At 31.3% G+C, this 227,548-nt stretch overlaps 2 protein-coding genes and 5 long non-coding RNA genes across 8 annotated transcripts; 4 read left to right on the forward strand and 3 right to left on the reverse strand.

The window, feature by feature from the left end:
* The first annotated feature begins 17,001 nt into the window (after nt 1-17,001).
* On the forward strand, nt 17,002-19,380 carry LOC127706131 (uncharacterized). Its single transcript, XR_007984243.1, has 4 exons — nt 17,002-17,168; nt 17,646-17,728; nt 18,362-18,508; nt 19,289-19,380. It is a non-coding gene; the product is annotated as an uncharacterized LOC127706131 (long non-coding RNA).
* Nucleotides 19,381-19,899: 519 nt separating this feature from the next.
* On the forward strand, nt 19,900-28,169 carry LOC127706662 (uncharacterized). Its single transcript, XM_052211318.1, has 9 exons — nt 19,900-20,012; nt 20,556-20,663; nt 21,026-21,092; nt 22,546-22,652; nt 23,040-23,198; nt 24,250-24,372; nt 25,557-25,655; nt 26,928-26,985; nt 27,949-28,169. Exons 1-9 carry the CDS (start codon nt 19,923-19,925, stop codon nt 28,167-28,169), a joined length of 1,032 nt encoding a protein of 343 aa, XP_052067278.1. The 5' UTR covers nt 19,900-19,922.
* Nucleotides 28,170-29,347: 1,178 nt separating this feature from the next.
* On the forward strand, nt 29,348-166,354 carry LOC127706126 (uncharacterized). 2 transcript variants are annotated; one of them, XM_052210577.1, is made up of 15 exons: nt 29,348-29,453; nt 30,700-30,804; nt 31,699-31,777; nt 32,051-32,165; nt 33,863-33,943; nt 35,230-35,339; nt 35,819-35,932; nt 36,279-36,440; nt 36,929-37,057; nt 37,294-37,424; nt 160,364-160,501; nt 162,031-162,154; nt 163,048-163,144; nt 164,243-164,350; nt 165,581-166,354. In XM_052210577.1, exons 1-15 carry the CDS (start codon nt 29,374-29,376, stop codon nt 165,646-165,648), a joined length of 1,641 nt encoding a protein of 546 aa, XP_052066537.1. In that variant the 5' UTR covers nt 29,348-29,373; the 3' UTR covers nt 165,649-166,354. The 2 variants fall into 2 exon arrangements, with proteins under 2 accessions (XP_052066537.1, XP_052066538.1); XM_052210578.1 differs by lacking the exons at nt 29,348-29,453; nt 160,364-160,501; nt 162,031-162,154; ... (1 more) ...; nt 164,243-164,350; nt 165,581-166,354 and adding exons at nt 38,821-38,958; nt 41,668-41,791; nt 42,696-42,792; nt 43,939-44,046; nt 45,319-45,939 and having other exon boundaries at nt 30,281-30,804.
* Nucleotides 52,151-57,123, forward strand: LOC127706128 (uncharacterized). The gene is made up of 2 exons (XR_007984240.1): nt 52,151-52,199; nt 56,530-57,123. It is a non-coding gene; the product is annotated as an uncharacterized LOC127706128 (long non-coding RNA).
* LOC127706127 (uncharacterized) lies at nt 107,978-109,630 on the reverse strand. Its single transcript, XR_007984239.1, has 2 exons — nt 109,571-109,630; nt 107,978-108,661 (listed from the first exon to the last, which is right to left on the reverse strand). It is a non-coding gene; the product is annotated as an uncharacterized LOC127706127 (long non-coding RNA).
* A 6-nt stretch (nt 166,355-166,360) lies between the features above and the next one.
* On the reverse strand, nt 166,361-169,243 carry LOC127706130 (uncharacterized). Its single transcript, XR_007984242.1, has 2 exons — nt 169,091-169,243; nt 166,361-166,656 (listed from the first exon to the last, which is right to left on the reverse strand). It is a non-coding gene; the product is annotated as an uncharacterized LOC127706130 (long non-coding RNA).
* Nucleotides 169,244-170,768: 1,525 nt separating this feature from the next.
* On the reverse strand, nt 170,769-198,936 carry LOC127705424 (uncharacterized). Its single transcript, XR_007983873.1, has 3 exons — nt 198,557-198,936; nt 173,601-173,774; nt 170,769-171,530 (listed from the first exon to the last, which is right to left on the reverse strand). It is a non-coding gene; the product is annotated as an uncharacterized LOC127705424 (long non-coding RNA).
* Between the last annotated feature and the right edge of the window lie 28,612 nt (nt 198,937-227,548).

Here is a 227,548-nt window from a genome sequence, read left to right on the forward strand (position 1 = left end):
TATTGACAATAGAAACATATATGCTATGAAAAATTCAGAAATTACTATTTCAATTTGTTTCGTATTCGATTCATTGTGCAGAATACAAACTATTATTTATAGTTATTTAATACTGACAATTTAACAGCCAGAGACAATATGATACGTGGAGGACGTAGGAATTTACTATTTTGAAAACTGATCGTGCTTTTTGTAAATGAAAATAGCACTTAACAAATTTCGTACCCGTTCTGAATAGTTTTTCTGGCACGCTTGTCAGGAACTCTCACACCCATAAAAAAAGGGATATTCGAATATCTAGAAGCGTTAGTAGCTGTATCTAAAAAGGGGTCTTAAACGAAGAGGCAAATTCATCAAAAGTCAACTTTGCAGAAAGAAGTTGAAGCGTAATTGTGTTAATTGCTAAAGTAAATAACTTGTATAGTGATGTATATTTTACTGTCATTTCGTATCCATTCATATTTTGTCTGTATTCAACTTACTCGAATAATATTTAATGTTTGTCTGTCCAGATATATTCAAAATAGAATAACATAATGCATGTTTTAACCTTAATGTTCACCTATTACCATGATTACTAGTGATATGAAGTTTACATTGTTTTATAAATATATATGATAATGATGGTAATGTAAAGTGTATTTTACAATGTCCGATATTTTAAACCTTAACAGTTGTGTAACTATCAGAGACTTCTACAGTATATAGATTTCAAAGAAAAACACCATTTTAAGTTATTCATGACTGAAATTAAATAATTATTGTGTGTTATTTCTAATAAAGAATGAAGAAAATAAAGCATTTGAAAATTCACAAATTTACGTTGATTTGTATTTTGATCGTTTTTCGGTTTGTTGTTTACTTTTATACAATATCAAGACCGACAGTTATTTTTTTCAAATTCAGCAACGGGACTATATATAAGAGCAATACAACTTTGAGTAAAGAAAGAATGATAATAACAAATGATAAAAAAAAAAAACACACAAAAAGGACATAAAAAGATGAAAGAGTCCTCAAAATATAACACGCAAATGAAACAACAAATAAATAAAGCAAATGGAGAAAGAGATTTTGCACTTCCTACACAAAGTTGTGTTGCTGATGGCAAGTGCATTCAGTTATTCGATATCAGGGAAATACGCATAGGACAAACAAGCTTTGGAACACTATATCAACTGGTATATATAAATACCACAGTTACTTGCACTGCTGACATGTTCCTGTATAAAAGTTGAAAAGCTCACCGTGAAGTTATTGGGGTTTTATCTTTTGTCGTAAAGCTTAATTTTCAACCTAAATTTTCTATTCATAAATTTTGCATTGAACTAATTTTCAAACTTCCTGAAATCTATTGGTAGTAGTTTGGTTGGTCTTTCCTATTTTTGAACAATTGTAGAGGATCAAGATTTTTTTCTCTCAGAAACACGAGTTGCCCACAACGAACTATGTACCAAACCCCCTAAAGATGGGAGTACTAATTAGAGCCAATAACATAGTATGATGTGCAGTGTAACGAACGAAATGAACACGATGACAACATTTTTAAAGATAACATTTTTGTTTCAAATTTATATAGTTAACTATTATAAAAGGGAATACAAACTAATTTTCACCAAATTCCTTGTCCGCATTATACCAATCTGAATACAATTTTTTTTTTTACATCTAAGATGGGGTCATATTTGGCGGTTTGGCAAATCAAATACGAAGTTGAAAAACATTAAAATGAACATATCAACACTATTTTATGTCAACACACTCGTGCTGACTACTGGGCTGATCATACCCTCGGAGACGAAAAGTCAACCATTAGAGGCATCGACTCAGTGGTTGTAAAGCTCATTAAAAATACCATGCTGATAATTTGGTAAACATGATAATCATTGTCGAGTAAAAAAAAAACTCTTTCAAAAATTTCATATACCCAAAACAGATATAAGGAAATCAAATATTAGAGATTAAAATCGTCTGCACAAGCAAACAACTTATGAAACTGGCGTTTGTGTAACAAAAAATTTGTTCCGGCGTGACATTTGTTCCGCCGGAACAAATTTCATAGGAAATATGTTCCACCGGACTTTATATCACAGAAAATAATTTCCAGCACTGTAAAATTTGTTCCGGAACTAATTTTATGACCAAATGTGAAATAAGTTCCGGAACAAAAATCAAAGCTCCATGAATTGTGTTCCAATTAATATTAAGAGTTTTAAAAAGTTAAATAAGTTCCTGTGATATTTGTTTTAAACGAACGTGTACATATTTCATAGAAATCAGTGAATAAGTTCCGCTCAAACATATTTTCACAGAAAATAAGTACCTTTGCAACAAATTGCAAGCGAAACATTTTCTTGTTACATTTAAATTATAATGCAAGCTGAGTGCTGTACTGAGTGTGCTTGCATAGAATACATTTGCAATTGAAGGCATGACTGTAACTAAAGGATGAAGATAAGAAATAAAAGCGATGGTAATGTTTCATAATTTGTATTTATGTTTAATGTGGTATTCCTCCTTGGTTTTTGTTAACTGTCATGGCCCCGTGTTCTAGTCATACATGTACTTAGGTCATAGCACAGTTTCAAAAGAGTGTGTCTTTTGTTTCTACATGTCTTTTGATATAACTGATCAGTCACTTTGTCCTTTTCAAATAAGTACATATATTCATCTTTAACTATACTTTTTTTCTGAATGATTGATTTTTCTTATTCTACTCTTTTCTGGCTGAAAAGTGTCATTTGAATATTTTTTACGGAGTATATAATTAAACATTTGCTATACTCCACAGGATCCGAATTGGATGATTTACACTTTTTACTTTTTTTTATTATTGATATAATACTTATTTTTATAATGCACTTGAATGATAACTTTAAACTCACTGATGACAAATGCTCAGTATATAAGATAACTTGTATAACCAGTGGAACATATTTCACAAACAAGGAACTTATTTCACCAGGTGAGGAACAAATCTCACAATCCCAGAACTTATTTCACCAGATAAGGAACAAATCTCATAAACCCGGAACTTATTTCACCAGGTAAGGAACAAATTTCACCAACCCGGTACTTATTTCACCAGGTAAAGTGTGGAACTTATTTTATAGAGATGGAACAAATTATATAGAAATCATCTGTGAAAAAAGTTCTCCCAGAACATATTTCCTGTGATATTTGTTCCACTGGAATTTTTTTCAGAGGAACAAATTTTGGCTCACATTTGATCATAATAATGCATGGAAACACATCATAACAATTTCCAGACAACCGAAAGTTCGTAATCATAGTGAGGACTTTAATCTGATATGAAAAGTCCTTATATAGTCAGAGAAAAAACCTAAAGAGACATTATAATATCAAGAAACCTTACATCTTAGGTGACACATATAGAGCAGGATCTACTTACCCTTCCGGATCACTTGAGATCACCCCCGGTTATTGGTGGATTCCGTTTTCTCAGTTTTTAGATTTGTATGTTGTGTTTTGTAAACTGTTTGTGTTTTGATCGTTTCTCATTTTTTGTCAGGGCATTGTCAGATTGTTTTCGATTGTGAATTTGAATATCCCTTTGGTATCTTTCGCCTTTTTTCTTTACATAGCTCATGCTTACATACTTTTTTTGTTATATTAAAATACTGTCATTTCTTGTAACAGTTACTGCAGTTTTTTCTATAAATTGATTGATTGTTGGTTGCTTTACGTCAACTGGCAAATACTTCATGCATGTTCTGGACAAGAACAAATTAACAATAAATACAATAGGTAGGTCCTGTAATAGAGGTTAGCAGCATCCAAAGTATACTTTGCAGAGTGTTTACATAAAACAAGATCTGATGGTACGGCGAAATTTATCTTACATTCTTCTGGCTTTATAGATTGTTCACTGTTGAGTCCTTGGCCCTTTAGCCGCGGGCAAAATTGATACCTTCTCCTTTAAATAATTTCCGAATTGTTAGCCAAAAAAGTATGGTCTCCACTATACCTAGTGTTATGAGAAAAAAAAATGCCAACATCTTAGAGTAAATGGAAGGCTATATCGTTGAACAGGTGTCCGTTTATAACAGCAATTAAAGTAGATTTAAAATCTTCTAAACGTTTCATTGACCTCAGGGATTCAATAACACTTGGTATCAAAGCGTAAATATCTTCTTCAGGGGTCTGGACATCTCCGTCTATGTATTTCCGCTCAGGATTGACATCTGAACTTGTTCTCTTAAAGGTGATGTTCGTATGTTCACTTTTAATGTATGGTTTAAAGCCTTGAGTAATTTGATCTGAAACTTGTGATATCTGCAGTGGGAAGTGGTGAGATTTATAAGCTGCATGTCCTGATTTTTCGTCCAAAACTTGTTATTTATGCTAAATTTTGAAGTTCCATTGTGTTGGCTGATCGAGTGATAAACATAGTATGTTTAGTATGGCGTTCATTATCACTGAACTAGTATATATATTTGTTTAGGGGCCAGCTGAAGGACGCCTCCGGTGCGGGAATTTCTCGCTGCATTGAAGACCTGTTGGTGACCTTCTGCTGTTGTCTGTTCTATGTCGGGTTGTTGTCTCTTTGACACATTCCCCATTTCCATTCTCAATTTTATCTCTGTCACTAGATAAACTAACACATGTAATTTAAAAAAAAAATCGAGTTTATTAGATGGGTACAATACCAGAAATCATGGTATTCACAAAATAATTATATCATACTAGAAATCTACTTTATTTCTGATTATATATTCGATGCAATTTCTACAATATGTTTAATTATTAAATCCAAGAATATCGACTCTTTGAAAGTTACAGCTGGGACTATTATACTATAATATATGATGTCCCAGGTTCCGGACATCATGTTAAAGTTACGGACATCCCGTTAAAGTTACGGACATCCCTTTTGGTATAATGAAAAAAGTTACGGACAAGTTGTTTTCAAGTTACGGACATCCTAAGTGTTTTCGAAAATCGCAATGTGATCGTTTTTTTGCAGTATTTAATCACCTTTTATGTTTAGGTGTTTCCCTAAAAGATTGATACAACTTTTTAATTACTGAACATTTGTGTTGTTTTCATTGTATTGTTATCATATAGGAGAGAAGTTTCTTACAGATGCCAGGCGGCTCCATCCAACTAAAGTTACCCACAGCCGTTTAAGTTGAGTGAGAGTTGGTGCAAGGGTTCTTAACGTGCAAAGAGCGTGGCATTTTCTGTACACAAGGCATCGGATTTAACGTCCCCATTCTGACCGGACGTGGCTGCAAACTTGTACATCCCGCACAGCTAACCGGACGCCCAACTTTGGCGAGGGTTTCACTGCCGGTCGGAGGAAGACCATGGTGACAATATTTCTATTCCCCAGTCACCCTTGGGGGCTATTTCTATATAAAAAAAAATAGAAGTAGTATGATTGCAAATGAGACAACAATGCATCATTCTCTATGACATTCTCTTCTAAAAGAAACTAATTTTGAAACATAAAAAGCAACCTATGGAAAATGCATTGCAAATAATTATGCTCTTGCAACCTTAAAAGTGAATAAGAAAACAAGGTATACGTAAGGAAATGGGTGTTGTCTTTCTTCGTACAGAAAGTCGAGTAATAGAGCCTTGAATCACAATTCTAATGAATAAATAATGTACGTCAGATATGAAGAATTCTCTAATAGGACATGTCAAAAATAAATTTGTTTATTGCTAATAATAATACTGATGGAGTATATTTATTTTGAGGGAAAATGATATGAAAATAATAAATCTGCCAAGATGAGAAGCTCTTTTTTTCTTTATTTTGCCATGGCGTTTTCAAATTCTGTTCGACTAATTAATTTTGAATGTCATCACTTGGTATCTGCCGCCTCTTCTTTGACATGACATAATATAAAGTTTTAGGCAATCCGTAGTAGTGAGACAATGCATTGGTGACATCATGTGCCTCTGGAAGGAAAGTACGCAGCGCATATCATCCTCGAACCAAACTTTTCTTTAAACGGTTTGGCTCTTCTGCAAAGGTCTTGCAAGCGCCTAACCGTTAGACATACATGTATTTTTCACGTCTCGTTCGCTTTGAAATACAACTGGGCTACAACTCACAACTATTTTGATTTTCTCAAACGTAATGCATTACAAATCGTTGGATCTCGCGGATAATTAGTTAAGAATATTCCACAATAGACTATTTTCATATTACCGACTTTTGACTCCGGATTATATAATTTGTCGACTGGTTACCTTGGACATCATGGACCAAGTCAGGTAAGAGCAAGCTAAAGAAGTAAAACCAAGATTTCAATCGGTACAATTTTTGGGGAAAATTATCTGGTTAATATTTTTTTTCACTACAAAATCATCGGAAAACAGTAAACTTTCCCCTCAAATTACACCGATTATATGTTTGATTTTACTTATTTTGGTTCCTCTTACTTGACCGAGTACCATGATGTCCAAGGTAACCAGTCGACAAATTATATAATCCGGTGTCAAAAGTCGGTAATATGAAGATAGTCTATTGTAGAGCGCTCCGAAATTGATATTACTTTTAATATTAATCAGTCCTATTGTGTTACTTTATTTAAAATTCTTGAATATAAATTATAATTCACAAACAAGTATACACACTGAATAATCATAATCTTTAAATAATAACAAACACAATCATCATCACTTACTTTTCCTTCAAACTATAACAAAACTTCAATTACATGAAATTCTGAAATTCATAGCATTTCCGCAATATGAATTTCATGCGGACAAGGATGCTTTATTTGAAAATCAGACGAAGTTAACGTTTATTTCCTCATTTCTGTTGACAGTGTCATTGGATTTATGTTCTGTGTCAAATGACCACCCTCAATATGTCGCTTACTATCATGTAGGTTATCATTTACTAGATATCAGCTGTGGAAAGGGTATACATGTACATTACATGTGAATTTGTTTATTTGAAGAACTTTTGATCTACAGTATGGACTCAAAATCTTCCTCTGAGCTGGATAGTTTCATTGTCTGCCCTGTTTGTAAATCAAGGTATTTACTATTTAAACAAAAAAGTACATAAAAAGTAATTTAACCTTATACTTACTACTTCGAACCTTCATGGAAGACATGTAGATAACTTTTGTGTTTGGTTGTGTAGTTTGGTAGGTGTCTAACTGTGGTATACACATATCTCCTTTTATTTTATTTTTTTATTGTAATGCGTAATAGTGGAAACATAAATCAGATTTAAAGGAAAACACAAGACATGGTCGAAAACATGCACATCCTAAGCATATCCTACTTTATCATGCAGTTTTTAACAGATGCTTTTTCATCATTTGCGCGTGTATGGAGTAAAAGGAACCAAATGTGTATGCTAGTTATTTTGTTAGGATAATTATAGAAAGTTGGTTCATTAGAAATTAACTGTATGCTCATAATAATCATAATCAGATTATCAATTTACATTCATTCTTCAAAATTCTTAAAACAGTATAATCTTGGACAGTGACCAATATCACTCAGATTAACTTTCATTTGTTATGTTTATTCTTGTCAATTTAATTTTGTATAAATACTTGTTTATAACTTTGATGAATCAAGTAGGACTTTGGACTTTACACTGAATTATTGAATTATTCATCGCGTGTTCCAGTCTCGCGTTTGTTTGTACCAGAGTTTCAGACCCTGAGTTCCAAGCACCCAAATCAGTCAGTCAGCCTGTCATTGTCATTCAGAGTATTTGTCTATTGTGTGGTCAGGTGCATTACACAATTTCAGTATCAAGAGGCCACTCATTCAGGCTGCTCTTGTTACACAATCCTACAAGTCACTATTTTCCCCGGTGAAGGATATATAAATAAATCATCTAAGGTTTAAACCTATTTCAACATTACATTTTTTGTTGTTTCCTGAAGAAGTTTATTTATAATTTACCCTGTTATTGTCAATTTGTTTCAAGTTGAGTTATGATTATAAAATCCTTTTTGATTTAAGAGTGTATTGACGTATTTACAGGTGAAGGGTAAAGCATTGTTTCTTTTTTGTTTGTTTGTTGAAACTGAACAAATACTCCTGACCTTTGAGAAAATTCATGATTTTTCTGTTGTGCAATATCTGCATGCAGCACAGCGGTCGATATTAGAGTGTAAGAAGACATGTGACTTCTATTTCAACAAATGATGTACATGTTCTTTGACATATCTTGCACAAATGTGATCTTTTTTATACCGCTGAGATGAAAAATGTGAGAGTATAGTTATCTAAAACTAGTTTTACTCTGCAATTTGTTTTGTTTGTGTCCGTTCGAAGAAAATGTCTGTCTGTGTTTATTTCTTAATTTTCACAAGTTTTATATAGTACATTGATTTATTACTGGTAGCAACATAAAACAAATCATATTTTGAAATGCTTTAGGAAATTTCTACCTATAACTTTTAGAGCAGTTATCATATGTTATCATATTTTATCATGTATGAAATAAAAGGTAGATCGTTCTACTTAAATGTTGAATTGAAGTATTGTATTACTTCCCCTCTGCTATCGTATTACTTCCCCTGTGTTATCATATCTTGCACAAGTACTAACATTTTTACAGTGGGTATTTCTTTTCTTAATAGTCGATCTCACAACCAAGAGATAAAATGTTCAAATTGTATATAATATACAAATAATGATATACGGTATGATTGCCAATGAGATAATTTATCCACCAAAGACCAAATGACGTAGATGTAAGCAGCTTATTGGTTCACCGTATGGTCTTCAACAATGAGCAAACCCCATACTGTTGAAGGCTGTAAGGCTTTACGGTGACCTCTAATTGCTCAGATCTTTGGTCTTTCTAGATAAGTTGTCATTTTCATTGTCAATCATTCTACATCTCCTTATTCATTGATTAATTAGTAATTATCAGAGCAAATGTATCTTATAACTTTAAATCTAAAAAAACCAAATTGGTATTAACATAAAAATGACATTTTTAGATACGTTATAAGAAAGTTCTACCTATAATTTTTTGCCGCATTTATCATACGGTATCATATGTTATCACGTAGGAAATTGAAGGTAGATCGTTCTACCTAAAGGTTGAATTGTAGTATTGTATTATTTACATGTGTTATCACATCTTGTATGTTAGTGCTCACATTTAATGTATTCAAAGGAAACATTATTATAATGATAGTTTTGCCTCTTTCTTCTAGCATATCAACAGATTATTTATACTATTTTTATCATGTGAGTTTTCAGATCCAATTTTGTTTATAAATAATTAATGCTCATCCGACCTTTATCTAACAACAATCACTATACAAATATATGCCTAGTACGATATTATTTTTAAACATTATCTAATTATTCCAAATATTAATGACGTTTATTTCCCTATATGAAAGAACTACCCGGGCGTTTATTTTGTTGTTGAAATTGCTTTGAATCGTTTTATTTCCTGTGCTTTCCCAATCTTCTATTTGCGTTCATTGGTTTTCTCGACTAATTCATGTGAACTATAATTATGCAAGCTATCTACATTATAAAAGTAACAAAAAAATGTATTGTATTCAATTATTTATCGTGCCTTGAATGATGCTCTGCTTGTGAACAAAATATCCTCGCTATCTCACTTGCGTCTTCCTTGCAAGATATGTATTTTGATAACATCTACTACATTATACATAAATAAATGAGATAGTGATGAAGGTCAATGAAACAGTTCAACCAAATAAAGATAATTTTACGGTATTTAACATTGAAAAGGCCATTATCTACAATTTAGAATTTAATAACATTATAGCGGAATATAGCTGTCACTTTGGTTCAAATTTGTCAAAATAAGATAAAAAAAAATCGCAAATGTATTATTGGCTTGCATGTCAATGATTCATTTCATTTGAATCCGTTTTCTTGCAACCATTGACACCGGGTCACGAATGTGTTACTTGTAACCGTGTTGAGCTATTAAAAACGAAAAAAATAATGTCAACATTAAAAAGTGTAATAAGGGAGCCACCATGAAAACCATTTCGTTGACTGATTCGTCCCACAAAAATTTATTCGTATACAGGTAAAACGATCATTTACAGTTTTTAAATCTATAACATGAAATCAACAGATCTAGAAAGATTGTCATTATGCAATTGCACATTCTTGTCTGTTCATTTATATTGATATTTATGTTTATAACAAGTCGTATGACCGTCAATAGTCTTCGGATGTCATCACGATGGTTATTCAGATGACGTTTAATCGAAAATACGTCCAAAATGCTGATGCATTATAACAACTTCATGCATTGTAAACTGTTTCTTTTTGGACTTTTTTTAATTTGGATATATACGTTTTAGTATATAACAAATCAAATATGCGTATTTAAGTCCAATCGGTGATCATAAATTTGACAACTAATGCCTCTTTAAGCAACAGTTTATAATATATGTGAAGCTATCATTCAACTAAGTCAACAGAAGTTGAACAGAATTCATATGGTTTTGCCATAATAAACCCTTAATATGCACGGGATATATATTTGCCACTGTTTATAAAACAAACAACAGCAAATCAACCAATTACGTATATTACGGCATTCTCATTGAAATGAATAGGAGTAAAAAGAGTATTATGAGAACAATATTTTTTTTAACTTCTTTGTAAATCTAATTAATGCAATCAAAAACCTTAACATAATTGTAGATATTGTCCATTTATTTATGTGAAACATGGTTATCTAAATTCAGGATGCTTCTCATTATGTTCACGATTTATTTCATTGAATTTTCGCCCTTGCCGACAATCAATGCACCACGAGGACGCAAAGATATAAATGAAACATGCCCTAGCCGTATATTTGCAGAGTGTAAAAACTTCAAAAATGTTTCTAGGGTCTTCTATTTTGATTTTAAACTATTATTCTGTTTTTGTACAGTTTCTGTAGATTATATCAATAAAAACATAAATTGAAATAACATCAATATTTTTCATGTTACAGACATTTGTTTAGAAACAATGCAATAGAAAATGGAGTATTTGCTGCCAATTGTGAATGTTGTGGACATTTCATAAAATTCCGTGTGAAAACTGAGATCAACTCACAAATCACAGTTACTATCAATGGACAGAAATATTCAGGTATTTTTAACAGTTCTTTTAATTCACTTTCAGATTTATTGGGGATGTCCTGTTACTCAATTACAATGAATGCTAATATCTCATATAACTGTTACTCAATTTTAATGAATGCTAATATCTCATACAACCCGTTAACTTGATATTAACTTGAATTTATGACAAACGTGATAATTTCAATTTTCTAATTGTGAATTTTCTATTTCTCAGCAGTAACATACAATCCGCCCGTCGTATGACGTTCACATATCTCAATTCGTTAACATAGTTGTGTTCCGTGCAGAAAAAACTGTTCCAACAAGGTTATAGGGAACACCAATTGAAACTGACACACAGTGTTATCATCGTAATGATGTGGTGGTGTCTAAACTGACGTATTCGCGGTTTTAGATATTTAGATAACAGTATAGTTGTTTGATCTGTAATTTTACTGGTTGTGTTCTACATTTTGACTGAATGTGGATTCGCATGGCAAGTGATGCATGCATAGCAATAAACACCTACCATGTCTAAGCACCCGGACTCACTTGTTTTGGAATCATGTGATTCCCTTAGTTTTTGTTTGTTACCTTACATTGCATAATCGATACACGAGAATTGAACATCGGCAGACTAACGTCGCCTTAATTATTATTCGATGATTAATTTTGCCGAGGACACTGCATTCGAATACACTGGGTTCCGACTTGGGAAAGGGGTTGTGAACCTGTGGTTAAACTTTTATTTTAGATACTTACCCCCACACTTTTAAGTTCGATCATTGGACTGACAATATGTTTGCAAAGGAACATATAATAAACCTGTGCAAGAAAAGCACCTATTTATGTGTTAACAGATTTTAGTTTTGTTTCTAGCATATATTGAACCTATTTTTGTTGAGCAGTTGATAACTTAAAGAACAGGGATAATTGGTTTTTTTTTTCGGAATAATTTTTCGAAGTTCGTACACACAAACAAATTAAAAGGGTATTCTACTGGTATGTACAACATTTTCAATGTTCCGTTCATTTCTAAAAAAAAAAAAGAAAACATCTGTTTTGCATAGTATCTATTTTAGAAATTTAGTTGCGGGCTCTGCCTTTGGGGTCGTAAAGACTCATCTAGTTTGAATAAAAAGATCGCCAATGACCAATCAATTTAACAGTTTGGGTATAGTTAAACATTTACACATTCGGAAAGTCAAACAGATGTCCATTAGAAAGAACAACCACCAGGTAGCTTGGTAAAATCTCACATATATTTTTAACTTGCACCTTTATTTATAGTTGGTAATGAATATCCTCCATGGACCTCACTAAATACTTATCTAAGAAAAGAGCGGATTTCTGTTGGTACCAAAGTGATGTGTCATGAAGGAGGATGCGGTATTTGTGTTGTTGAAGCCAAATTATATGAACCTATGTCTGACACGAGAAAAAGTTATCCTATCAATTCAGTAAGTATAGGCAACGCATGCTCAATACCAAATGTCTCAAATGTTAATATTTGAAACGATTTTAACGGATCTGATTTTGAGTGAATTAATACCCTTTTTCATGCGGTACTGACTAAAAAAGATAAGGAAATAGGCCCAAACAACTGCCAGTCAACTTCAAATGTATTTAACTTCAAAATAGTGTCCATATTTTAAAATGCTTATAGAGATATATTTAAGATTTGATAAACTTATTGAATTTTTAATCAGCCTGACAGCAAACAATACAAAGAACGTTTAAGGTTTCAAAATGGTCATTGGGTGCATCGAGTTACAGATTCTATCTTGTAGTTTTGTGTTACAATGAACGTATCAACTTTTTTTTTAAATTATAGTGCCTTTGTCCATTATTTATGTGTGATGGCTGGGAAATAACAACCATAGAAGGTATAAGTGACGTTATCCCTAAACGTTTGGCAAAATACAACGGTTCTCAGTGTGGATTTTGTAGTCCTGGTCAGGTTATGAATATGCATGCGTAAGTTTTTATATAAAACATCACAGATTCAAAACCATGTTTAACGCTATCAGAACTGTTTAAGTAGCAACATGATAACGCGTTTTTCCTACCGATTGCAATAGGGACACTTTTAGAAGTACACATTTTTTTGCATTTCTATACTTCCATGATGATCTATAATTATATATACAACAATAAAAGTTGGACAGACCGATCTATGTAACATGTGTGATGGTTGTTATTTAAATGATGAAGTATGTATGAAAATTGTAATGTAAAAATAAGAAAATGTGGTACGATTTCCAATGCGAAATCTCTCCATCAGTGCCTATCCAAGTTCAGGAACCTCATGGATTGATGCCACGGCCTAAATTTCATATCTAAACTGCGTTGTTTTGTTACTAGTATTTGGAGAATTGTTGTTGATGGCAGATCTTTGATAGGTTCTGTCAAATTTATTCAGAACTTCTTTCGACTCTGGACGATTTAGAGATTGACATATCGTAAAGGCACTTATTTATTGTTGAACACTGAATAATGAACAATGTATGTCTTTTGATTGTTTGTGTAATCGGGTTGCCATCTCAGTGACGTCCAACCCACATCTCATTTTATTTGAGTTAACTGAAATAACTGAAATATTTTACTAACAATATCAATCTTTCAGATTACTGGATTTGAACCAAGGGCAAGTAACCATGAAACAAGTAGAAGATGCATATGACAATGTAATCTGCAGATGTACAGGTATATATTAAATTCTGCTCTCCAATGGGTATTGTTTTTATGATTGCGGCATTTCACAGCGTAAATTACAAGAATTATTGTAAATTATCTTTTGTCATCGTCAACAATATCAACACGATGGCAAAGGTTATCGTATGCAAGTAAATATTAACAGAGGTTTTTGTTTTCATATTAACAGACTGAGGTTGTTATTATACATGTAAATAACTACAGAGGCACAATGGAAGTACAATGTAGTTATTTCCATTCCTTGTTTTACCAAAGTTTGATATTTTTGAATATCAACATTGTAATGCATAAAGGAATGGGACCACAAAGATTTCATTATATCACAAATAAAAACCAAATTTAACGATCAAATATATAATTATTTAAATAAACCTGGCGTTTTTTTCTGTCTATTAACTGTTTTCTACAAGTTTGACAACTTCTAAGGTACGATATTTTTCAATACTTAGCCATTTATCCAATTTAACTGCAATTATTAGGTCTATTTCCTTCTGAAAAAACCTTGGTCACGCCCTTCAACTAAATAATCTTTGTTATAAAAAGATGTATATGGGTAAAATTCACATCCTGTCAAGAATTTATGGTAGTCCGTGTAATTCTAAATAATGTCATTATGATAAGATACTTGACAAAGTCGAAATCTTTTTTTCAGGATATAGACCAATTCTGGATGCGATGAAATCATTTGCACAAGACTCGCCAACAATGAAGAAAGCTTCACCTATTGATATTGAGGTGAAATTAACATCATACATACTAATTAAAATAATCTTTCAAGTTACGACAGTATAGTTCTATTCAACACGTAGCAACCTTTGCCAGTACTAATACAATACTAAAATGAACAAATCACAATTTTCTTTTAATTTCGTCATTAAAGTTTAATCTTTCAACTCTGGTACTAATTGATATAAAATATTCATTTGATGTATTAAGAAAATGAGACATATTTCAAGAAATTGAACTTGCACCTTTTCTCTGAATTTTTAGTACCGAAAATATTTATTTGAATTGAAGTCTGTGCTTCTTGCAGTTATAATTTGTTCTAGTTTTATTTCTCGAAGATCGAAATCATTATTTCTCCCATCATTTTTGGAAGCAAAGCGATATTAAATTTTGAAATTTATAACCAGCTTCTGGTTTGATACCAGAAAGCGTTTTGATTACCTACAGCTCAACAATAATATCAACATCAATTTAATTGACATTCACAACTAAAATTGATGTCTGTCATAAAAATGAGCATCATTTAAAATGAAAGTAAGGTAGCACAATACAAGATTGTTTTACCCCAAATCAGATAACCTTAAGGTAGCACAATACAAATATTTTTTCGCCCCTAATCACACAACTTTAATATGATGAAATTCATTTCATCCAGCTTTAAAATTTATAAAATGAGGAACCAAAAAAAATAAGAAAGATAAATCTTTCAAATGGTGATAATTTCATTATTACATAATTGATTATTATGTAAGTAGTTGCTAGATTTTGATACCCACACTTGCATGAAATTAGCTTCTTTGTTATTCATAGCATCCCAAAATATTTGATAGATTCTTGTGCAACACAATTTGACAACCAAAACCATGCCTCAGATGTTTCCTGTTGTATTTCATTGTCTCATTAACCTTCGATTATGTTTGCAACCTTAATTTATAAAAAAATCAGTAAATTTAATTGGGTATAAAATTTGTTCGATTGATATTATTGGAAATCTAAGACACTATACGTGAAGATAACAGCTCAAAAAGCAACATGTGTTAAAATCAGACATATCGAGGCGTCTATCTAGGAGTTAATTTCATTTAAAACTACATTTTCATGACAAAAATGTATGTGTCACAATTGAATAAGTAAGAATTTTCCTACTTGAATCTTATTAACTAGAATATAATTCATATATGTATCATATGAATACTTTATGATCAGCATTTAGATAATTTTGACCAGTAAGAAAGCATTTCATATCAACAATTTTATATATGTACATGTGCATCAACAATCAAATCTGGTGGGAGAAGTTATATCACAATTGACCTTGCTCTAAGTCAGTTTCTACTGATATGGTCAAAACTCTGTCCATCTAGATAAACATTAACTATTAATGATATCAGAAGTTAATTACATACTGCATCTGCTTTTTCCTAATTTGGATTTTATTTATTCAGTACGTAAAACTATGTATTTTGTTTTTAAAATTTTCACAAAAAAGTAAGTTATACATGTGTACATAAAATGATCAGTTGGTCAGTCTTGACGATTCATATGGATATGGATTCTAGAATAATAATTGTATACAATGCAAATATAGTGTTTCAAGCAAACTTGAATTTTCTTATCATTTTAGTAAAAAAAAAGGACGGCAGTTTGTGTTTTGTGTTAAAAAGAATTCATATTTTAACACTTTTCTCCCTCTAAAGCTCAAAATAGCTTCTTATTTTTTCTCCATACAGCTCTAATGTATGACTGTATTTTAATTTGGAATTCATTATCTTCCTATTTCTTTAAACCCCTAATCCACCTCTTTGTCCAATATTGTAATTTAAACAGTGGTCAGTGGTCATACAGGTATCAAATGATTCTTTTGATTTACCACATAGCACTGCCCACATGCTGTCATTTTATACCAGTCAGACACTTGCATTTGTTTACAAATATAATTGTCATCAGAATTGATTAACAGTGCAAGATATGGATACAGATTTTTCATCTGTGGTTTTGGAATATATTAAAATAACAAAAACAGCAGAAAAATGATATTTTGAAAAAAATGTGTTGGTTTGTATTGTTCTACCTTCATTAATGAAAAAAGAGAGAATCAGTCTCAGAATGCGCTATGAAGACTACTTTTAAATTGGTTTCAATTATATTGTATTTCCATTGTGAAAACCTTTTCACATTAGGTAATAATATTCAAACTATTGAACACGACTTTAATTTTCAGCGACTCTGTTTATGTTTTTAAGGTCTAGCAGCATAAGTATATTATATTGATGCATAAAATAGGGGTTTTAAAATGATGTAATCATTTGATGAACGCTTTCAGATTAGTTATTCTCCTGAATTCAGGATTTTTGTTCTACAGAGGTGTTATATACAAAGATAACCAATTAGATTTGATAAGAATTGCGTCCTGATGTTATTTTGATAAAAGATGCATTTTCGAGAAATAGTATTGTTTGCAGGAACTAGGAATGGCCTTTTGTTCTAAAACTGGAGAACGTTGCCAGGGAAAATGCCACCCACGAACAGGTCAACAGCTTCAGGTTGTAGGCAGTGATGCGGTATGGTATAGACCTGACACGTTTGATCAACTATTCAAAATATTAGCAGACAACTCTGGGAAGAAAACCAGGATGGTGTTTGGTAACACCGGACAAGGTGCATATTTTGTTCAACTTGTTTCAAAATACTACATACATTAAAAGACTGCAACAATTAACCATCCAAGTGAATTAATAAACTATCAGTAATGTTTTGTCCCAAATTTTAAAGTCAATGACTGTAAACAAGGTCCAGTAATGTCATTTTGAAGATCATTCGAAAGTTCTGTAGAAATTTTACAAAATAAAATGCTTTGTATCAACTGCCACAAGTCTTAAATTAAAGGATTTGATTGAATAAGTTATCATTGTTTTGTGACATAAATACAGCTGTAGCTTACGGCATGCTTGAATTAAAAAGATAAAAAGATACATCGTCATGGTTTTTTCTTCATTGATTTTAGTAATATCAACCCATCGTTAAATCAATTGGTTTTTATACCTTATTATATTATAATAGATCGTGGTACCTTTTGCCAGGAAAAATATAAAATTACATATTTTAAGTAAGCATACCTTAAATATATGTTTTAAGGTGTCTACTACAAAGACTTGAACCTTGCCAGTTTTGATGTACTTATCGATATAAGAGGAATACAGGGTCTGTATAGTGTTAATGTAAGCTTTTTATGGTACTTTTGTATACTATACATAAATACATAAATATTCAGCTTACATTATTGTATGTTACGCTGCATAACATGTATGTGAAACTGCGATATGTTTATTGTATGTTACGCTGCATACATGTATTTGAAACTGCGATATGTTTATTATTATTATTATTGATGATGATGATGATGATGATGATGATGATGATGATGATGATGATGATGATGATGATGATGATGTTTACATAAGTATGACATTGACAGTTTTATTTTTTTTAAGGAAACCTGAACTTAATTATTTGTGGTAAACGGTTTTCTTGTTCTATGTAGAACCTTTTAATTTCGTATGCTCTGAATCAATTTTTATATATTTGGTTTTAAACCTGTGGTCACGAGCGATCTTAAAACATTTTTTTTTTTCAGAAAAGGAATTGTTCGTATGATTATCATACAATTTTTAAAAACTATTATTAAACTCTATTCTCACTGTATAAAATTCAAAGATGTGAATTTTGATTTTAACACAAGAACATTTAATTTGATTGACATTGTTTTTCAAGACCAGATTAAGACCATTCAATCACTCCAAAGCACTGTAAAATAAATGGTTTATCATTGATGACAACGTTTATGATTGTAGTTTGATCCAACAATTGTACTTGGTGCTGGTTTATCCATTAACCAATTGATTGATGTACTTACAAGATCCCAACAAGAGCCATCACTTGGTTACCTTGTACACATACGAGACATGCTAAAAAGAGTTGCTGGAACATCTGTCCGAAGTGTGAGAATTTGTATTTTTAATCTTTTTTACTGCACAAGTAATGAATTTGTTCAAGCAGGTTAATGTAAATAAATTGTAGTTTAAATAGTTTAAAACAGATGATCATTATCATCATTATAATATAGATTTTTTTTATTCAAATTTGTAACCACTATCAATTTTCTCTTTTAACACGAGTTAAAGAAAATGTGGGGTTTCCATCAATATGCTAGTAACTAATTAACATATTTATCTCCCAAAACACACCATACTCTACTAACGAGTACATTCAGTCAAATAAATGAGATAATGATTTATACTTTGTAAAATATATAGATATAAGAAAATGTAGTATGAGTGCCAATGAGACAACTCTCCATTCAAGTCACAATTTGTAAACCATTATAGGTCAAAGTACGGCCTTCAACACGGAGCCTTTGCTCACACTGAACAGCAAGCTATAAAGGGCCCCCAAAATGACTAGTGTAAAACCATTCAAACAGGAAAACCAACGGTCTAATCTATATAAAAAACGAGAAACACTTATGAACCATATCAACAAATGACAACCACTGAACAACAGGGTTCTGACGTAGGACAGGTGCAGTTTGATTTTAACGAAACCAGTTTAATTTTAACGAAAGCTTCTATGACAGACGCAATTTTTAAAAATATTGTGTTAATGTATTTTATTGATAATTGAAAATAAAAATACTCACATGAATGGATAAAAAATATAAGATTAACACTTATGAATCATTTTTGATACGTACATATAACTATTCGAATTTAACATAACAGATGGCGTCCTGGGCAGGAAACTTAATGATGAAACACCTCCATCCTGAATTTCAGTCAGATGTCTACGTTTCTTTGGAATCAGCAAACGTTAAGCTTATCATAGGTACAGTAACAAAATTGTTAAAGAGATCCATTGCTCATAGTGGCAAAATGTCATAGTTTTAACTACAAATATACATAGATGCTTTTTTTCTTTCACCTTTTAAATAAATCATCCCTCACTACATAATTTTAAAACAAAAAATCAGATTAGTCACAAGAATACCATTCAGTCATCACTTCTACATAAAGTTTTAACCTCTACCAAGCATTGGATTTTAGTTCCCAAAATGAAATAGAATTTTGTATACCTAATGTAGTAAACAAAAAAGTAAAATTTCCAATCTGTTATTGTTTTAAAATTTGTTTCAAATTATTTTCTTTGATTTTATGTAGACTAATTTAAGGTCAACATCATGATATTATCAGCCTCGTCTGATACATTTGGATATATTTGTATGTATCATTACCATTCTATTATACTTGTACCCCTTTATACATTTTGAAATTACGATTCAAATATCACTTCACACCTATTTTAGCGGATAGTAACGGATCTAATACGATACCAATCAGCCAGTTCCTTAAAACAGACATGACAAACAAAGTAATAGTTGCCATGGAGGTACCAGCTATGACCGATGATTACATGGTCAGATTGTATAAAGTCGCACAAAGAGTAGAGGTTAATAATTAATAAATATCTTTAAGTAGTATACACAAAGATGTTTGAAATGGTAAAAACGCTACAAAAATGTTCTATGATTTGTTTGGGTCAAATCGTCGAGATAACTTAAAAAAAGTAAAGCAACAGTTGTTTTCCGTTGATCAAATCTCATTAATCGATTAAGAAGATACAAATCAAGGTAATGCACAAAACCTACGGAAATCGCACGAACTCCCAAAGGAATGAGTCCGATATTGTGAACAGGGCAAGGGTCTCCTGCTATACAATCGCTTTATTGCTTTTATGTAAAAGTGGTATTGTACATTGTGTTTTTGTTGAGTTTAATATAATAAATGAACTATCTTTTGGTTGTTTCTTTAGATAAACCTTTTTCGGAAATGCCAATTAAAGACATATTTTATTGAAAGGTAGAACAACGCATCCATGTTATGTTTACAAATACATATATCAATGTGTTGTTACTTACTTAAATTGATCTGTAGGAGTACTTTATAATTTATTTCTGAAATTATAATCAATAGCATTTATCTTATATTCCAGAACTCGCACTCTTACATTAATGCTGGTATAAGGATGAAGATTGCAAACCCAAAAGTTATGGTGACAGAAAAGCCATGTATGGTTTTCTCTGGAGTATCGAAAGACTTTGTATGTTTCAATTAGTATCCTTGTGTAAGATAAGAAACAAGCCATTTTTTAAACTTTTTTTTACTTTGCTTGATCTAATTAAACAGGAATTCATGTTATTTATGTTTCATTTACTGTAAAACATATCTTTTCCTTGAAATGTATTTCTAATTTCTAATTGCGTCTTTTTACCCACTGTTTTTTTTTTGTGGGAATACAAATACCATACATACATAAATAAATTCTACCTCCATAGATAGTGAAGTTAACATTTAACTAGAACAAATTGGCTTCTATATATTTCATAACAAGTGACGAGTTTCAAAAATTCTTTTCTTATAAGAGGTCCTAAATATCACCATTATTATTGTTTTTATGTAAAGGTCCATGCTGTACAGACAGAAACCTATCTACAAGGAAAATCGTTGGAAGATATCAATGTTATACAAGGTATCATCATTATTGAACAATAGATATTTATTACAAATTAAAACTTTAAGGGACATATTTTGGCATTGGAAATATGAATGGCTTAACTGTTTCGTAAAACATTCAAAAACTAATAATAAGAAACTTGGAACACATATATAAAGGATTGCCGTTTTTGTTATCGTTAGAACAAATACAAATGTATTCACAATAATACCGAACTCCAAGGTTAATCCATAAAATCTTCAAAATCAAATGTTAGAATATACCAACCAACGGAACGAATAGAAAACAAATATCTCCTTACTTGGTACAGGCATTGATGTGTTGTCAAACAATTTGTTTTATCCTGCAATCTGCCAAACCATTGTTCAAATAACAGATACACAAATAATGCTTTGCTGTATTGTGCTCTAATAAATAAAGTCTCCTTTAAATCCGCTCCAATGTTGAGCAAACGGTAATGTTGATATTTCTTTTTGCGCAAAAGTTAGTTTTGGGGTTCTCTTCGTTGTCCGCGTTTAAACAATGTCGTTTCTTTGACAAATTAAAGACAGCTATTTGGGTTTATACAACTGAACCTAAAAGTGCTTAGTGTAAATTACAGGATAAAACAATATATGCACATTGTCGGAAATATAAAATTCATTTGTACTTGCTACGAAACAGGAGAAAAGCTCGGGGAGCCTCCCTTTTCGTCCTTTTTTTAAAGTTCGGGAAAAAATGGACATGACATGCTTATATTGTTTAGAAAATTGACGTTGTTTTACTCACCATGTTTGTATGTAAGTCAAATATATAGTTATAGATATAGTTGACGATATTTATTTCAATAAAAGAAGATAATTAACATACTAGGTATTTGTTCTTTGATGCATGCATTTTTTTATAAGTTGTTATTGGCTTTGAACTAGCTGTCAGTAACTGCTAGTACTCTCAGATTTGTATTTAGTGATTGTTGTTTTGTTATTGGGATGTACAAGTACTGTGTTTTTGTTAGATATATTTCTATTAGTATCCATCTGATGAGTTAAGCTATTTTCAACTGATTTGTATAGTTTGTTCTTATGTTGTACTGTTACTACACTATTACATTTGTCATTTCCGGGGCCTTTTATAGCTGTCTATGCGGTATGGGCTTTGCTCATTGTTGAATGCCGTACGGTGACCTATAGTTGTCAATTTCTGTGTCATTTGATCTCTTGTGAAGAGTTTTCTCATTGGCTATCGTACCACTTCTTCTTGTTTAAAAAGTTAAGCAACAGGAAACATACCAACTTACTTGACAGCATATTTTTCTTCTTTCTTTTAATTTGAGAAATTAATTTTCATCACTATTAATTTTATTGCTTATGCTTTGATGATTTTGTTTATATTTGTATTCAATACGTTAGTATCTAATCAGTATTTACAAGGATTTTAACAATCAAATACTACTATAAAAAGTACTCGTATTCAATTATTATCTCTACAGGAGCTATAGTCACACTTGCGTCAGAACTAAATCCTGATCCTAATATAGATGCCGTAGAACCTAGTGTGAGATACAGAAAGAATGTAGCAATCGGATACCTCTACAGCGTATGCATAATTAATTTTGAAATAATGATGAGTTTGTTTACAATTAATTGACTTTAGACCTTTCAAGAAGCTGTAATTTATAGTGTTCATTTCATAAACAGATATATGGGAAAATAGTGGATATGTCGCTTTGACATCAAAGGCATATTTTCTGGTCGTTGTTACACTAGCAGTCTAATTAAGTACTGGAAATAAATAATAATAGTATATATTTTGAATTTGTTTCCTTTTTCGCGTTATTTCTGTGTTTTATTTAAACTACATTTTTACGGTTATTATTCAAAATATCTTAACTTTTTTAAATTAAATCATTCAGTTAAAATGAAAATAAGATTACAATAAATAAATAAATAATGATACAAATAAAAAAATAAATATTGTGTTTAGTTTATTCTAGAAGCTGTTGGTGATACAGCAGGGGCTATTTATAAAAGTGGTGCAATACCATTGTTAAGACCACTTTCATCAGGACAACAATCATATGACACAAAACCAATGGAATGGCCACTTACGGAACCATTGATCAAATTAGAGGCTCTCGACCAGGTAATATTTCATTGATTATCTATATAATATGCAAATCTTACAATTTGTTTTTTTAATGAAGAGACGACTAGATCAGCTGTATTATCTCATTTTCTTTTTTGTTTTTGCAATAGTGCAATATTATGCAATCCTATTAATTTTGGATCTGGCTCTTCAGATTCAATGTTATACTCGTAAGCTTTTAAAAATTTCAAATGATGTTTGCTGCTCTTATTTTTTTTATTTTGTGCTAGATATTTGGAATCCTCTGCTTTTATCCACGTAGTGCTTCTACAAATTGTCCGGCTCAATTCTACTTTTTTTCATAATTTAAATGCATATAGTTTTAAAAACTGTTTTTCCCGAGAAAAAAAATCTTATAAAAAAAACCTTTGTTATTCTTAATAGGTTTTGAAAGAAAAAAGGTACCAATGTAAAATATATGGATAATCTAGAGAGATTCATTTCTCGCCAAATTTTCGATGGCTTTTTTTCTCAAAAACAAGAAAACAGGCCTATATGTTTTTTTTCTGCTTTTTTAGTTCTATCATTTATAGACTATGAATTTATAACAGTCCTAAAAAAGCTTGTAATCTTTAATCAGAGGTGCGAACATCCTTAAATATATTTTGTAAGAATTATTATATCATACAATGATCCAAACGAGTTATTTACAGTTTTTTTTTTAACAGATGAAATACATCTGGAAAATATTTAAGTACGATGACTTGAAACGAAACAAACTACAAATATGTAATAATCTTTCGTTTTAGATCCGAGTATATTTAGGTAGACTAAGTGACAAAAACATCGAATAGGCAAACCTCAGATTGTATTGTCCATAAAACGTACTCGCATTCACATTGAAGATAAGAAATGAAAGCATGCTGTTTAGTAGGACAGCTAAGACCACTGAGAAAAATAAAAAAAAACATTTGATTGGCAGCATCCACAACATTCGTAAGGTGGGTCAGTTATGTAAAATCAACACTGTTTAAAAGCTTTAATCATAAATTGTAGTAATTAATATCCTGGATTTTACCATTCACTGTAAAATGATTTTTTAAAACAGTGCACTGGAAAAGCAGAATATATCAACGATATTCCTGAATATAAAGATACTTTGTATGCTGCTTTTGTCACTAGCACGGTTGGAAATGCAAAACTTCAGAGCATGGATCCTACGAAAGCATTGGTAATTTATAAGTTCAGAAATTTAAAATGCATAAAAATGAAAATAACCCTTAAAAATTTGGTACGTCAGCAAAATGATGTCTTGACACGCATATAGGCGGATATATGAATTGCACTTCAGTTATCATATATGAGACATAGAATAGCTCCTTTGTCGTTTTTGGATTTATGGTTTTGGTTGACACCATTTGTATCTCTTTACCCTTTTTCATTGAAAATGGAAAGTTGCAATTCAAATAGAGGCAATAGTAGTTTATTGATGTTCAAAACTTATTAAGACTAATCAAGGAAACAAACAAAAAACTGATTAAGGTAATTAGGGTGTCTTCCTCCATCTTGGATTTTGAAATACCAGAAAACAATCGGTCTTGATCTTTAATAAAATGTGCAAATTTTGAGAGTAGTCGGTAATTCATGTGTAAGAATTTTCATTTCTATATAGAAAATGACATGTTTTATCATATTTATGGTTGTATTTTACAAAAAACAGAATACTTTTGTTTGATTTAATTTTTTCCAACTTTGTCACATAAGGGGAGGCAACTCAAATGTAAGGGCAGATAATTCAGATAAAGTTACTTTTACAATAGAATGGGTTAGGAATTTACCTATTTTATTATGTAGCAAGAAAACGGGTCCCGTGACCCCATTTTTTCTTTTTCTTATCTGAAAGCATAATGTTAGAGCTATCTTCTCATATTTTATCTCAAAATTCTATGGTGTAGTTTTTATTTTATGGCAGAAAATTGGGTTTTTCATGCATAATCTATACAAAAATCTGTCAATTTTGCACAACCTGTAGCTTGAAAATAAGCCCAGTGATCCATTCTTTTTATTATTTTTTTTAAAAAAGCATGAAATAAACTACATTTTGGCAAATTATTAAAAAATTCTATGGATTATAATTTAGACACCCCATCTACCTTAAATTGCATGAACTTCAAAAGCGAGATTTGGTGCGTTGACTGGCTAAATTCTCCTGCTTTAAATGCATCACCTGACATTCGAATCGACATTGTGTATTAATGTAACAATTGGGAACACAACACATTCGAAAACATATCGCTAGTGAGTTGAAAAGCAAACATATCGTACAGGTCAACCATTTCGTCATTGTGACCATTAAATGTATATTGATTTAATTTGATAAATGATTAAATTTTAGCTGTATTAATAACATTTTAGAGTACTCCAGGAGTATTGAAATTCATAACAGCCAAGGACATACCCGGGAAAAATGATTGTGTTGCATTAGTTCCAGGCATTCCTACTTCTCCTGAAGAAGTAAGTCAATGGTTTATATAATTCTACTCTTTAAACCACATTCTGTTACACTGCAAATACTCTTGATTGATTTCTTGATTTCTTGATTCACATAAAAGAAAAGCCATCCGAAAGTGTAAATATGTGGACGCAAATCAATTCAAGGAACTGCATCGAGAGAATAACCCAAGATAAGAGTACAGTTTATATCTTTATGGTGAATACATGTACATATTATGTTTCTGGTGAATACATTTTATATCTTATAGTTAATGCATGCATGGTATATCTGTGATGTGAATTGTGATGAATACATTTCATATCTTTTTGGTGAACATATTTTATATCTTTTTGGTGAATGCATTATATAAAGTTTTATTGAAAATTTTTTATATCTTTGTAGTAAAGACATTCGTTATCTTTGTGGTGATTACATGATTTATATTTGTGGTGATTACATTTTTTATTTTTTGGGGGAAAGATTTCATATCTTTGTGGTGAATACATTTCATATCTTTCTGTAATATAACTGAACATTTTCTAGTTATCGATATCGAATGAATATTATGAAAGCAAGTTTTCCACTACAGAGTCAATGATACATTTAAAGAACAAAACCACCATGTTATATTCATATTACGATATTTGAAGAGCCTTTTCACACAAAGGGGACAAAGCTAGGACCATATGCACATTATTTTTGTCAATTTTGTGATCATCGAAAGCATATTGTAGAAAGCTAAGTATTATCAGAGAATCGAAATCTTTTTAATGTTTTTAATCTCTAAAAGTCGACTTATGTTGTCCTCAAAAGGAATTCAAAGGTATGGGGACTGGTTGACGTTACTCTTGCTACAAGGTACGTCCCTTGTTGCGCGAAAAAAATGAAAATAACACTAAAAACGCTGAAAACCAAATAGTTGATAATCAATGATGTATATAGAAACATGTAAAGCTATATGACCAAAGGCACCTAAATTAATAGAAGAACGTTAATGATTATCCAAACATTTTTGAGAGCCCCAGATCCCAGTATGAATAAGGCCCAATAGAAGAGGGTTACACCTGTGCTACATATTGTATCGGCATTTAATAAGAATTTCATAAGAAACTGGTGCAACAATTCATTTTGCCAAAAAAAATGGTATGCTTCTGTTAAGATTTAAATGTTCAATTGCTAATGAAAGATAGTTGAAACATAACACTGTTTCTTTGCTTTGGATTTTTTTGAATTAGTTCATCATATTCCTTGTATGCCCCTAGATAATTTTTTTATACGTTTTATTTATATAGGTTCTATGTGGCGGTGATGTGATGTACGCTGGTCAAGCGTTAGCCATTATTGTGGCAGGTATGTCCTCCGGATCCATTACACGAATGTTATATATGGAAAATTGTGTATTGTTTAATATTCTTTTTATTTTCTTATACCAAAATAAATTTTCCATATGAAAATGAAAACAGATAAATCCTTTTTCTAAACACTAAGCAAAGAGATAATAAATCTGTCATAAGTAATCTTCATATAAAATAGACATTAACTGTCGAAATTTGCATCTGGTGTAGTAAAATTGGTATCGTTTATGTTATGCTAACAAATTGGTCGATACCGCTGCTGGTCGACCAGTTAGCTAATACTGCGGTACTGGCATGGACATATGGACATTGTTTTATTGAAATTTCCTGCTATAAATGCGAAATGATCTTAAATAAATGAAGTATCTACCTCATCCCAATTCTTGTCTAGGTTTAGCTTTCTTTATTATTGTCCTTTTTTGGTTTCGTTTGCATTCCAGCTTTTCATAGCATGTTTTTGACTTTCAGTTTCTTTTTACTTCGAGCAACATTGAAGAGACATTAATTGTCAAAATGTGCATCTGGTGCAGTAAAATTGGAACCGTTGATGTTATTATAACACTTTTTACTTTTTTAACACATGTCTTCGGTATCAACAACTGATCTAAAAAAATGTATTAGAATACATGCTTAATATCCTATAGATTGAAAAAAAAATCATATTAATTGAATATGAATCTGAATAAACAAACATTTTGTATTAGGTTCAATTTTCATTTTTTTAACTTAACTCCAATTGTGTCCAATAAACATCATATATTTGAATGTAAAAACAAATTTTAAGTTAAGAAATGAGTATTTACAATCAAAATTTAACGACATTTTGTTAACATGTTAGAATTAATAGATTAATTTATAACAGATTTTAATCACTAATAATGAAGAGTTGTTGCGTTTCATTTGCCAAGAATTTGCTGCTGATGATTTCTTGATATTGAATTAAACATCTGAATTCCAGTGGACGAAGAAACAGCAAACAGAGCTGCTGCACAAGTACAAGTGACGTATTCAGATCAGAAGACACCAATTCTTTCTATAGAGGATGGCATAAAGCAGGGCTCGTTCATCCCAAGCGTCATAACAAAACCGTTGATAAAAGGAGATGCTCAAAGTAAGATACAGGTTTATGGAGGAGAATATGCATGCATGATTAACGAAAATTTAATGATTCCATTTTAAACATTAATAAACCATTACCGGAATATTTTTTTATCAGTTTAATATGTTTACCTATTATGATATAATAATTATTTAAGTTTCAAATTTCATGCAGTCATTTGGTATACCTGATTTTGCACTGTACAAGTAAAAATGTCAACTTCAGTGTTTGCTATCAGGATATTAATATTTTTTATCTTATCCCTATTATCTTATACGTTATAAAACAGTTAAAGTTTTGGTCTATATGATAATGAGATAGCAGACAAAATATTAAAAAAAAATGCCGGTGGTCAGCACAACAGCTTTGCATAGTATATTCGTAATCGGTATTAATACCAATTGATTGAATGAAATATTGTAAAGGTAAATTGTTTATCTTATATCATTACTTGTTTCATTTCATTATGTTTATACGGAAGTATTGTGTTATGAAATTCGGAAACGCAGGTTTGTTTAAATGTTTGTTACGACTCCAAAGCATATAGTTTTTTTCAAATTATATAAAGATATAACATTACAGTGATAAACGTCAATATCTTCACAATAGATTTTTTTTCAGATCGTAGTATATGACAGTATCAAACATTGGAAAAGTGGTATTTTCCTATTCATTACAAACCTTTCCTACCGGCTCGGATATCTTAACATACCGTTTTGTTCGGATGCATTTTAATGTCAATATCATTTTTTTTTATGGAACTTGTATTATGACGAAAAGGATTGTTTCAATATTATTCATATCAAAACTCCATACAAGAAAGAGAATTTTTTTGTTCGATATTATAGGTCAAACTTATCAAACTCTATCAGCAGCAATGATAAAAGGCCTAGTAATTAAAATCCCGGAACACATACCAACAATATATTTTCAATTAATCTAGAAAAGCACTATAAGCACTCCAATGTTACTGTCATGTTTTCCTTTAGTAAGGTGTTTGAATTGTTCGAAGCATGTTTCCTTTAGTAAGGTATCTGAACTGTGCGAAATTTCAAATTTTGATTAAAGATGATTTTGATTGGTGTGACTAATCGAGCATATTGATCTCATCAATAGCTGAGTCTGTTGATAAATCGTATCAAAACAGCTATATACTTGGTATTTGAATTTGTTCATCAATTTTGATAACACTAAGCAAAATATCTGTGTTTGAAGTTCATTAATAAGCAGAGCTAATTCTATTATTTTCCATAGATCAGTTACTGCAGACCAACAGCTGAAGGGATGGATGTAGAAGCCGCTACGCAATGGTTAGACGCTACACAAAAAGTTGTTTCGAACGTTTTAGGTGTACCTATAAGCAGGTATATAAACCAAAATTTTAAAAAATGCAATTGAATATTTTATATTTTTCTACATTGTACATTACGGGTGCCACAATTAGAACAGGAGCTGCTTATCTTTCGGAGTATCTGATATCCCATTGGTTTTCATTTGGATTCGTGTTGATTTGTCATTTGTTTACTAACTCATGTTTTGTAGGCTGTTGTTTGTGAGTTCGAAATTTAAAAATAAAAAACGGCGAAAAGACAAATTACACATTTCAAAAAACTGCATTTATAAACCAAAGGCTGAGTAAAAAGAATGCATGAATGAACTTTGTTCTTTTAAAACTGCATGTCTCATGGTGTTTCAAAGAAGATGCACCCCTTCATATATTGCATACTGAGGTTATTTTAAAACTTAAAGCAAATTATAAAACTAGGTAGGTGGTTCACTCCATCTATTAAAATTAATTAGAATAAAGTGAGCTTTGAAAAAAGACATTTGTCTTTTAGGTACCAGTCTTGTATTACAACTCCAGTTTCCGGTACATGTCAAAAGATGGAGGGATATAAAATTATTCATTTTTTTCTGGACTCAATTTTGTCTGTTTGATTAAAAGTTTATAAAATTATAAGCCTGGTACCTTGGAAAGCAATTATACTGAATTGAAACATATATATAGATTTAAAAAAAAAACTTGCATCTTTTTGGGGATATCAATCCAGGAAAGTGGAAGGATATTATGTTTACTGGAAGTGGTGCGGCCTAGTAAAAACAGCAAACAGAAAGTAGAAAAAAAATAGTTTTGACTTCAGGGATACATAAATTTTTTTTCTTCGTGCCATGACCCACTTTTTTTTCTCGATTTAATCACAATTCCACATTAGAACATACATGATATGAACATGAAATTTTTTTTCTATGTAGCATTTTTTATTTTTTTTTATTTTCAAAGATCAGCTGTTTAGCACGTAAGCCTATGAAGCAGTCAATTACAAGACTGCAACCTTTATTGTATTCAAGTTTTTCATTTTTATGACAATTTTTTGATTTTCAAATATATTGGCCTCAAGTTTCTGATTTCCAAATATATTGTCCTCGAACATCTCTGAAGAGACAATTATTGTCGAAATGCGTATCTGGTGTAGAAAATTTGGTAACGTTAATGGTTTTGCTTCATATATGTGGAATAACAAATCGATATTTGAATGCAGTAGGTAAAAAACATTTTTAATTGTTCAAAATATCTAAGCTTTCCCTGTAAAGATCATGAAAGTTTTTCAGGGTAAATGTGACGGTTAAAAGACTGGGTGGAGCATATGGTTCAAAATTAACAAGGAGTGGTATAGTAGCTGCAGGCTGTGCATTAACAGCTCATATCATGAATAGGTAAAATATTTATTGGTCATTTTCATTTGTATATATAAAAATGACAAAAACAAAACCTACGAAAAAACTGAAATTCATCGCTTAAAAATAACACTCTGTCTGAAATCTGTATAGTATGAACATTTAAATGTACAAAAATTGCTTTAGCTTTTTTTCTTTATTCGTCTATAAAAGTCTCATACGATGCGCCCGAATCAAAACAGCCTAAATTAAGAATTGCAGGAGCATTGCAAACAAGCATTTATAAAAGAAAAGTGTGCATAATCTGACAAAGGCCATCTATTCCCGGGTTAAATATGTTGATATTTTTAATTATTTTACACCATCCGAATTAATACTATTTGAAATTTTTTGGTGCTTTAGAAAATCAACAAAGAAACTAGGCTGATTTTTTAGTACCCCAGACGCATCTTAATCTCTTTAATACTCTAGCTGTGAGGCTCGAATCGAAACAGCTGGAAAATCAAATCAACTAAGAACTTGGCGTAACGTATTAACCGATATACGTAAACGCCATACGACGGAGCCGATGTTCTTACGATGCTTATGTATCCAATTAAGACATGACCATGGCAAACAGAACCTGTATTTGTGTATGAAGACGATTCACATTCGCGTGGTTGTTATTGAACCTCCGCGAGTAAAGGTCTCCAATATCTACTCTACTTAAAACAAAACCAAATGTGTATAAGAAGTCATTATCTGTATGTGAATTACCATACATGAGATTGTCAAGACATAGTTTATGATTGTCAGTTGGATAATATTATACATTTAAAAATTGATGTGGTCACAAAAATTTCAATAATTTCGGTATTTTAAATAGATATGTATATTAAATTTGAATTGTATAAGATAATAGCTTTCCCAGGACACATTTTTGACTATATTTAGGCCAGTCAAACTAAATTTGGAGTTTCATACAAACATGAGAATGGTTGGGAGAAGATTTGCCTACAGAGCGGACTATACGGTACGTGTCATTCAAGTTTATTATCTTTTTGGTCTTACTTTTTCAAGCACATTAACTCTTTCATTGCATCCGATTATATTCACTTTTTAAAGACGTAAAAGATTAAGCATTTTTCTTTCTGTTTCTTTGTTATTGTGTACATGTGCTATGAACTAACTACATAACACAGTATGGACTTGAACATTTTGTTTCCTACTGACATGCGCAAGAATGTTGATCTCTGTGCAATGCCTATGTTTTTTTTCGATTGATATGTTTACATTATACATACAGGTTGGGTGTACCGATCAGGGAAAATTAAACGGTATCAAAATGACAGTTTATAGCGACTCTGGTTACCTTGGAAATGAAGATCCGCTAAATGGTGTATTTGGACATATTGATAACGGTAAAACAATTATATGAAAAATGAAAAAGTTAACAATTAACGGCTTTGATAGTTGTATAAGCATTTTATCCTTTCTGATAATATTAAAAATTTAAACATTTACTAAACACCGATTCGAAACTACATATCGAGACACATGTTTACAAATCATTTTAGAAGAATTACCAAAGAACTATAATACACGTCATGTCAAAGTCAATGTTCGGAAGTCCAGGGACAATAGGAGTAAACAAACAGTCAAACAACCAGTATTTGTTAAAAGTTATTCAATGTAAAATGATAAAAAATGATTTTCCTTGGAAGGCATATATTCAAATTATTGATAATCTCCGTTGATGTGTTCATCCAAAGGGGTTTATAAGACTGTTTATTGACTCCACTAAAAATTACAATATATAATAGGAGATTCAATGGACCTAGCACTTTGTATATAATACTAAATAGGTCGATCTGTCGTTCAAACTACCGATAGTCTTCATAGAAAAAATAGTAATACATCTACATTCGCTTAGTGACAAAGTGTAATTGTTATATTTACACAGAGGTGGTGCATGCCCAAAACAGTCTGAATGATCAGTATCATGCTGTTCCAGCTTACAAAAGTGACAAGATAGTGTTTAATTAGCAAACATCGCCATTTTAATGCCTAGTTTAAATGTTTTAATATACATGAATTTTGTAGTGCAACGTTCCCACCGTCATTCCGTCACAGTAAAGATATAAAATAATGTAAATCACATGTAGGCAAATATCAAAGTGAAGTATGGAAATCTGACTTTCAAATATTGAATACGTAAATGTCACTTTATAAAGAACGCAACATAGCAGGATTGTCTAAATGTTCAAATCTTTTCCGAGATGCTTACACATATTTACCCTCCGATAAAGCAATGCTTTCAAAGAACAACAATTGGTGTCAATCTGAAATGGATTCTCAAAATTCCAAAAAGTTGAAACACTGTACTTTAAATGAATAACTTGAATGATAAATTTCAGTTTTTCCTAATGCCACCCTCCCATTTTGGAATAGTATCTTCCAGCTTATTTCGTTTCAAATCACAGAGAATGCTATTTTTCTGGTATTGGATATTTCCCTGACAGAATTCAATTCTTAACTTTTGGTCTATAGTTTATGAAGGTAAACAACCCTCTTCCCATGCTCATATCGTATGTTTTATGGGGTTTTGAACGTAGGAAAATAAGTTTTGACGCCAATTTTACGCCCAAACTACACATCTGAGGTATTTTGGAACAACGACTAAAACTATCATTTAACAATGTTTTTGGTCTTCATGAATAATTTTTATTATAGTATCTTATTTTCTTATCTCGCAAAGGAGATGTGGAATAATTGCCAATGAAACAACTAAACATCAAACTAACCGTAATGGATCAAACGATGTATGCTTATCCACTTCGCCATTAACTTGAGAATGTGACTTTTGATAATTGATTTTCTACCAACACTACCAATGATTATAGTTGGGAACATATATACAAAAATATAGTTTCACTGATTTGTAGAAGTACAACCTATCTTAACCAGCATTCATACTTCTTAAAAAACTCTTTTGTTTTATCTTTTATAAGATTGTTGTAAGGCGAACACTCGAAAGCCTCGAATATTAATGTACATGTGTGTGTACCTAATTAATTTAAACACAAATATAAATCAACACTGTTTTACACACACACAGGATACTTCTGTGACAATTGGAATGTAACACCAAAGACCGTCAGGACGAACAAACCTGTTAATACATTTTGTAGAGCACCAGGTAAGGATTATATTAATCAGAGTATATGTTTCTGAAGCGTAAATTTCGTCTTGTGAAAACATTGTACTTCATTTTGTTTTGGCATAAGAAACATTTTGTCTCGAGCGTTCCTCTTGTTCTTTTCACGGATGCAAACCATGAAGTGAAGGACGAACACGCTGCGTATAAGGTAAAATCACAAAAATACTGAACTCCGAGGAAATTTCAAAACGGAAAGTCCCTAATCAAATGGCAAAATCAAAAACTCAAACACATCGAACGAATGGATAACAACTGTCATATTCCTAACTTGGTACAGACTTTTGTCGGAGAAAAATGGTGGATTAAACCTAGTTTTATAGCTAGCTAAATCTCTCACTTGTATGACAGTCGCATAAAATTCCATTATATTGACAACGATGTGTGAACAAAACAAACAGGCATAATAGGTAAAAATGTCAAAAATCGAGGTACAGCAGTCAACAATGTGTTATAATCTGTGTAGCATGTTTTACCTTTTTGTTCACTATTAACAAAATATGCCGTATGGTATCCCAAATTAATAAACTTATAGCGTATGCTACCATTTTATGTTGAACAGCATTGTGGATTATTTCTTTTAGACGACTTTTCAATTTCATATGGGGAATGGTGGTATACAGGGTTGAAAAAATCAAAAGTTTGTTAGAACTCATTTCAGAAAAAGATCGAGATTTAAAATTATCCAGAAGGTCTTTAGAGTTTTTTTAAAATCCACGTATGGTTAATACCACAACGCGACTAAACAGTTTCACAGTATTTCTGAAGACCCTCTTTCACTGCGGACAGACATTTTGTCAATCTAATGGACATTTCTTTAGTCGAACATGCAGATGAGCCGGCAATGTACCGTTGTTTGTACGGAATTTTGTGAAGCGTATATGAGTGTTTCACAGGAAGACCAGACTTTACCGTTTTACAGTACTAATTTTGAAAAATCAAATGAACATTTCACTAGAAAATGTCTCCTAAGTGAATCCTTGGGTCAATTTAAAATCATTAAAGTACTGTGTACTTCGTTGTACTGATATATTAGAAAATCAAAAATAAAAGATTAAAGCAATAAAGGAACTGTAATAACAAGGGCAATCATGTTTCGTTTTTCGGTCCGTAACAAAGCAAGCAAAACTTAAATGCAACACGTATTTTGCGATTTAAGCTTAAGGGCATTCCCCTTTTATCTCCACACGAGCTTGTTCGTCAATGTCATATTCATCTGCCGTTAAAGGCACGTTGTAATGTTGTAATGACTACATTTTGTATCTTAGATTCGGCACCAGGAATTTTTATCATAGAATCAGTTATGGAACATATTTCCAAGGAATTAAATCTGGACCCAACAAGTGTTAGGGTACTAAATCTTTACAACAAAGGACAGGTAATAAAATTATGGATACAAAATTTTTTAACGCGTATATATCCTATTTCTGGTAGGATATATATCAACAACATTAAGAAAATACTTGTACAACTTTGAAACGAGATTTTCGTATAAAACGTTTAAATGCAGAATATCAAACGTAAATATCTGAACCAGATTTAGAATGTTTGTGAATTAATTCTAAATTAATTTGATACAAAGCAGGTCATACACATGAGAAACAAAACTAGTTTACCGATGTTCAAATCTCACTAATCCATTTAAGATACAAATTAAGTTAAAACAAACCATGAGTACAATGCAATAACTCAAAAGAGGCGAAACTGTGTGTGTCGCATTGGTAAACGTCTCTTGCTTTGCATGCATCATGTACCCTCAGTTAGAAATTATAATAAATAAAATAAACATTCAATTGCCAATAATCATGTATGAGGCTATTTTACTTGTTGAGTGATGTTATGCTGTTTTACTTGAAGACCACACCATCAAATAGACCATTGCCATACTGTAATATCAGACAACTTACAACAGACCTAATGACATCCGCTGGAATAACACAGAGACAGGACTCTATCAAAGCTTTCAACCAGGTGATATATTTAGGAAAATCCATCATAGGCCTTCAATTCTTTTTTTATAATCTTTTACTGGTTAATGCTAGTTTGTTTTCTCGAACAGAACCGTTCATTTATAATATGATGTTCATTTTAAGGTACATGAACATGATATTGATTTGAAATGAAAAAAATGTGTCTTTTTGTATTTATTGTTTGATTGGCGTTTAACGCCTCTTTCAACACTATTGTGCTATTTCGTGGTGGTCAGTTTTTATTGTTGGTCTTTTTGTAAGCTTTTTAACAAAAAATAATAATAAAATAAACGTTTTTCTTGACACATTAGAACTTTGCCTATTTTCCCATCAATATTACAATATAGGTTAATAGATGGAAGAAAAAGGGTTTGTCTGTAGTACCAGCCAAGTTTGGAATCGCATATGCATACATCCATTACAATGCAATCGTCAATATATATGCCTGGGATGGAAGTATATCTATCGCCCATGGTGGAGTTGAAATGGGACAAGGAATCAATACAAAGGTATAAAAATATTGAGTTAGAAATCTTCAAAACAATGTAACACTAGAAAGTAAACGAGAACGATCAGAGAAAACATCAAGACAGCTAACAGTACGCTAATGTTTTGAATTGTATAGATACTTTGAATTTTGGAATAGTTATACTTTCAGCATTCGTAATTTTTAGGCACTACATTGGTTTTGAAATACAGAAATAGCGTAGCAGTATTAGTTCCAAGCTTATGTGTCTTCTTATCTGAACAATAGAAAAATTCACATGACGGTACCCTATATATATTCATTTACTTTTACTTCACATTCATGAAAAAAGCAAATTAGATTTATATGCGCTCTTTATTTATTGTGTATATGGCATTTAAAAAGAATGAAAACGTTTATTTACAAAACAAAATGACAATAGTATTTCAAATCCTGTACTCATTTTAAGATAAATTTGATACGTGTAGCTTATAAATTACAAAAAACAATGAACATATATCTGTATTGAAGGTAGCACAGGTGTGTGCATTTGAGCTTGGAGTGCCTCTGGATATAATAACAGTAAAATCAGTTACGACAACATCAAATGCCAATGATTTTGCCAGCGGTGGCAGTACAACTAGTGAATTATGCTGTTTGGTAGGTGTAAAATGCATAAGATATTTTACAATTATTTTTCCTATTTGAAAGCATCGTACATGTATCTTTGGTGAGGTTTTTCTCACAGACAAACATTATAACTTCTTTACGAGTACATTAAAAATAAAAGCTTTTCTATTATACTTCAGGCAATTTCAAAATTATATTTGGTTTGCCTTTTGTATTTGATAACAAAGACGGCTATGTAAATCATTTATGTAGTTGATATTTTGTAGGCTGTTTTGAACTGTTGTCAGGCTTTAAAAGAAAGAATGGCTCCAGTAAAAGCTAAGATGAAAAATCCAACATGGACACAGTTGGCACAGATGTGTCAACATGCAAAAGTTGACTTGTCGGAAAGATATTGGTAAAATTGGTTATACTTGTTCACAAGATATTCGTTAAACTACTATAACTTTTTAAAATGTATTGCCAAAGTTATATCTACTTGTCTGTAAATATTTGAAAAGAAAGAAACTCACTTCTCTAAAAACCTTTGCTTTTACATTTTTGAAAATTATTGATGAAATTTATTTTATTGTTGGCAGGGTGAGTTACTCTTACGTATTTGGCATTTAGATATATGGAAAGATAATGTCATCTGAATGTCATCTGATGTTCTTGGTTGTACTTTCCAGTATTTTTGGTAATTGCTGTTTTCCTTTTTATGTAATACTATAAAATTAAATTGTATGGACGCACTGAGTTCTTTGGTGATACAATATGTCGAAGATGTAATTGATCATACAACGACAAAACACCATATCTATTCTTAAAGAATAAGGACTGCATGTATTAAACAATTAATTACGTACATGTAAACAGATGCAGAGTGTAAACTACAGAGTACATTGAAAACCAAATTAAAGGGTTTACGAACACCCTTAAAATTCAAAAATTAATCATAATTATCAAGAGTATTAAAACATATATAAGTATATATATATATATCGGGTTTATATGATCCGTTCATCCTATTTTGACTCCTCAAAATTTAAGAGTCTATCCTAAATTGAGGTAAAGTGTATGGCTCGGGTTTATATGATCCGTTCATCCTATTTTGACTTTTCAAAATTTAAGAGTCTATCCTAAATTGAGGTAAATTGTATGGCTTTTCAAATACCGTTTCGATTCCTAACATCACTGAATTAATTGTCGAAAACCGGATATGGTGTACAAAAACCTTTGCACCTTTTGTTTGCGGTATATCATCTTTTCCGTAAGTTTATTGTTTTCTGTTTAGTATTAAATTTATAATTAGGATCCATTTATTACATCGATGATCCGTTTATTTGGCAATCGCTAATGACAGTCAGCAGGGTTTAAGAACATTTGTGGTTCGACCTGTTAGTCAAATGCGTTTTGTTAAAATATACTTTTTCACCTTTTTGGTCTTTTGGAAAATGTTGTTTGTGCTGTATTTAGACCCCTCTAACAAGAATTTTTTTTTGCATGCACACGTATAAAAATTGCGGTTTTTATGCAACGCAATCATAGGTGTGAACGTTGTTTTCAATTTAGACTTGTTTGTAAGTATACATATATATATATATATATATGTATTATTTCTTTTACCAAAAAAAAAAGAGTGTAATTGCAATCTTTAAGTATAAATTTTGCTACTAAAAACGCCATATTAAAAACTATGCCAAATGCGATATTGATGATTTGAATGAAATTTGTACGGAACTTTAAAATAATTTCTTGAACTTGCCTTAAGTAATTTTTTACACATTTAAATGATTTTCTGTTATATTACATAGTGTTTATGAGCCTGGTAAGGCTGCGGATGAACCACAGTACAATAGCTATGGTGTCACATGTACAGAAGTAGAATTTGACGTACTTACTGGTCAATACCTCATCAATAGAGTAGATCTACTATATGACTGTGGGGAGAGGTAAGACAAAAGGAATCATATAACACCTAATTCAAAACGTTCAGTTTTCGCCGTTTGATGTGCGTTTCTGAATTACATAGACAATAAACAACTGTTATACAAGTTGGGGTTTATACTAGCTATAAAACCAGGTTAAACCCACCATTTTCTTCAGACAATACCTGTACCAAGTAAGGAATATGACAGTTGTATTTCACTCTGTCAGTTGGTTGATTACTTTTGATTTTGTCAGATTTTATAGACTTCCCCTTTTAGAATTTACCTTGGAATTCGGTGTTTTTGTTATACTTTTAACTGTTTTAAAAAAGCTCAGATCCATAAATTATGGTGTTCGAAGAATAATAATTAAATGAGTAATAGAAATATCCGCCCCTGAATGCAGTTAATATAACATCAACAAAGAAAAAAAAATGAAAATAGAAGGGATTTTTTTATAAAATTGAGAATGGAAATGGGGAGTATGTCAAAGAGAGAACAACCCGACCAAAGAGCAGACAACAGCCGAAGGCCACCAATGGGTCTTCAACGCAGCGAGAAAATCCCGCAGCCGGAGGTGGTCCTCAGCTGGCCCCTAAATAAAATTGTGTACTAGTTCAGTGAAAATGGACGTCACACTCAACTCCAAAACATATAAATGAACTAAAATTAAAAAACATATAAGACTAACAAAGGCCAGAGGCTCCTGACATGGGACAGGCGCAAAAATGCGGCGGGGTTAAACATGTTTTGTGAGATCTCAACCCTCCCCCTATACCTCTAGCCAATGTAGAATAAAGAAACACATAGCAATACGCACAGTAAAACTCAGTTTTAAAGAAGTCCGAGTCCGATGTCAGAATAGGTAACAAAAGACACTAAGCAAAATGACAATGATACATAAATTAACAAAGGACTACTAGCAGTTACTGACATGCCAGCTCCAGACCTCAATTAAACTGATTGAAAGATTATGTCATCATCATATGAAAATCAGGTACAATCTCTCCCGTTAGGGGTTTAGAATCATACCATCATAAAATATATGAGAAGAACATAACCCGTATCATGCCAACAACTGGTTTTAGAATAATTGTGTTTATTTCCGATGTAAAGACCCTATGAGTGAATCAATATTAAAACCAAAATATGCAATCCTTAATGATCTGACAACAGTATAGTAACTATATCCCTTCCGAATAAGTCTGTTTAAAGGTTTGGTTAGCTTTTCAGGTGAATGCCGACATTTTTGTGCTTTGTACAGAATATTACCATAAAATATTGGATGTGAAATACCTGAACGTACAAGATGTCTGCATGTTGATTTATATTTACGAATGATGTCCTTGTACCGATGATAAAATTTAGTAAATGTTTTGACTAGTTTGTGATATCGAAAACCCTGGTGTAATAATTTTTCAGTAATACAGAGATTTCTTTCGTTGAAATCAAATACGTTGTTACATACACGAGCAAATCGAACAAGTTGAGATATATAAACACCATAAGATGGTGACAAGGGAACGTCACCATCTAAAAATGGATAATTAACAATAGGAAATGAAAAATCATCTCTTTTATCAAAAATTTTGGTATTAAGCTTCCCGTTAAAGAAATAGATATCAAGATCCAGGAAAGGACAGTGTTCATTGTTAGTATTAGCTTATGCATGCGTATTTAATAGAAGCTTTCTGAGTCTATTTTTATTGATATTTTCCCCAAATAATATATAATGATATATTGATTACTCCTCTTGGTGACATTCATGATTGATTTAGGCCTTTGAGTATTTATTGTACTTATTAATAAAAGATTGTTCAGATCTTCACCAGTCGTTATGACAAAGTTACGTTTGTATTTAGCAAATGAATAACAATTGTTTCAGTAAAAATGTCTCAATAGCTTGAAGTCCAATAGAAAGAGCAATATTTAGAGGCTAATGACAATAGAGGGCAGAGATTTTTGTGCAAATTACTGTTCTGGTCTTATCTTTAAAGTCAATTAAACTTCAAAAATACAAACTGGTAAATATAGCTATATGTTTCCATCGCTTTAAGAAGAATCGATTCGTGATTGGTCATAGTTGTATCGAATTTCAACAAAATTTATTTACATTCAATTGGTCATCAACATAGTGATTTTTTTGTTAGTTTCATCAAGAAAAGAATATAGACGAACAAGAGATCTAAAGGAAACAATAAAATTGTTAACGTTTTGCAATCCCATGGAGCGTTATTATATCCTTGACGGAATCGTAATTCATTTAGAATGATTGAAAGGAGAAATCTATAATTGTTTAATTACGAGTCGAACTTGTCCAAACATCTCCTCGTTAAATACATTTCTATTGTTGAGGTTCATTGAGTTGGGCCTCTTTCATCAGACTTTTGGATTTGTCTGGTACATCCATACTGTACAAAACTTTGTTTTGACAGCAACCGTAGATATCTTTATATTCACTGAGATTTTACCGAAGGAATGTGCATCATTATTCTCATTTTATATCTACAAAAAGTCCTTAGAAATTCGAGAAATATTTTTAAACTCTATAATTTATTTTAAAGGTAAATGCGCAATCAGTAACGCAGTGCATATAATTACTATAAATTATGAATTATAATAGGTTCTAGGCATTCAAATGTGATTTCAATGACAATGTATAACAAGTATAAATGTAAACAACATGGAATTAGTCAATTAGAATTATAAAATATCTATTTTTATCATTTTTAGTATGAACCCAATGATAGACGTAGGGCAAGTAGAGGGTGCCTTTGTAATGGGACTTGGATACTGGCTGACAGAACAGGTTAAGTTTGATCCTCAGTCTGGAAGACTGTTGACTGATAGTACATGGGTAAGTTAATAATACAGCAACATATCTGTAATTGAATTTTGGTTTCTTTTTTATGAATGAAATGCGTCGACTCTTACTGTGACGTAATATCAGAACATTGATATATCGGAAATGTTCGGAAAACAGTGCATGAATTTGAAAGTCTTCAATTGTTAATGCCATAAAAACATATCCAGTTTACCGTTTCGTACTTAATATATGCTAAAAACTATTACTTAACTAGAACAGTTTATTCTAATGGTACGTATATGACGACAATGTTACCAGTTCATGTCTGGATACTGTTTTTCTTACCGTTAAGCAGGCATCAATCAATCAATAAAAAATCAGAAAAAGGGCATTTAAAATCCTTATACTGTTTCTCTTAACGTTAAGCAGGCATCAATCAATCAATAAAAAATCAGAAAAAGGCATTTTCAATCCTTTTACTGTTTTTTTCATAACGTTAAGCAAGCATCAATCAATCTATCAATCAATCATTCAATTCAAATAACGTCAGCGGTAATTTCTATCTTTAAAGTTACACTTGATCACTTCTGAAAATTTAGGGATTTGTTTTGATTAACGAGGAATGAAAATCATTCAACGACAAACCAGTGAAGGTAAAATAGTTGAATACATCAGCAGATCACAGTCTTTTACAATAAACAAAGACCAATATTGTCAAATTTCCGTATGATATGACATTAACCAGGTATTTCAGTTCTAACAGTTTTGAAACAAGGATTAAGATACACGCTAATCCTGCAAGGCAAGCATAGAATAAGTCGTTGTAGCCAATTATCTAATTAATACCGTACTTTTTCTCAATCTATGCAAGTTATGTTGTCAAGTATATTTAAGATCTATAATTTGACTGACATTTGAATGTGATGTACAACAATTATTTATCAAATCCTATTAGGAATACAAGCCACCAATGGCCAAAGATATTCCAATTGACTTTAGAATACAGTTGTTAAAGAATGCACCCAACCCTAAAGGCGTTCTACGATCAAAAGGTAATCGTATTGCATTACACATGTGTAAATAGTCATGATATGATATACTTTTACATATTTAAAGTTATCAAATTGATGTTCCCGGATTATATTCGACAATAAAGTCTCATAGAATGATTCTACATAACAACGTGCAAAACCTAAACTTCTACGACAAATACAAGGCACTGTTTTATGGGTTACGTATTTAGGATATGAAAGTCCGTTGAGATGAATACTGATTTAATCTTATCTTCATTCGTTCATGGGCATATACATTTAGATTCCACCAAAAATATCGCATCAAGTTTGAGGTGTTTAATATATCAAATTGATACTGTGCTGATATACATTTTCTAAATATAGTTTAATTTTGCATCGGCCTTTAGAAAGGCATAATAATTTAAAGAAACACTATAAAGGCTATACAATAATTAAAAAGTAAATAAATGGAAAACAGCATTCTAAGCTTACGGTCATTGTATAAGTCAGATCCTATTATGCATCCGAACGAGAGAAAAAACAGAGAAAACAGCAAATTAATATAAACGGTACCAGTTTTTACGGCATCAGATGCGCATTTCGATAATTATTTTGGCTATTATCTTGGGTTCCTTTTGTTCATATAGCTCTTCACGTGTTTCGTTACTTATATATATCCCTGGCTTTTCAATGTTTGTGCTTTGGACGTTCGTGGTGAAGTTAAATCCAGAAAATCGCTTCGGACGCATACAGTGTTATTTTCATTTAATGTCTTTTCACTGATGCTCGAGGCCAAAATATGTGAAAATCAAAATCTAGTAATACAAATGTAATGTCTTTTCACTAATGCTCGAGGCCAAAATATGTGAAAATAAAAAACCTAGTAATACAAATGTTGCAGAGCTTATCTAACTAAAAATGTACCGAAATCAAACCAGGAAAAAGAATCAGTATTGTAGAGGACACTTTCATGCAGTCATTATTTAGAACCAATCTTACCAGATGCAAACGGTATGAAGGTTTCTAGCATACCTTGAATACATTCATGATTATGGTTTTGGAAGAGTGGGAGAAATGGGGTGTGCTAAACAGTTATTGAACTTTTTTTAAATTTGAATTACGTACATAATTTAATATCACGACGTTAATACAAGTATTGAAACCACTCACGTTTTATTGCATTAGCTGTAGGAGAACCACCATTATGCATGAGTTCGTCAGCATTGTTTGCTCTGAAACGTTGTGTTGAAGCTGCAAGGAAGGATATACAGAAAGATGCATTTTTCCCGCTAGGTATTTTAAAAGTTTAAGTTTATGTGTAATTAAGCTCAAAATATTCTGTTTTTTAAAAATAGAATACATACAAGTTATGTTTTTTTTCTTCTTTGTTTTGAGCAAACTTTCTACTTGTTCTAACAATTGTCCAGAAAAATGTGTTCTAGGTCTTATCTTATTTTGCATATATGCACAAGGTCAGAAATGAAAGAGGGTACATTAGCGAATTCATAACACGTTGGTTATATTTGTAATTGACAATCAGAAGTAAAGGATTAGGAGGAGGAGGAGGGGATGATGATGATGATGAGCAGGAGGAGGAGGATGGCGATGATGGTGATGTTGATGATGATGATGATGATGATGATGATGAGGAGGAGGAGGAGGAGGAGGAGGAGGAGGATTGTCAATGAGACAAAAATCCACCAGAACCAATATGACGTGGATGCGAGCTACCTTTCAACAATGGGCAAACCCCATACCGTATAGTAATCTAAAAAGCCTAAAAAATGAACAAAAATGTCAAATAAGTAAAACTAAAAAAAAATAAACAACGGCCTGGTCTATGAACAAGACAATAAACGAGAACAAATAAAATAACAAGAATTTATTTTGTACAAGACAGACACGTAAAGAGGATTTTTAAAATACCATTATGGAAGCATCAAAAAAGACATTTGAGAATCGTTAACCCTGAAAATAATGTATTGTAAGGAGATGCGAAGAAAAGGAATAAATAGCACAGTGAGAGAGTTTGATATCAGATTGAAGTAAATGTTCCGTCTTGAAGATGTAAAAGTTAACTTTGATCGTTAATTTTTTTTCTGCAGTGTCTCTGTCACTGTAACTTTAATGGGCTACATTTAATTGTTAATGTCATTCGCATCAAAAGTTGAATAGTAAATAAACTCGTTTGAATAGTAAGATATTTCTCACTATCGAACAATTAGGATCTATGAAGTTGCTAGTTCAATTATTACCTTATCTTAGTTTCTTTGCTTTTTTTCTAAATTGTTTTTATATTGTTCATGTATTGCAATAATAATCAAAACATCAGATGTAATTGTACCTGCATGCAATACATTATTTTCAGGGTTAACGGTTCTCAAATATCCTTTTTAATACTTCCATAATGGTATTTTTGTATGTCAGTGTATATAGAACACTGGCAACTATCAATTGACGTATATGTGTGGGCTTTTTCTCTTGTTAATGTGGGTTTTTCTTGTTACTATATTGTATACATTTATTTCCTTTTACCTATAAATGAGATATGTTTATTTATTTCAGATGGGCCGGCCTCGGTGGATAAACTGTGCGATATTTGTCTTACAGATCCATCACAGTTTGTGATATAATATTACGTTAAAATTAGAAGATTCGCTATACCTGAATGCAATTCGTTATACTTGAATGTAAATGTAATTCGTTGATAATGTCAGATGATTTATATGATGAAACAATGTTGTTGATAACTACCCTCAAAATATATGTCATAAAAATGTACATAAAAAATTAAGATTGAATGGAATTTTATACATTGAATATTTTAAAATAGTAAAACGGAATTATTCAATATTGATTAATTGTGTTTTTTTCAATTTTGATCTGAATTCATTTGTTTAGTTTGTGAATCGCTATTGTTTATGGAACTGAAGCTTATTTTATATTTTAACTAAAAGTATGATGGTAACCCTATATCAAATACTTAAAGCTATATTATGCTGATTAAATATTTTATGATTTAAGAAAAAAAATAGAATTCTGTTTTTTAGCATTTGAATGCAGTTGTCACAATGATCATTCATGGCTTAAAATGTCAATTGTATTTGCTCGTCAATCGAAGTTTAACTGTTATTCAATACCCTTACTTATAACTGTAATAACATTTACTTGGTATACAAAGGTAATTACGAAGATATTTATAATTCCTTTAGAAAACTAAAATAAGTACTAGAAATAAAAACAAGTGATTATTATATGCTTTATTTACATTATAGATGTCGGCTTCTCGTAGTAAATAAACTTTTTCCTAATCATCAGCCAAAAGCAACAAAATGTCTTCCCATCCTGACAGGTCAACACAAGAGTTGAGACAAATAAGTGCAGATTTATAACATGCTTTCTGACAATAGCACCTCTCTTTTGATGTCAACTGACCACATTCTTCGATACATGAGGCGATGTCCAGTCTGCAACTGTCACAGGTGAAGGCATATAATGTCCCAACTGTGCACAAGACGAGAATACACATGATAAGATAATTCTACAAAAAATCATGAAATTATTCATATATATAACAGTATTAAACATTTGTAACACCTGTAATCAAATTGCAAATTATGAAAGACTATCAAAAGTTTTACAAGGAAGTCGCTAAGGTATTAACAATTAGTTTGCCTGGATTCTGTCTGTTCAGTGTAAGCTACAATTTGGAGAAAAAATATGGAATCTGCAGAATACATGTATGTGTGTGTTATCTTGAGTTTCTTGGGTTAACATGTTATGAATAAAAATCGATGCGGGGTATTTTTCCAATGAGAAAGAAATTCAACAACATTAATAATCACAAACATCAACAGGTCAACATACGTTGTCTGTACAATATGTACCGATTATCAGATTTTCTGTATATTGATATTGTAAAATATCAGCTGCGAGTCACAATATGAAGCTTTTTGTCTAGTGAGCGCAGCAAACGAATTCAAAGAGGCTTCATATTGTGTCGAGCAGCTGACATTTTACAATATAAATATGATGAAAATCTGATAATCGGTACATATTGTACATTTATTGGAATGTGTTTTTGCATTTTGCATGGTAGAAACAAGTGTTTTTCTTTGTTTAACCAGCACACCGGATGATGACTTGATAAGTTCGGGACAAACTCATCAACGTCGTTTCATTCATTATGACGTCGGTGATATATCCGGGCCAAATTTAATAAGACCGGGTAACGTGTTTGACGTCATAAAACCGTGATAAGCCATTTTATGAAGAGCTGATCACTCTAAATGTCCATTCAGAAAAGTTGAGAATACATTTAACAGAGACTATCATAGATCTTTCCTCAAAACCAAATGCCTCAAAAGAATAAAAGCAACCGCTGATAATTTCCTGTTAACAAAAAGCATATCAAAATATGGATGTTCATTTTATCTTAATCAGTGGAATAAAAAAGAGTTCATACAAGAATGCAATAACGATATTCATATTATCCTGCAATCATCCAGCTATTTTTTCAAAAACAGGTAAAGTGTTTTTGGTTTATTTCACTTGTGAAAAGAAAGTCTCCGGCCTGTTATCATGCTTCTATGTTGAGGGAGCGGTAGTTTTAAAATTACTGTTTACGTCACAACTCGTTTTGGTGTCCTCTTTGCGGTCTGCGTTTAAGCCAATGTCGATTTCTTCAAAAATCAAGACGGAAGAGAATAAAAATTATAGATACATTGTCGGAATATATAAAATGTTACGTATTGTACCCACTAAGAAACAGGAGAAAAACTCGGCGAGCCTACCCTTTCTCCCTGTTTCTAAAGCTCGTTAAAATAAGTTATATTTTTCCGACAATGTACATATATTGTATGTTCACTCCGGTATAATAAGTCATCAATTTTACGGATACAACAATGATGAAAATAAAACCAAATTGAAGACGGCTTGCAGTTACTAAAAGCAAGCTCTAAGTACGTAAGCTGCTGATATCCTGCCGTTCTAAACTGTACGAGAAGAAATTTAAGATATTTTTCAATGCTCAAAATTTTGCCCAGAATTTTTATGTTGAAATAAAAAAAAAAGCATTGTTGTCTAGCTTCAAACTATTCATGAAGGAAATTATTTCAGTTTACACGAATATCATTATATTTTTTTTACAATGACTGTATAAATAACTATAACCACCATCAATTATTTTATTAATTAAGCCACAAAGAAAGAATACATGGACAACTCTTGAATTTGTTTGCAGGTGTGAAATGGCCCATTCTGCAGGTGGATAATAATCCCAAAATAATTCCGTAGTACATAATAGAAAGACAAAGGATATGGGGTATCCATCCATGACACAAAATGTATATTTTTAATGCAATTAAGTAAATGGTTTGACCAATCTATGAAGGATGATTTTGTAGAAATTAATCTTGCAGTGTTATTCGGAGACAATACGAAGAAGTTTTTTTCATATTAAATATAATTCAATAAAACACCGCATCTATTTTTTTTTATCAAAGAAAAGATAATCAAAAGCACACTTGGTTGCTTATTGTAAACATTGATTTCGAATTATATTCTAACCGTAAAAAAATAAATAGTTATTTAAAAAAATAAAGAAGTTTTATATTTCGTGTCGTTGCCCATCTGTTTCTAATAGAATGATCACATATGATTTCATTTCATAGTCAAATAGTTTGATTATTGAAATTATCTCTTTATAAGAAAAAAAAATCAGTATTATAATTCTATATTCATTTACAGATTAACCAAGCTGTTAAAATTGTTTTCTGATGGTTTACAATGCATGACTGAGGACAATAACTGAGAAATGACCTTTACATTTTTTCACGACCTCTTGTTCTATAAAGCAGGTTATGAAATCTGTGATTGCATATAAAAAGGAGAAAACACAATTACAAGCATGTGTTTTGCATTGTTTAAACTGTGAAATTGTTAACTTACCTTCATCTTCAAAAGATTGAATATAGTATTTTAGAGCAAAAAACACGTGTTTATTAGATAAAATTTTGTAAAACTTTCAGAAACCACATTTAGTGAAGCAAATACGATCTATAACATTGCTTTCGGGAATAAAGCTGTTGCCTGAAATATACGATCAAACATGCCAAAGTTTATGAATGATAGAATGTGTTTGTAACTACAAAACAGGCGGATGATCATCTACAAATTAACTTGATGATGCGATACTGGAATTTCTGAAAACACAGAATAAAAAAAATTAAATTAAAAATATGAAATATAATATTTTCGCCACTATTTATAGAATTGTCTTCTGATAGGTACGACGAAATGGTCTTGTAGTGTAATCAAATAGTCTACTGGTATGTAGATGACACCTCGTGGTATAAGAATTTTGTAGCTTGATATTAAAATATATAGATATAAGAAGATGTGGTATGAGTGCCAATGAGACAACTCTCCCTCCAAGTCACAATTTGTAAAAGTAAACCATTATAGATCAAAGTACGGTCTTCAACACGGGGCCTTGGCTCACACCGAACAACCCTCTTCATAAAATAGTAATATCACAAAATAGTATGAAAAAGTTGCTCTATGTTATATCGAGATGATTGTTCTTGTTGTGTGATCAAATAGCCTAGACTACTGGTATATAAATGACACCTCGTGGTATAAGAAATTGGTAGCTTGATATTGAAATATGTCTTCATACGGTAGTAATATGACAGAATAGTATGAAAAGTTGCTCCATGTTATATCGCGATGATTAAATAGTATACAAATTTATCGTTATAAGATAGTTACATGACAAAATAGTATAGTGAGGTGACAAAATAGTATGAAAAAGTTGCTCAATATTATATAAAGATGTCTTTATGGTATAAAATGTATCTTTATGATATATCATTGGCATAATAATAGTACTAGTATAGTAAAATGACAGAATAGTATGAAAAGGTAGCTCCATAATATATTAAGATGTCTTCATAGTGTAAAAGAATGTCTTCATAACAAAGTAAAATGACAGAATAGTATGAAAAGGTAGCTCAATGTTATATCAAAACGTCTTTATAGAATATGAATTTATCTTAGTGATATAGCAAATTGACAGAGTAGTATAGTCAAATGTCGTTATAGTATAGAAAATTTGCTTCATGTTATATCACAACCCGTAATAATATGATTATCGTCATCATAAGGCAGCTGTAGCGTTCCATACACCAACATTTTCTAATAAAACAGGAAATTCTCGCCTAAATTTCGTATTCCAATAGAAAACATATTAATCATTAAGTAATGATCTACATGAAAGAACTATAAGACAACACGTTATAAAATAAATAAATACACGAATAAAACATCCACTAATCATATTCAAAAATGATTAAATCTATATCGTTAAAACCTAAACTACAGCTTTTCTAAAATAATCATTGCAAAAATTGCAAGTAGCTGTCAGAAAATGTTTTGAAGATCTGCGAACTCACGTTGGATTGTTGACCAATTAATCAATTTAGTATTCTTTATTTAGACAATATTAAAAACAGCTGTATAGTAATTGTTTTAATTAGTTCTAAATCAAAACCCATCTATAAATTTGTAAAAATGTTCACCTTATTGTTTTAGAATTTTAGAAATACCATCACACACAAAAAACTGAAAAATGTTAGTTATGTTTAATGGTCATTTTTTATACGTTCGTATAAATATTAACATTTTAAATCCTTTAATTTAATTTTTCCAGACCAAAATTTTTATATTGTGCAACTTTAAATTTTGATTATGCCGCTTAGTACTTATCAACATTTAAATGTGTTTTTTACATTGCTAGCTGTAGAAATAAATACATGTACGTCTGATGATTTATGAAAATCTACATTTTTTTGTACACTATATTCAAACATGGTTTGAGCTTTGTACGGAGTTTCTTCCCTTATCTTGTGCAACAAGTGCTATACAAGAAGAGCGTCAATGCTGTAATTTGTCCTTACAGTAATTTGATTTTACATTCCATCTTATTGTCTCTTTAACGTTTGTGGTATTTGAAGATGAATAGTATATACGTCTATATATCTGCTCGAAACAAAAACAAGCGAAATATGAGGAATGGTCAATCAACGGAAGAAAACTGATGAAAAAATCGTCCTCAGTGTGATAAGTTTACTTCTTTTATCGTCATGGTTGTGATCGTATATCTACATAATATTTATAATAAAATAGAATTGAATATGGTGTATTTATTAATTACACAAAATTTAAACACTTCATAAAACACACAGCAATGAAACACTGTTTTTTTTACTGTTCGTTATCTCATTTCGAACCATACAGATACAAAATTCACTCTTTACTGCAAGTTTAGTCAATGCATAAAATTGATTTAAGCAAATTTTTTCTATGCTATTTGCTGATAACGCGACATACATAAATTAACAAAATCGGTCAATTTCAACCAACTGCAGAGTGGAAAAAAGTAACTAAATGTTGCCTAATAATATCACTATAAATTTTTAAAAAACAATATAGACATTTACCCCTTCATGGTGCACATACAGATTTTTGTTGAACTGGGCAAGACATAAATTTAATGTTTTAATTGGGCAATAATATTGACTAACCAATTCATGTTGCTCAGTCTGTAGTTTTTAATTTAGCGTTTTGTATAGTGTTGTCTTTGGTCTTTTTCATTCTTAGTCACGGCGTTGATAGTTTTTTTTTCGACTTATGGGTTTGAATGTCCCTTTGGTATCTTTCGCCACTCTTCGGTATACAAACAGACCAAACAGGAAAAGTGGAGATGTATACTTCAATTAATAAACGACAAAACTGTAAAACAGGAAGCGAATAAACCTCAGGCATTGGGAAATGAAATTTGGCCACCAAACAGCAGAAGAATTCTCTTTCATTTTTTGTTTAGAGGAGATATGTGATTAATTGATATCAATTTTTTCAATATTAATGAGTTCCAAGGGTATATACTAAGTTTTATTTATTACTTAAAGGGGACTAGCCATTATATTTGGTTTTACGTTTCGTTGTATCTCATCTTATTCTGCGATGATTTGTTTCTGGTCTTTATAATTATTTGTTGTTTTTAGCAGTATAAGTAAATGAGCTCTGGTCTTCCTACAAACTATTTTATTCGATTCATGACACATACACACGACTTTTTAATGGTCTTCCTATAAACTATTTTATTAAATTCATGAAACATTTTTGTTAACGACGTCTACATTTATGTTTAAAAACCATCATAGACCGATGAAGTAAACATTGGCATAGTAAATTCCATCTTGTATATTACTACAAAGATGGTTTTAAGTTTAAAGGGATCGAAATTGAATTTAAATGAGCCAAGAAAGTGGAAAATGTCGGTTTAAAAATAGTTTTCCTAAAAATAGTAATATTGAATATTTTATAATAGATTAAATTACCTATGTTTTTACCGAAAGGATATAACTACTTTTAACGACAAGATAGTAAGATAAATACTTTTAAACTCATTTGCTTCTTCGATAATTGAATTAGAATAAGGTAGAATATAAATTGCTCATTAAATAGATCGGTTAATTTAGTTTTAACTACCAAAACAGATGTAAATAAAAATTAAGTAAGAATATAGATTATTTGAGTTTTAGTAAAAAATCAGGTGTAATTGTTTCTTCAGTTCTTGCCGAATGGAAAAAAAATTTTGCCGAATAATTTCAATTATGACTTATTAGCATATGCAACGTACAAAAATATGTCATTCAATCTTACATGTCATACGAAACATTATCAACTTTGAAAACTGAAGTTTTTCGTTCGTTCTAAAAATATTAATGTAAAATGTTATCTAATTGCTTGAATAAGTATTTTAATTTGATTTTTTTCCCACAAAAGGATTGTAAATACCAGCCAAATGATTTTTTCAAAGACAGTCACGATAACATTAGAACCCTGACGCAAAACGACTTAATTATCGATAAACTTGATAAACATTTATAACTTTCAACCTATAACCAAGGGAGGTTATTGAATTAAAAGGGCAAGTCACACACCAAATCAATCCTACCAACACTAAGAAAAACGGTAGACGAAAATGTTACGTTACACACACGAAAAAACCGCCACAAACGACACTCAGGATGTGTTTTCGTATCCACCTTTAGGTAACCTATGTGTTCAAAAAGTTTCAATAAAGGACTGCCACTGAAAAAAGAGGGTTCGTTCGAAACCATAAGTTACCTTAGTAGATATAATAAAATGTGGTATGAGTGCTAATGAGTCAACTCTCCATCCAAGTCACAATTTATAAAAGTAAACCATTATAGGTCAAAGTACGGCCTTCAACACGGAGCCTTGGCTCACACCGCACAGGAAGCTATAAAGGGCCCCAAAAATTACTAATGTAAAACCATTCAAACGGGAAAACCAACGGTCTAATCTATAAATAAAAAACGAGAAACGAGAAACACTTATGAACCACATCAACAAACGGCAACTACTGAACCTCAAATTCCTGACTCAGGCCAGGTGCAAACAATTGCAGCGGGTTTAAACGTTTAAATGGTACCAAACCTTCACCCTTGTCTGAAACAATAGTGTAACATCACAACATAGAAAGACACACTATAAAATATCAATTGAAATGGCTTAACTCAATCAAAAGACATACTAACACAAGTGAACATACACTGAACGAATAAATTTGATCTATTTAGGTATATATCCAAAATGACCATAAGTTTGCAAAATAGATATGTGAAATTGTAAATTTTCATTTTGTATTTTTTTAATTTTTTTAATCTCAGTGTGTAACTTCTATTTCTCACTGCGTATTTGTAATTCTCAGTGTGTAACTTTTTAATCTAGGTGTGCATTTTCAATTTTCAGTGTTTAATTCTACGTAGTATACATTTATCCTCTTTTTAAATATTTGTTTATTGTTTAGCTCACTAGGCCCTGTGAACCTAGTTATCTATTGCCATAAGTTTGTGTCCGTCGTCGTCGTCTTCTGTCGTCGTTATAAACTTTTTTTGAAATCTTTCACCCGTCAATGAATGAATGAATGAAGATTCAGTGTATTATCATAAAACATATAATAGACAGACAGAAACTATAAACAGCAAAAACGATTGACAATGCAATACAACCATCAGTTGATTTCCATATTATAATTATTGCCCGTAAATGAATTTTTATGAACCTTGGATGTGTTGGGGTATTGTCTCGAAAGTGTAATGGGAAAGAGATCAATTAAAACAGCAATTTCAGATCTACAAATCAATTTATTGGTTTGATGTTTTAATGACTACTCAGTGGAGAGCCATTTCAATCAATGATATATGGTATACCCCTTGATTGAACTTAAATGCTCTCGGAAACCTGTATGTTTGAACAGAAGTAATTTGTTTTTAAGACACTGTTTGATTTAAAAAAAAAAAAGTAAAAACTCAGAATTCTGTATTTTCCAAACATACATTCGCGTATCTGTAGCTGTCAGTTAGTATTGTTGCTTACGTTTACATAAAAATTGACCCAATGACATATCTTATGTCGTGCCGAAAGCTGTAGATAAGATGTAATACCAACTACAATTTCCTTTTTTTTGCTTTGTAAATCAAGCATTTTCAAAAAATAAACAACCAAGTTTAGATTTATTTTTAATAAAGTCACATCGTTTTCATTATCAGGAAGAAAATAATTTGCCATTACTTGAAAATAAAAATGCATGATAAGTTTTAATATACCAGGCTTATAATTTGGTATGCCAAACGCCTTTTCATGCACATAAGGCTCATCAGTGGCGCTCGAATCAAAACAGTTGCAAAAACAAATCACATATTTCGAAATTGAAGTCCGAAAATACCGAAAAGTTGTCCAAAATACGGCTACGGCAATATTACCTGAGGATAGAGAAACATAAGCGTTAGGAAGGAATATGTAAGTAATATACAGTAAAAATATGATTTTCGAAGTCAAACTTATTAATCATGTCGAGTCAAGATGACATGTTGAAATGTTAACAAGACTTTGCTCCTAAATTGGTGGCAAAACTGAAATCTTTTATTTGCGTTAGGAAAAACTTTGTTATCCTTAGGTTCGTATTGATTAGTCTTAAGTTTTCTATGTAGTGTTTTGTGAATTTGTTTGTTTTTTTGTTGTTGTCTTTCGTGCTTTGCCATGGCGATGTTATGTGTTTTTAATTTCTCCTTGGTGTCTTCCGCATCGTTTTAGCACGATTTCAACAAACCAAAAATGTTTAATTTCGTTAAAATTAAAGGAAAAAAGTTTGCATCATGCGTTTTTAAATATCGTAGACTGTTTTTTTAATGATTCTTATTTTAGCACATAATTACGCAGTCGTTCTACAAAATATGACTTGAAATTGATATTGTGAATAATTGAATACCCTACCTAACATCCCAACTCCTTTGTTCTAACAGGGGTGACCTGAGTCGGATCACACCTACCAGATCACCCTTCCTTGAGTTTCTTTGTTCTGCATGCTTTCTTTTGTTCTGTAACATTTCGGCGGGAATGTTGTACACACAATAAAACTTAGAAATAGTTATTCGGAATAAAGACTAACTTTTAAAAATTTCATGTAGAAAAAATCCACTAAATTTCCATGAGTGAATCAATATTAATACCAAAATATGCCATCTTCAATGACCTGACAACAGTATCGTAACTATATCCTTTCTGAATAAGTCTGTTTAAAGGTTTGGTTAACTTTTGAGGAGAATGGCGACATTTTTGTGCTTTGTAAAGAATATTACCATAAAAGATTGGATGTGAAATACCTGAACGTATAAGATGTCTACATGTTGATTTATATTTACGAATAATGTCCTTGTACCGATGATAAAATTGAGTAAATGTTTTGACTAGTTTGTGATATCGAAAACCCTGGTGTAATTATTTTTCAGTAATACAGAGATTTCTTTCGTTAAAATCAAATACGTTGTTACATACACGAGCGAATCGAACACGTTGAGATATATAAACACCATAAGATGGTGACAAGGGAACGTCACCATCTAAAAAGGGATAATTAACAATGGGAAATGAAAATTCATCTCTTTTATCATAAATTTTGGTATTAAGCTTCCCGTTAAAGATATAGATATCAAGATCCAGAAAAGGGCAGTGTTCATTGTTAGTGTTAGCATTATTTAAAGTCAGTTCAGCAGGATAAATCTCTCTAGTGTACATACTGAAGTTGTCATTATTGAGAGCCAATATATCATCCAAATATCTAAAAGTGTTATTAAATTTTTGAATCAGATGTTGTTTCGATGGGTCTTTGCTGATTTTAGTCATAAATTGTAACTCATAACAATACAGAAAAATTTGCACCTACTGGTATTGATACCAACACCATTAGTGTCCTGAATCTAGTCAGTACAAAAAAATGTGGTCGATTTTTTAAAGTCATGGAAGTTTTGAATATTGTATAAGAATTTGTTAAATGTTGATATGTATATGTCTTATTTTGTGTGTTTGATTTTTTCGTCTGTTTTAGGGTTAATTGTATGTCGTTTTTTTGCTTGTTCATTGTCTTTAATTCGACATGTCATGTCTTTCATTTGCAAAGTCATGACATTTTTAACATTCGAGATACACTTCTTGTTGACAGAGAATATCATTTGATAAATTTAAAACAAATTGAAATTGTAAACAAAGTTTTCAAACTTTAAATGTACAACCAAAAACATAGATTGAAATATGTTTTTGCGTGTTACGGGATCTGGTTCTGTATGCTGAGTGAAGCAAATAATGATTTTTGACAATTTTCTAAAAGAAATGTTTATGCTTTTGTAGGCATACTCTTATCGAGAACGCATAGACCATTTAACTATAAATGAGATGATCAGAAATCACAGACATAGCTTGGATGAAAATCTAAGAAGTCGACTCAGAAGTGTCCGACTGCATATTTCGGATTACTTAGATGGAGAATCAAATGTTGAAGTTTTGATAAATATTCCAGATGCTTTGTACGAACCAATAAAATATCGGTCTGGCAATGGCGAAAATCAACTTACAATTGACATTGACCATTATGGAGTAAATTACTCATGGACACGACGCACCTTTACAAAAAGAGCAAAAGAATTTTTTGGTGGTGTTGTGAAGAAAGTAACAGGGTTTTTTGGTTCAATTTGGCGTGGAATAAAATCTATCGGTGGATCAGTTACGAAAGCCATAGGATGGCATTGAGCTACATGAAATGTTTTGTTATTGTGAAACGATCATTTCAAGCAAAGTTAACTTTTTCTTTTTTAACTTTATTTTAGGAACTGAAGAGTATTCATGTACAAATGTATTATTCTTGTGTTAATTGATAACAAAAATATGGTATGTTTAAAAAATCGAAAACTTCAGAATTCTAAATAAAACGGTATTTGTCACTCAGCTATTTCTTGTTTTGTACGCTAATTCATCAGCAAAACATGTTAAGATTTAATTCTTGCAAATCTTTCTTTTATTTATTTAAGACCTATTTACATGGGGTTTTATTTCACGCTTCATGTGCCATTTGAATAAACATTTCATCTCTTATTTATTGTTTGAATCTTTAACTAAACCTGTTTTGTATAATAACGCAACTGTCATTGGAAACATATGTTATTGTTCAGATATCTATATAAGAAAACCATTTCAGCTTCAGTAACTGGGGAGATTGTTTGTTAATGCTTTATTCAGTACTCTTTTATCTGTAGTTTTGCAGGCTTTGCTTTTCGTTTTTACTGCATCGTAGTGTTCAGTGTTATTCTTTAACTAATTCTGTGATCTACTCGGTTCATATAACTTTCCAATGGTAAAAATTAAGGATGGCAAGGGGGATGGATTCTCAGTAGAATTAAACAACATGTATATATATTTACCTGTCTAGTATAGACAAAAGCCTAAAAATGACCTAATGGAAACGACACTATTGATGCCGATTTAGAGCTAGAAAAATGGTATGAACACTTTTTAATAGGAAATCTTTATTTCAAATTCACTAGGATGTATGCGATCAACAAAGTCAACATATTGTGAATTGTTCAGTCAAAGGATCTGATCTTTCCGAAAAGTGAGGTAAAAGTACAATTATAGCTTCCTTTCATTCTTCTTAAGTAGCTATATCATACAAAACATGTAAAGCTCTAAATCGCCCTTAGTCACATTAAAAAATAAATATGAACAAATTTATCGGAGAAAGAGTAAAAAATTCCCAGCATTATGTCATAATTTAGACGTGTTATCGTCTAAAGTACATTTGTAAGTGTAAGGCAAATTACAAAATAATTATCCCGATATACGTTCATATAATGCCTTGTTTTCAGCTGTATAACTTCATTTAAAAAATGTTTTATTATCTCTGACTTCTAAATCAAAGTAGATCACCAATATGATAAACAGCAACCATAAGCAACTACTGAATTACAAATTCCGGACATGCAAATCAAATTAAGGCGAGGGTTAAACATCGCTCAAACCTTGCATGTTTTCCAGCATTGCTTTACAATATAAACGTGCTTTGACCTATGATAAATGAGTGTAAGTCAAAGGAGAAGGCGCGCCAAGACCTTTTTGTTTTAAAAATCGAAGTGCTTACAATAAATAGGATGAAAAAGAGGTGGACGATACCAAGAGAACATTCAAAACTCATGAGTCCAGTCAAAGAAAAACTGACAACGCCATGTAAAAAACAAAATCGACGAAAAGACGAACAAGTCCACAAATACTAATATCATCCATATGTATGTGCAATAATGTAATAATAAATTTGAAATATCCTGAATATTCACAGAGGGCATGAGCTAATACAGATTTATTTTTACTTAAAAAAACACCAATATTTGAATATTGTGACTCGTATTTGCAGATCCAATAATCCAGTAAAAAATTTACCAAAACCTCTGCATTCTGTTCACAAAAAAATCGTCGAACGATAACGTCAAAGATCACAAACTACTTTGATTTTGTATCACTCAATCTGTCAAATTGATAAAAATTGGAATTAAAAGTTTCTATAACAAAATGGGTCAAACAAAGCCCTCATCGCACCCTGTTTTTTTATTGTTTTTTATTTATAATGCTTAATATCCAAACTAGGTCTTGCAGCAGGTAGTTGTACATCCTTATTTCAAAAAGAAATAATTATGCAACGTTATGTTTATCGCCTTAAAGTAAAGCCACCTTGTATCGTACTCTTTTGTACAAGCATTTAAATTAAAAACTTTCTTAGGAAGATAACTAATAAATTGCAGATTTATGATTAACGATAAGAAATTGTCTCCAGTGTTTATACAGTTAACAATGGTTAAGAGGAATGTGTAATTTCTTAAGTTAGATACAGAACAATGACATGTATTGTAGAGTTCTGATTTGGCCAAGTGTTTATAAATATTATCAGTTAAAAGGGAATAAGTATGCAATTCAGAATATTTAGATAAAAAAGAGTTTATGAACTATTTCTAAATATGTCTACTTATGCAGGCAAATTTACCACTCGGGTTGAATTTGTTTAATCCGTGCTCGAAATCGAACGGCGTTCTATACAATCGATTTACAGGTGTTTATAACTTCTAGTGAACAAATCTATATTTAAACAGGGGAAAGTACATACCTGTTCCTGCTGTTCTCCTTATACATTCTGTAAATTCCAAAAATTATTCGCCTCTTTAAATACTTATATTATATGCAAACAATTTTAAATAGTTATTTTTCAAACACATATATAATAAACTATGGTTTAAAGTTGTTTCGTCACGCAAATGATTTTAAATTAAAAACAAATTTTGTCTGCTTATCGAACCTTAGTATTCTAAACATCACTATGAATAAGCATTTCTTAATAGTAAAAAAAAAAAAAGGAAATTAGTCAATTGTAGAATAAGTAGAACAGAAACGAACCAAACTTTCTTTGAAGATATTACATCATGTAATGCACGAATCATGCAAGACAAAACCCATTATACCCAATAAATACTAATAGTTCCATTCCTTTTCGAATGAATTTTCTCAATTGCTAAAGTTTTACAACCTGTCTGACAGGAAGTCACGGTGAAACTGTTTTTAAAGGATGTCTAGATTTAGGTGATAAGTCACATTTCTTGGAGTCGCATTCGATGAAAAAGGAACAACTACGACAAATGAAGATATTCCACGGTTAACTGTGATACATGTTCTCATGAAGATGCATTTTCAATCAAAACTTACTGTCTATTCTAAGATTGATCTGAAGTTGTGTAGCAGTTATCGATGTTCTTCTTTAGTTAAAGTTAAATGAATAGATGGAAACGACATAGTCACCACTCTGTGTTAAACATTCAGTGTGTGGATAAAACCTGTAGATAAAGGATAATCTTAGCTTCTTCTGATTCTTCTTCATCTTAAAAGAGTTTCTTCAAACCTTACATTGGCATGTGCTTCATACGAATAAAAGACAGAGAAGAGGAGAACAGTTAATTGTTCGTTATAGGAACATACGGTCTTCAACACAAAACAGTTATCTACAAATTATACTGAACTCTAAATAGTTTTGGTTCTACCAAGAAGCTGTCATTAAATTTAACAAAGTGTTTCCCCGCACTGCTTAACATTTAGATGTGTTAGGTTTGGCATGCCATGAACCCAGGTTCAACCCACTATTTTTTCTTAAAATGTCCTGTAACAAGTCAGGAATATGGCAGTTTTTATCAAATAGTTCGTTTCTATGTGTCTTGGCGTTTGTTTTTGTTGCACTTCGGTGTTCCTGTTCTTCCTTTGTTTTCCTCTTACATTTGATGTGTTTCCCTCGATTTTGGTTTGTAACCCTGATTTGTTCTCTCTAAATCGATTTATGACTTTTGAACACCGGTATACTACTGTTGCCTTTATTTAGGGTCTAAACAAAACGAAAGGCTAATTACCCAAAAGTTCAAAACTGATAATGGTTCAACTGTCGTCTTGAGAACATCGACAGGATCTGATTTCGATATACCTCATCACTCTAAGGATCACGTTAAATCGGCTTTTCAGAGTAGAAAAAATCAATGAAATGACAAATTTAGATTTTGAAAAAGGACATCAGTATAACTAGTTCTGTTTAACCTTTCGGAACTTGGCCAAAAGTATAAAGGAAAAGAGTGATACGTATGTTTTCCCACGTACCTTAACATAAGACAAATTGCACAGGTTATATTTCTGGAGGCTTGAGTATTATCTTGTTCTTCTTCATAGGGCTTGTTCAAATCCATAGGCTATAATACAATCAATATTTACATGTTTACTGCGAAACATTCTATATTTAAAGAAGAAAAATTACATACATATTCCTGTTTTTCCCTTAATATATTTCATGAATTCCACAAAAGGTTGAGAGACTCCTGCATTGATTTGTTTAACTAAGAGCTTCACGTTGCTTCTTCGTTTGTTTATTGTTTAAAAGAACTTTTACATTACTAATTGAAACAAGTGATTTCTAAAAGTTCAAAAACAAAGGTTTCTTCTACTTAGCAAATCTCAAACCTCTAAGGATCCCTTTAAATCGGCTTTTCGATGTAGAAAACATAATTAATAAATTGAAGAATAATTATTTCTAAGTAGAAACATAATTTTAACTATTTTCAAAACTTTACAACATATAATGCATCGATGATTCTACTCATAACTTTTAATTTCCAATCAAAAATCAAAAGTTCAATTTCTATTATGAAAGAATTTCAGGAATTTGAACGACAGAAATCACAAGAAAAAGTTTTGGTTAAAAATATGTGAGACATAACACAGTATCAAAGGATCTGACCTTTCATCGATATAAGACACCTAAATGATCACTGAAATTTCTAAGTCATATCCTAAAGTATTTGCAATTTTCAAGAAGACCCTGTTTGATATCAATATCATATGAGGAAAGTAATAAGTCATTAAGAAGAGGAGGACAGTTGTTTTCCATGGGACCATACATGTATGATCTTCAACATTTAACAGCTATTTACTTATTGTGTAAAATTCAGAATTGCCCGGATTCTTCTAAAAAAAAGGGAAAATTTATGAAACCCTCTCCTTCAAAAATCAGAGTTGATAAAATTGTCAAGAGAAGGATAGAATGAAAAATTCTTTTGTGTAAAGTATTTATAGCAGATCCTTGTAAGCGGTTTGAAATTAGTCACGATATACACAACGAAAAGGGTTGTAAAATAACCTGCTTAGACTCAGAACATTGATATAGCAACAACAGAGTTCTGTCTAACCTTTTGGCCAACGGTAAAAAGGAAAACAGGGATATGTATGTTTTTCACCTCATCTAAATATAAGACAAATTGCACAGTTTCTATTTTTGGAGCCTGCAGTTTTCTCTGTTTCTACCTTATAGAGCTACACTAGAATCGTTTTTTACATTTTTTCTGCAAAACATTATATATTGATCAAGGGAAATTACACACATGTTCCTGCTGTTCTCCTTATACATTATGTAAATTCCAAAAGTTTATGGTCCTTCGAAATACTTATATAATATGCAAAGAGTTTCACATAATTATTTTTGTCAAACAAGTATATAATAAATTATGGTTTAAAGTCGTTTCTTCACGCAAACGATTTGAAATTAAAAACAGATTTTGTCTGCTTATCAAACCGTAACATCCTAAACATTACTATGAATAAGCACTTCTTATAGTAAACAAAAATGGAAACAAGTGAAACTGCGAGCTACTGCTCACTAATGATACCCCCGCCCAAATATTTCAGTAAACAGGAAGTTGTTGAATGATAAATCTGAAAACGCATCACACAGTATAGCTGACTCATATAAACCCTGAAACCATATTTCAGAAATCCTTGTAATGTAGTTCCTGAGATAAATGTGACGAAAATTTTCAACTACTTGGATGTCATGTGTAAAATGATGTATGTGTTCGGTTAACAGGAAGTTGTTGAGTCATGAATCTGAAAACGCATCACACGGTATAGCTGACTTATATAAACCCTGAAACCAAATTTCAGAAATCCTTATGATGTAGTTCCTGAAAAAAATGCGACGAAAAATATTCAAGGCACAGACAGACGGACGGACGGACGGACGGATGGATGGACAGATGGACGGACGGACAGACAGAGGTAAAACAGTATACCCACACTTTTTTAAAGCGAGGGTATAATTAGTCAACTGCCGAATAAGTAGAACAGGAACGAACCAAAATTACTTTGAAGATATTACATCATGCAATGCACGAATCATGCAAGACAAAACCCATTATACCCAATAAAAAACTAATGATTTTTCACAATTGCCATAGTGTTACCACCTGTCTGACAAGGAATTCATCGAGAAACTGCTTCTAAACGGATGTTAAGTTTCGGTGATCAATCGCATTTCTTGAAGTCACATTCGATAAAAAAGGGACAATTACGACAAGCGAAGAGATTCCAGGGTTAACTGTGATACATCTATTTATGAAGGTGCAATCTCAATTAAACATTACTGTCTATTTTAAGATTTATCTTAAATTGTGTAGCAGGTATACATGTATCTGTGCTATTCCTTAGTTTAAGTTTAATGGATAGATGGGATCGACATAGTCACGACTATGAGAAATATTCAGTGTGAGGATAGAACTTGTAGACAAAGGATAATTTTAGATTCTTTTCATTCTTCTTCATATGTTGAGTTTCTTCAAAGCTCATATTGGCGTGTGCCTGATACAAATAAAAGACAAAGAAGAGGAGAACATACGGTCTTCAACATAAAACAGTTATCTTCAAATTATATTGAGCTCTAAATCGTTTAAGTTCTACCAAGAAGCTGTCATTAAATTTAACAAAGATTTATAACATGTTTTCCAGCATTGCTTAACATTTGAGATGTGTTAATGTCTAAACCAAATGTAAATGTAAGACGAATTACACAAAAATTCAAAATTGTTCAACTGACGTCCTGAGACCGTCCACAGGATCTGATTTCGATAGACCTGAACACTCTAAGGATCACGTTGAATCGGCTTTTCAGAGTAGAAAAAAATCAATCAAATTCTACATCGATTTAGAGAAAGGATGTCGGTATAGCAAGTTCTGTTTAATCCTTTGGAACTTGGCCAAAAGTATAAAGGAGAAGAGTGATATATGTGTTTTTCCACTTACCTAAATATATGACAAATTGCATAGTTTCTATTTCCAGAGGCTTTAGTATTACTTTGTTCACCTGTATAGGGCTTGTTCAAATCCATTGGCTACAATACAAATGATATTTACATGTTAACTGCGAAACATTCTATATTAAGACAAGAGAAATTACTTGCATGTTCCTGTTTTTCCCGTAATACATTTGATGAATTCCACAAAAGATTGATACACGCCGTTTTTTAATTTCTTTAAAAGAACTAAAACAAAACGTTATAATTTTACATTGTTAATTCAAACAAGTGATTTCAAAAATACTCTTAGGATCCTTTCAAATCGGCTTTTCGATGTAGACAACAGAATTAATGACTTGACGAAAAAAAATTCAAAGTAGAAACATTATTAAACTACTTTCAAAACTTTACAACATATAATGCATGGATGATTCTACTCATAACTTTTAATTTTCAATTAAAAATCAAAAGTTAAATTATGAAAGAATTTCAACAATTTATCAAAAAACGTTTGGGTTTAAAATATGTGAGACATGACACAATATCAAAAGTTCTGATCTTTCATTGTTATGAGACACCTAAAGGGTCTAAGCCATGTCTTAAAGTATTTGCATATGCATTTATGATACCCTCTCCTACAAAAATCATCAGAGTTGATAAAATTGTCAAGAGAAGGGCAAAATGAAAATTCTTTCGTGTTGAGTATTCGTAGAAAATCCTAGTAAACAGTTTGAAATTAAGTCACGATATACATAAGGAAAAGGGTTTTAAAACAATCTGCTAAAATTGAGAACAACGATAAAGCTATAATAGAGTTCTGTCTAACCGTTTGGATATTGACCTAAGTATAAAAGGAAAACAGGGATATGTATGTATTTCACCTTATCAAAATATATGAAAAATTCCAAAGTTTCTATTTATGCAGGCTTGAGTTTTCTCTGTTTTTACTTTATAGGGCTTGTTGAAAATCAATGGGCTACAATACAATCGATTTTTACCTTTTTACTGCGAAACATGTTTAACAAGGGAAATACATACATGTTCCTGTTTTCTCCTTAGTACAATTCATGTATTTCGAAAAGGTTGATAGACGCCTGCATTGATTTCAGTTTTAGCTTAGAGTTTGACGTTGCTGCTTCAATTGTTTAGTGTTTAAAACAAGTAAAATAAACGTTATCATTTACATTGTTTATTCAAACAAGTGATTTCAAAAAGTTCAAAAACAAAAGCTACTCCTACTTAGCAAATCTCAACACTCTAAGAAACACTTTAAATCTACTTTTCGAAGAAGAAAACAAAATTAATAAATTGACACTTGTTTCAAATTAGAAACATTATTTAAACTACTTTCAAAGTATTATAACATATAATAAATGGATGATTTAACTCATACTTTCAAGTCCAATTCCTATTATGAAAGAATTACAACTATTTATCAAACAGTTTAACCTGGGAACGACAGGAATTTTGAGTAACAAATGTTGGTTCAAAATGTGTGAGACATGAGAAAATATCAAAAGATCCGACTTTTCATTGATATAAGACATTAAAAGGGTCACTGGAATTTCCAAGTCATGTCCTAAAATATTTGAATTTGTTTAGAAGCCCATGTTTGATATCAGTCTCGTATTAGGAAAGTAAATAATCGTGAAGAAGGGAACATGTATGGTCTTTAACATATTGTGTCAAGTTCATAACTGCCCGGATTCTTCTATAATAACTGGAAGAAAATTTAACGGAGTCTAAAACATATTTCAAGTATTGAACTCAATTTCAGACGTGTTAAAGTCTAAAGTTAATGAAAGGTAAAGGCGATTGATACAAATATTAAAACTGATATCTGTCTAACGTAGGTGTTATGATGATTTGTAGGATCTCTTAAAAAAAAAGGATGGTTCTGACTAACCTTTTGGCCAAAATTATAAAGGGAAACAGGGTTTTGTATGTATTTCACCTTATCTAAATATAAGACAAATTGCACAGTTTCTATTTCTCGAGGCTTGAGTTTTCTCTGTTTCTACATTAAAGGGCTTGTTTTAAATCAAAACACTAAAATATCATCGATTTATACTTGTTTACTGCGAAACATTCTATATTTAATACGGGAAAGTACACGCATGTTCCTTTCTTTCCTTAATACATTTGATGAAACCCAGAAAAGGTTGATAGATTCCTGCATTGGTTTTGTTTTTAGCTAATAGTTTCACGTTGCTGTTTCATTTGTTTATTTATCAAAACAACTAAAAAACGTTAGAAGTTTACAGTGATAATTCAAACAAGTGATTTTAAAGTTCAAAAACAAAAGTTTCTCCTACTTAGCAAATCTCAACACTCTGAGTATACTTAAATATTTTCGACTGTTTAAAGACACCCGCTACTAGTGAATCAACTCCTATCATTTCTACTTGCAAACATAAAAAACGAAAGAGGAGCACGTGTAAGACATGTAATATGTTAATCACTACTCCAGATTTCACTAGTAACTTAACAGGAAAAACTTATCATACAAAATCTTTTGAGCCTTTGGACTGTTCCACGGACTATGTCGATCACTGAATTGAATGTACTTTGTGTGGGCTACTTTATGTTTGTGAAACTCGATGAACTTTGCGTAAAAGAAGGAATCAACACCGGTATGTTAATAACGATCCGCAATTCATGGTTCTTTATAAACGTTTAAATCTAACCGGACTATGATATTTCTTTATCTATGAAAGTACGCATCATCGAGAAAATTTATCACTACACCAATAGCCCTATACTAAGAAATCTCCCTTCCGAAAAGGTAGCAAAATATTTTGAATAAGGGAGCTAAGTACTGCAATGCCCTATGGTTGCAATGATAACATCAAAGGAGTAGGAAATTAAGTCCAGCCTGCAGTGATGTAAATGTAATAAGTTTACTTAATACTAACTTAAGACCACAGCAGAACATTACCATCGACCGAATGTAAAAAAGTCTTCCAAATCTAGATCGACTTCTTGGAGCTTTGATGACCTTCTTTCACATCTTCATTATCCGCCGGGGTTACATTACAGTAGAACTATTTTTTTTTCACTGCTTGTTAATTTTCTTAAATGTTTGAGAGATTATGCACTTGACAAGAGATGCATACATACATTTTCTCAAATATACAGACTGGTCAGTATAATTTGTGATGTAGTTCTTTTTCAACCAGTAAGATTGAAACCATTACATGATGAAAACAGGAAACTCCTTCAAGTTCAGTTTTCTAATAAAGGAATCGATGCTAGCAACATCAGCAACGTTCTTCATCACAGAGAGGTAATATCTAAAATTCCAGTTTATTTTCAAAATCAGGCTGTTCCTATTCTATCCTACAATTACACCTAAAGTATTATAGTATAAGCATTGCAGGACCTTGACTTAAAAGAATACATAAAAACCCTTTGACATGTGACTTTTCCCACTCGCCTTATATTTACAGCCCCTTTGGCCATGTTATTACTAGGGATCTAAACATAATTCAACATGATCATTTTCGAAAGGTGATATCTCATGTTCCTACGTTCGGTGAACCCCAACACATCTATTGGAAGCCTTACTGATTCCATTAGAGCATAGGCTAAACGAGAAGAAGTTGAACCGGCCACTTTGTCCGAATGGGTTAAAGCAATCAGGTCTCTGATAAAACGTCGAATCCAAAATTTGAAAAACTGTGTGAATGATCGACCAAAGTCCGTATTCAGAGACAAAGAAACTGTTAAATGTCTAACATCTCTTCACGATACAATGTTGTTGTTCTTGCGGATAAAGCTTAAAATGATATTTCTTTCTGTATGCAAATCGTACTACTACGTGTAAAAGAATTAGAAATAAATGAGCACTCAGGTAATCCCACATACAAAAACATATCATTTGACAAGGAGGAGATTTTGGCGAATCATAAGTCCTTCATGGATTCAATGAACATTACATTGAACGGCAAATCCGAGGACTTACCTTGTTTGTATTGGATACATAAGCTTCAGTAGAAAACCAAACAAATTGATTGACAAACAATTGTTTCAAATTAGACACATTATTTAAACTGCTTTCAAAACTTAACAGCATATAAAAAATATAATGCATGGATGATTTAACTCATACTTTCTAATTCTAAATTAGAAATCAAAAGTTCAATTCCTATTATGAAAGAATTTCAACAATTTTTCAGACAGTTTAAACCTCTTAACGACAGGAATCGCAAGAAAAGATTTTAATTCAAAATGCGTGAGAGATAATTAAATATCAAAAGATCTGACTTTTTCTTGATAAAAGACATCTAAAGAGTCACTGGAATTTCTAAGTCATGTCCTAAAGTATTTGCGTTTGTGTAGAAGCCCCTGCAGTCTCATATAAGGAAAAAAAATACTCGTCAAGAAGAGAACTGTTGGTTCCAATGGGACCATACATGTATGGTCTTCAACATAAGATAGATATTTATAAACTGTGTCAAGTTCATAACTTCCCGGATTCTTCTATAACAACTGGAAGAAAAGTTAACGGAGTCCAAAAAATCAAGCATTGCATTCAATTAAAGACTTGTGGAAGTCTAAAGTTAATGAAAGATAAAGGCGATTGATAAAAATATTAAACTGATATCTGTCTAACGTAGGTGTTATGTTGATTTGTAGGATCGATTTTGACTTGTTTACTTTGAAACATTATATCTCTAATAAGGGAAAGTACACATTTGTTCCTGTTTTCCCCTTAATACATATGATGAATCCCAGAAAAGTTTGATACACATTAGTTTTGTTTTTAGCTCAGAGTTTAACGTTGCTGTTTGCTTTGTTTATTGTTTAAAACGACTAAAACAAACCTTAGGGTTTTAAATTGTTAATTCATACAAGTGATTGCAAAGTGCTAAACCAGAAGATTCTCCTTCTTAGCAAATCTCACAAATCCAAGGCTCCCTTTAAATCGGCTTTCGACGTAGAAAACAAATTAATGAACAGACTAATAATTATTTCAAAATTACAAATATTATTTAAACTATTTTCAAAACTTAACAAAATATAATGCACAGATGATTCTGCTCATATTTTAATTTCAAATTAAAAATATAAAGTTCAATTCCTATTATGAAAGAATTTCAACAATTTGATAAATAGTTTTACACCTGAACAACATACATCACCAGAATACGTTTTGGTTAAAATATGTGCGATATAACACATTATCAAAAGATCTGACCTTGCATTGTTATAAGACATTTAAAGGGTTACTGGAATTTCTAAGCCATGCCCTAAAGTATTTGCAATTTTTCTAGAAATCCCTGTTTGATATCAATATAATATGAGGAAAGTAATAAGTTATTAGGAAGAGGAGGACAGTTAGTTCCCATGGGACCATACGTGCATGGTCTTCAACATTTAACAGATTTTTACGAATTGAGTCAAGCTCGTAATTGCCGGGATTCTTCCAAAAAGAACAAAAATGAAAGAAAAGGGTAATATTTATGATGCATAGGCCTTCTCCCACAAAAATCGGACTTGATAAAATTGTCAAGGGAAGAGCAAAATGTGTCAAGTATTTATAGCAGATCCTAGTTAACGGTTTGAAATAAAGTCACGATATACATAAAGAAAAGGGCTTAAAAGAAATCTGCTTAGATTAAGAACAATGCAAAAGTTATAACAGAGTTCTGTCTGACCTTTTGGAACTTGGCCAAAGGTATAAATGAAAACAGGGATATGTATGTATTTCACCTTATCTAAATATAAGAAAAATTGCACAGTGTTTATATCTGGAGGCTTGAACTTTCTCTGTTTTTACTTTATAGGGCTTGTTGAAAATCAATAGGCTAAAATACAATCGATGTTTACAATTTTACTGCAAAACTTTCTATATTTAACAAGGGAAATTACATACATGTTCCTGTTTTCCCCTTAGTACGATTTATGAATTTAAAAAAGGTTGATAGACCCCTGCATTGATTTCGGTTTTAGCTTAGAGGTTAATGTTTAGCTATTTCAATTATTTAGTGATTTAACAAGTAAAACAAACGTTAGAATTTTACATTCATTGTTTATTGAAACAAGTGATTTGAAAAACTTCAAAAACAAACGTCTCTCCTACATAATAGCATATCTCAACACTCTAAGGAATATTCTAAATCGGCTTTTCGAAGTATAAAAAAATAAATAATGAATTGACGAATAATTGTTTCTCATTCGAAATATTATTTAAACTGCTTTCAAAACTTCGCAATTGTTCAGAAGTCCCTGTTTGATATCAGTCTCATTTGAGGAAAGTTATATGTCGTCAATATAAAAATAAGAAGATGTGGTATGATTTTCCAATGAGACAACTCTCCACAAGAGACCAAATAACATAAAAATTAACAACTAATGGTCGTCTCTTTAAAAAAATATTTATGGCAGATCCTAGTAGCCGCTTTGCAATTAAGTCACGATATACATAACGATACATTAGGAAACGTGTTTTGAAAATATTTACTTCGATTTAGAACAATGATATACGTTGTGTAGCTATAACAGAGTTCTGACTAACCTTTTGGATCTTGGCCAAAGGTATAAAGGGAAACAGGGATATGAATGTATATCACCTTATCTAAATATATGACAAATTGCACAGTTTCTATTTCAAGAGGCTTGAATTTTCTCTGTTTCTATTTTAAAAGGCTTAATGTAAATCAATGGGTTAAAAAATCATCGATTTTCACTTCTTTACTGCAAAACAGTCTATATTTAACGACTAAAAGTACACACATGTTCCTGTTTTTCCCTTAATACATTTGATGAATCTCAAAAAAGGTTAATACGTACGGTGACCTATAGTTGTTAATTTCTGTGTCATTTGGTCTCTTGTAGAGAGTTGTCTCATTGGCAATCATACCACATCTTCTTATTTTTATTATAGACTCCAGCATTGGTCTTGTTTTTAGCTAATAGTTTCACGTTGCTGTTTCATTTGTTTATTGTTCAAAACAACTAGAACAAACGTTGAAGCCCTGTTCGATATCAGTCTCATTTAAAGAATTTATAAGTCGTCAATATAAAAATAAGAAGATGTGGTATGATTGCCACTGAGACAACTCTCCACAAGAGAGCAAATGACATAGAAATTAACAACCTATGGCCGTCTTTTTTTTAAAAATATTTATGGCAGATCCTAGTAACCGCTTTGCAATTAAGTCACGATATACATAACGATACATTAAGGATGTATTCTTCTGACGTTTCAGTCTCGTTGAAATCTCGTTCTGCAATTATTTCCAAAATATGTGATATAAGTGGAAAATAGCAATGGATTTAATAAATATCATAATCAAACTGAACTCTGTGAAAAAAATTGTGTATTTACAATAAGTAGTTTTTGAGTAATAAATTTTTCAAATTTTATTACCAATCAAGTCAGTCTTTTTAGCCAATTTTTTTAGAAAATGGGAGAGGGGTACAAGAAATGATTTGACCAGAAACATGTACATCCCATATCACTTTTTTCTTTCCAAATTTCTACGATATGTATTTGTTCAATCATTTATAACAAAGAAATTAAAATAAAATGGATTTTGTTCTTAAAACAGAGAAAAATCATAAATTTACAAATTGACAGCATGGTAAATTTGACACGAAAAAGCATCAAAATATGATAAAACTTTCTTATATTAACACCTACCTTTAGCTTTTTTAAGTTAAATTTATTCAGATTGGTCCACTTCATCTTTATTGAAAGTATGAAAAAAAGTTTAATTGTAGAACTGTGATTTTTTTCACGATAATAGCCTAAAAATGGACAAAAAACTGATGAAAAATGGAAAAATCATCAAAATTGGGTACTTTTAAAGGGTCGTATCAAAAAAAAAGAAGTGCACCACCATATGATTTTTTCTTCACCAATTAATTTTTTACAGTCATATAAACCCAAAAATCAGGTTAAGAAAAAAAGTTTAATTCTAGAAACTTTTGGCTCCTCAGAGGGGTACATCCTTAAGAAATGTGTTTTGAAAATTTTTACTTCGATTTAGAACAATGATATACGTTGTGTAGCTATAACAGAGTTCTGACTAACCTTTTGGATCTTGGCCAAAGGTATAAAGGGAAACAGGAATATGTATGTATTTCACCTTATCTAAATATATGACAAATTGCACAGTTTCTATTTCAAGAGGCTTGAATTTTCTCTGTTTCTATTTTAAAAGGCTTTCTGTAAATCAATTGGTTAATATATCATCGATTTTCACTTCTTTACTGCGAAACATTCTATATTTAACAACTGAAAGTACACACATGTTCCTGTTTTTCCCTTAATATATTTGATGAATCTCAAAAAAGTTTAATACGTACGGTGACCTATAGTTGTTAATTTCTGTGTCATTTGGTCTCTTGTAGAGAGTTGTCTCATTGGCAATCATACCACATCTTCTTATTTTTATAATAGACTCCAGCATTGGTCTTGTTTTTAGCTAATAGTTTCACGTTGCTGTTTCATTTGTTTATTGTTCAAAACAACTAAAACAAACGTTGAAGCCCTATTTGATATCAGTCTCATTTGAAGAATGTTATAAGTCGTCAATATAAAAATAAGAAGATGTGGTATAATTGCCAATGAGACAACTCTCCACAAGAGAGTAAATGACATAGAAATTAACAACTAATGGTCGTCTCTTTAAAAAAATATTTATGGCAGATCCTAGTAGCCGCTTTGCAATTAAGTCACGATATACATAACGATACATTAGGAAACGTGTTTTGAAAATATTTACTTCGATTTAGAACAATGATATACGTTGTGTAGCTATAACAGAGTTCTGACTAACCTTTTGGATCTTGGCCAAATGTATAAAGGGAAACAGGGATATGAATGTATATCACCTTATCTAAATATATGACAAATTGCACAGTTTCTATTTCAAGAGACTTGAACTTTCTCTGTTTCTATTTTAAAAGGCTTTTGTAAATCAATTGGTTAATATATCATCGATTTTCACTTCTTTACTGCGAAACATTCTATATTTAACAACTGAAAGTACACACATGTTCCTGTTTTTGCCTTATTACATTTGATGAATCCCAAAAAAGGTTAATACGTACGGTGACCTATAGTTGTAAATTTCTGTGTCATTTGGTCTCTTGTAGAGAGTTGTCTCATTGGCAATCATACCACATCTTCTTATTTTTATAATAGACTCCAGCATTGGTCTTGTTTTTAGCTGATAGTTTCACGCTGCTGTTTCGTTTGTTTATTGTTCAAAACAACTAAAACAAACGTAGAAGCCCTGTTTGATATCAGTCTCATTTGAGGAATGTTATAAGTCGTCAATATAAAAATAAGAAGATGTGGTATGATTGCCAATGAGACAACTCTCCACAAGAGACCAAATGACATAGAAATTAACAACTAATGGTCGTCTTTTTTGAAAAATATTGACGGCAGATTCTTGTAACCGCTTTGCAATTAAGTCACGATATACATAACGATACATTTAAATATGTGTTTTGAAAAAGTTTACTTAGCTTTAGAACAATGATATACGTTGTGTAGCTATAACAGAGTTCCGACTAACATTTTGGATCTTGGCCAAAGGTATAAAGGGAAACAGGAATATGTATATATTTCACCTTATCTAAATATATGACAAATTGCACAGTTTCTATTTCAAGATGTTTGAATTTTCTCTGTTTCTATTTTAAAAGGCTTTTGTAAACCAATTGGTTAATATATCATCGATTTTCACTTCTTTACTGCGAAATAGTTTATATTTAACAACTGAAAGTACACACATGTTCCTGTTTTTCCCTTTCTACATTTGATGAATTTCGAAAAAGGTTAATACGTACGGTGACCTATAGTTGTTAATTTCTGTGTCATTTGGTCTCTTGTAGAGAGTTGTCTCATTGGCAATAATACCACATCTTCTTATTTTTATAATACTCTCCAGCATTGGTCTTGTTTTTAGCTAATAGTTTCACGCTGCTGTTTCATTTGGTTATTGTTCAAAACAGCTAGAACAAACGTTAAATCCCTGTTTGATATCAGTCTAATTTGCGGAATGTTATAAGTCGTCAATATAAAAATAAGAAGATGTGGTATGATTGCAAATGAGACAACTCTCCACAAGAGACCAAATGACATAGAAATTAACAACTAATGGTCGTCTCTTTTTAAAAATACTTATGGCAGATCATAGTAACCGCTTTGCAATTAAGTCACGATATACATAACAATACATTAAGAAATATGTTTTGAAAATTTTTACTTAGCTTTAGAACAATGATATACGTTGTGTAGCTATAACAGAGTTCTGACTAACCTTTTGGATCTTGGCCAAAGGTATAAAGGGAAACAGGGATATGTATGTATTTCACCTTTTCTAAATATAGGACAAATTGCACAGTTTCTATTTCAAGAGGTTTGAATTTTCTCTGTTTCTATTTTAAAAGGCTTGTTGTAAATCAATGGGATAAAATATCATCGATTTTTACTTCTTTACTGCGAAACTTTCTATATTTAACAACTAAAAGTACACACATGTTCCTGTTTTCCCTTAATACATTTGATGAATCCCAAAAAAGGTTAATACGTACGGTGACCTATAGTTGTTAATTTTTGTGTAATGTGGTCTCTTGTAATGAGTTGTCACCTTGGCAATCATACCACATCTTCTTATTTTAATAATAGACTCCAGCATTGGTCTTGTTTTTAGCTAATAGTTTCACGCTGCTGTTTCATTTGGTTATTGTTCAAAACAACTAGAACAAACGTTGAATCCCTGTTTGATATCAGTCTCATTTGCGGAATGTTATAAGTCGTCAATATAAAAATAAGAAGATGTGGTATGATTGCTAATGAGACAACTCTCCACAAGAGAGCAAATGACATAGAAATTAACAACTAATGGTCGTCTTTTTTTAAAAATACTTATGGCAGATCATAGTAACCGCTTTGCAATTAAGTCACGATATACATAACAATACATTAAGAAATGTGTTTTGAAAATTTTTACTTAGCTTTAGAACAATGATATACGTTGTGTAGCTATAACAGAGTTCTGACTAACCTTTTGGATCTTGGCCAAAGGTATAAAGGGAAACAGGGATATGTATGTATTTCACCTTTTCTAAATATATGACAAATTGCTCAGTTTCTATTTTAAGAGTCTTGAATTTTCTCTGTTTCTATTCTAAAATAGATATAGGAAGATCTGGTATGAGTGTCAATGAGACAACTCTCCATCCAAGTTACAATTTATAAAAGTAAACCATTATAGGTCAAGGTACGGCCTTCAACACGGAGCATTGGCTCACACCGAACAGCAAGCTATAAAGAGCCCCAAAAAATTACTAGTGTAAAACAATTCAAATGGAAAACCCAACGGTCTTATCTATATAAAAACGAGAAACACGTATGAACTACATAAACAGACGACAACTTCTGTAATCAGATTACTGACTTGGGATAGGTGCAAAAATTTGGAGCGGGATTAAACGTTTTAATGGTACCAAACCTTCTTCCTTTTCTGAAACAATAGTATAACATCACAATATAGAAAAACACACTATAAAATATCAATTGGAAGGCTTAACTCAATCAAAAAACGTAAATTAACACACAATGAACGAATAAATTTGACCTGTGACACCTGAATGCAAGTGATGATTTTCTACAAATTGTTTGATATTTCACAGCGATATCATACTTTAACTTTGTTTAAACCTGTTTATTTACGTTTGACTTTAATTATTTATCCCTTGTAATTTTTATTAACTGTGAATTTGCATTCAGTAGTCACAGGTCAAATTTATTCGTTCATTGTGTGTTAATTTGCGTTTTTTGATTGAGTTAAGCCTTCTAATTGATGTTTTATAGATAATTTGAAGAAACCTCCGTCATATTATACACAGGTAAATGAAAATAATTTTGTTGTTAAGTATACTTCTTCCCCTGTATTTAAAACATCTTCCGTTTAGGAATACTAAGAAATTTCTCTAATATCAATAAAACTAATCTAACACTTGGTACATAAGGGGTGAATATCAACAATAAAACTATACAATTAGTGCTAGATAAAACTTCCTGTACAGGTCCAAGAACAGCATCTAAGGAAAAATGAAATAATTTTGATGTTCATAGTACGAAGAAGTGAAAATTTATAGTAATACCAAATAATCAAAGCTGGTATATAGACAAGATCCATGTTAACACTAAATAACAAAAAAACATTACAAATAGTATCAACAGGTCAAATTAAAAAAAAAGTACGATTTGAGAGTACTCGCAGTTACTGACAGCTAGTTAAAAGCCAAAACAATTAATATTAAAAAATCATGCATCAGAGACTAAAATCAACTAAAATACATCCCAGGGATTTAGTATTTTAACGTCATTTTGTAAATCAATGGGATAAAATATCATCGATTTTTACTTCTTTACTGCGAAGCATTCTATATTTAACAACTGAAAGTACACACATGTTCCTGTTTTTCCCTTAATACATTTGATGAATCCCAAAAAAGGTTAATACGTACGGTGACCTATAGTTGTTAATTTCTGTGTCATTTGGTCTCTTGTAATGAGTTGTCTCATTGGCAATCATACCACATCTTCTTATTTTTATAATAGACTCCAGCATTGGTCTTGTTTTTAGCTAATAGTTTCACGTTGCTGTTTCATTTGTTTATTGTTCAAAACAACTTAAACAAACATAGAAGCCCTGTTTGGTATCAGTATCATTTGAGGAATGTTATAAGTCGTCAATACAAAAATAAGAAGATGTGGTATGATTGCCAATGAGACAACTCTCCACAAGAGACCAAATGACATAGAAATTAACAACTAATGGTCGTCTTTTTTTGAAAAATAATTATGGCAGATCCTAGTAACCGCTTTGCAATTAAGTCACGATATACATAACAATACATTAAGAAATGTGTTTTGAAAATTTTTACTTAGATTTAGAACAATGATATACGTTGTGTAGTTATAACAGAGTTCTGACTAACCTTTTGGATCTTGGCCAAAGGTATAAAAGGAAACAGGAATATGTATGTGTTTCACCTTATCTAAATATATGACAAATTGCACAGTTTCTATTTCAAGAGGTTTGAATTTTCTCTGTTTCTATTTTAAAAGGCTTGTTGTAAATCAATGGGATAAAATATCATCGATTTTTACTTCTTTACTGCGAAACTTTCTATATTTAACAACTGAAAGTACACACATGTTCCTGTTTTCCCTTAATACATTTGATGAATCCCAAAAAAGGTTAATACGTACGGTGACCTATAGTTGTTAATTTTTGTGTAATGTGGTCTCTTGTAATGAGTTGTCTCCTTGGCAATCATACCACATCTTCTTATTTTAATAATAGACTCCAGCATTGGTCTTGTTTTTAGCTAATAGTTTCACGCTGCTGTTTCATTTGGTTATTGTTCAAAACAACTAGAACAAACGTTGAATCCCTGTTTGATATCAGTCTCATTTGCGGAATGTTATAAGTCGTCAATATAAAAATAAGAAGATGTGGTATGATTGCTAATGAGACAACTCTCCACAAGAGACCAAATGACATAGAAATTAACAACTAATGGTCGTCTTTTTTTAAAAATATTTATTGCAGATCATAGTAACCGCTTTGCAATTAAGTCACGATATACATAACAATACATTAAGAAATGTGTTTTGAAATTTTTTACTTAGCTTTAGAACAATGATATACGTTGTGTAGCTATAAGAGAGTTCTGACTAACCTTTTGGATCTTGGCCAAAGGTATAAAAGAAAACAGGGATATGTATGTATTTCACCTTTTCTAAATATATGACAAATTGCACAGTTTCTATTTTAAGAGGCTTGAATTTTCTCTGTTTCTAATCTAAAATAGATATAGGAAGATGTGGTATGAGTGCCAATGAGACAACTCTCCATCCAAGTTACAATTTATAAAAGTAATCAAACGGAAAACCCAACGGTCTTATCTATATAAAAACGAGAAACGAGAAACACGTATGAACTACATAAACAGACGACAACTTCTGTAATCAGATTCCTGACTTAGGACAGGTGCAAACATTTGGAGCGGGATTAAACGTTTTAATGGTACCAAACCTTCTTCCTTTTCTGAAACAATAGTATAACATCACAATATAGAAAAACACACTATAAAATATCAATTGGAAGGCTTAACTCAATCAAAAAACGTAAATTAACACACAATGAACGAATAAATTTGACCTGTGACACCTGAATGCAAGTGATGATTTTCTACAAATTGTTTGATATTTCACAGCGATATCATACTTTAACTTTGTTTAAACCTGTTTATTTACGTTTGACTTTAATTATTTATCCCTTGTAATTTTTTACTAACTGTGAATTTGCATTCAGTAGTCACAGGTCAAATTTATTCGTTCATTGTGTGTTAATTTACGTTTTTTGATTGAGTTAAGCCTTCCAATTGATGTTTTATAGATAATTTGAAGAAACAAACCTGCGTCATATTATACACAGGTAAATGAAAATAATTTTGTTGTTAAGTATACTTCTTCCCCTGTATTTAAAACATCTTTCGTTTAGGAATACCAAGAAATTTCTCTAATATCAATAAAACTAATCTAACACTTGGTACATATGGGGTGAATATCAACAACAAAACTATACAATTAGTGCTAGATAAAACTTACTGTACAGGTCCAAGAACAGCATCTAAGGAAAAAGAAAATAATTTTGATGTTCATAGTACGAAGAAGTGAAAATGTTTAGTAATACCAAATAATCAAAGCTGGTATATAGACAAGATCCATGTTAACATTAAATAACAAAAAAGCATTACAAATAGTATCAACAGGTCAAATAAAAAAAAAAGTACGATTTGAGAGTACTCGCAGTTACTGACAGCTAGTTAAAAGCCAAACAAATAATAATAAAAAATCATGCATCAGAGACTAAAATCAACTAAAATACATCCCAGGGATTAAGTATTTTAACGTCATTTTTTAAATCAATGGGATAAAATATCATCGATTTTCACTTCTTTACTGCGAAACATTCTATATTTAACAACTGAAAGTACACACATGTTCCTGTTTTTCCCTTAATACATTTGATGAATCCCAAAAAAGGTTAATACGTACGGTCACCTATAGTTATTAATTTCTGTGTCATTTGGTCTCTTGAAGAGAGTTGTCTCATTGGCAATCATACCAAATCTTCTTATTTTTATTATAGACTCCAGCATTGGTCTTGTTTTTAGCTAATAATTTCACGTTGCTGTTTCATATGTTTATTGTTCAAAACAACTAAAACAAACGTAGAAGCCCTGTTTGGTATCAGTCTCATTTGAGGAATGTTATAAGTCGTCAATATAAAATAAGAAGATGTGGTATGATTGCCAATGAGACAACTCTCAACAAGAGACCAAATGACATAGAAATTAACAACTAATGGTCGTCTTTTTTAAAAAAAATATTTATGGCAGATCCTAGTAACCGCTTTGCAATTTAGCCACGATATACATAACGATACATTAAGAAATGTGTTTTAAAATATTTTACTTAGCTTTAGAACAATGATATACGTTGTGTAGCTATATATAACAGAGTTCTGACTAACCTTTTGGATCTTGGCCAAAGGTATGCTAGTAAAGGGAAACAGGAATATGTATGTATTTCACCTTATGTAAATATATGACAAATTGTACAGTTAATATATCATCGATTTTCACTTCTTTACTACGAAACATTCTATATTTAACAACGGAAAGTACACACATGTTCCTGACAATTGTTTTCATACGTTTGATGTGTTTGAGCTTTTGATTTTGCCTTTTGATAAGGGACTTTCCGTTTTGAATTTTCCTGAGAGATCGGTATTTTTTTTATTTTACTTTTTAAATCGGCTTTTCGAAGTAGAAATCAGAATAAATGAATTGACAAATATTTTGTTTTCAAATTACAAACATTATTTGAACTACATTCAAATCTTTACAACATTAAAAAATATAATGCATGGATAATTTAACTCATACTTTGTAATTCTAAATTAGAAATCAAAAGTTCAATTCCTATTATGAAAAAAATTCATCAGTTGAACGGCAAACGCTTTAATGGCGTCTAAGTTCAAGACATTGGTCACGTGATAAAAGGTCAGAGTTTACCGTTTTCTTGTGAACGTGTACACCTCTTGGTTTTTTTACCTCGTATCGTCTAATTGTAACTCGTACATAAATAAAACTTGTAGGGTCCAAATGTTGAGTGAATAAGCTTCATTATTATGTATACTTATTTATGAAAGGTGTTATAAAAGTATTCTAAAACAACGATGGAAGTTGAAATTTTTTTTGGAAAATTTGCGTAGGTCTACGGAAAATCCCAAATCATTTCTTAAATGGGTTTGGTAACGTATGGAGGGGTATAAAATATGAAGTAAAACCATTTTCTGCATCTTATATATTAATTATAGATCATAAATTCCCCGGATACGCAATTGTGTCAGCTTATTCGTGGCGAAGCGGAGATCAACGGGAGATAACTCCGTACACGCGTCGTAGGAAACTGCAAGTTCACAACAGTAAATTCGAGTAAAATTAATGATTGTAGTTATATTTCGACACTTTCTTGAATAACCATTCAATATTTTATGTTCCTCTACTCTTGTAACATTAAAATAGTCATGGAATGTTTGAATATGACATTTTTTCAAGTACCCTAAAACAGGTTTTTGAAAACTTCCAAAGAAGAAAATTATAGATAACTGACTTTTCTCTGAAACTTGGACTTATTTGTATATTCTCAAACACCCTTTTGGTAGATGGAATGATACAAGTCTTTGTTTTACTTTCTTTGTATCAATATTCTAAGAAAGGATATGAAAATAAACTCAGTGTTTGTACATGTTGGTTGTTTAGAACAGTTTGTTTAAATATATTAAAATTTCACTCTAAAATTAGACTTGAATTTTTATATTTAAATAAGTATCTAACATAGAAAGTTGTTAATCTGGTGCACTGAAAATGTTCCATCAGAAATGAGATTTAACAAAGTTATTTAGACTGAAGAACTTGTCACTTTTTATGCTGATCATATGGAGAAAAAAGAGTGATATTAATTAAATATAACGAAATTTGATAAGACTGTCGTACAAGTGAGAGGTTTAGCGCTATAAAACCAGGTTCAATCCACCATTTTCTACATTTGAAAATGCCTGTACCAAGTCAGGAATATGACAGTTGTTGTCCATTCGTTTGATGTGTTTTGTCATTTGATTTTGCCATGTGATTAGGGACTTTCCGATTGAATTTTCCTCGGAGTTCAGTATTTTTGTGATTTTACTTTTTATAAATTCTAACACAGCATCAATTGTGAAACAATAGTTCTTTCCTACAGACATTTTATTTTTCAAGATGTGAGGCTTGCCGATCAATTTACATATTTAAGATTTCACTGTTAAGAGTGGAAAAATAACTTATTGACAGAGATTCTGTATGGGAATGTTTCTCTTGATATTTTTAAATACATTTATGTTACCAACTACATTGTATCTTTGTTTTTCTACTATGATCTGCAAAGAGATGGGTTCTTTATGTGTGACCTCAATGATTGTCAAGCATGATTATTGGTAGCCTTTATTCCTGATGTAACAATGGAAAATTCTGAGAAAAGCAAGAACTTTTAAGCAGATCCAGGTCTTTTATAAAGAGAGGGTGGATTATTCCTAATTTCCATATACAGAAAAAACATATTTCATTTCATGCCAAATAATTACATACAAGAGGGGTTTATCAGCCATTTGTCAGCAGAACTTGTGTTACAATAGAATTTAACTTTGCATTACATTAAATTACAATATGGAAAAAAAGAAAATGTAGACAATACATGCCCCCCTCCTCTTTGAAAATTTGCTTGATCCACCCCGAGATAAGAAACTATATAAGATGTACAAGTTCCGTTGCTCGCTCTTAATCAAGAGAAAAAATCTGAACATCCAAAAAGCCAGAAAGGGATTTAAAACATTATAATCAACACAAAGAAAACTGAAAAAAAAGTTGTATTGCAATCTGATATCATGCAGTTCTCATAATTCCTATTGCATGTATTACTTCAAGTTTTGATTTTTCCCCTTATATTTGAATTCATAAGTCCTACAAACAACTGTTGAGTCTTTTAATTAAATTATTGATTGAATAATGAATGATTAGCTAAGCTGGTCTGTAAATAAAGTCTGAAAATGCTTTGTTTAAATAAAAGAGTGTTATTATGTCATAAAATATACTGAATCAACTTCAAATTTAATCCAAATTCATATTTAACTGCTCTAAAATGCATGGTCAATTGAACTACAAAACAAAAACCTGAGACTACTATAACAATTAACATAGAGATTGGTCACTTCCCATGTTATAGTAGTCTCAGACAAAAACAAAGCTGACTTAAATACATGTACAGTATGTTCAGAAATTTTTTGAAGAATGGACAACAATGAGATATTTATTTTTCTGATATCAGAAAAAATCTCATAGTATCAAATCAGAATGAGAGTTCTTTATATTGAGATAATCAATTTAATCGCATTATTTACTTTAATAAAAACCTCATGATAATATCTGAATTTACAGTCATGACTTGTCAACCTCTACACTTAAAAATTAAGGTTCCTAGGCCTAAATGTGGTTGAAATACAGACAATTTTGGTAACTTTTACAAAAAATCTCTTTTTTATGACATACCTTACAATTTCAGAATAAGCTGCATTAAGTTATATATGTATCACATATAAGAATGCTAGTTTGTATTTTAATATCATGATTATCATGATTATTGCAATAAGTTGTTATTATTCAATTAATTAAAAAAATCATCAATTATTTTTGAATTGATAGATCTGGAACTAGTACATACATTTGTTTTTTTAAACATCTATATACTATTCATTAGGGAACTTATTCAAATATATTTTGTACAAGACAGTCATGGCAGTTCACAATTACAGTGGTCATTATAAACATAATGACACAATTTATACAACCAAATCTTATTGTTGATATATGTTAACTGAAATCATTGCAGAATTTTTCTTTCAAATGATTTAATGTTTGTTAGTCACTTACTTTAAATACTTAACCTGTACTAAAATAAAGAGATGTGGTATGATTGCCAATGAGATAACAGTATAGAAACTATCCACCAGAGTCCAAATGTCTGTTAGCAGTTAAATTATAAGTCACTTTACAGACATCAACAATGAATACATTTCATTGTTATCAGGCAGATGAGGAAAAAGAGTAATGATAGCTTTTAGCTTACTACATGTACAAGAGAATATAAGAAATATAATAATATAAATAAGGAAATAATAGAGACAAAAAAGACAGGACTTAGCCACTGGACTATATGTAAAGTGTTCCCTTACTAATCCTTAAAGGAGCTGCTGTATACTTAGAAAAAAGGTTGTTGAGGACTTGGCCACATCAATCAGCATTTTTAGACACTACATTATGGTCGATTGCAATCTGCCCTATTTGCTCCAACCTCTAATGAGTATTAAAATTAATACCTAGGGTGGGAATTAAACCCATGTATGTTCATTTACTCTTTTGTTCTCTATGTACATACATGTACATATATATGAAATATATCAAATGCAAAAAAATGCTGGAATGTAAATATGGTAATTTACATCATGTACATTATTACAGCCTCTTTTTTTAAGGACCTAGTAAAGGAGGTCCATGGACCTAGCTAGACCTATTTCTTAGGCAAGGTGTATTATATAACTCTTGAAAGTAGTTAAATGCAATTGTAAAATTAATTTTATCTGCTGTTAAACAATAATAACACGATAATGGTTATTTCTAAGTATTTAGTAACAACAGCGTGCAATTTAGGTAAACAAACATCAATAATCTACCACGTGTTTGTCTGCTGTGCTTGAATATTCAAAACGACCCATCGGGTTTATTTACACGAATTTTTGCTAAAGCAGACAGTTAAACATGTCTGTTTACCTAGTAATTTCTTTAAAAAATGCATTTGCTGTTATGACTTGTGTATGCATGGAAATATAATGAACATTACATTGATTATTTACCGTAAATATTGAATACACATCATTCCTGAGCTATACACACAAAACACATGGCACTGTTGTAACGATGGCTGGTAACGTATAGCCACTTTATAACAGTAAATCCCATTGGATAAGCTACCCTACACAGTACATAATATGCAAATTAATGATTGGATACGAATTTGTGTCAGCTCTCAAATCGATGGAAAAATGTAAACATTGGAATCCGCCATTTTGACATAGGAAACAAACTAATTTTGAATCTTGGATTAAAGGACATTGCGCACATTGCCAGCGTATCATGCATAACCAGTCATGTGCAAATATATCTTTTAATTAGTTTTATACACTTACTTTTCTATGTTTTAGTTAATTTAATGTTTTAATTTACTACAGAACGGAACATCGTTCTCAAAGACGCCGTAGAAAAAATTATAGGTGGCGCTGTCTGTGGGCGTAAACATTTTACATACGGGTACTTTTTTTGTCGACAAATTGACCTCTATCTGTCAGATTCAGGCGTTTGCCGTTCAACTGTCATCAATTTATCAGGCAGTTTAAATCCCTTAAGGTAGATCGGGTGTTTAAATTTTCGCGCCTTCTGCGCAACATGTTGCGCATAGTGTTGTAAACTGTCGTAAAATTTTATCAAAGTAATATTGTAACTTTTCTTTTTTTTATATCTGTGAAAATTATCAGAAACGCTTTTAAAATCATATTTTATAAACTCAATTATCAAACAAATAATCTCATTTCAGCTTGATTGCTGCAAATTGTTTACTTCCGTCATGGCGACCTGCACAACATGATGAAGAATGGAAAAAAAATGAAAAAGAAACTGTGATCGTGATAAAGTGGACTGCTTTTTATAAATACTGTGATGTAGATCTGTAAATTAACAATATGATCTTCGTCCTGGTAGCTTATGAAGCAATTCCACACAGATTCTGCACAAAAAGTAGACGACAGAAAAAATGGGAGGTAAACAAGTATATTTTTTTTGTGTTGCTGCTTGCCGTAAGTACAATTTATATCGTATCTTCTTCTTCTTCTTCTTCTTCTTCTTCTTTATAATTCAGCACTCCATCAACATACTGATGATAACGTGCCGGGCACTGATTTTACTATGCCGCGCGTGCGTGGGATCTAATTTTTATTTACAGTGAATAATATACAAAAATAAAAATTTAATTTCTTTTTCCTCTGTTTTTGTACTTTACATTTTGGTTAAAACTATATACATTGTAGAATTTATTTAAATGTTTAGAGGTTTATTAAGAACAGATATTGGAATCTGTTCTCGGAAACTTTCAAGAGTAGTACATTGAACTGCAGTTACTGGGAGAAGGTTCCATTGTAAGATTGTTCTTGGGTAGAATGAGTACTTGTATGAGTCTTTAGTGGTTTGTATGGGTCTGAAAGAATAAATATGTGAATGTTGTCGTGTTCTTGTATCGGATTGTGTGAGTAGATCTGTCGGGTATATGGCTACAAGATGATGTATGATTTTGTAGAAGAAGATGATGCGTGTTCTTATTCGCCTTTTCTCAAGAGTTGCCCAATTTAGTGTTTGCAGCATTTCAGTTACTGAGCTGGTGTTATGGTATCTGTTGCATGTGTACCTTGCTGCTCTGCGCTGGACCATCTCAAGTTGGTGTGTTTGTGATTTGGTATGTGGGTCCCAGACGCAGCTGCTGTATTCTAGCTTTGGTCTTACTAGTGCTATGTATGCTTTTTCTTTAACTGTTTTTGAATTTACCTTTAAATTTCTTTTAATGAAGTTCAGCTTTTGTGTGGCTGCAGCTGTGATGTTGTTTACATGCTTGTTCCATTTTAGGTCAGTTTGTATAGTAATGCCCAGATATTTTGTGGATGTTTCTTTTTGCAGTACATGTTGGTGGAGAGTATAGTCAAATTTTAATGGGTTTTTCTTGGTTGTTATCTGGAGGACTGAGCACTTGTCTGGATGGAATGACATGAGCCAGTCCTTCTCCCATTTTGAATAAAGTCATGACATAAAGTATTGACTAGTTTTGTATTTATTCATGTCAGATAACAATGGATTATAATTGAAAATTAATATTCACTTAAAGTAGTAAATAAATTTTTTAAATGCATGTCTTGCATGTTGCCTATGATACCAAATAAATTTCTAGATTTCTAAACATACACATGTATATTTTGAGTTTAATCTTTGTTAAATAAAATAGTGAGTCACAAATTGGTTTATTATGTTATGTATATACATGTAGTTGCAATCATTTACAAATCTATGAATTCTGTTGATTACATTTTAATTTTATAGGAATGCTCCATGCTGGTATTGGGGAAACCCAGCTTAACAATCTGCTTTCAACAATGAATGTACACTGTATAGACACTAAATCTTTGAAAGCCAGAGAACATGAAGTTGGCCAAGTATTGGAGAATCATGCAAAAGAATCTGAGCATAAATACTTACTAGAAGAAGCAATTGGGTGTTTAAATATTAACACAGGTTTGAAAAAAAAACAAATTAGTATAATCATAATAATCATTTATTGGTCTTACAGTCTGTTTAATTGTTTGTCTGACCAAAAAAGAAATTTGAAATTTTCTACTATATGTTCACCTAAAAACTCAAAATATTTCTGTCTGACATTTTGTCGGTCAGACAGAGTTTGGGTTTGTAACAACAAACATGCAAGGAACTATTTCTTCTGTTTAGCACCAAAACCAACAAAAAAATGTATGGAACAAATTCCTATAATATATTGACCTATATCACATTTGTAGTATTCCCATTTTGCACTAGTGCAATATAGCTTAAAAATTAATTGCATCTATTATCAACAACAAAACAAAAATAACTTTTATTTTATAAAGCTTGCGATGAAAAATTTTGTGCAAAATGAGATTCTTCTTTGGACAATATTCCGCAATAATCCTGCAAAACCACTATAATACATGTACCATTGATCTCTTTTGTAAAATTTCATAATTTAGTCCTTGTTTATTTTCCAGTTATGTACATAAGTGGTTATCATATGATTAACCACATCAAAATTTATAAGGAAATTCTGTTCACTCTAAGTACCGTGATAAGTTAAAGGGGACATAATTCGGTATATGTTCAAATGTACAGATTGCACACAAGAACACAGTTTTAATAATACACCGAAGAATTAGTTTGAGATCAGTATACCTACCCTCATTAAAAATTTGTGAAACATTACCATTAATACATATTTCAAGCATTAACATATTGATACAAATGTACAGGATAATTTTCAAATACAGTTATTAGTCAAATTACCGGTACACAGATGCAATCTTTACTGTCATGGTAACAATTTGAATATATAAACATGATAGATGAAAGCTTTATTTTTATACAATAGAAAATGAAGAAGGAAAAGGAATCACAGTATCAACAGACACCTGCTGGCAAAAGAAGGGTTCTGGAAGGGCATATAACAGTTTGTCAGGCATGACTTTAACTGAGTTTAATCCATCAAGAACAAAGTTCAACAAATAATCAGATATTTTATTTTATTTTATTTTAAAAACTACTTTTCCGTTAAGGTAGTTCAGGGGTATAGAATAAAAATGACAGAATTTTCTTATACTTTGCCAAAATGAAGCTTTTACTATCCTTTTTGCAAAAAATTGATAAAAAGTATGGGTCACCAGACTCACCACACTATTTTTCAAGGTACTAGTTGTTCAAAATTGACAAAATTTGCTTAGATTGTTTGTGAAAAAATACATTTTTGTGCATACAAAGAAATCTATGAGACAGAATTTTGAAATAAAATATGAGAAGATAGGTTTTATAATATATTTTAAGAAAATAAAAAGAAAAAATGGTGTCACCGAACTTGTTTTTTTGCTACAAGTAAAAAATGAAAATGAAAATTTCCCTATATGTCCAGTATAAATTTTGTACAAAAAGAGTTATTTCCCCTTAAATGGCTTATTTGAAAAATAGTTCTATAAGCACAGCACATATATTTGGTATTTGTTAAAACATTTTTGATAATGTCAATAAATGGCAAATCTGTCTCCAAATTTGCAGATTTGGGCAAAGAACTAGACCGATTATTTACTGTGATTGTACAATTCAAGATGGCGGTATACTCCTGAACTTCCTTAAGCTAGAAATATTAGGTCACATGGTCCTATTTATTTTTTAATTTCACATACATACATCCTTAACATTACCATTCTTAACTGTCATACAAAGGTCTCTTTTAGATCTGATAATTTCTCTGCAAATATGTTTGTTAAACTGAATTTTCATGAAACCTTTATATGATAGAGGAGTTTGAAGATAAATTTTGGTTCTTAAATCCTTATAATTTATAATAATGACACTTGTTTCAATGCAAAGCATATTATGTAGATATGCACAAAGACAAAACATTTTTATTCAGGTTATTGCCAGGGAAGATAATGTTGTGAAATTTTTGAAAGGGGAGATAATTCAACTTAAAGGTTTTAACTGATTTTGAAGAAAAATATAAAGCTTGGACAATAAAAAACAGAATAGACCAGGAGGAGGGTGTATACCTCTGTGAGCTTGTAATTATAGTTTGATCTAATGCAGATATTGCTCATCTCTAACAATATTACAATATGGGACATTCATGTCCTTTAAACTCAAAATTTTATTTAAGCTAGTTTAAATTGAAATAAATAATTTCAGGTGTATCAACATTGATTGGTAAAAATACAGGAGGAGTTGTCCATCATGCAATAAGATGTCAGCAATGCAGAATCTGTGACAGTGCAACAAAAAGGGGGATTCAGCCCAAAGAGCACAAATGTAAGAAAAATTGGACAGGCTCAGCAAAGGCTATGGAGCCAGATATGCTAGTTCAGATGGTAATGGATGTGAAGAACAAAGGGATCAACATAGATGAAATTGCAGGTGACGATGATACGACCGGATTCGACAGGCTGAAAAAAATATATCCTGAATCAAAGATGATTAAAACCAGTGACAGAAATCATGTAAAAAAGAATGTCATTAAAAAGTTATATGCAATTAAAAGCCAACATAAGCAGCTCTCTGACATGGTTATGAATTCTATATTGAAGAATTTTTCATTCATGATAGATCAAAACAAAGGAGATGTTGAAGGAATGGAAAATGGCCTAAAAGCTATAGTAGAGCACATGTATGGGGACCACGCCCATTGTAATAGATCATGGTGTGGATTTCTTAAAGACGGAGAAAAATATAAGCACAGTAATTTACCTCATGGAAAAGACTTGACATCTGATTCATTACGGACAGACCTAGAGAAGATATTTTTGGGGAATGACTCAGTCAATCCAAGGAAACTTGCATCATTGTCAAGCTCACAAGCAAATGAAAACTTTAACAACATGCTTGCTGCAAAAGCTCCAAAAGCGAAGCACTACTCCTCATCAGCAAGCTTGGGCTACAGGGTAGATTCTTCTATCTTGCAAAAGAATGAAGGATATGCCTATGTTAGTGAGGTATAACTATATGCACCCTTCATTAGCTCTTTAAAAAATTTAAAAGATAGATGATCAATGTAAAATACAGTTATTTTTAGCAGTTTTTGGCTTTTCATCTCAAACTACTGTAATTTAGAAATTATTGGGTGCATTTATTATTGTGATTTTTGAGAAATAAACAATAATGCAAGATTAATAACTGAGATTTATTGCAGTGACTCAGGATTTCCAGGTGACCAATTAATTTAAGCTTCTTGAAGCTTGTTGTTATAATTTTCATTCATTGGAAAAAACTCCAAACATTCAGTATGGAGATAATTATTTGTATGGTCTGAGAAAGAACATTTTTTTTTATATTAGGTGGAAAAAATTTAGGGAGATAAATCAACAAATATATGCAAGATAAATCAACTTGATATTGAATGTTATATATACATCAGTTTCTACAACTTGTCGCTTTATTTATAACTACATCTACGTTTATATGCTATTTCTCTATTCATATCTGATTCAGTATGAAAATACACATTTCAAAACTTTGTCTTATTTTCTTTATTTCATATATATATATATCTTTGAAGGTTCATGCATCCATGGGACTGTCTCCTGGAGAGGAAACAATAAAAAGAAGCTCCAAAATAAATATGAAAAGGAAAAAAAACAAAGAAAAGGCAAAAACCAAAGAAGCCAAGAGAAGACGTTTCTTCTTAAAGCAGACAAGAACCTCTAAGACTGCTAGTAAAGAAATAAGGGAAGGCAAAACTTACGAAAGTGAAATAGGTATATATTAGTATTAAAAAGCCACCAATAATGTTTTCTGAAATGTAATATTTAAATAAATCCCTCCCCCCCCCCTTTTGCCCTGAACCTAAAATATTTCATTTAGTAAGATTTATTTATACTGTCCCCCCTTTTGCCCTGAACCTAAAATATTTCATTTAGTAAAATTTATTTATACTGTTATTATGAACTTTAAAATTATATTGGGACTTTCCTTATCTATAGATTTTATAATGTTAAAATAACCAATCTTCATATTTCAATATATATGGCTAGATACGATGAGATCTTCAGTTTCTGAAAAAAAATGACCACAACTATGCGAAACCAATACAAATGTTTTATACTATTTTATGTTATAAATAAATATTAAAAGAATGACGTCTTGTGTGGGGAAAAAATTATGCATGTATGTAAATATTCCAGAGGCACTCCCACTTCTGGTTCTTCTTTGTGATTACTACAGTTTGTGAGAATTTGTTATTTAAACGTATTAAGTTAATCAAAATTGTTGTTTCAAGATTAAATTAGATATAAGGAGACGTGGTATGGGTGCCAATGATAAAAGAGGATTACACATTAGATACTTATTCTATACAGGGATAAAAATCTGTGGTTTACATTATAGTATAATCTGATATGTGAATTATACAAGGTGCACAATGTACATGTTAATCCTTCAATAATTTATGATCAAATTATAGGATTTAAATCTGAAGTTACAGACAAGGAGTCCCAGGAGATTCCTGAAATACAAGACATCACAAAGATTCCTTTGAATGAACAAGAGGTTATCAAAGCACCAGTAGTAATTTTTGATTTAGAGACAACTGGCCTCAGTAAGTGTAAAATTAACGTCTAATGTTTTAATCTCAGTTTAATTTTGTTGTGAAAAATGAAAATTGAACTTTGACATGAATAATGTCTGCATGGTAAAAAATAATCAAAAAAATAAGTAAGACGAAGAAGTAAAAAAAAGTCCACAAGTTAAAAAATGAAGTTTAAAAAAAAATGTTTTGCTCACAGTAAACCAACAAACTAGAGGCTCTAAAGAGCCTGTGTCTCTCACCTTGGTCTATGTGCATATTAAACAAAGGACACAGATGGATTCAAGACAAAATTGTGTTTTGGTGATGGTGATGTGTTTGTAGATCTTACTTTACTGAACATTCTTGCTCCTTACTATTATCTCTATATATAATGAACTTGGCCCGGTAGTTACAGTGGAAAATATTTTGTAAAAATTTTCAAAAATTTACAAAATTTATGAAAATTGTAAAAAATTGACTATTAAGGGCAATAACTCCTTAAGGGGTCAATTGACAATTTTGGTCATGCTGACTTATTTGTAGATCTAACTTTGCTGTACATTATTGCTGTTTACAGTTTATCTCTATCTATAATAATATTCAAGATAATAACCAAAAGCTGCAAAATTTTCTTAAAATTACCAATTCAGGGGCAGCAACCCAACAACATGTTGCCTGATTGGTCTGAAAATTTCAGGACAGATAGATCTTGGCCTAATGAACAATTTTATCCTCATCAGATTTGCTCTAAATGCTTTGGTTTCAGAGATATGAGCCAAAAACTGCATTTTACCCTATGTACTATTTTTTAGCAATGTCGGCCATCTTGGTTTTCGGGCGGGGTCATTGGACACATTTTTTAAACTAGATACCCTAATGATGATTGTGGACAAGTTTGGTTAAATTTGTCTTAGTAGTTTCAGAAGAGAAGATTTTTGTAAAAGATTACAAAAATTTACGAAAAATGGTTAAAAATTGACAATAAAGGGCAATAACTCCTTAAGGGGTCAACTGACCATTTTGGTCAAGTTGACTTATTTGTAGATCTTACTTTGCTGAACATTATTGCTGTTTACAGTTTATCTCTATCCATAATAATATTCAAGATAATAACCAATAACTGCAAAATTTCCTTAAAATTACCAATTCAGGGGCAGCAACCCAACAACGGGTTGTATGATTCATCTGAAAATTTCAGGGCAGATAGATCTTGACCTGATAAACAACTTTACTAAGTCAGATTTGCTCTAAATGCTTTGTTTCAGAGATATAAGCCAAAATCTACATTTTACCCCTATGTTCTATTTTTAACCATGGCGGCCATCTTAGTTGGTTGGCCGGGTCACCGGACACATTTTTTAAACTAGATACCCCAATGATGATTGTGGCCAAGTTTGGTAAAATTTGACCCAGTAGTTTAGAGGAGAAGATATTTGTAAAAGTTAACGACGACGGACGACGATGGACACCAAGTGATGAGAAAAGCTCACTTGGCCCTTTGGGCCAGGTGAGCTAAAAATTGTAATCAGCTCATAGCGACTTGTTTATTTTTAATACAACAGCAATGTTTGAATCACAAATTTGCACACGTTTAAATAGCAACTTTTTAAGTTTATTGTCTGATGTCAATTTGTTTGTCCAGAACAGATTTAGTGTCAAACATCCATCATTTTTTGTTGTTCAGTTGCTGTCTCTTTCATACATAGCCGATTTCCGTTATATATTCATTATATCTTATATTCACCTTGACATGCGTGTGTCAATAATAATTGAATGCAAGATTTTGTGGCTTTATAAGTGTGTAAATGTGTATGTATGAAGCCAGATAAAAGTTGTTTTGATATTTCACTTATACTCCTTGTCATCAAAGATGCATTTTATTTATTGTTCTATTGTAGGTAGGAAATCTGACATTACCCAATTAGCAGCCTATTCAGAAACTCTGAATTTTAGCACTTACATTTTTCCATCCCAGGCAATATCCAAAGAAGCATCAGAGGTCACACAAATTTTTGTGAATGGTAATCAGATGTTTCACAACAGCACTGCAGTTCAATACAAGTTGGCCCATGAAGCATTGACGGACTTTATTATATTTTTATCAAGTTTTCCTAGTAAATGTATTCTTGTAGGTCACAACATCAAACGATTTGATACTCATGTGTTATATAACCAATTGCATATTCATAACATGTGGAATGAATTTTGCTTACATGTTTGTGCTTTTTGTGACACCTTAGATTTATTTAAAAGTGTTGTTCCTGGTATGTCTTCATACAGCCAAACATCTCTTGTAAGAGAGCTCTTAGGTGAAACTTATGATGCTCATAATGCTATACATGACACCAAAGTTTTATACAAACTTGTAATTGAAAGAGGGAATTTTCAGGATAATGTGGTAGAATTTTCTGTACCTGTTAGTTATCCTTATGATTCACATGTTATCCAAGAAAACTTGAACACTTTTTCTCATGCTATAAATTGTAAAGCTATTTCAAAATCTTGTGCACTGAAGGCATCAAAATCTAACCTTAAATTGTCTCATTTGAAGTTAGCAGTACATCGAGATGGTATAGATGGACTTAAAGCTTTACTTGCTGAAAGGTCTAACAAGGGAAGTGTGAGAGTAACTAAATGTACAAGAGTTATTCAAAAACTGTTTGATTTTCTTCATGAAGATTGAAATAATATGCAATAATAAGGTCATGGAAAATTACCTTGTTCTCAAGTTCACTAAATGATACAGGGGGAAGGAATTTTTTTATGCTCCAATATCAAAAAGGGAAAGGGCCATTTAGATTTACCCTTGTCCTGGTATTGGTTAGTTTTTTACCTGCGTTGCAAAAAGCATCATTTACATTTATCCTTATACATTTGTATGTAATGATATTGGTTAAGTTTATACTGCTGGAGTTCAATGTTTTCTTGGCTTTTATGACAGAGAATGCAAATGATTTTAATATTTGTTCTGGGAATGATTATTTATGCTATGGAATGCATATTACCTCAATCAATTGAATGGAGAGGCAGGTTTGGAGCCATTATTGGTCTTGTTGTGTATATATGTCTGCTTCCTAGACATATACATGGTATAGCAATGAATATAGGTTATTTGAGGGTCCATTTTACATCAAATAATTTTTTTAAAAAGCTAACTTTTCTTTTCATTCTTAAAAAGCTTTGCCAAATTAAAAAGAAATATTTTGAACATAAAGTTAACATTAGGAAGGGGCTGAGAACCAAGAAATAAATGTTATTTGGTTTAAATAAAAAGAGTAATGATGATGTAATTTTTAATGACTGTTTATAATATAAAAAAAAACTATGCTTTGTATTTGTTGGAAAATGTCAAATATATCCTCATTTCCTGATGAGAAAATAAATAATCATACATAGTACAAATTTGTTGCCAATTATTTCATTCGAGAAACACACAAAATGAGTGTGACATGTGTGATCGGATCAACAATATCGAATTCCTTCCACACCGGCTGCAGGATTCATATCCAAACTTATCCAGTGTACTATAGTCTGTAGCTGTTACTCAAGAAATTAACTGATCACAGAAAATTATAATTATTTTTCATTTCAAATCTTTCTATTCAATATGGATCTTAAGTCCTCCTTTTTGATGTTGTTAAAGGAGTGATAAAGATTGTTCTGAATTCGTCTACTAATTGTATAAAAAAATGGATAAGTGCACTGTAAAACCTGGAATTACCCACAAATTGCGCATACAAATGTCATTACACAGTCCGGAGTAAGATGGTTGTCTTTGGTTTTGACAATGCATCAACTTTTTCCCATAAAAGGACAAACCAAAAATTGTTTTTATGAAAATACAATACAAGTTCTAGCTTCACATGTGAAAATAAATGTGGATAGTGTCCACATGTGAACACAGATGATGCCCCCGCTTGCATATCATATAGTTATAAAGGGACATAACTGAAGAACGGTAAAAGTGATGCTACCCAAATTTGAACTTGATCTGAGTTTTGTGGTAGTAAGCATTGTGTGTAAGTCTCATAACATTTGGTTGAGGCTAACTAAAGTAGAGAACAGAAACTAAAAATTCAGCAATTTTTCTACTTGTAAACATGCATAACTCTAGAACGGTTGTGTATAAGTTTTATAACATTTGGTTGAGACAAACTAAGGGAGCTACCATTTGATTTTTATGGGGGGGCTAGGATGAAAAATTTTGTCCTGCCTTTTTATTTTTCCCTCTATTCGGTCCTGCCTTTTTATTTTTCACTCTATTCGGTCCTGCCTTTTTTTTTTTAGTTTATCCTGACTTTTTTTTTTACATAAGTTGTCATCCTGCCTTTTTTTTGTTGAAAAAAAATCTCATCCTGCCTTTTTTTTTACTCAAAACTCCTGTCCTGCCTATTTTTTTCAAATTTCATCCTAGCCCCCCCCCCCCCCCCCCCCCCCCCCCCCCCATAAAAATCAAATGGTAGCTCCCTAAAGTTAGAGAATGGAAACTAAAATTCAGCAATTTTTATGTTTATAAAGGGACATAACTCAAAAATGGTAAAAGTTGCCATCAAATTTCGAACTTAATCTGTATTATGTAGTAATAAGCATTGTGTATAAGTTTCATAACATTTGGTTGAGGCAAACTAAAGTTAGAAAACGGAAACAAAAAATTTGTACTTCATCTTAGTTTTGTGGTAATGAATATTGTGTATAGGTTTCATAATGTTTGGTTGGGGCAAACTTAAGTTACAGAATGGAAACTAAAAATTTTGCAATCTTTCGATTTATAAAGGGGCATAACTCAATAATGATTAAAGTGACACTACCCAAATTCAACTTGATCTGTGTTTTATCAGTGGAAGTCAAAATTAAACATTACATTGTATAAAGCATTGATTGTAGTTGATTCAAATATAATCATGGACAAAGGAAGATAACTCCAATTTTAATAAAATTACTTGATATTTAGAAGAAAATAAAAATTTTGCAATTTTTCCATTTCTAAAGGGGCATAACTCTAGAACGGTTAAAGTGACGCCACCAAAATTCAAACTTGATCTGTGTTTTGTGGTAATAAGCATTGTGTATAAGTTTCATAATATTTGGTTGAGGCAAACTTAAGTTAAAGATTGGAAACGAAAAATTCAGCATTTTTTCCATTTGTAAAGGGGCATAACTCCAGAACTGTAAAAGTGACGCCACCAAAATTCAAACTTGATCTATGTTTTGTGATAATAAGCATTGTGTATAAGTTTCATAACATTTGGTTGAGGCAAACTAAAGTTAGAGAACGGAAACGATAAATTCAGCAATTTTCCATTTGTAAAGGGGCATAACTCTAGAACAGTAAAAGTGACGCCACCAAAATTCAAACTTGATCTGTGTTTTGTGGTAATAAGCATTGTGTATAAGTTTCATAACATTTGGTTGAGGCAAACTAAAGTTAGAGAACAGAAACCAATTTTGGGACGTACGTACAGACGGACAAGGGTAAAACGTAATGCCACCTCTGCTACGACGGGGGCATAAATATCAATCATTGACCTTTGGTTCAAAGGTCAAGTCACATTGTAGTCCTTATAGCACATGACCTACCCTCCTTTCATTTTACACGTACTTAACAAACTTCATATTAATCTGTATAACAATGAAAACAAATTTTTTGGCATCCAATCAATCATGCATACTTGAAATATCAATTATTTAACCTTGAAGCCAAAGGTCAAGGCTAAATTGCTAGCTGTCATGATGGTATACAACAAGCTGTCCCATGGTTTTACTAAAACATACAACATATCATCCATTCATCTCAAAAGACAAAAATGTTACGGCTTGGACAATTAACTACAGGTTTATAATATAACACTTAGATAAGATCCAATAATTTGACCTTGAGGTCAAAGGTCAAGTGAAAAATGCGGTCTTTGTGGTACACAACTCGCCCTCTCAATATTAAACACTAACATACCAAATACCATTGATGTATCTAAAGAAACAAATTAAAATCTGAACAAGAAAAAAAGTAAATTTCCAAATTTATTCAATTTATGAATTTAAAGTTAACTCCCTTTTTTATCTATTTTCTTGTCTAAATTAACTCGTATCTTTCTTATATGGACGGTGACCTACCATTTTTTTTATTTTAACTTTTAAATTAATGTTTGGAGAATTCAATAACACAAAATAAGAAAATTCTATGGATTAGAAATGCAACTTTTTATTCAATAAATGTATCAATTAACGTTTTTTCCTTCATAGTCTATATGAAATTTGCGTCAAAATGTCCATTTTGCCTTAAATTTTCAAATCAAAATTTTGAGCTTGGAACACTGGTGACCCCACTTTTTTATTTGATAATTTCAAAGTATATATCACTAATAAGTTTCCCTTAAAATATAAAAAAAATCTATGGATAAAAAATTAGACCCCCCATCTACCTTAACGTCAGGAATCGCCAGAAAAGATTTTATTTCAAAATGTGTGAGACATAACAAAATATCAAAATATCTGACTTTCATTGATAAAAAAAATGTCTAGGTCATGTCCTAAGGTATGTGCATAGGTTTATAAGCCCCTGTTTGATATCAGTCTCATACAGGAAAGTAAATACTCGCCAAGAAGAGAACAGTTGGTTCCAATGGGACCATACATGTATGGTCTTCAACATTAAATAGCTATTTACAAATTGTTTCAAGTTCCTAACTACCCGGATTTACTATAACAATTGGAATAAAATATAACGGAGCCTGAAACATATTTTTAAGCATTGCATTCAATTTAAGACGTGTGGAAGTCTAAAGTATATGAAAGTTAAAGGCGATCTGTCTAACGTATGTCTAATGATGATTTGTAGGATTTCATGTAAAAAAAGGATTGTACTTTCTGATTGCGAGTAAAAAGAAAAAGTTACATTTATGATACTCTCTACTACAAAAATCGTAGTTGATAAATATGTCAAGAGAAGTTCAAAATGAAAATTCTTTTGTGAAATAATATTTATAGCATATCCTAGTAAATGGTTTGAAACTAAGTCACAATATACATAAAGATACATAAAATACATAAAAAAGTAATTTAAAAAACTTTACGTAGATTTAGAACAATGATATACCGATAACAGAGTTGTATCTAACCTTTTGGAACTTGGCCAACGGTAAATATAAGACAAATTGTACGGTTTGTTTTTCTAGAGACTTGAGTTTTCTCTGTTTCTACTTTATATGACTTGTTGAAATAATTGGTCTGAAATATCATCGATTAAACTTCGATTAATGCGAAATTTTCTATATTTAACAAGGCAAATTACATACATGTTCTTGTTTTTCCCATACATTTACTAATTCCAAAAAAATGTTTTAAGTTGTTTTATGTAATGTATCCGTTTTTATTCTGTAGTTAGTCCCCACTTCGGTTTTATCATGTATATCTATTATATAGTCATTTTATAAAATTTACTGTTTGCAAAATTATAAATTATTCTAAATAATAAGGATGTTCTTGTCCCAGGCAGAAAACCCTGGCCGTGTTAGGCGCAACTTTTTGGAAGTTTTGGCTTTCAAACTGTTTTCATCTGAGCGTCACTGGTTGGTCTTGTGTGGACGAGACGCACGTCTGGAGTATTGAATTTTAAGCCTAGTACCTTTTGTTAGCTATTATTTGTGTGTTTCTTTGTCCTATATGTTCTTCCATTTATTTGTATTGTGGTCCTGTCATGTGATGTTGTCGATTTGATGTTGTGTTTGACGTTGCCGTAAAAGCGGGAGGTTTGGCATGCCACAAAACCAGGTTCAACCCACCGTTTGTTTATTAAAATGTCCTGTACCAAGTCAGAAAAATGGCCATTGTTATATTATAGTTCGTTTCTGTGTGTGTTACATTTTAATGTTGTGTTTTTGTTGTGACGTTGTTCTCCTCTTATATTTGATGCGTTTCCCTCAGTTTTAGTTTGTAACCCGGATTTGTTTTTATCTCTATCGATTTATGAGTTTCGAACAGCGGTATACTACTGTTGCCTTTATTAAAGACTCCTACATTGACATTGTTATTAGCTAAGTGTTTATCGTTGCTGCATCGTTTAATTATTGTTTAAAACAACCAAATAAACGTTAGAATTTTACATTCTTCATTCAAACAAGTGATTTAAAAAAGTTCAAAATCAAAAGTTTCTGCTTCTTAGCAAATCTTAACACCTTTAAAATCCCTTTTAATAGGCTTTTTGAAATCGAAAACTAAATTGAATTGACGAATAATTGTTTCAAATTAGAAACATTATTTTAACTGCTTTCAAAACTTAACAACATATAATGCATGGAGGATTCAATTCATAACTTTTAAGACCAAATTAAAAAATGGTTTATTTTCAAAAAGTGTTGAATTTTCAGTACACCTATGATATTTATTTTTTATTTTTAATGGAAAATGCAGTTGTAAGTGTTTAAACGAAAGTTTGTCGAATATATAGGTCAGAACATCAATAATAAACACGATTTACATCTATTTTGATAAGATTAGAATATATTTAAGTCCGATTTTTGCGTAATTTATGTGCGTACAGTGTCCAGGTATCACATTTTGTATTTTCTATTTTCTGATTGCCTTAATATCTGCAAAAGAAACTGTTTTAGAATGTTAATCAAAACTATAACGAAAAATCACAGCTTTTTTCTCATTCTATGTAACAGTTTTTCTACAAAATAAATTTAATCGGCGTACATGAAATGCATGCCTATGCTGTTATCGCTACTAGATCAATGGTTAAATTATTTTTCCCTATGAAAATGGAACTATTCAGTGATGATTTCAAATGCAAAAAAGCATCCTAAAATTGCATAACAGTGTAGGGAAAAGAAAATTCAAGACATTTAGTGGCAAAAATTAGTGTATATGCTGTCTACGTGTTTGAAACCAAACTCGCAGCAGAAAAAAACATTATTACTGCATCAAAGGGAGTAGTTATTTCCCAACAGCATTCATAAATGAAGAAATTTGTCTATCCGGTTGTGTCTGTTACTATGTTACGGTAATAGGATAGACAATATTTGACTAAAAAGTCTTTAAAACGTATATAATTACATATTATTTTACACACAACAAAATGTTTGGTTGTTTGAATTCATTTAAAGGTGACAACGTCTTAATCTCTGCAATTTATGATATACAAAATTCAATACTGCTATCAGTCACAGAACAGACAAAATGGTAACAGGATAGAACTTAATATGGTGATATAGTCAACGTTCGTTCATGTTACCAAAAACAAAACGACAAAAGTAAACCAACTTGCAAGGGAATTACTTGATGTTGGGTTTATTAGAAAGAGAAAAAAATGCTGAACATTATGAATTGCTATCTTAGACTTACGTTGCTGATGGTTATTTTTATAATTTTTAGAGGTATTTTTCAGTATAACATGAACAATTGACAAATAATCTATCATTACACAGAATGAAAATATATATAAGTTTTTACTGTTGAAAACAATCTTATTGGCAATGAAAAACCATTTTCTAAATAACCCGAAATTTCTTTTGAACATGGTAACAGGAGAGACAAAATATTGACCACCTATAAACAAATATTTCAGTATATTCTTGAATGACATTATTAAGATTGCATCTTTTAGTATGTTGCTCCATAATTATTGTTTATTTTGATTTGCTCATGAAGAGGGTGGTTTAAATAAGTAACTTATATTCAATTTTGCAATTTCAAGCTTCGACATTTTTTGAAAATGACCCAAATCAAGAGTTCCATTCGGATTATGAAAAATTTCAACAATCAAATATGAACGACAGGATTCATCTGAAAAAGTAATGGTTTAAAATGTGTAAAAAAAGGAAAATAACAAAAAATACCGAACTCCAAGGAAAATTTAAAACGGAAAGTCCTTCATCAAATGGCAAAATCAAAAGCTCAAACACATCAAACGTATGGAAAACAACTGTCATATTCCTGACTTGGTACAGACATTTCCTTATGTAGAAAATGGTGGATTAAACCTTGTTTTATAGCTTCTATGACAGTCGCATTGAATTCCATTAAATTGACAAAACAATCAGACATAATAAGTAAAAATGTCAAACTTGGGGATACAGCAGTCAACATTGTGTTATAATCTTAATCACTATAAAAACAAATAACTATTTCAACAAAGAAAAACAAAATGGCAAAAAAGTCTTGGTATCTTTCGATGATTTTTTTAGAATAAGGTTGTGACGTTCTTTGACATAACCCTGGTTCGTCAACTTTCTGCTCAGACACTGGTGACGTTCAATAAAGTCGGAGTAGCAGCTGCAACTCGTGAATACTGAATAAGTTGGAAAATGTATATCCCATATGCAGGTAAAGATGGTATATTGCTGCTAAGGTGGGGAAAATTTATAATTTCAAAATTAAAATCGTCTTGTTTGTCATAGATTCTGGTACTGAGATGACCGCGTATGTCAAATTCGAGGTATAAGTCTTAAGATGAGGCGGAGTAAGCCGTATCTGTTGTTTCTTTAATTTCTAGTTCTGAAGGATATATTAATGGAACCCAATCAGAAACGTTTGGATTGTTTATGAAAAGACCATCATCAATATATCTGAATGTGAAACAAAATGATCTGTCTTCTTTGATTTTCTTGTTTTGACAAGTGTCTGAAGGAACTCCGACTCCAAAAGTCTACCTCCAAATTTAACAAATATGTTGTCAATAAGAAACTCCAGCATACTGATCACTTGTTCCTCTGTGTAGCATATTTTAACTTTTATTCACAACTAACAAAATATGCCATATGGTATCCCAAAGCAATAAATTTATAGCATATGTTACCATGTTTATATTGAAAAGCATTGTGGACTAATTCTTTAAGACGATTTTTCAATTTCACATGAGGAATTGTAGTATACAGGGATAAAAAATCAAAAGTTTTGAGATCGAGATTTAAAATTATCCAGAAGTTCTTTAGAATTTTCTAGAATCTACATATGGTTAATATCACTACACAAGTAAACAGTTCTAAAGCATTTCTGAAGACCCTCTTTCACTGCGGACAGAATTTTTGTCAATCTGATGGACAATTCCTTTGAAGAACATGCAGATGAGCCGGCAATGTACTGTTGTATGTACGCCATTTTGTGAAGCTTTGGTATCCAATACAAACAAGGTAAGTCCTCAGATTTGTTGTTCAATGTAATGTTCATTGAAGCCATGAAGAACTAATGATTCGCCAAAATCTCCTCCTTGTCAAATGATATGTTTTTGTATGTGGGATTACCTGAGTGCCCATTTATTCCTTAGTCTTTTACAAGACATAAAGCAATGAAACTGGTCAATATATCAATATATTGATTTGACCTATAAATGATCTAAAAATTATAAAACGGATTTATCCAAAGGATGTCTTAGGACGGTTTTTTTAATGACAAATTGAAAGAAAACGCTAACGTATGGTACTTTCTGAATTCCAAAAAAATAGAAAAAGGTTACATTTATTATACCTTCTATAAAAAATGGAGTTGATAAAATTGTCAAGAGAAGGCTGTTACCTATTTCTTGCATGAAGAGATATATCTCGTATCACACTGCACGGAGTATGATACGAAAAAGTGATACGATGACTGCGTTGATTTAATTTTTTTATGCAGCATCATATGACGATATTACGACATTTCCAATGGCTATTCGTTAGGTCATTGATGACTTTCAAAAGTTAAGACGATGTACATTTCGTCCATGGCAACCGAATATATGATTTCTTCAAAAATATACAAAACACTCACACTTTTCACCTAAAAATCTTCTTTTTGTCAAATTTTATTACATTTTGAAACGTACATAAAGTTTTAAAATGTCTGATGTTAAAGTTAGACGCCAGAACAGGACATATGACGTCATACTGGTATACGCAAAGACTAGATCAACAATTCGCGGAATTTTCAATTTAACACATTGAGAGTGCTGACAATAAGAGAAATAGGTTTAAAAACTCTTGAGAATTAGATATCGCTTGATATCAACTGTCATTATTTACTTTGAATAGTAATAATATAGTCGCCGAAGGCTCGTCTATTATTATATTGAAATTAAATAACTCGAGTTGATATCAAGCGATATCCAATTCTAACTCGGTATGAAACCTATAATTATCTAAATATTAGAAATATTTCATAGTTACCATTTCTGAAAAATTGTGTATTCTGTGTTTCTTTTTTGTACGGCTTGTTATTAGAAATGTTAGAAATTAATGGGCTACAAGAATCGTCCCAATTCCTCAGGATAAGTTTACCTAAGTTGAATTTGGTTATTTAGATCCCTTTTTTTGTCTTTTGGGTTTTCTAGCTAGTCACGTAGTTAAGTCTTATACCCACTTGGCTTTCAATGGTTTAGGGTTGAGTCTTCTTGATGTAGGTAACTCCAGAAACTCGCTTCGGACGTTATTTTCATTTAAACATTGGAAATGACATGCATGTCTCGGTTTTCTCTCAATACATTCGGTATAGATTCCTGCATTGACTGTGTTATAAGCTAAGCGTTACACGTTATTTTGCATTGTATATATAGAATAACCATATATTGTATCGAAATATAAATTTTATTTGTACAAGGCTTAGAAACAGGTAAAAAGCGAGGCTTTGCCGAGAATTTCTATCTTGTTTTGAGCCGAGTACAAATATAATTTATATTTTGATACAATGTATGGTTATTGTTTATATGCTGCAATTCCTACAACTGTTCCAAATGAAATATTTAGGGTAAAAACCATCATTTTTTAATTTAATTCCGCGAACCTGTACTTTCAATGACGTCATAAATAAAACTCTACGGAAATGCATTGTCTACAGGATTAAACGCCTTTTTATAGGAATTTATTGGTGTATAAATTGGACCAATTCACTCACAAACAAATAAAAGTTCGAAGGACTTTTATGACATGTTTGTAAGTGACTTGGTCCAGTTTATACACCAATAAATTCCTTTAAAAATGCGTATAATCCTTATAATTCTTTGAAATTGGAGATAAGGAATTTAATTTCCCCACTCGCAACCTCTATCACACGTAAATTGAACATCTGTGTCATTGAATTGGCCTGGCGCATGGAAATATTTTTGGTTAACGCACTCCATGAAATTTGCTATCTGATAAAAAAAACTACAAAAATATCTTACTATCATTCAAATGAATGTTTTGTGTTTATTATTTAATTTAACGATTAAAGCGAAGTGAAAATAAATATTTTTAACGTCGCCGCCATCTTGTTTACATTGGTTACCAAAAGTAGTTCCGTCAACGTCGTCCATCGAAAAATAAATAACTACAAGGGCGAACACGGAAGCCCTCTGGACCAATCATATTTACGTATTCCCTTATATGCAAATTATATAAGAATTATAACGTCATAAACAAGGCAATATACGGTCAGTGACTGTATCACAAATGATTATACGGTCAATGCAATTTGACTGCGCAAATAGCATAGCTGCAGTATATATTGTTTCAAACAACTATAACAAATATCAGGAGTATACGTTGCTCTTTTCAAGCAAATGATTTCAACATCTTCAAAAACAGACGTTTGTCTTCTACTTAGCAAACTTCAAGACTCTAAACACTGCATCTGTTTTACCAAACGTTCTATTCCTTTAGGATAAAATTACAACAATTAAGATAGTTTTATCCCCTGAAAGATGGGAATATACCAAGAAGAGATATAAATAAATTGTTTAAGACAGCATGCAATGAAATAAAAACGGATTAGTAACTATATAAAAGTATCTGACCTTTGTCTGGCGAATAACAAAAATAGGAAAAACTGATGTCTTATACATGCCTGTATATTTACATATGGTGTGATCACTTTCCCATCCTCTCTTCATCATTCCTTACATTAATGAATGAAATTTATTACTGTTTGTGTACACGAAAAGAGCAACACAAAGGGTGCCATGAGTGCAGTAAGAACTGCGTACCCTTCTTATGTTTGTACTTTCACTTACGGTTTTCGCTTGCCATAGGTTCATTTTTCGCCATCATTAGATTTTCTATGATTTTGTTTGTTCGTCTTTTTTATATGTTTCAATCTTCAACTCCCCACTCGCCTCCTTACTGCAGACCATAGGCAACGATTTTAATTTTAAAGTTTATTTCTGTTTCAAATGTTAAATAGAGAATATCACATGGCTTTTTCACTATCACACCTGTATCAACCCAAGACACCGATATAATCACAAGAGCTCTGCTCGAGGGATTATATTGGTTGAGGGTTGATACAGAGTGTGATATTGAAAAAGCCATATCATATACACTTTATTATATACATTTACCTCAAGTACAACTAATTTAGATGGTTTTTTTCACGTGACATGACGTAAAACATATAAAATGGGTTTGACAAAGCCCTTGTAACCGTGACTGATCGATTACGTGACGTCATACAGATAACGGGTTTGATAAAGCCTTTGCAACCGTGACTGATATCAATATCATCACGGTTGGCTGATACAGCATGATTGCAATCGATTGTATTACACATACAATTTACTTGTATTTACTACTACGTATATAATGAAGAATGTAATTTCAATTTATGGAAAAATTCTTAGGGTAAAATTTCTGATTATAAATTACAGGAACTGAAATCAATTGTTTATAAAACGTCAATCATTTTTTTATGCAGAAAATATCAGTTTGTTTTATAAGTAGATGCCGTATTGGTCAGACTAGAATAACACACGAGTACCTTCTATGTGTGAAGTCCAGCCAAAATGTTTACCTTGTGAACTAGACATGTTTTAGCTAACTTCATTGACATCATACGATGTAAAGTGGTCTCTTCTTAATACCGAACACATGATTATTCTCTAAGACTTGACACCGTTTTTTTTCATCTCAATGGATTCAATATATTATGGCGTTTCACTAATTTTCTCAACATATTTCTCATAGATATTGTAGTCTCTGAAAGCTCTTCAGAAGTTCAGATATGAATTATTTTTTTATGGTTTTATCATAGATACATGTATTTGTTCTCTTACTTAATGAACTAATAAATTGATATCTAAACTGGTTTTTATATTTTTCATTGCTCAATTCATGGGTTGGCATCTATGATGATTGAGGATCGTGACCTCATATTTGCATTGCTGTTGCCTTCTTATCACCTTAATCTTAGATTGCTTTAATTAACAGAATTACTTTTTTATATTTTTATTACGCTTGTATGCAATTATATTAATATATATATTCTGGATCGTTTTGTGATATCTTTAATAATTTTATCCTAGACTTAGCCTTAGGGAATACGCATGTGTTCGGTAGAGGATACCACATGAAAATAAACCCGGAAGTAAAAAAATAGTTCTAAAATATTTTGTACATTCAGTTAATACTTAAAAGTAGTTAAATGTACCGGAAAACCTTATGTTCATTCAGTTATACCTAGAAGTATGTTTGTTTAATTAAAAAAAAAATGACGGGTTATTAATTTTGCTAGTCTTATTTGTTTCTTTGTTGTCTAGTTATTATTTTTGTGGTTTTGTTTTGTTTACTTTGCTTTTGTTTTGTTTCATTATTGCTTTATGTGGTTTGTGTTTTGTTTGGTTGACCTGATTTGGAAGATGAAAAATCCAGAAAATCACTTCAGGCGCAGCAAAATTGTTTTCATTTTCTATCATTAAATTTGGTTCGATACCACTGCTAGTTGATTGCTAGACTCCGAGGGTATCATCGTAGTATCATCTTTTATATTATAATTTTCAACAAATTTGAGCCCATCAATAAAAAAAAAATACCTGATGAGAATAAATCCAGAAGAGCACTTCGGACTCAACGAAGTTATTTCATTTTTGTATTCTACACAAACCGACTTTTTCTCAAGAAGCAAGGGTTATTTTGAATTTAATTCAGTGACTGTGATTATTCAGAGATAACTTTATTTGCATTTTCTTGTCAATAATCATTCTCTAAGGTATTTGACCTATAGCTTCGCATCACGGTGCGAAGCAATTAGTTTCATTGGATATTCACGCCATCTTGATTAGTATTACTTATAGAATAACTAATCGAAGAATTCAAATAGAGAAAAATATTCAACGACTGACCGAACAACACATTAATTCACAAATGCGCGTAGCGCATGAGTTAATTATCAGTGTTGTTCGGTCACGAGTTGAATATTTTTCGATATTTGAATTCTTTGATTAGTTATTTTTTTTATTACATTGGCAAATGGCTTTTTTTTTATGAAATTAAAGTAGAAAAATGTAAGGAACTATATCTTTTTCTACGCATTCACAATTTGTTTTGATCCGACGTTATCGACGTCTTGACAACGCTTATTGTTGTATGACGTCAGAGGAGTGAAATAACCACGTTTATTTCACATGTGAAATTATCGGTTTTTATTTCACTGGGAAATCAATGAAATTCATTGCAACCAATGTAATAATTATAAAAACTTATACTACAAATATCGGTTCTGATTTGTTGTCTTATGAAGTGGCTAAGGTATTGGCTGGAAATGAGATATAGAACTAGGAGCATGTCCAGGACAGGAGAAGATATTAAATATGGAAGATAAGGAATACAATTCCATATGAATATTCAACACCCGATCAACAATTATTGCGTCATATTGACGTAATTCATGATACTGCGAAGTACTCCGTGCCTTTTAAGAAAAGTTAAACTTGTCTCACGTTAAGATTTGTGAAATGTATATTATTCTGCACCTGGAACATACCTGTGGTCTTTATTTCCTAATTATTGTAATATAGTGATAATTTGCAATAATTATTATGTAGATTTCAGCACGCATCACTTTATTTCCCAATCAATGGCTTACTTAGGATGAAAATGAAGTTAAAAAATTTGATATTTTTTTCTGAAATTGAACTAATATTGTTCATTTCTTAGATTGGTTGCGACTCCCCTTTTTGAACTTACTTTGGAGTTTAGTATGTTTGTTTATACTTTTTGCAATAGAATACTGTGATTTCCTATTATAATAAAACAAATAATTTTGCATGTGAAGAAATCCTGTAATTTCTTTCTTCTGACGTCATACGTAAATAGGTGCTGTTTTTTGCGTCTTCAATGGCGTTGTAGAAAAGATATTGTATTTTGCATTTTATTATTCGTTTACAGCTCAATTCAATGAATTATAAAAAAAAAACTAATCTGATAATTCAAATATATAAAACTGTTTAAACATTATAAGATATGACCTCCGTTTTATCTATTTAGGTATGATAATTTGATACACAGAGAAAATACTACAACTTTACAACAAAATATAAAATATAAACTCTTCTATGAATATTTTATCTTGTAACTATAAAACTTTTACATTTTAATTTTGAAAGCTTTGATTTAGTGTTATAGTGTTTGAGAACAGGTCAAACTATCCATGCAATTGCTTTTATAGCCGATCCACCTATAGCTTTAATGCCTCCCCATAAAGAACGCAAACCATCTATAATTTCATTTGCTGCTTCTTTGAAAAAATCTTTGGTTCTTTTCCACCATGACCTCTTTGTCCATGTGCACTCGATTCCGTCTTCCTCTATATCGATAACTAATTCATTGTCTCCTGACCCATTTTCAAATTTTATTGGGTTGTCAAGCTCGTCAGAAATATAAATGTAAACATGGTAATCTTCCTCTCCATTTAAAGCTTTGTGTATTTGAAGTCGTAGTTTTTGAAGGTTGCGTTTTAACGGATCAGCCAGTTTTCCTTTATATTGACGAACTAGTTTGTTAATTTCCTCGTGAGTCACTCTACCATAAAATGTTTCACTCTATTAAAATAGAAAACAACTAATATAATTTTGCTTTCTTCTCCTTTTTTCACAGGGGGATATAAAATTTCGCATAGTTCTCGAAATATCAATTATAACTTCCAAAATAGATACAACATTATATGTATGTAATTTGTCGAATGTTAAGTACTAAATGATTACCCCATTGCTGACATTTTTTTCATTTGCTTTGTGCATAATGCCTTCAAGGAGAAAAATATGCAAACGGTATAACAACAAATCGAAGATAATCAGCATTTTTTTTGTATCTCTATCCCATGTTTCTTTCCGACTGCGCCCATGTAACTAGATTTGCCTTTGATTGTGTCGTAATAACGGAACCTATTCGTACATGTATGAATATAAAATTCGGAAAGAACATTCGGGACAAAATGAAAATTTGATATAGTTTTCAATTAAACAGAGTAAATAATTTTTTTTAGAGTATATGCTTATTTTGCGTGTATGCTCCGGTGTTGGTGAACCCAAGTGACAATCGTTAATTTGAACTAAAGACAGAGCACATAAATGGAATTCTAATATTTACACAATTATTAATTTAAAGCTTCGTGTATGGAACATTACATTTTGGTTACTTTTTTTGTTTGTTTTGAATAAGTTCAATCCATTTCTTCATGCAAACGAATTATGTAAATTCTGTTGTGTACAATCAAGTAACCCTATTAAAATCCGGAAAACAACTATCACTTGTAACAGACTTTTATTGAAAGTAGAAGAAAAATCGATCATGTACACATTTTATATTTGGGGTATTAAGTTAAACAACAGAAAATAGTTTCTGAAAGATTGGCTATATAAACAAACTTAATATTAAATAATAATGCACCCGAAAAAAAAACACACAATAAAAAAACAAAAAAAATATCAAAGACGAATTACTGTACGTACCATCTTGAATTTTAAGGTCGTTAACTCCTCTCTGTCATGAAGTAGAATACACAAAGGTAATAAAAGTTTTATAAGAGTTTAAAATAAACAGTATATTTATAAATTATCAGTTGTTATATACCTGAATTAAATTATCTATTTTTAGTTTTTTTTTGTACCCGAAGTCGTCAATCTTTTCAGTTTCATACGAGAATAGATAGGGGATTTCTTACATATAAATTTATCTTGAACTTGTTAAATCTAAAAATAAATAAATTCATATGTTTGCTTAAAATATACAAATGTAAGGATATCATTTACTTATCGAACGTCAACCAAGAAACAATATGGAATATTCCCAAACTGTAAGTAAGATTTAAAGTTCTGATACTTGTAGCATACTTATAAGGCATTGTTATCTAATATTGTGGCCGAAGTAAAATAGTTTTCGATTAATATAGAATGATTTTGTTTGCCAATTCCTGCACTTTCTCTGCTCGGTAAGTGCACAAAGCTTCCAATTTAATTAATCTAAATACGTTGGTTTCTGTTATTCTCAAAACCGAACAAAAAAAGTTGCCTTTTTTCACAGATAAATTATTTCGGTATTAAAAAAAATTCAACCTTAATTTGTGTTTTTATGAATGTTATGAATTAACTGTTAACATAACTTTTTCGAAATACTAAGGATTTTTTACCCCAGGCATACATTACCTTAGTTGTATTTGGCAAAACCTTTCGGAATTTTGGGTCCTAACTGCTCTTCAACTTCATACTTTATTTGGTCTTTTTATCTTTTTTGATTTGAGCATCACTGATAAGTCTTTTGCCGACGAAACGCGCGTCTGACGTACAAATTTTAAATCCTGGTATCTATGATGAGTTTTTTTATACATCAGTTTTAAACTTGCCAGAATTTGGTACTTTGGTTAAATTATTGCTTATAACAGATGTACTATTTATATTGCTTCCCGAACCTTTGGTCTATCTAGCGTATACGTATCTTATGCAGAATATTTCCGGAATTACGCGAAGAGGACATTGACCTTGGTTTCTACGTTTATTTTAGCCTTCAAACATGCAAATAAATCTTAGGCAACAACAAACAATTTTATTTGAATTATCATATGTTTTTTTCAGAAAATGGTCAAAACCTGATTTGGCATTAATTTAGGCTATCTTATTTTATGTGTGACAACAATTTAAGTTCATTAACGACCGTATTGAATAATATTGATACATGATTTATAAGATTTTCACGTTTTGCAAAACCTACATCAGTAGTTGTCGTTTGTTGATGTGATTCATAAGTGTTTCTCGTTTCTCATTTTTTATATAGATTAGACCGTTGGTTTTCCAGTTTGAATGGTTTTACACTAGTAATTTTTGGGGCCCTTTATAGTTTGCTGTTCGGTGTCAGCCAAGGCTCCGTGTTGAAGACCGTACTTTGACCTATAATGGTTTACTTTTATAAATTTTGACTTGGATGGAGAGTTGTCTCATTAGCACTCATACCACATCTTCTTATATCTATTAAAAATCAAAAGCGGCCATTTTAAAAACTAACTAATGTCTCAGAGTAGGAAAGTAAACAACAGCTAATTAAGATATTCAGAATGAGTAGTTCCGGTATTCTAGCAAATGATCAGGAATTTGATTTTGCTGTAGTGAATTGAAACACTTTTTATTAATATATATTGATATACTTTTTCAATGATAGACTGAGTGTAACATGATAAATAATTAACATTTCTAGTCATAAATCAGCTGTCATTTATAAGTGTCAGCTAATTTTATCTACTTAAACACTACACAGAAAACTTAAAAATAAGCAACACAATCACCAATAGCCGGGGACGATTTCAAGTGATCCGTCAGGAACAAATTTTAATATTTCTTCCAGAGGCAATAATATCCCAAAATATTTCGTCCAATTGGAACTAATATAAATAAGAACTTCTGTTCCATGACATGTTGTTGTCTTTCATTTTTGTTTTTAATTTTTTCTCGTTTGAATCATTCTTCCATTTTTTTAAATCGGAACCCATTAGAGCGTTTAATATACGGAATTGGTACTGTCTAAGGCTGTACGGTGACCTATAGTTGCTTATATTATTATTGTGTATATTGTTACTAATTTGATTAGTTTAGAAAGAGTCACATGTTCAACTATATTTTCAAAGGTAGACGGAAAACAGCAGATATAAAAGTGATATTGCACGTTTTTTTTTTAGAAAAGTGATACAGCACGGTTATTTTTTTTAGAAACAATCAAAACAAGCAATCAAATGAATTGGTACTCTTCTTCTGGCTTATTCGCAATAATAATATAACAATTGTTGCCTTTGTATGAGGTCGATACGAGGGTTTATCGTCTTAAAGAAGTATATCGACCTCGGAAATCGTCCTCAGTCAATATACTTCTTTCAGGTCGATATATCTTCGTACAAAGGCTATAATGTATAATATCCAATTCAATTGGTTACTGGTATGACATCTATACGCATATCAAGTACTTCCGTATAGCAAGATTTCTATGAGCCGATACATATTTCAATTTTATCTATTTAATTGAACCCAGTTCTAACTAAAGCTTCAAATAAATGTCTACTACTTGAGACCGTTTCTGCACATATTCAAATTTGTTATTGTAGGGTGTCTCTGCCTTATACCTCAAATTCGTTTAATCCATATATTGAGCACTTATTGATAGACACAAAAAAAGTACTGCTAAAACAGTACTACGGGCATTTGATTTTGATGTAACGTTTAATATTTTAGTTCATAGTTGAAGACTAGGTTTAAAAAAAAACTTGTAACAGCTATGTTAACTTCTTTGATTATTAATTATTTCTAGCAATTCATAACCTTAATTCTGCCTTTTTTCTATTTACGATACTTTTCATAAATTAGATTTCATACACGTTGTAAGACGTCATACATCTTTGAAAAAATAATTTGAACATGTATATACTGAAAAACTTTTCCCCGTACTATTAATATAACAGAATATTTCGCAGTTCAAGGCTTCTACAGCAATTTCTCGCCAACCACTTATCATATTACAAAATATTATCATTCAGTGCTCATTTTTTGTAAGATGGACATATGAAGGTCATGCACACAAAATGGTTTCTTTCCACTTACTGCTAACATAAATAATTCTACAATTTATTGAATATATGAATGTAGACTTAACATGCTGTCTAAAACAATCCAATTCTCGATGACCTTTTGTATTTTCAGTCTTGGAGCAATGGACATGAAGAAAACAATTACGATGACATTGAACGGCAGGTAAGTCATGCATAAATAAATCTTTGCTCGGAGAGTAATAAAGCTTTCACTCAAACCTATTGGTCTACAAATGAAGGTCTTTCTATGGTTTGTTTATTTAGATAAAACGTAAAATCCTTTTTTTTTTAAAAAACGTTTACTCAAAAAACTAATCAAATAATTAATTGCGATTTCGGCTAATCCATAAATGAGGAAACCATTTCGCTACCGAGCTTGAGTATCCGGGAAAGTCCAAACTTACAAATTGGAATATTTTGGAACTGCTATACATCTATATTTCTACAATCTCGTTTTTAAGATGTCGTTAGGAAGATAGTTCTTAGTTGCAATGTAAAACTTGTCATTATATTGGCATAAATATAAAATTCAACTTTGAAAAATCATAACTTTCCCTTGCTCTTCAAGTGGCCATGGTATTTAATCCCTCGGGAGTATAATTAAATCACTGCAATTAAAAGTGTCGGAATCAAACTCAGTCATTATACCGACATGCCGAGTCTGATGTAAAGTGCTAGTTCATTAGATGCCGTCCTAATGAAGACAAAATAGGGTATGCACCAGGCCATTGTGTGAGTGTGCCAACTGGTTACTGTTTTCGTCGACGTAATCTTGGCAATATTTTCTTTTTCATTTGCGTCGTTTCTGAATAATTACCAGTATTAAGCAGGGTCAATTAAGACTTGAACAATGTCAATCTGGGATCGTTGTTTTATGGTTACATGTAATTTTGATATTTACTTCTTTGTGTGATAATTGATGTTGTTTCAATTGAAATGATTATGTCAGTTTTTGGGATTTATTGTGTATTGTCCGTCTTTCTACGGTTTCCGACTTCTGATTGCTCCATTTGCAACTTTTCTTGAACGCCTCCTTTATTATTCTTTGCGTACCAATGTTCGTAGGAAATATCTAGTCTTACTCGTCTATTCTTTAAAAATGTTTTGCCATCGTTAGTAATGATAATGATTGTCCAATGCTTTGAATTATCAAATTAGTTATTAGTCATTATGTTTTTAGATTAACGCTGCGCATAAAAAAAGACAACAGAAGCAACATAAAGTAAAAATTAACGACGACGTGAGTATGAATAATCTTGTTTTAAGTTTATCAGTTTATATATAAAAATAGAAGATGTGGTATGATTACGTATCTTCACCAGATACCAATCATTTAGAAGTTGACAACTATATGTCACCGTACGGCTTCAACAATTAAAAAACCCAAACCGCATTTAACGGCCCCGAATGGATAAATGGACAAATGTAAAACAATTCAAACGAGAAAACTAACGGTCTGATTTATTTACATAACAATAAACGAAAAGCATACGTGATATACAGCTACAAACGACAACCACTGAATTACAGGCTCCTGACTTGGGATAGGTATTGTTGATTTTTTACATTTCCTCTCTGAAAGTAAAGTTTCATTATATATTTGAAAATCCAATTGGATTTTTCGATTTCTAAAATTTAAATTTCCATGCATGATTCTAGAAATATATTTATATATACATTTCACTACAATTTTTTTTTAAATATCAGCAATATTTATCAGTGGCGTATATTCTCGATCTTTCTTGGAGGAAAGTTATTCCACTTTCGGTACATTAATATCTTGTATCTGCAAATTATCAAGATTGAATATTTAAGAATCATGTTTTCAGATCGATGAATTGTAGAAACAAAAAATCGATCAAGGCGCAAAGTTATTAAATGTACCTGGGTTGTTTCTTGCATGTAGCCGGTCAAGATTATACAGAAAGATTTTAATCTAAACAGACCTAAACAGGTGAAGTTTAAGATGATTTATCTCACAAGCATACAAGTACTGTACACGAATGTAGTTTGAGCTTTACTTGTTTTCTAAAGAGAGTAATAAAGCGATATTGGACTTTTTTCACATGGTGATTGTTAAAGTGGACCATGTCTTCTGTATATTCTGTAAAATCGTTTCTAGTCAAAATACCTGTATCGATTATTGTAAAAAAAATCGATTACTTACATTTACGTTTTTTTTTATAGTTCCTTGACGAAGTAATAACAGCAAACGTAATTAATAAAAGAGTCATTGGAAAAGTAATGCTTAAGTATTGTGGTAACGAGGGAGCTGAACATGACGAACGCACAAGATCTCTTCGAAAACTTCTCCAGGCAGTGATCGACTACATCCAAAACAATCCCAGGATTAATTGGCACAACGCTGAAGTAACAGTCTATGACATTGACGACAATTCTTTTAGAATCACCAGCGGGGAAGGAAAACACCAGTATGTTGTAACAGATGACGGAATGGGTGGAGCAGAAGTGATAAACACGGGGAATAAAGTACACAAGCATAAGAATATTCCTGTTAAACAGCCTCAACCAACAAGAGAAACCACCCATACTTGGCATACTAGAGAAAAACGGTCTTCGTCTAGAACCGAGAGAGGGTATCAACCGTATGGTCATTCTAATGATTGTCATTATCAACATCACCATGGCGAATACGCTAATCAAAGGGAAGAGACGAAAAATTGTACAATCAGTTGAGTAAATCGAAAAGATCTACTGGTATATAAACAAAATATTATAACTTTCTTGGTTTTCCAACTCAAAGTGTCCTTTATTTTGAAAAATAATTGTGAATAAAACATTTTCTCTGATAAAAAGGTTTATTCCGTCGACAAATGCATGTACTATTACTGCGATACTGTTAGTTATCTACAATCTGTTTCGTAGATATGGACATTCTAACACACTGAAGTACTCTAGTATACCCTCATGCGATATGAACGTTAATAACGAATTTATCCCCAGTCTAACCCGAAATCGAGCGATTTTAGGGAAATGTAGACACAAAGCGTAACGGTTTATTATTATTATAGTTTGGGTGAAAAATTAGCATATTAGCTAGGTCAGAAGTCCTTTCATGGACGACTAAGCAAAGAGATTTTTTTACGCATCCTTCAATGAAATAAAGGTCAATGCTAGGCATAATAGGATAAAACCGTAAGTGAATGCATTATTTAATTACATACATCATAAAAAATCTACAGAATTCCATTTTCAGTCAGAGCAACTAAGGGGAGTAAGAAGAAAAAAAACTGTCAAAAATGATTAACTCGCATACGGACCGAAATATTATTCATTTGTTGTTTATGTTTGTATTGATGGATCCAATGTAAAATCATGGAAAAGTTTTAGACATGGAGATTTTAACACCCTTGAAGTCCTCAAGTATTCTAGAGGCGAAGCTTTTCCATTCTCAATATGAAAGCTATCAGCGTAGAAATGCACCTAAAGCTCTAAGGGGAAATGGATAGCAACACCAGGTTACTTATTACACTGATAAGCAACGTCCGGGGTGGTCTGTGTCACTAACCAATTGAAATCACAGAAATTTATTAAGCCACGTGGATAAGTCAGAATTAAGAATTAATAACATTTGCTATTACCTTGTTTTTTTCTCATTAGCATTTTTCTTTTCGGAAATTTTAAAAAATAAACCGAAAATAACATGTTTGTCGAAGTATCACAGGGTGTAGTTTGATCAGTGTATCTCTTGCACGCCAGGCTTAACAGAAAACAAATTATGTTTAAAAAACGCTCAACAGAATAAATTATGAATTTTCCTTAATTTAAATGAAACAGACAAGCAAGAGAAACACCAGTCAAAACGTTCAATACCGAGAAGAACTATATCTGTAAAAGAGAGGCGAAAGATAGCAAAGATACATTCAAACTCATAAGTCGAAGACAAACTGACAACTATACTTACTATAAATAATAAACTGTAAACAGGATTGACAAACGCGAGCAATGAGATTTTGAATACATTATTTAGATTTTGATCTATTTTCACGAACCGTGTTCGCCAAAAGCATAAACTAATTGTAATAGATATTTTTTCATACATTTTCTTTGGAAAATGATGGGTAAGTTTTATTTAAAGTTTAGTACAAATACCTTAAGCATGATGGCCATTTTAAAAATAACCAATACCAAAATGATCTGCAAGATTCAACATACTTACATTTCTTCAAGTCTCATTGATGTATACCCTACATATCATATTGTAATTAATGTGCTTTAAACATTACACTAACTAGTATACCATCGGTCTTGTTTATAACATACAGGATGTGCAAATTCCTTTTCTTGATAATGATTTAAACACTTTTCTGTGAAAAAAAACCAACACAATTTTGAAATATAATTATTAAGGTTGGTAGTAATCACGGTTTTAAGAAAATCTAGAGAAAAGACAATATGTGTCGTTCAATTTAAAAAATATTTTTTTGCTACACAAGATAAAAATCAAACCCCAAGGGTTAACTGAAGAATAGAAATATGGTCATACCTTGGTCTTCTTCCATACGGCAGTAAAACGTTTTGATGTACGGTGTGTCTAAATTCGCAGCCACGCGTCCGTTCAGAATGGTGACGTTAAGGTGGATAATCACTGTATATTTCTCAAGATAGAATTTCGTATTCTTTGCCAAAATGGAGATTTTGCCATGCTTTTAAAAAAAAAATATAATCAAAAGTATGGGTCATCTTGCTATTTGTCAAGCTACAAATCGTCCAAAATTGCCCAATTTTGCATAGATTATTCATGAAAAAAACACTTTTTGTGAACAAAACGAAATCTATTAGATAGAATTTTGAAATAAAATATAAGAAGATACGTTTTATAATATGTTTTAAGAAAATAAAAAGAAAAAATGGTGTCATCGAACTTGTTTTCTTGCTACAAGTAAAAAATTAAATTTTTTGTATCATTCCAGTATAATTTTTTTACTATACAAGTTATCCCCCCTTATATGGCTATGTTAAAAATTGGATCGAACAAAAACATATGTTTAGTATATGTTAAAGCAGTCTATATCATGCAATAAATCACTTATTTTTTTTTATTTAAACGAAAAGTCTTACACATTAATTGTCAATATGTCTAAATATTTGCAACTAGACCGATTATGTACTGCTATCTTACAATCCAAGATGGCGGTATAAAGTTATCTACTTTAAATCCAATACCTCGTGTGGAGAGAGTGTCGCGCTATCTGTACGTTAAGAACCATCGCGTCAACTCTTTAAGGGGTAGGTGTGGTCTGTTGCAAGGCTAACTTTCTGTTCCTATCCAAATACCCCCTTTTTCCGCGGCAATTTAAATTTTCCGCCCTTCATTCCTGTCGATAATCTATTCGCATATAAATTTAAATATATCCATATATGCTTGAAAAATTAAATGATTTACTAGCCCACATATGTTCCGAAGTGTTAGTTTTAACAATGTTAAAACACACGATCTACCTCAATTCATTGTTTAAGAAATTCACGCACGCTATAGGTCTACGAATCATTGTATCAAATACCAGATTCGATATAGCTCGTGCTTCTTCATTCAAAGGTTGTTAGATAAGACAGAAAATTATACGTATATTAGATAGAACGTCGACCAGGATTATGAACGATAATTTCAACAGCCATTGCACACCTTTGCCTGTATTGCACACCTAATAAAATAATAGCCAGTTTGCTAAGATGATTTTTATTTGCACATGCTAGTTACTTTTTTGCATTAATGATTATTTTTTGCAAATGACATGTCTAAACTCGCTCCTATAGGTTTTGAGATAACAGCCCAAAAAAACTGCAAAAAAAACCCTATAAAAATCAACATTTTAGGAGCAATAACTCTAAAACAGTTTGTCGAATTTTCAAAGTAGATAAAGCTTGTCATCCTGATCATTTTGAACCTAGCTTCTATGTTTTTCAAACTAAAAGCAATTTAATGCAAAAAATGGAGAGAAACTGTTTATTTCAAGGACAATAACTCTAAATTAGGATGACAATTTTTCTGACATAGTTAGGGTAAATATATCTTGTTGATCGTGCTAATTATTTGGTATTTGCTATTAACTAAGCTTTTATATTTTTCAGCCAAAAACTGCAAAAATAAGATGTTTACCCCAAAACAGATTGACATATTTTTCACTAATTTTCAGGGTGGATACATTTTGTACTTCTTACCCTTTTGTCAATTTATACTTTTAGGATCTACCTCCTATAGTTTTAAAAATAACAGTGAAAAAATGTGAATTTTGGTAAAAAACAAACATTTCCGGCAGAGGCAAAAACTCCATATATAGGGTCCCCAGATTTTTCTGAAATTTTTCATGTAGGTAAAACTTTACTTCTAACCTAGCTCCCTATAGTTTTTGAAACAATGGCCAAGATTTGCCAAAAAAAGTTAAAAATCAACATTTCAGGGACAATAACTCTAAAATAGGTCGACAGTTCTCTAATTGCTACATTTTCGAAATATCAGTCTTCTTGTTTAACATGGCGCCTGTATTTTCCACGATACAAGCTAAATCTGAAAAAAACTGATATTTCATTGGCATTAACTTCAGAACAGATTGACAGCTTTTTCTCTAATTATCGGGGTTAATACATCTAGTACTGCTTATCCTTTTGGCCCTATATATATCTTTATTTCTCAACAAACCAAATTACATTGGTATAGAGATACACACAATAAATATTACATAATGTATATGTACAGACATACAAAAATTATATGGAAGCAAGAGGGAGGCACATATCATATATTACGGTATACATATTAAACTAAATGATATCAAGTACATGAATTACCCAGGAGAGCCTAAATGCATATTTATTAGTCTTATAAATTTACAAAAGTTGTTAAGATCAGAAAGATTTTTACTATTCATCAGTTCATTAAATTTCAATGAATTTGGTTGATTTCTATATCTTTTTCTCAAAAACTGTTTACGACCATCATTGAATACAGAACACATAAAAATATAATGAAATTCATCTCCGATGTCGCCAGAATTACAAAGTAAGCATTTTCTATTTTCTCTTGCAACATTTTGCCACCTACCAGTCTCAATTGGAAATCTATGATTTCCTGTTCTCAATCTACAAAATGTAATAATATTTCTATCATCTAAATTTTTAAAATAATATTCAAATTCACAGTTTTCTTTATACATACGATAGTTTATAGCTTTTGGCGATTCTTGCACGTTAGTGTGCCATTTCTGTTTAAATTGATCAACAAGATTTTGTTTAACAATAGTATATAGCCATGTATCGCTTATAAAATATTGGGTATCTCACACAAATGACAAACCAGATTCATCAAGAATGGATTTAACATGTTTCAACCAAGTAATATCATTTTTATATTTATACAATGAGTACTTGTATAGTATTGCAGGAAGTTTTTCTTGTATTCCAGACAATAATTTAGTCCAGTAGTTAATTATACGGAGTTTTATATCAATTTCCAAAGGATATCTGCCCAATTCTCCATATATCATGAAATTAGGTGTAGAATTTTTAATTTTTAACCTTAAGCAAAAGTTTGCAGAATATCATATGAACCCTTTCTATAACCGAATTATTACCAAAACCCCAGACTTCACTCCCATAAATTAAAATAGGTTTAACAATCTTATCAAATAAATCAATTTGACATTCAATAGAAAGATTGTGCAATCTTCCTTTTTTTTGATAACGTCGTACATAGCACACATTGCTTTATTTGCTTGTGCTTTTTTTGCCTTTAAAAAACTTCCTGTTCTACTGAATAAGTAAACTCATTAACAATTTCTAGTAAAATATCGTTATAATTAAACTTAATATTATTAGGTAGTCTACCTTTAGAGAAAATTACAATTTTACTTTTTTGTACATTCACTTTCAGTTTCCACAATTCACAGTATTCAGATAAAGTATCCAGTTGCTTTTGTAAGTCAACTTGCGACTCTGATAACAAAACTGTATCGTCTGCATATAATATAACAAAAAGTTTAAGATAACAATCTAGTTCAGTTTCTAATTCATCAGAGTTTTCAAACCATCTATGTTCTTTTCTATTAGAAAATCTTCTAAATCATTTACATATAAAGAAAAAAGTATAGGTGATAAATTTTCCCCTTGCCTAACACCAACATTACATGGGAAAAATTCTGAAAATTCATTACTATAAAAAAATTCTAGATTTTATGTTACTGTACATATTTGTCATAGTATTAAACATTTTACCATTCACAGAGTATCTAATCAATTTTGACCAAAGTCCTGCATGCCAAACAGTGTCAAAGGCCTTTGCAAAATCAATAAAGGCACAATAAAGTTTTTTCTTTTTATTTTTTAACAGTTCAATTAATAGATGAAGTACAAAAATGCTATCGGTAGTAGAATAACTTTTTCTAAATCCAAACTGGTTTTCTTTAAGCAATAAGAAATTCTCTAAAAATGAGCTTATTCTAAGATTGAGTACTGAAGTGAAAAGTTTACCCAAGCAGCTTAAAATAGTGATAGGTCTATAATGTTGTGGATCACACTAATCTCCTTTATTCTTATAAAAAGGTATAATACTTCCAATAAGCCAAGATTCTGGTACATTTCCCGAACTAAATATAACATTTAAAAGGTTAACATAAACAGGCATAAAAATATTACATTCATTTATAATTAAATCATCACCACATGCTTTTTTATTTTTCAGTTTTTTTATACATGTAAAAATTTCTACCTCAGTAATACTACTGTTAATAATTTCATTCAATTCTTGCAATTTTTCTGAAATAGGTATGTTTTCATCTTCAGAACTTGAAGAATTAAGACTCTTAAAAAATTCGTAAAGAACATCAACAGAAATATTAGCTGGTTTTACCCCCCTGTTTGTATTCAAGATCTTCCAAAATTCCTTTGCGTTGCTGTCTTTTAGTGTGTTCATCTTTTGTCTGATTTCTTTTGTATGTCTCTTTATGGATTTATCTAGTTGTCTCTTATAATCTCTCTCTGATTTTTTCATTTGTTTTCGATTATTTTTCGTCTTAATAGATTTATACCTTCTTTTTGCGATACGGAAACATGTTCTTGTTTCCCAGCATTCTTTGTTAAACCAAGGCTTGTGTACCTATTTCGTAGTATTTGTTTCCCCCTTGTTATGAGATCCCAAAACTTTTTCTGCTGATACTAGAATAATAGAGTTCACCTGTTCAACGACTTTATTTATCTAGCATGTCCAACTCTGATTCTAATTCACTTAATTTATTTCTGTCAATGCTCTCAACGAATTCGTTTTCTTTTTCAGTATCCCATTTATTTATCTTTTTTTACATTTTGATCAGCGCATGTTTCTACGTATATATTTTCATCTACAGTGCAAGTTTGTTTAAATGACATAGTCAACGATAAAGGCGAGTGTACATCAGAATATAATGACGAAAAATCATGAACAAGCATTTCATTAATACAGTATAACAATGGATATGTACAAATAAAATAATCGACAACACTTGACTGTCTGCAAGTAAACATGCCTTCTTTATCGCCATTTACTCTACCATTCAATATAAATAAATTATTATTTTTACACATATCAAGTAAATGGTTACCATATGAATTTTTTGATACATCTTTACTACATCTCTTACGTAACATGTTAAACTGGTTTAAACAACTAGCATAATCTACAACAACATAATCGGAATTATCATGATGACTTTCTGAAATCTCAAAAAAATCTGAATCAGTACTGGTTCTACTGTTAAAATCACCGGTGAGCAGGATATATTTATAATTCAGAGAAAATTTTAGAAATTCCTGATCAAGCTCGTTAATAGCATCTTGAGTTTTATATATAGTTTTATATATAGTTTTCGGGCGGAATATAAATGCAACCAACATCTTCCTCTGCAGTACCAAACATTTCTGAAGATATTTTTAACCAAAGCACCAATTTTCTTTCTGTTTCAATAAGATGTACTTGTTTTTCATATTTTTCTTTATAACCAAAAGCTATGGATATCAGTAAAAATTGTGTTAAAAAAAATGAAGATGTTATAGTGAAAGTCCAAATAACTGTCCATTCCTGGGAAATAATGGAGCGGAGGCTCGTAGGGCCAACGCCCATTATTTCCCAGGAATGGACAGTTATTTGGGCTTTCGTTAACTTAAAATACACCTTAAATATTAAGAACGAATCTTCAGGAAACTAAGGTTTCAACTCCCTCAGGCAACGTTGACCTTAGATGGATTTGGCCTTTTTTTAAGGTATTTTTGTCATATAGCTCTTCAACTGTTTCGGTACTTATACATCCTCGGCTTTCAAATATTTGGCTTTGAGCGTTCCTGATGAAGGTAAATCCAGAAAAGCGCTTCGGACGCATAAATTATTAAACGTGTTGTTTTCAATTTTTTTCAGATTATATCATTTTAAAGAATTTTATTTCATTTTGTAATGGTTTTCTTTTCATTTTCCTCGTGTTGTACCCAACAATCCACAGGCGAAATTTAGGATCAAGCTAATCATCTACTCACTTAACGAAGTATTTATGAACAGTAGAATAATTATATAAAACGATCTTGAATCCAGATTTATGTTTTAAGTATATGTAAGAGAATGATAATCCCTTTCTTCATGATTAAATACGAGCGTTAGCGAGTACTTATCATGAAGTAAGGGATTATCATTCTCTTACAAACTTAGAATATTGTAAAGTGCTCAAGGCTCAAATGATCTATTCAAGAATTAGTTTCATTGTCAGTGCAATGTTAACAATGTTTATAATTGATGCATGACTTCCTTTTTCGGCATGTCATTTATAGATTAGTTTTAGTGATGTGAGGACTTTCTTATCATTTGGGAAATATTTAAAAAAAAAAAAAAAAAAGCGTTATAGATATTAGTTGACACAACAGTAGAAAGAAAAGGTAGGAACTGTATGTTTCCTGATTGTGAGTATGAATGTAAATCATGTAATATATTAGTGAGGAATTATCCATTTTTTATTTACAGTTTAAACCAATTAATACATTTGAGTTACAACTAAATTTTATTTCACAGCCAATATTTTGGTCAGGCTTTTTACATCAAATACTGTTTCATTATGTCAGGGAAATGTTCAAAAGTAATGCCCTTAAAACTTTTTAATATGTTGAAAATTCGGAATACATGTATTGGAAATAACTATTCTTCCCAACCGCTGATCAAGTAATCAAAGTTTAATTTGGAAAGCTAAAGATTTAGGTTATATTTCATCTGAAAGATTTTTTTTCCATTTTTTTTTTTGCATTGCTTTGGTATTGTTTAATTTTATAGTAATTTGAAGTTATTAATATTTTCATAATAACATTCACGGTTCAAATTTTACTGCACCAGTAAAATTCAACTTATTTTGAGATTTTTGTTTGTTTCACAATTCAACTTTTAGTCAGTTTCAATCACTGTGTGATAAATCCTTTCAATCTGATAAATGTGCTTCGGGGCAGTTGTAACTCATTTATAGAAACTCTTTGTTTTGAACTGTAAATAGACCCAAATAATAGGATAATCCCTTACTAAGAACACGATTTACATTCATTCTTCACAATTAAGAGGCATCCAATCCTACAATTTCATTGGTCGAGAGTACTTTGCTATATTCTAAGTCATTGGATACGCACGTCTTTCTCCAAAGAAGGTTGCGACATAGCAAGTGATAAAACTCCACAAATAAAACGTAAATCATTAAGTGCGAAGAGAGTCGATAAAAATAAAGAAAAAGATAAAACAAAAAATCCTGACAGAGAAAAGATAGAAAGGGCACAGGAAAAAGAAAGAGAAACAGAGATATACTAAGTATTGAGAGTTCTGTACAAACAGGGAAAGATCAAAAACTGGCAAAGATTCAGACGCCAAAAATCAGTAATATTAGTCCAGCAAATCCTAAACCCCCTCCCTTATAATTATTAAAATGTCTAACCGTAACAATCACTTTCATCAATTGACAGTTTGTTTAATCTATTTTTACATATATAATTACATTAATATGTTTTTCTTTACATTGAACATTAGAAATGGTTTTGAAAATAAAATTTACGAAATATTAGATGATAATAGAAACATAGACATTATATTTTTACAAGAAACGGGTTATATGTCGCCAGATATTATACATGATATAAAACAGAAATTTAATAAAAATATAGACTGCTCAAATGGTGTAAGTAGATCTACAGGTGTTATAACCCTAGTTAATAAAGATTTAAAACTTTTTAAATCACATAGGGTTCCAACACATCTAAAAGGTAGACTCATCCACAATAGTTACGTAAAAAATGATATGGTCATAAATCTTCTAAACCTTTATGCACCACAATGTGGTTTGAGGGAGGAGCAACGGTTATTCTATGATATTTTGCTAAACTATGTCTCAAATCTAGAACAATATAGTACAAAAAATAAATATACATTAACTGGAGATTTTAACTTTATAGAAGACAAATTAGATTCAAATAACATGAATTGTAGACTTAACAAATATATACGTGATAAATTTAAAAGTACTAAAGATGTATAAAAAATAAAAGATATATTCAGAGAAATACGTAAAGACAAAATAAATTTTACATGTTACAACATCTCGGGTTCTCGTACTAGAATTGACAGGTTCTACGCAGATAATGAATTTATTCATAAAATTAAAGATATAAAACATCTTCCATATAAAAAGTCAGATCATAAAATCGTTCAGATCAACATTCAATTAAAGCGACAAAAATGGAGTCGGGGCTTTTGGAAAATGAATAATAGCTTACTTGAAAATGAAAACTATACCAAATTAATATCAAATATTATAAAAAAAAAAAGGAAAGAAGAAAAACTGAAATATGACCCTCTTCAAGGATGGGATATTTTAAAAAAAAAATAAAAGAAACAACAATAAATTTCTCAAGAACCCAAACAAAAATTAGTAAATCTAAGCTGAATAAGTTATATGACTCACTAGTAGTTGAAGAAGCAAAACCCTATCAAAATTCAACTATGTTAAATAAAATTAAGGACGAAATAGTAGCAATTGAAACAAAAGACATAATGGGAACATTAATCAGATCCCGTGAGTGTTTTTGTAAAGAAGACATTGAAAATATTGAAATCTTTAAAATATTGAAAAAAGAGGCACAAAGAAGGAAATAAAATCACTTCTTGATAAAAACAACCAACCTACTGAAGATAAAAATTCAATAATACAAATAATACTGGATTTCTATTCAGAGCTATATACGTCTGATGGTTTTAATGAACAAGAGGTAGATTAATATCTAGGGAAAATTGAATTAAATAAATTAAACGAGGAAGATTGGTCAGTTTTAAACCAATTTATTAGCAAAAAGGAATGTCTAGATAATATTAAAGATTTCGAAAACAATAAATCTCCAGGTATAGATGGCTTAGGCAAAGAATGTTATTTAAAATTTTGGAATATAATTGGGGACGAAGTTGTCGAAATAGTATATGATATCTATTTAAAAGGGGAATTAACCGAAACAATGAAAATGGGTATAATCACGTTAAATTATAAAAATAAAGGGGATAAAAAAGACCTAAAACAATGGAGACCTATTAGTTTATTATGCTTTGATTATAAATTAATCACTAAAACACTAGCTAAAAGATTATCTAAAATAATAAATAAATTGGTTGATATAAAACAAACAGGAGCGGGTGAAGACAAGAATATTTTTGATAATATTTTTTCGATTTCGGACATTTTCGACTACATGAATTTGAACGATATAAAAGGGTTCTTAATAAATTTTTACCAAGAAAAAGCATTTGATAAGATTAAACATGATTTCCTTATTAAAGTTTTAAATAAAATGAACCTTCCAATAGAATTTATTAAATGGATTAAGATACTATATAAAGATATTAAAATTAAGATTCAAGTAAATGGTTTGCTAACAGAAGAAATTTTAATTACAAGATCAGTTAGACAAAGCTGCCCGCTCTCCATGAATTTATATGCTCTAGCTATTGAAACTGGCCAGTTCAATAAGAACAAATAAAAACATAAAAGGCATTAACATTCCAAATTTAAAAGAACCCATAAAACTTTTTCAACATGCTGATGACTGTATAACAATTACAACAGATATTAAAGATTATTACTTGTTTATGAACGAATTCGAAAAATTTGGTAAAGCATCAGGAGCAAAACTAAATAAAAATAAAACGGAAATACTAAATATTTGTAATGCTCCAGAAGAATACACTTGCTTAAAGCTTTTAACTAAAGAGAGCGTTAACATACTAGGAATTTGGTTTGGTAAGGAAAGTAAACGTAAAAGTTGGCTACCAATTATCCATAGTATAAAAAATACAGTAAATAAATGGGAAAATAGAATGCTAAATTTTAAACATAAACTTATTGTAAAATGTTATAAATACCTATATCATTAGTAAAATCTTATTTGTTGCTAGAGTGGTGTCCCCTTTACCTGAATATCTCACACAAATAAATAGATATATTTATACTTTCTTTTGGGGAAGGTGTAATTCGGAATATATAAATAGAAAGTCTTTATCACAATTGTATGATAGGGGTGGACAACAACTACCAAATATAAGCCGCAAAATAGATGCCATGCTTCTTCAAAGAATAACACTTTTCTTACAAGGAAATAAATCTGTTTGGACAGGTTTTATGATATATTACTTAGGTTATACATTAAGGAAAATTAATTCAGAATTAGGAAATAATAATTACCAACACTCAATGCTCTTACCAAAAGTTTACACAAAATTAAAAGCTCTTTTAATGAATTATATGAATAAAATCGACTTACAAAGTTACAACCCCAAAAATATTTATTTCTTGAAATAGATAATCATAAACATAAAAATCGAAATTAAGTATAGCTACATGTATGTCGATTTCACAGATGTATGGTCTAATATTAATAATATCAAAAGCAATTATCAACAAGATTTTATTTATAGAGTTGTGCATAATGCTCTTCCTACTAAAGATAATCTAAAAAGAAGAAATTATTTTAACGTTTCTCCGAAATGCTATTTTTGCAACTCGGAAAATGAAATCTTAAAGCATTTACTGCTACATTGTAACAAATTAAGACTATTTAGAAAATATATCAATGACTTCATTAGAATAGAAATAAGTGATGAAAATTTTGTTTTGAATGAATTAAATTGTCTGTTATTTAAGATACCATAGGAACTATTCCCATCTATATATGCTTATGTTTATTCAGTTTATCAACTTAGTTATAATAATAATTCCGATGGTTTAGTTCAGACTCTAAACACTACATTTCATAGAAATAGAGATATATACTTAGATAAAAATAATATAACTTAGTAAAGTATGCTACTTAATTTATATAATTGGTGTGTATATGTTATATTTTTTTCCTTCAATAAAATACTTTTAATGTTCGGAGCACAATGATGACATTATTTGGCCACATATACCTCTTCTACCAACGTGAGAAGGAAGGTTGAGGTTCTCATCCTAATATTATTTTAAATACATTATTTCTAATTATTTGTTTAGAAAATAGCATATGCTTACTCTCTGGTAATACATGTAATCATATGATCTTGAAAGCTTAAACCTAGCTTCTTTCTGTGCATATTTGTTAGACACTCTATAACAACTCTTAATTATTAATATTTTATACTAATAAATTCCCAGTTTTTATTTATAACTTAAGTCATATTGTGATGTAAATGTTAAAATTTATCTCCAAACCCTACAGTCTGAGTGCTCAAGAAAATTAAAAAAAAAAAAATTAAAAAAGACGCACGTCTTTCTTGTAGTGGGATTAAAAGGATATTTATTTGTGTCTTTAAGTGGTATTTCGGGAGAGAGAGAAAACTAGTAGTATTTATGCATAGATGTTAATGGATTATGTGTGTTTTTCGTTTGATAAATCTTGGATGTAGAATCGTCTGATGAAAACTAAATGGTACAACTAGAATAAATTTCCAGGTTTGTAACACTCAAGTATAATAGGTTATTTAACTCATAGGGTGTGCTCGATTATAAGTCCTATCTGAAACAAAATATGATTCTATATTTCAAACCAATATATTAGATCAAACAAAATTAAACAAGAAAACAGTGTTTCATTCTTCCCTATTACCAGAAAGGAGGCAAAAAGTTTTAGATAAAAAAACCCGCGTGACTAAAAACATTTCTTGATTGCGTTTTGTATGTCTTTACCTTAAGTGGAAAACTACTTTTTGATTTCATCTAAACATTTCAAGATTAACGCCGTCATTTGTACTGCCGATATAACTGTTATCATTTGCCACTGGACATATAATAACAGTACTGTAAAGAATTTCGATGATGCTACGCATTTCTGTTGAAAATTGAATAACAATCCCACCCAATATTTAACTTAAGCCTTATTCAAATGTTATCCATACCCTTCAAATTCTATTCATTAATATTATATTCAAATTATAACAACGAAAAATCAAATAATATACCGAATAGGCCATTTTGACCATTTCAGTTTCTTGAACTATTTATTCTATTTAACCACAATATTATTGTAGAAACTATCCGAGTAATATTTCTTTTTTTAATGTACATATTAAAATGGAACAAACGATTTTTGCTGTGCAAAATCAAAATACAACATTTTTAATTTCAAGCAAATGATATCTTAAACGGGAAAAATAAATTAAAATCTGTAAGTGAAATATATTTTTCTCTTATTTTCCTTATTGAATAATGTTAATTTGTTCAATATTACAAAAGAATTCACCTTAGTTAACACATTTAATATTTTATAGATGCACAGAAGAGGAATGGCACTCAATGGAAAATATTCGTTTTTATCCGCTTGGATACTATCCGTGACAGAAATTCAGCCAAGATTTGCATCGGAAAACACATTGTGGATACTACTGTGGAATTTTAGCGAAAACGATACTATATGTTATACGATGGAATTACGACTCGCAAATAAAATCTGTTTATTAATAATGAGATATTTGGTGTTCATTGTATTACTACGATCCCAATCTAAAAAAAAAAAAAAAACTCAAGTATTAGCCGTATTAGTAAGTTTTTTCATCTTCATTCAATATCGTATTAAGTCCTTTAGAATTTTTTCCATGGGTAAACACTTTTTATGAAAGTGCCCATGAAAGTATCCAAACGGCAAAACGTTCGGATGAATGAAGATGAACAAAAGAAAATAACTCTCTATTCCTCAAAAATAATGGAGAGTTTGAACAAAAGATTTACGTCACAGGTGTATTTTAATTGTTTGATATTGGGTCAAAATTTTGTCTTGAAATTGAAATAAAGGATATACAAAAAATACGTTTTAAAATGTATGAATTAATAAAAAACCAAAGGACAAGATAACAATAAATGTATACTAGTCAACAAAAGTAACGATACACAAGTTTGAACTCTAATTTATCATAAAATATAATAAATAGGAAAAACTGTTAAATTATCCAATGAAAAACATTCATTTGCAAAGCAAATGCATATGATTAAAACAATCTGACCAAATTGGAAAGTGAGAAAATACCGTGTTATTGAACACAGGGGTCAAATTTATTTTGGGGAAAATGATGACAAAAGTCGGCACTTAATTTCAAAGATGAGAATTAAGGAATTACATATCTGCAAAGGCATTAAAATTTTAAGCAGACCATGTTTATGTTCAAAGTTTTAAGTTCTAATATCGATTTTTCAATTTTTGGGTGAAAATACGATTTTTGAAATAACGAAAGTTGCAAATAAAAAAAAATCGCGTATTTGCCTTAAATCAAATGTTTTGATAAGAAAACAACACTTTTAATATTAGACCAAATGGGCAATTATTTACCTTGGTACAGTGTATCCAATTTCATTATATATTGAAAATACATTGCCTTGTATCGTTTCTTAAGTTGACTAGTATATGTCCATTCCTTAAAAAGATACATACAAGTAGATAAATTAGAAGCATAAAAGAACACTATAAGTTATTCATGCACAAGACGGAATAACTAAAAAAAGAATGATATATTTCATCCTATGATATGTGAAAACATTAAATCTTTCTAAATTTATTTGCTTTATAATTGTAATCCCGTGATTTGATAATTAGACTAAAACAATATTGAGGATTAGGGGGCCCTCTTAACTGGCATCTTGGTATTTACCTGTAATTCACCTGTATTAGTTTACTAAAATATTGTAAAAAGGGTTATTTTCTTAATTCACTCTGTTCAACCGAAAATAAATCATTTATGTACTCTTGGCTTCCAATTTTCTCATGACACCCTAATACCAACCACAAAAGGTAAATACGTATTTCCCAAATATTTGCAATGAAATTATTTCTGTATTAATAAAGACAAACACCATTGTAGAGACTGTCAGGTGCGGTGACCATCTTCGAGTGTACAAAGAAAGCATGTCAGATGCCAAGTTTTCGAGAAACAGACAAACGTTTATCAAGATTGTCAGCAATGTATCCATGTTTAGCGTTTTCGGTTTTCCAACGACCGTGTGCTTTAAAGAATCGGTATGAAACTCCATTATTTGCGGCTGCTGAAGCACCGCCTGATATAAAACTATGTAGGCCAAAAAATTATTTGGCATCTAGACCAATGAAAGAAAGTGCAGCTTTCACAATTTCTCTTGCACGTGTATATGACAATTTTGCATTCTTTTTTCTTAAAACAAATTTGTTATATTTCTTAACATATACAATTGATCTGAAAATATATATATCGAATTCAAAACGATGTCACCTGCTTTTATGTAAGCTAACAAAATTGCTACGGGACAAAATGGTGTATAAGTATTTGCTATAACAACACTTTTCCCTTTCCTGTAGCAGTCTGTTTTGCTGCTAGAAATGAAAATTTCTAAATGTTCTGGTTTGAAAGACAAGTTATGGGTCTTAATTGAACAAAGTTCACTATATCTCAAGAATCCTGCGTACGAAACAGTGCAGGTAAACTCATCATAGATACCAGGATTGAAATTTTATATTTACGCCAGACGCGCGTTTCGTCTACAAAAGACTCATCAGTGACGCTAGAATAAACAAATGTTAAAAAGGCCAAATAAAGTACGAAGTTGAAGAGCATTGAGGACCACAATTCCTAAAAGTTATGCCAAATACAGCTAAGGTAATCTATTCCTGAGGTAGAAAAGCCTTAGTATTTCAAACATTCAAAGTTTTGTTAACAGTTAATTTATAGTTATGAACATATCAATGATAACTCAAGTCAACACAGAAGTGCTGACTACTGGGCTGGTGATACCCTCGGGGTATTAAAACTCCACCAGCAGTGGCATCGACCCAGTGGTTGTAAATAAACTCATCATAGATACCAGGATTGAAATTTTATATTTACGCCAGACGCGCGTTTCGTCTACAAAAGACTCATCAGTGACGCTCGAATAAAAAAAAGTTAAAAAGGCCAAATAATGTATGAAGTTGAAGAGCATTGAGGATCAGAATTCCTAAAAGTTTTGCCAAATACAGCTAAAGTAATCTATTCCTGAGGTAGAAAAGCCTTAGTATTTCAAAAATTCAAAGTTTTGTTAACAGTTAATTTATAGTTATGAACATATAAATGATAACTCAAGTCAACACAGAAGTGCTGACTACTGGGCTGATGATACCCTCGAGGAATTAAAACTCCACCAGCAGTGGCATAGACCCAGTGGATGTAAATAAACTCATCATAGATACCAGGATTGAAATTTTATATTTTCGCCAGACGAGCGTTTCGTCTACAAAAGACTCATCAGTGACGCTCGAATAAAAAAATGTTTAAATGGCCAAATAAAGTACGAAGTTGAAGAGCATTGAGGACCAAAATTCCTAAAAGTTTTGCCAAATACAGCTAAGGTAATCTCTTGCTGAGGTAGATAGATAACAATCGTAAATCTCTAAGTGTCCTTGAATTACAAAAACTGTTAAACAAAGTTTTTATAGTAGTAGCATCTATGGGTTCTTTCTTCTGTACGGGCCTATTCAAATTCCTTTTTGAAGACTCGACTATAGTACGAACTAAATCAGAATCGCAAGGAGCAGCTAAATTTGCTAACTTGTGTGCCCACTTTATACTGTAGAAAGCTGTTTCAACTGAACTAAAATGTTTTTCTGTCTGCATGAAATGTTGTAAATAAAGGCTTTAGTACAGTTCACTTGCCGGTAGAATTGAATCGATTGCTGGATATTTTTGCGACCAGGCCAAAAATCTTTTAAAACCGTAAGCATACTTGGAAACAGTAGTCTTTGCTCTCGAATCAATTACTGTGGAACGTAAATGAGACAAAAGTCTTTTCAATTCTGAACTTACTGGACGTTAAAAAAACAACAATCAATAATTATTAATATATTCAATTCGGCAAAGACTACGTTGTTCCGAGTCTATACAATTTACATGTAACATATTCTCAACACTACGATGATATTAAGATTCTGAACTATAAATATGTCTGTATAACTTGACTCTGTTTGGTTAAGTTTGCTAATGTATATAAACAGACCACTGGTAGAGAAGATTATATCAACGATATTCCAGTACAACAAGATACTTTGTATGCTGCATTTGCTACAAGCACTGTTGGAAATGCAAAACTTCAGAAAATGGATCCATCGAAAGCTTTGGTAATAAATAAATTGAAATGAATTGTTATATAATATGTACTTGAATAATTTAATTACATTTTATAATAATCATTGCGAAGTAAGATTAAAACTTATTTTGCAACATTATACTTGATTACAACTGGAATATGTTACATGTATTTTGTGGTTTAACATTTGATTTGGAAACCAATCAGATTTTGATGGGTATTGACAACAACAAAATAAGAATATTTTTTCTTAGATTTTATTTTAAAAACCAATATATAAGATGTTTAAAATAATTCATTATTTCACATTAAAATCGAATTTCATCAATTGCCATGTGTATTTATTCGTTTGTTTTGCGTTTAGTCAACATATCAAAATTTGACAGTCAGCAATAAAAAAATACAAAAATACACATACAAATGAAAACACTTATTAACTAATAAGCGATTTAGTGTGATTCTTTAAACATAAAAAAGATTTCTTGTTCAATAATTGTATCCATCAAAATACAAACTAAAAACCAGTTAAAAATGTTTTATGCCCCACCTAGGGTCTGTGCGTCCGTTCGTTTGTCCGTCTGTCCCGCTTTAGGTTAAAAGTTTTTGGTCAAGTCCGTCTGTCCCGCTTCAGGTTAAAGTTTTTGGTCAAGGTAGTTTTTGATGAAATTGAAGTCTAATCAACTTGAAACTTAGTACGCATATATAAAAAAGAAGATGTGGTATGATTGCTAATGAGACAACTCTCCACAAGAGACCAAATGACACAAAAATGAACTATAGGTCACCGTACGGCCTTCAACAATGAGCAAAGCTCATACCGCACAGTCGGCTATAAAAGGCCCTGAAATGACAATGTAAAACAATTCAAACGAGAAAACTAACGGCCTAATTTATGTTAAAAAAATGAACGAAAAACAAATATGTAACACATAAACATGTTCCTTATGATATGATCTTTCTAATTTTAATGCCAAATTTAATTTCAGTTCTGAAAGTTTAAATAGATATGTCGGACAAGTTTAAAAGAAATCTTCCTATCACGAATCATTTTTATATTAAAGATAGTATTTTGAATTCAGAGCATGCCAGGAGTATTGAAATTTATAACTGCAAAGGATATTCCTGGACAAAATAACTGCTTTTCTTCAATATCATCCACCATCCCTTCTGTTCCGGAAGAGGTAAGTTTATTAATAAATTTATTTTCCGGATAATGAAATATAACATTGTTATAAATAGTACAAAGGCTAACAACAACGATAACTTTATGAATCTCCAGGAGAAATCGTTATTTTTTTTATGAATTTCAATAAACAGTTAAGGGAACATTATTTGATTCTACGCAACTGACTTGAAGAGGTCTTATTTACAAAAACGCTGAGATCGCAAATTTTGTTTCGATCAGTATTGTAAGGTATCTAACTAAGTTCATTACTCCTCTTATTCATCCTGTCAAAAATTTATCCGTGTAATTCTAAATAATGTCATAATGATAAGATACTTGACAAAGTCAAAAACGTTTTTTTTAGGATATATACCAATTCTGGATGCGATGAAATCATTTGCACAAGACTCTCCAACCATGAAGAAAGCTTCACCTATATATATTGAGGTGAAATTAACACTAGCAATACTCAATAAGAGTAACCTTTCAAGTTTCGAGAGTATAACTCTATTCGACACGCAGCAACCTTGGCCAGTACTTACACAATACAAAAATGAACAAATCACAATCATGTCTTTTGAATTTCGTCATTAAAGTTAAATCTTTCATCTCTGGAACTTATTTATATAAAATATTAATTCGATGTATTAAGAAAATGAGACATTGTATGAAATTGAACTTACACCTATTCTCTGAATTTTTAGTACCGAAAATATTAATTTGAATTGAAGTCTGTGCTTCTTGCTGGTTATTTTAATTTGTTCTAGATTTTTTTCTTGAAGTCCGAAATCAATTTTTCTCTTGTCATTTTTTGGAGCAAGGCAATATTATATTTTGAAAGTCATAACCAGCTTCTGGTTTGAAACCATAAAGCGTATTGATTATCTATGTTTATGCTTAACAATAATATTAACATCAACTTAATTGACATTCACAAACTAAAATTGATGTTAGCCATAAAAGTGATCATCATTTAAAATAATTTTATCACTTAAAAGTGGATTAAGGTAGCACATTACAAGATTTTTTTACCCCCAATCATATAACTTTAAACTGATGTACTTACTTTCATATAGCTCCAAAATTCATAAATGAGGAATCAGTAGAAAAAAAAGATTAATCTTTCGAATGGTTATAATTTCATTATTACATAACTATCATATAATTGATTATCATGTAATTAGTTGCTAGATTGTGATGTATACATTTGAATAAAATAAGCTTCTTCATAGCATCCCAAATATTTTTTAGATTCTTGTACAACACAATTTGACCTCCAAAAGAGTGTCTCAGATTTATCCTGTTGTATTTCATTGTCTCAATTACCTTCAATTAAGTTTGCAACCTTAATTCATAAAAATCAGTTAAATTACTTGGGTATACAATTTGTTCTATTGATGTCATTGGAAATCTGAGACACTCTTTTGAAGATAACTGCTCAAAGAACAACATGTGTTAAAATCAGACATGTCGGGGCATCTATCTAGGAGCTAATTTCATTTAAAACTACATTTTCATGAACAAAATGTATGTGTCACAATAAAATTAGTAAGGATTTTCCTACTTAAATTTTATTAACTAGAATATAATTCACAAATGTACCATAGGGATACTTCAGGATTAACCTTTAATCAATAAGGTTTTGACCAGTAAGAAAGCATTCCATCTCAGCAATTCTATATATGTAAAGAAAATGCACACCATATGCATCAACAATCAGATCTGGCGGGAGAAGTTATATCACAATTGACCTTGCTCTAAGTCAGTTCCTACTGATATGGTCAAAACTCCGCCCATTTGGATAAACATCAATTATTAATGACCTCATAAGTTTAGTCACATATTGCATTTGCATTTTTTTTCAATTTGGATTTTATTTATTCAGTTCATAAAACAATGTATTTTGTTTTTAACATTTTCACAAAAAAGTAAGTTATAAATGTGTACATAAAATGACCAGTTGGTCAGTCTTGACGATTCATAAGGAATATGGATTTCTAGAATAATAATTGAATACAATGCAAATATAGTGTTTCAAGCGAACTTGAATTTTTCTAATTATTGTTTTAGTTTAAAAAAAAACTAATTTGTGTTCTGTTTTAAAAAGAATTCATATTTAAACATTTTTCTCAGGAAAATCTGATATTAGAATCATTAACACCAGAAACATTAATTGTACAATTGTATTTGTTTAATACTTGTTGATTTTTAATTTGATTCCCTCTATAGCTCCAAATAGTTTCTTGTTTTTCTCTCCCAGCAGCTCTTATGTATGACTGTATTTCAATTTGGAATTCGTTATATTCTTTTTTCTTTAAACCCCTAATCCACCTCTTTGTCCATAACTGTTATTTAAACAGCTGGTCAGTGGTCATACAGGTATCAAATGATTCTTTTGATTTACCACATAGCACTGCCCACATGCTCTTATCTTGTATCAGTAAGACACGTGCATTTGTTTACAAAACAAACTAATTGTCATCAGAATTCATTAACAGTGCAAGATATGGAAACAGATTTTTCTTCTGTGGTTCTGGAATATTAAAAAGTAACAAAAACAACATAAAATGAAATTTTGATAAAATTTTGTTGTTTTGTATTGTGCTTCCTTAATCAAAGAAAAAAAGGGAGAATCAGTCTCAGAAAGCGCTATGAATGACTACTTTAAAATGGGTATCAGTTATATTTCACACTATTTAACAAGACATGGAATTAATTTTTAACGACTTTGACTTATTGTTTGTGTTTTTGACTGTCTGGCAGCAGGAGTATACTATATCGATGCGTAAAATTAAGGTTTTAAAATGATATTATCATTTGATGAACGCTTTCAAATTGGTTCTTATCCTGAATTCAGCATTTTTGTTCTATAGGGGTGTTATATACAAAGATAATCAATTAAATTTGATGAGAATTGCGTCCTGATTTTATTCTGATAAGAGATGTATTTTTCGAGAAATAGTATTTTTTGCAGGAACTAGGACGAGCCTTTTGTCCTAAAACTGGAGAACGTTGCCAGGGAATATGTCACCCAAGAACAGGTCAACAGCTTAAGGTTGTAGGCAGTGATGCAGTATGGTATAGGTCTGACACGTTTGATCAACATTTCAAAATACTAGCAGATAACTCTGGGAAGAAAATCAGGATGGTGTTTGGTAACAACGGACAAGGTACATGTTTTGTAAAACTTTTGTCACAGGTGACAAGTTTCAAAATACTACACACATTTAAAGATTGCAATAATTAACCCTCTAAGTGAACTAATAAACTATAAACAATGTTTTGTCCCAAATGTTAAAGTCAATAACTGTAAATCAGGTCCAGTAATGTCATTTTGAAGGACATTCGAAAGTTCTGTAGAAATTTTACAAAATACAATAATTTGTATCAACTGCCACACGTCTTAAGTTTAAGGATTTGAATACGCTATCATTGTACATGTAATGTGACATAAATATAGCTGTAGATTACATCATGCTTGAATCAAAAGGATAAAAAGATATGGCTTTTTCTTCGTTGATTTAAGTAATATCCACCCATCGTGCATTAAATCAATTGGTTTGTAGACCTTGTTATATATTATAATATATCGTGTTACCTTTTGCATGTCTGAGCCAATAAAATCTAAAATTACATTATTTTAAGTTAAAATACCTTCATATGTTTTAAGGTGTCTACTACAAAGACTTGAACCTGGCCAGTTTTGATGTTCTTGTGGATATAAGAGGAATACAGGGTCTGTATAGTGTTAATGTAAGTTTTTCATGGTTCTGTTTTAAAAGTGTAAATGAACAGAATATACATAAGTATGCAACTTGCATTATTGTATGTAACGCTGCATACATGTATTAAAAATTTTGAAACTCGAACATGTTAATAAAATATAAATATAAACCCTGCTTTGTACTAGACCGACACGCTGAGCAGGTTTTTAACGCGCTTGTTCACAAGATAACAGTCCACAAGAAGACATGTCACCTTATCCGGACACATAATTCTGACTCCAAGCCGACAAGTCTTTGTTCTTGCTCCGTAATGCCGCGTGCTTAGCAGAGAAGCAGCAAATACCAATTTGAGATCTTTGGTTTGACCCGCGATCAAATCCACGACCTTCTGCACTCGAGGGGAACACGTTACCACGAGACCAACCAATCGATTTAGAAATATGTTTACTCTATTTGCATTTATTTGTTTACATTGGCATGGCATCGCCAATTTTGTTTTAGTTATGATTTTGACTATCACTTCCACCTTTCTTGTATGCAATTTCGATTAGATAACCATATGTAATTGCGCTGAAACTGAGTTTGCAACTCTCAAAGGAAAATTGAACTTTAACATGAGTCAAACGGTTTTGGTTGCTCTATTTAAAACCCTTTTTATTTCTCTTGATTTTCACATATTTGGTTTTAAACCTGTGATCACGAGCGTTCTTGAAACATGTTATTTTCCAGAACAAAAAAACTTGTTCGTATGGTTTTCATACATTGTTTTTAAAGTATTATTTAACTTTATTCGAAAGCATAGTTTATGACTAAGTTCGTTATTCTCGCTATATTAAATTCATAGATATTTATCTTAATTTTAACACATTCAATATGATTGACAATGTTTTTTAATACCAGATTAAGACCATTCATTCACTCAAAAGCACTAACAAATAAATGGTCATCATTGATAACAACGTTTATTATTGTAGTTTGATCCACCAATTGTACTTGGTCTATCCATTAACCAATTGATTGATGTATTCACAAGATTCCAACAAGAGCCATCACTTGGTTATCTTGTACACATAAGAGAAATGCTTAAACGAGTAGCTGGAACCTCTGTCCGAAGTGTGAGAATCTGTATTTTTTAATCTTTTTTACTGCACATGTTGTTTTGTGAAATTTGATGTGTTTCAATATAAAAATAAGAAGATGTGGTATGATTGCAAATGAGACAACTCTTCAAAAGAGTCCAAATGACATAGAAATTAACAAATAAAGGTCACCGTAAAGCCTTCAACAATGAGCAAAACCAATACCGCATAGTCAGCTATAAAATGCCCCCAGAGGACAAATGTAAAACAATTCAAACGAGAAAACTAATGGCCTAATTTATGTACAAAATAATGAACGGAAAACAAATATAATACACAACAACACATGATAACCAGTGAATGCACATTAATGTAAATAAAAGGTAGTTTAGTTGATTTAACACAGTCGTCCTCATACCAGAATAGACTTGTTTTGTTCAAATTTGTTACCACTGTCAATTTTTGCATTCCACACACGAATTGAAGAATATGTGGGGTATACGTCAATTAGATGATAACCAATTGAAACATCTCACAACAATACACCATACTCTAATAAGGAGTAAATTTAGTCAAATAAATGAGATAATGATAAATACGTTGAAAAAATATATACCAGTTTGATTTTAATGAAAGCTTTCATGACAATGGCATTTTATTAGATATGTTATTTTACAAATAATCTAAAAAACAAAATACTTACATGAATGGATAAAAAATATTAACACGTATGAATAGTTTTTTTGTACGTACATATAACTATTCGAATTAAACATAACAGATGGCGTCCTGGGCAGGAAACTTAATGATGAAACATCTCCATCCAGAATTTCAATCAGATGTCTACGTTTCCTTGGAATCAGTAAATGTAAAAACTTATTATAGGTACAGTAAAACAAAATTGCAAAGAGATCGATTGCTCATAATGGCAAAATATCTTAGTTTTAACTACACATATACATAGATTACCTTTTAAAAGAATCATCCCTCACTACATATTTTTTTTTAAAAAGTCAGATTAGTCACCACTTCTTCATAAAGTTTTAACTATTACCAATGGATGGATTTAAGTTCCCAAGCGAAAAAAAATTTGAATACCTAATGCAGTAAACAAAAAAAATAAAATTTCTGAATCTGTTATTGTTTGTAAGATTTGTTTTAAAATTATTTTCTTTGACTTTATGTAAACTAACTTAAGGTCAACTTCATAATGTTATCAACCTCGTCTAATAGTTGCATATCTCATTTACATTCAACGAAACTTGTATTCCTTTATACATTTTGAAATAACGATTCACATATCGCTGTTCAACTATTACAGCGGATAAAAACGGATCTAACACGATGCCTATCAGCCAGTTCCTAGGAACAGATATGACAAACAAAGTAATAGTTGCCATGGAGGTACCAGCTATGACCGATCATTACATGGTCAGGTTGTATAAAGTCGCACAAAGAGCAGAGGTTAAAAGTTTATAAACATATTTTTAAGTAGTGTTAACAAAAATATTATACATGGTAAAAATGCTTCAAATTTATTTATTATTTTTTTGGGTCAAATTGTCAAAATGACTTAAACAAGGAAACAGATCCTGCGAAACAAGTATTGTTTTGATGTGATCTTGAACATTGCGTTTTTGTTGAATATACTGTAAGAAATGAACTGTCCTTGAAATTGTTTCTCTAGATAAACCAAATTCTGAAATGCTAAGAGACAAATTTGATTGAAAGATAAAAAAACACATCCATGTTATGTTTACAAATACATATATCAACGTGTTGTCACTTAATTAAATTGGTCTATAGGAATGCATGATGATATATTTTGAAATGTTTATCATTAGTATTAATCTTATATTTCAGAACTCGCACTCTTACATTAATGCTGGTATAAGGATGAAGATTGCAAACCCAAAAGTTATGGTGACAGAAAAGCCATGTATAGTTTTCTCTGGAATATCGAAAGACTTTGTATGTTTCAATAATCATCCTTGTACGAGATAAGAAACAAACCAATTTTAAACGTTTTTGCCTTTTCATGATCTAGTTAATAAGGAGTCTATGTTAGATATGTTACATTTACCGTGAAACATACCTTTTTTGTCCTTAAAATGTATTTCTAATTTCTATTTGTATCTTTTTACGCACTGTTTTGGGGAATAAAGTTTTCTCATAAGAGGTGCTAGATCTCACCATTATTATTGTTTTTTATGTAAAGGTCCATGCTGCACAGACAGAAACCTATCTGCAAGGAAAATCGTTGGCAGATGTCAATGGTATACAAGGTACCATTATCTTTTAACAAAAACTATATAATTCAAAATAAAACTTTAATGGGCATATTTTGGCATTGGAAATGGCTGGACTTAATCGTAAAACATTGAAAAACTCTTTATAATGATCTTGAAACACATATACCAAAGGATTGCCCTTTTCGTTACCGTTATAACTTATTAAAAGTATTCACAAAATACAGTACTCAAAGGTAAACCCATAAAAGGCTGACAAAACCAAACGGAACGAATGAGAAACAAATATCATCTTCCTTATTTGGTACAGGTATTTACGTGTTCTCTTATCATTTTTTTGTTTTATGGGTACTTGTATAAATACAGTCTCCTGTTACTCCGCTCCCATGTTGAGCAAACGTTAATGTGAATATTTCTTTTTGAACAAAAGTTTATTCTGGGTCCTGTTCGCGGTCCGCGTTCAAACAAGTCGATTTCTTTGAAAAATCAGAAACAGCTACTTGGGTTTAAACAACGGAACCTTTAAGTTTCTGGTGTAAATTACAGGACAAAACAATATATGTACATCGTCGGAAATATAAAATTTGTTTGTTCGAGCTTAAAAAACAGGCCGAAAAGAGAGGCTCGTCCTATATATTGTATGTATACGTAACATACTAATATTGTTAAGAAAATTAACTTTGTTTTATTTACAATGTTTAAATGTAAGTCGAAATGAAAATAACTTGAAAAAGTTGACGATAATTTATATCAATAAAAGAAAAAGATGATAAGCGTACTAGGACAGTTTAAAAAGTTAAGCAACAGGAAACAGATCAACATATCCTTGTTCTTTCTTTTAATTTGAGAAATTTATCTCAATCACTTATTATTGCTTTTGCTTTACTGATTTTTTTTATTTTTTCTGACTTTAGTATCTGATTAGTTCAGTATTTACAAGGATTTTAACATTAAGATACTACTATAAAAAGTACTCGTATTCAAATTTTATATCTACAAGAGCTATAACAACACTTGCGTCAGAACTAAATCCTGAATCCCAAGATCGATGCTGTAGAACCTAGTGTGGGATACAGAAAGAATGTAGCTATCGGATACCTCTACAGCGTATGCATAATCAATTTTGAATATTTACAATTAACTGAGTTATGGTTAATTAATTTTGAAATAATGATATGTTTCTATACAATTAATTGAGTTTAGACCGGTCTAGAAGCTGTAATGGTGTTAATTTTACAAACAGATATATGACAAAATAGTAGATATGACGCTTTGACATCCAACGTATATTTTCAGGTCGTTGTTTTATTGACAGTCTGAACAAGTACTGGAAAAAATATAGTACTAGTATAACATTTGAATGATATTAGTTTCCTGTTTTGCTTTTGTTGTGTGTTTTAAATAAACTACAGTTTTGCGATTATTTTTCAAAATATTTTGACATTTTAAATAATTTGTTTTTAGAATGACAAAATCATTCAATTAAAACAAAAATAAGATAGCAATAATTGAAAAAATAATAAAAATAAAAAAATAAAAATTGTGTTCAGTATATTCTAGAAGCTGTTGGTGATACAGCAGGGGCTATTTATTAAAGTGGTGCAATACCATTGTTAAGACCACTTTCATCAGGACAACAATCATATGACACAAAACCAATGGAATGGCCACTTACGGAACCATTGATCAAACTAGAAGCTCTCGACCAGGTAATATTTCATTAATTATCTATATAATATGCAAATCTTACCATGTTTTTAATGAACAGACGACTAGATTAGCTATATTGTCTTAATTTCTTTCTTTGCAATATTGCAATATTCTGCATTCCTATTATTTTGGATCTGGCTCTTCAGATTCAATGTTATACTCGTATGCTTTTTATGAATTTAATGATGTTTGCTGCTCTTATTTTAATTTTTTTGCTTGATATTTTGAATCCTTTGCTTTTATCCACGTAGTGCCATTACAAATTTTGCCCGCTAAACCCTGCCTTTCTTTTCATAATTTTAATGCATATAGTTTTAGAAACTATTTTCAAAATCTTATAAAACCCTTGTTATTTTTTCATAGTTTTTGAAAGAAAAAAGGTACCAATGTAAAATAATGGAAAATCTAGAGAGATTCATCTCCCGCCAAATATTCGATGGCTTATATCTCAAAAACAAGGAAACGGACCTTTAATTTTATTCTGCTTTTTTAGTTCTATTATTCATATATTATCTATTTAAAACAGCCCTTAAAAAAGCTTTTTATTTTTAATCAAAGGTGCGAACATATATTTTTTCAAGAGTTATTATATAAAACACTGATTGAAATAAGTTATTTACAACTCTTTTAAATAGATGAAATTCATCTTGAATATATATAAGTATGATGATTTGAAATAAAACAAACGACAAATATCTGATAATATATTATTTTGGATCCGAATATATTTTAGTAGACTAAATGGTAAGTTATATTGGCGACAAAAAACATCGAATTGGCAAACCTTATATTTTATTGTCCGTAAAACGTACTCGAATTGATGTTGAAGATAAGAAATGAAAGCATGCTATTATAAATTGTAGCAATTAATATCCTTGATTTTACCAATCACTGTAAAAAAGTTTTTTTAAACAGTGCACACGAAAAGCAGAATATATCAATGATATTCCGGAATATAAAGACACTTTGTATGCTGCTTTTGTCACTAGCACGGTTGGAAATGCAAAACTTCAGAGCATAAATCCAACAAAAGCATTGGTAATTTATAAGTTTAGAAATTTAAAATGCATAAAAATGAAAATAATCCTTATACATTTGGTACGTCAGTATAATGATGTTCTGACACGCATATAGTCAGATATGAGTTGCACTTCAGTAATTAGATATGAGACATTGAAAAGCTCCTTTGTCGTTCTTGGATTTGTGGTTTTGGTTGTCACCTTTTGTATCTCCTTACCCTTTTTCATTGAAAATGGAAAGTGGCAATTTAAATAGAGGCAATATCAGTTTATCGATGTTAAAATCTCATTAATCGATTAAGAAAACAAATCAAGGAAACAAACAAAAACTGCTGAAATTGCATAAACTTCAAAAACATGCGAGATCGGGTGCGTTGACTTGGTAAACTCTCCTGCTTTGCATGCATCAGCCGCCATGCAAATCGACGTACTTCAAAATGTAATAATCGGAAGCAGAATACAATCGTAAAAATTACAGATTACACGAAAGTTCTAAGACGGCGAAAACATGTCGCTAGTGAGTTGGGTGCAAACATATCGTACCGGTCAACCATTTCTTGATTGTGACAATAAAACTTATAATAAATTTCAAAAGAAGAATTAGAACGATAACAAGTAAAAAAGCTAAAAGAAGATTAACGTAGAAGGAAAATGTAGAATCTGAACTAATTTGAATATAAACGATACCGATTCAAGTGCAATGGAAACATGTTTCGAGAAAACAATGTCGTCATATGGTACTCGTGTAACTAGTTTACTTGACTAAACAGGGCATATACTAACATGATTACGAGCATTATCTTATTTCTTTTGTTCTTCTGTTACCATGTATATTATCTTCTTATCATGTTGGTTTATTTTGAATAAGATTCGATGTGAATCGTCTCTATAACACTTTTAGAGTATTCCAGGAGTTTTGAAATTCATAACAGCCAAGGATATTCCCGGGAAAAATAATTGTGTTGCATTAGTTCCAGTCATTCCTACTTCTCCTGAAGAAGTAAGTTAATGGTGTATCTAATCACACTCGTTAACTACATTCTGTTACATCGCAGATACTCTTGATTCGCATAAAAAAATTCTAGTGGTACGGTCAATATCAAATAAATGACGTTATAAAGAATAAACCATCTGAGAGTATTAAAATGTGGACGCAAAAATATTCAAGGAACGCCACTCTGCATCGAGAGGGTTACCTAAGATATGAGTACAGTTTATACCTTTGTGGTGAATACATTTTATGTTTTGTGGTGAATACATTTTATATCTTTGAGGTGAATACATTTTATATATGTGTGATGAATACATTTCATGTCTTTTTGGTGAATATTTTTTTTATATCTTTTTGGTGAATACTTGTATATCTTTTTGGTGAATACATTTTATATCTTTTTAATATATACATTTTATATCTTTTTAACATATACATTTTATATCTTTTTAATATATACATTTTATATCTTTTTAATATATACATTTTATATCTTTGTGGTGAATACATTTTATATCTTTCTGTGATATAACTGAACATTTTACTGTTATCGATATCGAATTAATATAATGCAAACAAAAGCATAACTACCAAATCAATGATACATGTTTTTAAAATCGCCATGAAATATTCATTAAACGATATTTGCAGAGCCTTTTGACATAAAAGAAACAAAGCTAGGAGTATATGCACATTGTATTTTGTCAATTGTGTGATCATCGAAAGCATATTATACAAAGCTAAATATTCTCAGGGAATCGGAACTTTTTAATCTTTTGTATCTCCAAAAGTCGACGGATGTTGATTTCAAAGGGAATTCAAAGATATAAGGACTGGTTGACGTTACTCTTGCTAAGAGGTACGTCAGTTGTTGCTTGGTAAAAAATAGAATAGAATAGAAATAACACTAAAAACACTCAAAAACTAAATATTTGATAACCAAAGATGTATAAGCAGAGAAACATGTGAAGAGGTAATTGACCAAAAGGGACCTAACATAATAGAAGAACTTAATGGTTGACTCCAAACATTTATTGAGAGTCCCATATCCCAGTATGAATAACGCCCAATAGAATAGGTTTTTAAATGTAAAATGTACATCTATGTATACCTGTGCTACATATTGCATCGGAATCTAATAAATCAGTTATAGGAAACTGGTGCGACGGGTCATTTTAAACAGGCAAAAAAGGTGTATGCTTCTGGCAACTGTCAAATCCCAACTACGAATTAAAGATAATTGAAGAAATTAATCACTGTTTATTTGCTTTGGATTATGTGAATTGGTACATCATATTTCTTGTTTGCCACTAAATGAATGTTTTATTTATATAGGTTCTATGTGGTGGTGATGTAATGTACGCTGGTCAAGCGTTAGCCATTATTGTGGCAGGTGTGTTTTCCAGATCCATTATAAGAATGTTGTAATATTGCAAATATTGTATTGTTAATAATCTCTTGATTTAATTATACCAAAATAAAATTACCATATGCAAATGAAAACATGTCAATGCTTTTTTCTATACACAAAGCAAATAGATGATAAATCTGTCATGAATTATCATCATATAAAAGAGACATTAATTGTCGAAATTCGCATCTGGTGCAGTAAAACTGGTATCGTTTATGTAATTGCTAGCAATTTGTCGATACCGCTGCTGGTGGACTGTATGTTCCCGAGGGTATCACTCACCAATTAGCTTATACTTCGGTACTGGCATGGAAATATGGACATTGTTTTATTAAAATTGCCTACTATAAAATTCGAAATGATCTTAATTTAGGGAAATAATTACCCCATGCATAGTTCCAGTTCCTTGTCCAGGTTTGGCTGTTTTTGTTTTTGTCCTTTTTGGTTTAATTAGCTCTCCGGCGTTCATTTTAGGTTTTGGACTTCCAATTGATTTTACTTCGAGCATCACTGAAGAGACACTAATTGTCGAAATGTGCATCAAGTGTAGTAAAATTCGTACCGTTGATGTTATTATAGCACTTTTTATTTTATTTCGGTATCAAAAATTGATTTAACTTCGAGCATTACCGAAAAGACACTAATTGTCGAAATGTGCATCTAGTGCAGTAAAATTGGTACCGTTGATGTTATTATAGCACTTTTTATTTTATTTCGGTATCAAAAATTGATTTAACTTCCAGCATCACTGAAGAGACACTAATTGTCGAAATGTGCACCTAGTGCAGTAAAATTGGCACCGTTGATGTTATTATAGCACTTTTTATTTATTTTGGTATCAACAATGGATTTAAAAATGTGTTAGAATATATGATTAAGATCCTATAAATTAAAAAAAAAACTACGTATTGATTCTCATTGAATATGAATCTGATAAACAAGGATTGTGTTATTTTCAACTTACATCTTAAACATGAAAAATAAGAAAAAATTGTAAGTTAAGAAATGTGTATTTACAATTAAAATTTAACATCATTCTGTTAACATGTTAGAATTTAAAAGCTAATTTATGCATTGTTATACTAGATTTAAATCACTGTAATAATGAATAGGTAATTTTTGATATTGAATTAAACATATGAATTCAAGTGGACGAGGAAACAGCAAACAGAGCTGCTGCACAAGTACGAGTGACGTATTCAGATCAAAAGACACCAATTCTTTCTATAGAAGATGGCATAAAGCAGGGCTCGTTCATCCCAAGTGTTATAACAAAACCATTGATAAAAGGTGATGCTCATAGTTAGATTCATTTTAATGGAAGAGAATATGCATGCATGATTGACGAAAAATTTAATGATTTCATTTTAAACATTAATAAACCATAACCAGAATATGCTTTGAACAGTATAATTTGTTTAACTTTATAATTAATACTAATGGTTCAAATTTCATGCAGTCATTTTGTATGCCTGATTTTGCTTTGTACACGTAAAATGTTAACTTCAGTGTTCGTTATCAAGATATCAATAGTTTTTTTTATCCTATCCCTACTACCTAGTATGTTATAAAAGAATATCGTTTTTAAATTAAAGAACTGTAGCTGCGAATTTTAAGAATAAAAGTTTTGGTCTTTATAGTAATGAGATAACACAAAATATAAAAAAAAACATGCCGGTGATCAGCGCAACAGCTCTGCATAGTAGATTCGTAATCACAATTAATACCGATTGATTTAATGAGATCTTGTCTGAGTTTATTGTTCATCTTATATTTTTACTTGTTTCATTTTCAGTATGTTTATGAAATTCGTATTCGTCATTTCTTCACTTTTTGGTGCACAATTTTGATTGGTCAGTTCTGCATTTATCTCAGTTGACCTGATGCTTATTCTTGCTTTGACGATAAACTGGTGTCTAAATATCTTTCTTATTTGTATTAACGCGTTTAGTTTGATCAAACTCCTGTATTTGTGTATGCAGTAGCATTAATTAACTTGTTTCAAAATGTTGCAATGTGTATATGGTGCTGAAAAAATTGGTACCGGTTAATGTGGTTACTAGTTGTATTGAAATTTGCTGTTAAGAAACCTTATAGTTTATTCCAAATTAAGGAATATATCTCTCTGATGCAATGTTTCTTTTAGGTTTTTGGTTTTCAAATATCTTGTCCTTGAGAATGACTAAAGATACAAAAAAGTCATTTGACGGAAATTATTAGATCACTATTAAATTAATAAATATAAGTTATTATGCCACTTTTGGTTTGTTGCAGCTGCTTTCACAAACAGTACTAAACAAATTACTGGATGCATTAGTTTTGGAGAACAACAACATTTCAAAATGGAAACTCAGGTTTGGCAAAATGTTTATATCAGATCCAAAATATAGCGTTTTTGAAATTATATAAAGATATAACATTAAAATGATAAACGTCAATATCTTCACAATGAAATTTTTTTCAGATCGTTGTGCATAATAGCGTTAAACATTGGATAAGTGGTACTTTCCCACTCATTACAAACCTTTCCTCCCAGCTCGGATATCTTAACATCTCTTTTTGTTCGGAGGTATTTAATGTCGATATCATTTTATTATTGAACTTTTACTATAATTACTGACCAATCTAAAAGAATTAATTCAATTTTATTCATATGTAAACTCCAAATAAGAAAGAGAAATTATTGTTCGATATTATATTTAAACTTAAGTCCATCACCTGCAATAATAACAGACCGAGTAATTAAAATCTAGGAACACATATCAAAAATGTATTTTCAATTTTTCAAGAGAAACACTATAAGCACTCCAATGTTGCTGACTTGTTTTCCGTAAGTAAGATGTCAGAACTGTTCGAAAATTTAAGATTTTTAATTAAAGATGATTTTGATTGGTGTGACTTATCAAGCATATGGATCTCATTCATAGTTGAGTCTGATGATAAATCGTATTAAAACAGCAATATACTTAGTGTTGGAATCTGTTCACCGATTTTGAAAACACTAAGCAAAATATCTGTGTTTGAAGATCATTAATAAGCTGAGCTGATTCTACTATTTTTTTTTACCATAGATTAGTTACTGCAAACCAACAGCTGAAAGAATGAATGTAAAAGCCGCTACGCAATGGTTAGTCACTACACAAAAAGCTGTTTGAAAAGTTTTAGGTGTACCGATAAGCAGGTATATATAACAAAATCTCAAAGAGTTCATGTGTAATATTTTCAATTTCGTACATTGTACTTGACGGGTGCCACAAGTGAAACAGGATCTGATTACCTTTCCGGAGTATCTGATATCCCATTGGTTTTCATTTGGATTAGTATTGATTTGTTATTTGTTTACTATGTCATGTTTTGTAGGCTGTTGTTTCCGTCGTTACTTTTCAGACATGTTGTTGTATGTTTCTCTTCAACTTGTAATTGTTAATTGTCCCCTCAGGGGACCTCACTAGCAGAGTAGTCCAAAATGTTCATCTACTGTAAAACTAGCCTGTCATCAATGAGTTTGTGAGTTCGAAAATAAAAAACGACGAAAAGACAAATTATACATTTCAAAAACTACATTTATAAATCAAAGACTGAACAAAAAGAATGCATGAATGAACTTTGTTCTCTTAAAATTACATGTCTCATAGTGTTTCAAAGTAGGTGCACCCCTTCATACAGTGCATACTGGGGTTATTTTAAAAATTTAAGCAAATTATAAAGCTGGGTAGATGGTTCACTCCATCTATTCAAATTAATTAGAATAAAGTGTGCTTTGAAAAAGACATTGGTCCTTTATTTTTTATAAGTTTTTTATTTTTATGACAATTTTTTCATTTTCAAATATATTGGCCTCAAGTTTCTGATTTCCAAATATATTGTCCTCGAACATCTCTGAATAGACAATTATTGTCGAAATCTGTACCTGGTGTAGAAGATTTGGTAACGTTCATGGTCTTGCTTCATATAAGTGGAATAACAAATCGATATTTGAATGCAGTAGGTAAAAACATTTTTAATTACTTAAGCTTTCCATGTAAAGATCATGAAAGTTTTTCAGGGTAAATGTGACGGTTAAAAGACTGGGTGGAGCATATGGTTCAAAATTAACAAGGAGTGATATAGTAGCTGCAGGCTGTGCATTAAAGGGAAAGTCCGCGATTTTTTTACTTATCATCTAAATATGTTCATCTTAACATAAAAAACACATTCACAAAGTTTTAAATTTATATTCTTTCTAATAACGGAGAAAATCAAGTATTTGTAACTTTTTTGGTTGACCTACGTCACTGGGTTGTGACGTTTTAACCCGATTTGTTGAATCATGGGAAAAAATAAAATCTGTTAAAGTCTTAATTGCTTATCAGAATTTTACGTAATTAAAAGCGCACAGATGACCGTTGGTCGTAGTTAATAACCACAATATAAGAATGAAAGAAAATGAATATGTGTGTACCGTTTTGTAATGATTGAATAAAACTTCCTATATGAAGTTATCTAAATATAAATATTTTCGAATAAATTTCATAAATTATTGAGATTTTTTTATAAAATATCTATAGAACATTTTTACTGATATTGAACTGAAAATATTTTAAGTTTTATTTACCGTTATAACTTTGAGTACCATTTCAATGCAAAATATTTATGAACAGAGTGTGTATATTATTTTGTAAAGTCATTGTTTATTTCTCGATTTGAGGAGCATTCGTTTGAACTTTACCTTGCAGCAATTTAGCCTCAGGCGTACACAGGTGTGAATTCAAGCGAACACAGGTGTGAATATTGTCATTTTGAATGGCTTAACAGAAAGAGTTTAGCGTGTTTAATATACCCAGATGAAATATCCGATGACAATAGAGAAACAATAAATAAATTGTATAAATTAATTGAAAATTAACATTCAACTTTTTAATTCCGGAAGTGTTACAATATTAAAATGGAACAATTTTCGGTTACGTTCTATGCAATTAGCATAAAGTTAAGATATGAAGTTAAAAGAATAGTACTTTTAATCTTAAAAATTAAATGTTACATTTCCCAATTAATAATCATTGCACATCAGTTAATTTGCTTTACCGGAATTCTTTAACTTGTATTTAAATCTGGCGATGTTTAAATGCTATAACAATCGTAAAACTATCGCAATTTTAAAGTTTTTAATTGAAAAAATACAACAGTACAACATGCATGATTTTTTTTAATTTTCTTATTTACATTTCATTCTTACATAATTAATTCATTTGACAATCCCTTAGACAAATTATTTGTGAAAAGAATACCAATTATCGTTTATTTCATTAATGAATATACATACATTATAAATCTAAGCTAATACATTAATTTGTTTGAGGATTTTTTTTAGGATAACCGTCATTAATCCAAATTAGTAATACAGCTTTTGTAATTAAAGGCATATCTTAGTAATGTATTACTGATATTGACGATTTTAGAACAGTTCGTCCCAACCTCGTTGTTCTTGAAAAAATCTTTACTAGTATCCTTGTAAGTTTCCTGACGTATATGCGCCATTGAGGATGAGCTCCAGAGATAGCAGACTGGTAGCGTATTTGTTTGTTGGGGCAGGAGAGGCCATGCAACCACTTGTACAGATAAACAAGCTTATGTTGTCAACACTACCAGAAAGAGTTCCCATCGTCGGATGGGGTATATGAAGGTTCCAAGAATGAACTATTGACAGGTCTGACTCTGAACAGTTAGTAAAACGGACTTAACAATGATTTATAGACATCGATCGCTTGTTCTTGATATTTGAAACTGCATGCATATATACGTTTATGAGAGTGATTATTTATCTTGTGACTGACGAAAACTAAATGCCTGCATAGTTATATCTTGCCATACGTTTGTGTTGGTTTGGTGGGTGTTCACTCAAAATCGTAATTCAAAAATTGTGTTTGTGAGATGTAGATTCACTTCAATACCGAATTTCATCTATATATTTCAAAAGTGTATACCACGGAAAAGATCTGAAGGTATATTACTCCCATTTTGTTTGGGTGTGAACCATCGATGTTTACAGCAATATTTAATGAATAAGATGATGATGGTAGAAAGAACTATGAGCGTCATGTGGCAAATATTACATGCATGTCGGACCATGAGTTGTCAATCTGTATGAAAAGATTTCCAATACAACCATATTGAGTAGGAATTTTTACATGCTATACTCTCGTACTAGTATTACAGGGTTCTTGTGTCGTTTAACTCGGACACACATCTTTTACTTTAAGATGTATGAAAGGTTCTAAATATATATATATATCTTAAATGTAACAATAATCAAACGCCTATAGGCAATCACTAAAATGGTATGAAGTTTTTATACAGATTTATTCTTATTTACACAATCATTAACAAACTAAATAAATTTAACAAAATAACACCGTGACACTACGATATAACAAATGGGATACTAATTATTTTTAACCATGCTATGCAGAAACTTTACACATCAAGCAGGAACATATATATTAATATACTGTTCCCAGCATCAAGTTAGTGCACGTGAATACCAATTAGGTACACGATGTGTGATTTTGTATAACTAAAAATATCAAAGCGAGCAATAACTTTGTCAAGCAAACATTTTTTTTCACCATGCCTCTCTTTATCTCCGCTTCTTTACAATAACTATTTCGCTTTTGTCGATCATTCTCTATATTGTTCTCTATTCGGTTATTTTTTTTTCACTATGCCACTCTATTTCCGCTCCTTTTTCCCATGTCGTCCTAATCCTTATAAAGATAGAGACATTAGACATAGAAGGGGCTCTCTTATCTTCAATGAATTAATATTGATAGTGACTATAAGTGCTGCATTACTTTATATATCTGCATGTTTGCCAATCGACAAAAGCTTGTATTTGCGTGAAGCATTTTTTTTCTCAAAAATATGGTCCAGAATCATGACAAAACAATATTCATTTCAAATGTTCAAAGGTCATGTTTATAATTTTTTTAAACTTATTATCAGCAAAAATAGTGGATAATATTATTATCAGAACATCATTCATTAAAAGGTGGAATTATAATTTCAAACACACACAAGATAAACAACGTTAGACACAAATATATGGTTCAATAAATGTTACCTGTGCACACCGGGTACCTCAATAAAGAGGCCATGCATGAACCTGTATTATATAATTGTGTAATACGAATTTTTAGTTGACAGGATGTCACTGGAATACCCAGGGACGTGTATCTAATATACGTCCTTGGAATACCTAACTGAATGTGTCGCTCTGACACGACATCTATCAATAATTCTGACATACCTATTATCAATTCGGGAGGAAGCCAAAATATAATAAGATAACGTAAATATAATTTAAAAAGAAAACAAAACTATAAATTTTTCACCGAACATACCAGATAGAGTCACACATTTAACTGTAAAGCTAAGTGTCTTTATAAGTGACCGTTCCGAATAGATCCCGTATCAATTTGATATAATTTAAAGATAAGTTAAAAAAAAAACACTTTTAATAAAAAAAAATTGAGATGTCCGATATTTCGATATTTACATATCTATAACCTGGGAATATTATACTATATCAACATATTATGTCCCAGCTAAAACCTCTTCCTAACATTGCTCCTTGTCAATAGCCGTTAAATATCATAATTAAAAAAAATTTATTTTATATCGTATAACTTTATTAATTGAAAAATTATCTTGTCTAAATACGGAACTATTCTTTATACAAATCAATGCACTTTATATAAAAGAGGCATACTAATGAATCTTCTGTAAATCAGTGATTGTTACAAGAACACTGCATTTGTCTTTCTTATAATTGAAACTGTTCCTCCTCATCAAATCTATAATTTATTTTTTTTATTAAAAAAGGATAAATACCATCGAATCTCCCTCGAAACAATATTGTTCAAAATGGTCTTCACACACCAACTTGTGCTTGCTATAGATGCAACTATTTGCTGTTAATTTAAGGTTGTACAACCATGTCTGATACAATTCTTTCATTTTTTGTGGGATTGGGGAAAACTATGTAGACTTTTGTCATAACCTTGTCTGACAGAACAACCGTACGCTTGACAAGACATTTGACACTGAATAATCGTCTACGGTAATCCCCAATTGATGATGGGAGTTTTTAACGCACGGTCGGTAAATCCCCGATTCTTTTTGTTCTTTGTGGTTTATAGATATCACGTGACTTTTTAGATCGAACATGCCGACAAGATGGCGATATGTCGAGAACTGAAAGTGAATTTCAAAAATCGATTTTGATCTCTTTACATAGAGAATAAAAGTTTTTTATTTATGAACATGTGGTTTTTTTATGCTTAAAGAACAAAATATCAATTTTTCATTTTTTTGCGGAGTTTCCCTTTAACAGCTCATATCATGAATAGGTTAAATATTTATTGGTCATTTTCATTTGTATATATAAACTGACAAAAAAAAACATACGAAAAAACTGAAATTCATCGCTTAAAAATAAGACTCTGTCTGAAATCTGTATAGTATGAACATTTAAATTTATAAAAATTGCTTTAGCTTTTTTTCTTTATTCGTCTATAAAAGTCTCATAAGATGCGTTCGAATCAAAACAGCCTAAATTTAGAATTTAAGGAGCATTGCAAACAAGCATTTCCAAAAGAAAATTGTGCATAATCTGACAAAGGCCATCTATGCCTGGGTTAAACATGTTGATATTTTTAATTATTTTACACCATCCGAATTAATACTATTTGAAATTTGTTGGTGCTTTAGAAAATCAACAAAGAAACTAGGCTGATTTTTTAGTACCCCAGACTCGTCTTAATCTCTTTAATACTCTAACTGTAAGGCTTAAATTGAAACAGCTGGAAAATCAAATCAATTAAGAACTTGGCGTAACGTATTAACCGATATATGTAAACGCCATACGACGGACCAAATGTTCTTACGATGCTTATGTATCCAATTAAGACATGACCATGGCCAACAGAACCTATATTTGTGTATGAAGACGATTCACATTCGCGTGGTTGTTATTGAACCTCCCTGACTAAAGGTCTCCAATATCTACTCTACTTAAAAAAAACAAATGTGAATGAGAAGTCATTAGCTGTATGTGAAGAATTTTATTAATTACCACACATGAGATTGTCAAGACATAATTTATGATTGTCAGTCGGAGAGAATTATACATTTAAAACTTAATGTGGTCACAAAAATTTCAATAATTTCGTTATTTTGAACAGATATGTATATCAAATTTGAATTGTATAAGATAATAGCTTTCCCAAGACACATTTTTTACTATATCTAGGCCAGTCAAACTAAATTTGGAGTTTCATACAAACATGAGAATGGTTGGGAGAAGATTTGCCTACAGAGCTGACTATACGGTTCGTGTCATTCAAGTTAATTATCTTTTTGTCTTACTTTTTAAAGCACATTAACTCTTTTATTACATCCAATTATGTTCACTTTTTAAAGACGTACAAGATTAAGCATTTTCTTTTTATTTCTTTGTCATTATGTACATGTGCTATGAACTAACTACATAACACAGTATGGACTTGAACATTTTGTTTCCTACTGACATGCGCAATAAAGGCAACAGTAGTTTACCGCTATTCGAAATTCATAAATCGATTGAGAAAAAAAAACAAATCCGGGTAACAAACTAAAACTGAGGGAAACACATCAAATATAAGAGGAGAACAACGACACAACAGAAACTAAACACTAAAATGCAACACACACAAAAACGAACTATAATATAACAATCGCCATTTTCCTGACTTGGTACAGGACATTTTAAGAAAAAATGGTGGGTTGAACCTGGTTTTGTGGCTAGCCAAACCTTCCGCTTTTATGGCAATGTTAAATATAACATTAAAATGACAAGATTACATGACAGGACTACAATGCAAATAAATTGGAGAACATACAGGACAGAGACACACACAAATAATAGCTATCAAAAGGTACCAGGCTTATAATTTAATACGCCAGACGCGTGTTGCGTCTACATAAGACCCATCACTGACGCTCAGATCAAAAAAGTTCCAAAGGCAAAACAAGTACAAAGTGGAAGAGCATTGAGGACCAAAAGTTCCAAAAAGTTGTGCCAAATACGGCTAAGGTTATATGCCTGGGATAAGAAAATCCTTAGTGTTTAGAATAATTCATACTTTTGCAAACAGTAAATTTATAAAAAATGACTATATAGTAGATATACATGTTAACACCGATGTGGTGACTTACTACAGTATGTTGTTCTCTGAACAATGCCTATGTTTTTTCGATTGATATGTTTACATTATTCGTACAGGTTGGTTGTATCGATCAGGGAAAATAAAACGGTATCAAAATGACAGTTTATAACGACTCTGGTTACCTTCGAAATGAAGATCCGCTGAATGGTGTATTAGGACATATCGAAAACGGTAAAAACAATTATATGAAAAATGAAAAAGTTAACATTTAACGGCTTTGATAGTTGTATAAGCATTTTATCCTTTCCGATAATATTAAAAATTTAAACATTTACTAAACACCGAATCGAAACTACATATCGAGACAAATATTTACAAATCATTTTAGAAGAATTACCAAAGAACTATAATACAAGTCATGTCAAAGTCAATGCTCGTTAGTCCATGGAAAATATTATTAATGAATAACGAAAAACTTTAAATAAAATAAAAAAAAACACAATAGGAGTAAACAAACAGCCAATCAACCAATATTTTTTAAAGTTATATATCCGTCCACGTCAATGTAATATGATAAAAAATGATTTTCCTCGGAAGCCATATATTCAAATTACTGCAAGTCATGATAGGCAATATTTAAAAAAAATAATTATTTTACTTGATATCCGATTTAATGTTGTCAAGTTTTTGTCTCCTCTCTTCTTCAAAATTTGCCAGAACAAACAGTTGTTCGACCCTCTTCTTCTGTCTTTTACGAGTCGGATTTTATATTCTTATCACATAAAATCACAGGTGACATTGGCAATTTCAACGTTTACATTGTTTGTGTGAAAAGCCAAAAATATTGATAAACTCCGTTGATGTGTTCATCCAAAGGGGTTTATAAGACTGTTGATTGATTCCACTAACAATTACAATATATAACAGGAGATTCAATGGACCTAGCACTTTGTATATAATACTAATTAGGTCGATCTGTCTTTCAAATTACCGATAGTCTTCATAGGAAAAATAGTAATAACGAATCCATTTACATCTACATTCGCAAAGTGACAAAGTGTAATTGTTATGTTTACACAGAGGTGGTGCATGCCCAAAACAGTCTGAATGATTAGTATCATGCTGTTCCAGCTGATAAAACCTCTCACTTGTATGACAGTCGCATAAAATTCCAATATATTGACAACGATGTGTGAACAAAGCAAACAGTCATAATAGGTAAAAATGTCAAAAATCGGGATACAGCAGTCAACAGTGTGTATAATATTACAATATAGGTTAATAGATGGAAGAAAAAGGGTTCGTCTGTAGTACCAGCCAAGTTTGAATCGCATATGCATACATCCATTACAATGCAATCGTCAATATATATATGCCTGGGATGGAAGTATATCTATCGCCCATGGTGGAGTTGAAATGGGACAAGGAATCGATGCAAAGGTATAAAAATATTCAAAACAATGTAACACTAGAAAGTAAACGAGAACGATAAGAGAAAACGTCAAGACAGCTAACAGTACACTAATGTTTTAAATTGTATAGATACTTTGAATTTTGAAATAATTAAACTTTCAGCATTTGTAATTTTTAGGCACTACATCGGTTTTGAAATACAGAAATAACGTAGCAGTATTAGTTCCAAGCTTATGTGTCTTCTTATCTGAACAATAGCAAAATCCACATGACGGTACCCTATATATATTCTTTTACTTTTACTTCACATTCATGAACAAAGCAAATTAGATTTATATGCGCTCTCTATTTATTGTGTATATGGCATTTAAAAAGAATAAAAACGGTTATTTACGAAACAAAATGACAATAGTATTTCAAATCCTGTACTCATTTTAAGATAAATTTGATACATGTAGTTTATAAATTACAAATTATAAATGTACATACATATGTATTGAAGGTAGCACAGGTGTGTGCATTTGAGCTTGGAGTGCCTCTGGATATAATAACAGTACAATCAGTTACGACAACATCAAATGCCAATGATTTTGCCAACGGTGGCAGTATAACTAGTGAATTATGCTGTTTGGTAGGTGTAAAATGCATAAGTTATTATACAATTATTTTTCCTATTTGAAAGCATCGTACATGTATCTTTGGTGAGGTTTTTCTCAAAGACAAACATTATAACTTCTTAACGAGTATATTAAAAATAAAGGCTTTTCTATAATACTTCAGGCAATTTCAAAATTATATCTGGTTTGCCTTTTGTATTTAATATAAAAGACGGCTATGTAAATCATGTATGTAGTTGATATTTTGTAGGCTGTTTTGAACTGTTGTCAGGCTTTAAAAGCAAGAATGGCTCCAGTAAAAGCTAAGATGAAAACTCCAACATGGACACAGTTGGCACAGATGTGTCAACATGCAAAAGTTGACTTGTCTGAAAGATATTGGTAAAATTGGTTATATTTGTTCACAAGATATTCGTCAAACTACTGTGACTTTTTAAAATGTATTGCCAAAGTTATATTTACTTGTCTGTAAATATTTGAAAAGAAAGAAACTCACTTCTCTAAAAACCTTTGCTTTTACATTTTTGAAAATTATTGATGACATTTATTTTATTGTTGGCAGGGTGAGTTACTCTTACGTATATGTGCATTTGGATATATGTAAAGATAATGTCATCTGAATGTCATCTGATGTTCTTGGTTGTACTGTCCAGTATTTTTGGTAATTCCTGTTTTCCTTTTTATGTAATACTATAAAATTAAATTGTATGGACGCACTGAGTTCTTTGGTGATACAATATGTCGAAGATTTAATTGATCATACAACGACAAAACACCATATTCATTCTTAAATAATAAGGACTGCATGTATTAAACAATTAATTACGTACATGTAAACAGATGTATAGTGTAAACTTCAGAGTACATTGAAAACTAAATTGAAGGGTTTACGGACACCCTTAAAATTCAAGAACTAATCATAATTATCAAGAGTATTAAAACATATATAAGTCTTTTCCTCAAGTTTATTGTTTTCTGTTTAGTATTTAATTCATAATTAGGATCCATTTATTACATCGATGATCGGTTTATTTGGCAATCGCTAATAGCAGTCAGCAGGGTTTAAGAACATTTGTTGTTCGACCTGTTAGTAAAATGCGTTTTGTTAAAATATACTTTTTCACTTTTTTGGTCTTTTGGAAAATGTTGTTTGTGCTGTATTTAGACCCCTCTAACAAGAATTTTTTTTTGCATACACACGTATAAAAATTGCGGTTCTTATCCAACGCAATCATAGGTGTGAACGTTGTTTTCAATTTAGACTTGTTTGTAAGTATACATATATATATATATATATATATATATATATATATGTATTATTTCTTTTACCAAAAAAAAAAGAGTGTAATTGCAATCTTTAAGTATAAATTTTGCTACTAAAAACGCCATATTAAAAACTATGCCAAATGCGATATTGATGATTTGAATGAAATTTGTACGGAACTTTAAAATAATTTCTTGAACTTGCATTAAGTAATTTTTTACACATTTAAATGATTTTCTGTTATATTACATAGTGTTTATGAGCCTGGTAAGGCTGCGGATGAACCACAGTACAATAGCTATGGTGTCACATGTACAGAAGTAGAATTTGACGTACTTACTGGTCAATACCTCATCAATAGAGTAGATCTACTATATGACTGTGGAGAGAGGTAAGACGAAAGAAATGATATACATGTAACACCTAATTTAAAACGTTCAGTTTTCGCCGTTTGCTGTGCGTTTCTGAATTACATAAACAATACACAACTGTTTACAAGTTGGGGGTTATACTAGCTATAAAACCACGTTTAACCCAACATTTTCATCAGACAATACCTGTACCAAGTAAGGAATATGACTGTTGTATTTCACCTTATCAGTTGGTTGGTTACTTTTGATTTTTTTCAGATTTTATAGACTTCCCCTTTTAGAATTTACCTTGGAATTCGGTGTTTTTGTTATACTGTTTAATGTTTTAAAAAAGCCCAGATCCATAAATTATGGTGTTCGAAGAATAATAATTAAATGAATAATAGAAATATCTGCCCCTGAATGCAGTTAATATAACATCAACAAACGAAAAAATGAAAATAGAAGGGATTGGTGTAATTTTTTTATGCATGCGTATTCAATAGTAGCTTTCTGAGTCTATTTTTATTGATATTTTTCCCAAATAATACATAATTATATATTGATTTCTCCTCTTGGTGAAATTCATGATTGATTTAGGCCTTTGTGTATTTATTGTACTTATTAATAAAAGATTTTTCAGATCTTCTCCAGTCGTTATGACAAAGTTACGTTTGTATTTAGCAAATGAATAACAATAGTTTAAGTAAAAATGTCTAAATAGCTTGAAGTCCAATAGAAAGAGCAATATTTAGAGTCTATTGACAATAGAGGGCAGAGATTCTTGTGCAAATTGCTGTTCTGGTCTTATCTTTCAAGTCAATTAATCTTAAAAAATACAAACTGATAAATAGAGCTTTATGTTTCCATCGCTTTAAGAAGAATCGATTCATGATTGGTCATAGTTGTATCGAATTTCAACAAAATTTATTTACATTCAATTGGTCATCAACATAGTGAATTTTTTGTTAGTTTCATCAAGATAAGAGCATAAACGAACAAGAGATCTAAAAGAAACACTAAAATTGTTAACGTTTTGCAGTCCCATGGAGCATTATTATATCCTTGACGGAATCGTAATTGAAAACGTCTTGTATCATTTAGAATAGGTTGAAAGGAGAAATCTATAATTGTTCAATAACGAGTCGAACTTGTCCAAACATCTTCTCGTTAAATACATTTCTATTGTTGAGGTTCATTGAGTTGGGCCTCTTTCATCAGACTTTTGGATTTGTCTGATACATCCATACTGTACAAAACTTTGTTTTGACAGCAACCGTAAATATCTATATCTTCACTGAGATTTTACCGAAGGAATGTGTATCATTATTCTCATTTTATATCTACAAAAAATCCTTAGAAATTCGAGAAATATTTTTAAAACTCTATAATTTATTTTAAAGATAAATGGACAATCAGTAACGCAGTGCATATAATTACTATAAGTTATGAATTTATAGGTTCTAGGCATTCAAATGTGATTTCAATGACAAATGTATAACAAGTATAAATGTTAACAACATGGAATTAGTCAATTAGAATTATAAAATATCTATTTTTATCATTTTAGTATGAACCCAATGATAGACGTAGGGCAAGTAGAGGGCGCCTTTGTAATGGGACTTGGATACTGGCTTACAGAACAGGTTAAGTTTGATCCTCAGTCTGGAAGACTGTTGACTGATAGTACATGGGTAAGTTAAAAATACAGCAAATATCTGTAATTAAATTTTGGTTTCTTTTTTATGAATGAAATGCGTCGACTCTTATTGCGACGTAATATCATAACATTGATATATCGGAAATGTTCGGAAAACAGTGCATGAATTTGAAAGTCTTCAATGGTTAATGCCATAAAAACATATCCAGTTTACCGTTTCGTACTAAATATATGCTAAAAACTATTACTTAACTAGAACAGTTTATTTTAATGGTACGTGTATGACGGCAATGTTATCAGTTCATGTCTGAATACTGTTTTTCTTACCGTTAAACAGGCATCAATCAATCAATACAAAATCAGAAAAGGGCTTTACAATCCTTATACTATGTCTCTAAACGTTAAGCAGGCATTAATCAATCAATAAAAAATCATAAAAAGGGCATTTTCAATCCTTTTACTGTTTTTTCGTAACGTTAAGCAAGCATCAATCAATCTATAAATCAATCATTCAATCCAAATAACGTCAGTGGTAATTTCTATCTTTAAAGTTACACTTTATCACTTCTGAAAATTAAGGAATTTGGTTTGATCAACGAGGGATGAAAATCATTCAACGACAAACCAGTGAAGGTAAAATAGTTGAGCAGATCACAGTACAGTCTTTTACAGTAAACAAAGACCAATATTGTCAAATTTCCGTATGATATGACATTAAACAGGTATTTCCATTTCTAACAGTTTTGAAACAAGGATTAAGATACACGCTAATAAGCAAGCATAGAATAAGTCGTTGTAGCCAATTATCAAATTAATACCGCACTTTTTCTCAATCTATGCAAGTTATGTTGTCAAGTATATTTAATATCTATAATTTGACTGACATTTGAATGTGATCTACAACAATTATTTATCAAATCCTATTAGGAATACAAACCACCAATGGCCAAAGATATTCCAATTGACTTTAGAATACAGTTGTTAAAGAATGCACCCAACCCTAAAGGCGTTCTACGTTCAAAAGGTAATCGTATTGCATTACACATCTATAAATAGTCATGATATGATATACTTTTACATATTTAAAGTTATCAAATTGATGTTCCCGGATTATATTCGAAAATAAAGTCTCATACAATGATTCTACATAACAATGTGCAAAACCTAAACTTCGACGACAAATACAAGGCACTGTTTTATGGGTTACGTATTTAGGATATGAAAGTCCGTTGAGATGAATACTGATTTAATCTTATCTTCATTCGTTCATGGGCATATACATTTAGATTCCACCAAAAATATCACATCAAGTTTGAGATGTTTAATATATCAAATTGGTACTGTGCTGATATACATTTTCTAAATATATTTTAATTTTGCATCGGCCTTTTATGTCCGAATAATTAGAAAGGCATAATAATTTAAAAGAAACACTATAAAGGCTATACAATAATTAAAAAATAAATAAATGGAAAACAGCATTCTAAGCTTACGGTCATTGCATATGTCACATCCTATTATGCATCCAAACGAGAGAAAAAACGGAGAAAACAGCATATTAATATTAACAGTACCAGTTTTTACGGCACCAGATGCGCATTTCGACAATTATTTTGGCTATTATCTTAGGTTCCTTTTGTTCATATATCTCTTCACGTGTTTCGTTACTTATATATATCCCTGGTTTTCAATGTTTGAGCTTTGGACGTTAGTGGTGAAGTTAAATCCAAATAATCGCTTCGGACGCACGAAGTATTATTTTCATTTAATGTCTTTTCACTGATGCTGGAGGCCAAAATATGTGAAAATCAAAAACCTAGTAATACAAATTTTGCAGAGCTGATCTAACTAAAAATGTACCGAAATCAAACCCAGACAAAGAATCAGTGTTATAGAGGACACTTTCATGCAGTAATTACTTAAAACCAATCTCACCTGATGCAAACGGTATGAAGGTTTCTAGCATACCTTGAATACATTTATGACTATGTGTTTGGATGGGAGTGGGAGAAAGGGGGTGTGCGAAACAGTTATTGAACTTTGTTTAATTTGAATTACGTACATAATTTAATATCACAACGTTAATACAAGTATTGAAACCACTCATATTTTATTGCATTAGCTGTAGGAGAACCACCATTATGCATGAGTTCTTCAGCATTGTTTGCCCTGAAACGTTGTGTTGAAGCTGCAAGGAAGGATATACAGAAAGATACATTTTTCCCGCTAGGTATTTTAAAAGTTTAAGTTTATGTGTAATAAAGCTCAAAATATTCTGTTGTTTAAAAATAGAATACATACAAGTTATGTTTTTTTTTCTGTAAAATTATTTTGAGCAAACTTTCTACTTGTTCTAACAATTGTCCAGAAAAATGTGTTCTAGGTCTTATCTTGTTTTGCATATATGCACAAGGTCAGAAATGAAAGAGGGTATATTAGCAAATTCATTACACGTTGGTTATATTTGTAATTGACAATCAGAGGTAAAGGATGAGAAGGAGGAGGAGGGGATGATGATGATGATGATGATGATGAGAAGGAGGAGCTGGAGGATTGTCAATGAGTCAAAAATCCACAAGAGCCAATATGACATGGATGCGAGCTACTATAGGTCGCCGTTGGACATTCAACAATGTGCAAACCCTATACCGTATAGTAATCTAAAAAGCATAAAAAATGAAAAAATGTAAAATAAGTAAAACTAAAATAAAAAATAAACAACGCCTTGATCTATGAACAAGACAATAAACGAGAACAAATAAAATAACAAGAACTTTATTTTGTACAAGACAGACACGTTAAAGAGGATTCTTAAAATACCATTATGGACGCATTAAAAAAGACATTTGAGAATCGTTAACTCTGAAAATAATGTATTGTAAGGCGATGCGAAGCACATGAATAAATAGCACAGTGAGAGAGTTTGATTTCAAATTTGAATTTAATGTTCCGTCTTGAAGATGTAAAAGTCAATTTAGATCGTTGATTTGTTTTCTGCAGTGTCTCTGTCGCTGTAACTTTGATGGGCTACATTTAATTGTCAATGTCACTAGCACTAAAAGTTGAATAGAAAATAAACTCGTTTGAATAGTAAGATATTTCTCACTATCGAACAATTAGGATCTATGAAGTTGCTAGTTCAATTATTACTTTATCTTAGTTTCTCTGCTTTTTTTCTAAATTGTTTTTATATTGTTCATGTATTGCAATAATAAACAAAACAGCAGATGTAATTCTACCTGCATGCAATACATTATGTTCAGGGTTAACGGTTCTCAAATGTCCTTTTTAATACTTCCATAATGGTATTAATGTATGTCAGTGTACATAGAACACTGGCAACTATCAATTGACGTATATGTGTGGGCTTTTTCTCTTGTTAATGTGGGTTTTTCTTGTTACTATATTGTATACATTTATTTCCTTTTACCTATAATTGAGATATGTTTATCTATTTCAGATGGGCCGGCCTCAGTGGATAAACTGTGCGACCTTTGTCTTACAGATCCATCACAGTTTGTGATATAATATTACGTTAAAATTAGAAGATTCGCTATACCAGAATGTAATTCGTTATACTTGAATGTAAATGTAATTCGTTGATAATGTCAGATGATTTATATGATGAAACAATGGTGTTGATAACTACCCTCAAAATATATGTCATAAAAATGTACATATATAATTAAGATTAAGTGGAATTTTATACATTAAATATTTTAAAATAGTAAACCGGAATTATTCAATGTTGATTAATTGTGTTTTTTTTTCAATTTTGATCTGAATTCATTTGTTTAGTTTGTGAATCGATATTGTTTATGGAACTGAAGCTTATTTTATGCTTTAACTAAAAGTATGATGGTTACCCTATATCAATACTTAATGCTTTATTATGATAATTAAATATTTTATGATTTAAGAAAAAAAATAGAATTCTGTTTTTTAGCATTTAAATGCAGTTGTCACAATTATCATTCATGGTTTAAAATGTCAATTGTATTTGCTCGTCAATCGAAGTTATGTAAGAAAAAAAATAGAATTCTGTTTTTTAGCATTTAAATGCAGTTGTCACAATTATCATTCATGGTTTAAAATGTCAATTGTATTTGCTCGTCAATCGAAGTTTAACTGTTATTCAATACCATTACTGTAATAACATTTACTTGGTATACAAAGGTAATTACGAAGATATTTATAATTCCTTTAGAAAACTAAAATAAGTACTAGAAATAAAAACAAGTGATTATTATAATCTTTATTTACATTATGGATGTCGGCTTCTCGTAGTAAATAAACTTTTTTCTAATCATCAGCCAAAAGCAACCAAATGTCTTCCCATCCTGACAGGTCAACACAAGAGTTGAGACAAATAAGTGCAGATTTATAACATGCTTTCTGACAATAGCACTTCTCTTTTGATGTCAACTGACCACATACTTCGATACACGAGGCGATGTCCTGTCTGCAACTGTCACAGGTGAAGGCATATAATGTCCCAACTGTGCACAAGACGAAAATACACATGATAAGATAATTCTACAAAAAAATCATGAAATTAGTCATATATTAATAGTATTTAAACATTTGTAACACCTGTCGACATCCGTGTTAAGAGAAATAAACTGTAGTAATCAAATTGCAAATTATGAAAGACTATCAAAAGTTTTACAAGGAAGTCGCTAAGGTATTACCAATTAGTTTGCCTCGATTCTGTCTGTTCAGTGTAAACTACAATTTGAAGAAAAAATATGGAATCTGCAGAATACATGTATGTGTGTGTTACCTTGAGTTTCTTGGGTTAACATAATATGAATAAAAATCGATGCGGGGTATTTTTTCCAATGAGAAATAAATTCAACAACATTAATAAACACAAACATCTACAGGTCAACATACGTTGTCTGTACAATATGTACCGATTATCAGATTGTCTGTATATTGATATTGTAAAATATCAGCTGCGAGTCACAATATGAAGCTTTTTGTCGAATGAGCGCAGCGAACGAATTCAAATAGGCTTCTTGTTGTGTCGAGCAGCTGACATTTTATAATATAAATATGATGAAAATCTGATAATCGACTTATCGGATTGATTTTTTGTATTTTGCATGATAGAAACAAGTGTTTTTCTTTGTTTCACCAGCACACCGGATGATGACTTGATAAGTTCGGTACAAACTTATCAACGTCGTTTCATTCATTATGACGTCGGTGATATATCCGTGTCAGATTTAATAAGACCGGGTAACGTGTTTGACGTCACAAAACCGTAATAAGCCATTTTATAAAGAGCTGATTACTCTAAATGTCCATTTAGAAAAGTTGAGAATACAGAGACTATCATAGATCTTTCCTCAAAAACAAATGCCCTGAAAGAATTAAAGCAACCGCTGATAATGTCATGTTAACAAAAAGAATATCAAAATATGGATGTTCATTTTATCTTAATCAGTGGAATAACAAAGAGTTCATACAAGAACGCTATAACTTTATTTATATTATCCTCCAATCATCCAGCTATTTTTTCAAAAAAAGGTATACAAGTGGTTTTTTTTGTTTATTTAACTTGTGAAAAAAAAGTCTCCTGTTATCATGCTTCTATGTTGAGGGAGCGGTAATTTTAAAATTACTGTTTACGTCACAACTCGTTTTGGTGTCCTCTGTGCGGTCTGCGTTTAAGCCAATGTTGATTTCTTCAAAAATCAAGGACGGAAGAGAATAAAAATTATAGACAGATTGTCGGAATATATAAAATGTATTGTACTCACAAAGAAACAGGAGAAAAACTCGGCGAGCCTACCCTTTCTCCCTGTTTCTAAAGTTTGTTAAAATAAGTTATATTTTTCCGACAATGCACATATATTGTCTGTTCACTCTGGTATAATAAGACATCAAATATACGGATACAACAATAATAGAAATAAAACCAAATTGAAGACGGCTTGCAGTTACTAAAAGCAAGCTCTAATAAGTACGTAATCTGCTGATATCCTGCTGTTCTAAACTGTACGAGAAGACATTTAAGATCTTTTTCAATGCTCAAAATTTTGCCCAGATTTTTATGCTGAAATAAAAAAAAAGCATTGTTGTCTAGCTTCAAACGATTCATGAAGGAACTTATTTCAGTTTCCACGAATATCATTACATTTTTTTTTTTACAAAAACTGTACAAATAATTATAACCACTATCAATAATTTTATTAATTAAGCCACAAAGAAAGAATGCATGGACAACTCTTGAACTTGTTTGCAGGTGTGAAATGGCCCATTCTGCAGGTTGAATAATAATCCCAAAATAAATCCGTAGTACATGATACTAATAGAAAAACATAGGATATGGGGTATCCATCCATGACACAAAATGTTTATTTGTAATGCAATTAAGTAAATGGTTTGACCAATATATGAAGGATGGTTTTGTAGAAATTAATCTTGCGCAGTATTATTCGGAGACAATACGAAGTTGTGTTTTTTTATATTAAATATAATTCAATGAAAAACACCGCATCTATTTTTTTTTTCAAAGAAATGATAATCAAAAGCACACTTGGTTGCTTATTGTAAACATTGATTTCGAATTATATTCTAACCGTAAAAAGATAAATAATTATTTAAAAAATAAAGAAGCTTTATATTTCGTGTCGTTGCCCATCTGTTTAAAATAATATAATCACATATGATTTCATTTCATAGTCAAATAGTTTGATTATTGAAATTATCTCTTTATAAAAAAAAAAATCAGTATAATAATTCTATATTCATTTACGGATTAACCAAGCTGTTAAAATTGTTTTCTGATGGTTTACAATGCATGACTGAGGACAATAAATGAGGATTAACCTTTACATTTTTTCATGACCTCTTGTTCTATAAAGCAGGTCATGAAATCTGTGATTGCATATAAAAAGGAGAAAACACAATTACAAGCATGTGTTTTTGCATCGTTTAAACTGTGAAATTGTTAACTTACCTTCATCTTCAAAAGATTGAATATGGTATTTCAGAGCAAGAAACACGTGTTTATTAAAAAAATTTGTAAAACTTTCAGAAAACCACATTTAGTGAAACAAATATGATCTATAACATTGCTTTCGGAAATAAAGCTGTTGCCTGAAACATACGATCAAACATGTCAAAGTTTATGAATGATAGAATTTGTTTGTAACTACAAATACATATATAGGAATGGATTTTTCATTTTCCATCATTGCCTCTAGATATTCAACAATGGTAACATCCGGACATTTCATTCAAACCGAAATTTCGGATTTACCTTGCAGTTAAAAATCTATTGGCTTTTGTGAGCTCTGTTTGATATATAATTGGTTGGTGATTTAGATTAATAACCCAGCAATAAGAAATAAAGATCAGCTTTTCACATTATAGTTAGATGAAAAAAAAAATAAACGTACAGTTTGCTATAACGAGAGAATTTGGCGTTTCAAAAGGTCTACAGATAATTATATTCCTCTCATCGTGTTTAGGAAGTATGGGACATGGAAAATAAAAATTAAAAAAAAAAACATTGGTTCCTACTAGACAAATAATATATATACCGATCAAAATTTACGAAAGCAATAGAACTCACACACTGCCTGAGTTTGTTAGCCTTATAAACAAGGAATAAGTTAACCCAGTGAAGTTCAGTCATCTGGACTACGTAAAGTATTTTGTTTGTGTACATCTGGTAAGGTCTAAAACGTATGACCGAACTGATCACGATTGCATTTCGGAATCTTTTTTTCGGCTATAATTTGTATATGTCCCTGGGTCTGGCTCATGAAGTTGAACTCTTGTATTTGTTATAGATAGATAAATAACACGTATGATGATTGATTGTTGATAGTTTAACGTCCAGTCGCAAATAGTTCATGAATGTTCACGACAACAACAAATTAACAATTAATACAGTAGCCAGGTTCTGCAAGGTATGAGTTTAACGGGATGACCGGCGGGAAATTTAGACAGCCAAGTGTTCTTTAACAACCGGACGTGGCTGCGTATTTACATATTCCACACAGTCCAACTTAATCAAGTGTTTTGCTCTCGAAACATCTTATATTATTTGCTGTGTTGCTGTCTATGTTTGTACATTCCACATCTTATATTATTTGTAATGTTGCTGTCTTTTTACGTACATCCACATCTTATATATTTTTTGTTGTGTTGCTGTCTATTTACGTAAATCCCACATCTTATATTATTTGTTGTGTTTCTGTCTATTTACGTACATCCCACATCTTATATTATTTGTTGTGTTGCTGTCTATTTACGTACATCCCGCATCTTATATTATTTGTTGTGTTGCTGTCTATTTACGTACATTCAACATCTTATATTATTTGTTGTGTTGCTGTCTATTTTCGTAATGAAGGCCACATATTTCCCATTCTTATTTCAGATTATCCTTATATGAAACTGTTCCGACCGTTTGAAAGAACTGTTTTCTTACAGTTTTTCATTTTTATTTCTGTACTGAATTGCGTATTATAGTATATGTACAAAATGGGTTTCATTTGATATAATTCATTTATTTGTTCATAAATGATTTTATTTACTTTGTTTAAAGATAATTTTTCTGAAAACTTCTAAGATTTTCTCAAATCTAAATTAACTTGAGATTGTTATGATTTTAAAAACGATCTACATTCAAGCAGAGAATACCTTACTTTCATTTAACAAAAGTAGGAGAAGTTGACTTTATAGACTTTTGAACGGGCCATATATAACTTTATCAACTCGTCTTTTCTGTCTTTGATTGTCGCACTCACAGTAAAAGGTTAATTCCATATCTGGAAAATGATGAATATGTAGGCTATAGTTTTCTTGCTATATATAAAATCAATCCATATAACTATAGAATAGAATATTTGTTTGAGTAGATAGGGACTTCGTAGTTAATCTCTGTAGTCGGTATCAGTGCAAATGTAAATTAAAGGGAAGGAATATCAAAATGTGGTAATCATATTAATCATATAATAAGTAGATTGTCTGTTTGGAATCTTGTGCAAGCAAAAGTCATTCGATGTTCTCAAAGTGACCTTCTCCAAGTTTTCATCAAGATATCAAACACAGTTTCTAGTTTTTATTAATAAACATTATTCTCAACGTGTTTGTCATCTTCAAGCTGGTTAAAAAAAAATCGACGTAACTTGGAATGTTAACCGTAAATTATGGCTTGAGAATATGTTTCTCGCAAATAAACCCGTGCAGTTCATATTCATTTACATCCTTAAACTTCTGATTGCTTCCTCCCATAACTATTCGTGCACCACTTACACCAGTTGGTTGTCCAGACATCCAATCAAAATAAAGCATTTCCGTGCCATCTATAAAAACATACGTGTTACCCTGCATAAGATCGCCCATGATGTATGCGAAATCGTTGTCATCGTTATATCCTTGAGTAGCTACAACAAAAAGGATGCATCAATTAGTCAATACTTTATAGTGCAGCCTAAGCTGTAAAGGATGCATCAATTAGTCAATACTTTATAGTGCAGCCTAAGCTGTAAAGGATGCATCAGTTAGTCAATACTTTATAGTGCCGTCTACGCTGTTAAGGATACATCAGTTAGTCAATACTTTATGGTACAGACAGTCTACGCTGACAATACATTCATCAAGGGTCATAAGGGTCTTTTTTGAAAGACTACACAGCTTATTCGAAATTTTGTTAAAGACACTATTTTATATAAAATTATCAACAGGTAATTTCTACTCGATTTCTATAAACTGTTTTGTCCGTTTTCATGTTACGTTATTCTCATTCATAATGGTGATCTATAGAAATCTTGCTATTTTAGTCTATATTAGATTAAGCGTTCTTATTTATACATTGTATGCTATATATACTTCGATGATCATGCCAAACCTGCCTTCAGGATGCTCGATTTTAGCGTTTGACAGTCTATTTACACTTTGATAAATTGAATCGTAGGACCCTGAAGGGTTCGTTGGACAACATAATTTTTCCTGTTACATTTTAATTTTGTTATATATGCATAGAAATTATATTTTTTTATGATAACTGTTATACAAAATATACAAAAAACGTTATCGCCAACCCTACAATTATATGAATATGCTTATGAAAAACGACACATTACGCAAATAATGAATAAAATATACGTATGAAATTACAAGATCAAAAATGTTTTACTTTTTAAGTTGACGCAAAATAAAAAATTTCTAATGTGTTAACAGGTATGTGTGTTTTTTTTTTTATCAGAAAATACATCCTTAATATTTCATTTACTTTTTGTCTTTACGTAATTTGTTTATCGTTGTAGAAATGGAAAATAAGAACAATGCTTATATGCTACTAATGCAAAGAAGAGCCTGATCAAGCAACAAAGCACCATGATAGCTTTCCTTCCAATAGAAAAAAGCTTATAGATTATTTATTTCATTGTATAATATTTACTCCATTTAAATACATATGTGCTTCGGTCAACGCTTAACAGGTATGTGTGTGTTTTTTTTTTATCAGAAAATACATCCTTAATATTTCATTTACTTTTTGTCTTGACGTAATTTGTTTATCGTTGTAGAAATGGAAAATAAGAACAATGCTTATATGCTACTAATGCAAAGAAGAGCCTCATCAAGCAACAAAGCGCCATGATAGCTTTCCTTCCATTAGAAAAAAGCTTATAGATTATTTATTTCATTGTATAATATTTACTCCATTTAAATACATATGTGCTTCGGTCAACGCTTTTACACCCCAATAGATTTACAAAAAGAAGCATTTAATTCTTAAATGTAGTATTGTAAACGAAATATGAATCTTGTTAATATATGTCGTAAAGTGGGAAGATTACAATGTATGTCTACAAATGCAAGTGTGATACGTTCTTTCTGTTGGTAAAGCATTTACGTAAACTGTTCTTCTTAGAAAAGTAAATACCAATGCTAAAAATCTTGCACTAACCGCGAACGGCAATTTGATTTCTTTCAATTTTATCAATGACTGGGAAAATGATTAAGAACTAAAATTTCAACAGTTACTGCTATTTTTTATACGTGCGAATTTCCTAAAATGAATATACAGTAGTAACATGATAATATTATGGAAAAAAATGATAATGAACAAATAAATACTTATTAACTATTTGGGGTACATTATACATATCAAATTTAGAAGCATCCATAACATTAACGTCCATTCTCGACAATTTTGTCACTCGTGTTCAACGGCTCCATAATAGACATCTTGACGAATTACATCTTTAAACGTCCACAACAGTGAACTTTGCAACACAATTTTTGAATCTTCATATTGCCTTATGCTTATGTACACCACTACATGAGGGTCCGGATTAGGGTTCTTTATTTTTTTATTCTAGAAATGTTAAGGTAATTTCCTCCATTCTTTATGTTTTGGCCAATTATTCTCTATTTTTCTCTATACATTTTTTATGCCAAATATTCTCATCCACACCTTCCTACATGAAGTATACATTTTAAAATAATACCTAGATACATTTGTAGAATGTTGAGCTTTTTGAGGCTGTCAACTCTTACTGTTGCTGCTCTCTCTAAAAGGCAGTTATACTGCACATCGAAGTATGATATCTTAGTTGTATGTAACTTTACACAAAAGTTTTCTGTTGGGTAATACAAGTAGCCTTGGTCGGATGGACACTCCTCTGAAAAATATTATACACAACATCAGAGTTAAATTTAACAGTACAGTGGAACCTATCTAAACAGGAACCTGCATAAAAGAACGCAGGTGTAACAAAAACTCTTATATTATAATAAATAATGTTAATAGTTAAATGTTTATACCTTTTGTAACCTTGTCCTAGGTAAACCGAATGGGGTCTGGTTTGGACAGGTTTCGCGATGTCATAAGTATTATTTATTATTGGTCTACAGTTTTCCATTGGCGACCACATCTGTTGCTATTCATGCATATTTTTTTCCGCCCGATACCATAGCAGATAAAATGCGATTCCATACAAGAATAATTCAGTCGTTCCACTATGACATCGATATACATATTAACTTCAATACCAAGTTTTACTCTTCTAAATGACCATTGACCAGTCAGAAGTATTTGATCATATTTTGAATCGATGCTGATACGTTAACTTACAAAAAACATATTAATTCATGTAAGTAAATCTAAACCTAAGAAAAGGTATTGTTCCGGCTGAATTGTTTTAGGCAATCTAAAATTGTGATCACTTCACGGTGTTTCACTAGATGTGACAATCTTACAGAGTTTCACTAGATGTGACAATCTTACGGAGTTTCACTAGATGTGACAATCTTACAGAGTTTCACTAGATGTGACAATCTTACGGAGTTTTGCTAGATGTGACAATATTACGGGGTTTCACTAGATGTGACAATCTTACAGAGTTTTACTAGATGTGACAATCTTACGGAGTTTCACTGGATGTGACAATCTTACGGAGTTTTACTAGATGTGACAATCTTTCGGAGTTTCACTAGATGTGACAATCTTACGGAGTTTCACTAGATGTGACAATCTTACAGAGTTTCACTAGATGTGACAATCTTACGGAGTTTTGCTAGATGTGACAATATTACGGGGTTTCACTAGATGTGACAATCTTACAGAGTTTTACTAGATGTGACAATCTTACGGAGTTTCACTGGATGTGACAATCTTACGGAGTTTTACTAGATGTGACAATCTTTCGGAGTTTCACTAGATGTGACAATCTTACGGAGTTTCACTAGATGTGACCACCTCACGGGTTTTATAAAGATTGTGACAATCTCACGGATTTCCCTAGAAGTGACTACCTCACTGATTTCACTAGATGTGACAATCTCACTTGGTTTCACTAGATGTCACTATGTTACGGGGTTTCCTTAAATGTGACCAAGGTTTCACTAGATGTGATCATTTCACGGGGTTTCAATAGATAGGACCATGTCACTGGGTATCACATGATATGACCATTTCAAGGGGTTACCCTAGATGTGACCATCTCACTGGATTTTCTTATATGTGACCACCGCACGGGATTTCCTTATAAGTAGATATAGGAAGATGTGGTATGAGTGCCAATGAGACAACTCTCCATCCAAGTAACAATTTATAAAAGTAAACCATTATAGGTCAAGGTACGGCCTTCAACACGGAGCATTGGCTCACACCGAACAGCAAGATATAAAGGGCTCCAAAAATTACTCGTGTAAAATCATTCAAACGGGAAAACCAACGGTCTAATCTATATAAAAACGAGAAACGAGAAACACGTATGAACTACATAAACAGACGACAACTACTGTACATCAGATTCCTGACTTAGGACAGGTGCAAACATTTGCAGCGGGATTAAACGTTTTAATGGTACCAAACCTTCTCCCTTTTCTGAAACAATAGTATAACATCACAACATAGAAAGACAGACTATAAAATATCAATTGGAAGGCTTAACTCAATCAAAAAACGTAAATTAACACACAATGAACGAATACCTGAATGCAAATGCATAGTTAATAAAAATTATAAGGATAAATAATTTAGGTCAAAAGTAAATAAACAGGTTTAAACAAAGTTAAAGTATGATACCACTGTGAAATGTTAAACAATATTTAGAAAATCATCACTTTTGAAAAAACCTGCGTCATATTATACACAGGTAAATGAAAATAATTTTGTTGTTAAGTATACTCCTTCTTCTGTGTGTATAAAATCTTTCGTTTAGGAATACCAAGAAATTTCTTTAATATCAATAAAACTAATTTAACACTTGGTACATATGGGGTGAATATCAACAATAAAACTATACAATAAGTGCTAGATAAAACTTCCTGTACAGTATTTAAGGAGAAATGAAATAATTTTGATGTTCATAGTACGAAGAAGTGAAAATTTGTAGTAATACCAAATAATCAAAGCTGGTATATAGACAAGATCCATGTAAACATTAAATAACAAAAAAGCATTACAAATAGTATTAACAGGTCAAATTAAAAAGAAAGTACGATTTGAGAGTACTCGCAGTTACTGGCAGCTAGTTAAAAGCCAAAACAATTAATAATAAAACATCATGCATCAGAGACTGAAATCAACTAAAACACATCCCTAGGGCTCTTTTCACAAAAAATCTTACGACTAAAATTGATCGTAAGTTATACTGATTTGTTCATGACTTACGAGTGTTTTTACTCGTAAGATTTTTTGTGAAATGAGTCGCAGGGATTTTGTATTTTAACGTCATGAACAGTCAAAGAAGACATGACTTGTGCAATGACCATCTCACGGGTTTGATAACTATGTGACCACGTCACGGGATTTCACTAGATATGATAGGTCAATAAGATGAGCAACTGAAAATCTTTTGCTTCAGATTTCTTCGAATCTTATACAAGGATGTAAATAGACAAACACCGCGGCATGTAGCATAATCCTATCACAACTGTTTCAAGTTCGTATCAAGCTTTTTTTTTTAGGTAGCTACATTTTGATTGCTGGATACTTCTACTGATATAAAATGTGGTAACCGGGATATACTATTGTAACATTTACTTTAACAAAAGTATATACTCATAATAACTGCTTTGTTATTTTTTTGTAAAATGTGCTCTATATCCATTTGCTCTTAACATAACCAATTTAAGACAGGATGTGAACTTGATACATGTAGAAACAATATATTTGAAATTGATATACTGGCATTGTACTATTTGTGCAAATTGATAATATATAATCTTGATACTCCGTAGTGATCTACTCTTTCAAAAAATCAAAACATTCCAGTATATCGGCAATTAAACTGATATAACAATACGTGTAGTGAATGCATGCAATATATCGGAAAATGTTGCAAGTTTCACGAAAAATAAATGAATAAATAAATAAATAAATAAATAAATGAATAAATGAATAAATAAATAAATAAATAAATAAATAAATAAATAAATAAATAAATAAATAAATAAATAAATAAAAAATAAATAAATAAATGAATTAATAAATAAAAAAAAATAAAAAAAGTGATAATAATAAATAAATAAATAAATAAATAAATAAATAAATAATTAAAAAAATAAATAAATTATATATAAATATACTAAATAAATAAATGATTGGGAAAATACGTTGAATGTATAAAAAGTCATGAGAATTCTGAATGCAAAATACGTTGAAGGTATAAAAAGTCATGAGAATTCCGAATGCAATTAGGTAAATTTCCGTTAAAATGTTGAACTTCGACCTCGGGTTCAACCGGGTTCAACCGGGGTTAATAAATCAATTCACAAATAGAGATCTCCTTGCACTCAGATGTAATTTTTATAGTGAAGTATACTGGCAACTTCTTTTACAGAAATGTATACACATTTTATCATTAATATATCGTCATGCTTCTGCATATTCACTTTTGCTTACGCTGAACTTTAGTTAAATTTGATTCTATGCAAATTTTATTACGTCAAGCAATAGGAGTAAGAATATTTTTTTCGCGCCAAAATAACCTGCATCCCCGCCATCAGTATTACATCGTAATCTTTCTGACATTTCATTTAAATAGCGTTTCATAATATAGAGCAATTTTGGTAAGTATTACTTATTAATGTTAAGGTTCTCCACAGAGGTCGTTCTCTAGACCTTCTTGACGGTCAGTTTAATCCCATTTATCAATTATCCCCGATGACAGAAATGTCAACCCAGTCCATTTGTGTGATGAGTGGAAATCTTATCTATTTGATGAACTAATTTCTTCATTAACTGTACATGCAATATTTATGTATTATTTGACAACCAACCACATTCACTTTGCATGTTTGCATGATAAATGGGTTATGTATGTGTGAATTGTGTAGTGTATTGTAAGGGCGATGCAAATTTGTGACTTCAGTGCTCGATCGGGAGCGTCTTTTTACCACAGAACACCACAGAATACCACAGAACACCACAGAATACCACAGAACACCAAAAATATACCACAGAACTTCGAAATATAAATACTTCAGACATTATATCATTGTTTTTGTTTATTCTTTTTATAATTTGACATTTATTATTCAAATAAATTTAATTTTTCTATTTAGGGTCGACTCACTATCTCTACGCCCCTAACTGAATTGGCCTATTATTGGGTCTATACCAAAAACGCCTACCGGTATTAAAACCATAATATACAAAAAATATTTACAGCAGATTCCATTGAGTGTGTAGCCAAAGGTAATATCTTTGGTTAGCTTGCTTGTTAGCTGAACCGTGAAGTCATTATTAGGTCAGGTATACTACCCTCCTTTCGAAGTAGCATAGTACAACAGACAGATCGATTGGTTTTCTGTCGGACTAGTCTATTCTTAAAGTAGGGTAGTTTACCTAACCTAACAATGACTTCACGGTTCAGCTAACAAGCAAGCTAACCAAAGATATTACCTTTGACTACACACTCAATGGAATCTGCTGTAAAGTCCCAACAATTCTAATTCTGGGGTATATTTGTGACATTTAGTTTTTTTTTAAATACATTTTAATTTTTTCTTGTTATTTTTCCTTCCATTTTTTAGAATGTTTCTAACAAATGCATAACGTAATTATATCTTAAATCTATTTTGTATATACCAGAATTTATCGTTTTTGTAGTTGTCATTTTTGTTTAATAATAAGTACATGTATATTATTAAATATTGAATAATGTATAAGGCAGTCCTTTAAGGGCTACCAAATACTTTCAACAAGATATTTGAAGTTGTTGTTGGACAGTTATTTGAGTTGACTAATAAAATAGTATTAGTGTGTCGTTATAATAGTCAAAAATTTCAAATTTGATGATTTTGGGACTTTTCTTTTGATGTGGGTGTATCTTCTTTTTTTATGTCTTTCGATGATAAACAGAAATTAGTGTTTTTATTTACAGATGTTAATATGATTCGTAGCTGTGCCAAAGCCTTTTGTTAGAACTTTTTTTATATTTTCTACTATTACTATTTTCAAACTGTACATTGATGAAAACTAACTCGTTAGGTTGTATGGATATTTACCTGAAGTTAATTAGCATTATGTTTTGACAATCTAATCTGATGAATCCCTTGTTTATTCAACTATTCCTTCTATTCCTACATGGATTTCTTACAAATGACATACAAGATTTTAGGAGGAATAAACCATTTAATTGAGTTATACATTGCATAATCAGATGGCAATTAGAATTCAATCTATTGACAATTTTGTAAATAGTTGATTATTTAGAAATTTATTAACAGAATTGGGAGAACAAACTTAATCTTAATAGTGCAATTCTTATAGAAAAACATTTTCTTATAGAAAAACATTTATCTAGAGAAAATAATTTTTTTTATATAGAAAAACTTTTATTTATAGAAAATAATTTTTTCTTATAGAAAAACTTTTTTATTACAATAAATTGTTTTTAAAAGATTTTTATAAAATATAGTTTAGTATCTCAAAGGTCTCCAAATATATAAAAAAAAAAAACAAATAAAAGAAGAAAGTAATGATCATTAAAGAAATTTATATCTCATTCGGTCAATCGTCCTGTCATTAGTGTAGCCCGAATTATAAAAATGATAGAATTCTGATTTATTAGTTTTGCATTTTGTAAATCAATTCAATGTTCTGTGGTATATTTTAGTAGTTTTATTGTATTTTGTGAAGTTCTGTGGTATATTTTAGGTGTTCTGTGGTATTCTGTGGTGTTCTGTGGTAAAAAGACGCTCCGGTGCTCGATCACGTGATATTATTATTTATAAACAAACGGGCTCCCCATGTAACACGTGTGGGAATTATCCATACAAAGTGCAATCAATCTTATATTTCACTATTTTATGATATTTGTGTGTCTGTTTGCAGAGCAGTAGTCAAAGTAAAATAGACATAGTGTTATTGTTCCTGTTCTGAGTTGTGATTTTTGGTGGAAGAAGACTTCAAGTCTTCTGAAAGCCTTTACTGCCGACTGTAAAATCATTGAACCGTCACCAGGACGTATGCCGTATCCCTTTCTGTGCTTTACAATTTCATAACAACTTCCGTGCCTTATTTTGACAGCGATGTTTACACATGAACTAATCTGCATCATTTAATTTATTAGTTAGGCTTGAAAAACGATCACTATTAGTGTTATAATTTCTCATGTTTCAATGTATTAATATCAACCCTTTTATTTATGTAAATTATTAGATTTCATCTCATCTTACATGAACGTTATTTATTTACTTGTAACTGGATGTTACAAAAATAATTATAATTCGATTTAATTAGTGGTTCAGATGTATTTTTTAATAGATTTATCTGTGACTACGCAGAAGCACCAGGCTTGGTACGGAAGTGAAGTTTAAATGGAGGTTTTCTTCAAATAATCATGCATTTTCTTGGGGGTGGAAAAAGGATGGGAGGGTGTAAGTATTTTTTTTTGCAACCACGAGTAGTCATTTTGAACGTTGGGAGGAAAGCAATATATTTTAACACTATATTCTACATGAATATCTACTTTAAAAGTATTGTGATGTTACAACGAAAACTTATTGTTGACAATCTTTCATATATTTGCAAGATTTTATATGAAGAATATAGACTCATTGATTGCTTGAGGCCAGTTTATATTTTACTGTGAATGTAAAACTAAGGAGATGTGGTATAATTGCCTTAGAGACAAATATGAGCCCAAATTGTCGTGGATGAAAGACGTAAGCAACAGGAAACTCATTTTAAGCAATTTCTTTAAACATTTATATTGGTCAGAATATTTATCTGTATTAAAAACTATACTAGATTTTCATTTCTCGTTTCAGTGTTTTTTAAGCAGTGGCTGTACCTTTCCGGTTACTATTCATGTGTTGTGGATTATGTATCGTAACACTTTATAGTTACTGGACAGGTTGAATTTAGGCAACAAAACATCCAAACAGCACCAGATCATTATGATCATTTGCAATTCCAGCTGATTTCAGATAAGTAATCATTATTATACATGATAAAAGAAAGTTAGAAAGCTCTAGTTCATGTAACCGATTTTATTAGATGATTGATAAATATTGAATACAAAAAAAACAATGATCGTAATAAAGAAAATATAAGTTTTGTGATTGAAATGAAAGTAGATCATGACATGATGTGCCTACCCATGGGAAGTTGCATACAGCAAGCCCAGTGATTTTGGCAATATCCAGTACGTATAATTAAAATAAAAATTTAAAAGATTTTGGATTGTTATCAAAGTAGTACATGCATGACATGTATTATTGTATGTGACGGCAACTGGGGAAAACAGATCTCCTTGTGAAATGAAAACAGATGATGACATGATGTGCATATAGCAAGTCCAGTGATATTGACAATATCCAGTACGTACAGATGAAAGAGACCAGTACTGATAATTAAAATAAAAATTTGAAAGATTTTGCATTGTTATTAAAGCAGTACGTGTATTATTGTATGCAGGACAGATCTCCTTATGATATCTTATATATTTAATGCCAATATATACTTTAATTAAAAATGGGGGTTTGTCATAGACACAAAATATTAACGCAGGCTTACAGACTTCATATGAAGCACCTTAATAAAGTGCAGTCACCAATCTGAATAGTAGAGTGTATGTCTATGATATCATTTCAGCAGGCTAGGAGGTTAAGCTCACTTTCAGTAACCCCAAACACTCTTTAATACAATTTAATATTGTATATTACTGTTTCATTTTATTTGTATTTTTGTAATTCATCACAATAATAGTCACCAGTTTAAGATTTATGCGCTTTTCCTATTTATTTTTTATATACCGTAAATAATAAACAAAAACCAAATATGTAAATTTCTTTTTTAAAGATTATAGACTTTTCAATTGAGCGATTAAACTTAAGTCACCTGGTCAAATATATATATATAAAGAAACATATAATGCAAAGATGTCAGCCTTTAAACAAAACGGCAACCGGCTTTCACAGAAACAGATGCCAGAATCCAAAGGAAATGACTATCAGCATTCACTTTATAATGTGTTGAGATAATTTTTACTTGCAACTGGGATTCCAGCATCCCTGAGATTAACTTTAAAGGATGAACATCCAATTTTTTTTTAATGGGATGGCAGCATCCAAAGAGGAAGTTGAGTCTGCAGTCACATAATTGGGATGCCAGCATTCAATCAAAAGGTATATCAAAGTCTATATATATAATAGATGCCAGCATCCAAATGCTAGTGTGTTCAATATGGAACTGTATAAAGCCATATCAGCGTCCTGCAAAGATGAAGATGCTATTTCCATATTTTTATGCCCCCGCCAAAGCGGAGGGGGCATTTAGTTTTACCCTTGTCCGTCTGTACGTACGTACGTCCCGAAATTGGTTTCCGTTCTCTAACTTAAGTTTGCCTCAACCAAACTTATACAAAATGCTTCTTACCAAAAAACACAGATAAAGTTGAATTTTTGTGGCATAACTTTAACCTTTAGAGTTATGCCCCTATATAAATGGAAAAATTGCAAAATTTTTCATTTCCGTTCTCTGACTTAAGTTTGCCTCAACCAAATGTTATGAAACTTATACACAATGCTTATCACCACAATACACAGATCAAGTTTGAATTATGGTGGCGTCACTTTTACTGTTCTAGAGTTATGCTCCTTTACAAATGGAAAAATTGCTAAATTTTTCATTTTTTTTCTAAAAATTGCTTAATTTTTCATTTTATTTCTAATGGAATTTTTATACGACCGCAAAAAAATTTTGCGGTCGTATATTGGTATGACGTTGGCGTCGTCGTCCGAAGACACATTGGTTTTCGCACTCTAACTTTTGTTTAAGTAAATGAATCTCTATGAAATTTACCATAAGGTGCAATACCACAAAAGGAAGGTTGGTATTGATTTTGGGGGTTATGGTACCAATAGTTAAGGAATAAGGGACCAAAAAAAGGGCAAAAAACAAGCATTTTTGTAACTTCCAGACATAACTTGCGTGTTAGTGTATGGATCTCTCTGACATTGTACCACAAGTTCCATATCACAAAGGGAATGCTGGGACTGTTTTTGGGGGTAATTGCCTCAAAATGTTAAGAATTAGGGGTCAAAAAGGGGTAAAAAAACAATCATTTTTCTAGTTTCATGACAATAATTTGTGTGTTAGTGTATGGATCTTTCTGAAATTGTACTACAAGGTTTCATAGCACAAAGGGAAAGCTGGAATTGAGTTTGGGGGTAATTGCCCAAAATGTTTAGGAATTAGGGGCCAAAAAGGGGCTAAAAATAAGCATTTTTCTAGTTTCCAGAGAATAACTTGTGTTCAAGTGTATGGATCTCTCTGAAATTGTACTGTAAGGTAGCATACCACAAAGGGAAGGCTGGGATTGATTTTGGGGGTAATTGCCTCAAAATTTTAGGAATTGGGGAAAAAAAAACAAGTTCTAGTTTCCAGACAATAACTTGTGTTCAAGTGTATGGATCTCTCTGAAATTGTACTGCAAGGTACCATACCACAAAGGGAAGGCTGGGATTGAGTTTGGTGATGATGAATCATAAGGGGGTTCAAAAAATTTGGGTGGGGATTTTTTTCCCCCTTTTTTCTTTAAAATTTTCCATTTTAAATTGGTTATTTCTGATTTATATATAAAAGCAAATAATAATGATATGGTTTGAATAGGTAAATTCAAAAATTTTAAGTTCATTCTGTGTCAGAAACCTATGCTGTGTCAAATATTTAGTCACAATCCAAATTCAGTGCTGTATCAAGCTTCGATGTTGTGTCCATACTTGCCCCAACTGTTCAGGGTTCGACATCTGCGGTCGTATCAAGCTGCGCCCAGCGGAGCATTTTAAAATTGGAGTTATCTTCCTTTGTTCATGATTATAGCGAATCAACTACAATCAATGCTTTATACAATGCAATGTTTAATTTTGCCTTCCACTGATAAAACACAGATCAAGTTGAATTTGGGTAGTGTCACTTTAACCATTATTGAGTGATGCCCCTTTATAAATCGAAAAATTGTAAAAATTTTAGTTTCCGTTTGCCCCAACCAAACATGAAACCTATTTACTATACTTATTACTACAAAACTAAGATCAAGTACAAATTTGGGTAGCGTCACTTTTATTGTTCTTGAGTTATGTCCCTGTATAATGTTGTATGCAAGCGGGTGCATCATCTGTGTCCATGGGGACACATTCTCCATTTATTTTGTATAATTCCGCCACACACATTTTTAAAACATCCTGTATACAAAAATAATAGTTGTTAATTGTATAAAACAAACTCTCAACTACAAAAGGTAATGAAAGAATTATAAAGGCATCCCATATTTTTTAAAACCAATAAAATTTGTTCAGCATAATCTGCTACCCATAGAGATGAAATGAATCCGTATGATTGAAGTAAGATTAGCATATGTTGATACTATATTATCATACATGAAATTGAATATTATGTCCAGAACAATGCAGGACATAGAGGTGTATACGAATGAAAGTTATGATAGATCCGAATTTTATTCAGAATGCACCAATAAGAAACCGTAGTTTTTCTTCAATTTATTTACCTAAAACTATTATATCAGCTGCAAAATTAAATATTATTATTATATGTATGCCTACATTGCATTACACAATGGAAATTAACAATGTATATTTATATAAACGATCAAACTTGTAAATAAATGAATAAATTATATATAACTATACTAAATAAATCAATGATTTGGGAAATATGTTAAAGATATAAAAAAAATCATGAGATTTCCGAATGCAATTAGGTTCTATCCGGGTACACTGGTTCAAAACCGTGGTTCCATTCGGGTCTTTTGCTTCTGAACCTTTGTTCTATCCGGGTTCTTTGGTTCGAAACCATGGTAACTGGTTCAACATCGGGGTAATTTGGTTATAGCAACCCAACTTATTGGTTCTATCCGGTGTTCTTTTCTAATGTTTCCGTTGAACTTTAAGAAGATATCCGCAAGTATCCGAATAAAAAGATAGAGTGGGTCAAAGACGCTTATCTTGTTTTATTTCATTAAACATTTCAGCATCGCCGGAAAATGAAACTGTAAGGTAATTATCTTCTCATTTTAATTATTTTGATTAGGAAACTGAACAAAAATAAAGCATCGTATATATTTTAAAAATAAACCGAAGTATACAGTTTATCGAAAATCCTTTTTATTTTAATCAGTCGTTCCGTTTTCATTTATTTTCCACTACTCATCCCTTATTTCCGTCAATATTTCTCGAAGTTTTAAAAACACCTAATTAGAACATGTCGTTCAATTGGCCAACGATATGTGCATCTAGCCACTAGACGACTTGCATATATATTTGATTCAACATTCATTTTTACGTTCGACTGAATTTTATTTGATTGGCTTTGTAATAATGTCAGATTTGATAGAAATATATGTGCTGTATATGTAACAAATCGTTTTGTTCAAAACAGAATGTTAAAAGACCATACAAAGAGAAAGTGATGAACAATTTAAGTTTGTAAGTTTTAATCAGTTGACATATAATAAGCTATAAAATATTACAAAAATGTATATGTAGAATAAATTTGTAAAATTTTACACTCCTTGTGAAAGGCATGCATACAATCATTTGCCCAAAATAAAAAAATAAAAATTAAGATTGAATATTTATATAATAAAATTGTGTGTGGGTTGATGCCAGTGCTGGTGGAGGTTCAACCATAGGTATTACCAGCACAGTAGTCAGAACTTCTGTGTTGGCGCCGTAGCGGAGGGGGTATAAAGTGTCACCCTTGTCCGTCCGTCCCGAACGTTCCAAAAAAATGGATTTCGTTCTACTAACTTTAGTTTGCCTCAACCACATATTATAAAACTTATACACAATGCTTATTACCACAAAATACAAAATAAAATTCGAAATTGGGTGGCGTCACTTTTACCGTTCATGAGTTATCATGCCCCTTTATAAACATAGAAAATGCTGAATTTTTCGTTTCCCGGCGTTCTCGAACATAAGTTTGCCTCAACCAAATGTTATAAACCTTAAACGCAATGCTTATTACCCCAAAACACAGATCAAGTTCGATATTGGATGGCGTCACTTTTACTGATCGTGAGTTATTAGATGTAAGAAGATGTGGTACGAGTACCAATGATACAACTCTTTACCCAAGTCACAATTTGTAAAAAGTAAACAATTATCGTTCATAGTACGACCTTTAACACGGAGCCTTAAAATAGAAAAAATGCTAAATCTGTTGTTTCCGTTCTCTAACTTTAGTTTACCTCAACCAAATGTTATGAAACTTATACACAATACTTGTAATCACAAAACGGTCAAAACTACGTGTATCCTGCATCTATATGTGGAAGTTGACTCATGTATATTTACAAGCGGGGCATCTGTGGCCCATAGACACATTCTACATTTATTTAAACAGCTTCTTTACTTCCTTTGAATTCTACTTCTGATAGAAGTAATTTGCATATTTTTTTCAGGATCTCAATGCAGTTTGGTAACAGACAGTGATATTTCAAGTTACATGTTACATGTGACCAGTATAACAAAGTATTTCATTGGATTGAGCTCTCTGTCTAAGTGTACTTTTAAGGTTCTTTGCACTGAGTTCAGTTTATTGATATGCGTATACCTTCTGTATGAATTTTTAAGATTTAAAAACAGACCATTCATATCTACATGTCCATGAAATGAAATGTAAGGTAAAATGATGAAACATTTTGCATTATCTATCACAACTGTCAGCACATGGTGCTACTGAAGCAATACATGTTTTCTTTATTTTTTTACGGAGATTAAAGGATTTAATTTTCATTTGACAAAAATTGAGAATGAAAATGAGGAATGTATCAAAGAGACAGTAAACCGACAAAAGAGCAGAAAGCAGTCGACGGCCACCAATGGGTCTTCAACAAATCGAGAAAATCCCTTACCCGGAGGCGGGCTTCAGATGGCCCCTGAACAAAATGTGTACTAGTTCAAACTCCAAAACATAAAATGAACTTACAATTAAAAACATACAAGACTAACAAAAACCAGAGACTCCTGACTTGGAACAGGCGCACAAATGCGGCGGGGTTAAACATGTGTTATCTGCTTTTGGGTCGGTTTGTTGTCTCTTTAACATATTCCCCATTTCCATTCTCAATTTTATTTGTGATATATCAACCCATTAACGGTACATTTTGAAAATAAAATAACAATGTTTTTATAATGTCAACTATGTAAACTTAATGTTTACAAAGTCAAATACACCAATAAAGGTATACAAGGTCAGGAATGTGTATTCAAAATATGCGGAAAATATGCATTTTACCTCGAAAAAATAGGGTTTTCCATGTATGAAAATGATAACTATTTGGGACTGTGAGGGTTAAGCTGTTCCGCAGAGAAATAAATAGATAAGTATATGTATTTCGTTCATAAAAATCTATGAATAAAATAAAATTGAGAATGGAAATGGGGAATGTGTCAAAGAGACAACAACCCGACCATAGAACAGACAACAGCAGAAGGTCACCAACAGGTCTTCAATGCAGCGAGAAATTCCCGCACCCGGAGGCGTCCTTCAGCTGGCCCCTAAACAAATATATATACTAGTTCAGTGATAATGAACGCCATACTAAACTCCAAATTGTACACAAGAAACTAAAATTAAAAATAATACAAGACTAACAAAGGCTAGAGGCTCCTGACTTGGGACAGGCGCAAAAATGCGGCGGGGTTAAACATGTTTATGAGATCTCAACCCTCCCCTATACCTCTAGCCAATGTAGAAAAGTAAACGCATAACAAAACGCACATTAAAATTCAGTTCAAGAGAACTATATTATAAGTAGCTTTAATATACAAACAGACGTTTTGAAAAATATTTTTCTCTGCAAAAAACGTTTTACTTTTTAAAGGACATACCACCGAATTAGCGACATGGAGACATAAATAGTATAAATATTCCAAGTAAAGTTCGTGACCTGAAAAGATCATCGAGAATACGATACTGTTACGAAATGTTGTTGTCTTGTTTTCATTGACAGACATTTTACGACAGTCATTGTTTTCTAGCGACATCACAAAGTACAACTTCATTTGTTCCTAACGCGACAACGGTTTTCAAAATACAAATTTCTCTGTAAATTTTATACTTATTGTAAACTAAACGACCAATTTAAAAGGCCGACAATATATCAATAGTGAAATACATGAGAGTACAGAAAAGACATACATTCAAAGCCTGATTCATAACCTTGAGGGGGCACAATTTATTTTGTTTTAGTTCAACGGTTTCGTGTAATTATTATTTATTTAAAAACTCATCAGAAAATTCATAGGGAGCAAGGCTCGAATTGAATCTTGATTGACTAGGATTGTCAGTTTTCCTACTGAAGGTCGGTGGTTTTCTCCGGGCACTCCGGCTTCCTCCGCCAATAAAAATTGATCGCCACGAAATAGCACATGAGTGTTGAAAGTGGCGTTAAACACAAATCAATCATACTATCATAAGGAGCAAGACAAAAGAAACTGCTACAAAATCATGGATCATACAAGATGATCATAATTACATTAAAGTCTTGGTCATTTTGAAAGAGCCTTTAATGAAATTGTAAGTGAAATATCTTATTTATTTAACCACGACATATTACATGGCAATATGTATGACCAATTCTAACTCGTTTAGTCAATGGACAAGAGTTTGCATTTGATATGCATTGCGTCAGCTAGAATCTTCGTCGATTTGGGCAGGGTACAACATGCACTGGGCTGATAAATGTAGATTCTACCACTGTATCGAGTGTGATACGATATTTATCCACTCGAGACAGTTAAATTTCTTCTAGAACAGACTTCTAGAATTGCTCAGAGGACTGGTACTGGTCATGTTTTCATTTGATTTTCCTTCTTTTCCACGTTATATTAGTATTTTAAAATTTAATAAATAAAAGAAAAAAATCAAATAAATACATTTAGACGTAATTAAATATATATTCTCAATTAAAAAACTCTCGTGGTAGCGTATTCACCTCAAATGCGGGACGCCCTGGGTTCGAACCCCGATTTGGTTAAACCAAAGACTTTAAAATTGGTATTTTCTGCTTCTCCGCTAAGTACGCGGCATTAAGGAGTAAGAGCAAAGACTGGTCGGCTCGGAGTCAGAATAATATGTCCGGGTAATTTACCTCGAATGCGGGAGGTCCTGGGTTCGAACCCCGATTGGGTTAAACCAAAGACTTTAAAACTGGTATTTTCTGCTTCTCCGCTAAGCACGCGGAATTAAGGGGTAAGAGCAAAGACTGGTCAGCTCGGAGTCAAAATAATGTGTCCGGGTAAGGTGACATGTCTTCCTGCGGACTGTTACCTTGTGAACTAGCACGTTTAAATCAAGCTAAGCGGTGTCGGTCTAGTACAAAGCAGGGTAAATATCCATATCACTGGACATTAAGCAGCCATCCATCATCATCATCATCAATTAAAAACAAAACAAGAAACAAATATGTTTCCTGTCTATAGGAGCTCAATTTCACAACGTGGCGATCTTTAAGATTAGCTGTTTGTTTCAAAAACTTTTGCCGTAAACATAATGATGAACTATTTTTTGGCAGATACTCCTTTGCAAACAATATATTTCATTTCTTATTCACAACTACATTTATAATCATCTTTATCATTCACCGAAATCAACGTAATACATATTTTCCGTGATCATTAATGCTCAATATCTATTCATACAACCTATGGGCATTTAGAACAAAAACAGGATAACAAACTGTACCAAAAACGAAAAGTTTTTTTTCGCTCACAACTTAGGCAATCAATACCTTTAAAAAATACAATGCTCTTTATTATTCCATTGCTTATAAATTATTTTTCTAAAGTTTGACAATGGAACTGACTTTTTTTCTGTGTACAAAAATCCCAACATTTGACGTTAATAAAGCATAACATTACACGTAACATTTTGTTCTAGAACGGGAACCTGTCGTGAATTTAAAAGTGACGTAACAGACGCAAAGGTCACACTTCTACTGACGTCAATCGAAATATTGTTTTTGTCACCACAACTAATTTGGGTATATTTAATACAACAAAAACGATGAATCTGTACTTCAAAGTAATCTTCAGGTTTTACTTATAATGTGCCAAAATATTGGCTCCATGGCATTTTTGAGAAGTTACAAAGGCCAAAATATTGGCCCTATGGCACAGAACTTGTTAAAAAAATGCCTCACAAGCCGCCATATAAACCAAAAGAAATTCCATGAATTACTGATTTCGGGTTTGTTAGGGAGAATTTTTCTCGTAACAGGAGACAATAGACAAGAGGCTATTTGGATATCTGAACACTTGACCTGATAATCTGCTACACTTGAACTATTGACGTCATACAACAATCACTTTTCCTTTGTGGCGTCAGACATTTTCTATTGTGACGTCAAAATTTTACGGAAACCTTTGTGATGTCCATAAATGACGAACAAATAGCGATAAGGTCTATCCAGTTTGCCAGAAAGTTGAAGGTGTTGTTAGCATCTTAATTGCACGGGTCTGAAGGGAACAACTATTTGAAATTCTTTGTGAGGGGGGGGGGGGGGGGGATTTATCGGATTAACATTCATTTTCACCTGTTACTATAAAGGTTTACATTAAAGTCTGATAATACTGTGCTCATCTAGTAAGGTGGTTGATTTAATAATTCATGTTATTAAAACTGAGGGTCGAATCATATCACAAGGATCATACATGTACGTGTTATGATTCCTCAGCTAATACAAATGTTGAAAAGGATCCAAATCAGTTAAGGAACCAGAGCTACAGTATATATAATAATAAGAAGATGTGGTATGATTGCCAATGAGACAACCAACCTGAGACCAAATGACATAGAAGTTAACAACTATTATAGGTCACCGTACGGTCTTCAACAATGAGCAAAACCCTTACTGCATAGTCATGTATGAATACAGTCTTCACAATATACTTTTAAATCTACAGGCCCGAAGTTTAATTTTACGAAAATTTTAGTTAGATTCTATTGGATTGTAGAGATGATTTTTACAGGCCTGACAGCATTTTTTACAAGCCTGAGCTGGTGGGACTGTGGTTGATTGCGAAGACTGTGAATATTAAAGGATGAATGTCAAATACAATATACATGATATAAATGATGTTTAAGAAAGGAGCACATACAGATTTAACGACTTAAAATAAAATTTACTCTAATACATATACTTGAAGAAATTAATTTGCTACATGTTTTTATGGGTCAAGCAAGTCCTATATATATATATGCCTTAAAAGTTTGCATCATCTTTTCATTATTTAGTGTTTTTAAAGGGGCATTAGCTGTCAAATTCATGTTCACCGATTTGACTCAAATTCTCATATTTGATTTATAACATACTAAAACGTATATCCCAATTTAAAAAAGTTTTAAATAAACAATTTGCGATGTATGAACTCGATAATATGTATCAGTATTTTAGTCTAGACGCCTCTAATTAACCATCGACCTCCAAGACAGTTCATATAACCCGATATAAACATAATCAATATAGATATAAATAGATAGCAAACACGTGCAATTAGATTTTTCTAGGTCTGTTTGATTTGTAGATTTAAAAAATATGCTAATCATCGTTTTTCCTGTATAAGAATGATTTTTTGTAGATCAAATCAGTCAACCGAATGGTTTACTTTTGTTTCACTTTCAATGTTGACATTCTTTTCCTTTTAATAGCTGAACATGCCTAGTTTATGCCTAATCAATCTCTAGCTAAAGGGTTTATTGAAGATCACATTAAAACGGATTCAATGAGGTCGAATTATTCACTTGCAAGTGAATAATTAATCAGCGATGTTTCTTAGCTTATTTTGACAAAATTGAACCAAACTGGCTGCTGAAAGCAAATTTCACTTTCATTAATGATTGAACCAAAAAAACATATTTCAATTTTTTTCATATTTCGTAGCTCATGCCCCTTTAGAGCTGCTGATATTTACATTTCTTGCTTCTTTTTTTTAAATTTTGAAGCTCGTGACAGCTTGATTATAAAAGCCGAAAAAAAGCAAATAGCAAAATAAATGAAAAAAAAAAAAAAAATTACGAAAAATTAAAGAAAATGTAAATATCGCCACACAATGTTTGTGTTATAGGACTAGGGTCAAGCAAAAAACAAAACATAAATTAAGGTGTAAAATGAATCCACCCTTGGATAGGATTGCAATTTCATGAAATATCTCCAAATAGGGTATATTTCTAAAAAAAAAATGACAGTGATGAAATTGCACCCTTTTCTCCCTTTGATAGTGTATAGATCTGCATGTTGTTCCATAATAATTCAATATTTAATTAGTGGTTCATATGGGGTTTTTAATAGTTTTATTTGATGACTACGCAGAGGCACCAAACTTGGTATGGAAAACTTTGGTAAAGTTAAAATGGAGGTTTTCTTCAACTAATCATGCATTTTCTTGGGGGTGGAAAGGGGGGGGGGGTGTAAGTAGTTTTCTTTTGCAACCACGAGTAGTTATTTTCAACGTTGGGAGGAAAGCAATATATTTTTAACACACTATTCTACATGAATATCTACTTTAACAGTATTATGATGTTACAACGAAAACTTATTGTTGACAATCTTTCATATATTTGCAAGATTTTATATAAAGAATATAGACTCTTTGATTGCTTGCGCGCAATTTAAATTTTACTGTGAATGTAAAACTAAGGAGGTGTGGTATAATTGCCTGAGAGACAAATATGAGCCCAAATTGCCGTGGACGAAAGACGTAAGCTAGAGGAAACTTATTTTAAGCAATTTATTTAAACACTCATATTGGTCAGAATATATATGTGTATTAAAACTAAATTGGATTTTCATTTCTCGTTTCAGCATTTTTTAAGCAGTGGCTGTACCTTTCCGGTTACTATTTATATGTTGTGTTTTATGTATCGTAACACTTTATAGTTACTGGACAGGTTAAATTTAGGCGACAAAACATCCAAACAGCACCAGATCATCATGATCATTTGCGATTCCAGCTGATTTTAGATTAGTAATAAATGATAAAAGAAAGTTAGAAAGCTCAAGTTCATGTTACTGATTTTATTAAATGATTGATAAATATTAAATACAGTAAAAAGACACAAGCTTAACAACGATCGTAATAAAGAAAATGTAAGTTTTGTGATTGAAATGAAAATAGATCATGACATGATGTGCCGACGCATGGGAAGTTGCATACAGTAAGTCCAGTGATATTGACAATATCCGGTACATACAGATGAAAGAGACCAGTACTGATAATTAAAATACAAATTTAAAAGATTTTACATTGTTAAGAAAGCGGTACATGTATTATTGTATGCAGGCAACTGGGGAATACATATCTCCTTATTATATCTCATTTTTTAATGCCAATATATACTTTAATTAAAAATGGGGTTTATCATAGACACCAAATTATTATGCAGGCTTACAGACTTCATATGAAGCACCTTAATAAAGTGCAGTCACCAATCCGAATTGTAGAGTGTATGTCTATGATATCATTTCAGCATGCTATGAGGTTCCCTAAGCTCACTTTCAGTAACTCCAAACAATTTTTGATACAATTTAATATTGTATATAACTGTTTTGTTGTATGACTGTTTTGTTTTATTTGTATTTTTGTAATTCATCACAATAATAGTCACCAGTTTTAGATTTATGCGCTTTTCCTATATTAATAATAAACAAACACACAATATTTTATAAAAAGTTAAAAGACTTTTTAATTGAGCGATTAAACTTAAGTCACCTGGTCAAATATATATATATAAAGAAACATACAATGAAAAGATGTCAGCCTTTAAACAAAACAGCCACCGGCTTTCACAGAAACAGATGCCAGCATCCAAAGAAGACGGAAGCCAGCATCAAAAGGAAATGACTTCAAACAAAACGGCCACCAGCTTTCACAGAAACAGGTGTCAGCATCCAAAGAAACAGGTGTCAGCATCGAAAAAAGACAGATGTCAGCATCTAAAGAAACGGATGCCCACATCCATAGAAGACGAATGCCAGCATCCAAAGAAGACAGATGCTAGCATCCAAAGGAAATTACTGTCAGCATTCAATTTATAATATGTTAATATAATTTTACTTACAACTGGGATTCCAGCATCCCGGAGATTAACTCTAATGGATGAACATCCAATTTTTATACGACCGGTCGTATATTGGTATCAAGTCGTCGTCGTCAGTGTCGTCCGACGACAGTTGGTTTCCGGACAAGTATAATAAAATAGAAATCTATAAAATTTTAACACAAGGTTTATTACCACAAAAGGAAGGTTGGGATTGATTTTGGGGGTTATGGTCCTAACAGTTTAGGAATTGGGGGCCAAAAAGGGGCCCAAATAAGCATTTTTCTAGTTTCCAAACCGTTTAGGAATTAGAGGCAAAAAAGGGGGAAAAACAAGGGTTTCCATGGACAATTACTTAAGACAATTTAAAAGCAGTGTAATCCAAACACAACGTTTTTAAACCTCCCTTGCACTGCTTTTAAATTATGTATAAAGAAATGTTGTATTGTCTTGCGATGATTAACTGTTAATTTATTTTTAGAAGTTACTATTAAGGAATATTAATTTTAGACATGATTATGTATGTCATCTTCTATTTTAAGACTGTTATGATGTATTTAAATGGGTAATTATGGTTGCAAACTCCATTGGAAATTTGAATTGAGATTATGACATATCTTGCGGGAAAGATTTTTTTTTGGGAACAGGGGGGAGGTGGCGGAGGTGAAAAAAAATTGGGGGAAAAGGGGGGGGGGGGGGTAAAAAGAAATTGTGGGGGGGGGGGGGGGGTCAATTTTTTCTCATTTCAGATTTCAGAAATTAAAAAGAAAAATTCTTCAAATAAAAAAATGAGGGGGTCAATACGCAACAGCATAGTGTATTGCACAAAAGCAAAAACAAAAGGGGGGGTATTTTTTTTTGTTGGGTGAGGGGGGTCAATTCGCAACAGCAAAATGTATTGCACAAAAGCAAAAAATTGAATATAAATTCAAATCATATAACCAATTCTAAGTTCTTTGACTACAGTTGTTCTGTGTCAGAAACCTATTATGTGTCAAATATTTAATTACAATCCAAATTCAGACCTGTATCAAGCGCGAATATTGTGTCCATTTTTGCCCCAACTGTTCAGGGTTGGACCTCTGCGGTCGTATCCAGCTGCACTCGGCGAAGCAATTTATTATTAATGGGATGGCAGCATCCAAAAAGAAAGTTGAGTCTGTATGCATATAATTGGGATGCCAGCATCCAAACAAAAGGTATTTCAAAGTCTATATATATATAACAGTTGGGGCAAAAATAAAGAAGCCACTTCTCCCAGTTTCTCAGCATTTCAGTGTGGTCACAAACTTGATGACTTTAACCGCATGAAGATCCTAGTGATTGAACAGAACATTCACTGGAGTGATGCCTAGTGACAGGTTCGGGAAAGCTTTTCGATAAAGGAACTAAATGTACATCATCCAAACGGCATCAATAAAAAATACTAATTTTATTTTTCACTCATTTTGGGATGTACATATACACAGTCACGTATATTTGAGTATTGAGTTTTGTTTTATATTATGATGTTCAGGATTTTGGATTAAATCAATAGACCGAAACTTACTTGTATTACTGAGCTATTTTTATACATATAATCAGTATTGTTAAAATTATTGACACTGAAGAAGGCTATTTGTTAAGCCGAAATATTTGTCAACACGATTTAATAACAACATCTTCGTATGATACCATCTTATTAGTATCGTTGTGCAAATCTCTAGACTTATATATATACAAGTCTAAATTGAAAGCAACGTTCAAACCTATGGATGCGTTGGATAAATACAGCAGTTTTTATACGTGTGCATGCAAAACAAATTTCTTGGTAGTGGGGTCTAAATACAACAAAAACAACATTTTCCAAAAGACCAAAAAAGTGAAAAAGTATATTTTAACAAAACGCATTTGACTAGCAGGTCGAACAACGGATGTTCTTAAACCCTGCTGACTGCCATTGGCGATTGCCAAATAAACGGATCACCAGATGTAACAAAATGGATCTTAACTATTAATTTAATACCAAACAGAAAACAATAAACTTGCGGAAATGATGGTATACCGCAAACAAAAGGTGCAAAAATTAGTACACCATATCCGGATTTCGACAATTAATGTCTCTTCAGTGATGTTAGGAATCGAAACGGTTTTGGAAGGCCATATAATTTACCTCAATTTAGGATAGACTCTTTAATTGTATATATATATTAGATGCCAGCATCCAAATGCTGGTGTGGTCAATATGGAACTTTATAAAGCCATATCAGCAGCCTGCAAAGATGAAGATGTTATTTCCATATTTTTATGCCCCCGCCGTAGCGGAGGGGGCATTAAGTTTTACCCTTGTCCGTCCGTACGTCCAAAAGTTGGTTTTCCGTTCTCTAACTTTAGTTTGCCTCAACCAAATGTTATGAAACTTATACACAATGCTTATAACCACAAAATACAGATCAAGTTTGAATTTTGGTGGCGTCACTTTAACCGTTCTAGAGTTATGCTCCTTTACAAATGGAAAAATTGCTCAATTTTTCGTTTCTGTTCTCTAACTTTAGTGAGTCTCAACCAAATGTTATGAAACTTATACACAATGCTTATTACCACAAAATACAGATCAAGTTTGAATTTTGATGGCGTCACTTTAACCGTTCTAGAGTTATGCTCCTTTACAAATGGAAAAATTGCTGAATTTTTCGTTTCTGTTCTCTGACTTTAGTTAGCCTCAACCAAATGTTATGATACTTATACACAATGCTTATTACCACAAAACACAGATCAATTTTGAAATTTGGTGGCGTCACTTTCACCGTTATGCCCCTTTACAAATAGAAAAAAGTTCTGAATTTTTCGTTACTGTTCTCTGACTTTAGTTTGCCTCAACCAAATGTTATGAAACTTATACACAATGCTTATAACCACAAAACACAGATCAAGTTTGAATTTTGGTGGTGTCACTTTAACCGTTCTAGAGTAATGCCCCTTTACAAATGAAAAAAATTGCTGAATTTTTCGTTTCCGTTCTCTAACTTTAGTTTGCCTCAACCAAATGTTATGAAAATTATACACAATGCTTATTACCACAAAATACAGATCAAGCAGGAATTTTGGTGGTGTCACTATAACAGTTCTAGAGTTAGCCAGTTTACAAATGGAAAAATTGCTGAATTTTTCGTTTCTGTTCTTTAACTGAAGTTAGCCTCAACCAAATGTAATGAAACCTATACACAATGCTTATTACCACAAAACACAGATCAAGTTTGAATATTGGTGGTGTCACTTTTACTGTTCTAGAGTTATCCCCCTTTACAAACGGAAAAATTGCTGAATTTTTCGTTTCCGTTCTCTAACTTACGTTTTCCTCAACCAAATGTTATGAAACTTATACACAATACTTATTATCACAAAACCCAGATCAAGTACACATTTGGGTAGTGTCACCTTTACCGTTCTTCAGTTATATCCCTTTATAACTTTATATGTTATGCAAGCGGACTTATCATCTGTGTCCCATGGACACATTCCCCATTTATTTTGTATAATCCCCCCCCCCCCCCCCACCCTAATGCATTTTAAAAATATTCTGTATACAAAAATAATAGTTGTTAATTGTATAAAACAGCCTCTCAACTACAAAAGGTAATGCAATAATTAAATAGGCATCCCATATTTTTTAGAACCAATAAAATTTGTTCAGCAGAATCTGCTACCCATAGAGATGAAATGAATCCATATGCTTGAAGTAAGATTAGCATATGTTGATACTATAAAAAAAACCCAGTTTAATAGAAAATAAAATAAAAGCTTAACTTTTTCCCAGAACATGGTGAAATTTTGTAGAAAGTAACATAAAATGATCATAAAAATTCTAAACATATCAATAATTTCTATAACAGCATATGAGAATTTAAAATTGTAGTTGAGAAATCATTTTGTGCAGTATATGTAACAAATCGTTTTGTTCAAAACAGAGTGTTAAAAGGCATCTAAAAGAGAAACACAACAATTGCTTAATAGAATGTACCTATACTATTATACATGAAATTGAATATTATGTCCAGAACAATACAAGACATAGAGGTGTATACGAATGAAAGTTATGATAATATTAGATTTGAATTTCATTCAGATGCACCAATAAGAAACCGTAGTTTTTCTTCAATTAATTTACCGAAAACTATTAAATCTGCTGCAAAATTATTATTATATGTACGCCTACATTGCATTAAACAAGGAAATTAACAATGTATATTTATATAAACGATCAAATAAATAAATAAATAAATAAATAAATAAATAAATAAATAAATAAATAAATAAATAAGTAAATAAGTAAATAAATAAATAAATAAATAAATAAATAAATAAATAAATAAATAAATAAATAAATAAATAAATAAATCTTACCTCGAAAGGTCAAGTAGTATTTTGAACCAATGTCTTCAACAGTGTGCGTTGGAAGGTAAAAACGATAATAATTCAAAGTGCATTCCAGTTTATCTGTGTTGAAGAAAAATGCTAAACAAAAGTACCTTAAGCAAGAGATCGAACATTCTGATAAAGATTGAGAACTAAAGACTGGCATTAAATCATAGAGAAATGTTCTGTTGGCTAGATTTGAATACTCTTTCACACGTAAGTAACGTAAATTGCCCTCGCCCTTTCCGCTCTCTGGAAACATATCTCTAGGATCCGGAGTAATTTCAAGACAGCTGACATTCACAAATAATTGGAGAATATTTACAAAAATAAGATATAATGCTGCAGTATACATATTTTTCAGTCCAAGTTTGCTCATATAATGCACACGATAGCAAACTTTTTCTTCATTTATATTTGTTTTATAACGTTTGATTTCCACTTTCATTCTAGTTCTGATTAAATAATTGATTAATATCAAATCATTATCGTCATGGAACTGATAATCCGAATTAAATGTAACCCAATTCACACTACTGAGAAAAATAATTACTTTAGTTAAAACCGTCAACTGGTCCTAAGTGAATGTAGTATTATCTAATATACTGTTATAAATGATTATTAAATACAGGAAATGTCTCCGCGTAATGATTTAGTCCTTACATTAGTATTGATTGGTTTAAAAAAAGGAGATCCGTTTTCTTTTCATCTACCTTGTTTTGAAATTGTAAGGATACGTTCGATTCCTAATACCGTACGTCCGTTTTACAATGTCAAAATGTTGATAAAATGACATTTGTTTCCAACGACTTCTAATTACGTATGAAGTAAACTGTAAAGATTGCATGGAAACTGAAAACCTGATTTGTCAACATTGATACCAATTACAAGTCATATGAATGTAAAGACGCCATTTATTTCCTGAAACATAATATCTCCAAGTTGAACATTACCATTACCGGATTGTTATATTCTAAATTGACTATAACGAATTATAGACTACAATTTTCAAATTTTATCGGAAACGTTTCATTTCAATTTGAGAATAAATGTAATAAATTATCTTTCATGACAAGGGAAAAAAGTAATCAGACAAGTGCGTGAGACTTATTTTTGCACATATACAGACCATTGTAAGCAACAAGACAAATTCAAATTCTGAAATTTATAAGCTAGGTTAAGGAGGTCAATCTATTTCGGTTTCATCTTAACAATTGAAACCCTATTAATATAGTTTAATTCATATAAAAACGTGATAGTTCGTTTTGACTATAAAATAAAAACAATTTGATTCTTTATAAAAAAAAATTGTTTCTTGCACTTGTTTATGGCAGTCACTTCTGATACTGATTCTCATTTTACTGTAAATTTTTTAGCAGACATGAATAGAATCCCTCTAAACCAACAAAATTTCGGACTTTATTGAAAAGATCAAATAAGCAACTAGTTATAATCTTTATCATCAATTTGAATTTTAAATATTGAAATGAGGAATTATAAAATAATTATGTCGGAAAATGAAGAATTTCACACACTCACACCAATACAAGAGAATAACAAAAATGAATTAATATGGAAAGGGCAGATACGAGGAAGGGTTTAAAAAAGCAACCAAACACATGAAGCACTACATTCATCACAATTACGATAATGATAATATATATTAGATAGGGTTCACACCACAACTACTTATTCGGGTGTATCTAATTTTACCTATGATTTATCGTTCAAATTGGTGAATATAAAAAAAAGGGATTTTTAGGGAGAATTGCATAAGACATCATGAGAATATCGAGTGTGAAGCATAAACTTGTATAAACAGAGAGCTCAGGAATACATGATAAAATCAAAGTGAGTAAAAAAAAATAACTATAATATTTTTATTTAAAGAGATTATCTCATTTGGATTAAACCAATTTTCAATTAGACTGTAACATTTTGGTACCTTCAATTCAGAAATCAAAATGTATCATAAATCTAACATATAACATCCTTCAGATGTTAATAAGACATTAGTCTGACAGATTTCAGTATTCATAGTTTTAAGCTTCGTCTAACGTATTTGCAAGTATTTTAACTTCTCGAATTTAGTGCAAAACTACAAAAATTAAAGAAAAAGCCCCATTTTGAAGACTTTTCGTTAATCTTAAAATATAAGCAAAGGGCTGGCTTTACACAGAATATATTTTGCTACAAAGTGTAGTTTGTTAACATGTTATTATGAGTAAAATATCTTTTCGCGTAAAGACTTTGATCATATCTGTCCAAAACCTATGAGTAAAATGGCCATTTTTATCAAATATGTCAATTTTAACTAGTTAATGACGCCATAGTAACACCAAAAGTGATCTTTCCGCACTAAAAAAGTCCAGATTATAACAACCTGATCATTTATCAATGAAATTAACACAATTTTGAAAGTCTTGAATAATATTGTTATTTTTGTAATTTTAGGGTCCAGTTAGTGGCTCTTAGCATAACTCATTCTTTCAGTGGTAAAAACTAAATGAACAATTGCAGTTCAGCCAAGCACTTAATATGCTTTTTTTTTTTGATAAAAATCAAAGAATTGCAAATGATAACTTAGTAGTGCAGGCGTTAATGATTACAACCAAAGCATTTCCTTAATACATTTTATTGCTACGTTGTTGTGTTGAAACGCTTTCAAGAATATGTTGAACGACACTTTTTTGGAGATTGAAATGAAAGGTACATATATGACTTTGAGATGAAGAACCACAATACAAGTACTGTTCCTTTGCTTTTTTGTGCTGTGCATGTACTGATTTTGTGTCATAGATCATGGATGCCCATATCCTTTGTTTTTCTATTATAAAAATATTCATGATCAGTTTCTCTTAAGTAAGTTGTCCTGATTTAGGCATGCAATAATTAAAATAGCGCTTTACCCCTGCATAGAGTCCGAAACGATATTTTTCCTCTCGCGACAGTTAAAACACGAGGCTTATATAATTAACGAGCTCTTTAGATATTTTTAAAATTTGAATCGAGATCTCATAGTGTAAAATCGTGGTTTAAATTTAGATGATATTTGTACAAAATTATCTTCGTTTTAATTTAAAGGAGGTTGCGTTTTTACTCTATGGAGTCATCAATAAAATAAGGAGATGTGGAATGATTGCTTATGAGACAACTATCCCACAAAATCCAAATGACGTGGATATATAAAGCAACCATAGGTCACTTTACAACCTTCAATAATGAGAAAAAAAATTATCTTTACGTCACAAAATTTTAATTCTGGTATAATATCTATGATAAGTTTATTGGTACATAGATTTTTTGTTAATACAACGTACATGTATTTAGGTAAATTAAATTAGTTTACTGATTTAGTCATCATATGTCCTCTTTTGTTAATAATTCTTATCTTATCTTATCTTATATAAGCAGAAGTTTAAAACGCTAACAGATATGAGGTTTCAGTTGTACAGTTTTACATAGTATCTTACTATATCTTGTCTATACAAGTCCTTGCTTTTACTGATTATATTTTATCTCATTTTGATTATTCTACATGTATGTATCAACATGCAAATTAAAAAGAAAGTAGAATATGAAATAAAATAATATTCAATTTCTATATGGATACTGTTCTTTTACTTTCTTTTTTTTCAGTCAACGATTTGATAAGCAACATGAGATGTCTGAAATGACTGGAAATAAAGAATTCATACAGCTCTATTTCGGAGATATAACGAATAGAAAGGTAAGTGAGGAACTGTTAAGGATTGATTTCAAGACAACATAAAAGTTTATTTTATATAAATAAATATATTTTTTCGTCATAATAATAACAGGCTGTTTTTTTTTATTTTTGTTTTATGATACTTTTTCTTTGACATACAAAATGGTCACATTCACCTTGGGTTTTTGTTCCTTCAGCTAATTACTATTTTAAATCAACAGTCGCACACAGTTTTAAGTTTAGAGTTCGTAAATCAAAATCTTTTGCTTATTCCAATCGCCTTTATGATTTTGTCTCCATTAAGAAGACACATATTCAGATGTTTTAAAAGTGTACGGAGAAGCAACAGAACCCTTCGAAGTTATCAATAGTGAGTATTAGGAAAAAATTGTTTGAGAGATTAATAATCCTCGTTTTATCAGAATATATGTATGTATGTATGTTATGATACCGTTGCCAAAATACACAATTTCTCAACGAATTATACTTTGAGGGACTGAATGGAAGTAGATTAGACACACCAAATTAGTAAACACTGAAGCAGTTTTTTTGGGGTCCCTATGGTCGAGAAAGTAGATTCGGACGCACCATAATGTGTTGATATTTTCATTTCCTGGATGAATCTTAAAGGCAAAATAATCAAAGCTTAGGATGGGGTAACATATATAAATACACGAAATTTTTAACCGAAAGGGTGATCTTTAACAGTTGTACTTTCCAGTATTTTTGGTAATTGTCCAGTTATCTTTTTTTAAGTTTCGTATATCATTTATTTGTGATCATTATGGAAGGATTAAAAACTGATCAAGATTTCATAATAATATCATAATTCGAAATTAAAAATCTGTAGATGGGTCAATTTTTAAAAGTTAAAGGTGTGTGTGTGGGGGGCAGAATATACCATGGCTAAGAAAAAGTATTGTTATATATTTTCCAACATAATTATGCTATTCGTTTTGGTTAATTATGGGAGCAATATAACTAGATTAAGTATCTAGAATACAGAGGTAATTTTAAATATGACATCTTGCGCCTGAGCAGGCACATTTTGACCCTGATTTCCAATTTGTGTTTCCAATTTTTATTTTTTTTTGTTCAACATAGCGCTCATTTGGTACTAGTATTGTCCATGTACTGTCCATGTATTACATTAAGTGTTTTACGGCATATGGTGTAGAAAGGCAGATGGGGGAGGTTTGGTCAGCGACCCTGATAAAGGTGAATCCAGCGCTTTGGACGCATGACATTTATAAAATGTTGTTACCATTTTTTATAGCACTGGGTTGATACCGCTGCGAGTGGACTTTCGGTCCTTGAGGGTATCAACATCTTAGTACATGATTTATAACAACCCTTTCTTAAATTGTCCGTTTATAAATTATTAAGAAACTGAGGTTTCAACAACCTCATGCAAAGTTGACCTTGGAAGGATTTGGCTATTATTTTTAGGTCCTTTTTGGTTATTTAGAATTTTAAATACTGCGATTCATATTTCATATACTTCCTTGGCTTCCAAATAGTCGGCTATGAGCGTTCCTAATGAATGAATGTGAATCCAGAAAAGCGCTTCGGACGCATGAAATCTATAAAGTGTTGTTTGGTGCGCACGTTAAACAACTTATTTTTACATGTACCATGGCTAACTGTCTGTATCACGTGTTGTTCATTGTTGTTGTGTTTCCCCTTTGACGAAAGGAGAGATTATGTTTCAGTAGTGTTTTTTCTTCTTCTGGTTCTGCATCTAATACAATCTTATCCGGTCTATAACTTTTATAGCTTTTGACACTTGCTTATGATATTTGGTATGCAGATGTATATTAAACATGTTAAACCATAAGATTGTGTATTATAATATATTAAATCGAGTCCATGCATTATTTATTGTTTCTTTAGGACTTTTTGTAATTTGAACATGGTTTGAATATGCGATTAAGTATGTTATAAACTAAATATGAGAATTTGGGTCAAATCGATGAACATGCCCTTTCAATTTGTTATTTAAAATCTAAAGAATTATAATAAGTTATCACTAATTTCTGTAATTCGTAATCATGGATTAAATTCGTCATCACAGATTTTTTTTTTAGAGATTATTGATAACGGATTTAATTTTATTTCAAGAAATTTGGAAAGACTAAGTATAAAAAAAATACGTTAAATCAATACAATATATTATTTATCATTTTTGTATAGGTTGACATTATTGTTAATGTCATGGGTAGAGGATGGGATTTTAAAAGCGGAACATTATCCACATCTATAATTGATGAAGCTGGTAGTGAGGTTTTGACAGAGTTAAGATATCACAGATCATTTGACAAAAATGATTTTATTGTGACTGGAGGTGGACGATTGTTCTGTAAGAAAATAATCCATGGCGTATTACACGAATGGGATGGACGGGATAAAAACATACAGGTAGGTACATTAAGCAACTCGTGTAAGTTGTGTAACTTGTGCGCACTAGATAGTACCTCGTGCGCACAAGTTGTAATTTTATTTTTGCATGGCACTCCATGGCTTCCGTGATCATTTCCTCTTTCCTTCAATATTGTTATTATCATTACAAATTACTTGTTATTCCTTAACCCGAATAATTCAGTTTCTCCCCGTAATCGATCTCTCCTACTTGCGATGTTTTAATTCTTGCGAGGTTAATTCAGCGGAATATCACGACTGAATTATTCGGGTTAGTTATTCGTGATTTATTGTATATACATGCAATGTCATGTTTCGTTAAATACCAGATTCGAAAATTGAACTTTGAAAGAATTTTTTTTTTTTTGTAAAGTCAGTATCGTTCATCGTTAAAAGGGAACAAAATTAAAACCAATATAAACAAAAAAATTGAAAAAAGAGCAAACCTCTTACATTCATAAACGATCCCATACCCGTTGTAGGTGCACAAATTGAACACATATTGAAGACGTGTACTTCTAACGTTGTACAAATTTGAATATTCTTTTAGGTTCCCATATATATATGTGGATTTTTAGGGAGTGGGGGGGGGGGGGGGGGGGGGGGGGGGGGTCATCGAATGCTTAAGAGAGTAAATAGTTTGTTTCTGTTCAATACTCCAATATTTGTTCTTTCAGCAAATTACATTTTTGCTAAGTGAGTAAACGTTAATAGAAAATGTGTATTTCTTATTTTGGACAGATTTAAATGATTTTTCTCAGCTTTCCCATGTGTGGAACAAAGTAATGTGTGTCAATAAATGCTGAAGAGGGTAACCGGTTAATGCCATTTGTAACTCCGACAGGTTTTCGTCAAAATTATTCAAACTTCTCGATTGGGACTAAATGCATATTTTTTTTCAAAATTGCTCGAATAATTGTACAGCTTTTTGTTCAAAAGCACTGAAACTTTTTAGAAATGAAAAATAATGGTGGGCTGTTGGTCTTTCCATTGATTCAAATGTTTTCTTAAGTCAAATGTATTGCTCTGTGTATTGCTTACAATATAAATTTAACACATGACATAGGCAAAATCTCTTTGTTCTTACTGTGCTATAATCTGCATAATGCACAGCTAAGGATTGCATTAACTACCTCAGATATACTGCACAGTTCAAATGTACTCTTATCTTTAGGGGTGGATCCAGGATCAAAGGCATAGGGGCGTAATTCAATAAAAAAAGCTTGACGATTTTAGGATTAAACATTATATATTTTTCAATCAAGGGGGAGGGGGGTAAACCCTCGTCGCCCCTTTTGAATCCCCCACTGGATATTACGGCATAGTTGATCAATTAACACAACTTTGTATACACTTTGTCCTTTCAAATATAGAACACTTTATGATATAATGAATATTTCCAAAACCTTCATGTTAATTGTTGGCGTCATGTGTTAAAACAGCTATTGACCAATCAAATTGTTAAATATCATTTAATCTGCACGGTCGGGATGACCCATTAACCCGAACTCCTACGTCGTTCGGGTCAAGTAGGGATACCGTAGCCGTGCAGATTAAATGACCGACTTGCTTGGTTAATAACTATAACGTAATTTATTTCTAGAAAAACACACAATCAATCTTTTGTCAATAGAAAATATAGAGAAATGATGTGGTATAACTCATTAAAAAAATCTAGTCTATTCGTTAAATATGTTAGTATGCTCTAAGATAAAAGCGTTCAACCTTTTTATTGTTTTAAGTTAGTGTTTATCGTCACTTCCTTGAGAGAAAAAACGCAACATTTTCATAGTTGCATTTGAATGGTTTGATCAATATTTTTATTATCTGAAGATGTATGTTTACGAAATGTACAATTATTCAACTGGTGACGAATTGTCAACCTAATTGAGATAAATATATACACCAAATATTAAAATAATATTCATAGATTTTCTAGTCTGGTTTTCGTTTATTGAACTTAACGGAATTTTACAGGCTCTAAGAATGTTCCTACAGACCTGTTTGGGATTCGCCGAAAGTATGAATATGCGCTCCATTGCTTTCCCTGCAGTCGGGACAGGATATCATGAATTTCCTCCAGATATTGTAGCCACGGAAATGTTCAATGAAGTAATGACATTTTCTACATCGTGTCTGACGACAATTGAATTTGTTATTTGTCATAGGAATAATTACGTCATCAAGGTATTTTTTTGTTTTAAAATTATATTACCCCCCCCCCCCCCCCCAAAAAAAAACAAAAACAACTTTATTATTAGTACATACAACCGAAAATTGTCCTCTTTTATTTAAATGCATTCTTCCTCTTCCTTATCCAATATCTCTGCATTCATTCCTCTATGAATATTTGCACAAAGTGGAAAAACACAAAAAATAGAAATTAATGTCTATAATCGTGACTATGTTTTTTTACAATAAATTCTATAGATCGTTGCCTGTCTAAGATAAAATGGGCTTTACATATTATCGAATCCAAAATAGCTTAGTTGTGGCCATCCATTGGCTGGGTAAAATCATGTAAACGTTCGACCGTTACGCCCGCTTACGAAGTTGTATTTACAATAGAGATTTAAAAGCAAAGGTTTCTGAACGCATTAAAACAAGAACTCGAGCATGCTGTCAACATTTGCCCGCTGCTAAGGGAAATTAGCAAAAGGAAGCAGCAACATAATATATGAATTCAGATTAAATTGATCGGAAATGGGTGTCCTTATTTACACAACGTTGCTTCTTTTTCAATATAAACATATCTACAATTTTAAAGATGCATTAAGGCACTTACACGACATTGGAAAAGTAATAAAAACCTATGGCCATAAAATGGTCGTCAAAAAAGAAGATTTCAAAAATCTATAAAAAAATTCAACCCACGAAACATTATTGGAACTGAAATTGTATGATTGAGGAGACACCGAATCGTTATAATCCTACTTAAAACAATACATTTAATAGATTCTGTACACATACATTAGCATACTAATGTTCTCGCCAGTAGAATTGCTTGTTTATAATTAAACAAGCAATAATTTTTACCTTAGCTAATAGACTAATCCACTGAATGACTTAAGATGCACGATGGAATACTAAGTGTTGGCACTTTAACGAGAACACTTGTTGTTTAATAACCTACAAATAAAATCAAAATGTTCAATGAAGTAATGGCATTTTCTACATCGTGTCTGTCAAGTGTTTACAGATTGCCGGAAAGACCTTTCCTTCTTTTGTAGTTATATGCTCAGATTTACGAATAACTGTTTCTTTCCTTAGAAAAGTGCAAAATACCCGAACTAAGAAACTACAAGAATGAATAAACAGAGACTCTGCAACCAAACGACACAAAAACCTCAAACAAACATTATGAATACTTGCATTCAGATTTCGAAAACGTAGTCCTGCAGATCGATGGCAAAGTTGTGAGTTTGATGATAAAAGCACCAAATTTGGCATGATAGTAGTTCTTGGTGTTTCAAACAATATTAGCTATAGACCCACCTTGAAATTTAAAAATGGCGGACTTTTTCAATATGGCCGCCATAAAATATCAAAATGAACATATAAATCACTTATATAAGGTCAAATGTAAGGTCAAATTTGGCATGGTAGTAGTGCTGGGTGTTTCAAAAAAATACTAGCCATGAACCCACCTTGACAATTCAATATGACGGCTTTTTCCAAGATGGCCGCCACAAAATATCAAAATCAACAAATATTCCTTATATTATTTCAAATTGGTTATGTTATTAATGCTGTTGCTTCGAACAATATAAGCTATGGACCCAACTTGAAATTTCAGTATGGTGGCCTTTTCCATGATGGCCGCCATATGATATCAAAATCAACAAAATTCTCTTTTAGAAGGTTACAAAGTGTTTTGTTTTGACGTACCTTCAGTAAAACTAAGTGCCCGTATAATACCAAGTGTATGCCACATTTATATACTAAAGCCAAGCATCATACGATTTATGAGAAAAGTATAGAAAATTGTAACTACGGTACCATTCTAGCAGAACATTAGTCTACAACGAGGGATTGCGTATAAACACTGGCGTTATTCCAATATTTAAGCTAGACTTAACTAGAATGTATACTTGTCGACTCGAACAGTTTTCTCTGTGATGAACAGGAAGAAGACAAAGTAATGATATAAAAATTGCATTAATCTCAGGCTTGCCAGGCAATTGACAAGGCAGGTGCTTGCTTCTTCTGTTTAGTGATTATTTTGGTGTTGCAATTAAACAAGCAACCACAACAATCTGTGTGAATGACATTGATACTTGAAAAATCTGAACATGCAAATAATTCAAAAAGACACGATATTGGCAAAAGTTTTTTCAACAGTCATTAAAAACATTAGTTGATAATCGTTTGACCAAATAGTCAGATGCAATCGAGTTATTCCATGGAGGCAAATACGACGCTATCCATTTCAAAGTTACTTCTATTTTATTTCTTTATATTTCTTCAACATTACATTCAACTGAACTAAAACCATCTCATAATGTATATAGGCCTTCTACTGGATGCTAGGACCAGGAAAGGAAGTTCTACATGTAAATGACAAAATGTTCAGTTTACGTTTGTCGTTTATGAATGGTCCAATTATCCATTTATCTACAGTACTAGGAGATTCCATTTATGAAACATTCAACATTGAATATGTGGTTCCTCCTTCGAAACCTGGTGGTTTTACAACAGCAGCCGTGGACAATATTGACAACAACAAGAGTTCAACTACGGCTAATGAATCGTTACATAGTACGACAATTTCAATATTTCAGCATTTTCTTGGTCTAACTTGGTAAATTCGTCATAACCATTTTGCTATGAAATATATGCATTTCCCTTATAATCTCTGGTACTTTAACCAATATATTACGCGCCAGCACAACTGTTCGTATCATTGCTATAAAGTAGCATATATTTTACTATAGAATAAGATATGTCCTTAATACTAACCAAACATAACCATGCGTTTCATACTAACATCTAATATTAACAGTTTATTAATCGATCGCACAACTACAGCATTTAATAGGGTTTTGTCTAAAATGGCCAAAGTAATCCACAAGTTTCAATCAATCTTTGGAATAATATAACGTGATCAGGTAATCCACATGACGTTGTACACCAGGAACGGTATAAAAGCAAAAACACAACATTCTCAAAGCATGTGCAAGCTTTAGGCGGGGAATGTCGGCCTTTTACCCATAGTGCTACTTCGAGTGAATGCGGATAGCATATACCCTATTGGACATTTATCACAAAGGTATCAGCATTTTGCAATGAGGTGATAAAATGTGGTTGACAGTTATGAAACGGATGTCACGGTAGATGAAAATGAGCGAGGACAATGATGTTATGAACGGTTATGTTTAAAATAAGGTAGGAAGTGGGACAAACACTAAATGGGCCGTCCTTAAGAAACATTTTGAAAATGCTGTGAAATATGTTGTTGTTGAGATGATAAAAAGATAGAGAAGGTACTTAGGCACACAAAAATCATAAGTAAAACAAAACCAAATAAGAACAAGGCTAAAAAAACACCAAAAAGGACTAACACAAATCATTGCACAAAAATCTAAACATTGAGCAACATCAAGCCCAATAAAAACCGGGGATCATCTCAGGTCATTAGTAATTAGGCATATATCATATAATAGTGGATTTATAAATGTCTATTTTCTAAACCTTAGAATCACAAGATTTTAAAAATGTAAAGACCATTGGTACATGTCAATTATCTAAAACTTGTACGAATGTTAACGTTTGAAATGAAATAAGGTTTTTCATGCCTGTAAGATTGATGAATAAGACTTTCACTTGTTGACAGCACAGACATTGAAAAAATAAAGAGCAATAACAAAATTGAAAGCATAAAAAACACGAGTCCCTTTTCATCAAAACTAGGGGCCAACGCAGGTGCTCGGAAGGGTGTGTAGTTTTTGGCCAACTGGTAGCACACGTGATGTTACTCATTGCCAGTAGAAATTCGGTGATTATTCGTATTAATTTATCATCTTGATGTTACCACAATCGAGGAAAAAGAAAGGATTGTGACAAGGAGAAGTGGAACATATCCATTATCAATTGTGACTCAGATGGTACTTAACGGTCAAACAAATTCTAAAGGCGTCCTGAAAACGTTCGAATGTTTCCATTTAGGGGATCTTTGATTAAATTGTCTTACAAGCAGCATCCATATATCATGGAAACGCAATCATTAGAATATTGTGTGAACTGCAGAGTGCAATTAGATAGAAAAAATAAATATCAGCAAAGCCTTGTCCCTGTTTCGTTCATTTACACTTTTTGACGACCATTTTGAAAAAAATGAAAAGTCTAATATAACGTCATGACTTACTACAAACGTTCGATTACATTTTATATGTTTTTAAAAGATTTGGTTTGAATATTATTTGCTTTAATTTATACATTGTTGTGAATTTGGACTGATTGCCAGCCATCTTGAAAATGGCCTCCATATTGGATTTTTCAGAGTGAGTCCAAAATGAAATTGCTTACCAAATATATATCTACATTTGTGCAAAGTTTCATGCTTTTATCATCAAACCTACAATTCTTCTAAAAATATGCACAAATCAGCTGGACTAACGGGAGTCGCATGAACTTTTCAAGGATTTGGTAAAATTGGAAAAGCGAGTGTCAAATTGCACACAATATCTATAATTATGAAGGTGAATTAGTTGAAAGCAAATTACGGTCTTGTAACTTAATTGAATAATGGGTTTTTATTAGTTTGTTTCTTTAAATTCATTTGATTTATAATTTTTCATTAATTTTCAGTGTTTTTTTCTACACCTTTGGATTAACTGTTTTTTAATAACAAAGACCTAGTTGTGACATTGAGATTAAGAAAATCAGTAAAAGCCCTGTTCCTCTTGATTGTTTTTTTATTATTCAGATACGCGCACGTATTGTGTGTCATGCATTAATACACCATATCCTTTTGTTTCCTTTACTTTTGGTATATGGACGTTAAGTGAGAGTTTTTTGTTTGTTCCGTGTTGACCGGTTCCGTGTTGAAGGCCTCACTCTGACTTTGAGATGAAGATGAAAAACAGCAATAAAAGCGCGTTTCCTTTGCGTTTTGTGAGTTTTTGTGCATGTATTGATTTTGTGTCATGGATGAATACCCCATATCCTTTGTTTTTCTATTGTATACGATTATATGATGTAATCTCATATATTTTTGATATGAATAATAGGGTGTGTGGCTTATACGTCAACGAGACACGAAACAAGCGACATAAAATAGTGGGCAACATAAGTCTTCAACAAGAGACTCATACTAAACCTTGATTGCGAAGTGAAAGTACATACGATTTACTCTTAATATATATATTAGTTTTATTCAATACTGCTGTCCAACTTATTTTTAATGATATTAAAGTTTTGAACACAAACTACACATAACTGTCCTTTTATTTCATTTAAAATCAAGGTTTTTTACATCGTTCTGGCATTTCCAAGTATTGCAGTCATATTGTCCAGTTTATTTTTATACTTGTTCGGCTTTTTTTTTGTAAAGAAAATTTGATCATATAATAAGGCATTTGGATTTTTTGTTTTACTTCATTACTGAAGTTTAATGAAAGACAACCCACATATATTTTAATGAACTCCAAAACATATATTTATAAGATTCATCAATGTCAACCATTTTTAAATGTATTGCCAACATTCTGTGAGTACATTTTACCATAACCTCCCAGTATTGTGGATCCATAACGGTCGATAGAACTAACGACAGGAGACTCATATTGTGTGTTTGATTGCTTTGTTATTTGCTTGTATATATATATGTTTCGTATATATAATGTGTCGCACACTTTAAGTTGAATTGCAACAAAACTTTATAAAGAAAAAGGAAAAATACACGATACAACAATAACTTAATTGTGAGTTTTATTATTATAATGATATCCATTAAAATAAACGAAAAAAAGTATGTACCAAAATGGTAAGAAAAATAATTACATTGGCAATTGTAAACAGAATAAAGAATTATTTCCAACTGTTATGGACTTAGGTCGATTTAGAGCTACAGAAAGTGTATAGCCACGTGGATATTGTTGAAGACTGACTATTGCCCTCTAGATGCCTTTTGTTTAATCCCCGCAATGACGGCTACCCACACCTACTTTTATTCAACGAAACATTATATCCTCGTATATCATTAAAAAAAAACAGGGATATCCAATTCAAATATGTTGTCTTCGTCTATTTGGTTGTAGCTGGTATTTGAGGTATAATGAAATATGAAGCTCCTGTGATGTCTATTGTCATATATGTCATAAATGACTTTGTAATATACATAAATAAATTATTTAAGCAAGCTATTATTGTGTGCTGGTACTGCAAGACTAGGTATTACATGTGCCAGATCGGATACATCTTCACAATAATAAAATTTGTAGTATTCGTTCTTCATTTCCATTGTTGGATAGATAAACAAAACTTAGCATGTAGAAAACTTGTAAACGAAATAAAAATAGACTGCGTTTTTGGTCAAAAACCACACAAAATACACGATTGATATAGATGTAAACAAAACAACCTATACAAATGTACGCAAATATTCGGAGGAAATTGGTATATACAGCATTATCCAAGTCATTTAAGGTAAGTGTTGTGTGTGTGCTTTTTTATTTGTTTTTTTTAAGAATTATATTTTAACTTTTTAATTTTTTTGTAACGTAAATGCATTAATAGATCACATTTTAACCTGTAGAAATATCGTTTGTTCACTAGATAAAACCTGGATACTACTTAAAAAAACCTGAACTGTTCTAGAAAATACCCGGACATAAAACGTATTCAAGTTAATCTTAAATTTACCTTATTCATCCAAATACAAGTATTTCTGTAAAGTGTCTGTAAATGTAAGGATATAAAGATTCTAAGAACGCTTTTTTTATTTGTACATTCTTTATTTAATAATAGCTGCAGATTTATATTAAGATATATTTCCTATAAACAATTAAGATTAAGTTAATTGTACAAATTTATTATGATATACAGAGCGACTTTTCTTTTCCGTTAGTTAATTTTCCCTGCTTTGTTAATGATGTTCCGTTTATTCCTTATAATCGGGAATAAACACATTTCTAGGTTGACTCCAAATGCACGTGTTTGCAATTACGTTACGGGTTTCATGAACGTAATATTTGCATTTGAAAAAAAAAAAAAAAAAACGTTTACAGCAGGTATATATATATACTGTACATATCAATAAACAACACGTTTACTACATTATTATCACGAGTATAGAGCTCGTCATCATATTTATACACACATAAGGAGACGGATGAAATATTCTAGTTTTATTCTAAATTCCAAAGAAACGATCCTAAAAAAACAAAACTTGTTAAATGCCATTTGTACAATGAGTGGACGAAGCACAATCAAGTTTTATGTTTACATTCAATCATATTCCTATAGACTATTTTTCTAAATCACACATTCTTTCAATTTACCAATTAATACATTCAATCAGATTCATTAAACTATTTTTCTAAAGCACACATTCAAAATTTACCAATTTACCAATTTTTAGTATGGAGGATAAAAAGAGAGAGAGAGAGGATATCAATACCAAAATCTTAAACGATAAATCGAAGAAAAACAGGAAACAGCATGAAAAAGAAAAAAGAAAATAGACGAAAAAAACTAACAATTAATAAGGTTAAAAACACTCCTCAGAAAATTATAAATGAAGACTGAGCAATAAAAACACAAACCATGATTCCATGTGCTTCGGAAGGGTAAACAGTTCCAGCTCCACTAGTAGCATCCATCTTGTTGCTCATGGCAAGTTCTGTCTCGATGACAGGTCGTATATGGTGATGTTAACATAGAGGAAGTCTCGGAAAACTCGTATATAATTTGAATGGGTTGAAAAAGTTTCCTGAATGACCTGCATACTTATTACATTGTTTGCGTGTCTTTTCCAGCAATTTGAAGATGAAATGAACAAATATTTGATAGATCGACCAGTATTCTTTGACAAAGAATTCTTACATTATACCAAACAAGAAAATTTATCACCGCAAAACTTTTCGTCAGAATTACCTAAATCTAGAGATGTGCAAAAAGATCATTTGGTAATAAATATCCGGGATACAGAATTCATCATGGGTAGAAAACATGATCATTTCCCGCCACAACCAAAATCTACTTGGTCTAATGATAGGGAAATTGCACCTGGAATCAAGTGTATCAATGCTCCTCTTGCTATAGAAAGTGCTGGTAATATATGTCTTTGAATATATATATACACATATATTTGCGCTCTCTGTAAGTAAGTAAGTAAGTAAGTAAGTAAGTAAGTAGATCATTTATTATAGTGACATGTGTAGCATAAATAATATTACATAATAAAAATACAATAGTTAATTTAAATTACACCCTGCCCGTTGGACCTATAAGTCACTTTAAACTTAATGTTCATATTTTCAGTAAGCAATGTGAGATTGTTACTTGTAAAGAAGTTCCTTCCTTTTACAGAAAAATAAATTTAAATGTTTGGCAGTTTGTCTTTGATGAAGTGTCATCAAATTAGCAAATGTTCTATTAACAATATATTTACTATTAAGGTTCACTGATTCAAATAACAAGTGTCTTAAATTATCGTAAGCTTTACAGTACAACAAGAAATGTTTTTCATCTTCGACAGATCCGTCATCGCAGAAAATGCCTCATTTCTAAATCGCCCAGTTTCAATGCGCAAAGGTAGTATACCACAGCGAAATTGTGCCATAACTGATCGTTCTAGTTTCTTGATGTTCATCATGACGTAAAGTTCAGTCTCGTACTTCTGTTTAATCGTAATGTAAGTCCTTAATTTTGGGAGAATAGCGATTTTACCAGTCCAATCTTTTTCACAGTATTCCATAATCTTTGTTTTAAAAAGTTCAATATTGCATACATTTACATATTCATAGCAACTGTCCATGTCCATTTTGTGAAAAATTTCCTTCATCTGGCCCGATTTATTATAGTTCCAAAGAAATACCTTTTTTCGTAAGTCTATCATTGTCCATTTTTACAAGCCGATTCCATCTTCTTACCATAGAAATCTACCGTCTTAAAGTGGGCTGTAACCATTCTAGTTCACTGTTCAGAGAAACAACTGGTGCAAATCTATGTAATCCCAAAAAGTATCTAACAGCACGGTTTTGTACAGCTTCAATGGAGTGGTATGTTTTATATCCCCAAACACCTACACAATAATCAATGACATGTACAACACACGACTCGAAAAAGGTTTCAAATGTTTTAAATGCAACATCCTTAAAATTGTGAATCTTTGATATCATCCCTCCTCAAGATATTTTTATTGACTTACATATTGTAAACTATTTGGTCCAATCTTGAAACCAAAGTTGTTTTGTGGGACACGCTGTTTTCTAAAATGCATGACATTTGATTTTGAACAATTAACACTAAATCTCCATCGTTGGCACCAACTGTACAAAACATCTAAGCAACGTTGCATATCATTTTCGGTCTCTGTTAGAATAACAATGTCGTCGGCATATAAAAGAAGACTGATTTTACTCTGTATTTAAAAAAAACATATTCGTAATCAGAACGATCGAGTCCCTTTATGTTTTTATTCTGGATGTCGAAAAGCTCAAATTCTTCATGCGCGATTAAGATTGAATAGTAGTTCTTTAAACTGTCACTTGTTTCCAAGAAATTTAGCTTCTTCTCCTCGCTGTCGCTGTGGTGACTTAGAAACGACCTCGCATTTTTTTTTATTATTTTGCCCATTATATTCGGACATGTCTTAAGAAATGATGATATCATTTGGAAGCCTACAATTAACAGTACCAATGGACACTGAATTACTAATAAACGGCTCAAATATGATCTCAAATGAAGAAAACATTAGTTTATTTCTTATGGTACAAAGGTTCATTATTAAATCTAAAAGGTTTACAAACCAATAATTCACACAATATACCTCTAAGCATTTAAGTTCATCTTATTAGTTGCAGTTTTCTTTTTTTTTCCCAGTTCATTATGTAACTCTACTGACATTATCAGTATTTTTATTATGTAACAGTGCATGTAGTTTTGATTTATTTGTGTATATTGTGTCCATTTTAACAAGGAGATAGATTTATATAAGCACTTGTTACTTGTTTCTGAACCTATTTGTGAATGTGAATTCATATTGTAAATTGTATAATTCATAATAAAATATTGTTTACACTAACTGAAATTCATATGGGTCAGTATGAAATTGTAAATGTTGACATATTCGAGATGACAAGATGAACATCATTAAATCTCAGACAAACAGAGGAAAAAAGTCCGTATTCAATGACAACATGTACAAATTATCCAGTGTATTGAAAAATACAGACACTTCTTGCAATTATTCAAGCCATTGGTTTTTTCGTTTGAATTATTTTACATTTCGTCCTGTCAGGGCTTTTATTGCTTACTATACAGTATGGGTTTTCCTTATTGTTGAAGGCCGTACGGTGACCTTTAGTTGCTTACATCTACATCAATTATCTTAAGTCTCTGGTAGATAGTTGTTTCTGGGAATGATACCACATCTTATTTTCATATTATATAGATTCAAAGAAGAATCACTGTGACAACAGATAGGGGACGCATGTGGTTTTATGATGCAAACAAAAGCTGTAGATATTATGCTTTAACCTTATTACTCATTTATTTAGGAACTTATCCTGCTCGAAATCCTACTTCCACCTCCCGGAGGTGATAAGAGACAACCTGTAATACTGGAGAACGGAAGATATTAATAATATAAACTGAATAATAAAAAATATATTTCTATTATATTTTCTATTTACCTGTATTGTTTGAACAAATGAAAAATTTTGTTTTCGCACAAATGAAATATGATTTGTGTCGCAAATGAAAGATTTTTTGGCGCTTATTAAATGTCAATTGGCACATATGCAAATTATTAATAGACTAATTGGATGGCACTTTCATTTATTGATGGGCTTATTTGTTATCCTTACCTTAAAGGTTTTATAAATGCGATAAATAACAAATAATATCTTTTTATATTTTTTTCCTTTCAGATATTACGGGTTCAAAATCGACACTTGTTTTCACAATTTTACGTTAAACAAAATGAATTGCACCAAAAAAAATGGTAGAGACTCACAACAGTTGCTATGGCATGGTACCTCGCAGGATTGCATTGATAAAATCATAAATAATGGTTGCAATAGGAGTTATTGTGGCAGAAATGGTAATAATGTGTGTCTTTTTTTATTTATAACAGAAACTTTAGTTATCTTTTTTTTAAATTTAATAACACTTACCGTTGAACTTGATGATATTTTTGCTTTAAATAATCAAAAATTCTCTTATCATACTGCGGAAATTTACACAAGGGAACTTACTACCCCACTGATCCTAGGTAGAACTGTTTAAACTATTTTGAGATCAGTGAGTCCTGATGGCAATGTCATATGTTACTAACAGGCTATAATGAGTTCAGAAAACGGGTTTTTGTATTATAAACAGTTTAAATTTATAGGGATCATCCACTTATTATATAAAGCTAGATTCCGATCCCTTGTCAGGTTCTACATCGCAGTAAAATAACTGAACATTTCGACGTAAATGATTCATGATGTGAACAAAAATAGTTTACGGACAGACGCGCACAGATATAAGGGACTGACAGACAAGCAGACAGGTAAACAAAATATTATAATAGTACTGTGACAAAGCCTATGACTATAGCGGTATTATCTGGTTCTGGAGTGTGATTATATTTTGAAAGTCTTGGATATGCTATGTTCCTTTGGTCTCCTTTAGTAGTTAGTTATGATTTATCTACGTTTTATATTAATCTAACTCACAATCTTATTATAGAAATTGTTTCATGTTTCATAAATTGGTCTTTTGGTAAATCGTCGTGTAACTTTATATGGTTCAATCGTTACAATTCCGTTCTCCGTCATAAAACTTGCAAAATGACTAAAATTGGACATAAAAACTTTTGCTTGATAATACATATTTTATTTTAGATAAGCATACCAACAATTGTTTCGTATATTCCGACGGTACAAACTATGCTCCTCTTACAACAAATTTATTCCTTTACTTATATGAGTTCTAATTTATGACAAAGGTTCATAAAGGCTTAAAAATAATATCACTAAGTCTTAATAAATATGTTTTATGATATATGCCAATATCAAGATGATATATTCTTTGTAAACAATTCAGAACTTTTATATTCTAGTTATAGACATTTAATAAGAGGTGCAAAGGAATGCGGCTAGTATGCTTGGATGTCACGATTGACGAAACTTACTTCTTTAAGGCACGGCTTATGGCAAGGGAGTGTATTTTGCAGTGAATGTACGTTTGTCCTTGAAATACGCATCAACATCCTCTGGAATTGGACACATGTTTTTAGCTACAGTTGAAGTCGGTGAGAGTTGCCAAGGATATCGAAATATGCCAGTGTTGCCATCACGCCGAAAATGCGCCAGCCATATCACTTACGATTCCGCATGTGACGATCCGTATAACCCTACTATGTTTGTAATATTTAATGACATACAGGCATACCCCTCATACCATGTTACATTCAGATACCACAACTGGTAACAATAGTCTTCGTTGTATCGCTTTTGTAACTAAACAGGTTTGTTGCGGGAGCTAGAAATGTTATATATAGTAGTATAGTAGTCTTATATATCAATAAGGACTTGTTTGCCGGATAAACTTTTCATTGTCTGTTTTATTCAATAAAAATAAAATGACTCATAGGGTACATGTTTCGTGTCACCGATAAACGCAATTGTTGTATTATTAACTAAGTTTACTGAATACATCGAAATATCATTACCATTATAATTACATTCAAGTCATAATCTACTTCCAACGATAAAAACACTTTTTAAAACGGTCGATTTCCACACTTTCTGAATTATTCCAAAAATACTAAGAACAATCTACTATAGTGTCGGGGGGTAACTGTGTATTACCCTTATGTTTTTTCAGAATGATCAGAATGTTTTTTTTTTTTTAATTATTAAGAAAAAAAAACCGCATTAGTACAGAAGTCCCTTATTACATTATTCATTTTTCAAATATAAATTTTGCTTTTAAGAAAATGCTTAAAGATTGGAGGTAGTTTTAAAGATTATATAACTTATATGTCCTACATTGTATCCATAATTCGTATAATTTAATTTCAGAAATCAATTATCGTCAGATTTAATTTGTACATATCTCATATATGATGATCATTTTTCATTAGTTGTATCCTATCATAAAGATAATATACACAATTATCATAGGTAAATAAATTGCTGCATGATACTTCAAGTAAACTGTGAAAGAATTTGTACAGTTAAGAAAACAAAATAAGAGTGTGTTGTCGAGGTATGTTGATGTTGATGAATATTTTATATCTTTTTATTGTACCCTTCGGTACCTTGTTTTCTGGAGAGGGCTTGCATGTTTAGAGGCTTATCATGTTGTCCAATCTAATTAGGTCTTTCCACTTTTCCGTGGAAAGACCTATATTGATTTGTTCTGATTATTAGGTCTTTCAACTTTTTCTGTGGAAAGACCTATTGAATTTATTCTGATTATTATTTTTTTTTCTTCTTCCGCCACCTTTATTTCTTGCGTGTAATTTTTCTTTCGCAAGATGTCGCTTAGATGTTTGGTATATGATATCGCACAGTTTATGCGCCTTTGAAATTGAACCTGCTTAACCGAATACTTGTTTTTGTAGGAGTTATTTCCTCGAACACTGTTTTCTTTTTGAGTGCATCTCCTGCGTAACCGTAAAAGAAATCGACAAATTTATCTTATCAAATTGCTCGTTATATCCTCAGTATGTTTTGTCCAATTTTAACCGAAGCGACATGAAGACTCCATATAAGAGTTATTTCCCCTTCTGTATTTGACATAAGTGATATATTAATGCATAGCATGAAATGTAAGTGATATAGACCTTAGGTATTTTGATTTGATATCCTGGTTCACGAAAATGAAATTGAGGTCAAGGTCAAAGATCAAGGTCATACTATAAATTTTGACTTTTTCTTGTTTTATGATCTCCTCTGACACTTTTAAAGATATATATAAAAGAACAAGTGAAAACTGTTTGTTTCATTGTGATTAAGATATGATACTTTGGTCTGAAACAATCCAATGACATCTTATATGAGTTATTATCCCTGAAATGGTTAAATTTAAGGTTCATTGATTATTACTTCAACTTGGTACATGATAAAGCCATAGGGTCTTTTGCAAAATGTTGGGTGACATATGACCTTGAAAATTACCAACGCGAAGTGACCTTGAGTACACCGGAAGTATCCATTTTAGCACTTATTTCATGGAAAAGTACTTAGAAACCATTCAATTTTTAAATAGGCATACATAAACCTATCATTTGAGACCAGAAGTGACCTTCAATAAACCGGAAGTAGCTGAATATCTCCCTTATTACATGCAAAAGTATATACAAACAATATATTTTTGGAATCAGTGTAAATGCAACTATCATATGAGACCGGAAGTGAAATTTTCTAATCCGGAAGTTGGCAATTATCTCCATTATTTCAGGCAAAAATATATAGAAATAAAATTGAGAATGCAAATGGGGAATATGTCAAAGAGACAACAACCTGACTAAAGAGCAGATAACAGCCGAAGGCCACCAATGGGTCTTCAATGGAGCGAGAATATCCCGCACCCGGAGGTGGGCCTCAGCTGGCCCCTAAATGAAAATGTATACTTGTGCAGTGAAATTTGTGGAATCAGTTGGAAAATAAATCTATCATATAAGACCGGGTGTGTCATTTTCTAAACCGGATGTAGCAAATTATCTCCCTTATTTCAGACAAAAGTATAAAGAGACCATATATTTATTGAATAAGTATGAAGAAACCTATGATCGGGCGCCAATAAAAACTTTTTGAGTAAACCGGAAGTAGCTTCTTATCAGTCAATTAGAAAAAAGTCTCGATTACCCAGACGCATATATAAATATAGCGTCTGGGTTGATTAACCGGACTGGTCAGATATTTATAGGGGGCGTAACAAACAATTAAATATAGAACATCATCCATAAATAACACTTCCGTTATCCCCAAAATAATAATAAAAAAAACAGTAAGCAATGTACTAGTATATCTATATGTGATTATTGAACTGACATTCTATGTTCTTGTAGCTCACGCAGTGATGAACAACTTGACAGTGATATGCATTTTTAATATAGACATGATGTCAAATAAATAAAACGGCTTCAAATACCATTTCACACGTATTCTTGTCTCAGTGGCTTATAAACATTTATTTAAGATCTATAGTTAAAATAAAGCTTTACACCGTACTTATTCAGATTTCGGATATTGTTTTCGTTGATTAAAAATTCTTATAAGTTTTAATCATTTTTTTGCCATGATTTTTATCTAAAAGACTTTATCATTAACTACTTGTCTAGCTTAAATTTCTTCAAAAACGATTATAAACTGTAACTAACGATGACCTTTTTGACCTGAATTTTGTATATGTACATTTAAAAAAAAAAAGAAAAACTGAATTGGTAAATGCTCATACATGATCAGTCCAAGTTTTCCAATATAGAACGTGAATGTCTGTTCTAAATGTTATAGCACTCGTGTATAGAGGATACCACGCTCTCTGTGCACTAAGAGAGGGGTTCGTATGTTGACCGTTGTACTAAAGGCTAAATTTCTGCACCTTTGCAGGTTGCAGTCATAATTTCTCCGACCTGTATCCCGGACGGCCTCTAGTACAGGACCTTAGATTTCTCGTTTGAATTGTTTTACATTTGTGATTTTGGGCCTTTTATAGCTGACTATGCGGTTTGGGCTTTGCTCATTGTTGAAGTCCGTACGGTGACCTATAGCTGTTAATTTCTGTGTCATTTGGTCTCTTGTGAAAGTTGTCTCATTTGTAATCATACCACATCTTCTTTTTTATACTTATTATATTTCTTGGTAATTTCTGTTCGTCCTGAACATGTATGCAATATATTTACCACTATTTACAATAGACGATAACCAAGCAACCAGCAATCAATCTATTCTTATATTCTAGCACACCACGGTATTCTCTTATCTTCATACTATAAAACACCATTATTCTCTATTGTTCATATTATAGCACACCACTTTTCTTTATTTTTTATATTATAGCACACCATTAGTCTCTATTCTTTATTTTAGGTCCATTTTTCTTAGTTTTTTTCCATTATTCTCATTTCTGAAACTCCTGTTATAATTCATGCTGTCCTTGTTATATATTCTTTCCGATATCTAATACACCTGAGACTACTATATGTCTTATAGCAGTCTCAGGATACACTTAGCTTACAAAAACACACATCAAGTTATTTCTATGTAAAGAAAACTATACAAATACTAAGAATGCAATGTAAAAAAAATTCCTCAACGTCTATTACTTGAAGATCAGTGAGATCACACAATGAGCCAACTCAATTTTCATTTACAAAATAAACTGCAAACGACAGAATAGTATCGCCTAATCCTTTTGGGAAGAACAAAGTTATGAACCAACCTTCACCCAATACCACTATGCCAGTGTTACCCCGTGTCCATAGAGGAAATACAGAACTTAACCAGTCATTCATGAAACCCAATACTCTTTGAATGCATGTTTGTATCATGCACATGGAGAAGATGGAATAGGATTTATCCAATACTGCATGGTAACTTAAAACCATCAATTCAAAAGTGTATTCTACTTCTCTAGAGGAATATCCTTATAATTGTTATTAATTAATAGAATTTAAGTCTTGTACTTAAATTCAGTTATCACGGTGCGCTGTACCCTATATGTTTTGTTTGGTTATAAGTGAGTTTACGTATACATTTATACCATACTCTCATTGGTGGTTACTGAACCTTTAAATCTGACGTAACGAGTCTTTTTCAATTTGGATCCAAGGAGGAAGGCAGGAGACATTTGAACTCCAATATAAAACCAAAAGAAATTGATAATCTTTAATATTGTCAGGGAGTATTGATAAATATTTAAACCTTTGAAGTATATTTGTTGGTTTTACTAACGCATGTAAGGTGTTTCGTCATAAAGTGACGTTATACTGAGTTAACCCCATTCCGGTGGTCAAAATGTTAATCTTCATATCCAACTGCTGGTCGAACTAGACGGAACAAATATGATTGAAATAAAAAAAATTCAGATAATTAGCTCTTCAATGATGCATAATATGTTACCCATTTGTCTAGTTTTGTCAGTTTAATACATGATTGAAAATCGGCGATCACCATCCACCATTGTTTTTCTTATTAACCTCCTTCCGGTGCAAAGGTAAAATATAATATGGAGAACAACTAGAACAGTAATGCACCCTATTTTGTGCATCAAATTACACTAAAATTCTAGTAAATAAGTACAGATCAGTAAAATATTATTTTATTTAGGACAATTTATATTTGACAAGATGAAAGTGTTGAAAAAGTCAAATGTGCAAGAATTTTTTTAAAGATGCAATAAAATAGTTTTGTTATATATTTTTTTACTTCTTATTTTGAAAATATTTAAAATAATTTTATTTTGATGTCAATAGGGAAAAATGATTTCACAAATTTTCACTATTTGAAAAATTACTTTAACTGAATACATAAAAAAATTACATGATTATTAAAAAGTTCTAAACTATTGTGTGTGTGTTTGAATCAGATAACAGTTCTTGGAATAGTGTTCTGTGTTACGGTTCACTGTGCTTTACAGTGAGGACAAAAGAATGTATCCCCTTTCCTCAAAACCCTAACATCACTGCAGAATTGGAGATATGTCCAGTGACGACAGTTATCATTGTCACATTGTTCCCATTTAACAAAAACAATTCCTGCTAATTGTCGAATCTCTGAGGGAGATTTCTTGTTACAAACGCAGCAAGTTTCACCGTCATCATCATCGGTTAGATCACTGTCACTTAGTGAATTATCAAGACATATGGGTCCTCCTTTATCATTGTTCAAACCAGATATACAAGACCTGCATTAACATCATCCTCTGACAATTTCGTCTGTTTTTCAGTTTTAACCCTCTCAGTTGAACTTTTTCTATTTACGCAAAGTTCAGTTCAATTATAGGTTCTGCAGTATATATTTGAATGTCAGGGTGCATGTTTTCAAAGGGAACTAGCAAGGGTTGACTGTTTCCTGTTTTTCTTCGATTTATCGTTTAAGATTTTGCAATTGATATCCTCTCTCTCTCTTTTTATCCTCCATACTAAAAATTGGTAAATTGGTAAATTTTGAATGTGTGCTTTAGAAAAATAGTTTAATGAATCTGATTGAATGTATTAATTGGTAAATTGAAAGAATGTGTGCTTTAGAAAAATAGTCTATAGGAATATGATTGAATGTAAACACAAAACTTGATTGTGCTTCGTCCACTCATTGTATAAATGGCATTTAACAAGTTTTGTTTTTTTAGATTCGTTTCTTTGGAATCTAAAATAAAACTAGAATATTTCACCCGTCTCCTTATGTGTGTATATATATTCGTTTATATTCGTGATAATAATGTAATCGTGTTGATTATGTACAGTATATACCCGCTGTAAACGTTGTTTTTTTTTCAAATGCAAATATTACGGTCATGAAACATGTAACGTAACTGCATACACGTGCATTTGGAGTTAACCGAGAAATGTATGTATACCCGATTAGAAGGAATAAACGGAACATCATCAACAAAGCAGGGAAAACTAACTAACGGAAAAGAAAAGTCGTTAGACAAGTATATCATAATAAATTTGTACAATTAACTTAATCTAAAGTGTTTATAGGAAATATATCTTATTATTATACCTCAGTTATCATTATCTATATAAAATAAGTACACAATATTTTGACAATTTTTCAAATTGCAATCGTGGAACTATTTGACCGGTCAATAGTTTCCAACTATTGGACCTCGATGAAACTATTTGACCGAAAGCGTCATTATATTTCGCGGAATTTCAAATGCAGCTACTGGATTGGAGGATGTTGAGAATTCAGCGGGAGTTGCGACGTCGCGTTTTACCTATTGTATCTAGGGTTGGCGTCAGTGCAGGATGTAGCATTATAATTCAGAATGTATATGAAGTAAACGTTAAACAGCATGGTTGTGTTTCTATTTTTTTTTATTACAATAGTTGATTTAGCCCCGACATTTATTGTCTGTTGTCTCTTTCGGTATAATAAAACACTTACTGACTGGATATATTGACCCCTCGGATACAACTATTGAACTCGGCTACGCCTCAGGGTAATAGTTGCACCTCGGGGGACAATAAACTTACCATTCCACTCATACCCAGTCAATAAGTATAAAATATAGATCAGCAGTTAATATTAAATAAAGAATGTACAAATAAAAAAGGCGTCCTTACATTTACAGACACTTTACAGAAATACTTGTATTTGGATGAATAAGGTCAATTTAAGATTAATTTGAATACGTTTTATGTCCGTTTTTTTTTCTAGAACAGTTCGGGTTTTTTTAAGTAGTATCCAGGTTTTATCTAGTGAACAAACAATATTTCTGCAGGTTAAATTGTGATTTATTAATGCATTTACGTTACAAAAAAATTAAAAAGTTCAAATATAATACTTTAAAAAAACAAATAAAAAAGCACAAACACAACACTTACCTTAAATGACTTGGATAATGCTGTATATACCAATTTCCTCCGAATATTTGCGTACATTTGTATAGGTTGTTTTGTTTACATCTATATCAATCGTGTATTTTGTGTGGTTTTTGACCAAAAACGCAGTCTATTTTTATTTCGTTTACAAGTTTTCTACATGCTAAGTTTTGTCTATCTATCCAACAATGGAAATGAAGAACGAACACTACAAATGTTATTATAGATATAAAGATACAATTAATTTCAATGTCTTCCCAAATAAATGATATGGAAAAGCGTGTTCAGGAGGTCGAAGACCGAAACACTAAAATAGAGGACAGCCTCGAGGAGATGAGTCATATTGTTAACTCGGCATTAGATAAATATACGGACAACTCGGATCAAATCGAAACTCTAAATAAAGCTATCAAAGCCCTTCAGAATACCGCAAATAACGGGAACTCGATGAAGTCCATGTATCTAAGTTGCGATCTCTTGAAGAAGATGTCGTAGAAATGAAGTGGAGATCTATGAAAAATAATTTAATTTTCACTGGGCTAAGGTGTCAACCAGACGAGGATACGGAAATGAAAATACGCGATTTCCTCAACAAAGAGCTTGGCATTAACATCAATATATCCTTTGGAAATGTTTATCGATTCGGGAAAAAAGATCGAAACGGTATTAGGCCTATTGTGGCTCGCTTCACATCCAGACGAGATCATGACTATGTCTTGAAATGCGCGTAAAGATTGAAAGGTACCGATTATGGGATAAAGGAACAATCCCCCAAAGAAATAGAAATAAAACGTAAAGAATTTTACCCTATATTAAAACAGGCTAAAAAGGACAAAAAAAAAGCGGTTTTAGTACGAGACCGATTATATATCAACGGAGAACTTCACAAACCGCAACCAAATATTACAAACATTTCTCAAGGAAGGGAATTTAGAGATAGCCTTATTAATAGACCAACAAACTCTCAGATTCCAGTGAGTAGTGGCCCTCCAGTTCCAACAAGGCCCTACAAACGTTCAAGAACAAATTCTGACGAGACAGAAAATACTCATTTATAGGACAGGTCATCAAGAGGTGAATTGAAATTTTCATTTTTAAATATATGTGGACTTAAATCAAAATCTTTAGCACCAGAATTTTC

This window comes from Mytilus californianus, unplaced genomic scaffold, assembly GCF_021869535.1.
Source record: "Mytilus californianus isolate M0D057914Y unplaced genomic scaffold, xbMytCali1.0.p SCAF_6, whole genome shotgun sequence".
NCBI classification, from domain to species: domain Eukaryota; kingdom Metazoa; phylum Mollusca; class Bivalvia; order Mytilida; family Mytilidae; genus Mytilus; species Mytilus californianus.

Excerpts from the sequence above, each read along its gene's own strand:
- LOC127706126 (XM_052210577.1), top strand. The coding sequence starts at position 29,374 with ATGGATGTAGAAGCCGCTACGCAATGGTTAGACGCTACACAAAAAGTT. Across the intron at positions 37,425-160,363 it reads GACTTGTCGGAAAGATATTG|TGTTTATGAGCCTGGTAAGG; the intron begins GTAAAATTGGTT and ends TATATTACATAG. Across the intron at positions 163,145-164,242 it reads AGGCGTTCTACGTTCAAAAG|CTGTAGGAGAACCACCATTA; the intron begins GTAATCGTATTG and ends TTATTGCATTAG.
- LOC127706662 (XM_052211318.1), top strand. The coding sequence starts at position 19,923 with ATGACAAACAAAGTAATAGTTGCCATGGAGGTACCAGCTATGACCGAT. Across the intron at positions 22,653-23,039 it reads CAATCGGATACCTCTACAGC|TTTATTCTAGAAGCTGTTGG; the intron begins GTATGCATAATT and ends TATTGTGTTTAG. Across the intron at positions 26,986-27,948 it reads GTTAGCCATTATTGTGGCAG|TGGACGAAGAAACAGCAAAC; the intron begins GTATGTCCTCCG and ends TCTGAATTCCAG.